Raw genomic sequence first — 225,306 nt, forward strand, 5'->3', positions numbered from 1 at the left:
AAAACAAGATTAGCATTAAAAAAGCATAAAAATACCTTCTCCAACTTTAAGTAATATAATTTACATAATGGTTATTCACCATGCAACCCAACAGCCTAAAATATAACATCATATATCACCTTTATAAAACCCTTATAAAAATGGTACATTTAAAAAGTTCCACATTTTTGTCTCTACCTACTTCTCACCTAGGTATTCTTGGCCCGTACAAGAATCACCAAAAGGGAAAAAAAACCCTACAGCTTACTGAAAAAAAGTGTTTGAGTCTCAACTTGAATCCCATCCTATAAATTGATTTATTTCTTATTTTCATATGTTAACATGAAGGAAAATTAACAAGGATCGAGAGGACTAGTGTGGTTTGAATTATAAAACAACATATTTTTCTTATGAAATCTTTATGGCATGTGTGATTAGATGTGTGCCGGGGTCGTGATTAGGAGTGTGGTAGGGGCAAGGCTTAAAGTGTACCTGAGATAAAGAATAAAGAAAAAATTATACATGCCTGGCGCTTCCTCCAACCCCCTTCAGACTAATCAGTCCCTCGCTGCCTGGATCTTCTGCTACGGGTCCCGGTAAATTGGGCAGTTGGGGCTAGTTGGCGCAAGCGCAGTCCAGCTGTGCATGCTGCCCCGTCGCGCTCCCGGCGACTGGGACGAAATGGGGTCCCTACTGCCTGAAGTACCGGGACCCATAGCAAAAAATTCAGGTGGCGGAGGAGGATGGAGAGGTACTAATTAGCCTGAAGGGTGCTGGAGGAAGCCCCAGGTATGTATATTTTTTCTTTATCAATTATCTCAGGCACACTTTTAAGTGTCCCTCTTTCTTATCTAAAAATTGTGAGGTATGTAGAGATGGCCCGAACGGTTCGCATGCAAACTTATTCGCGCGAACATCGAACGCGAACTTTATGCGAGTTCGACCCGCCCCCTATACTACATCATTGGGCAAAACTTTGACCCTCTACATCACAGTCAGCAGACACATGGTAGCCAATCAGGCTGCACTCCATCCTGGAGCCATCCCCCCCCCCCCATATAAGGCAGCAGCGTCGGCCATGTACTCACTCTGTGTGCTGCAGAATTAGTGAGAGAAGGGAGAGAGGTTGCTGCAGAGATTAGGGAAAGCTTAGTTAGGCTCTTGTTAGGCTTGTTAGCTTGCTCCTTGCTGATACTTATTGCTAAAAAGCACCCCAAAACAGCTCTTTTGAGAGCTAATGTTCTTGTGATCTTTTTTTTTTTGTGTGTGGCCCACTGACAATTGCATATACAGCCCTGTCTGTCGCAGCTGGCCCTTGCTAATTGTTATACTGTGCCAGGCCCAGCACATTCAGTGCCTACCTGTTCAATGCACCTGAGCTGTGTGACTGCCTGCACATTTGTAATACCAGTCTGTGCATACCTGTTCACTGCACCTGCATGACAGCATGCGGTTTTATATACCAGTCACTGCATACCTGTTCACGGTACCTGTGTGTGTGACAGCTGCACATTTGTAATACCAGTCTGTGCCTACCTGTTCACTGCACCTGACCTGTGTGACTGCTGCACATTTGTAATACCAGTCTGCGCATACCTGTTCACTGCACCTATGTGACATCACACAATTTTATATAGTATGATGTAAAGAGAGGGAAACCGAGAGCCCGATATGGTGTAGTATGTTAATGTAATGGTATCTGGTGATAAAGAAGGTGATTATACTCACAAAGGTAGGTCGCCACCAAGGCAACCACTGGGCGAGCAGGCGGGGAGAATTATAACTTGACCCCGCTCAGGTCTAAGAAGTCACTCTCTGTAGATAGGAAAAAGTGGGTATACACCCTTTCACCAAGGGTGGATTAAATTATTTTGTAGCAGGATAACAGAGACGCCCCCCCCCCCCCCCATATAAGGCAGCAGCGTCGGCCATGTACTCACTCTGTGTGCTGCAGAATTAGTGAGAGAAGGGAGAGAGGTTGCTGCAGAGATTAGGGAAAGCTTAGTTAGGCTCTTGTTAGGCTTGTTAGCTTGCTCCTTGCTGATACTTATTGCTAAAAAGCACCCCAAAACAGCTCTTTTGAGAGCTAATGTTCTTGTGATCTTTTTTTTTTGTGTGTGGCCCACTGGCAATTGCATATACAGCCCTGTCTGTCGCAGCTGGCCCTTGCTAATTGTTATACTGTGCCAGGCCCAGCACATTCAGTGCCTACCTGTTCAATGCACCTGAGCTGTGTGACTGCCTGCACATTTGTAATACCAGTCTGTGCATACCTGTTCACTGCACCTGCATGACAGCATGCGGTTTTATATACCAGTCACTGCATACCTGTTCACGGTACCTGTGTGTGTGACAGCTGCACATTTGTAATACCAGTCTGTGCCTACCTGTTCACTGCACCTGACCTGTGTGACTGCTGCACATTTGTAATACCAGTCTGCGCATACCTGTTCACTGCACCTATGTGACATCACACAATTTTATATAGTATGATGTAAAGAGAGGGAAACTGAGAGCCCGATATGGTGTAGTATGTTAATGTAATGGTATCTGGTGATAAAGAAGGTGATTATACTCACAAAGGTAGGTCGCCACCAAGGCAACCACTGGGCGAGCAGGCGGGGAGAATTATAACTTGACCCCGCTCAGGTCTAAGAAGTCACTCTCTGTAGATAGGAAAAAGTGGGGATACACCCTTTCACCAAGGGTGGATTAAATTATTTTGTAGCAGGATAACAGAGACGCCAGGTAGAGTAAAATTACGGTAATTAGATTTAGAGCTGGGTATAGCGCCTCTGTAGGAGGCTATACCCAGCTCTTGACCAGGCAGTGTACCCTCCAAAAATCATTTGCCTGAAGAAGCGGGACTGTTACCTGTGAAACGTGTTGCACTTTTGGAGTTATTATTAAATGTTACTTTAAACTGCAAGTAACTTGCCCGTTGTCCGGCCGTTTCTTCCAGAAGGGAGGTGAGTCCACCCACTTCGCCCTTTTTAACGATTTTAATTAATTTTACTCTACCTGGCGCCTCTGTTATCCTGCTACAAAAAAAGTTTGATATAGTAGTCACTGCATACCTGTTCACGGTACCTGTGTGTGTGACAGCTGCACATTTGTAATACCAGTCCGTGCCTACCTGTTCACTGCACCTGACCTGTGTGACTGCTGCATATTGTATTGATACCAGCAATGCATACCTGTTCACTGCACCTGCATGACAGCGCGCAATTTTATATACCAGTCACTGCATACCTGTTCACGGTACCTGTGTGTGTGACAGCTGCACATTTGTAATACCAGTCCGTGCCTACCTGTTCACTGCATCTGACCTGTGTGACTGCTGCACATTTGTAATACCAGTAAGTGCATACCTGTTCACTGCACGGTACCTGTGTGTGTGACAGCTACACATTTGTAATACCAGTCCGTGCCTACCTGTTCACTGCATCTGACCTGTGTTACTGCTGCACATTTGTAATACCAGTACGTGCATACCTGTTCACTGCACCTGTGTTAAAGCACACAATTTTATATACCAGTCACTGCATACCTGTTCATGGTACCTGTGTGTGTAACAGCTGCACATTTGTAATACCAGTCTGTGCATACCTTTTCACTGCACCTGTGTGACTGCACATTGTATTAGTCAAGTCAGTGCATACCTTTCACATCTTCCCCCCCAAATATGGACAAAACAACAGGCAGATGTCACAACACAAAATGGGCAAGCACCAGTACCAAATAGGTCAATTAGCTCATAAAGTCATACAAATAAATAAATATGTGTGTGCAGAAAAGGCTCCAAAACAACAAGATTACATCCAAAAAAGCAAGATCCCCATATGGTACGCATCACACAAGGTATTTGTAATAATAATGAGCTTTGTTGTAGTATTAAATAACACAAGAATGGATAAAAACAATTACAACCAAGATGTCCAGGTATCACACATAAAATACATGAATCAAGAAATACATATCATATTGGTAAAGCCCAACCCTTCCTCTACTCAAAATAATGCATACAAAAATGTATGAGGCGAGTTAAAGTGACCTGTGCTAGCAGCGAGAGAATGATAAAGTGCATAGGTATCAAAAGTGCATGGAAACAAGTGAGGTAGTATGAGAGAAAAAACGTGCTAAAGTACATAGATAAAAGGAGACAACCCCCAAGAAAAGAAGGTCGGCGTGAGTACAGAGGTCCAGTGCTGGACCAAAGAGTGAGAAAACACTAGCAAGAGGAAGGGAAGGGAAGAACTCACCAGATGCAGCAGGAGGATGGGAAAGGACATGTGTCCTGGACACTACCAACGTAGTAGTGTCCAGGACACATGACCTTTCCTATCCTCCTGCTATATCTATATGCTTTTTTGGAGTTGTAATCCCTTCTATCCGTTTCCAATTTTTTCTTTTTGTTAGTCAGTACTTGCGCTTCCACATCATCAGCTATATCCTTTTTCAGTTTAGTCATAAAGGGCTCCACCCATTTCTTGCTGCTCAGTCTTTTTATCACTTATTAACCACTCATCTCAGATGCAAAAATAGGTGTGTGTGCGTGTATACTCGCCCACACCCCCCTCCCCCTTTCACTTTTTTATATTTTTGCACTTTCATCTAGAGGTATTCCAACATTTGCATTTTTGCATTTTTGCATTTTTCTTTTTCATCACTGTTTGATTTTTCTTGTATTTTTTCACTCCCCCGCAATCAATTTTTGGAGTGGTAGACAGTTTCAAGGTGAACACCAGCAAACAAGGACTGTTTTCTTTGGACAGAAGCAGAAATGAACCGCAGGCGCAGAAGTTTTTAGGCCTTAGATATGAAATAAATTGTGCTTATTGTAGTAAATTATATCTTTGTAGCTTATTTAAAGAAGGTAGTTACATGTTCTCGACAGCAGATGTCAGTAATGAATCAGAAAATATTTGCTTAGTATTGTACAAGGTTGAAAAGCAATAGAGTGTTGTACAAGCTTGAGAAAAAAGCCACATCTCACTAATGATTTCATTGATGATTTGGTCCAGCATGAGGTCCGTGCATGCACAGAAGACCCAGACTGGACCCGGCTGAGCCAGTTACCGGGGCTGATCGCGGCTGAACGGCAGACCGCAGGAGGACGGCGAGGGACTCACACGTGCTTATGGGGCTGGAGAAAGCCCTGGTAAGTACTCGGGGCTTCCTCCAGCCGCTTGCAGCCGACATGTCCCTCGCAGCATCATTGATCACAGCCGCCGGCCCAGGGTCCCTGCCGGTGCAGAGGCCGACCTCTAGTGCGCCTGCACGGGCGCTGCTGTCAATCAAGTCCACATTGCCTGCAGTGTATGCGCAGTATCAATAAAGTAAACAGAGCTAAATAACTATAAGGCTTTAACGTTAACTAGCGTTAGCAACAAACAGATTAACGGGAACACCGTGCGCCATTTTTCACAGGTGCCATTTTCAGATGGACCCGGCGAAAAATTTTAAATTTTAAATATGTGCAAACATAAACAAATAAGAAGTACGTTTTTTCCAGAGTAAAATGAGCCATAAATGACTTTTCTCCTATGTTGCTGTCACTTACAGTAGGTAGTAGAAATCTGACAGAAGACTTCATTCTCTGGGATTTATTTATTTTCAAAAGCACTTAGTGAATGGCAGTTGCTCTGTCCAACTGCCAAAAAAACTGTGCAGCGAGCAGGGAAGCTGGCCAGCATCATTGTAGAAGCAGCTGATCATTGCGGGGGCTTGGATCAACGAACGGGAACGGTTTTTCCCGTTCATTGATCTCCGGGCGAGCGGGCGGCGACGTGGACGAGCACGGGGGTGCGCCGGACGAGCGAGCGGGAGCATGGACAGCGGCGGAAGCGGCGTCAGGTGCGGATTTCTCCGTCCCTTGGTGTTAACAGGGTGGAAAAAGGGACGGAGAAATCCGCACCGCTGGGGGTAAAGTGGTTAAATGTTATAATTTTTGCGATAGTGGTCCTTTAATGCATACTTTTTCAGAGCTCTGCATACACATTTGATACATAACAGAATCTCCCCTGTAGTTACGCCCCTGGCATAGAGCCAATTTTAGTGGCAAGTCAACTAACGTGTATGTTTTTGGAATATGGGAGGGAACTGAAGTGCACTGGTGGAAACCCAGGCAGACACAGGGAGAAACTCCTTGCAGATAGTGACCTGGCTGGGATTCGAACCAGGGACTCAGCGCAAGGCAAGAGTTCTATCCTATGGGAGAAAAGCGCTTTACAAATGTTATTGTATTATTGTATTGTATCCACTACGCCAGGCACCCGTGAAGGCTGGTATAGCCAGAATGCAGAGCATGGACTGCGTGGGGCTCTACAGCCTGAGCTATACCAGACTATGCATGGTCCGTGGTATGAGGGGGCTATAGGATTGTCAGCACACTTCCATGACATTATGGCAGGGTGCTGTGAATACTCTAGGTGTCTGTGGTGGGTGCGATACGTGTGGGCGAGGAGGATAGTGAGAGCTGGGGGGACTGGGGCTTGCTATACAAAGCATAGCAAAGCCTCGAAGCATCTTTAAAAGTCCCTCCAGGGCTCCCCTATTGGTACCTTAACAGACCAATGGGAATCTTGAGGATTCTAGACAGCCGCAGCCATTTTTTCGAAGTCTTCCCGAAGCCACATCCATCCCCACCTGCATTGCTGCAGGCTGCTCCCAGCTATGAAGCCACCAATTAGGATGTAGCTGCCAAGCTGGGAGCTGTCTGTGGCAGCACAGGGGGGGGGGGGGGTGGACAGAGCTGCGGCAGACTATCTGCTTGTAGTTTGTTTGTTCTACCTGCATAACAAGTGTTGTCCTTGCTGTTCCATCCTGATGAAGAGTTGCACATGGAGCCTTTTTACTTTATAATTCGCTTCAGTGCTCTCAGCATAAGTAAACCGCCGCGACCCCGCCGCTACACGAGGGCTGCAGAGCCCCCAAATCCCCGGGGGGCAATCTGGCCGGCATTTCCGCAAAGAGGCAGAGCTTTCAGCTTCAGCTCTGCCTCTTCTGATGTCAATCGCGGTGCATCGCCGCCTCTCCCCGCCCCTCTCACTCTTCCTTCACAGAGAGGGGTGGGGAGAGGTGGAGATCTGCGAGGCGATTGACGTCAGGAGAGGTAGAGCTACAGCAGATAGCTCTGCCTCTCAGCGCAGCAAAATCCACGACCAAGTTGGTCGTGGATGTTTGCACAGGGACTTGGGGCCTCTGCAGCCCTCGTTTAGCGGCGGGGGCGTGGCTGTTTACTTGTACTGAGAGCACTGAAGCGAATTATAAGGTAAAAAGGGCAAAATTCATTCGCTTCAGTGTCTCTTCAAAGAATGGAGAGAGTTGCCTATGTGTACCTTCTATGTCTTCTCTCCCTCTTCAGATTTGTGCCTAACTCATCTGTGTATGCTCCCCCTTTGCCCTCTCGCTTCTATACAACACTGCCAGCTGGGGGGGGGGGGGGAGCGGACACGCGTGTCCCCCCACAGTCGTTCGTCGCAAGGAAACAAGCAGGCTTCCCTGCCGCGACGAACGACTCTGGGGGGACACGCATGTCCCCGCAGGCTGGCAGCATTGTATACAAGCGAGAGGGCAAAGGGGGAGAAGAAGAACAACAGACGAAGGCGGCGGCTTCATGTGTTACATTGCCGCCGCCTTCATTTTAATTCCGGCCACTTCAAATACAATGTATATTCGTTGCCATTAACACACTGTATCGTTACGTTGCGTATCAACATTCACACAGTACTACGTTCAGTAACTATGAATGGAATTAGATACAACAGCGCATCGAAATTCGCTACAACAGCGCCACCTGCCGGATGCGCCCGGCTAACGGATAAGTACCGAAATCAGTAATTTGCTCGTTTCCAATCAAATTCCACATCAGGTGACACTGCTGTCCAATTGGACTGCAGGCTGTCACCTGGGGTATGCTTTAGGGCTGGTTCAGACGGGCGTTTTTGTGGAGTTTAACGCGGCGTTTCAGACGCAGCGTTTTTTGGGATCTACTGCCATCCCATGCAAGTGAATGGGAGCGTTTAGAGCTGGCTTTTGCAGGCTTTCATGAAAGCCTGGCAGTAGATCCCGGCGTTGCGTGTAGTCTCGAAAGCAACATGCTGCTTTCAGAGGCTGTAAACGACAGGAAACAATAGCAGAGACCAGAACTTCTAGCCTTGAACGCTTCCCAAAAGCCTTCAAAAGCTAGCTTTTAAACGCTGGCATTTAAACGCTGGCGTTTGAACGCAATGCCAAGCAAAATCTCAGCAGATGCCCGTGTGAACCAGCCCTTACTGTCTGGCCCGCAAAGACTTCTACATCATTTTATTTATACTCCGGCTCCCCAGCAGTCTGAAGTATGTTGACCCGGCCCTCGACCCAAAATGTTTGGGGACCCCTGCTCTATAGAGTTCCTGGTCCTCGCGTTCCTCCACAGGCTCCATTAGCAGTTTCAGACTGATTGGTCAGAGACTGCTCTCTTCCGTTTCTGGGGTGCCTCAGGAGTCTTCGGAAGCACTCGAGTTTGCGAAGATTGGCTGCTCCGTACTGCAAACGCAAGCGCCCTCTCTTAAACACGTGCGCAGTACAGAGCTGCTAGTCTACGGAGCCCGAGTACTTCCGAAAACTTCCAAAGCCTCCCGGGGTGGGATATTCAAACGGAGGAGCCTGTGGGGGAATGAGGACAGTGAGGAAAACAGGAAGGCTCTATAGGACCCATAGACTTCACTTCCCTCTCTTTATGTAAACCTCGGTTTTTTTTTTTAATTATTATTATTTATTTTTTTCAGACTCACTTTAAAGTCTAAAAAGGCTTTGTCACGTTGTACAACAGCTGAAAATAAACAGGATTGTCAGGGTGGGAACATAGGGGCCAAGCAGGCAGCCACGTGATTTATTCTAACACACTTCCTGCATGAGAAATGAAAGTGAAAGCCAGGGACAGACAATCCCGAGACGACAGCTGCCTGTAAAAGAGGTGAGAGAACTTGGCTAATTTGTTTCCAAATTATAACTCTGCAGACGGAATATGAACACAGAATGTTAATATATGTTATAATTACCTATTATCCATTTATCTGTCGCTAGCAGCTGAGCTGACACTAGTGGGGGCTTTTATTCAGAATATAGTTCTGTACAGCCGAGGCAGTGTAGGAATGAGGAAACAGCCTTGCGTCTGGGAGTTCCCTTATCTGAACTAGTTTCAGCAAATTTCATGTCTTTTTGCTGACTATAATCATAGTTTGCCTGAAATATGATTTAATCATCCTCATTTTCCTCTCTATTAGCAAAGGTAATGCGTTAAAGAGACACTGTAACATCAAAAAGTTCCCCTGGGGGGTACTAACCTCGGGAGGGGGAAGCCATAGGGTCCCAATGAGGCTTCCCACGCCGTCCTCTGTCCCACGGGGGTCTCGCTGCAGCCCTCTGTACAGCTGCCCGACAAATCTGTCAGCTTGTTCAATATTTACCTTTGCTGGCTCCAGCGGGGGCGCTGTTGCGGCTTCCGGCTCCAAAGTAGATGGAAATACCCGATCTCAGTCGGGTCCGCTCTACTGCGCAGGCGCCGGAGACTTGCACCTGCGCAGTAGAGCAGACCTGACGGCGATCGGGTATTTCCGCCTATTTCGGAGCCGAGAGCCGCCACAGCGCCTGCACAGGAGCCGGCAAGGTAAATATTTACATTGCCGCTGTTCGGAGGGCTGCAGCGAGACCCCTGAGGGACGGAGGACGGCGTGGGAAGCCTCATTAGGATCCGGAGGCTTCCCCCTCCCGAGGTGAGTACCCCCCAGGGGAACTTTTTGAAGTATGAAAAAAAAAAAGTTTCACTTACATTGGGCTTCTGCCAGCCCCCTGCAGCCGCCCTGTGCCCACACTGTTACCATACGATCCTCTGGTCCCCCTCCGCGGATCACTTTCACATCCTGCAGTTGCCGACTCGCCGTCCACTGCGCCTGTGCAGCCTTGGCCGCGCGTGTCCGTACTCTCGCTCTCATAGAGATTTTCTCGTACTGGATGCTCCCGGGAGCTAGGATGCACATGGCCAGGGCAACGCAGATGCAGTGGTCGTAGACTTGTAAGTTGGCGGTAAAGAAATGGTGCCGCGGCAGGGGACTGGAGGATCCTTTACTAACGTCGCAGGCACAGGATGGCTGCAGGGAGCTGGCAGAAGCCCCAGGTAAGTGAAACTTTTTTTTCAGCCTTCAGGTCCGCTTTAAGCAAGCCACACACATATAGTTTTCTTTCTGATGAAATCGATTCAGAGAGGAATCGGTTTCTACCATACACCTCGGAACGGTTTTTGACAGATTCCAGCAGGGAATCTATGGAAAAAAATCAATCAAACTGCAGCGTTGCACAGTTTAATGCAGTGCAATGGTATAAGCTGCGGATCATGCGTACATGGCGTTTCGCTGCCTGGTTACTTTTTGCGAATGACGGCTCATTCTGCTGCTGCTAAAATTCCGGGCAGCGTCAATTTCTGTTCTCCCTCTAAGTTGTAGCAACTCGGACGGAGAAGTAATTCGGGGTCCAGCTATCGCCGGCACCCGAATTACACTGATGTTGTATTATGTCTATGGCGGCGCCCAGGTCAGGCACAGCACGGAAAAGAACATGCGCCAAAATTATCTGCCTTGACTGTTCCTGCCCCACCACTGATCAACAGATTTTCTGTCTGGTCAGATCAATAAATAGGATTGATTTTTGCATGATACTGATCTAAATTATGATCGATCTGACATGCTGGGGGTACAGATTTAAAGGGTACTCAGCGGATTGTTCATAAACAGCCTTATCAGTCTGCCGACAGCGCGTACACATGTGCTACTGTCGGCTGAACGCCCGCCCGGCGGGAGGGTCTGACAGACCCATCGTTTGCGGCGGTATGGCGTGTGTACGCGACTTAAGGCAGATTCGATCACAGTAATCGAATTTGCTGGGAACCGACAGGGAAAGTCTGTAAGGGTATGTTTCCACTTGTGCGTTGCGTTTTTGACACAAAAATCGCGGCAACGAATCTGCATGCGGTTTTGTTAGCGTTAGCATGCAGATTTTCATGCGGAATCGCTCGCGGTATGCGCTATGCGGTTTTAAATATGTCAATGCCGGCAAGCATTGACATGGGTTTTTCAGCGAAAATGCACGTGGAACCGCCGGGAAGACCGCAAGACTAATACGCTTGCGGTTTTCCTATTTAGTTACATTACCGACTATTCGCGTGCGCCGTGCAAATTCTGATGGTTCGGCCGTACAGATTTTTCCTGTACGACAAACCGCACAGAATCCCGCACAAGTGGAAACAGTCCCATTATTTTTAATGGGTTATGCGAATCTGCATGCAGAAAACGCATGCAGATTCGCTGTAGTGGAAATGGACCCTAAGTGTATAAGTTCTTATAGCTGTTTTTAAAGTTGTTAAGGTGGCCACACACTCAATAATTTCTCACAATGGTATCCGGGAAGTCAATGTGATTGACAAAATATGGTCGGCTGGGGCTAAAATCGATCAAATTGATTGATCTGGCCAGACGGAAGATCTAGGTTGAACAGTGGCGGATCGAAAGCGGCAAAAGATTGACTGTCTATATCGTTGCATTGGATCAAACAGTGCAACGCCGCGCTTCGATAGATTTTTAATAGATTTCCTTCTGAAATCTTTTGAATATCTGTTCCTAGTGTGTGGCCCTCATCAGATTTGAATCTGGTGTCTATACATGTATGGCCACTTTTAAACACTTAACACCACGTAAAACAGGTGCCTGAAAACATTTTATACAAAGGGCCAGTTCACTGTTCCTGTGACTGTTGGGAGGCTGGCTGAGTAAAATTAAAGTGCACCAGAGGGATATGGAGGCTGCCATGTTTATTTTCTTTTAAGAAATACTAGCTGTCCTGCTTATCCTCGGCCTCTAATACTTTAAGCCACAGACCCTGAACAAGCGTGCAGCAGGTCAGCGGTTTCTGATATTATTGTCAGATCTGAAGAGATTAGCTGCATGCCAGGTTCTGGTGTTATTCAGACACTACTGCAGCCAAATAGATCAGCGGGGCGGCCAGGCAACTGGTATTGCTTAAAAGGAAATAAATAGGGCAGCCTCCATATACCTCTCACTACCAGTTGCCTGGCATCCTGCTGATCTTTCGTGCATCAGTAGTGTCTGAATCTCCCACCTGTAACAAGCATGCGGCAAATCCAGTCAAATTTCCATCAAACATCTGATTTTATATTTAAGGCAAATAAATTAGACCCTTGTTCTACTTAAAACCTGCATAGACTCAGACTGACATGGAGATCATGCTCACTGTACGCTGACAGTTAACTATATGTTTCTGAGTAGGGGGGCACTTAGGGGGGAGGGGCCAGTTCCCCCGGTGTAGCCCCCCCCCTCCCCCATGGCCACAGCAACGTACAGGGCTGTGGAGTCGGTACAAAAATCATCCGACTCCGACTCCAACTCCAACTTCGGGTGCCCAAAATTGCCTCGACTCCGACTCCACAGCCCTGGCAACGTATACAGGAATGTGAAAGTAAATACATAAGACATGCTACAAAATAATGATACTCTTCCTTAAACATTATATTAAGTACATAAATACTGCAATAATTATTTGAGTAATGTATTTCTTTAATTTACAGATTACAAAATAGCAAGATGTCTGACATGGTAAGCTATCCAAATCTGTAAACACATTTGTGTTAAATTCAGAATTGTTAGTATTACATTTTTTTCAGAACACATTTTATAGCTTGCGTACCACATTAAAACTATTGGAGAACCATGTGTTGTGTAACAACTTCTAAATTGCAGTACTCTATATGGTTTTCTGTTTTAAAGGGAACCTGAAGTGTACCTGAGATGAGAATAAAGCAAGATTTAATGCTTACCCTGGGCTTCCTCCAGCCCCAAAAGCACCGCTGAGTTGCTCGCCGGACTCCCGAGTGCCTCCGTTCTCTGGCTATTGGTCCTGGTAATCTGGCTCCGCACATGCGCAGAAGAGCTGACTGGCACGGCTGAGCCAGTTACCAGGACCGATAGCCAGAGAACGGAGGCACCCGGGAGGACGGCGAGGGATGCAGCGGTGCTTATGGGGCTGGAAGAAGGCCCAGGTAAGTATCGAGTCTTTCTTTATTCTCATCTCAGGTACACTTTAAAGAGACCCAGGGACAAAGTACCCTCATGTATTTTACCATATATATCAGTGGGAACATGACAGCAAACACCTACTCTGCTCTTTGTTTTATTCTTCTCTGCTAAATCTGCCTGTTATCAGCCCTGATAAGAATCCCCGACTGAGCATTCAGTCTGGCTTTGCTCAGGAATCATTGAAGCTGAGTCTGTCTTCTGTAATGTATTTTCAAGCCCAAGCCTGCCCCCTTCTGGCTCTGCTATAATGACTCAGCAATAATGATTCCTGAGCAAAGCTAGACTGAATGCTCAGTTGGGGATTGTTATCAGAGCTGATAGGCAGATTTAGCAGAGAAGAATGAAACAAAGAGCAGAGTAGGTGTTTACTGTCATGTTCCCATTGATATATATGGTAAAATACATGAGGGTGCTTCGTCTCTAGTTCGTACTGCCTGGCTGTCCTGCTGATCCCCTGCCTCACCTGACGATGTATCGAGGAACCACACAGCAATGCCTCCCAAGAAACTAGGTTCCTCGCTCCATTTTCCTACCTGTTAGGAAGATGCAACATCACGTGACGGTATACCACGGGCATCAACGGGAGGTCAAACGATCGCAGTACTTTGCACGGGAGTCATGGGGGATCTTAACCTTTCTTAGCAGTAATCTGGGGTCTGGGTCGGGATGGAAATCTGCAGCTCAGAGCAGTAATCCCGTGCCTGAGTGAGTTATATGCAGGAGCTACTGCAGATCTCTCTGTGGTATGTTTTTTTTTTTTCTTGTTTTTAAAGAGGAGCTGTTAGGTATAGGGTCTCAGAGAAAATAAACACATATATCAGTAGCTAAAGATTGGCTGTACTTACATTACATATGCATTTCACTGTCCACGTTTGGATTTCACAGAATTTGTATATAGTATATGCAGAGAATGATGCTCCTGACAGCTCATGGCAGGTTCCATGTTTGTGAAGCCAAATGTGTCGTCATGTCCTGCCTGCTTCTGATCACAGAACAGCTCATTCTGAATAACACTAGTTTGCAGTGAATATTAATGAGCCATGTGGCTAGGAACAATAGCTGACTCCTGCAGTGTACTCTGCCCAGGAGATTTATCTGTGCTGTGGCTGGACTGAGTTTTAGAAGCTGCTGAAACTTGATCCCGTCTTCTCCTTAGCAGCCGAGGGGAGGGCCCCAGAATGCTTTGCAGTATGTTATGCGGCTTGCGGCTTGCTTAGGTCTAAGCATTGCTGATAAGCATACATCAAAGGTAAGATAGATCTTTATCTTCAGTAATGTCTTTTTGGCTTCCTTCTAAACTGTTTAACACAGGAGACTAGAGGTTTAAATTAGCTTCTGCAGCCTGACAGTTACTCTTTAAGGTCTAAAAGCTTATGGAAAAATTGCATGGCTTTTAGACCCTAAATCTGGAATGATCATAACGACAGGGAGGTTAAAGATCCAATCTGTCGTGACGGTCATTCTTGTAATCGCACGCCTGTACCCACATTGCAAGATCGCAGAAACAATCACTCAAAAAAACACCGGTCGTCAGAAAAATTGCTGTAAAGATCGTATAGTGTGTATGGGCCTTACCGTAATACTTTTAGCCACAGTCCCTGAACGTGCATGCAGATCAGGTGTTTCTGACAAATCTGACAAGTTTAGCTGAATGCTTGTTTCAGGTGTGTGATCCAGATGCAGGCAGAGACCAGCAGGACAGCCAGGTAACTGGAAATAAATAGGAAAAGAACAGAATAGATTTTTTTTCCATTTGTATCCAAATACACTCTGTTATATTTATTTTATAGTTCTGAAGGATGAAAAAAACCTGATATATGTATATAACCTGTTTCCCCGAAATCAAGACATCCCCTTAGGGCCTGTTTCCACTACACGCAGATTGGATGCAGAGTGGATTCAGAAAAACTGACTCCAATGAATGCCTATTGGCCTGTTTCCACTAACCGCAATTTTTCTAAAGCAGATTTTCCCATAGGCATTCATTGGAGTCAGCTTTTCTGCATCCATTCTGCTTCTATTCTACATCCAATCTGCGTGTAGTGGAATCGGGCCCATAGACATTCATTGGAGTCAGTTTTTCTGCATCCATTCTGCATCCAATCTGCGTGTAGTGGAAACGGGCCCTAAATGCGATTTTTTTTTTTAATGCAGATTTTCCCATAGGCATTCATTGGAGTCAGTTTTTCTGCATCCAATCTGCGTGTAGTGGAAACAGGCCCTAACAGGAATTTCAAGCATGCTCGAAATACAGTATAAGGCCTACCCTGAAAGTAAGCCCTAGCGGCAGTAAGGGGAAAAAGTATGGCAACCTGTGTTATTCAAAGGTCTGGAGAAGATTGAGGCAGGCACTCAGGGTTTTGACTCGGAGATGAAGTACAGCAAATATTTGCAAGTAGAACGTATGCCCCCAGCAGAAGCTACGTGCTCAAGACTGTGAATGAGTAGTATCATGGAACATCGGCAAGGAGAGAAGGTAGTCTGGCACTGTAGCTTTTAATGTTCATCAGCAAACATTCATAGGTGAAGACAATGATGTGGCATCAAATAACAAATTTGTACACTGTGTCACAAATACTCATCGTGCTGCTGCTGCTGAGGTGAGGGAGGGACGTCCGTGGGCGCCAGTGGGTGCACGGCCTTACGCCGTTTCGCTATGGAATAAGCCTTGCTTCTACCGAGGCCTGTGTGCACACAGGCCTCGGTAGAAGCAAGGCTTATTCCATAGCGAAACGGCGTAAGGCCGTGCACCCACTGGCGCCCACGGACGTCCCTCCCTCACCTCAGCAGCAGCAGCACGATGAGTATTTGTGACACAGTGTACAAATTTGTTATTTGATGCCACATCATTGTCTTCACCTATGAATGTTTGCTGATGAACATTAAAAGCTACAGTGCCAGACTACCTTCTCTCCTTGCCGATGCAACCTGTGTTATTACTGGAGCTGATGGTCTCACGAGTGGGGCCATGGCTCTGTCATTGGGGCAATCACTGCATTCACTGCTAATCAGCGAGTGCAGTGATTGGCCCAATTGGAGTGCAGTGATAAAGCCTGATGGTCTCTTTCCTGCTAGCCCATCAGCTCCGGTAGAAACACAAGTTCCCATACTTCTTCCCCATAGGCTGAAGCTCAGGGACACAGCAGCATAGAGCTGGGGGTGAGAGGAGAATGCAGGGGGATATCGGAGGACACAGGGCACACCGGGAGAACTCTAAAAGAACAAGGGGGACACAGGGGCACACAAGAGGTGGATCTAGCAGGGGAAGAGATGGCACAGTGATGAAGGCAGGAGGACACATACCACAGGTATATAAGACATCCGCTAAAAATAAGCCCTAGCACATCTTTAGGAGCAAAAATTAATATGAGACACAGTCTTATTTTTGGGGGAAACACGAACAGCACCAATTGGCTGCATCTACAGAAAAGGAAGCTTTAGCAAATTATACATTTCCAAATAAAAGCTTTGTGCACCATCATTCAATGATTGCAGCTATTTGTAGTTGGAGGCAGAGACCTGTAGAGGGATGCAGGTATGACACATGCTATGGTATGGAAGAACAAGGGGACACTGCTCAGTATCCTCCCTGGTGTTCTCTACATAGATTCTGTCTCTCTCCCCCCATTGCATCAGCCCTGCTTCTGGGCATCACTTCTTGTATGATGGAGCTGCATGGCGCACGCCCAATAGCTCATTCTTCTCTTCAATTTGTTTTTTTATAGACCAATCTCTTCATGTCTGTGACAGGTCTGTCATAGAGGTGCCATTACTGGGGGTGCTGTTTGTCACCTGGGCCTGTCAGGGGCGGGGTTGCAGACTCTAACTAGGGGTCTGTTTTAGGGGCAGTCTGTTATTGGAGGCTTGTGATAAGTGGTCTGTCATGGGGGGCTATAAATGAAGGGGGAAGGCAGTGGCCATCAGTCAGCAAGGTCTGTCATAATATGTTACTAGAATACAGCATGGAATTTGTCATGTGGTAAAAAAAAATTATGTTACTAACTCTGTTATTTTGCTCCCTGTTGCATTTTTTTTTTTGGGGGGGGGGGGAATTAGACCATCTGCCTAATTGTTATTTGGGGGATACATTGACCTATTGCCATTCTTAATTCTTACAGGCCATGACTCCCTTCAATTTGAAACTATACCTTAGCATTATTGGATGGTGTGACCTCACCCCCTTTCCTGGGGTGCAATTTCAATGATAGTCATAGGCACGGTTTTCCCTAGATATGCCTTCCTCCACCAGAGGTTTGGAGGTAATGTGCCTTGTCTTTTTTTTTTTTTTCCCTAGATTGTATTACTAATTTGTCATTACAATCTGCTGATCTCTTGTAGTGCAGTCCACAGCTTAACCGCTGTTTCTGTAACAAATCCTTTCCTGTTAGGCCTCTTACACAGTAAGACGTTGCGTTTGATGCAACGTTAAGGTCGCATAACGTGCCCCTAACGCAACGCATTGAAAGACTATAACTTGGACATTATTTAGCCCTGCGTTTGGTGTGCCGTTTTCGTCGCACAGTGGTAAAACATTACTGAGCATGTGCAAACAGTCTAACGCAGCTAAAAACGTGTATAACACATAGCATGCAACACTTTCATTTAGCGTGCAGCGTTAGACACCAACGCAACGTTTGCACTGTGCACAGCCCATTGATTTTTCATTGCTGTAAGTTATTGTGCGTTACATGTTGTTGTAACGTGCAACTTTAACGTCACACTGAAAGAGCCCTTACAGTAGAATTTAATTTCCTCTGCATACAGTTTATGTCCCACCATCGTATTTACTGCATATTATATATTAACATACTGTATTTTTTGGACTATAAGACTCACTTTTCCTCCTCCAAAAGTGGGGGGAAAAGTCACTGCGTCTTATAGTCCAAATGCAGGGAGTTCCTGACTTGTGAACACCTGCCAATACGAACCTCCAACCCACTGCAATGTCAGGGACTCCTTGTACTGTGCCCATGCAGAGGAGGACATAGGGGGACACAAAGGGCATAGAGGATGACACAAGGGGGACACAAAGGGGCATAGAGGAGGACACAAAGAGGACAGAGGCAGATACATGGGGGCACAGGAAGATACAGGGGAGATACAGGAGGACATAAGGGGGACAGAGGATGACACAGGGAGACGCAAAAGGTACAAGGTGGCATGAGGTACAAAGGGGGCATAATCCACAAGATGCCCCTTCACAAATATATGCACCAGGTTTAGTATATATATTTTCCCCTGGCTTTTGTCTTCTAAACCTAGGTGTGCCTTATGGTCAGGAGCGTCTTATAGTCCAAAAAATACGGTATATGGTTAAATCACCTCTAATCATGACGATCTCCTGTTTGTTTTTCAAAGCTGTTTTTCTACTTTGATACTGAAAGTTTGATCACCCATCCTTGTAATTGTTTTGTCCGCCTACGTCTAAACTCTCCCCATGTCTGCTATGTCTTACTATGTATACTATGGTGTCCAAAACTATATTCCATACTCCAGATATAGTCCAAAAATGATTTATAATGCAGCAATATCATATTTGTATTCAGACAGGAGTATGCTTAACAACTCACAATTATGAGAGTGCCTTTTATTTCAGTGCTGCTTCAGCTTCTAACTTGAGTGTTACTTTTCAAGTGTAGTTTAAAGTGAACCAGAACTGAAGCACCCTCATGTATTTTACCATATATATCAGTGGGAACATTATAGAAAACACCTACCTTGCTCTCTGCTTCATCCTTCACTGCTCAGCCTGCTTGTTAACAGCCCTGATAAATTCCCCGACTGAGCATTCAGTCTGGCTTTGCTCAGGAATCATTATAGCCGAGTCTGTCTTCTCTGATGTCTTTTCAAGCCCAAGCTCCCCCCCCTTCTGGATCTGCTATACTGATTCCTGAGCAAAGCCAGACTGCATGCTCAGTCTTGGATTTTATATAACAAGCAGGCTGAGCAGTGAAGGATAAAGCAGAGAGCAGGGTGGGTGTTTTCTCTAATGTTCCCACTGATATATGGTAAAATACATGAGGGTGCTTTGTCTCTGGTTCACTTTAACTCTTTAACAGGTAGTTAGTATAAATATTTTAGTAAGTAATTTAAAGGATCACTATTGCGAAAATCGTAAAATTTTAAATATGTTTACACATACAAATAAGAAGTAAGTTTCTTCCAGAGTAAAATGAGCCATAAATTACTTTTCTCCTATGTTGCTGTCACTTACAGTAGGTATGAGAAATCTGACAGGACCGACAGGTTTTGGACTAGTCCATCTCGTGTGACACGTATACAGCACTTGACTCTGAAGTGTCAGAGGCTTCCACAGGGGCAAGCAATGGAGTACTGGTCCTGTCCTCCCCCACCCTGTGCTGTTCTCCCTCCCCCCCCCCCCCCCCAAGCACAGCACAGAATGGGATCAGGGAAGTACGCAAGATGTGGAGAGCACAAGATGAGAGCACCAGAGGACGGGGGGAGCACACAGGAAGGGTTGGTTCCCCCAACCACCCCTTCGTGTGTGTTCCCCCTGTCCTCTGGGGCAGGGTTGGTGACAGTGGGCCTTGGGCGGTAAAATGTATAAATCCGGCCCTGACCCTGATGGATCCTCTTATTTTTCACAAAGATAGGGACACCAAGAGCCCAATATAATGTAGGATGAATATGTAAAGGTAAGTAAGTAGATATACTCACAAACAAGGGTTACCGTCCAGGTAACCACTAAATCAGCAGGTCGGGAGATTAGACCTGTCCCCACTCAGGATTAAGAAGTCTATCTGTAGATATCTCTTCACAGAGGTGCTGAGCATTGCACCAGACCTGTATGGGTACATGCTCCGTTTTTTATTGCCTGATGAAGCAGATGATGCCTGTGAAACGCGTTGCACTTGCACCTTCTGGAGTTTACAAATAAACCTTTGTTGTTTTGAATATAAACAACAGTCTTTTGTGTTTGCTTGGAGGAGGAAAGTCCACCTCTGCCTCCATCTCATTTTAAAATTTTTAGAAAAATGTAATTCCTTTGGCACCTCTGTCCACATATATACCATATATTCCAGTGTATAAGACGACCCCCCCAACTTTTCCAGTTAAAACATAGAGTTTGGGATATCCTCGCAGTAGAAATGCTGGAAATACATGGTTCGTTTTTAAGCTGATAAGATGGTTCGATAGATCATTTGACATGTCCGATCTCACTTTCAATCCTTTGGTCGCTCGTTTTCTGATAGAAGTGAATGGATAAAAAATAAGAAAAGCGGAAGATAAGAGAATCGAGAGCTGAATCGAGCGGCAAAAACGCTTGAGAACAGAAACGCACGGCAGAAACTAACCGTGTATTCCCAGCATTAGACTACCCCTCTTCCAAAGCTCACCAAATGAAAATTTTAAAAAATCATATACTGGTGCTATGTATGAACAGATACTGGTGCTGTACTGTATGTGGTACCCAGTATATAACAGTATATAGGCGATTGACTGCTTGGATTGGTCAGCTCTCCTTGTCTTCCTGTTTATCAGAGCGGTATGGAAGAATAGATCACACTGTGCCCATAAAACACGCCTCTTTCACCCTTCTGGCCCACCCTTGTATCCTAGTTACCTTCCTCTCTGCTTCTCAGATCTCACACATGTGCGCCTACGCCGCTTCACTACAGTCCTCAGCAGCGAGATCTGAGAGGCAGTAACAGGATAGGGCGTATTACCCGGCATCAATGACACCTGGCGTATTAGACCCCTGACTTTTCTGAAGATTTTCAAGGGTTAAAAAGTAGTCTTGTACGCCAGAATATACAGTATCTCTTATTTTTCATGGCTTTGCACGCCTCTGTGCACGAGCGCAGCCACACAGCACAGGTGCCAGTAATGTTTGCGCCTGTGCATTAGCACGGAGCCACTTGTACATGGAGGGATAAGCAGTGCGCAGGCAGCTCCATGTTACTGCGCAGGCACGGCAGTACTGTGCACCTGCGCCCATACATGGAGGGGGAGCGCACCCACAAGCAATATTTTACTTTTATCTAGTATGTGTACAAGGCTAAAGCCTTAGCAACAATTGTAATGGCTACCTGCCATGAGCGATAATGCACTGTACAATTATTCCGCTGCTATAGCAATATTCCGATCCATATGAGAAGGTAAAAGACAGAGATTACAGAATGTATAATTAATGAGTAAAGCTCATAAGTAATACATGAATGACATATTGTTTTGCGAAGGAAGGTCTAAAAGAGAATGATTATGGTAAAGTTTATATATTGCATTCTATATTTATATTTTTTTTAATATTATGTTTCACATCTGCAGTTAGGAGGTGGTGACTTTGAATGGTGATCTCAGCTTTTTCAAACATCTGCTGGTGCCCATTCATTACTTGATTTTCCTGCTCAATCGGCCATTCCATTCAATAATTTTATCATTTAGGGAGAATTGATTGTTACGTTTTGCTGGATCAATGGAAAATATCGGTCCAAAGTACAGGAATTGGCTACTGGTCACATGATTTTGATTGGCACAGAATCGTTTCGTTTGGTTTCAGAGCATGGAGATACAACCTCATTTAGTTTGATCAGTGAAGGAGAGTCGCAGAGGATCTCGCTTGCAGTGTGTGAAAACAGTGTGCACAACAAAGTAAACACTCAGCCCAGCCTGATTCACTCCAGGAAAGGCCTTTAGGCTGGTTTCAGAGTGGGACGTTAAAGTCCCACGTTACAGCAGCCAGTAATGCAGCCTAACTCACAGCTCTCTTAAGTCAATGTGCTTGTTCACAGTGCACACGTTGCGTTATAGTAATGCAGCACGTTTAAACAAAGTGCTGCATGCTGTACGTTATACTGGGCTAAGCCACGTTAGACTGTTTGCACATGCTCAGTAATGTTGGAGGAGGAGGTCTCCCCTCCTCCTCTGGTGGCCAGCCACATGGCTAATTAATATTCACTGCACTGTGGAGACTCCTGGTGGGAGTGTAGTGTTGTCCGGATCATGAACGAATCGTTTGTTTGATCCGGATCTTTTTTGTGAGTGGAATCATCCGGATTATCACAATGAAAGATTCGGTTCACAGTGGATGTCTGTCTGGAAGAAACAGGAACATACAGAATGTACAGTGCAGGGAAAGTCCTGTCCTGCTAGTCATTTCACCCAGTCTGCTTCCCTAGTAAAATGATTCAAAGATCCGGATCTTTTCAATGATCTGATTCAAATGATCCGAACTTCCTATCACTAACCTGGAGCGGCTGCTTTGAGAGCTGCATAACGCAGCTCAATCTGACGTCCAACTTCAACACCACCATGCTTTGCGTTAGGGGCACGTTATGCGACCATAACGTCCCCTAAAACGCAACGTCTTGGTGGGACATTTCCTTGCTACAGCTGATACAAATCCTGCAATAAATCTGCGCGGTTTCTACTTCCTGATTCATGGAAGCAGACATATTATTAACAGCCTGTGCTTTCAAATAAGCTTATCTGCCATCTCTGCCATGGCAATCATGTGACACAGGGGGGAGATCAAATTACAACTTGTGATTAGACACAAATGAGGGGAAATTAAACGGGCTAAACTCTAAATACATACAGGGTGCATGTCTCCGTGTTTTCCTTCTTTTCCTTCTGTCCTGTGCAAGAGTTCAGGTCCACTTTAGTAATCAGGGCTTTGTGCCTACTGTATATAGGCTACACAGTGATATAGTGCTGATAGTAACCCCATTGTTGCACCTTTTATGTTTTCAGTTTAGGCATTGATGTGTGCAATGTATCCCCATTCACCTCTGAATACTCCTGTAGGATAGTTTTTTTTTACTTTATCTATACAGTAGACTATTATGCCCCTTTCACACTTGCATTGTAAACCTGCATCGAGTTACCCTGTTTTACCGCAGGGGTAATGCAACAACAATGCAAGGCAATGGGGCTTACCGCACTTACCATATTGCATTGTGCTAGAAGTGCCCGAACTGCTGCAAAGTCAACAGCGGGGTTACCAGCCAACTACTACTGAGACGCAGCAGCGGCGGCAGTAATGGCAATGGTTGGCGCATAGATTTTAAAAATGTTGGCGGTGGGCATGCTCGAAATGATGGAAATACGATGGGGAATCCCAGTGACTTACTTCCTGTCCAGCAGGAAGTGCATCACTGGGCAAGGGGCTACGCATACGACCCTGTTGGTTCACTCTGCCGCAGGGTCGTATGTCAGGCAGGGAACACACTTGACTGTTTTCGTGCGCGTTTTCTGCACAGAAAAACTGAGAACTCATGTTAATCAATGTGCTAATTCACACTTACTGTGTTGTTCGCGCGCAGAAAAAAAACTGACATTCTGCATCCTGATTCTGCACATTTTGGCAGTTCTCTGTATCAATTACATCAGCTGCTGTGAAAAAACGCGCGCGTTTTCCTGCATGGAAACACACTTAGTGTGCAGAAAAAGTATGCAGAAAAACGCACGCGGAAAACTGAAAGTCAAGTGTGTTCCCTGCCTTAGTCATTTTGTGCATTGCAGTGCACTGTGGTAGTGGCGAACAATGCAAATTGCTTGGCTGTCCTGCTGATCCTCTGCCTCTAATGTTTTCAGTCACAGACCCCGAACAAGCATGCGGATCAGTTGTTTCTGACCAAAGTCTAACTGGATTACCCACATGCTTGTTTCAGGTATGTGATTCAGACACTACTGCAGCCAAATAGATGAGCAGGATTGCCAGGCAACTGGTATTGTTTAATAGGAAATAAATATGGCAGTCTCCATGTGTCCATGAAAAAGAGGCTCCGGTAAACTTGGGTGCCCAATTTGGACAAGTAGAATATTGGTAAATGTACCAATATTCTGCATAGTTAAAATTGGCAATTAGGATACTAAATTATCGGTAAATAACAGATATTTTACTACAATAAAACCTACCGGTAATCCTATTCTCACACTGAACCCTTCCTTTACTGATGCCTAACATTAATCCCCTATGCACAGCCTTAAAACCTCCACATGTCTAACCTCAAAACCCTCCCCTCAGGCAGGGCCGGTTCTAGACTTTTTGCCGCCTGAGGAAAACTTGTGAGGATACCGCCCTACCCCCCCCCACACACACACAGGTGGTATAATTGCCCCCAGTATAGGTAGCCTGTAGGGGTAGCAGCCAGGAAGGGGGGCAGTGGGCACAGCGTTGGGGAGGGGGGTCGGACCCCTCACCCTCATCTGGGTCCCCCCGGCCTGCCCCTCCAGCTATTAGCGCAGCGTACAAGTATCAGGCAGCGGGCGGGGAAGCGATGACTTGAGAGGTGGGATAGTATTTAACGCCACCAGGTACTTTTATGGCAACAGTTAGAGCCGTCATTCAGCTTTCCCGGCACCCAACTCACCGGCGACGCCACGACACGTACGCCTTCAAGCACCCAAACTTCAAATTTTTACCAATATTATCTTCTGCTACTGATGGGTGCCCAAATTTCCTGCTTCGGCCTCTATATCCCTCTCAGTTTAGGTGCAGGGATGGGCTTCGGAGTAGCTATGAGGTCGTAACTACACAGATTCAAAATTGTAATAAAGTTTGATTACTATACTTGTGACTGAGTGATACGGGGGGTGGGGGGGTTAACTTACCCAGAAGTCTGTGGATTCTATGCGTATCATTGCTCTCATAAGCGACCAATGGAACGCATTTCACCTCTCACTACTGCACTTCCTCCTTCCAGCTGCTGTGGTAGTGAGTGGTGGAACGTGTCCCATAGGCCGTGTATGATGCGATGGACCGCACAGGACACCGTGGATGTCTGGGTAAGTTAACCTCCCGTTTCTCGTGGTCACACCAGGGGTAATTAACACATTTGGCTTGAATCACAAAGCGGTGCAACTGTTAGCACGCCTGTGAAAACCCCCTTAGCACGTCTAAACAAGATTTTCGCGCATAAAACTTTACGCGTGCAAAACTTTATGCGCGTAAAACTTTACGCGCGTACTGCACAGAGCGCAGGGCGCTCTGCGCGAAGTGCCCATCAAAGCCTATGGGACTTAGCGCGCGTAAAACTTTGCGCGCGCAAAGTTAGCGCGCGATCTGATTGAGAAATCCGGTGCTAATCTACTTAGCACCCTGGTTAGCGCGTCTAAAGACTTTAGACGTGCTAAGTAGGTTAGCACCGCTTTGTGAATCAAGGTCATTGAATCCAAGTAGTTACGAACTAGTAACTAATCGGAGCCCAGGTGTCCTTTAAAGGGATTCTGTGGAGGGATTGAAAAAAACAAAAACTGATACCTACCTGGGGCTTCTATCGGCCCCCTGCAGCTGTCATGTCCCGTGCCGTCCTCCGACGTTCCTCCCTAACTAGACGAATAATGCTTGCTCCAGCTCCTGTCTCTGGGAGCTTACTGCGCAGGCGCAGTACGAGGCTTTCTGCGGCTACGAATAAATAGACTGGGACCTGGTGGGGACCGCGTGATCCTAGGAGCACTGCGCGAGACATGACAGTTGCATCGAAGCCCCAGGTAAGTGTCAGTTTTTTGTTTTTTTTTTCAAACCCTCCACAGAACCCCTTTAAGAGGGCAGAGCAGTTTGGTAGAGAGTAGGCTGAAGATCCAACACAGACACAGTGTTTTACTTGTGCTTATTTTTCAGACCATGGTTTATCAGTTTCCTACGGGCAGGGTGAAGATTGCATTGGTGAACAGTTGCATGTACCAGTACAGAAAACCCTATTAAACATTATCGTGGGTTGCTTCGTTGACTAAACGCATGTTATTTGTTAGATGACTACAGATGAAGCAGCCTCAGTGAAACTGAAGATAACACTTCGCTCTCAAATTCCTGCTACTGCCCAGTCGCAGGTATTGTGTGTCCATTTGTAAGCTTAGGGATGCCCAACATTTTACCCTCCTCTGTGCAGCATGGAGTAAATAAGCTGCTTGTAATGCCTTTGCTTGTAAATGAAACTAACCTTGTGCACTAACATCATTGGAGACTGAAGTAAGTATTACTAGATATTTTAAAATACTACCAGTTACTGTTTGAATCTTTTAAAGGGGACCTGAACTCGGAACGTCCTCTTTACGCTAAAAGATAAGGAACTGCATAATATTTAAAGAAAAACATTTTTGTTACAGCTGATACAAAGCTTGCAATAAATCTGCTGTATGTTTACTTCCTGGTTTCATGGAAGCAGACAAAGGGTTAACATCCTGTGTTTACATATTCGCTTTGTCAACTGAGACTGATGAATTTCTGTGCTGATACCGCTGAGAGCTCAAATTACGCTTGTGATTACTTAAAGATAAGGGGGTATTAGACAGACTCTTCTCTCTAAAAACACACAGGCCACATTTCTCTCTGTTTATATTGTGTCCTGTGCAAGAGTTCAAGTCCATTTTAAAGGAAGCATGAAGTGAAAGGTATGTGGTTTCCTTTTAAACAATACCAAATGCTTGGTAGTCTTGCACATCTATTTGGCTGCAGTAGCATCTGAATCACACAGCTGAAACAAGCTTGCAGGTAATTCAGTCAGACTTCAGTAAGACATCTGATCTGCCTGCTTGTCCAGGGTCTATGGCTAAAGGTACGTACACACATCCAACTTTTTCGACCAACTTGTCGTCCGACTTGCCATTTGAACGAAAAGTTGGACGTGTGTACGCACTCTTGAGCGACTGATAACAGCCAGTTTGCTCTATCCACCCAGCGAATCCATAGGACAAACTGTCGTTCAAACGACTGTTAGGTCTGTACATGTATACAAACGATTGTTAGGTCTGTACATGTATACAAACGACTGTTAGGTCTGTACATGTATACAAACGACTTCTAGTAGGTTGTCCAACTAATGGACGTTCAAACAAAAAGTTGTTTGATCAGTTGTTTAATCTAGTCCATTCTTCTATCGAGTCCATTGTCCATTATCAAGTTGGTTAAATGACATGTAAATTAGGTAAATTAGCATATCAGCCGCTTTGTTGGTCAGTGTGTACATGACGTCTGAACGACCAGTTTAAATGACAATTAAGCGTAAAGTTGAGTGTGTGTACGCACCTTAAAAGCTATAGAGGCAGATGATCAGCAGGACAGCCAGGCAACTGGTATTGTTTAAAATAAAAAAATAAATATGTCAGCCTCCATATCACTCTCACTTCAGGTGTGCTTTAAAGTTGTCCAATAAATTATATCATACTGCTACATCAAATCAACACACTCTGTGCATGAATTAATAGTGAAACGCCATTACCTTTAGTTTAGCCCAACTTCAGGTACAAATACTTTCCTAGATCTGTACTTATCACATTTGCTAGCAGAGCTTGTTACAGTACTATAACCTGTGCATAAGCGCTTTGCTTAGTTGTTGTCCAGTCAGTTAGTTTTACAGGTTGTAATGGACAGGCCTCATACAGTCATCAGCTATCATTCTGAGGCCTGTTTGAGTTGGGAGGCTGAACTATGCTCCTGTCCAGTTGTCCAGCCACCCCACAAGCACCATTTGGGTGCAATTAAAGTGCAGCTGAATGGCAGCATGTGTAACTGCAAGCTTGTCAGTGCTTGACACCTGATGGTGTTACTACGCAACAGAGATCCGCAACCTGTCCCATCTGAGCAAGGCTGATATATGACTCTGTGGGAGGGCCGCCTGTCCAGCGCCGGTAACGAGCGCTAATAAGCACCCGGCGGGTGCACAAGAGAAGCTGACAGGTCTTTAATTCACCGCCTTCAGCTGCTCATGTGAAAGAGGTCTAAGGCCCTGTTCACATCACAAACGCGGATGGCCACGCAATGCGGAACGCAACGCATGTGAATGCACGCCATCCGCGTTTGTGTGCGTTGCGTGGCTGATCCCATCACTGAAAAGTGAATGGGACAGCCACGCGTTTTTACAAAAAATGCGTGCAGCATGCGTTCCCGGACCACACAGGTCCGGAACGCATGCAGTGTGAACATCAGACATTGCACTCTATGCAATGTCTGATGTCGTGCGTGTCGGCCACCTGCACGCGTTTCCAAAACGCGGCTGGAAACGCGTGCAGTGTGAACGGGGCCTAACACTTGTTTCAGTTTAAGCAAACCTGTACTCCCCCCCCTCTGCGTCTTATATGCTAAATACAGGGAGTCCCTAACTTAGAGCCGAGACTAGGGGAGCTGTGAGGAAGAGGAGAGGCCTGTGATCGTCAATGGAGTTGTGGATTAGGTGAGCCGCGCTGCTGCTTCTGATAGTTATACACAGGGCAGAGGAGGAAACTTGGGGGGGGGGGGGCAGTGAATAAATGGGGGGCAGAGGAGGGCATACAGGGAGAGCGGATGACAAGCCAGGGGCAGAGAAAACACGGGAACACAGGAGTACACAATAATTGGGGGAGAACATGTCTCCTGGACCATGGACGCACCAGGTTTAGAATATATTTTTTTGCCCTCTAAACCAGTATACGTCTCGTAGTCTAGGGCGTCTCATAGTCTGAAAAAATACGGTAGATAATACGGTAGGCTTCCCATCTCGTCCTCGTCCCCAGTGTTGCTCCGCATGGACCTTCTGAACATATCTGACAAGAGCTTGTCAGGTATACTGGTATATTCTTGTGGCTGTGCTCCCCTTCGTGTACAAGTGTGAATAGCTTTGCGCAGCCGCAAAGAAGTGATAAATGGCAGTACCACTATCTACAAAACATGCATGCGGCTGGTCTTTAGGGAACACAGTTGGGTTGGCCAATGTTCTACTGCATACTTTTGTGACTCACAATCTATGTAAGGCCTCGTTCACTTTGTCAAGCGCAGATGGCAGGGTTATCAAAATGCAAGGTGCGATCACACGGCATCTGCACCGCTGTGCAGATTTGCTGATCACATTGGGTTAGCACTGCTTTTTGTCGAAAAATGCATGCGGCAGTGCGATAGCGCATCGCTCTACTGCACAGCGCATGCGGTCTGAAAACCAGACAGTGCAGTTTATGCACTTCTGGTGTTTGTTCTGAACGCACCTGAAACGCGTTGCTGAAATTTTCATAGCAAAGCATAAAGTGTGATCGAGGTCTAATGCCTGATACACTCAATGCAATCAGATTGTCAGTCGAGTCGATTATATCCGACAGGTCCGATCTAGTTTCCACTCGTTTTTCTGATCACTTCTATACAAAATCAATCAGAAAAATGATCCTATCGGAAATAAACAGAAAATTGCATTGTGTGTACCAGGCACAAGCTCTTTCTGACATTATCAGTATCCATTAAACTGCAATTTAATTTTAGTATTCCGTGCCAGCCTCCATTCTCTTCTCCTGTCCTTGTTTACATGCTGTGTGTGTAATCGTCAAGGCTAGAGGCACAAGATTACAGCTGCTTTTATGAAGGCGCTACAGAGAGTGATTGGTGTTTTTCTTTTTCTTGTTTGGTTTTCCATTTACAATGAGGATTTAGCTGTTTGTTTACTGGGCTTTCATGGATTATCTTAGTAATGGAGTAGCACTTGAATAATTTACTGTAAGTCTCTGCATACAAGACTGCCTTGCATAGACATAATCAGTAAACTGGAGGACACACCTGGTGTGGAAGAGAAATCTGGCCTTGCAGCTGCTCTCTTTCTGCTAAATAGAAGCAATGACATCACTGCACAGGAATCGGCACACCTTTCCTATGACACATACTAGCTAGTGTTAGGTGTGTTCAAGTAAGATAGGGCAGACAGAAACTGTAATGTGCAAAGAACAAAAACACTTCTGTATTTACCAAACAAACATACAAAGCCAGTGCCAATTGTATTTACACTGAGTCAAGCATTGGATTGAATCCTTCCTTGCTCCAAGTCAACAAGATTAATCATTAATGTTGAATAGATATTGGAGACAACATTGATTGGGACCACAGCTGGGGTGGTGTAAAGTTGCCCTTACATCTAGCGGTAGGGGCGTTGCTAGCCCCAAGGATCAGGGGCATGTGCCCCGGATCTATTCTGGGGTGCCCCAGATGTCCCCCGGGCAGAGTCAGCTCGGTACCTCAATGGCGGGCATGCTGGGAGCTGTGGTGCATCAATCAGTTATGCTGGGTGCTGTGATGCCTCTATGTGGGCATATTGTGAGCTGTGCTGCCATGCCGGGTGCTGTGATGCCTCTGTGTGGGCATACTGTGTGCTGTGCTGCCATGCCGGGTGCTGTGATGCCTCTGTGTGGGCATACTATGTGCTGTGATGCCATGCGGGCGCTGTGATGCCTCTATGTGGGCATACTGTGTGCTGTGGTGCCATGCGGGCGCTGTGATGCCTTTATGGGGGCATGCAGAGAGCTGCTTGGCAGGCCTACTTAGACTGATGTTAAGTTCATGTAAATGTGGCTCCACCCATGACCACATCCACATTCTGGTGCAGAGCTGGGACACACGCAACCTTTGGTGGACTTTACTACGCAGCTGATGGAAGCTGCGGGACTCGCGGGAGAATGCATGGCTGGCTTGTAAGCTTTATATGATATGCGATGTGGACAAGTATATATCTTGTACGTAGCTTTGTAGCAGGGTGTATGACCTTTTAATAAATTGTTTTACACTATGGGAAGCATTTGTATGATCGTAGGTTTTTGCTTGGAGGCAATGGCTGCCTATGAATGCATTTGAACAAGCATCCTGCAGGTAAGCGGGCAATGAGAGGGGTGATTGGCTCTCATCTTACTACTCAGATGGTGACACCTAATCCTTGAAGTGTGTGAACACTAAGGGTGAACGTTGTGCAGGCGATACTCCCTATGTTTTTGCATTTTGTTTATGCTTCCCTTACATATGCTTCACTGGATGCTAATGAGAAGCGAAATCAAGATCCCTTTCTACATGTGATTGCATTGAAACGGAGCAGGATATATTTGAACGCAATTATCACCTTTGACAAGAGGACACTGCTTACAGCTACTAAGGACTTAATATTGTGTGCAGCTATATTAAGCCTCATCTACACGGTACAATTTTCCATCAGATAGACAGATCTATTACATAGATCTAATAAGAAATTGCATCGTGTGTAGATGTCCAAATTGTTTCAGATCAATTTTGTGATAGATTTTGCTTTGGCACGTACCCAAAATCTATTGCAAAATCAAATGCAATCCGATTGGACCAGTTGGAAATTATCTAATAGATCCGTCTAACAGATCTGATCTGAAGAAAAATTGTACCGTGTAGATGAGGCTTAAGAGAGATAATAATGTCAGAAACACGTGATCTGCGCATGCTTGTTCAGGGTCTATGGTGAATAGAACAATGCCTAATGATGGGAATACACGGCTCGATTCTGAGCCATTTAGATGGCTCGATAGATAATTTCCGACATGTCCGATCTCCTGTCAGATCGTTTCCCCGCTCGATTCCGCATTGAACACAATGGAAAAAGATAAGAAAAACTAGCGGAAAATAAGAGAATCGCCTGTGAAATTGAGCGGGGAATCGATCGAGCGGGAGAATCGAGCTGCAAAATTAAGCCGTGTATGCCCGGCATAATTGCTAGCGGGGGGACGAGCGGGAATCGATCTGGGCGGCCGCGGGGCGCGGCGGGAGTCGATCCAGCGGCTAATCGAGTCGCCGGATCTACCCGTGTATGCCCAGAATAACAGAAAATTGTATGGTGTGTACCTAGCATTAGAGGCAAAGGATCAGCAGGGCTGCCAGGCAACTGGATAATGCTTAAAAGGAAATAAACATGGCAGCCTCCATATACCTCCCTCTTCAGTTGTCCTTTAAAACAGATCAAGGAAAAATGTAAAAATCAAAAAGAAAGAAAAACAATATAATTAAAGAGAAGAGAAAAGGAAAAAAAAAGGATACAAAAAAAGAAAAGATAATGGTTGTCAACCTGTCTCAGCAAGTCCAATTTTGCAACAGACAAAAAAAAGGGGAGGGGCATAACATTTATGCTGAATACACACGGTGCATTCGCGCACTCGATTTCCCGCTCGATTCCCGTCGATTTGTTTATTTCCAACATGTCCGATTTGGATTTCAATGGATCGTTAGGTCGATTCGCATGCAAAGTATGTCAAATCGACCTAATGATCCATCGAAATCCAAATCGGACATGTTGGAAATAAACGAATCGACGGGAATCGAGCGGGAAATAGAGTGCGCGAACGCACCGTGTGTATCCAGCATTAGAGAGATTTTGTTAATATAAACAAAAGAAAGGTACTCACAAGGAAGGGTTACTACTAAGGTAATTACTGTATCTGCAGGTGGAGAGATTAAGCCCGACCCCACTCTGGTTAAAAGGCGCTCTCTGTAGACAGGAAGGAAGGGTGCTACCCTATCCCTCCACCAAAGGTGGACTCAGTTAACCAAAAGCAATATTAGAACAAAGGCACCAATATAGGATGAAATAATTTAAAAACTGTTTAAAAAGGAAGATAGTGGTGGACTTACCTCCCCAGAACACTACACAGTTAAATATATTTTGAAAAAAATCACCTTATTGGTGGCTCCAAGTGTTGCAAGTGTTTCGTGGGTCGCAGCCCGCCTCCTCAGGCTATAACAGGAGCACTGTTTGGTAACCTTAGTGTGTATAAGCGCTTCCGTGTAGCAAATTTAGAGGCAGAATTTCTGATTTGCATGTTTATTCTGAGTTAGTGATTCCAGACAATATATACTCTGTAAAATGCTGCACAAATTGTCCTAATTATAATGGTATTAGAAGGAGAGGAACAGCATAAAAGCAGAACAGTGCTAGCATAATTTTCTTAAAGGACATCCAAGGTGACCTGTGAAATGATGAGATAGACGTGTATGTAAAAATGCCAAGCACACAAATAACTTTGCTGGATACCTTTTTTTCCTTTTTCTGCCTGAATTAGTTAAACATCAGGTATGCAAGTGACAGTTTCTGCCCCGGATTGTACTATAGCGTAACCATAAAGCACTTTTCTGACAGTAACTAGCTTCCCGAGAGCAGGAAAGATAAAAAGGGTCAATGGTTCATTTTTAGCTCTGGCATCAGATTTTGAGCTCTGGCATATTACAATGAAGGCAGGGGCGGACATACGGCCGTGCAGGCCGTGCCGCCGCACGAGGGCCCCTGAAGTTCCGTTTTCTTCAGGGGCCCATGGCATTAAGTACTTTTTTTTTTTTTTTAATATTTTTTTTTTTTATTATTATTTTATTCCCGGGGGCCCCCCGACTCCTATCCTCCCTCCCTCCCTCACCTCGGGGGCCCCCTCCCGATATGCGCGGCGGGAGAGCGAGCGAGCGGCAAATGCAGGAAGGGCTCTCCAGGCATCCGCTAGAGGCCCAGCCGCTTGGTCTCCAATATGTCTCCAGTTGGAGACATATTGGAGACTCAGCGGCTGGGCCTCTAGCGGATGCCTGGAGAGCCCTGAAGACTTCCTGCATTTGCCGCTCACTCTCCCGCCGCGCATATCGGGAGGGGGCCCCCCAAGGTGAGGAAGGAAGGGAGGGAGGGAGGATAGGAGTCGGGCCCCCCACCCGGATAGCTACCCACCCGGCTACCTACCCACCCGGCTACCTACCTACCCACCCGACTACCTAACCACCCACCCGGCTACCTACCCACCCACCAGGCTTCCTACCTAACCACCCACCCAACTACCTAACCACCCACCCGGCTACCTACCCACCCACCAGGCTTCCTACCTAACCACCCACTCAACTACCTAACCACCCACCCGGCTACCTACCCACCCGACTACCTACCTACCTACCCGGCTACCTACCTAACCACCCACCCGGCTACCTACCTAACCACCCACCCGGCTACCTACCGGGCTAGTTACCAACCCACCCACCAGGCTACCTACCCACCCACCCGGCTACCCGGCTACCTACCTAACCACCCACCCGGCTACCTACCTAACCACCCACCTGGCTACCTACCTAACCACCCACCCGGCTACCTACCGGGCTAGTTACCAACCCACCCACCAGGTTACCTACCCACCCACCAGGCTACCTACCTACCCACCCACCAGGCTACCTACCCACCCACCAGGCTTCCTACCTACCCACCCGGCTACCTACCTACCCACCAGGCTACCTACCCACCCACCAGGCTACCTACCTACCCACCCACCAGGCTACCTACCCACCCACCAGGCTTCCTACCTACCCACCCGGCTACCTACCTACCCACCCGGCTACCTACCCACCCACCAGGCTTCCTACCTACCCACCCGGCTACCTACCTAACCACCCACCCGGCTACCTACCTACCCACCCACCCGGCTACCCACCCACCAGGCTTCCTACCTAACCACCCACCCGGCTACCTACCTAACCACCCACCCGGCTACCTACCGGGCTAGTTACCAGCCCACCCACCAGGCTACCTACCCACCCACCCGGCTACCCACGCACCCACCAGGCTACCTACCTACCCACCCACCGGGCTACCTACCTACCTACCGGGCTAGTTACCCACCCACCCACCAGGCTACCTACCCACCCGGCTACCTACCCACCCACCCACCAGGCTACCTACCCACCCACCCACCAGGCTACCAACCCACCCACCCACTCACCCACCCACTAGGCTACCTATCCACCCAACCACCCATGGGAGCTGCGCGCCGGATGGAGGCTGGGACAGGAGGTCTGCTGCTGCAGGTGAGTAAATGTTTTTGTTTTATTTATATTAGCAGGTGTATGTTCTGGGCAGGTCTGCCACATGATTGCATGTATTTTCTTCGCAAATCTGCCGACATGATTGCATGTATTTTCTGGGCATATCTGCCGACATGATTGCACGTATTTTCTGGGCATATCTGCCGACTTGTTTGCACGTATTTTCTGGGCATATCTGCCGACTTGATTGCATGTATTTTCTGGGCATATCTGCCGACTTGTTTGCACGTATTTTCTGGGCATATCTGCCGACTTGTTTGCACGTATTTTCTGGGCATATCTGCCGACTTGATTGCACGTATTTTCTGGGCATATCTGCCGACTTGATTGCACGTATTTTCTGGGCATATCTGCCGACTTGATTGCACATATTTTCTGGGCATATCTGCCGACATGATTGCACGTATTTTCTGGGCATATCTGCCGACATGATTGCACGTATTTTCTGGGCATATATGTGTATTTTCTTGAGAAAACCTGCACAATTATGTGAATTTTCTGGGGAAAGGGTCACCAAAACTTGGGCCCACTGTCTTTGCGTTGCACTTTTCAAGGGAACCTGAGGTGAGAATAATATTGAGGCTGCCATATTTCTCTCCTTTTAAGCAATACCAGTTGCCTGGCTGCCGTGCTGGTCCTCTGCCTCTTATTCTTTCAACCATAGACCCTGAACAAGCATGCAGCAGGTCAGGGGTTTCTGACAATATTGTCAGAACTGAGAAGATTAGCTGCATGCTTGTTGCTGGTGTAATTCAGTTTATTACTGCAGCCAAATAGATCAGCAGGGCCGCCAGGCAACTAGTATTGTTTAAAAGGAAATAAACCCTCACCCCGGGTTCGCTTTAAGTTACAGTTAGCTCCGCCCTCATCCGGTCATTGCCACGCCCATTTTTTTGCCGCAGGTTCTGTCCACTACAGGTTGTAGCCACGCCCATATTTTGCCGCAGGGCGCGCTACGCGCGCCGCAGGTCATAGGGGGCCCACAATTACAATTTTGCACAGGGGCCCACTGCTGGCTGTGTCCGCCACTGAATGAAGGTGTCATTGAGCAGAGACAATGAAACAGCAAAAACTTAAAAACTATATTAAAATATAAAATAAAAGTGGGAGCTATCTAAAATATCTAAGTCATTTTTTTTTTTAGGAGAAAGAGGATAGTTACATAGTTACATAGTTATTTTGGTTGAAAAAAGACATACGTCCATCGAGTTCAACCAGTACAAATCTATACAATTGTTTATCTCATCAGTTATTTTTACCTCGGATGGTACCATTATACTTGTTCGTTTCTGGTCAGGTTACATCTAAGGACAAACCTACATAGATTAAGCAGAATGTGGAGCCCTTTCCAGGCAAATCATGTTGGAGGCATCCTGGGATCCTTCATAAAGCACTGGAATGTGTACAGGACAAGGGGCCTGAGGCATGAAAAGCTGGTAAATATGGAGTGCCCCGGCAGCACACAGCAAATTTACTGGTACTAACAGCAGGGGAGCAGCACATGTATGGGCTGTTTCACACAGGGGGGTGAATGCCAAATCTCAACGTGATCCCTCCTGGAATGCTGCATACACCGCTTTGCTATCACAATACTGCAGTGTGGAGCTCCCATGTGGAGACACTTCACTAGCGTTTTGCCAAACTGCAGTGCAATCGCCATGGGATTGGCTGCGGTGTGAAACAGCCCTCACACTATTAGGCCACATATGTTACTAAAAGTGTAACAGGTGCTGCTCCCCTTTTATAAGTAACAGTAAATGTTAACGTGTGCCACCAGTTTGTCCAGGAAAAACATGTAAAAAGCGGTAATGACGAGCTGACCTCGTCCATGCCGCCAGGGAGGTTTCCTGTTTCTCTGCACTTTTTACTGATCAGAGGGATTCCCCTGGATGGCTGGATGCCTGTCTGTACGCTGTGGGTAGCAATCTGTGCTATCCCTAGCGTGCAGAACAAGCATCCAGCCACCTTGGGGAATCCCTGTGCAGCCAGGGGGCAGAGAATGTGCCGGCTGCGTGCGGGATTCCCCTTTCTGTGTGGGCAGGTGGTTGGGTGTCCCGTGTGTGTGTGTGTGGGGGGGGGGGGTGTCCCCCTTCTGTTCAGGCTGGCCGGAACTCCTGTGTGTGTAGGGGGGAGATTCCACTTCTATGCGGGCTGGTGGTGGCCTGCGGGGATCCTCCATCTGTGCGGGGATCCTCCTTCTGTGTGTTGGGTGTCCCCTTCTATGGAGGTGAGTAGACCAGGGCTTCTGACTGGGGGGGGGGAATCGGGGGGAGCATGGGGGATCGGGAGTGATGGGGAAGAGGAGGGAGAGGCCACCCACAGCCCCCATAGAAGGGGGAGTCCCCGACCAGCCATGACCAGCCCCCATAGAAGGGGACACCCACCCAACTCCCCCGCACAGAAGGAGGATCCCCGCAGGCCACGACCAGCCTCCATAGAAGGGGACACTCAACACACAGGAGGATCCCCGCAGGTCACCACCAGCCCGCATAGAAGGGAATCTCCCCCCTACACACACAGGAGTCCCCGACCAGCCTGAACAGAAGGGGGACATCTCCACCCGCCCCCCACAGAAGAGACACCTGGCCACAGTTGGGGAGTATGGGGATCGGGGGCAATGGGGGGGGGGGCAGAGGCACCCACAAACCTGGCTCCCTATACATCTGACTCTCTAGACCTGGCTGCACATCTGGCTCACTATATACCTGGCAAAACATCTGGCTCACTATATACCTGGCAAAACATCTGGCTACCTATTCCTGGCTAATACATCTGGCTACCTATTCCTGGCTAATACATCTGGCTAATACATCTGGCTACCTATTTCTGGCTAATGCTGGGGATACACGGTACGTTTCTGTAACGTGTATTGACCAGCTGATCCGGCCAGCTGATAATAATCAGCTGGCCCGATCAAGCCACTCGACTCCCGCCCGCTCGATCCCCGCCGGCGGACAATGGCAGGGAATGGCGCAGCTGATTAGGAAGCGCCGGCGGGGACGAGCGGCAATCGAACCGCGCGGACGAGCGGGGACGCGGCTGGGGTCGATCCGGCAGGCTAATTGGCCCCCGGATCGACCCGTGTATTCCCGGCATAATACATCTGGCTATACATCTGTGTCTTATACTAACCATTGGCGTGCTGATCCCTCGTCTCGTACCTCTGATAGCTTCCCCAGTGCCTTCTTCCATGTCCCTTGGCGGATTTTGCTTCTCCCTCTGCGATCACGTCTCCCGTCAATCGGCGTTGATGGCACCAGGGTCACACAGCATCATTAACTTCTCGCAGCAAACACATTTTTTATTTATTTTTTATTGAATTCAATACAATAACCTGAATTTAATTAAATATATAAAAAAAAAATTTGATTGCAAAAAAAAAAAAATTGGTTGAAAATTATTGGAAATTAATTGAACCACTTTTTGCACGGAAATCCTGGGGAAATAGAACGCCAGGGTGGCTACGGGTAGAGATGGGCGAACAGTTTGGCTGTGTTAGCCGAACTGTTCGGGCTGCCCAATCTGTCATTTATCTATGCCTCTTACTACTTCCGGGTCGCAATGACCCGGAGTAGTACGTCTGCGCTGCCCGGCGGAGCGCGTCCTAGCGACGCGCTCCCGTTGCCGGGCACTTTCTGCGCATATGCGTGACGTCATGAGTGACGTCACGCACATGCGCAGAAAGTGCCCGGCAACGGGAGCGCGTCGCTAGGACGCGCTCCGCCGGGCAGCGCAGACGTACTACTCCGGGTCATTGCGACCCGGAAGTAGTAAGAGGCATAGATAAATGACAGATTGGGCAGCCCGAACAGTTCGGCTAACACAGCCAAACTGTTCGCCCACCTCTAGCTACGGGACAACTATGGCCAAAATTGCACAATTTAAAATACAAATAAAATGTAGATTTCCCCAGAGTAGACGACACTATAAATACATGTTTTCTGATGTTGCTGTGACTTACGGTCCAGAAGTAATGAAAATCAACAGATCTGACAGGTTGTGGACTTGTTTATCTCCTCATGGGGGATTCTGAGGTATTTGTTATATTTCTATATTTACAAAAGCACTTACTGAACGGCAGTTGCTCAATCCTGAGTAGGGAGGCCACCATCTTTGTGTGTATGTATGTATGTGTATATATATATATATATATATATATATATATATATATATATATATATATATATATATATATATATATATATATATATATATATATATATATATATATATATATATGTATATGTGTGCTTTTGTAAAAAATACAGATAATACTGTGAATCTCCCAGGAGGAGATGGACTAATCCAAAATCTGTCACATCTGTTAGTTTTTTACTACCTACTGTAAGTGTCAGCAACCTATGAGAAAGGTAATTATAGAGCATTTTACTCAGAGAAAAGCACTTTATATGCATGTATTTTAAATTTTACAGTTTTTTTTTTTTATATTAGTGTAACTACTTTAAAGTGTAACTGTCGGACATAAAATCAAAATCAATTATTTATTTTTTATCTGGTAAACCAGTAATAAGGATACTAACCAGGCAATCCAAAAGTTCAAATCTCTGTTACTTGCAGGGCATGCTGGGTCTTTTGCTTCTCCACTTCCCCTCAGACTTAACTAATGCAGCCTGATTGGCTGAAGCCTCTTTCCCTCCTGTTTTCCCCTCCCACACCTCTGTTCTATTCTGATTGACCAATAATTTTCATGCTGAGACAATGCACTTTCTATATTGGAGAGCGGGCAATGCATACACAATCAGACAGAGGAGAGTAAGGGAGGAAATGACATCAGGATTGGCTTCTAAATAGCCACAGTTAAAATGGGAAATGCTAAAGCTACGTACACACATACGACAGCGATCGTTCGTTGTGAACGACGAACGAACTTTTAATTGACGAAAGAACGACCTAAGTAAAGTTAGTTTTTAAAAGTGTGTAACGATCTGATTGTTAGAACGAACGTTACATCAAGTAAAGCAACTATTGCGCTTGCACATAAAAATAAAAAGTTCTATGGCGAAATAGCGAAATGCGCATGTCAAGCCTAGCACGAACGACCGTTTTCCAACGATGTACTACTTTTGCAAACGATCGTCGTTGGAAAAAATCCGCCAAGCTAGATCGTTCGTTCGTTTTTAATGCTCTAGCTTGTCCGTCGTTAGACTTAATGGTCGTTGGCTGCTTTTTTTTAAACGATCGTCGTTTGAAATGATCAGGGAATGATCGTTTCAAACTACTATAGTCGCATGTGTGTACGCACCTTAAAGAGACTCTGTAACATCAGAAACATCCCCTGGTTGGTACTCACCTCGGGTGGGGGAAGCCTCCGGATCCTAATGAGGCTTCCCACGCCGTCCTCTGTCCCACGGGGGTCTCGCTGCAGCCCTCCGAACAGCCGGTGACAGACCTGACTGTCAAATCAATATTTACCTTTGCAGGCTCCAGCGGGGGCGCTGTGGCTGCTTTCGGCTTGGAAATAGCCGGAAATACCCGATCTCCGTCGGGTCCGCTCTACTGCGCAGGCGCCGGAGACTTGCGCCTGCGCAGTAGAGCAGACCCGACGGCGATTGGGTATTTCCGCCTACTTCGGAGCCGGCAGCCACCAGAGCGCCTGCGCAGGAGCCGGGAAGGTAAATATTTACGTCGCCGCTGTACGGAGGGCTGCAGCGAGACCCCCGAGGGACGGAGGACGGCGTGGGAAGCCTCATCAGGATCCTGAGACTTCCCCCACCCGAGGTGAGTACCCCCCAGGGGACGTTTTGACGTTACAGCTCCTCTTTAAGAAGGATTTTCTCTTTTCTTTTTTTTTTACTGAAGAAAAATCACTGAAATCAAAATGTGGACAGTGCAATACATATGTTATGTAAGTAGAGCAAGTATTTATCTACTTGTATATATGTAGGGTTTTTCCTGAGATAGTATGACTGACAACTCCTCTTTAATTTTATTTATGCTGTGGACCCATTTAGCTATCATAAAACCTCAGGGGATGTACCGTATTTTGAAGACTGAAGACTGCATTGACATTCTGTAACAACGTAGCAAAATTTCTTTGATTTGTATTTAGAAATTTGTATACACAAATTTAAGGGTACTGCTGGTTTTTGTAACTACATAACTAAAAGAAAAAACTACATTTTGAGATATTAATTCTTTCCATTCGACTTTTCCAGCCTGATGAAATTTTTTCATAAATTTCCATAGATTGCGTAGTCCCCAGGTTAGGAACCCCTGGTATAGAAGAACATAATGCCTAATACACACGGTACGATTTACGATTTTCCGTGCGATAGATGCATCCGATTAATAAAATCTTTTCGATATTGCTTCCGATCGTTTCCGCGCTCGATTTCTCATAGAAGTGAATGGAAAAAGATAAGAAAAACGAATGAAGATCAGAGAGTCGAGTGCAGATTCGTGCAGAAAAAACGATCGGGTCAGAAAATTGCACACAAAATCATACTGTGTGTACCCAGCATTAGACATGTGGAAGCTGTGATTAGAGATTGATGACATAACACAATATCCATGATGATGTCGTACCTACATTGAGGAATAGTGAACAGAAGGATTTTTTAGCGGAGACTACAACTTATGTCTACCACCTTTCTCTAGGAATTTGAATTGACAGGAGAAGAGGAAATGGGAAATCCACAAAAGCTAGAAGCTGAAATCCAGAAATATAAGGTATGGTAAAAAAAAGTCATTATGCTTACTTTGGTTACTGCATTGTTTGTTTAAGTTGAAGTCTAGGCAAAAATACTGTTTTAACCTTCAAATGTGTCCATCGCCTAGACTCTGAAGCCTCCCTAAATCACTGTTTTACTTCACATCCCTGTTAAGCATTATTGCCCCCTCTGAAACGCCACATCCCACTGCTGAAATATCCATTAATCCCCCCAAAACCACAGGGAAGGCAGAGCTTTTGGGCTGTTGCTCTGCATCCAGTCCAATCAATCTGCGATGATCGCCACCTCTACCTGCCCCTCTCAGTGAAAGAAGACTGAGAGGGACAGGAGGAGGCGGAGATCCGCGCAGATTGATGGAGTAGAGGCAGAGCTACTGCTCAAAGCTCTGCCTCTACAGGAAGCGATCCCCTAATCTTGGCCAGGGGATTACGGTGGATTAATTGAGACTGCAGCCGCGGGGATGCGGCGTTTCAGGTAGGGCAATCATGCCTAACAGTATTGTGAAATAAAAACAGTGATTTAGGGACGCTTCAGACGCTCTTTAAAAGGACCACTATCGAATCGGAAGAAAATCGGTGCCGCCAGTGCATGCCCGACTGACAATGCAACCAATTTTAGGCCAACATTAATCACATTAGTCGATCACACATGCGGCAAGATGTAGGGCCGACTTGCTTGATCGGGTGCGCAGCAGTAACGGTGAACGATATCGGGACAAGCAACAAACCCCCGGCACTGCCCCCCTGATGTGTAATGTGTCCCCCCGGTGCCCAGTGCTAGCTATACATTACCTGTCTGTGGCTGCCACTTGTTCTCCGCTGGCTCCAGACTTCTTCCATTCTCCATACACGCGTGCCCCACGCGGTGGCCTAGTAAGGGCGCGCGTGTCACATCAGACGTCACACACGTGCCCACGTTACTATGCAAATACATTGGGTGCGCGTGTATGGAGAACGGAGAGGCCGGAGCCAGGAGAGGACAAGTGGCGGCCACGGACAGGTAATGAATGTATAGCTTGCACTGGGCCCCGGAGGGGACACTACACATTAGGGGGATAGCGGCGGATGCGACATCACAAGGCCGATTCCTAATCAATTTCAGCACTTTATAGCGCACTTTGCGTTACACACATAACACGTGTTGCTTGTTTAACGCACATTAATCTTTTTATGTCAGTTCAAGCATTACATTGTACTTAACTAGAAAGTTGTGTTGCTCTGCACAGCCCGTTTTAAGACTCGAGCTTCATATGTTTAAATCGGTATTGTCAGCCACAAAATCAAATTCTGTTTACCCACTGCTCCGTATTTATTATACTACATACAAATCAGTAGGGGTTAATTCACTAAGCTACACTGCTCAAGCAACCTAGCTTAGTGTGGCAGCGCAAATAACATTTTCCAAGTAGGCACACTACTGCTGTAGCATGCACTGTTAACTTACTCGTGCTACCCCAAAACAAACAGCTGATCCAATTGTTCCACTCTGGACCCTATCGGGTCCAGTGACTTTGTAGGATGAGATCCCACACTTTGATTGGCCCAATAGGGCCACATGACAGGCAGCCTATTGGGCCAAAGTGCAGGGATCTCACCCTACAAAGTGAATCAACCCCTAAGTCAGCTAGCTAATTGTACACTAGTAGGTATTTCTCCTGTCTGGCTCTCAGGAAAATTGCTGATGTTGAGAAGCTGTAGACGTGTCAGACGTGCTGCGCATGCGCATAGTCCCAGTATGAAACATATTGTATGGCTCTCACAGAATTACATTTTAAAATCTGTGGCGTTTATGGCTCTCTCAGCCAAAAAAGTTCCTGACCACTGAGCTATGCTGTGCTCACATGTGTTCACAAAGCAAGCTAAATAAGACAGTGCAGTTTCTAGGAGAAAAAAAAAAAAGAGTAAGACCTCGTTCACATCATGACTTGCTTCTGTGCGCATTTGGAAGCGTGTATGATGTGCGACATGCAAGAACGGCAGGTGGGCATAGACAGCCCTTTTGACGTTCACATCATAGGCACAGCGCTGCAGTGCGATGCGATATGATGCACTTGCGTACCGCTGTATGCCTTCTGTCCGCATGTACTGCTGCATGAGTTCTGTAATGGGTTTAACAGTGCATAAGCGGCGTAGATGGCGTGCGATCGTACGGCCATCTGCGTGTCATGATGTGAAGGAGGCCTAACGGAGGAAATGACATCAAGATTGGCTTCAGTTGGTCGAAGTAAAAATGGAAAATGCCAGGAACAGTTTTCACTTTATTTGCTATATAATATTCAATGAAATCAACATGTGGACAGTACAATACATGATATGTAAGTAGGACAAGTATTTATCTACTTATATGTGTTTTTTTCCCTGGGATAGTATGGCTGACTCTGCTGCTCCAACAATCAATTTAGTAGCAAATAGGGTATAGCATGCACATGTGCTCCAGGATTTTTTGAAGTGATCTATTATTATTATTGATTTATATAGCGCCAGCATACCAGTATTCCGTGGTCTATGGTGGTCATTGAAGGATGCACTGTGTTGGAAAAGTTTGAGAATCACTGCTGTGATGTGTATAGATAATCTATATACACTCACCTAAAGGATTATTAGGAACACCTGTTCAGTTTGGCCCGGTTCACATTTGCGTTATTTTGCGGACTGCAGCCGGACCGCAAAGTCCGCAAATGGAACGGACGATTAAGGGTCCATTGTTAATCAATGGGCCTGTGCGCACTCGTCCGTTCCTCCGGATCCGGCCTGCGGTCTGGAATTTTCCAACCTGCTCCAATTTTCCGGACCGGTCCTCCGTCCACCGCGGCCGGACCGGATCCGGACAAGAAATCCAGCACAACAGGAACTGATGGGAAACGGAAGTGCACAACACACTTCCGGATGTAAGCCGGACGTCCTACCCCACTTCCTGTGGGGTTCTCTATGGTGCAGGCGGCCATGTGGATGTACCCAGCGCCGGACAGCCCCCACCCTCTCCACAGCCACCCCAGAACACAGTCCAGGACGGAAGGACCTGACCATCCAGACGCAGGGCCCTGCGGGACGAGGAGGAAGATGTCCGCACAGCAGGCTCTCCCCAAGAAGGACTCCAGCGCTTTTCCAGACCTTCCAGGCCCCTCTTTGAAAACGGAAACGGATTCAGGACGCATGAAGAACGGAAGGAGATCCGGATGAAAACTGAACGTGATCTGACCGGATCCTGATGGCGAACGGATGTTTTCAGAACGGATGTTCTCAGAATGGACCGGAACGGACCCGTGCCACCGGTAAGTATTTCATCAAACTGCAAGAATGAACCGTGCCTTTCTCATTAATGCAATTATCTAATCAACCATTGCTTCAATGCATTTAGGGGTGTGGTCCTGGTCAAGACAATCTCCTGAACTCCAAACTGAATGTCAGAATAGGAAAGAAAGGTGATTTAAGCAGTTTTGAGCTGGCATGGTTGTTGGTGCCAGACAGGCCGGCCTGAGTATTTCAAAATCTACTAAGTTACTGAGATTTTCACGCACAACCATTTCTAGGGTTTACAAAGAATGGTGTGAAAATGGAAAAACATCCAGTATGCGGCCGTCCTGTGGGCGAAAATGCCTTGTTGATGCTAGAGGTCAGAGGAGAATGGGTTGACTGATTCAAGCTTGTAGAAGAGCAACTTTGACTGAAATAATAGTTACAACCGAGTTATGCAGCAAAGTATTTGTGAAGCCACAACATGCACAACCTTGAGGTGGATGGGCTACAACAGCAGAAGACCCCACCGGGTACCACTCATCTCCACTACAAATAGGAAAAAGTGGCTACAATTTGCACGAGCTCACCAAAATTGGACAGTTGAAGACTGGAAAAATGTTGCCTAGTCTGATGAGTCTCGATAGTCAGAATTTGGTGTAAACAGAATGGATCCATCATGCCTAGTTACCACTGTGCAGGCTGGTGGTAATGGTGTGGGGGCTGTTTTCTTGGCACACTTTAGGCCCCTTAGTGCCAATTGGGCAAAATTTAAATGCCACAGGCTACCTGAGCATTGTTTTTGACAATGTCCAACCCTTCATGACCACCATGTACCCATCCTCTGATGGCTACTTCCAGCAGGTTAATGCACCATGTCACAAGGCTTGAATCATTTCAAATTGGTTTCTTGAACATGACAATGAGTTCACTGTACTAAAATGGCCCCCACAGTCACTAGATCTCATCCCAATAGAGCATCTTTGGGATGTGATGGAACGGGAGCTTCTTGCTGGCCAAATAGTAAAACTACATCTACATACATTTTTCATGCCAATTTATACATATTATAACATAAAAAATTAACTGTTTATTTCCCAACACCAAAAAATGACCCAAATAAATTTTAATGAAAAAAAAAATTACAATTAAAAAAAAAAAAACAAATACCGTATTTGTCGCCAAAAATGGGGAGAAAAAGTCCCTGCGTCTTATACGGCAAATGCAGGGAATGCCAGACTTACTAACGTCCGCCGATACGAACCGCCACGTCGGGGATTCCCTGACTTTCTGTGCCTGCCTTCCTCCCGCCTGAGTCTCCTGGCCCCCCCATGGAGTGTCAATAGCGGCGGCAACTTACCTTTGGCAGGCTCCCGCGCTGATCCTAGATCATTGCGCTGCCCTACCCGGGGAGGCAGATAAGACAAGACAAATAACATTTATATTGCGCTTTTCTCCTGGCGGACTCAAAGCTCCAGAGCAGCAGCCACTAGGGCACGCTCTATAGGCAGTAGCAGTGTTAGGGAGACTTGCCAAAGGTCTCCTACTGAATAAGTGCTGGCTTACTGAACAGGCAGAGCTGAGATTCGAACCCTGGTCTCCTGTGTCAGAGGCAGAGCCCTTAACCATTACACCATCCAGCCACCAGATAAGCAGGGGGGAGGCAAGAAGAGGCTAGCGGGGGGCAGCGCAATGATCTAGGATAAGCGCGGGAGCCTGCCAAAGGTAAGTTGCCGCTGCTATTGACACTCCATGGGGGGCCAGGAGACTCAGGAAGGCAGGAGGGAGGAAGGCAGGGGGGCAAATGAGGACACATGGGGGGCACAGAAAGACACATGGGGGCACATGAGCACACCCAGGACACATGGGGGGGGGGGGGCACAGGAGGACACATGGGGGTCAAAGAAGGACACATGGGGGGCACATGAGGACACACAGGAGAACACAGAGGACACATGAGGACACATAGGGGGCACAGAAGGACACATGGGGGGCACATGAGGACACACAGAAGGACACATGGGAGGCACAGAAGGACACATGGGGGCACATGCGGACACATGGGGATATGGGGGGGCACAGGAGCACACGAGGACACACAGAAGGACATGTACAAGACGCTCCTGGAATATGGACGCACCAGGTTTAGTATTTTTTTTAAATTATAAGCTTGTAAATAGTGATGGACGCAAAACTGAAAAAAATGCACCTTTATTTCCAAATAAAATATTGGCACCATACATTGTGATAGGGACAACATTTAAATGGTGTAATAACCGAGAAAATGGGCAAATAAAATACATAGGTTTTAATTATGGTAGCATGTATTATTTTAAAGCTATAATGGCTGAAAACAGACATTTTTTCCATTTTTCTTAATATTCCTGTTAAAATGCATTTATAAAAAAAAATAATTCTTAGCAAAATGTACCACCCAAAGAAAGCCTGATTAGTGGCGGAAAAAACAAGATATAGAGTAATAAATTGTGATAAGTAGTAATAAAGTTATTAGCGAATGAATGGGAGGTGAAAATTGCTCTGATGCACAAGATGAAAAATCCATGCGGGCCGAAATGGTTAAAGAAAATCTGTAACGAAAAAACCTCCCCTGGGGGTACTCATCTCGGGTGGGGGAAGCCTCCGGATTCTATTGAGGCTTCCCCCGTCCTCCTCAATCCCACGGTGGCAGCAAAAATCCTCCCGGAGCGGCGGCGATGTAAATATTTACCTCCGTGGCTCCAGCACAGTATCCGCTCTCTGCACGGAGATAGGCGAAAATAGCTGATCTCCGTCAGGCCGCTCTACTGTGCAGGCGCAAGTCTCCTGCGCAGTAGAGCGGACCCGGCGGAGACTGGCTATTTTCGTCTATCTCCGTGGGAAGAGCCGCAACAGCGCCCCCGCTGGAGCCAGAAAAGGTAAATATTGCACAGCGCGACAATTGTCGCCTGTGCGTTCCGGCGGCTGCAGCGAGACTGCCGTGGGACACAGGAGGATGGGGGAAGCCTCGATAGGGTCCAGAGGCTTCCCCCTACTGAGGTGAGTACCCCCCAGGGGAATTTTTTTAGTACAGGTTTTCTTTAATGCCAGACACAGGCATGGTATATCTCCACATCTGATTATCCTCTGATGTCTGGAGTGCTGTAGAACAATTGCTGATATTTAGACTGTAAACACCATTGAATTCCTGGAAAGGTGCTGCCCTTTCAGAGGGAACCCTGCAGTGTGGCATTCAGAGAGAACACTTGTTATACAATAGCCTTTCACAGCAGTTACACTACTAAGGTGGGACATTGCTGGCATTCCTTTCTCCAGGGCAGAGCTAACCAGAATTCACCATATAAATAGAAAATAGCACTTTGGGTTGCATTACATTAACTGACCATTTGGTTAGTCTTCAACAGTTTTGGTCAAACTTTAATCTCACTGTAAACAATATAGAACGTTCATGAAAGCATATAAGGGCAGGTGTAACTATTGTGTCAGTGCCTTTTTTATGTATGTATCTTAGTAGGTTACGATTTAAGCAGTAAAGCCTAGGAGGCCAATGCTAAAAAAAAATAAAAAGACATCCAGCAAAACAAAATAAACCATTTGCACAACCAGGGCTGTGGAGTCGGAGTCGGGCAATTTTGGGTGCCTGGAGTCGGAGTCGGGAAAAAATGCACCGACTGTGACTCCGAATGAATTTGTAACTGTAATTAAAATAGAAAATATGATAAAATGGTCTATTTCTCGGATAATGGTCATCAAAATAATGTATATATACAGTAATAGCTGTGCTTAGTCCACAAAAATGAAATAAACCAATCAAAATTAGTTACTTGTGCTGCTTCAATAAAGCAGTCCCCGTATTTTTAAGGTCAGATATACATATCTGATTGTGACTGTATACATGATGTGTACACAGGAATCTCTTATATATGTTACGGCCAGAACCCGAAGTCTGGCCACTTCGGGTTCTGGCCGGTCAAAACGAGAAGTGGCCGGCTCATGCGGCCAATGTGCAAAATGTACCCTTATTTCGGACTTTGGCCGGCCAGAACTCGTTGTGGCTGTATGTGGCCGGCCAAGTCCCGAAGTCCTGCTCCCTCGGTTCTCCCCCTCCCCCCCCCCCCCCGCTGCCTGCACTAATCAAACCTCAGATCAGGGCGACCGGACCGGAGAGGCGGAGAGAGGCAAAGCGCACAAGTCACCCGCAGGACGTGAACACTTCAGTGCGGAAGCGCCTGTCATTTGGCACTTCCGCATGTGAAGTGTACAGGTCCGGGCGGGTAGCGTGCGCGCTGCTCTGCCTCTCTCCGCTTCTCCCCGCCTCTTCGGTCGCCCTGATCTGAGGTCTGTGAGTAGTGCAGGCAACTCTCCCGGCCATGCAAAGCACACACTAAAGGCGCCCCCCCCAGCCAATCAAAGCACACAAAAAGCGCCCCCCCCCCCAGCCATGCAAAGCACCTCCCAGCAATGCAAGTGCCCAGTGAAGCCCCCCCCAGCGATGCAAAGTGCGCAGCCCTCCCCCCCCCCCCCCCCAGCGATGCAAAGTTCCCAGTGAAGCCCCCCAGCCATGAAAATCACCTAGTGAAGCACCCCAGCCATGCAAAGTGCGCAGCCCCCCCCCCCCCCCAGCCATGCAAAGCACCCAGCGAAGCCACCCCCCCAGCCATGCAAAGCACCTAGTGAAGCACCCCAGTCATGCAAAGTGCGCAGCCCTCCCCCCCCCCCCCCCCCAGCCATGCAAGCGCCCCCAGCAATGCAAAGTGCCCAGTGAAGCCCCCCCAGCCATGCAAAGTGCGCAGCCCCCCTACTTTCCCCCCCACGCTGCAAAGCGCCCAGCGAGCCCCCCCTCAGCCATGCAAAGCACCCCCAGCCATGCAAAGCACCCAGAAAAGCCCCCAGCCATGCAAAGCACCTAGTGAAGCACCCCAGCCATGCAAAGTGCGCAGCCCCCCTACTTCCCCCCCCCCCCACGCTGCAAAGCGCCCAGCGAGCCCCCCCCCAGCCATGCAAAGCACCCAGAAAAGCCCCCAGCCATGCAAAGCGCCAGAGAAGCGCACCCAGCCATGACTAATCACCACTGTAATTTGATCTCTCCCCTGTGTTACTCGACTGCCACGGCAGAGCAGCTAATTTTAAAGCGCAGAATGATAAATTTGTCTGCTTCCGTTTTTTTTTCCTGTGAAGGTTATTATGCTGTTGTGCATCTTTCAGAGCAGAGAGGAAGTTCCGAGTGCCATTCATGGTGACCGGACCCCCGCGATGTTCTGGGATTTGTGCGTTTTGGACTTTGGCCGACTGACTTTGGCCGTTTCTAGAACTGGCCGGCCAATGTCAGAAATTCCCAGCATTTTGGACTTTGGCCGACGTCAAATCGGCCAGTTCTAGAAACGGCCGGCCAATTCTAGAATTGGCCGATTTCTGGTTTTGGCCGTAACATATATACTAAATAACATCTATGCTGTAAGAATAAAGCCTGATGTGTAGCTGTGTCACTAATAGAGATGGTCAACGAGATGGAAATAATTCTGCATTGATGCTGATTTATGCAAATGTATGCACTCCCTTTGCTGATGAAATCAAATAATGTGATATGTTATTAAAATTTGGTTTGGTGACTACAAATTAAAGGGTAACTGAGACGGATGAAAAGTAAAGTTTTATACATACCTGGGGCTTCCTCCAGCCCCCTTCAGGCTAATCAGTCCCTCGTTGTCCTCCACCACCCGGATCTTCTGCTATGAGTCCTGGTAATTCAGCCAGTCAGCGCTGTCCGGCCGCATGCCGCTCCCACAGCCAGGAACATTCTGCACCTGCGCAATAGTGCTGCACAGGTGTAGTATGCTCCTGGCGGCGGAGTGTGTGCATGCGCACTACGCCTGACTGGCTCAAGTACCTGGACTCATAGCAGAAGATCCAGGTGGTGGAGGACAATGAGGGACTGATTATCCTGAAGGCGGCTGGAGGAAGCCCCAGGTATGTATAAAACTTGAATTTCATCTGTCTCAGGTTTACTTTGTTACACAGTAGTACTATACTCTACATATGCACTCCCAACAGAGCTGCAGGGAATCCACTGAGAATGCTGTGCACATTGAACACAGAGGTGTTGTCTGTTTACAATCTCCTCATTCCCCTGCAGAGTACCTGCACATCATTCTTACATGTACCCACACTTACATTGCCTAGGGCCTGATAGATGTTCTTTGTTCCGGTTTGTACCTTTTACAAGTACTCTTACCAAGGACTAGTTTTAGTCTAAAGAGAATAAATATAGTAGTCTACATATCCTTCTCACTTCAGTTGTCTTGTAAAATTCCTAAGCGTTGGCAGTTAAGAGACGAATTTCATGTTACATACTTTTAATCAACAAAATTGTAATATGCAAATTAGAGGAGTCGGAGTCGTGGAGTCGGAGTCGGTGTAATCCTAAACTGAGGAGTCGGAGGATTTTTGGACTGACTCCACAGCCCTGTGCACAACACTATACTGCACCCGCACATATCCAAGTTGATCCAGAGGAATGGGAAAAACCTTTAAGCCCCATCTACACCATACAATATTTATTTATATTTATTCGATTTGATTCGATTCATTGATTCGATTCAATCCAACATGTCCGATCGGGATTCGATTCAATTTGCCATGGCAAATTGAATCGAATCCCGTTCGGATATGTCTGATTGAATCGAATCAGACAAAAAATTGTATGGTGTAGATGGGGCTTTAGATGGCTTGGGCCAATTAGCCTTAAAGGGAACCTAAACTGAGAAGCATATGGATTTTTCTTTTTAAAATAATACCAGTTCCCTGACTCTCCTGCTGATCCTGTGTCTCTAATACTTTAAAGGGGCCCATACACCTAACGATTTTCCCGCCGATATACAGCAAATTCAATCACTGTGATCAAATCTGCTGTAAAATTGTTGCGCAAACGCTGACAGAACAATCGATTTCCGTCCGAAATCAATCGTTCCTGTCGATCCGCCCGGAAGATTTTGCTCGATCGCCGGCGGGTTGGGAGTGCGTCGATAACAGCGTTCGAATGCCCGACGACCGACGCTAACTGCAATACATTACCTGTTCCACCAGCGCGTGCCCCCGCTCTCTCCGCTGTCTTCTTCTCCTCGCTGGGCTCAGAGTCCGGCTGGCTTCACTGAACTTCCTGTCCCGGCAGGAAGTTACATAGTTATTTTGGTTGAAAAAAGAGATACGTCCATCGAGTTCAACCAGAGAACAAAGTACACCACCAGCCTGCTCCCTGAAATATCCCTGTTGATCCAGAGGAAGGCGAAAAAACCCTTACAAGGCATGGTCCAATTAGCCCCAAAAGGGAAATAAAAATCCTTCCCGACTCCAGATGGCAAAGTTTAAGCAGTAGAGCGCCCTCTACTGTTCCCCGGAGATGATCTGCGCATGGAGGAAAAACGTTTTAGCCATTTATTTAGGAAAGGGTTCTTTACAGTAAGAGTGATTAAGATGTGTAATGCATTGCCACAGGAAGTAGTTATGGCAAACTCTATACCTGCATTTAAAGGGGGCTTAGATGCTTTCCTTGCGTTGAAAGACATCCATAGCTACAATTACTAGGTAATGCCCAAAGATGTTGATCCAGGGATTTTATCTGATTGCCATCTGGAGTCGGGAAGGAATTATTTTCCCTTTTGGGGCTAATTGGACCATGCCTTGTAAGGGTTTTTCGCCTTCCTCTGGATCAACAGGGATATGTGAGGGAGCAGGCTGGTGTTATACTTTGTTCTCTGGTTGAACTTGATGGGCGTATGTCTTTTTTCAACCCAAATAACTATGTAACTATATGAAGTTAAGTGAAGCCAGCCGGACTCTGAGCCCAGCGTGGAGAAGAAGACATCGGAGACCGAGGGGCTCGCGCCGGCATAGTACGTAATGTATAGCTGGCGGGCAGGGGGGCGGCAGCTTCACAGATGGTGAATCGATTTCATGCTGAAATCGATTCACAATCCGTTTGCAGTAAAGGCAGCCATACGATCAGAGAGGGATCTATCTGTTGGTCGATCTGATAGCAAATCGACCAGTGTATGGCTACCTTTAGCCACAGCCCCTGAACAAGCATGCAGATCAGGTGCTGTGACTGAATGTCAGACTGGATTAGCTGCATGCTTGTTTCAGGTGTGTGATTCAGCCACTACTGCAGCTAAAGAGAACATCAGGACTGCCAGGCAACTGGTATTGTTTAACAGGAAACATCCATATCCCTCTGTTAAGGTTCCCTTAAAAGCGAACCTGAGGCGGCCAATATTCATAAAACAAAAAAAACACCCTACCTGATCCTGCAGTGCCACTCTTTCCATAAAAAAAAAAAAAAAAAAAAATGGGCGTGACCCCAGGGTTACTACTCTTCAGGGTTACTGGCTCTGTGTGTCATTACAGAGCGCATGGGGTGGGGAGAGGCAGAGATGGGCTGTAGAAGGGGCGTTCGTATCACCAGAGGGGGCTTTTTGCAGGCGTGCCTTTCTACAATCTGCTTGTCAGTAGATTCGGGGGGAGGGGCACAGCACGGCACAGAGGGGGGACACAGAGGCATGTCATAGAGCAGGGAACATGGCTCTGTGTCCCATCTGGCCTCCTCCCCCCCCCCCCCCCCCCCATACTGTCTCGGGTACACTTTTAACACCACATTCACCACCACCGCTGTTGAGTGTGTGTGTTTGGGGCTTTAGGGTGTTTTTAATAGCTATCCCGAGCATAGCTACTGCTCCCAGCATCTAATTTGTACCCCGAGTGGGGTTACCGCCAGGGAGGTTAAGGCTGTGTTCCCGCTTTAGCTGAAAATGTACATCACAAAACTGACAGTTAACGGCTCCTGTGTAGTCTGCAATGATCCCGGGCAGGCCGATGCATTCCTCCATATAGCCTATGGGGGTAATGCATTGGTCCTAGGCTTCAGCTGGACCATCAGAGGGTACACTATACTGTCTGCCCCTGCTGGCCACGTGACCCAGCTACAGATGGGAACTGAGCCTTACTGTTAATATAGGAGTTTAGTGGTGCAGTGCGCTACGATGCAGCAATGCTTCCACTGCACTTTGACCGTCGCATAGGTGGTGCATTGCCATGCGGTAAACCGCGTTACAAAGCAGCTGTTACACTGCACCACTGTGAAAGTGGCCTAAAAGGGCAAAATACCTTCCTGAATCCAGACGGCAGTCAGATGATAAAATCAATGAATCAACATTGCCAGGAATTACCTAGCAATTATAGCTGTGGATGTCCTTCAATGCACATATGAAAGCCCCCTTTAAATGCAGATATATAATTTGTCATAACTACTTCTTGTGGTAGGAAAATCAAGATTTTAAACACTATCAGCTGATTGTCAGCAGGATAGCTAGGGAACTTGTATTGCTTAAAAGGAAATAAATATGGCAGCATCCAAATCCCTCTCACTTCAGTTGTCCTTTAACCTGCTGAGCGGTTTGGACGAGCTCAGCTCGTCCAACACCGCCAGAGGCTGCCGCTCAGGCCCTGCTGGGACGATTTTAACCAAATAAAAAGCAGCACACGCAGCCGGCACTTTGCCAGCCGCGTGTGCTGCCTGATCGCCGCTGCAGCGCGGCGATCCGCCGCGTGCAGCGGCGAAAGAGGGTCCCCCCAGCCGCCCGAGCCCAGCGTAGCCGGAACAAACAGTTCCGGCCAGCGCTAAGGGCTGGATCGGAGGTCGGCTGACGTCTATGACGTCACTCCGCTCGTCGCCATGGCGACGAGGGAAGCGAAACACGGAGGGCCGCTCATTGCGGCCTTCCGTGTTATCTCTTGCCGCCGGACGATCGGAAGATCGCCTCCGGAGCGCCCTCTAGTGGGCTTTCATGCAGCCAACTTTCAGTTGGCTGCATGAAATAGTTTTTTTTTTATTTAAAAAAAACCCTCCCGCAGCCACCCTGGCGATTTAATCAGAACGCCAGGGTGGTTAACATCCTGTGCTTTCAAATTAGCTTATCTTCCATGGCAGTCAGCTGACAGGGGAGATATCAAGTTGTAAGATATCAAATTACAACTTCTGTATAGTCACAGATGAGAGGGAATTAGGGATAAACTCTCTACATACATTCAGGATGCATTTCTAGATGTTTTCTTCTGTCCTGTGCAATAATTCAGGTCTACTTTAAGTGCAGAGTCTACACAAGATCTGTAACACAGTAGTGATAGCCAAGGCCTATTTGACATTCACGACTAATCATATAATATGTAGCATATTGGACATTGTTGTTTAGTGCACTGTGGTCATTCGGTTCTTTACTTGTTTGGCTACACCAATCCACACAGTGTATATAATGCTGCACTAGGAATGAAATTATAGGATGCGTACTGATGCAGCGTTCTACATTTACTGTATTTAGGAGGATGGGGATTGTTTCCATTGGTGTTTGTCCACTGCCATTTACAGGGATGATATCTTGAGAAGTAGTTTCAGGGTAATAATTATCTGGCAATTTAAAGGGATTCTGTGGAGGTTTTTAAAAAAACAAAGATGGACCTACCAGCCCCCTGAAGTTGTCCTGTCCCGCGCCTTCCTCTACGATCCTCCGTTCCCCACTGCCAGTTGCTGTCCAATTATTCGTCTAACTAGACAAATGCAACTGCGTTAAATACTCAGGTATGTAACTGACATTTTTTCTCCAGTCAGGCCTAGTTCAACTATAAAGTATGGCTACACACCAGACTAGAATACACTTGGCTGATAAAATCAACCTCAGGCAATAATCTAGTGTGCCTATGGGAGGCCCCCCAAGATTCCCCCCCCCCCCCCCGCCAAAGATCTGTCATGCTCGATCTTCAGCTACATCTGAGCAACCCTCAAGAGCATTTTCCTCCATTGACTTGCACGCATTTGGTCGTCACAGAAATCTGACTGTAAGGCTCTTGTTGACTTTGAGACTGGTTGGCAGCAGATCGGAAGCTTCAAAGGTAACCCAGTTAATGTATTAGGCCACATACACTTTCTTTGCTGTTGTATTACCCTGCGTGCAGAAAGAGTAACGCAACACAAAAAAAAAAGTGTAAATGAGGCCTCAAACTTTATGTCCATTTTCAAGATCCATACCTTTTGCATAAAAATTGCCCAATCCTGCACATCAACTTTTTTTTTTTTGCATCTCCTGACCATCCCCATCAGATGTATTTATAAAACAATGACCCCTCCCTTCAAGAGAAATGTATTGTGATATCTGGTGCTTCCCACCTGATGGTAAGGTTTTCAGCTGAGACTCTAAACATATATGTACAGCATAATAAAAGAAAATTGTTCGTTCTGTCAGTAACTCCTGTAAAACTTTATTTAAACAAATCAAGAATTCACATACTGCAGTCACTCATGATCACGTGATACAGGCCGATGCAGTCTAGCAATTCTAGGGTCCCAGCGTTCGCATGCACAGTGTGTGCTATGGGACTGCGGAATATTGTCTACAGCGGCACTTTTCAACTGAGAGCAGTCGCAGATACATTCAACTTCTGCTGTGGATATCTAAAGTTTTATAAAAAAAAAACTTACCATGACAATGTCCAGTCACCACAAAGATAATGCATAAGCACCGGTAAATACAATTAGATTGCTTTACTAAGGCTGGAGAACGGTGTAGAACTTATAGGACTCATTTGGTCAGGTGGCAGATGAAGACACACATCCACCAGCCAGTGTTTCCACAGATGCCAGCATTGCAGAGAGGGCTGCTGTGGGGCTCAGACCACCAACCATCTGCATCAGTGTGGAAAGAGTTAGGGCCCTTTTCCACAGGCAGCTGCACTGTGCACTCAGTGAGCAGTTGTGAAAGTTTGACAGTCTTTTTCACTGTCTATCAACTGCTTGTGGAAAACTGCCCTAAAATGGCTCAGCTCCCTTTGGCAGAGTTGGGGGGAGACCAAAAAGCAGCAGCCAGCAGTTTTTTTCAATGCGTCCTCAATCCCACAAACTGGCTGGAATAAAAAAAAAAAAAAAGTATGGACTGTGTCCGAACACGACTAATGGTGCCCAATACACAATACAATAAAAACGTTTGATTTTCCCGTTTATTCGATTTAAATGATCGAATGAAAGTTGAAAATATTTTTTTTTCGAGCAAGAAATTCAAACGATTATCCCGTTTTTTCTAGAAAAAGCTGATCGGCCATGCTGGAAAAATCTTTATATTTGATCTAACGGAATAATCAAACTAAATTATTGAAACGAAAAAAATTGTACCATGTTGAGGCCTTTTTTCCACGGACTGTTGAGCTGTGTTCTCAGCAAGCAGTTGCAAGAGTTTGAGAGGCATTTCACTGCCTATCAACAGTCCGTGGAAGGGCCAGTGCACACTAAAAACCTCTAGCAGATCTGCAAAACGCTAGAGGTTTTTACAATAACATTTCTATAGCGCTTTTCTCCCATAGGACTCAAAGCGCTTTCGAAGCAGATTTTCAGAGAGATTCTAGGCATGTTTAGAGAAATTTTCTAAACATGCCTAGCGTTTTTTGGTACGTTTGTGTAGCAGACTTCATATATTGTAATAGTAAAGCTGTTACTAAACAGCTTCTGTAACAAAAACGCCTGGAAAACCGCTCTGATCTGGCGTTTTTCAGAGCAGTTTTCCACTTTCCTATACTTTAACATTGAGGCAGAAACACCTCAGAAATCTAAAAAAATGCTGCAGCCCCCGAGTTTGCATTTGTGGAAAAAAACAAACCGCTCTGGTGTGCACCAGCCTATTGAAATACATTACCCAAGCGGTTTTCAAACCGCTAGCGTTTTTAAAAACGCTCACGAACAGCTCCTGTGTGCACCAGCTTCAAAAAGAGGCCTTAAGGCAGTGAAATGCCGCTCAAACTCACAACTGTTTGCTGCTGCCTGGTAACGGTTTGCTGAGCACACAGTTCAAAAGAGGCTTAAAGAGAGTCTGAAGCGAGAATAAATCTCGCTTCAGACCTCATAGATAGCAGGGGCATGTGTGCCCCTGCTAAAACGCCGCTATCCCGCGGCTTAACGGGGGTCCCTTCACCCCCAAATCCCCTCCATGCAGCCGGGGAGCGCTTCCGCATTGGGGCAGGGCTAACCGCCGCAGCCCTGCCTCATGCGCGTCTATCAGACGCGTACCTCCGCCTCTCCCCCGCCCCTCTCAGTCTTCCTTTACTGAGAGGGGCGGGAGAGAGGCAGCGATGCGCGCCTGATAGACGCGCTGTGAGGCAGGGCTGCCCTACCTTCAGGAAGAAGGAAATCTACAACCAAGTTTTGCGGGGGTGGGTTTGGGGGTGAAGGGAACCCAGTTTAGCCGCGGGATAGCGGCGTTTTAGCAGGGCTAACTATGAGCTCTGAAGCGAGATTTATTCTCGCTTCAGAGTCTCTTTAAAGAGGAACTCCAGTTAAAATAAATAAAAGTGCATTTTTACAATAATTATGAATAAATTATTTAGTTGGTGTTTGCCCATTGTAAAAGCTTTCCTCTCCCTGATTTACATTCTGACATTTACCACATGGTGACATTTTTACTGTTGGCAGGCGATTTAGCTGCTGCATGCTTTTTTGGCAGTTGTAAACAGCTGTAAACAGCTATTTCCCACAATGCAACAAGGTTCACAGACAGGAAACTGCCAGGAGTACCATGGTCCTCAGTTTCTTGTGGGAGAGGTTTCACCACAATGTCATACAGGGTCCCCTGATGGTCTGTTTGTGAAAAGGAATGATTTCTCATGTAAAGGGGGTATCAGCTACTGATTGGGATACAGTTCAATTCTTGGTCGGAGTTTCTCTTTAAGTAAGCAGTTGTACAACTGCAGTCATGTGCATAGACCTGCATTAAGCTTTTTTTCTTTTGTAAAAAAATCCAAGCTGCCTTAAAGAGAACCTGTAAAAGGAGCCCATACACAACGATTTTCCTGCCGATATACAGCACCTTCGGTCACTGATTGAATCTGCTGTGAAATCGTTGCGCAAACACTGACAGAACGATCAATTTCCGTCCAAAATCAATTGTTCCCGTCGATCTGTCCGTGCGGAAGATTTCACTCGATCGCCGGCGGGTCGGGAGTGAATCGATAGCGGCATTCGAATGCCCGACGCTAGCAGCAATACATTATCTGTTCCGGCGGGCACGTGTCCCCTGGTCTCCACTGTCACTTTTCCGTGCTCGGCTCCTCCGGCTTCACTGAACTTCCTCTAGAGCGCCCTCTACTGTTTAAACTTCCCCAGCAGGAAGTTCAGTGAAGGTGGAGGAGCCGAGCACGGAGAAGTAACAGTGGAGACTAGGGGACATGCGCCGGCCTGAGCTGGTAATGTATGGGGGGGGGAGGGGGGGTTTGCAGCGGCAGCACCACCACCACAGATTGTGATCGGTTTCAAGCTGAAATCGATTCACAATCTGTTTGCAGTAAGGGCAGCTATACGATCCCTCTCTGATCAGATTCGATCAGAGAGGGATCTATCTGTTGGTCGGATCTGGTGGCAAATCGACCCGTGTATGGCTACCTTAAGTGTAAAAATAAATAAATTACCCACATAGAGGGAAGCCTCTCTTTCTGAACCCCACAGCTGCTGGACGGGGCCCTCTTATTTTTTTGTGGCTGCTTTCCCCAAATGCAGTTGTACTACGCATGCACAAGCAGTTTTGGCTTACTGTCTCAGGCTCTAAAGGTGGCCACACACTATACAATAAAAGATACAATTTTATGACAATTCGATAACAGATTGGTTGTCACGAAAAGTCAAACTTTAATTAGTTTGAGAAATCTGATCGAATTTCCTGTTTTTCTTTGATAAAAGATCGGGAGTGTAGGATTTTTCTGATCAATTTATATAAAAATTGAATGGTGTACGGTAGATTGTCAATTACGTTATATATACAGACCCAAGCAATTTCTTCTGAGTTTTCAATCTTTTTTCATAATTGGGTAAAAATTTAGCATGTGTGGTACATTGGTCAGAATTTTGAAATGTAACGATCAGAAAAATTGATTGCAATTCTTGAATTGAAAAGAGATTTTTAAAAAATTGTACGGTGTGTGGGCACCTTAAAGGAAACCTGTAATATGGCAAAAAAAAAAAAAAAAGTTTGTTACCTGGGGCTTCTGCCAGCCTCCCTGTGCCATTTCAGAATGATCCTCCAGGCTCAGTTTCGTCACTGCAAGTCACCACCCACTGTGGCTGCGCAGCCCTGGCCACGCACGTCCTAGTTTCCCTTTCTGAGAGCGTGCTTTGGAGGCGCACGACAAGGTTTTCAACTTGTAAAACAGCGGTAACGAAACTGCGCCACAGCAGGGGACCGAAGTATCATTTAGTGATGGTGTGGGCACAGGCCGGCTGCAGGGGGCTGGCAGAAGCCCCAAGTAAGTGAAACACTTATTTACCACATTACCAGTGAATGCACTGCGTTAGCGCATCAGTTCCCGGCGATGCAAACTAATGGCAATGCATATATTGCAGTGCACAATGCACTGCTGAATGCATGCACAGCATGCAGCAGACCCATTGCCATTACGTTGAGAAACGCACACAAACTGACCCGAAACTGATCCACTGCAGTCACCATAAACCAGCCCTGATACCAACTAGTGAGCAGACAAGGAATTAAGGTTACACCAGACACTGCACTCAGTTTGTCAACAAAAATCTAAATTTTATTCTGAAAATGCAAATTGAAAATAAACACAAAGTATGGTACAGTTAGGTTTTTAAAGTTTTATGAAAAAGTTAAGTTAAAAAAAAAATACAAAGCACTCAAGTTATAATAAAACACATTTTGCAATTTAAATTGAAATAAAATACAAAAACTGAACGCTACATTCAGTGTGGCGTTAAAGTTAAATTCCAGGCAAGATGCGTTCAAACTTAGGCAAGCGGCTGATAGAAACCAGCACTGGGTGACCAGGTGCTGAGGCACTACAAATCCCACCATGCCCCTCCTACTCTAGTTCTAGGAAGCCTACAAGACCACACCCTTCCAAATCCCAACATAGCTGCACTCAAACTGTGAAAAAAAAAAATTGGGTATGAAAGACCAAGTGACCAAATCAACACCGCAAACCGCAACAAAGGGTGGGCTCTACAGTTAGCATTCACCATCACCTTAGTCAGTGTACCCGAGGCGGTATAAAAGAAAAAAAAATGAGATTGCGTAAGAAGAGAGAAGTCTCTGAATCCTGCAGAAGCTTTCCAAGTCTTCCTGGCCCCCACCGTTGCTTGGCGCGAACCCCTGGACATACCCAACAAGAGGTTGTCAGGTTCACGTAGCAGCGCTCCCCGCCATCTACGGGCGTGATCATACGGTTCCTGTGCTTAAAGCAGAAGCCTCAGCTTAGTGCGCAGGCATGGCTGTACTATGTGTAGGCACAGTATGGTCAGGCTTGTACATGAGCAGGTGTGTGAAGCTGAGGGTCCCGGGCAGCGGTGGTGGTCCTGAGGAGGACGCAGGAAGCCTCTGCAGGATCCAGAGGCTTTCTTAATCTTAAGTATATATATTTTTTTATGCCGCCTCAGGTTCTCTTTAAAGGAATATGTAAACCACAACACCCAAGTAAAGGGAAGACTGTAAAATGCTGATGTAATGTGTGTTTAGTAAGAGTTGGTTTTTGACAGAAAGAAAAAAAAAATACAAAAACCCTCCACTGAATATACGCCATCCGAGCCATTCATGTAAGGCCCCTTTTACACTTACACTACAAGTGTGCATTGCGTTAACCTGTTTTACCACAACGCAGAGGAAGTGCAAATCAGTGGGGTCCAGCACACTTCTGCGTCGAAAATTCAAAAATTTCCAAATAAGTCAACAGTGCGTTACTGTTGGACTTCTGCACCTGCTAAAGTAATGTAAGTCAGGTGGGCGACAGATAACTTTTAAAAAAGGTTGACAGCAGCATTGCGGTGCACATGCAGAACGACTGGGGGTCCCTGGGAATCCCAGTGAGGTACTTCCTGGAGTACGTCACTGTGTGTGTGTGTGGGGGGGGGGGGGGCTTTGCTAGGCATATGACCCTGTCGGCGTACTCCGCCGCAGGGCCATACGTTTGTGGTTTTGTGCGATGTGTTGCGGGCTGGCACATCTCAAGTGTGCAACCGGCCTAAAGAAGGGTTAGGTGATTTTAGCATGACCTCCTATACACGACAGCATCCTTTAGTAGCAGATTTCCTCCATCCTCTCTGCATGTGTGCACACAGACACACACAGGCTGTTTGGCAGAAGCTTCTGCAAGCAAGTGCCTTTTCCTGACTTCAAGGTGAAGCACTATTCCTAGGCAACGGAAGCACTTAGCGTTATTAAGATTAATGATATTGTGCAAGAATCTGTATGTTTCTAGAAGACCGATAACGGCAGTCTGCAGATCACTAAATCTGTAAAAGTGGCAATCAGCTGGAAAAAAAATGCATCTTCACAGCGTGACTGCCGCTTAAATAAAATTATCCTAATGTCCTGTTATTTCTTGCAATCTTTATAAAGTGGTCATCCCCATAGAAAATAAGAACACAGTAGTGGTTCAAACACTTATTTTGCTGATAACAGTATGTGGAAGACCTACTAGTCCATGGGTAATAAAAGTAAATGTGCGTACACACATGCAAGTATTGTAGGCACAGGTATAGGGACTTAATTCCTTGGGTGACAGTTCAGGGATGAGCACTGTAAAGGCCTAGACGCCAGAAACATGTACTGTTTCTATGGAACAGGGAGGCGGGGCAATGCATGGCACATGATGGGGAAGAAGAGAAATGCCCTTGACCCAGATTTGGCATGCCTGATTTCTATGCAAAGTATCGGAGGGGTGGGGGTCACCACACACAAGATTCTTGGCAGACGCAGCCCCCCATTGGCCGAGAACTATGTAACAAGTTCTTCATCTTCTGATGGAAGTGAATAAGGCCTTTTAACTATGGTCATTTCTGTTCTCTTTTAAAAAGCTGGTCACCAGGAAACAGGTCCTGGGGCCCACTAGCAGTGCTTTTGTAAGCACTTGCAATATTTTTTCAAGCTCTTGCTAATATAATGCTATGCGCATGATTTAAAAAAGAAAAAAAAACAAAAACAACATCCCTCAAGTGGGATCCGACCCATAGCATTACATTAGCGAGAGCTTTTCAAATCACAGGCGCTCAGAAATGCGCTGTAAGGCTGGATCCACACTATAAGCGCTTTTGTGAGCGCTTAGCGCTTGCTGAGCGCTTTTTAAAAGTCACTCTGCCATTGCTGACCTCCTACTGAAAAATGCCATTTACTTGGCTGCTATTTACTCTTGCTATAATACACTCACCTTAAAAAAAATAAATATTTTTTTTACATAGATGGTGCTCTGCAGGGACAGTTAATGAGATGCAAACTAAGCTGCAAATTCTGTATGCACATTTATGCAAATCTGAAATGGACCAATCTAATACCACAAAGCTGCATACAAAATTAGCATCAACTCATCAATTTGCATTTCATAGACTATGTCTAAGTCCGCATTGATAACTCCCCATTCTAATCTCATATGATATAAAAAAGGAAGGAAATGCCTTAATCCAGTCAGAGAATATTGTATCAGGGTGGAGCAATACATTCACAACCCAAGCCAGTTTTACAGATCCATGTGACATCACTCCCACACCTCGCATAACAGAGCATGTCACTAGCCCGGTGATCTGCCAACTTGGCTCTCCAGCTGTTAACCACCCTGGCGTTCTATTAAGATCGCCAGGGCGGCTGCGGGAGGGTTTTTTTTAAATAAAAAAAAAAAACTATTTCATGCAGCCAACTGAAAGTTGGCTGCATGAAAGCCCACTAGAGGGTGCTCCGGAGGCGTTCTTCTGATCGCCTCCGGCGGCCAAAAGTAACACGGAAGGCCGCAATGAGCGGCCTTCCGTGTTTTGCTTACTTCGTCGCCATGAGCGGAGTGACGTCATGGACGTCAGCCGACGTCCTGACGTCAGCCGCCTCCGATCCAGCCCTTAGCGCTGGCCGGAACTATTTGTTCCGGCTGCGCAGGGCTTAGGCGGCTAGGGGGACCCTCTTTCGCCGCTGCTCGCGGCGGAGATCAGGCAGCACACGCGGCTGGCAAAGTGCCGGCTGCGTGTGCTGCACTTTATTTGATCCAAATCGGCCCAGCAGGGCCTGAGCGGCACCCTCTGGCGGTAATGGACGAGCTGAGCTCGTCCATACCGCTAAGGTGGTTAAGGAACTAAAAGTCCTACAATGCATTTTGGGAGTCTGACAGCCACAGTCATGATTCATAAAGGCAAATGCATTGTGGGAATTGTAGTTCCTTAACAGCAGCCGGAGAGCCAAGTTTGCATATCACTGCACTAGCCTGTACACCTCTGCCCTGAAATGTCACCCAATGCTCATATGGCAACATACATACGAGGCTTCAGGCACCAGACATACTTTAAGGTGCATTAGCTACCTGGCTTCATTCTGCAACTACAACCTATGCTCTTCCTTATAAATAGCCCGTTGTACCATCCATGCCACAAAACACCACTTCTATTTCTCCCATGTAACAGACACTAATAAAAATGTGCAGCCAGATCACAGGAACACAGCAGTCTTCCTGGCCATGCTGTCACAGTATAGGGTCTTTGCATACAGCAATGTTACCTGTAATAGTTAATTACAATGCATAGGTCAGGTGTTTGGCTTTGCTGAAAGATTTGAGCTAGTTTAAAAACTCCTCGGATTTAAAGAAAGCCCGAGACGACAAAATGAAAAGGCTTGATACTTATCCGGGGCTTCCTCCAGCCCCATAAGCACCTCTGAGTCCCTCCCCGTCCTACCAAGTGCCTCCATTCTCCGGCCATCGGTCCCTGTAATCTGGCTCTGCACATGCGCAGAAGAGCCCGACTGAGCAATATTACCGAGACTGATAGCTGGAGAACTGAGGCACTCGGAAGGATGGCGAGGGACGCATCGGTGCTCATGGGGCTGGAGGAAGCCTCGGGTAAGTATAAAATCTTTTCTATTTGTTGTCTCAGGGCCGCTAAGCTAATCTAAAACTTTTTATAGAGTTAAACACACTTTCCTTAAAGCAAAAAAAAAAAAAAAGTTACAGACCAAGGTTTCCTTGAGTAAGGAGTACATGTCAAAATCAGTTCTGTAAATATAGGAAAATGAATAAAGGATGGGTCACACTGGGTCGCTTCTCAGCGCTGTGCTGATCGCCGGCAATCAGCAAAGCGCCGTTACTAATGTATCATTTTAACTGCAGCGCTTGCAATCTGCATAAATTGCTAACGTGCTGCATGCAGCGCTTTGGGGGCAATTGTGATGTGAATTATTTTATTGAACGGGAATCACAAAAAAAAGCAGGAATTTCGTAATGTAAAATCGTAATCACGATTTGCGTTCCAACAATGAATTAGCCCCTTTTTTTTTTTAAATAATTAGATATTAGACACTATATAAACATCAAAGCTAATGAAAATCTATTGAGAACAGAGCTTGAAGCTGCAGTAGTGAAGTTGATATGATAAAAAGGGGAAAACAGGTAAACAACTGACTCATGGAAGATAATGATCGTTTACCTGATCTACCACAAATCTATGTGTATGACCACTTTAAGTATCTAAGTTTCAATAACCTGACCCCCTCTTTCCACCACCAAAGCCTTCCGACTGGTCCTTTAAAGCCCATCTACAGCCAAATACAAAAGGCTGACAGCAGCCCTAGTGCTGTGAGTACAGCACTGCCTTTTGTATGTCTCGTCTCTAATAACATCCATATCAGTTATGCAGTGGATGTGCAGCCTGCTTCCCTTTCTGTCACCTGGAGCAGGTTTCACTGGAAAATTAAGGCAATTGGAGGTAGGGCAGTGCTGTACTCAGCACTAGTGCTGCTAACCTTCAATAGTCATGCGTGAGTACCACACCCCCGACTGCTACTCCGCGAGCGATTTGTCCCGGCAAATTAACTCGGCCGAGCAATGGCCAACACAGTTGTGCAAGCCGCTCCCCCGCACAGCAACAGAACGTGTAGTCAGCTACACAACTGACACACGTCTGTACAGGCCTGCCTAGCTATCAGATCCAATACCCTGATGGGCAACATGAGTCAAAGGTGTGCAAGCACCATTACTTCAGGGTTCCATTTAAACAACATTATTACATTTCAGAATACCTGACTACTAGATTTGACCAATGAGATGCTATTAATTTGGAGTTAACGCAAATTTATGCAGCTGGGAGCGTTTTAGTGATTCAATTTCAACAGCACAAATTAACACTCAAATTCAATTCTGCATTAATTCTAAATTAGCATCTCAACGACCGTCCCAACAAACTGCAAGATTCACTGAGAAATCTGATCAGCCAACTACACAATCAGGCAAACATGTCAGTCAAATCTTCCATTATTCCTATACTGTAGACATTCCACTAAAAAAACAATTACATTTTGTAAACATTGATTTGTATTGCCTACTGTTCCCACAGGACAATAGCCACCATCTAAACATTTTCCACAAGGATGATAGATATATGAAGAACCTTTAAAAAAAACTAGGCTATATCCCATCAGATGGGTCAAATTGATAATTTATGACAGGACCGATCTGATTTCCGATCACTTCTGTACAAAATGAATCATAAAAACATTCGGACCTGTCGGAAATGATCAATTCCACCCAGACAGGAAATTGCATGGTGTGTACCAGGAATAAGAGATTAAACATCATCTACAAGGTTAAATATACCACAGTCCTGTTGCACAACAGCATACTGTCAGAAAAGGTGGCGTAATTATGCATTAATATGTATAGATTCAATAGGTGTATTCTGTCAACACCCAAGCCAAAGATTACAAAAAAAACAAAACAAAATAAATATTCATGTGAACAGACAGGCATAATGCTGAATTTGCCAAGAAAAAGATGGCCGCTACGGCTGTGGTAACAGACAAATTATAATGACCTACTTTTTCTTTAAATACTGATAGAGGGGAACTTAAAGGGAGTCTGAAGCGAAAAAATATAACAGACACATAAGGAGAGGGAAGGCTCTGGGTCCTATAGCGGCTTCCCGTTCTCCTCACAGTCCCCGCATTCCACCGCTGGATTTCCCATTAGCGGTCTCAGACTGATCGAAGACTGCTCAAATCTTCAGTAGACTGAGTGCTCCCGAAGAGGAGCTGCTCTGTACTGTGCATGGGCGAGCACGCAGTTTTGCACAATCGCAGTCGGGGGGCTGCCTTTTCGGGAGCACTTGGGTTCCTGAAGCGTCCTGCGGCAGGAGATATGAACCGGGGATCCAGCGCTGCAACGCGGGGACTGTGAGAACAGGAAAGCTTTATAGGACCCAGAGCCTTCCCACTCCTTAGGCGAGTATCTGGTTTTTGTTTATTTTCACTTCAGATTTACTTTAGGAACCTATAGCAAGTCTTAATTAGCATCAAGGTCCCCAATGGAGAGATTCCTCACTTCCTGCCACTATAAATAATTCCAAAGTTCATGCAGGATTATGTAAATTATCGATGTAAATACATGCAGCTTGAAAATTGACCAATCCATTTAAACCGAGGTGGGACTTTGTTCCATTTTCACGCTGCATAAAATTGCATACCTAATTTACTTACAGAGAACCCGAGGTGGGTTTGAAGAATATTATCTGCATACAGAGGCTGGATCTGCCTATACAGCCCAACCTCTGTTGCTATCCCAAACCCCCCTAAGGTCCCCCTGCACTCTGCAATTCCTCATAAATCACAGCCACGCTGCTGACAAACAGCTTGTCAGAGCTGGCTGTGTTTATCTCTGTAGTGTCAGTCTGCTGCTCTCCCCGCCTCCTGCAGAACTCCAGTCCACGCCTGCATCCCTTCCCTCCCTGCTGATTGGAGGGAAGGGGCGGGGCAGGGACCGGAGCTATGCAGGAGGCGGGGGAGCAGCTGAGACTAACGCTACAGATGTAAACACAGCCTCACAGCATGGCTGTGATTTATGAGGGATTGCAGAGTGCAGGGGGACCTTAGTGGGGTTTGGGATAGCAACAGAGGCTGGGCTGTATAGGCAGATCCAGCCTCTGTATGCAGATAACATTCTTTAAACACCTCGGGTTCTCTTTAATTCTGCAGGAACTCAGAATTATTTGCATCTCACTAAATTATTCAAGAAATTGGAAACTACAATATTAAAGGGAGTGGAAATTTTTAAGCAAAGCAAGAATCCGCTTTTAGGTATATCCTCATTTAGCTCCTGCTGTGGTGACAAGTTGTAATTTCCCTTCAAGATAAAACTTCACCGGAACAGAAGAAGTGAAGGAAAATCTCTCCAACTGGAACTAAGCCCACAATGAAAAACTGACAGATACCCCCAATTGTACCCCATTCCATTTTACACATAAAAAAATATTGTGGCAGTTACACCCTATAATAGAAAAAACAAAAGCACTAATGCCCCATCTACACCATACAATTTTTGTCCGATTCAATCCGACATGTCCGATCAGGATTCTATTCGCCATTGCAAAACAATGGTAAATTGAATTGAATCCTGATCGGACATGTCGGGTTGAATCAAATCAATGAATCGGACAAAAAAAAATACAAATTGTATGGTGTAGATGGAGCTAAAGGCCAAATGTAACCTATAAAATCCCATTGCCATATCCAAGTTATATCACCTACTCTTCCAAGCCTACAAGATCATCTCTGTAAGATTTAGGTTTGTGCTGCAGCACACAGCTATATATTGCTAGCGATAAGAAGTGTTTTTTATTTTGGGGTCAAATACAGAGTTGCATAAATTTGCTTGTCCAGCTACATAAGTAATATAATGCATGCTGTTAAAAGGGAAACAAGTGTTATGCAATCCAACATGGAAAATGAGGAATACATGGAATACTCCTACAATATATCCCCCCCACCTGAGCCCCCCCCCCCCTTAAAGCTAAATACACAGATCTCAAGCGCCCTGATCTGTCTAGCAATATAGATTATATATGTTAGGAACATGGAGAGGAGGGAAACATACGTAACATGACAGCATTTTGGATTACGCCAAGACTGGCAGAGGAATCAGTGTTAAGATATATATGAATGCGGTACAGAGCAATAAATCTTAAAAAACAAACCCCCTCATCACAAGTCTAATGCAGCAAATGTTAACTTTACCCCATTGCTTATTGCACCTAATATAGTAAAACCGTTGTCCTGTTTCATTTACAGTACTGGGAATCTGTCAATAAGTTTCTTACTAGTCTGATGGAGGCCGACAGGACTTCAAACTGCATGCTTGTTCCAAGTCACATCACGGAGAGGCCAAACCATGCAGGTTGTGCGCAGGGATGATCAATGAGATGCAAATTCTTCTGAGTTGATGCAAATGTATGCGGTTTGAAAATTGTCCAATCAATTTAAACCCAGGTTTAAATTGATTGGTCCATTTTCAAGTTGCAGTAATTTGTGTCAACTCAGAAGAATTTGCATATCTGTGATCCTCCCTAGTTGTGATTAGGGATGATATGCAAATACTTCCAAGTTGATGCAAACGCATATAAAGGTTTACGTAAATATATGCAGCTTGAAATTGAACCAATCAATTTAATCCTGTGTGGGTCGTGATTGGTCCAATTAAGCAACATAGCTGCATAAAAATTACATAAATTTATCAACTTGGAAGTAGTTGCATATCATTGATCATCCCTAGTTGTGAGTGAACGGCAGTCTGGCTAATAAACTGACAGATTCCCCCTTAAAGGACAAATGCACAAAATCAATCCTGAAAGCCCCCTAGTATATTACAGTGAGAATGTGTTACTGGTTGTGCCCTCCTGAGAACATTAGAAAACCCCCTTTGAGGCCTATTTACCTGCAGGCTATACATATACGCTGAACTCTGCTGTGGTGCTACCTGATAGCTTGAGCTTGTCCATGTCTTGTGCTCCATGCTGGTACACACAGCAGAGGCAGGTTTGGAGTAACCACAAAAAGACATGGAGAAGCTGGCAGGCCAGAAGGCTGGATCACAGCAGTGCCCGTTGTAGATAGACTACTAGGAAACAATCTGAGGTTGGTTTCACACATCTAAAGTTTTAAGTACACATCCTCCAAGTAAACATTGTGCACAATAAGTTTCAAATACTCTCCATGGCTTTAAATTCACTAAGTGCCTGCACAGGGTTCACATGTTTCTTCTGGGATGCCCGCTTGATTTTAGTTTGTGCCCCATCTTGCTTTTCTCTTTTGACAAGTGGCTTTTTCTCTGGGGCTCTCATTTTCCAGGAAACAGCAGGCAGATTCAATGAGGCCATTCCCTGCGACTTCTGATATTTGGTAGAAGCCACATAGGAAGCTTTGACAGTGTGCACAACAGCGTTCATCAAGTTCTTTGCGGCAAGTATGAGGGACATGGCGCTGTCGGCTCCAGAGACCACCAGCTCTCCTCCGAGGTTCTGAACCTCTGCTTTCACTTTGCTGCAGATATTCAACTGGTGGCAGTATAAAGAAATGTGCCCCAAATATGCCAAAAGGTCCTGTTTGCAGGCAGAGTCCGGGCAGTGGTCAGCAATAGTGCGCCCCAGTTTGTCCATTCTTGATCCAGCCTCTGCGATTTTCTTTGCAGCAGCAATGACATCAGAAGCATTTTTAAGAGGCCCTTTTCCTCTGGTGAAATCAGTCATCTCCATCATGATCATACACATCTGCTTAGCCAGGACAATGATGTCATTGCCACTGTCATCCCATTTGGATACTTCAGCATCCAGCTTACACTTTTCTTCTTGGAAGCTCGCCACCTGCTCTGCAATTCGTGCCCTTTCGTCTTGTGGAAGTTGTGCCATGAGTGCTCTAGCAGTTTTCCCAGCAATGAGTTGATCATCTTCGGTCTGAACGCTGGTGCGGCTTCCCTTATCAAAGTCCTCTGTCTCAAAATCGGAGTCATCCAGCTCCTCGGGAGTTCTGATCATTAGAACCGCTTTTCTGATGTCACGAATGCCATCATACACAAGTCTAGAAGCATCAATAAATTCATTCCCATCAAGAGGTTGACTAGAGTCTCCCATCAGCGCATTTGCTGCCGCTTCAACTTGCTCTGCAAAGCGTGGCATGACTGTGTCTGACAACAGCTTAGTGGCTTCCAATACCTTCTCTGTGTATATACCGCCTTCATAGTTTTCCATTTCAGACGTGACAACGTGTATGACTCTAGCTGCACGACCACGTATGGCCCCAGCGGTGCGATCCAGGCCATCAACATCTCTTTCCTGCAAAGCTATAACACATTTATTGACATCTTCTAAAATGTGATTTTCTGAGATACACAAAAAGTCATCAATGGAAGTAATGTCATCCACTGCATCGGTCAGGATACAAACTTGCTTCTCCCACTGTTCTTTGAAAACATCCATATTGTCCAACGCCACTTTACTGTTAGGTTTGGCTGCCAAGGCCAAAGCCGCATTAATCACCTGAGGACAAAGTGCTTCAAGCTGGTTTGCAGACATGCGCACAACTTTAACCCCATCCTCGTTGCTGGAGATGGAGCATGCCAGGTTGGCCACCTCAATCAATTTTGTTGCATGTTCACGGAAAACTTGGGCATACTCTTTGACTTCCTTTTCGTTACCATTCTTGGCAGCCTCAATCAGGACTAAGAGTGGCACATTAGTCTCTAGGAAAGAGTCGGAAACATGGTCCATAACAGCTTTACGCAACTGTCTGCGCAAGTCCCTGGTCTTTTTTGTCATTTTGTCAATGGCAGCATTGAGGGCATCGCTCCTTTCTTTACGCCCAGCGTTGCCCATGTACTCTGAGAGGAGATCCTGCAAGGCCTGTCTCACCGAATTACATTCGGCCACTATCCGCTCTCTGCGTTCATCTCGGGTGCAGGTGGAATCTGCCATCAAAGCTGCCCCGCTGATGATACTCTCTAACCTTTCTTCCAGAGATGGCCTAAATCTTTCTTCTGTGAAGCCAAGTGGATCTACAATGATCTGCGTATCAAAGTTATTTAGAGCAACAGCCAGCTCACCTCCCTGCTGTGTTTGGGCTTCCTCAGATGGGGTGGCTTGTGCTGCGTTGGAGATGCCAGTGACTGCCTGTTGGAGCTGTTTGTAGATCAGGTCCCGGTTGGCTCTGTAGGCAGCCACATCAGGATGCTGCAGGCACGCTTGGGATGCTGTGAAGAGGATGGGGATGTTCTTCAGCAGGATACCCCGGGCTGCTGCCATCTGGTCTCGGTGCCCCACATCCTTGAGCTCCTGCTGTCGCTTGGCACTCATGGCGTGTAACTTTTCCACCTCGGCTTTGAGCGCCTTGTACTGGATGCCCAGCTCCTGCTCTGTGCCGGCGTTCCTCAGCTTCAGGATGCCCTCCTCCACCACCTTCAGCTGCACTAGCAGCTTGTACACATCGGCCATGTCGGCCAGGATCAGCAGCCTGGTGACGGCGGACAGCAGGGTGCGGGCGGCCCGGACCACGTTCCCCCGCTTGACCGACGAGCAGGGGTCGTCAGCGAAGTCCCCGGAAGCCGATCTCATTTGCTCCCCCTGCGTGCGGACATCTTCCACAGCCGCGACCAGCTCGTCCCGCAGGAACTGGCTCTCCTTGGCGATCTTGTCGCCCTTCTCCAGGAAGTTGTGCGTGGCTTGCTCCACCGAGGCAGCCAGCACCCGCGCCTTCTTGGAGCGGCCCTTCTTCTTGCCGGAGGGGCCCTTGCTGCTGGTGTTCACCAGCGTGGTGACCTGAGTGACCAGCGGCTCCAGCAGCCGCTCCACCGCCAGCGTGCGGATCTCCAGGCTCTTCGGGTCCCATTTGAAGTTGATGTTGGCCGTGTTGAGGCTCATGGCTGCGCCCGGGTGATGAGGCTACACTAGTGAGAATAGCGCTGCTGCCTCCTGCCTGCTCGCTCTCTTATTGTTCCCAGTCCTGAGAGTGAGAGCTGCCGACTTCCGGCTCACCTAGTTTCTGTCTCCTCCCTCCCCCTCTGCGGCCTGTTAGGACAGCGCACACATTCCTGGCCGGGGCGGCGCCAGCCCGGGACTGGCGAGGGGTGGGGGAGAGAGAGGGAAGCAGCAGCTGACTGGGGGGACTACAGCGACAAGCGTGCTTACTGGCATTAGTGCTGTTGTAGTAGCTGGCTGTAGCTTGTATTTGTATTATTCAGTCTCTGAAAGCCACAGAAGTACACAAACAACTTTATTTTGTATACTTTTTTTTTTAACTTAAAGGAGAATTGAAATATTTTTTTTAAAAAAGAGTTTCTCTTACATGGGGCTTCTGCTAGCCCCCTTCAGCCACCCTGTGCACACGGCGTCTATGAACAATCCTCCGTTCCCCCACTAACTTTAAATTTCGCCGACTTTCAAGTCGCCGGCCACTGGTCCTCATTCGCGCTCTCATCGCCTGGAGCGTTCTGTGCAGACGCAGTACGAGAAAACTTTGTACTGCGCCTGCGCACGATGCTAACAGCGCGGGGGCACGCGAACAGGGACATGCGCAGGAGCAGTGGCCATCGACTTGCGATATCGAAAGTGAGCTGCGATGGGGGACCGGAGGATCGTTTAGAGATGCCGCAGGCACGGAAGCTGCAGGGGGCTGACAGAAGCCCTAGGTAAGTTAAACTTTTTGTTCTTAACATATTTCAGTTCCGCTTTAAGCTGGACATACACTTACAGATTTGCACCCAAAGTTTCAAAATGATAATTTCCTTTCAGAAACTCTGTACTGGTGCCCATGCATCTAGCAATAATGGGTAGATTCGACGTAGAGACAAATCGTTCTCTTAATAAAATCTGATTAGAGAGAGATCTGCCGACTGCCCATACACCGCAGGCCGATTCCAGATCAATTTCAGCATGAAATCTCAGGAATTGTCCGAGCTCGCTGCGTCCGCCGCTCTGTGTGTGTGTGTGTGTATGTATGTAATGTACTGTATATGAGCTGGAATGTGCATTTATACATTACCTGCCCTGTGTCACGGTGTCCGTCTGTCTTTCGCCTCACTTCTATTAGCCGCATACACGCTGGCGGTGTGGGGGCATGTGTGACGTCATGCGCTGGCGTGCTATGCGCTGGTAGTGTGTATGCGGCTAATAGAAGAGAAGTGGAAGACAGACAGACACCAGGACACAGGACAGGTAATGTATAAATGCACATTACAGCACATATACGTTACACACACACACATTGCGGGAACAGCGCCGGGGGTTTTCGTCGCTCATCCCAAAATCGCTCGCCGTTACTGCTGCACACCTGATTGAGCAAGTTGGCCCGATATCTTGCAGCATGTCCGACCGATTAAAGCAACTAATTTTGGTCCGAAATTGGTTGCATCGTTCATCGGGCATACACTTAGCGGCACCGTTTTTTTTTTTTCAATTACAATAATGAAATTGGATGCTCAATCGGCCGCCAAGTCGCCTGATGTATGGCCACCTTACCTGACCCAATCTGACTTCCAATCATTTTAATGATCAATTTACCAATCGCCTCTATACAAAATCGATCAGAAAAATGATCAGATCTGTCGGAAATCAATTCGACTCGTCTATCTGACAGGAAATTGCATAGTGTGTACCTGGCATTAGTCAGCTGGATAGCATACTGGTAAGGCTGTTGCCCTTGATCAGGGTTTGAATCCCAGCTCAAGTCAATACGTAAAACAGTCTTTGGGCAAGGCTCCCCAATCATCCTGGTTGCCCGTGGAGCATGCCCCTAGTGGCTGCAGCCCTGAAGTGCTTTGGGTCCGCCAGGAGAAAAGAGCAATATAAATGTTCTGTGTCTTGTCATTATCAAGACTGGCTTATATGCAATCAACTTTTCTCCTGAGTTTTCTCGCAGGAGATTTTTCATATATTATTAATAAAATACCTTTTAAAGTGGATCCGAGATGAACTTTTACTCATTGCATAATTGTGTTCCTTTCATTTTGTTTATAGGGCATTCCTCAAGCCAAATACTTTTTTTGTTTTGTTTTAATACTCTAATTCCCTATAAACTAAACAAGCCTCGCCCACAGCTCCTTTTGTGCCTTGGCACTGCAGCAAGGGCTTATGGGAGCTCAGTCTGGGCAGGAGGAGGATGTTACTAGCCATTGATTTCAGAGGCAGAAGGGAGGAGGAGAGACGACTGAATTTACAGACATTAAAGCTGATAGCATCTCCAGCCCTCAGCCTGTGACAATGTGACAAACAGAACATGGCTGCTGTCATTGTATCACAGGAAGAAATAATCATATTCTATTAAAGCTGTTTGCAGCTAGATTTGCTGTGTAAACTATCTAAACTTTAGATAAGATATATTGACAAGTTACTTGTTATAGTTCATTTTTCAACTTGGATCTGCTTTAAGTCCCCAGCAAGAAAGATGAACTCAAAATACATTTTATATTTTTTTATATGCACGACAGCATAATAATTTTAAACAAAAAAAAACTTCCTTGTTACAGCTGACACAAATCCTAAAATAAATCTGCACTGTTTCTACTCCCTGATTAATGGAAGCAGACATATTGTTAAAGGGAACCCGAGGTGAGAGGGGTATAGAGGCTGCCATATTTATTTCCTTGTACACAATGCCAGTTGCCTGGCAGTCCTGCTGGTCTTCTGGCATAAGTAGTGTTTGAGTCAAAACCCTGGAACAAGCATATGGCTAATCCAGTAAAACCTTAATCAGAGTACCTGATTTGCATATGCTTGTTCAGGGTCTATGGCTAAAAGTATTAGACACCAGGCCAGGAGGACAGCCAGGCAACTGGTATTGCTTATAAGGAAATATATATGGCAGCCTCCATATCCCTCTCATCTCGGGTTCCCTTTAATATCCTGTGCTTTCAAATGAACTTTTCTGCCATCTCTGCCATGGCAGTCGGGACTCAGGGGAGAGATCAAATTGCAACTTGTGATTAGGCACAGATGAGGGGGAATAAGAGAGGCTAAACCCTATAAATACATATAGGGCTTGATTCACAAAGCGGTGCTAACCTACTTAGCACGTCTAAAGTCTTTAGACGTGCTAACCAGGGTGGTAAGTAGGTTAGCACTGGATTTCTCAATCAGTTTGCGCAAAGTACCGCGCGCAAAGTTTTACGTGCGCAAAGTCCTATGCGCGCGCTAAGTCCCATAGGCTTTAATGGGCACTTCGTGCGGAGCGCTCTGTGCAGTGCGCACGTAAAGTTTTACGCGCGTAGTTTTGCGGCCGAAAAGCTCGTTTAGACGTGCTAAGGGGGTTTTCACAGGCGTGCTAACAGTTAGCACCGCTTTGTGAATCAAGCCCATAGGGTGCATTTCTCTGTTTTCTTTCTGTCCCGTGCAAGAGTTCAGGTCCACTTTAAAGCTGACAGTCTGCAATTAAAGCACATTGGCTATCATTCATGAACAGGCTGTCGGTAAAGAGAATCAGTGCGGGAAAACACCGCTGGCAGATTTTTAGACTTCTGGGTGGGCATTCATAAAAAAGTATCCATGTGTGGAAGCAGTGCGGAGATTCCCCGAACTAGGCTGGCGGTAGGCAGGCGGTAGGCTTGCGGAGACACGGAAGCTGCCGAGTTGATACATTTCTCTGTGTTCCGCTCTGCTGCAGCTGCCTGGGAGGTCTGTGTGTCTCCATTAACTTACATTGGTATCGCCACATCAGAGGGACCGGTACTTCCCGACCTCACACCACTTGCGGTGATCTTTATGAATGAACATTTTGCTACATTTGTTCCGATAATCACCGCACAAGGCGGTGATTTATCACTCTGCTCGGTAGTGTAATTTTTCCATGCGGAAAGAGGCTTTATGAATTCTGACTTTGCTAAGTGGTCTGTAAAGTCAGCTGCTTTAAGCATTTCCGCATGCGGAAATGCTTTATGAATGATAGCCATTGTGTTCGTTTCATTTCAAATCCATTGTGGTTGTGTACAGAGCCAAAAATGTTAGAATTGTGTCGATGTCCTAATATTTATGGACCTGACTGTATTTCTCCTTATAATTGAGGTGAAAAATAAGTAAGGTGAAATATTTCATGAGATACAGTAAAGGTGGCCATACTTCAGGCGACTTGGCAGCCGATTGACCATCCAATTCGATTATTATAATCGAATTGGATGAAAATTGGTGCCGCCAAGTGCATGCGCAACCAACAATGCGACCAATTTCGGGACGAAAATTGGTCGCATTCTCGATCACACATGCTGCAAGATGTTGCTCGATCGGGTGTGCGGGGGTAACGGCGTGCAATTTCCCGACGATCAATTAAACCCCCCGATGCTGCCCCCCCTAAAGTCAATGCCCCCCCCAGTGCCCCGTGTAAAGTAAACATTACCTGTCCGTGGCCTGCGCTTGTCCCTCCGCTGCTCTGGGCGCATTGCCCTCTCCATACACGCCGGCCCCACGTGGTTTCCTAGTAAGGTCGCGTGTGTGACATCACCCACACGCGCCCTTAATAGGAAACCAAGTGGGGAGCGCGTGTATGCAGTGGAGGAATCCTGGAAGCCAGCGGGGGACAAGCGGAGGCTGCGGATAGGTAATGTATACACTTTGCTCGGGGGGACATTTACATTAGGGAGCACAGTGGCGTGGCGGACATATGAGGCACTCTAGGCCAATACCTGAGAGATTTCGGGCTCGATTCACAAAGCGGTGCTAACCCAGTTAGAGACTTTAGGCGTGATAACCATTGCACCACGCTGGTGAAAAGCCAGTTTAGGCGTGATAAGTTTAGGCGTGATAAGTTTAGGCGTGATAAGTTTAGGCATGATAAGTTTAGATAAGTTTAGATCGCACGCAAAGTCCCGCACGCAAAGCAGCGCCATTAAACTCTATGCGAAGTGCACCAGACTTTGCTAGCGCAAAACTTTTGATCAGCTGTGCACTGCGGTGCTTACCTAATTGGTGGTTAAACTTATCACGCCTAAACTTATCACACCTAAACTTATCATGCCTAAACTTATCACACCTAAACTTATCATGCCTAAACTTATCACACCTAAACTTATCACACCTAAACTTATCATGCCTAAACTGAGTTTAGGAGTGATAAAGGGCTTTTCACCAGCGTGCTCACTGTTAGCAACGCTTTGTGAATCAGGCCCTTCATGTTGAAATTTATCGGGAATCGGCCTGTGGTGTATGGGCAGCTGACAGATCTCAATCTTATCAGATTCGATAAGAGAGAGATTTCTCTCTTGGTCAAATCTGCCCGTACATCGCTAGATGTATGACTACCTTTAGTTTTGTGAATCAGTATCTTTACCATTTGACTTTTGAAAAAACATTTTATGTATTGGTTCCCTTTTCTCTTCCCTCAGGACCAATATTCATCTATAATGGTGAACTTAGACAACCTGGAAGAGGACAAAAAGAAAACAGAGGATTTGGTTAGAAAATTCCAAGAAAGAGTTGATAAAACAAAAGCAAAAATCACTGAAAATGAAGAAATCGAGCTAAAGAATGAGCAGTCACACAAGGTTGGTTAATGCAAAGGCATTATTCTTGTGATATGTATGTGGGGTCAAGTATATCTACATTTATGTGAACGCAAATGTAATATGGGAGCACATTGCATCCTTACATCATTTATGGTCATCCAGGAGCAGTGGAATAAAACAGGCTGCATTTGGAAAACCACAGTGCAGTGCAAATGTAGGTCAATCACAGCTGAATCATCTGTATACAGAAGACATAAAGTGTATCTGTTGCAAAAAAGTGCCCCTAAGGGGTACTTTCCTTGGGAGGGGAAGCCTCTGGATCCCATTCCTAAAGAGGCTTCACTTGTCCTCAGGAAAATGTCAGTTACATGAACGAGAGATCTGTACACAAAGTATAGCTTCTTCTGCTGTACAGAGCCAACACTTGACCCTGCCCATCTATTCCCATTCCTCTCTCCTGGGGAACACAGGGATCTGTGCACAAAGTATAGAGTGTCCTCTGCTGCACAGAGCCAACACCTGACCTCGCCCATCTACTCCCATTCCTCCATCCTGAGGGACACGGATCTGTGCACAAAGTAAAGAGTGGCCTCTGCTGCACAGAGCCAACACCTGACCTCGCCCATCTACTCCCATTCCTCCATCCTGGGGGACACAGGGATCTGTGAACAAAGTATAGAGATTCTTCTGCAGCTCAGAGCCAACACCTAGCCCTGTCCATCTACTTCCATTCCTCCATCCTGGAGAACGCAGCGATCTGTGCACAAAGAGCTTCTTCTGCTGCACAGAGCCAACACCTGACCCAGCCCACCTACTCCATCTCCTCCCTCCTGTAGAACACAGAGATCTGAGCACAAAAGTATCAGCTTCTTCTTCTGCACAGAGCCAACACCTGACCCAGCCCACCTACTCCATCTCCTCCCTCCTGGGGAACACAGAGATCTGTACACAAAGTATCAGCTTCTTCTGCTGCACAGAGCCAATACCTGACCCCGCCCATATACTCCCATTCCTCCCTCCTGGGGAACACAGAGATCTATGCACAAAGTATCAGCTTCTTCTTCTGCACAGAGCCAACACCTGACCCAACCCACGTACTCCATCTCCTCCCTCCTGCGCGCAAAGTATAGAGCTACTAAATGAGTGGGAGTTTCTACCTCTGCACATATCCATCACTTGACCCTGCCCACCTACTCCCTCTACTGTCTCTTGTGGAACAAAGGATGGAGGTGGGCAGAGTCATGTCTGTGTTCACAGAAAAAGACTGTCTGGTGCCCTCTCTCAGCTCCTTCCTAACTACTGACCACCTCCTGTGGGTGATGATAGGCTTGGGGAAGGAGTTGCAGTATCATCATCATCATTATCCTCCACAGCTTCGCTTGTATCAGACACCTCCAAAACTGCACCAACAACAGGTACTTCATCATCCTCACACCTTAGGTCCATACTGGCGCCTAACTCAGACATATGAGGTGGTGGTGTAACATGCTTAGCGTCGTCATCTTGCAACAAGAATGGCTGTGAATCAGTTAATTCCCCACCAAATAACTCCTGCGGAGTGTGGAATGGGGCGGATGTGGTGCTAGTAGTAGCAGTGGTGGCTGCGGAGAAAGATATGTCACGGTTCTGTGCAGAAGCTGAGGAAGATGAGGTGTTCTGTGCTAAATAGTCAACTACGTCCTGGCAATCTTGGGAGTTAATGGCACGTGCCTTCTGAACACTGTACTTTGGTCCAGGGCCGCACGAAATCACGCCACCTCGACCTCGAACAGACCTGCCGGGTGGCCTGCCTCTGGCTCTGCCTCTGCCTGTTGTTTTGTCCATATTGGGGGGGATGAAGTGAAAGGTATGCACTGACTTGACTAATACAATGTGCGGTTACACAGGGGCATTGAAAAGGTGACTGCTGGTACAACAATGTGCGGCTACACAGGTGCAGTGAAAAGGTGACTGCTGGTACAACAATGTGCAGTTACACAGGTGCAGTGAAAAGGTTGCAGTGACTGCTGGTACAACAATGTGTGGTTACACAGGTGCAATGAACAGGTATGCAGTGACTAGTATATAAAACTGCGTGCTGTTACACAGGTGTAGTGAAAGGTATGCACGGACTGGTATTACAAATGTGCAGCTGTCACACACAGGTACAGTTAACAGGTATGCAGTGACTGGTATATAAAGATATGTGCTGTTACACAGGTGCAGTGAAAGGTATGCACGAACTGGTATTACAAATGTGCAGCTGTCACACACAGGTACAGTGAACAGGTATGCAGTGACTGGTATATAACACTGCGTGCTGTCACGCAGGTGCAGTGAACAGGTATGCAGTGACTGGTAACAATACAATGTGCAGCTGTCACACACACAGGTGCAGTGAACAGTTATGCAGTGACTGGTATATAACACTGCGTGCTGTCACGCAGGTGCAGTGAACTTGAACCGGTATGCACGGTCGGACTGGTATTACAAATGCGCAGCTGTCACACACAGGTGCAGTGAAAAGTTAGGCACTGAATGTGCTGGGCCTTGCACAGTATAGCAGTTAGCAAGGGCCAGCTGCTACACACAGGGCTGTATAATGCAGTGTCAGTGGCATACAAAAAAAAGACTTCACAAGAACATTAGCTCTGAAAAGAGCTCTTTTTGTGGTGCTTTTCAACAACAAATATCAGCTAGGAGCAAGCTACAAGAGCCTAACTAAGCTTACCCTATCTCTGCAGCAGGTTTCTCTCCCTTATCTCACTACTGCAGCAACACAGAGTGAGATAATGGCCGACGCAGCTGCCTTATATAAGGGGGGGTGGAGTCTCTAGGTGGGAGTGCAGCCTGATTGGCTGTCATGTGTCTGCTGACTGTGATGTAGAGGGTCAAAGTTTAGCCCAATGATGTAGTGTAGGGGCGGGGCGGACTCGCCATAAAGTTCGTGTTTTCGACGCAAACGCGAACCACCAATGTTTGCGCAAATAAGTTTGCATCCGAACTGTTCGGGACAACTCTACTCCCATTCAGTCGCGTTACTTTTTGCAGTTGATGGGCACTTGACCCTAACAATCGGCTGCTACACGCACCGTTTATTTCATTTATTACCTTTCATTGTGAATGGCCTGAGAGTGGGGATGTTGATTTGTATAGGCACTGATTTGTATATTCTCTTTTATACTGCCGTGCCATTGCTTCAATTGGCAGCCTGTACATCCATTTATGAACTGACTAGTGATTAAAGTGGTAGTTATGAGCAGAAAAAAATCTTTCTACTATGCTAACCAGCCACATTGAGGAGACAGAAGTTGGCATTAGCAAATCAAATCTTCTGGCAGTTGATCCATTTAACCTCTTGACGACCAGCTAACGCCGATTGGCGTAAACTGGTCGTCTGCGGGTCACCAGGCCTTTCCATGTCAGTTCACGGAGGGTGTCTCCGTGAACAGCCAGAGAGCCGCCGATTGCGGCTCGCCGGCAAAATGTAAACAGGCGGGGAAGAAATCCCCGATGTTTTACATCATACGGCGCTGCTGCGCAGCAGCGCCGTTAGGCAGATCGGCGATCCCCGGCCTCTGCTTGGCCAGGGATCGCCGGCACATGATAGGCTGAAGCCTATCCTTCAATGCGCAGGACGGAAATCCGTCCTGCGCAGCTCACAGGGGGAGGGAGAGGGAGGGAGCGGCGAGACGGCGGAGAACGCTGCGGAGGGGGGCTTTGAAGAGCCCCCCCCCGCTAAGCAAATGCAGCCGGCGGCGATCAGACCCCCCCAGCAGGACATCGCCCTAGTGGAGAAAAAAGGGGGGTAGTCTGATCGCCCTGCTGCACTCCTGATCGGTGCTGCGGGCTGCAGAGCCCACGCAGCACCGATCTTTGAAAAATCCCCTGGTCGGCAAGTGGTTAATTAGAAATTATGTTAATTATTCTATGGTTTGCTAACCCGATTTTCCACCTCATGGGTGAGGTTGTGTTTCCACTAGAGCAGAGAACGGACATTTTTGTCTATTCACCGCTCATTGCTAAACGGCAGTGAACAGGTCCTATTTTATAGTAAATAGGAGCTGTTCACACTTGTCACTCTGCAACGTATCCGCGGGATCCTTTGCAGTAAGAGGTCGCATTTCTGTGCAGGCTGCAATAATCCTGGGCATGCGGATGCGTCTGTATCTGCCCCGAGCTACGCCAGTCAGTGCCGCTTGCTGCCTGTACACAGGGAAATAGCATGGGGATCCCCATTGGGCTGCAAAAGACCAATGGGAATCCTCAGCAATAGGGAGAATTCTCATTGGTTCATGGTAGACCAATGAAAATTCTCTCTGTTGCTAGGAAGAATTGGATGAATGCAGCCTATGGAGAGCCCCATTCTCCTGCCATCCTACGGGCTGAATATAGACAGATCGAGCAGCGATGGGACAGGTGAGCGGCAATTGCAACGGACGGACAAACGAGAAGCAGATAGTGAAAAGCAGATGCAAAATGTACGGAGCGCTTACCGTGTCCATTCTGCATTCGCTCTAGTGGGAACACAGCCTGAATCAAATTATCTTGTTAGGAGAATATTTTACTTATCACTAGTAATCATTAGTCATTCATGACACCTCAACAACACAGGCCCTTCTACAGCTCACAAATTGTCTAACAAAATTCCAGCAGCATATGATGAGCTCTTTATATAAATGCACCATTGTCTTTTCAGGGAGAGGAGAACTTCCTTAACATTGCTAATGTTTACTTTTTACAGGCAAACCTTGAGAGCATAAAGGAGGATAACATACGCCTGGAGCAAAAGATAAAGGAGATAAGGAAAATAATTGATTCTTTCGATGAAGAAACAGAACGCATGAAAGAGGTGAGACATTCAATAAAAGATTATGTATTTACCAATTTGATGTTTTATACAGTTAATGCAAATCTGAAGCAAAAATAAACATACGAAATAATGAATTGTATGTGTAGTACAGGAACATTGGCCAAAAAAGCACTTAAGTTGTTCTCTGGTGTTATCTTGAGTTGTTATCTATGCAAAAGAGCTTCTCTGAGCTATTGGACCAACTTGGTGTAAAGGTGGCCATACATCTATCAACTTGGTGGCTGATTGACCATCTGAGTTGATAATTATTATCGAATCGTATGAAAACCGTACCACCAAGAACCTGCCCGATCGACAATGCAACCAATTTTGGGCTGAAATTGGTTGCATGTATCGATCAGACATGCTGCAGGATGTTGGGCCGTTGTGGTCGATCGGGGCGCGGCGGTAATGGGGTGCGATATCAGGACAAGTGATTTTTGAGATTGAGATTTTTGTCCCTAGGCCTTCTCAAAGGACTAGAGGACATGATCTGCGCATGGAGGAAAAACGTTTTAGCCATTTATTTAGGAAAGGGTTCATTACAGTAAGAGTGATTAAGATGTGGAATGCATTGCCACAGGAAGTAGTTATGGCAAATTCTATACCGGCATTTAAAGGGGGCTTAGATGCTTTCCTTGCGTTGAAAGACATCCATGGCTACAAATACTAGGTAATGCCCAGTGATGTTGATCCAGGGATTTTATCTGATTGCCATCTGGAGTCGGGAAGGATTTCTTCCCTTTTGGGGCTAATTGGACCATGCCCTGTAAGGGTTTTTAGCCTTCCTCTGGATCAACAGGGATATGTGAGGGAGCAGGTTGGTGTTGTACTTTGTTCTCTGGTTGAACTTGATGGACGTATGTTTTTTTTCAACCCAAATAACTACTGTATATACTATATATATATATATATATATATATATATATATATATATATATATATATATATACAGGTCATTTTCAAAAAATTAGCATATTGTGAAAAAGTTCATTATTTTCTGTAATGTACTCATAAACATTAGACTTTCATATATTTTAGATTCATTACACACAACTGAAGTAGTTGAAAGCCTTTTATTGTTTTAATATTGATGATTTTGGCATACAGCTCATGAAAACCCGAAATTCCTATCTCAAAAAATTAGCATATCATGAAAAGGTTCTCTAAACGAGCTATTAACCTAATCATCTGAATCAACTAATTAACTCTAAACACCTGCAAAAGATTCCTGAGGCTTTTAAAAAACCCCAGCCTGGTTCATTACTCAAAACCGCAATTATGGATAAGACTGCCGACCTGAAGGCCATCATTGGCACCCTCAAGCAAGAGGGCAAGACACAGAAAGAAATTTCTGAACGAATAGGGTGTTCCCAGAGTGCTGTATCAAGGCACCTCAGTGGGAAATCTGTGGGAAGGAAAAAGTGTGGCAGAAAACGCTGCACAACGAGAAGAGGTGACCGGACCCTGAGGAAGATTGTAGAGAAGGACCGATTCCAGACCTTGGGGGACCTGTGGAAGCAGTGGACTGAGTCTGGAGTAGAAACATCCAGAGCCACCGTGTACAGGCATGTGCAGGAAATGGGCTACAGGTGCAGAAACAGCAGCAGAAGCGCCTGACCTGGGCAACAGAGAAGCCGCACTGGACTGATGCTCAGTGGTCCAAAGTACTTTTTTCGGATGAAAGCAACTTTTGCATGTCATTCGGAAATCAAGGTGCCAGAGTTTGGAGGAAGACTGGGGAGAGGGAAATGCCAAAATGCCTGAAGTCCAGTGTCAAGTACCCGCAGTCAGTGATGGTCTGGGGTGCCATGTCAGCTGCTGGTGTTGGTTCACTGTGTTTTATCAAGGGCAGGGTCAATACAGCTAGCTATCAGGAGATTTTGGAGCACTTCATGCTTCCATCTGCTGAAAAGCTTTATGGAGATGAAGATTTCATTTTTCAGCCCGACCTGGCACCTGCTCACAGTGGCAAAACCACTGGTAAATGGTTTACTGACCATGGTATTACTGTGGTCAATTGGCCTGCCAACTTTCCTGACCTGAACCCCATAGAGAATCTGTGGGATATTGCGAAGAGAAAGTTGAGAGACGCAAGACCCAACACTCTGGATGAGTTTAAGGCCGCTATCGAAGCATCCTGGGCCTCCATAACCCCTGAGCAGTGCCACAGGCTGATTGCCTCCATGCCACGCCGCATTGAAGCAGTCATTTCTGCAAAAGGATTCCCGACCAAGTACTGAGTGCATAACTGAGCATAATTATTTGAAGGTTGGCTTTTTTTGTTTTAAAAACACTTTTCTTTTATTGGTCGGATGAAATATGCTAATTTTTTGAGATAGGAATTTTGGGTTTTCATGAGCTGTATGACAAAATCATCAATATTAAAACAATAAAAGGCTTTCAACCACTTCAGTTGTGTGTAATGAATCTAAAATATATGAAAGTCTAATGTTTGAGTGAACTTTATCACAATATGCTAATTTTTTGAAAATGATATATATATATATATATATATATATATATATATATACAGTATGTGTGTGTATATATATTGATTTTTTTCGGAATATAAGATGCACTTTTTATTCCACAATACTGAGGAGACAAAGTGGGTTAAAATGTTGTGCAGAGTGCGCAGGGAAGATGTTACCTGATCCTCCTCTCTGCCTTGCCTTGGTTCTGCTCATAGAAACTCTTCTCCTGCAGCTCTGACAAGGCTGTACACTGCAGTTGCCTGCCACTATTCAGCTCTGGGTCCTCCACTCTGCCCGGCCTCAGTACTTCTGTATTGGTTCTGTTACTGTAACACCTGCAGTGCACGTGCTTCATGGTCACGCATGATGTGCGAGCATGACCCCAGCGCACACGTGTTTCTGATGTTAGAGAACCAATAGAGAAGTACAGAGGGTACAAGTGGAGTGGAGGACCTAGAGCTGTATAGCGGCATGCGGCCACAGTGTACAGCCATGTCAGAACTGCAGGAGGAGAAGAGGAGGTCGTCTATCAGCAGGACCAGAGCGAGGGGTAAAGGAGCGCGGCGCCAATATCGGATGAGATCAGAGTGTACTGTAGTGTAGCTTAGTTAGTGGGGCAGCAGGGGTTAGTGTAGTGTAGTATTGTTGTGTACCTGGGGTTAGTGTAGTGTTGCTGGTCAGTGTAGATAGAGTAGCTTAGAGACAGTTTTGGGGAAAATGTCCATAAGACGCCCTTGATCCATAGCTACACCAGTATTAGTGTTATTTTTTTCCCTGATTTTGGCCTCTAAACCTAGGTGCATATTATAGTCAGTAAGTGATTTATTAATTTTTTATATGTGAAACTGCCTTATCTGGTTGACCTTATTTTTGTGCAGGTTTCCTCCTCTGGAATGCAGAGGCCCATGGTCTTCAAGAGGACTGTAAGCAACAACACTGGGGGTTTGGTAGTCAAGCACAATATAAAATATCCTATTGATGGAGGATCTGCCCTCATCACCTTCCAAGAGCCATCTGGTAAGTTTAGTCAGACGATTCCTCTATCTCTCTTCTCTCGCCCAGACGATTCCTCTTTCTCTATACCTCTGCGCAGTAGTGCCTAACTCTGGCGACCCAGAAGAGGCTGCTGCAGGGGCATTTACATAGATAGCAGGGGCAGAAGGGACAACAGGGGGAGCTGTAGGCATGAGGTCAGGTTTATTTATTTTTATTTACTTTTTTTGGGGGTGGGGGGTTAAAAATGTTTATGCTTCAAATTTAACTCTTGCCATTCTCTCTATTTTATTCACTACTGTTGTATGCAGAAATCAATTTAAGGCTCTTTTGCACTAAATGCGATTCGGAATTTGATGCAATTTTACATGCGATTACTGTTTTTGAGGTGATTAAAAAAAGTCCTGCATGCTGCATTTTTTTCTGTGTTTTTCTTTTTGTGTTGCTAGCGTCCAGTGAAAATCACAAATCGGAATTGCAAATCGCAATTGCGATTTGCAGTTTACAAGGCTTTGCTTTTTACTTAGCTTTTCTTAACTTTTCTTTACCACTTCACCTCCAAGGGTTTTTCCCCTTAAAAATCCAGATCAATTTTTACCTTTCAGCGCTCCTTCCATTTATTCGCCTATAACTTTATTACTACTTATCACAACGAAACAATCTATAGCTTGTTTTTCTGCCACAAACTATGCATTCTTTCGGGGGGTACTTATTGCTAAGAATTACTTTATTCTAAATGTGTTTTAACAGGAAAAATAAATCATTATTTATCAGTTTTTGGCCATTATAGTTTTAAAATAATACATGCTACCGTAATTAAAACCCACACATTTTAGTTGCCCATGTGTCCTGGTTATTGAAACGTTTAAATTTTTTCCCTAGTACAATGTATGGTGCCTATATTTTATTTGGAAATAAAGGTGCATTTTTTCAGTTTTGTGTCCATCCCTAATTACAAGCCTATAATTTATAAAGTAACAGTAATATACCCTCTTGACATACATATTAAAAAAAAGTTCAGTCCCTAAGGTAACTATTTATGTTCTTTTTTTTTTAAATTGGATGTGTAAGCATCGTTTTTGTGAATGGCGCCACCATTTCATATACGGCTGCAGTCATTCACATGGGGACTTAGATCAATGAATGGGAACAAAGTCATCTCCCGGCTAACAATTAGCAGTGGTAACAATTGCTGGAGCAAGCATGGGGGGGGGGGGGGGGGGGGGAGGGGTATTGGGGCGAGCGAGAAGGGTCATTGTAGCTACGTCCCTGCACAGAGATATGGCATTTTGCAGGGACGTAGTTACTCGCCCCGAGGGACGGGAAGTGGTTACACTCCCTCACTGACACATTTACAGTATTTCATTAAAACAAACATATCTATTTTTTTTTATTTTTTTTTAGTTGCTGCTGAAATAATCTCAAAGAAGGATCACACTATAAGCATTGATGACTGTCGCATAAATGTGAGAGCTCAACCTGTTGAAGTTTCTGTGTTGGATTCTCTCTTTGTAAGTAAAATAAATCCTGCCTTACCTGGCTAGGGTACTGACACTCTCCCTGCATGTTATACTGTTTGTATCATTTAACTGGAATAAGTAGAATGGTCAAGAATGGTCTAACTGAACTGGGCATAAACTGTACAATCTTGACTGCACAATCTTACCACTTTCATGTAGCATGAGTGCTTACCTAAACAGTCTGTTAAAAGTATTCTCAATCTCTTGGCTCTTACACTAAAGAAATTTGGTAAGATTGCACAGTTAAGATTGCATGATGTATGGCCACCCTTGAGATTCTTACCAATGTACAAAGACTTTTTGAGACTCGATCTCTTGAGTAACAGTTCTAGGCTAAGTACTGTATGGAGGCGTCGCTAGTTCTGTTGTTATGGGGCGGGGGGGAACTTATGGGGCAATGCATGACAAATTGTCACAGTGTGAAGACAATCTATCAGGCTGATTATCAATATTCAAATACCTGTGCGCTCCTCACTGCTTAACCCTTATTAGCACCTGGAGGTTTCAAAAATGCCTATGAATAAAATTATTCTCAAATCTGGGTCGCTATCTGCATAAAAAGTGTGTGTTACACCTCAAAGATATCACAAAATGTAGAAAAGACAGAGCGCTCAACAGATATTTCTTATACATGCATTGCTAATGACTAACACTTTAAATAAACGTCCGCCTTTTGAGCATAAAATAATGTCCGTAATAACAAATACAGTTGGTTTCTCCAGTATAACCCCACTTGTATGCGTAATGTCCACAGCCTTGCATCAATCGACAAAGTGGTAACACTATACGCTCACCAGAAAATAAGCCAATCCTCTCAGATCAGCAGAAAGCGCTTTTGGCCTTGCCAGCAAACTTTTCTTCCTCCACTCTTCAAAGTGTGTCAGGGTTCCACCATAAATAAAAGATATAAAACACAGCGACAATAGTGTAATATCATCTGGTCAGTATTCCACCCAGTGCAACATTACGCCAATAGTGTCACCCAGCGTGCCTCCACCATACAGACACACCAAGCGCTCACCAGATGCACGGGCCGACCCGCAACAGACCAGCAATGCAGCGTGTGATAACAGCTCAAATCCAATTTCCTGGCAGGTATATCTCCTAGGACTCAAACACAGTCGACCATAGCGTAATTCCGTTTTATTGTTTGCTTCATAAAAAGTAGTGCACTTACATTTAAGTAGATAAAATGCGCATATAAAATCAGTATCATAAAATCCTCCAGCGTCTCAACAGCTCCTTCGGCCACGCCCTACTAGTTTCGTCCAATCGACTCATCAGGGGCTTGGCCTATCAGAGCTGGGAGACGCTATAAGTATCCTCCCCGTCTGTCACATGTTCAGTTTACCATTAACTCACATGATCGGCTGTTTAAGCTGTATTCATTCGCCGCTGCCGCTGCCACTCATCCAGGCAGCTAATCTAAATAGTCATTCCCCTTTCGAATAATCTGTTCCTATTGGGACCCCAGCGCCAGCCTATACATAGCCTAAACGCCCATTTTGTAGGGACTACATTACCCAAATGCCTCAGGAGTGTGGCGCGGCCATCTTAATATGTGAAAAACGGACTACAGGGACAAGAATGTCCCAATTTGCCATATGTGCCCATACAGTTGGAAAAAATCAGTATAAACTATTCATGGCTCCGGGTCTGAATAAAACTGCCTATTACGAATTTTAAACATGAATAATAATAAAAAATAAAAATATTAAATTAAAATTAAATTAGATTAATACCTATCTCAACTTTCTGCCCACCCAGCGGTGGGGATCCTATCACTACAGGTAATGCATACGTCACAATATATATAAAGAGTGCCAACCTGGGATCCACTATGCCCCAAGGTGACACAGGGACAAAGAAGGGGGAAAAAAAATGTGTAGAAAAGAACCACCTACAAAAATGGAAATTCTGTTCCAATACAGATATATATAGCAGCTCATGAAGTCAGCCACCACAGTTAACACTTTCATAATATTTGTATAACATTGAGCATCTAAGTTCCCACCCAAAATAACCATAACACCAACACATAAATGCCCAATGGCACTTTTCATAACATCAATTTCTTAAAAATATATATATAAATGACACCCTACTTATGGTCTCCAAACTATGTGGTCAGACACAGCTTAGAGGCCTTACCTATGGTCTCCAAGCTATGTGGTCAGACATCACACACTCCCCATAACACTAACATTACACCAAGATTTACTAATACACCATGTTTCTACTACCCCCATCCCTAGTGATGTTTTCAGTCATCTGATATGAAACAATTTATGTCAAGTTCCACGTTCAAACCGCCAGGTGTTAGGGTTTTTAAATCATAAATCCATCTGGTTTCAAATTTTGAGATCTCTCTAATTTTATGGCAGCCCCTCCACTTGGTAGTGAGTTTTTGTACTCCACAGAATTTTAGAAGGCCCGGATCCCTATTATGTTTTTCCAAGAAATGTTTAGAGACACTATGCCCCCCAAATCCCCTAGCTATATTATTAATATGCTCCCCCACTCTCTTCTTTAATGTCCTTTTAGTGCGGCCCACATATTGTAGGCCGCACGGACACCACAATAAATAAACTACATGAGTGCTGCTACAGTGGATGAATTCTCTAATTTTATAGCTCCTACCTGTTTGTGAGGAAACTACCTCCTTCATTCTTATACCCTGTGCCCTTTCACAGGTTACACATTGATGGCATGGATAGAAACCCATATTCCCCCATGCATCAGTTTTGTTCTTAATTGATGGGCCATCAATATATGTTTTGACCAACTTTTGTTGTAAATTTTTTGCCCGTCTGTACACAAATTTCGGTCTTTCCGGTATTGTTCTTCCCAAAATAGGGTCATTTCTTAAAAGACACCAATGTTTTCTGTAGATCCTCTCAACCTGTTTATACTGTGAGTTATAATCCATCATGACCGCATAATCAAAGGCACTGGACCTGCCATTAAAGTCCCCCTTATTCTGTAAAAATCGATCTCTCTGTGTGTTCAAAACTCCAGCCGATATCTGTTCTAGATACTCTCTATTGTATCCCTTCTCCACAAAACGCTCTATGAGCATTTCTGCTTGTATGATATAGTCTGTCTCAGTGCTACAATTTCTCCGAATTCTACTTAGTTGACCTTTAGGGATGTTTTGCATCCAGTGTGGATGATGGCAGCTTCGTGTGGGGATGTATGAATTCCTGTCAGTTTTTTTAAAGAATGTTTTTGTCCCCAATATACCACTCCTTTTCATCACCACCACATCCAAAAATTCAATTTCATCTGGACTACATTTCATTGTCAATTCAATCCCCAAATCATTATCATTGATCCATTGTATATACTGCCCCAACTGTTCTCTATTCCCACTCCAAATCCAAAACAGGTCGTCTATAAAACGTCTCCAGTTGGAAACCCTGCTGCTTTCCTGCATTCTTAAGATCTTTCTTTCCCATTGGTCCATAAAGATATTGGCCACACTTGGGGCAAATTTTGCCCCCATAGCACATCCGACAGCCTGCACATAATATGTACCATTGTACCAAAAATAATTATGTGTCAAACAAAATTTCAACAGTTGCAAAATAAACCCAATCTGATCATCCCCTATTTGGCCATATTCAGTCAAGGCCTCTCTGACAGCCTCCAGTGCCTTTCCATGCGGAATAATGGTATACAGCGCCGTTACATCCGCCGTCACAAGAATATCTCCATCATCAATTTTTAAACCATTAATCACCTGTAAAAAGTTTTTGGTGTCCCTTAACAAATACGGTAAAGATCCAACCACTGGCTGCAAAAAAGTATCCACATACTCACCTATTCTTTGACTCAGTGACCCTATACCACTAACTATAGGGCGTCCGGGTGGGCTTGTCTGACTCTTGTGAATTTTTGGATTAATATATATAACTGGAATCCGTGGGGCATCCACCATTAAATATCGGAACTCAGCATCATTCAGGATTTCCTTCTCCAACCCCCCTCTTAATAGCTTCCTCAATTCCTCCATATACTCCCTGGTGGGGTCTCCCCTTAATTTTCTGTAAGTGACTTGGTCATCAAGAATGTTGTCCATTTCCTGCGTATACTGGTCACGGTGCATAATAACCACCCCTCCCCCTTTATCAGCTGGCCTTATCAGGATTTCCTTTTTTTCACTCAGTTCTCTTATGAGGTGATTTTCAGCCTTATAATTGTTTGTATGTAATTCTTCAATATCCCTAAGTACCATATTCTTAAAACTCACTACCGTGCTGTTCTTAGACATATCAGGTGGATTGAACGTGGACCGATTTTTTAACGTGGTGTGTACATATTGTGAGCCAATCCCTCCCCTATTGCTCCTGCTGGTGGGTCCCTCTTTCGCCAGGAAGTACTTTTTAATGTTCATCTTCCGCACAAACTTATGAGTATCAATATAAACACCAAACTTGTTGACACCCTGTTGTGGTGCATATTTTAAACCTTTATCAAGAATTTTCATTTCTCCTCTGGTTAGCGGTATTCCACTGATGTTAAAAATGCCTTTCCCATTTATCTCCTTCTTTTCAGATCTCCCCCCTCTTCTTCCTCGTCTGCATCTCTTTTTCGTGTATTCCTCATTAAATAATCTGTTTCCTCCCATCTTCCCTCTTCCCCCCTTCTGTTCCCTAAAAAATGGTGGTGGGTTACTTCATCGACTTCTCGTTCCAGGGGTTCATATCTGTTATATGTGAGCAATCCTTCTCTTTTCTCCCTTTCCTCCCTGCTGCCCTTGGCCGGTGGTTTCCTATATGGGCTGTGGGGTCTTGTACGTGGTAAATTGCTAAAGGATTCCCCACTATATCCCCCTTGGGGTCCCCTGCCTCCTCTAAACCCTCTGCCTCTGTTGTATCGGGGAATTTCCCACTTATCATCTCTATTTGATCTGAACTCTCTTCTATTAGGTGAGTCATACATACCTCTCCCTTGATAGGGTCCTCTAGCAGGTCTCCTGGGTATTGCACCTCTCTCCCACTGAGCATCAGGCATTACATGCGCCCCCTCTCCTTCATACATGGGGTCTTGAACTACACTCCTATGATCACTTCCATGGTCTTCTAATTGATTTTCACTTGACCTTTGAGTCTCCTCCTCTTTCCTTTTCCTTTTATTCTGTTCTACTTGCCATTTGTAAGCAGTTTTCTTTTTATATTCCTGCCAGTCATTCTGGAATCGATTAGTTCTAATCTCACACACCTCTTTTTCACATTTCTGCACAACCTTACTTAATAATGCTGCACAGCTCTTAATATCCTCATCTTCCTTAAAAGGTTCCAATTTGGTTTTGATGGCCTCAATTTCCCTCCCCAGCCTATCAAGCCGGTTTTGCTTTCTCTTAGCTAATATTTTTAGGAGATTGATCCCGCAATTATTCAGGAACTCACCCAGCTCTCTATCATTATCATCATTTTCCTCACCATCATTAGGTAGGATATCCCACCTAAATCTCCTGGGGATTATACCTTCAGTAGCCTGCTTTTTTAAGCTAGCCAGATCCCACCAGGCATTAGTCTCCTTAATCATCAGATGTTGTAATGTCCTAAACAGACCATCCGTGCTTTGCTGGTTGGGATCTGGCTCTTTAACAAAAACCTTATCCAGATCTATAATTCCTCTATTTCTGAGTTCAAATACTTCCATCATGAGTTTGCCGCACTGGTTTATAACACACTCTAGTTAATATCAATATTCAAATACCTGTGCGCTCCTCACTGCTTAACCCTTATTAGCACCTGGAGGTTTCAAAAATGCCTATGAATAAAATTATTCTCAAATCTGGGTCGCTATCTGCATAAAAAGTGTGTGTTACACCTCAAAGATATCACAAAATGTAGAAAAGACAGAGCGCTCAACAGATATTTCTTATACATGCATTGCTAATGACTAACACTTTAAATAAACGTCCGCCTTTTGAGCATAAAATAATGTCCGTAATAACAAATACAGTTGGTTTCTCCAGTATAACCCCACTTGTATGCGTAATGTCCACAGCCTTGCATCAATCGACAAAGTGGTAACACTATACGCTCACCAGAAAATAAGCCAATCCTCTCAGATCAGCAGAAAGCGCTTTTGGCCTTGCCAGCAAACTTTTCTTCCTCCAGGTGAGGGGGCGCATGTAATGCCTGATGCTCAGTGGGAGAGAGGTGCAATACCCAGGAGACCTGCTAGAGGACCCTATCAAGGGAGAGGTATGTATGACTCACCTAATAGAAGAGAGTTCAGATCAAATAGAGATGATAAGTGGGAAATTCCCCGATACAACAGAGGCAGAGGGTTTAGAGGAGGCAGGGGACCCCAAGGGGGATATAGTGGGGAATCCTTTAGCAATTTACCACGTACAAGACCCCACAGCCCATATAGGAAACCACCGGCCAAGGGCAGCTGGGAGGAAAGGGAGAAAAGAGAAGGATTGCTCACATATAACAGATATGAACCCCTGGAACGAGAAGTCGATGAAGTAACCCACCACCATTTTTTAGGGAACAGAAGGGGGGAAGAGGGAAGATGGGAGGAAACAGATTATTTAATGAGGAATACACGAAAAAGAGATGCAGACGAGGAAGAAGAGGGGGGAGATCTGAAAAGAAGGAGATAAATGGGAAAGGCATTTTTAACATCAGTGGAATACCGCTAACCAGAGGAGAAATGAAAATTCTTGATAAAGGTTTAAAATATGCACCACAACAGGGTGTCAACAAGTTTGGTGTTTATATTGATACTCATAAGTTTGTGCGGAAGATGAACATTAAAAAGTACTTCCTGGCGAAAGAGGGACCCACCAGCAGGAGCAATAGGGGAGGGATTGGCTCACAATATGTACACACCACGTTAAAAAATCGGTCCACGTTCAATCCACCTGATATGTCTAAGAACAGCACGGTAGTGAGTTTTAAGAATATGGTACTTAGGGATATTGAAGAATTACATACAAACAATTATAAGGCTGAAAATCACCTCATAAGAGAACTGAGTGAAAAAAAGGAAATCCTGATAAGGCCAGCTGATAAAGGGGGAGGGGTGGTTATTATGCACCGTGACCAGTATACGCAGGAAATGGACAACATTCTTGATGACCAAGTCACTTACAGAAAATTAAGGGGAGACCCCACCAGGGAGTATATGGAGGAATTGAGGAAGCTATTAAGAGGGGGGTTGGAGAAGGAAATCCTGAATGATGCTGAGTTCCGATATTTAATGGTGGATGCCCCACGGATTCCAGTTATATATATTAATCCAAAAATTCACAAGAGTCAGACAAGCCCACCCGGACGCCCTATAGTTAGTGGTATAGGGTCACTGAGTCAAAGAATAGGTGAGTATGTGGATACTTTTTTGCAGCCAGTGGTTGGATCTTTACCGTATTTGTTAAGGGACACCAAAAACTTTTTACAGGTGATTAATGGTTTAAAAATTGATGATGGAGATATTCTTGTGACGGCGGATGTAACGGCGCTGTATACCATTATTCCGCATGGAAAGGCACTGGAGGCTGTCAGAGAGGCCTTGACTGAATATGGCCAAATAGGGGATGATCAGATTGGGTTTATTTTGCAACTGTTGAAATTTTGTTTGACACATAATTATTTTTGGTACAATGGTACATATTATGTGCAGGCTGTCGGATGTGCTATGGGGGCAAAATTTGCCCCAAGTGTGGCCAATATCTTTATGGACCAATGGGAAAGAAAGATCTTAAGAATGCAGGAGAGCAGCAGGGTTTCCAACTGGAGACGTTTTATAGACGACCTGTTTTGGATTTGGAGTGGGAATAGAGAACAGTTGGGGCAGTATATACAATGGATCAATGATAATGATTTGGGGATTGAATTGACAATGAAATGTAGTCCAGATGAAATTGAATTTTTGGATGTGGTGGTGATGAAAAGGAGTGGTATATTGGGGACAAAAACATTCTTTAAAAAAACTGACAGGAATTCATACATCCCCACACGAAGCTGCCATCATCCACACTGGATGCAAAACATCCCTAAAGGTCAACTAAGTAGAATTCGGAGAAATTGTAGCACTGAGACAGACTATATCATACAAGCAGAAATGCTCATAGAGCGTTTTGTGGAGAAGGGATACAATAGAGAGTATCTAGAACAGATATCGGCTGGAGTTTTGAACACACAGAGAGATAGATTTTTACAGAATAAGGGGGACTTTAATGGCAGGTCCAGTGCCTTTGATTATGCGGTCATGATGGATTATAACTCACAGTATAAACAGGTTGAGAGGATCTACAGAAAACATTGGTGTCTTTTAAGAAATGACCCTATTTTGGGAAGAACAATACCGGAAAGACCGAAATTTGTGTACAGACGGGCAAAAAATTTACAACAAAAGTTGGTCAAAACATATATTGATGGCCCATCAATTAAGAACAAAACTGATGCATGGGGGAATATGGGTTTCTATCCATGCCATCAATGTGTAACCTGTGAAAGGGCACAGGGTATAAGAATGAAGGAGGTAGTTTCCTCACAAACAGGTAGGAGCTATAAAATTAGAGAATTCATCCACTGTAGCAGCACTCATGTAGTTTATTTATTGTGGTGTCCGTGCGGCCTACAATATGTGGGCCGCACTAAAAGGACATTAAAGAAGAGAGTGGGGGAGCATATTAATAATATAGCTAGGGGATTTGGGGGGCATAGTTACATAGTTACATAGTTACTTTGGTTGAAAAAAGACATACGTCCATCGAGTTCAACCAGTACAAAGTACAACTCCAGCCTGCTCCCTCACATATCCCTGTTGATCCAGAGGAAGGCGAAAAAACCCTTACAAGGTAAAAATTCCTTCCCGACTCCAGATGGCAATCAGATAAAATCCCTGGATCAACATCATTGGCATTACCTAGTAATTGTAGCCATGGATGTCATTCAACGCAAGGAAAGCATCTAAGCCCCCTTTAAATGCAGGTATAGAGTTTGCCATAACGACTTCCTGTGGCAATGCATTCCACATCTTAATCACTCTTACTGTAAAGAACCCTTTCCTAAATAAATGGCTAAAACGTTTTTCCTCCATGCGCAGATCATGTCCTCTAGTCCTTTGAGAAGGCCTAGGGACAAAAAGCTCATCCGCTAAGCTATTATATTGCCCTCTGATGTATTTATGCATGTTAATTAGATCTCCTCTAAGGCGTCTTTTCTCTAGACTAAATAAACCCAGTTTATCTAACCTTTCTTGGTAAGTGAGACCTTCCATCCCACGTATCAATTTTGTTGCTCGTCTCTGCACCTGCTCTAAAACTGCAATATCTTTTTTGTAATGTGGTGCCCAGAACTGAATTCCATATTCCAGATGTGGCCTTACTAGAGAGTTAAACAGGGGCAATATTATGCTAGCATCTCGAGTTTTTATTTCCCTTTTAATGCATCCCAAAATTTTGTTAGCTTTAGCTGCAGCGGCTTGGCATTGAGTACGATTATTTAACTTGTTGTCGATGAGTACTCCTAAGTCCTTCTCCAAGTTTGATGTTCCCAACTGTATCCCATTTATTTTGTATGGTGTTAGACCATTGGTACGACCAAAATGCATGACTTTACATTTGTCAACATTGAATTTCATCTGCCATGTATGTGCCCATATAGCCATCCTATCCAGATCCTGTTGCAATATAACACTATCTTCCTTAGAGTTGATGATTCTGCACAATTTTGTATCATCTGCAAAAATAGCAACATTGCTCACTACTGTATCCACTAGGTCATTAATAAATAAATTGAAGAGCACTGGACCCAGTATAGACCCCTGTGGGACCCCACTGCTAACAGTCTCCCATTTTGAGTATGATCCATTGACCACAACTCTTTGTTTTCTGTCCATTAGCCAGTTCCCTATCCATGAACACAGACTCTTCCCCAGTCCTTGCATCCTCATCTTTTGCACCAGACTTTTGTGGGGAACAGTGTCGAAGGCCTTAGCAAAGTCTAAGTATATCACATCTACAGCATTCCCAATATCCATATTAGCATTCACTACCTCATAAAAGCTGAGCATGTTAGTCAAACAGGACCTGTCTTTAGTAAACCCATGTTGATGCTAAGAAATAAGATTATTTTCTACTATGAAGTCATGTATAGTATCTCTTAGTAACCCCTCAAATAGTTTGCATACAACTGATGTTAAGCTTACAGGTCTATAATTTCCTGGATCTGATTTTTTGCCCTTCTTAAATAATGGGAAAACGTGGGCTGTACGCCAATCCACTGGGACTCTGCCAGTTGCAAGAGAGTCACAAAAGATAAGATAAAGGGGTTTATCTATAACTGAACTTAATTCCCTTAGGACCCGAGGATGCATGCCATCCGGGCCAGGTGCCTTGTCTATTTTTAATTTATTTAGTCTTGCCTTTACTTCTTCCTGCGTTAAGTATTTAATATTACAGTTAGAAGATTGAGACTCTTCCGCCTCTGTAATTTGCAACAGTGCTGTTTCCTTTGTAAAGACAGAAGCAAAGAAAGCATTTAATAACTCTGCCTTACCTTGGTCATCCACCATTGAGTTTCCACCTTCATCCTTTAGGAGTCCTATACAGTCAACCTTTCTTTTTTTAGAGTTGATGTACTTGTAAAACTTTTTTGGGTTAGATTTGATATCCCTAGCGATTTGATTTTCAGCTTCGATCTTTGCCAGCCTAATTTCTTTTTTACAATTTTTATTGCACTCCTTGTAATTGCTGAGTGCAGCCTCGGACCCCTCCTGTTTTAGGACCTTATAGGCATTCTTTTTCCTCTTCATTTTATCTCTAACCTTTCTATTCATCCATAGAGGCCTTTTTTTATTCCTAGACATTTTGTTTCCATATGGGATATACATACTACAATATTGATTGAGAATACGTTTAAAAGCTTGCCATTTCCCTTCAGTGTCGTCCCCTTGTAGTACATTATCCCAGTTCACCAAACTTAGTGCCTGCCTAATTTGATTGAACTTTGCTTTTCTAAAATTCATAGTTTTAGTGGTCCCGCTGCCCCGTGGCCTATCAGTCACCAGATCAAACGTTATCATGTTGTGATCACTATTTCCCAAATGTTCTTGAACCTGCACATTTGTTACATTATCTGGTCTATTCGAAATGATCAGATCCAGTAACGCATTCCCCCTTGTTGGTTCCGTTACCATTTGAGTCAAGTAATTGTCCTGTAGTGCTGCCAGAAATAGTGTCTCTAAACATTTCTTGGAAAAACATAATAGGGATCCGGGCCTTCTAAAATTCTGTGGAGTACAAAAACTCACTACCAAGTGGAGGGGCTGCCATAAAATTAGAGAGATCTCAAAATTTGAAACCAGATGGATTTATGATTTAAAAACCCTAACACCTGGCGGTTTGAACGTGGAACTTGACATAAATTGTTTCATATCAGATGACTGAAAACATCACTAGGGATGGGGGTAGTAGAAACATGGTGTATTAGTAAATCTTGGTGTAATGTTAGTGTTATGGGGAGTGTGTGATGTCTGACCACATAGCTTGGAGACCATAGGTAAGGCCTCTAAGCTGTGTCTGACCACATAGTTTGGAGACCATAAGTAGGGTGTCATTTATATATATATTTTTAAGAAATTGATGTTATGAAAAGTGCCATTGGGCATTTATGTGTTGGTGTTATGGTTATTTTGGGTGGGAACTTAGATGCTCAATGTTATACAAATATTATGAAAGTGTTAACTGTGGTGGCTGACTTCATGAGCTGCTATATATATCTGTATTGGAACAGAATTTCCATTTTTGTAGGTGGTTCTTTTCTACACATTTTTTTTTCCCCCTTCTTTGTCCCTGTGTCACCTTGGGGCATAGTGGATCCCAGGTTGGCACTCTTTATATATATTGTGACGTATGCATTACCTGTAGTGATAGGATCCCCACCGCTGGGTGGGCAGAAAGTTGAGATAGGTATTAATCTAATTTAATTTTAATTTAATATTTTTATTTTTTATTATTATTCATGTTTAAAATTCGTAATAGGCAGTTTTATTCAGACCCGGAGCCATGAATAGTTTATACTGATTTTTTCCAACTGTATGGGCACATATGGTAAATTGGGACATTCTTGTCCCTGTAGTCCGTTTTTCACATATTAAGATGGCCGCGCCACACTCCTGAGGCATTTGGGTAATGTAGTCCCTACAAAATGGGCGTTTAGGCTATGTATAGGCTGGCGCTGGGGTCCCAATAGGAACAGATTATTCGAAAGGGGAATGACTATTTAGATTAGCTGCCTGGATGAGTGGCAGCGGCAGCGGCGAATGAATACAGCTTAAACAGCCGATCATGTGAGTTAATGGTAAACTGAACATGTGACAGACGGGGAGGATACTTATAGCGTCTCCCAGCTCTGATAGGCCAAGCCCCTGATGAGTCGATTGGACGAAACTAGTAGGGCGTGGCCGAAGGAGCTGTTGAGACGCTGGAGGATTTTATGATACTGATTTTATATGCGCATTTTATCTACTTAAATGTAAGTGCACTACTTTTTATGAAGCAAACAATAAAACGGAATTACGCTATGGTCGACTGTGTTTGAGTCCTAGGAGATATACCTGCCAGGAAATTGGATTTGAGCTGTTATCACACGCTGCATTGCTGGTCTGTTGCGGGTCGGCCCGTGCATCTGGTGAGCGCTTGGTGTGTCTGTATGGTGGAGGCACGCTGGGTGACACTATTGGCGTAATGTTGCACTGGGTGGAATACTGACCAGATGATATTACACTATTGTCGCTGTGTTTTATATCTTTTATTTATGGTGGAACCCTGACACACTTTGAAGAGTGGAGGAAGAAAAGTTTGCTGGCAAGGCCAAAAGCGCTTTCTGCTGATCTGAGAGGATTGGCTTATTTTCTGGTGAGCGTATAGTGTTACCACTTTGTCGATTGATGCAAGGCTGTGGACATTACGCATACAAGTGGGGTTATACTGGAGAAACCAACTGTATTTGTTATTACGGACATTATTTTATGCTCAAAAGGCGGACGTTTATTTAAAGTGTTAGTCATTAGCAATGCATGTATAAGAAATATCTGTTGAGCGCTCTATCAGGCTGATTGCTCACCAATACATCGAGGACTGCTGTAAAAACAATAGACTCTCAGCAGTGGTGGCCGGCAAAAACCATCTCTACAAGGTTTCAGGTTATGCTCACACTGTATAGTGCAGTTGGCCACATGCCATGTGCATTTGGCCATAACACACAACACCAGCCTGCTCCCTCATACTGTAGCTTAAAGTTTTTAAACTCTTCCTCCTTTTATTAACAAATTAGTGAGGTATACATTACTTTTGCATGCGACACGTTTTGGGACAACTTACCCTTCCTCTGGTTCCTAACCCTTATCAATCTTTTTTTAATTATTATTTGAAGCCTGCTTTGAAGCACATCCAAGGTGAAAAAAAAATGATGAAATAAACAACTCTATCTATCCTCCTTCTCCTAAAAATTATTATTTTTTAAGCAATCCCACAGTTTTATTTTATATTTAAATCTAATTTTTAAGTTTTTACTGTTTCATGGCCTCATCTCAATGACACATTCATTCAAGTATGGCAGAGGCGTACAAGAGGAATCGGCGCCTGTATGGCTTATCCTGCTCCTGCACAAATTCTCATCGATATTATATACTATTCCCCCTCCAGGCCGCCATGGATGGTGGGGAATGAAATAATTCGGCTTCCAGCTATTGCTGGAGGCCGAATTATAGTGTTTTATAAGTAACTTTAGCTCCGTCTTCTGACGGCGCCGACGTTACTCACTGCTGCGCCCAAGTCTCCTGCGCTGGAATGAAAGTGTTCGTGCCAGAGCTAATATCTCTAAACTATTGTCCCTTTTTATCTCTTTTCTGTTCTCAAAAGCGATTTGCTACCAGGAAAGTGTTTTATGGCTGTAATTACTTATCAGAGAGGGTTATGCTAATCCAACCCAGTCCCAACCTGGACAGAAACTGTCACTTGCATACCTGTTTTTTAACTCTTTCAACCCTAGTTATTTGTGTGCTAGGCACTGTACATACACATGTCTATCTCATTATGTCACATCGAGTATCCTTTAAGTAATTTAAAAATAAAGTATAAAAGAATGAACTTACATTTAATAAAGCCAGTTGATTTTCTGTCATCTACAGATGAGAATGAGTATAAGTCCTACAAAGATCCTAGTCTATAATCTTCCTGCTAACCTGTCACAAGAAGTCATTTTGGACAAACTGGAACTGTTTTTTGGGAAATCTAGGAATAGTGGAGGAGAGGTGGAGAAAAGAGAGTTCCTAGAAGACTGCAGAAGCGCTATACTTACTTTTGTTAATACTGAAGGTATGATGTCCTTCATTAACTCATGGATGTTTTATGAGTGGGTGCTGGTGGGCTGGTTCACCTCCTAAAGCGGACCTGAACTCAGAACTTCCTTTCTGCTGTAAAAGATACACAACAGCATAATAACTTTCAAACAAAAAACATTTTTGTTACAGCTGATATAAATCCTGCAATAAATCTGCAGTGTGTCTACTTCTTACTTTTATGTAAGCAGACATATTGTTAACATCCTGTACTTTCAAATGAGCTTTTCTGCCGTGGTAGTCAGGTAACACGGGAGAGATCAAATTACAGTGTGTGTGATTAGACACAGATGAGGGGACCAGATGAAAGTGGACCTAAACTAAAAATACAAGATTTCAGAAATAAAATCTATTTTCTAAATTATAATGATAAATTGCAGCCTTTTTTCAGCTGCATGATGACAAATATAAAATATTTAAAATTTATTGGAGGAACCCCTCCCTTCCCTTCATATTGCTGGGATTTTTCCGGCAAACTGGTGGAGAAGATCAAAAACAAAACACAGGCTGCTACTGATGATGTCACAGGGGAGGTGATCTCAGCTTGTGTGAGATTTCACATAGACGATGCCCCTGTGAGGGAGGGTAGCAGATGACAAACACACCCATGATCTAAAACCTCCTACTAAGCTCAGAAGTAATGGCTGCCACCTGTATAACCCTATTTATGAAAAGAGAAGGGTGAAAAGCATGCACTGAAATGCTCATAGGTTTAAAGGAGTGTTTATTTATCTTTGTATGTGTCCGAGTGGTGCAACTAAATATTTTGAATTAAAAAAATGTTTGGTTTGGGTCCGCTTTAAACTCTCTAAATACATACAGGGTGCATTTCTCTCTTTTTTCCTCTGTCCTGTGCTTTAGGTCCACTTTAATTGCATCATATGGAAGTAATTTCTTTATTTTTTTCTGTATTGCCAAGTACTTACCATGAGCACTGTTTTATATGCTTATTAAGGCACACCGGCAGATACATATCTCTTATATCACTTTGTTGCAACATTGCAGTTGCTCCACGTCTAGTGGCAAGAAAAACCTTCCATGTGCCTTTTGGGGAAACTTCTCACCAAGTGTCTGTAGTACCTTCCTTAGAAGGCCACCTCCAAGACTACAAGGTAAGATGATGAATAATAAACCCTCTGTCTGCCTCATCAGGCTCACTACAGGGAACATGACTGTTGGAAGCTCAGTTTCAAAACGGTCAATATTTATTTTTCAAACAGAGTGGGAATTAATTAAAACTTCTTTGCAAGCAAAGGCAGGGACACCGAGAGCCCAATCTAGTGCAGTACAGAGGTGCTTGGTGTTACCTAGACCTGCTACTGTTATATGCTCCTTCCTTATTGCCTGATGAAGCATGGTCATGCCTGTGACTGTGTCTTTTTAGGCTGCTTTCACAGTGGGACGGGACACGTTACAGCAGCCTGTAACGCAGCCCAACTCACAGTAATGAAAAATTAATGTGCTGTTTACAGTGCCTTTTACAGTGCCCACGTTGCATTACATTGTAACGCTACACTTTGAATGAAAGTGCAGCATGCTGTGCGTTATACTGGGCTTTAGCTGAGTTAGACTGCTTGCACATGCTCAGTGACTAGCCACATGGATAATTAATATTCACTGCACTGTGGTGAGGTAACCTGGACTCGTAGTCTTGTCCGGATCATGAATGAATCGTTCATTTGATCCGGATGGTTTTTGTGAGTCAAATCATCCGGATCATCACAATGAACGATTCGGTTCACAGTGGATGTCTGTCTGGAAGAAACAAGAACATACAGAATGTACAGTGCAGGGAAAGTCCTGTCCTGCTAGTCATTTCACCCCAGTCTGCTTCCCTAGTAAAATGATTCAAATGATTTGGATCTTTTCAATGATCCGATTCGAATCATCCGAATCCTTGAAAAGACTTCCCATCACTATCCTGGAGCGGCTGTTCTATCAGTATAGATAGAACGAAAACAGCGCACCAAGAGCTGCATAATGCGGCTCAATCTGACGTCCAACTTCAACACCACCATGCGTTGCGTTAGGGGTACGGTAATGCGACCTTAACGTCCCCTAAAACGCAACGTCCAAGTGTGAAAGAGGCCTTAGAGTATGTAAATAACATTTCTGTGATTTTCTAAATCAACAGTACTTGTGTCTGCTTAGAGGAGGTACGTTCACCTCTGCCTCCTCTGTGTTTTTAACTGTTTTAGCTATTTTTACTCTTCAGGCTCCTCTGTTTGCTTTAAACATAATTAAAACTTCTGTTTGGTTTTTTTTGTATTGCTGTTTGTTGTCCTGTTGGGACACCTTCCTGTCACCAGTAACAATAAATGAGGAAATCTATTCTGTGTGGACACAGCATTAAAACCCTGACAGATTATTACCTTTACTACTTCTAAATAAATTGTACTTTTGTTGTTTGTGTTACTGCTGGAAGTATTTATTTGCTATCACCAGGAACATTTACTTGCATTGAGGCCAGTTCTCTACAAAAGGGCCACAGAGCCATGCAGTGAGCCCTCACTTACCACTCCCTGTTTGCATCCTGAGTTCCTCCGTTCTAGATGGGCGTGTCTAGTGATGACGTAGCCGCAAGCACAGGGGGAGAAGGAAGGAAATGCATGGCGCAGTATTTCCATAGTGAATGCTGGGGTCGGGAGCCGCTAACGGCGTTTAGAATGGGGGAACTGAGGCAAACAGGTTGCAAACAAGGGAACGGTAAGTGAGGGCTCACACCCTCTTGACAGCGTACTATGTCTTTTTTATATTGTGGCTTGGGCTCTGGTATCCTTTAAAGGCACCCTGAGCAGTAAAGATAAACAAAATCGGTACTTACCTGGGGCTTCCTCCAGCCCACCATAAGTCGGGAGGTCCCCGAGCGTCCTCCTGGCTCCTCTCCCGGGCCGGCGACACCCGGCCCAAATGTCGGGCTGACACTTCCTTAACTGTGACACTACACATCATCACGCCGGCTGCTGCACATCATCACGGCGGCCGGCGTGACAGTACTGCATTTAGAGTTAGAACACCGCGCATGCGCAGTACTGTCACGCCCGCTGCCATGATGATGCGTAGCGGCCGGCGTGATGATGCGTAGCGTCACCGTTAAGGAAGTGTCAGCCCCACACTTGGCCCGGGTGTCGACGGTCATCAATTCTGCTGGTGGGCTGGATGAAGCTCCTGGTAACTCCCGATTTTGTTTATTTTTACTGCTCATGGTCCCTTTACCCTTTAAAGGTGTTTTCCATCTCCTGGAGATACTTTTGGTCAAGAGAACTTGACAAGGATCTGGGAGATGAGCACTACTGTACACAACACTGGTTGGAACAAATGTGTTGGGGTGAGCTAGGAACAGTGTGCTCCACTGGTAATAAACTTACATAGATAGGCCCTAGAGGCACTATAAGATTTTCTGGCAGACTTACTGTCAGATAGATTATTTCCAATATGTCCGATTGATTGCCTATCATTTTCCTATCAACTTCTGACTGTTTTCCGTTCACTTCGGAAATCGATCGGAAATCAGATCGGACATGTCGGAAATAACCTATCTGACAGTAAATCTGCAAGAAAATCTCATAGTGTGTACCTAGCATTAGGAGAAGTTGAAGCGTAGCATATATTTGTTGTGTTTTTGAAATTGCAAATTATGTCTCTGCTGCATTTTTTTTTAACTTGTGTGGAACTGAAGAAAAAAACCCCACTGTACATTCCCTTTAAAGCAAATCTGAAGTGACTGTGAAAAAAGTTATATACAGTACTCACCTATGTAGAGGGAAGGCTCTGAATCCCATAGAGCCCTCCCAATCCTCTGTCCGTGCTCTCGGTCCACCGCTGTCCCGCATTGAAATTTTGCACCTTGGGACTCCTTGGAAAGCTTGGCAAGCAGTCACATCTTCAAGTACTTCTGAAGACAGTTGCATCTGTACTGCTTACATGCAAGCCCGGACGTGTGCTGTATGGACCTGCTTGTGTTCTGAAGCACTCATGTTTCCAAGGACAGGAGTCCCACATCCTCATGAAGACTCCCTAAGGCATATACGACCAGTTGGTCGAATAACTTAAACCAGGGAATCAGCAGTGGAACGAGGGCACAGAGAGAGGACTAGGAAGGCTCTGTAGGATCTAGAGCCTTTGCTTTACATGGGTGTATCTAACTTTTTTTACAGTCATTTTAGTATTACTTTAAAGGGAACCGGCTAAGTTTTGGCTTCCCCCAACTGACCAGTCGATGGCCACTGCGCCTGCGTGGCTGCACAAGTCCTTGTTCGCACTCCCGTCACCAGGAACATCCTGGCACAGTGACCATGGACTGGCTAGTCGGGGGAAATTGCAACTTAGCCACGGTGGAAGAACAGAGGATCGTGAGTTCCGGCGCTGGCACAAGGCGACTGCAGGGGCCGGTAGAAGCTCCAGGTAAGTAAAACTGCCTTTGCTTTTTTTTTACTAGACTTAGTTCCCCTTAAAAGACCACTATCGCGAAAAAAGTAGGCAGTTACAATCTGACTGAACGACTGGTTTTGGGCCAGTCCATCTCTTCATGGGGGATCCTCAGGATTTTCTTTGTATACAACAGCATTTCCTGAACAGTAGTTGCAAAGTCTAACTGACAAAATAGTGTGCAAGTGAGTAGAGAGGCTGGCTGGTATCTTACTATTTTGGCAGTTAACCTCCTGAGCGTTACGCCACTCAGGAGGTTTTGCATTATCCGTGCCCCCTGTGCTAATTTATTAGTTTAAATGTGTCCTTTAGATACTAGCTAGCACTAGGCTAGCTAGTATTGTCTGCTGGCACCCCTGGAACTGACCCCCCCGATCGCCCGCTGGATACATTACCACGCTGGGATCCAGCGATCGAGCAGCCTCCCGCTCAGCTCCAGTCGTCACTAGGGTGAGGATCGTACATGACGTCAGTGACGTCACTGACATCATGCGCAGTCCTGATCCTTCCCATAGTAAGTTGTCCCGGCGTGGTAATGTATCCAGCAGGCAATCGGGGGGGGGGGGGGGGGGATTGAGGGCAATCAGGGGGTGCCAGCAGACAATACTAGCTAGCGTAGTGCTAGCTAGTATCTAAAGGACACATTTTAACTAATAGATGAATTCTGGGGGGGTCCCGATCGGCAGCAAAACCTCTGAATCATCGTGCCCGACACGGTGTCAGGCATACCACTAAGGAGGTTAAACTGCTGTTCAGAAGATGGTGTTGAAAACCCTGAGAATCCCACATGAAGAGATGGACTGGCCCAAAACCTGTCGGTTTTGTCAGGTTTTAACTGCCTTATTTTTTCGCGCTAGTGGTCCTTTACACATAAGAAACTGAGAGCTTCTTTTTAAAGGCATTATGTTAGTAAAACTATAATTGATCATATTGTGTCTTTTCATTGCAGATGACTATGCTTAAATGTAACCGTACGGTCCTAATCACAGGGATCCCAGATATCACAGACAGAGATAACATGCGAGATCTTCTGGAGATCCACTTCCAGAAAGCCAGCAACAATGGTGGAGAGGTCCAGGAGCTGCTGTATTGTCCTGAGCAGCAGAACACTACGGCTTTCTTTAGAGATGATGAGGAGGATGCAGAAGAATTCTAAGAAGAAGCACAAAAATAACCTATGTTTATGGTATATAAGACTTTCCTGTAATTTAGTGCTTTCTGATTGCCCTCATCTCAATAAAACTCTACTGTAAACCATGGATAAAAGTCACCACTGATTGTATTGTCCTCTAGGGTCAGTGCAAAGTTTCGGAAAATGTACTGGCCGGGTATAATAAATTCACTGCTAACGTCAGAGTTTCCATTTCTGTAATTCTAAGAGAAATATGGATTTAGTTTCAGCTTTAAAAAAAATTACTTACCCGAGAAGTGGGACGCTTTTAGGTCCTGATGCCGGCTCCGGTAATCCGGTGACTTTCGGCACATGTGCAGGACGCTTACGGCGACCGGCGTGATGATTTCAGCCGAAGTCGCTGGATTACCAAAGCCGCCAGCCGGACCACGGAAGGGACAAAGAGGATTCCGGGGACCTCATGGCTACAGGGAGCTGAAGGAAGCCACAGGTAAGTCCAGATTTCCTCTTTTTGCACTGCTCTGGGTCCCTTTAAATTTTCACTGGGTCTATGCGCGTCCTCGCTCCTGTCTTCGGGGGCTTACTGCGCAGACGCAGTATGAGAAAACTTGGTACTGCGCCTGCCAGTAAGTTCCCGGAGATGCGACCGGGAGCAAAGACCTGCAGTGACATTCGCCTAGTTAGACGAATAATTGGAAGGCGACCCGCTGCAGGGGGCGGTGGATTCTTGAGTGACGGCGCAGGACAGGATATCTGCAGGGCTGTTAGAAGCCCCAGGTAAGTGACACTTTTTTGTTTTGTTATACCACCACAGAACTCCTTTAGTGCTATGTACAGGTACCATTCAACTAATCAGAATGAGTCTTCCTGTTCACTAGTTTGTGCCTGAGACTTCGTTTATTGAAGATAACTGAAATTTGTGACGTGCATCAAACCCATATGCATGGGGCATGTTGCCATACAGAGCCATGGGCAATACCAGTGGATTTAATGGTACATGGTGAATGTTGCGGAGTTTGTTTAAAAACATTTTCAATCCTGCAGGAAGTTAGCAGCACATTTAACTAGTAGTTTCTGGATATTTTCTACTATGTGTGAACTATGTTTTGCTTGTGTTCATTCCTTTTATAACTCATGTTTCACTCAGGTTTTCTGTCTTGTGTATTTTTGTCACCTCCTTGAAGTTGCCCATTTTTGGTACCGTAGTGTGCCTTTCTGAATGCAGATGATTCTTGGATGGTTATAGGTTGTAGTAAGTCTTGCATAGAAATGATGTTTTGCCTTTTTGTATGTATTTCTCACTGGCTGGCTGGATGGCGATAGTGTGGTTCTTATGTAGATTCTACCAATGCAACCAGTGCAAGGGTAAATGCTACAAAACTGTGCAATCTTGGTATCCAATTATTATGTGACATACATTTACAGAGCCATGCTGCTGCTCATGTAAGAAGGTAGTTTATCACAGGCTTATTCAGTTAGGAAAAGAGCAGTGCATTCATTAGCAACCAGCAAGTACCCAGTTACCATTGATCAGACTGAAATCAAGAAGTTTAGAACCAGGATGATACCATTTATTGCAGGGCTGTGGAGTGGGTCCAAAATTCCACCGACTCCGACTCCTCAGTTTAGGATTCCACCGACTCAGACTCCTCGACTCCGACTCCTCTAATTTGCATATTACAATTTTGTTGATTAAAAGTATGTAACATGAAATTCGTCTCTTAACTGCCAACGCTTAGGAATTTTACAAGACAACTGAAGTGAGAAGGATATGTAGACTACTATATTTATTCCCTTTAGACTAAAACTAGTCCTTGGTAAGAGTACTTGTAAAAGGTACAAACCGGAACAAAGAACATCTATCAGGCCCTAGGCAATGTAAGTGTGGGTACATGTAAGAGTGATGTGCAGGTACTCTGCAGGGGAATGAGGAGATTGTAAACAGACAACACCTCTGTGTTCAATGTGCACAGCATTCTCAGTGGATTCCCTGCAGCTCTGTGGGGAGTGCATATGTAGAGTATAGTACTACTGTGTAACAAAGTAAACCTGAGACAGATGAAATTAAAGTTTTATACATACCTGGGGCTTCCTCCAGCCGCCTTCAGGATAATCAGTCCCTCGCTGTCCTCCTCCACCACCTGGATCTTCTGCTATGAGTCCAGGTACTTGAGCCAGTCGGGCGTAGTGCGCATGCACACACTCCGCCGCCAGCAGCATACTACACCTGTGCAGCACTATTGCGCAGGTGCAGAATGTTCCTGGCTGTGGGAGCGGCATGCGGACAGCGCTGACTGGCTGAATTACCAGGACTCATAGCAGAAGATCCGGGTGGTGGAGGACAGCGAGGGACTGATTAGCCTGAAGGGGGCTGGAAGAAGCCCCAGGTATGTATAAAACTTTACTTTTCATTCGTCTCAGTTACCCTTTAATTTGTAGTCACCAAACCAAATTTTAACAACATATCAAATTATTTGATTTCATCAGCAAAGGGAGTGCATACATTTGCATAAATCAGCATCAATGCAGAATTATTTCCATCTCGTTGACCATCTCTATTAGTGACACAGCTACACATCAGGCTTTATTCTTACAGCATAGATGTTATTTAGTATATATATAAGAGATTCCTGTGTACACATCATATATACAGTCACAATCAGATATGTATATCTGACCTTAAAAATACGGGGACTGCTTTATTGAAGCAGCACAAGTAACTAATTTTGATTGGTTTATTTCATTTTTGTGGACTAAGCACAGCTATTACTGTATATATACTGTATATACACATATACTGTATATGTATATATACATTATTTTTAATGACTATTATCTGAGAAATAGAACATTTTATCATATTTTCTATTTTAATTACAGTTACAAATTCATTAGGAGTCGGTGCATTTTTCCCGACTCCGACTCCAGGCACCCAAAATTGCACGACTCCGACTCCACAGCCCTGATTTATTGGCTAGAAAGTGAGCTTTCGGCTAATAACCCTTCATCGGACTTGGTTCCTGCATATACTGACAAGATGTAAAAAACACATCTTATATACACTGGACATTCAGTGGAGGAACATTAATTTGAAAACAAATAAATGTCATTAGATGCCTTAATTGCCACTTCAGGAGGGTCTCACAGGGATGCTAGCTAATTTATGACAAATAGATAAGACCATTTGTATGCTAAAACATCACATACCACAGCCTCCGGGTGATGAGGAGACATCGTAAATCCCGAGTTTAGACGTAACTGGGCTGACTACATGCACCATTAGTTCTAAGCTAAAGAGAATTGTGGCATTTAAAGCCATCTTCCCAGCACATGAAATAAATGAATAGTGGCATTAAATACCATCTTACCAGCATGTGAAACAAAAAATGAAAAAATAAAAAGAATTGTAGCCCATCCAAACATTGTGGCATTTAAATCCCATCATACCAACACAACCTCCTCAAGTGGCAATTAAGGCATCTAATGACATTTATTTATGTTTGTAAAATAAAGTTCCTCCTCTGTATGTCCAGTGTATATGAGCTGTGTATATTTTACACCTTGTCAGTATACGCAGGAAACAAGTCCGATGAAGGCTTATTAGCGTAGCAGAAAACTCACTTTATATTTACCTCTAAGTAAGCCAATAAATGGTATCATCCTGATTCAAAACCTCTTGCTTTTACTGATGGCTAATATGGTACAACACTCTACTGCTTCTACTCAATGTGAGGTTGTTGTGGGTTACAGCACTCACTGTACACATCGTTATTACTCTTTGCATGCTTTATTAAAGTGTAGTGAGAAGGATATGGAGTCTGCCCTATGGCCTGGCTTTCCTGCTGATCCCATGCCTCTGATACATTAAAAAGACTCTGAAGTCTCTTTTTACCTGATTTTCCTATTTAGTCATGTTCAGCATTAAATTCTAAGTGGATTTGCCACATTCCTGTGGCAGAACGAGTGTTTTTATACCAGAGAAATAGGCCAGCAAAGTTCCTGGGCTCGCAGATCCTCCTTCTGGGTAGAGGCAGAGCTGTACGCAGTAGCTCTGCCTCCTCTCTAGTCAACCTCGGGCGTTCTCCACCTCTCCCCGCCCCTCTCAGTGTTCTTTCACTGAGAGGGGCGGGGAGAGGCGGATATTGACTGGATAGGAGGCAGAGCTACAGGGCAAAGCTCTGCCTCCCCAGGGCAGCAGAAGTAGAACTTTGCAGGTCTATTTCTCTGCTATAAATCACTCGTTCTGCTGCAGGAATGTGGCGAATCCACTTACAATTTAATGCTGAACAGGATTAAATAAGAGAATCAGGTAAAAAAATAGACTTCAGAGTCTCTTTAAGCCACAGAGCCAGAAAGTGAATGCAGATCAGGTGCTCTGACTATAAGCCAGACCATGCTGGCTGCATGCTCATTCCATGGAGTGTGACACAGACACTACTAAAGACAGAAAAACCAGCAGGACTGCCAGGCAAGGAAATAAAGATGGCAGCCTCAATACCTCTCACTACAGACTGTAGTGTATATGTCTTTCTTTCAAACAACAAAATGGGCTTGAGCATGTACTGTATGTACTTTTTATATAATTTCCTTTTTATCTTCTGTTAAATACAAATTTCTACATTAAATTTACAACACGATGTTAAACATCCATGATCGTCCATATATGGGAACGTCTGCCTCTTTATTATTGTATTTCCAATTGGTTTTGATTATGAAGACATCTTGAAGAAACAATGCATTCAATGCATTCTTTTTTCCTGTGATTGATACTGACATTTATATTAACTGTAAGTAGGAACAGAGGCGCCAGTACACGTATAAAATGTATTAAAGTGGACCTGAACAAATAAATGTTTTTTTGTTTAAAGTTTATTATGCTGTTATGTATCTTTAAGAGCAGAGAGGAGTTCTGAGTTCAGGTCCACTTTAAAAACTGTTTAACCTCCTTAGCGGTATGCCCGACACTGTGTCGGGCATACCGCTCTCTGTCTCCAGGAGTCCCCCATAATGAAATAATTGTCTCAAATGACTGTAAACCCTTTAGCTAGCACTAGGCTAGCTAGTAAAGGTGTCGGGCACCCCCTCTGTTTATACATTGCCCCCCCCCCCCCCCCTGGATCCAGCAATCGCGCAGCCTCCATGCACAGCTCCGGTCTCTCTATGGGGAGGATCAGGTTTGCGCATGATGTCGGCGACGTCATGCTGTCTTGTGCGACCCTCCCTATAGTGAAGACCGGAGCTGTCCGGGGAGGCTGCACTGATCGCTGGATCCAGGCTGGGTAACGTATAAACGGGGGAGCGGCGGGGATCAGTGGGTGCCGGACACCTTTACTAGCTAGCCTAGTGCTAGCTAAAGGGTTTACAGTTATTTGAGACAATTATTTTATTATCCGGGCATAAAGTAACAAAACCTCCTGAACAGCATAACGCTCAGGAGGTTAAGAGAAGAGGTAGTGGTGGACTTGCCTCCCCAAAGTAGACACAGTTAGGTATATAATGGGTGTTATTTACAATGACTGTAGTAAGTAGCCTGACACTGGGGCTCCCTCTGGTGGTGGTAGGCAGTATATATTTTTCACCAGTTGTAGTCCTCCATCAGGTCCACTCCTTTTTTGGTTAAAGAGTAGCTGTCGGGCATAAAATGAAAAAAAAATCAATTATTTATTTGTATCTGGTAAACAAGTAATAAGGATGCTAACCAGGCAATTCAAAAGTTAAAATCAATATTACTTTTCTTGTTGATAAATGATCATTCCCCAGTTTACCTGACTCTTATTTGGTACACACAATTTGGTACACAAAAGGGAAGTTGCAGGGCATGCTGGGTTGTCCTTTTTTGCTTCTGTACTTCCCCTCAGACTAATGCAGCCTGATTGGCTGAATCCTCTTTCCCTCCTGTTTTCCCCTACCACACCTCTGTTCCTTTCTGATTGGCCAATTTCTCATGCTGAGACAATGCACTTTTCATAATCAAGGGCAGGCAAATCAGGCAGAGGAGACTAAGGGAGGAAATTACATCAGAATTGGCTTCAAAATAGCCACACTTAACCCTCTGAGCGATACAATTACATCGCCCAGGAGGGGGCGCAGCACTTTTTTTAAAAAATTTTTTAAATCATGTAGCTAGCCTAGCGCCAGCTACATGATAGCCGCTGCATACCTCCCAACTTTTTGAGATGAGAAAAAGGGACACTTAGGCCACGCCCCTGCCACACTCCTGGCCACACCCTCACCACGCCTCCAGTCACTCATACCATAAAGATTCCATAAGAAAAATATGTTGTTTTATAATTCAAACCACACTGGTTCTTTCTATCCTGGGTCATTTTCCTTCATATTAACATTTTACAATTAGTAATATATCAATTTAAAGGTTGGGAATAAAGTTTAGAGTCAATCAAACACATTTTTAGTAGAGAAATATGTATATTTACATAGAAAGAGGGACAAAGTCCTGAAAGAGGAACAAATAAGGAGGAAAGAGGGACAGAGGGACAGGGCTCCCAAAGAGGGACTGTCCCTCCGAAAAAGGGACAGTTGGGAGCTATGCCGCTGTGCAGCGGCATCCACCCACCCCCTCCGATTGCCTCCGGCAATCAGCGCAAGCAGGAGATTCCGTTCAGAACGGGATCTCCTGCTTGGTTTCCCCCTGTCGCCATGGCGACTCTCACGATGACGTCATCGACATCGTGACGTCAGAGGGAATCCTGATCCACCCCTCAGCGCTGCCTGGCACTGATTGGCCAGGCTGCGCAAGGGGTCTGGGGGGGGGCTGCGCGGCACGGCGGGTAGCTGCGGAACGGCAGCGAGCGGCGGCGATCGGAAGTTACACGCAGCTAGCAAAGTGCTAGCTGCGTGTAACAAAACAAAAATTATGCAAATCGGCCCACCAGGGCCAGAGAAATCCTCTTGCGCGACATACCCCGAGCTCAGCTCGGGATTATCACCCAGGAGGTTAAAATGGGAAATGCTAAGAAGGATTTTCTCTTTTTTACTGTAGAAAAATCACTAAAATCAACGTTGAAAGTGCAATACATTCAGTATGTTATGTAAGTAGAGCAAGTATTTATCTACTTATGTACGTGGGTTTTTTCCTGAGATAGTATGGCTGAAGGAGTTGGGCTGTTACTATGTTTGTGCCTTGACGTCTTCCTGAGGAAGAACTTGTCAGTTTGAAATGCTATGCGTCGCTGTCATGGAGACCCGCACTTTACGTTGTGATGTTTTATTCCTTATTTTACTGAAGATGCAATAGAATATCAGGGGGGAAGCCTCATTAGGAACCAGAGGCTTCCCCTCCCGAGGTAAGTATCAGATTTTTTGATAAAATTAAGTTAAAGATCCATGTCTGTAGGCTAAACTGACGATTAAATTACATTTTTGATAAACTTTAATATTGTGGAAGCCGGAATCATTTAGGCGACCTCGCCTTTCGCAGTGGTGCTATTTCAGGGAAAATTATTTTTGTATGTAGGGTACTTTGCATGTCAAGGGCTCCACGGCTTAAAATGTAACTGTTGGGCATAAAATCAAAAATCAATTTTTTTTAACTGGTAAACAAGTAATAAGGATGCTAACCAGGCAATCCAAAAGTTAAAATCTCTCTTACTTTTCTTCTCCATAAAACATCATTCCCCAGTTTCCCTTGCTCTTATTTGGTACATCTGCCACACGAAGGAAGTTGCAGGGCATGCTGGGTTTTCTTTTTTTTTTCCTTAATTTCCTCCCCTTTTCCCCTCAGACATTCAGTAACTAATGCAGCCTGATTGGCTGAAGATATTTCTCATGCTGAAAAGCTGAGAAAATCACTCAGAGATGGGTGGGAGTGTCTGAAATCTGGGAGGAGGGTGGCAATGCATACACAATCATTCAGGGGAGAGTAATGGAGGAAATGACAACAGGATTGGAAAAATCACTAAAATCAAAATGTGGACAGTGCAATATATATGTTATGTAAGTAGAGCAAGTATTTATCTACTTATATACTGTATTTGGGTTTGTTTTTCTTAGATAGTATGGCTGACAGCTCCTCTTTAAGGTTCAGGGTCAATGGGATGCTGCAAACCAAGTTTACAATGTAGTGTTGCTCAATTTTATTGGAATTCCACGTTAAAAACCAATACAAAGTGGTGTACACATGAGAAGTGGAATGAAAACCATACATGATTCCAAACAAAGTTGGTCTGAGTTGCCCATAGACATTGCCTGATGAGTGCTAATGAATAAAGAGTGCACCTGCGTGTAATCTAATGCCAGTACAAATACAGCTGCTCTGTGATGGCCTCAGAGGTTGTCTAAGAGAATATTGGGAGCAACAACACCATGAAGTCCAAAGAACACACCAGACAGGTCAGGGATAAAGTTATTGATGAATTTAAAGCAGGCTTAGGCTACAAAAAGATTTCTAAAGCCTTGAAAATCCCACGGAGCACTGTTCAAGCAATCATTCAGAAATGGAAGGAGTATGGCACAACTGTAAACCTACCAAGACAAGGCCGTCCACCTAAACTCACAGGCCGATAAAGGAGAACGCTGATCAGAAATGCAGTCAAGAGGCCCATGGTGACTCTGGACGAGCTGCAAAGATCTACAGCTTAGGTGGGAGACTCTGTCCATAGGACAACTATTAGTCATGCACTGCACAAAGTTGGTCTTTATGGAAGAGTGGCAAGAAGAAAGCCATTGTTAACAAAAAAACATAAGAAGTCCAGTTTGCAGTTTGCTACAAGCCATGTGGGGGAAACAGCAAACATGTGGAAGAAGGTGCTCTAGTCAGATGAGACCAAAATGGAACTTTTTGGCCAAAATGCAAAACGCTGTGTGGCTGAAAACTAACACTGCACATTACTCTGAACACGCCATCCCCACTGTCAAATATGGTGGTGGCAGCATCATGCTCTGGGGGTGCTTCTCTTCAGCAGGGAGGGACAGGGAAGCTGGTCAGAGTTGATGGGAAGATGGATGGAACTTTTTGCAGGGCAACAATGGAATACTTTAACAAAACATATCCATGTGTTTTGCCTAGTATACACCATATAATTTTCTGTAAGATTTTTCTGTTAGATTTTCTGTAAGATTTTCTATAATTAGATTATTTTCTGTAAAGTACTAGAATAGACTGGTCATTATCTCTGGTGCATTGTCTTCTGGTTATCTCCTGCTGAATATAACAATGCTTAATTGCTAGGCAGATAACTGGTTAGATAGATAATTTCCAACATGTTGGAAATTATCTATCTGGCAAGTAAGGGCTCGTTTCCACTATTGCGGTGCAGAATCGCCTGGATTCCACCGCTGATGAAATCGCATGCGGATGCGATTTCCCATGCGTTTTTGCCGCAAATTTGCATGCGAATTCGCATAGGTGAGGGTATATGCGATATTTACCATGTCACTGTCTGTGTGAATTTACATTCGTACCTATGCGAATTCGCAGCAAAAAACGCATGACAAAGCCGCATGCGATTTCCCTATTAAATACATTGCATGCGATTCGCATGCATTCCACTCGCAGGCGAATTCTGCGGCTCTTTTGTGCGTTTTTTCACCGCTGAAAAAAACGCACCTCAACAACGCTACAGTGGAAACAGGCCCATCCACTTGCATTATGTGTGCGAATCCGCATGCGTTGGACGCATGCGGATTCGCGATAGTGGAAACGAGCCCTTAATCTTACAGAAAATTGTATGGTGCGTACTAGGCATTAGAATGGCCCAGTAAAAGTCCAGATCTAAATCCAATCGAGAATCTGTGGCAAGATATGAAAACTGCTGTTCACAAATGCTGTCCATCTAATCTGACTGAGCTGGAGCTGTTTTGCAAAGAACAATGGGCAAGGATTTCAGTCTCTAGGTGTGCAAAGCTGGTAGAGATATACCCTAAAACAGTGTTTCCCAACCCTGTCCTCAAGGCCCACCAACAGTGCATGTTTTGTAGAAAACCACAGAGGTAGTTAATCAGCTCTGCTGAGATACTAATTACCCCACTTGTGAATATTTGTGGTTTTTTGCAAAACATGTACTTTTGGTGGGCCTTGAGGACAGGGTTGGGGAACTCTGCAAAAGATTGGCAGCTGTAATTGCAGCAAAAGGTGGTTCTACAAAGTATTGACTGAATAATTATGCACACCCCACTTTGCAGTTTTTTTTTTTAAATGTTTGGAATCATGTATGATTTTTGTTCCACTTCTCACATGTACACCACTTTGTATTGGTCTTTCACGTGGAATTCCAATAAAATTGATTCATGTTTGTGGCAGTAATATGACAAAATGTGGAAAACTTCAAGGGGGCCGAATACTTTTGCAAACCACTGAAAACCCATGCAGCACTCATGAAAGCTCAAATAATAATCATGCCTCTCTTTGTATGACTGGCCAGTAAAAATCTATCAATGTACCTATAGAGAGTCAGATACCTTTAAAGTATCCCTCAGAGACATCTTTATAGTCCTTCCTAAACAATTGCTGGTAACACTATAATGCAGGTTCTTAAAGTGATCCCGAGGTAAAAATAAATTGGCGAGATATACAATTGGATCTGTCCTTCTACTCCTAGAAATGACTTTTTTTTTAGACATCTCATTACAACAAGAAAAACATTTACAAAGTAGATTCACATTGAGACGTTATGGTCGCGCGTTATAAAGTCTTATTACGCAGCTTACCGCACTGCAATGCTAATCCTATCTGCCGTTCACAGTGCGATGTTAAAGTCGCATTAAAAAAAATGTTGTGTTGTGGTAACTCACTGCTTGCAGTGCATTACCTCTCAACTCAGACACCTTGCGACTTTAACGTCGCATTAAACCGCAAGGTCCTACTCTGAATGCGACCTTAATGTATTTTGTGTCTCTGCTCAATTGCATTGTCTCAAGCATCCCAGAGCAAAAACATTGGACTATTGACCTTTTTATATATCTCTTGCAGTCAGGAGCCCAGTTATCTGTTTAGGACAGTGTTTTTGTAGCAGTGATGAGCGAAAATGCCAATATTCTTTTTGCATTCATTTTCAAAAATAAGTTTTAGTATTTTTAGCTTTTTTCACCTTTATTGCGAATTTTCACAGTAAAATTGTGTTATCAGTGAGAGGCGCTATATCCCAACTGGAGAAAAGCTGTCAGATGTATAGCTGGATATGAACTCTTTCAGGCAGGGAAAAGAAAAAAAGGAGCACTGTTCTTGCCACTGTATATACTGTACATGTCTATCTCAACACTTCATCTCAGGTACACGTTAAATACTTTGGTGCTATCCAAATCAATGCACATTCCCAGCACCACAAAACATGGAAAGTGGCTTACCAGAGTCTTGGAAACCCAAGTTATAAGGTCAAAACCACTGTTGCAGCTGCTGTGAGTGCCCAGGCGCGTGTGTGGCAACTCAAAACCTATTATCTTAAATCAAAGGTGGAAACAAGAGATGCTTGACAAAATTAACTCTTCTTATCACATGTTAAAGAGGGCCCCCAGATTCCACCATGAAACCCTCCAGGGCTCCCACCTCCTCCTGGAGGTCTGGGATCCAAATTTTGGCTATACCACCAGCCTGCATGGGTGATAATGGATTAAAGTGAGTCTGAAGTTAAATTGAAAATCCCCCCCAAAAAAAACAGATACTCACCTAAGCAGAGGGAAGGCTCTGAGTCCTATAGAGCCTTCCCATTCCATTCACGGTCCAGCACTGGCTCCCGTGTTCAAATCCCCCACTTTGGGAGGCTTCAGGAGCTCAAGTGCTCACACGTGCGCTGTATGGAGCGGCCCATCTTTGGGAGCACTCAGACTCCCAAAGACTTCTGAAGCCTCCTGCAGGGGCACAGAGTGGTCTCTGACCTATCGATCGGAGAATAGAGAAAGGCTACGTTCCCACTAGTGAAATGCGATTCCATTGCGGAAAACGCATAAACTAATTTGCATGTGGATGCAAATTTGTACGCGTTTGTATGCAAATTTGAATGCATACAAACATTTTCAGTGCCTGTGTGTTTTTACATTAATTTTACGCAAAAAAGTAAGCGAATTTATATGGAAAATTTGCATGCCGAAAACGCATGCGATTTTCCTATTAAGTACAATAAATTGGAAACGCACACTATGCTTGCAGTGTGCGAATTCTGATGGCTCTGCTGTGCAGATTGTTTCTGCACAGCCCAGGGCGCAGATTTTTTTGCTAGCGGAAATAGGCCCATTGACTTGTATTGGTTATGCGGATCTGCATGCAGAAAATGCATGCGAATTTGCGCTAGGGGAAATGGGCCCGAAGGGTTCAGTGTGAGAATAGGGTTATGTTTAGTTATTATTGCCAAAACAACTTGTCCCAGAGGACTTTCCGGGGCAAATTGACGAAGATCCAGACGGCACAGGAGGATAGCAAGGAAACGATCAGCCAGGAAGTGGCTGGAGGAAGCCCCAGGTATGTATATATTTTTTCTCTTCTGCCCATCTCAGGTTCCCTTTAACAAGACACATCATTTGTCTGGGCAGTATCATTGATTAGAGTATGAACAGGTAATTGAGGCCTGGTGTACGGAAGGCCAGTAAATCTACCATGCGCAGAAAGGACACAGCAATTTCACTGGTAGTAATGGCAGGGGAGCAGCAACTGTGTACCGGCACTTCATGGATAAGACCCAATACTGGACAATGAATTGCAGATAAACAACAAATTGTTTTGTCTTTTCATATTACACAATATACATTTCCAAAGTCTAAACATCAAATACTTATGGAAGAATGAACATAAACAATCACACACAGACTACTCTTAGCAACTCTGTTCAAAGGGATGAATAATATTTACACTTACAAACTGTTAAATGATTTCAGTATAATACACCTTTGTATGACCACTAATAATGTCTTTTGAACTGTTATGCTGGCCATACATGGCTAGATAGTGTGCGGATCGATTCCCGCTTGTCCCTGCAGGCACTTTCTAATCAGTGCTAATCATCGCTTTGTTTTTTCTATTGTTCTGCCGGCCGGTATTGAGCGCAGAATTGATCCGGCAGGCAATCGGACCTGTCGGAAATTATCAATCGAGCCATCAGCGGCTCGATTAATAAAAAGAAACGAGCCGTGTATGCTCAGCATTACAGTCGGATAGATTACATGGCTTTAATCCATCTGTGGGGTAGATGGTGACATAGACCGCTGCTTGTTCAGAGTCTATGGCTGTTAGATCTGGGGCACTTCCTGGAATCTTATTCTGGGGCACCAGATGATGATGTTCACACACCTCAGGACTGGGACAGTCAGCACTCCGTCACCACCAGATCAGCCACAGCCAGCAGCACTGTCAGCTTAGCATTCCTGCCAGCACAGCATCACCACCAGGCCAGCATTTCCGCCAAGCCAGGCCAGCATCACAGTCTGCAGAGCATAATCACCAGGCCAGCATCACTGCCAGCCCAGCAGTGCATCACAACCAACCTAAGCATCACCACCAACCTAAGCATAACCACCAGGCCAGAAGAGCATTAACGCCATGCCAGGCCAGCATCCCAGCCAGGCCAGCATCATTCTGCTCCTGATGAGTCATTATCGACGAAACTAGTAGGGCGGGGACACCGATGAGAAAGTGAACTGGCGTGGTGGAAGAGTGGCGAGGGGGATGAGTCGTTTGGAGGTCCGGTTCCATTCCTAGCCCTGCCTGGCGGCCACCATATGGGGGAAAGCCCATTTACAAAACTCTATGCGCAATTTTATCTTATGGACGTGTGAGTGTGCATTTTTAACATTTTATTAAACAGTTGAACGGTTTTACGCTATGAGAGGCCTTGTGCTTTTATTTTGAGGTGCTTTGTGAAGAAATTGCATACCCTTCAAGTTTTGGATCGTAAAGGCTGGGGATCGCCTAAAAGTATCCCAAGGCGTAATAGACCCATCTGGCAGAGGGTCTGTGGATAAGGGTGAGTGCCCAGTCTTAAGGGTGTGGTGGAGGTGTAATGCGCACAGAAGCCTAAGTAGTATTGAACGCCCAGTGTCTAACTTGAAGAAATATATTGGGCTTGCTGGATAGGTCTCATGGACAATTGATTCATATATATGGTAGCAAGGACTCACTTAAAGCAGTAGCGCAATCTTTTTTTTATAATTGTGTAGGCCAGCATCATTGTCAGGCCAGCAGAGCATCAACCCCAGCCCAGCATCACTGCCAGGCCAGCAGAGCATCACCACCAGGTCAGCAGAGCATCACTTCCAGGCCAGCAGAGCATCACCTCCAGGTCAGCAGAACGTCACCGCCAGCAGAACATCATCTCCAGGTCAGCAGAACATCACCTTAAGGCCAGGTAAGCATCACGACAAGCCCAGCATCCCAGCCAGGCCAGGCCAACAGAGCATCACCGTTCACAATACGATCAAGTTCACTTTGGAATTTCACGCTAGTAATTTGCATTTTCTTGATGTTGATGTGCACTTTGATGGAACTGTTTTTCATACCGATTTATACAGGAAAAAAACGGATAGAAATAATGCTCTGTTAGCAAGCAGTTGTCATCCCCCTTCCTTGGTGAGAGGCCTACCAAAAAGCCAATTCATACGGGCCAGACGTATTACGTTAAGTGATGAGGCCTATTCCAGGCAAGCGGATAGACTGATGGACAATTTTATAAAAAGAGGTTATAAAAAGGAAGAGGTAGAAAACACAGCACACTCAGTGGCTCTATTGGATAGAGAAGAACTGAGACAAAGGAAATGTAGAGACCAGAAAAACAGGGGAGTCCAGTTTATCTCTACGTTTGATAATCATGCAAGATTAGTCAGAAAAAGTATTCTTGATAATTGGACCCTTATAGAGGCGGACCCTTTATTATCGAAAGTGTTCCCTATTCCTCCATCTTTTGTATACAGAAAAGGAAAGAGTATAAGTATAAGCATATGCTGGTTAAAGCTGACGTAAAGAAGAAAAATTCAGGTCAGAGAGACACTTTTTTACCTAAAAAATTGGGAACATTTCCGTGTCTCAGCTGTCAGAACTATTCCAGCATTATAAAAGGTGACCACATCAGACATCCGATGAAAGGCACTAAAATTAAAGTGAACGGGAACTTTTCATGTGTGACGCCTAATGTCATTTATTTATTAAAATGTCCATGTGGCATGGGTTACGTAGGACAGACCACGAGACCTGTACGTGTTAGAATTAACCCCCTTGGCGGTATGAAAAATACCGCCAGGGGGCAGCGCAGCAGTTTTTTTTTAATTATTTTTTTTTTAAATCATGTAGCGAGCCGAGGGCTCGCTACATGATAGCCGCTGCTCAGCGGCATCCCCCCAGCCCCGCCGATCGCCTCCGGCGATAGGCGATCAGGAAATCCCGTTCAAAGAACGGGATTTCCTGGAGGGCTTCCCCCGTCGCCATGGCGACGGGGCGGAATGACGTCACCGACGTCAGCGACGTCGGGACGTCATTGGGAGACCCGATCCACCCCTCGGCGCTGCCTGGCACTGATTGGCCAGGCAGCGCTCGGGGTCTGGGGGGGGGGGCCGCGCGCCGCACCGGATAGCGGCGATCGGGCGCGCGGCGGCGGCGATCGGGGTGCTGGCGCAGCTAACAAAGTGCTAGCTGCGTCCAGCAAAAAAAAAATTAAGTAAATCGGCCCAGCAGGGCCTGAGCGGCACCCTCCGGCGGCTTACCCCGTGTCACACACGGGGTTACCGCTAAGGAGGTTAATGAGCATCGCAGTGACATTAGGCTGTATGGAAAATATCATAACGATCCTAATAACAAAATTGATTCCCCTGTAGGTAAGCACTTCTTTGAGTGCAGCCACAGAGTGAGTGACTTATGATGGTGTGTATTGGAGAAAGTGTTGACCAATACAGGTGTGGACCAACAAACAGCTCTATTGAGACGCGAGAGCAGATGGATCGATAAGCTAAGTACACTAACTCTGAATGGACTTAATGAGGACTTTAATTTAAGATGTTTTTTGTAGTAACTGTATTTGCAGTATTGAATGGACTGTCTCTTTAAATTGGCCGCTCTCTCGTAACTCCTTTGCATTAAGCTTGTGCCCGCCCTATTTTGGGGCGTGTTTTTTATTATGTGAGTCTTATATATGTGAGCACTGAATGTATTTGGTAACACTTGATAAAGGCCTCCGGCCGAAACGTTTTGTTTCTAGCTGCTATTTTACAATAAATATTTTGCTATAATTGCACAAATCCAGGTAGAGACCCGGTCTCCTTTTCAATCAACAGAGCATCACCGCCAGGCCAGCAGAGCATCACCACCAGGACAGCATCACTTCCAGGCCAGCAGAGCATCACCTCCAGGTCAGCAGAACATCACCGCCAGCAGAACATCACCTCCGGTCAGCAGAACATCACGTTTAGGCCATGCCAGCATCACGACTAGCCCAGCATCCCGGCCAGGCCAGGCCAACAGAGCATCACCGCCAGGCCAGCAGAGCCTCACCGCCAGGCCAGTAGAGAATCACCATCAGGCTAGCAGTTCAACACCACCAACCTAGCATCACCGCTAGGCCAGAAGAGCATTAATGCCAGGCCAGCCCAGCCCAGCAGCATTACTGCCAGTGCCAGCTCAGCAGAGCATCACCACTAGGCTAGCCTACCATCCACGCCAGCCCAGCATTGTGTATTAGTCTACTCCTCAATCTCTTTCTCCTCTCCTGTGTTCTGTTTGTCCACTGACCAATGGAATTCTCCGTCCTCCATTTTTAAAATGGCCATTACCCCAAAACAGCTTCCTGGTCAGCACACTGTTAAGCTGTACCGTAATATCACCCACATGAGCCATAGGGAAACATGGTCATTACCTTGTCTTACTCATCCTTGTCTTTTCAGTTATAACTGACAGCAACTGATATATTTCAGTTCTTACAAAATCTTGTCAGAACTGGAAGGTATTGTTGTAAGAAGAAAATGGTGAGCTTCTCTGAGGAACTGACAGGTTCCCTTTAGTCCACCATTTGAAAGAGCATTAACCAGTTCAGCCTTCAGTCGTTTTCACTTTATGCATCCGAGCAATGTTCACCTCCCATTCATTAGCCTATAACTTTATCACTACTTATCACAATGAATTGATTTATAGCTTGTTTTTTTCCGCCACCAATTAGGCTTTCTTTGGGTGGTACATTTTGCTAAGAGCCACTTTACTGTAAATGCATTTTAACAGGAAGAATAAGAAAAAAAAGGGAAAAAATCATTATTTCTCAGTTTTCAGCCATTATAGTTTTAAAATAATACATGCCTTCATAATTAAAACTCACGTATTGTATTTGCCCATCTGTCCCAGTTATTACACCATTTAAATAATGTCCCTATCACAATGAATGGCGACAATATTTTATTTGGAAATAAAGGTGCATTTTTTCCGTTTTGCATCCATCACTATTTACAAGTTTAAAAGTTAAAAAAAATAGAACTATTTCATCTTTACATTGATATTTAAAAAGTTTAGACCTTTAGGTAAATATTTAATTCTTTTTTTAATTGTAATTTTTTTTTTATATATTAAACATTTTATTTGGGTATTTTTGGGAGGGTGGGATGTAAATAGTATTTGTTTGGGGTAAATAAATGTGCATTTTTTTTTTTTACATTTAGTTGTAGTTTTACTTTTTGGCCACAAGATGGCAGCCATGAGTTTGTTTACATGACGTCACTCTAAGCGTAACATACGCTTAAAGGGACGCATGAAGCCAGAAAAAGCAAAGCTTCCGAGAGAAGCTGTCGCTTTTTCTGCGGGGGAGAGGAATCAGTGATCGGGCACCATAGCCCGATTTACTGATTGCCTGGCTAAAGAACCGCGGGCCGGGAGCACGCGCGCGATCGGCCGCGGGAGCGCGCGGACGCGCACGTGGCCTCCTGGACGTAGGTACTATGTCCTGGAGGCATAAATGCTTAAACACGGTATTAGCCACATTTCAGCGAGACCTAAGAGTTTGAAGATGTTTGAAATGAACATGCTTGCGTGTCATCCGGCAGGGCTGGCCTTAGGTTTCTCAGCGCCCTGAGCGAAACCTGATTTTTGTGCCCTCCCCCCCTTTAATCCTTCACTCACGTGCGCACACACACAGGCCCATATGCAATTCAGCTTTTCTCCTGAGTTACCTCCCAGGACAGTGGTTCCCAACCTTTTTGACGTTGTGACACATCACGCCAAATGCTCAGATCTCTGTGACACGTCACATATGTATAATAGAAAAAATGTTATTAATAACAACGAATGGATGGAAAGAGTGCATTATCCCGAATATACTTAAAAATGAAGGCTAGAACCTTTCAGGAATATTAATAAAAACAATCAGTGGGACAGTTAGCCGCCCCCCCCTTCCCATTTAGAATGATAGCACAGCACCGACAATTTGCACCACGCGTTATAGCCGCAGTGTGCCCCCCAAAAAATGCCCTCAGACTCAGTATAGGTAGGTAGCCAGGTATAGGTGCCCCCAGTATAAGATCTCATGTGTAGGTGCCCTCAATATAGGTTGCCAAGCATAGGTGCCCCCAGTAGAGGAAGTCAGTTGAAGGTCTCTATCCCCCCCATAGGTGTAGGTGCCTCCAGTATAGGTAGCCAGGTGTTGGTGCCCTCAGTAAAGGTAGCCAGCTATAGGTGCCCCCAGTATAGGAAATCGGGTGTAGGTGCCCTCAGTATAGGCAACCAGCTATAGGCGCCCACTTGGAAGCCTACGCCCTGAGCGACCGCTCAAAGGCCGGCTATGTCGTCCGGTATTAGTCATGGAGAGAAGCCGAAGACATAACAACAAAAGTTTATTCCAGTGATACCTTTAATGATGACTCTACAAAAATTCTTTGCAAGCTTTCGAAACTTTCTTAGTCAGGCATGTTTTATCCGGTTCTGAAACATGCCTGAAGAAGAAACTTAAAGGAAACCTGTAACATCTCCCCCCAAAAGTTTCACAAAACTGGTCTGTCAGCCCCCCTGTGCCCGCGCCATCTCTGAACGATTCTCCAGTCCCCTGCCATGGCTCAGTTTAGGTACCGCAAGTTGCCGGCCTCTGCGTCTGCACGGCCCTGGCCACGCGGACCCTTGTTCCTCTCACTGGGAGTGTCCTGCGCAGGCACAGTTCGAGGTTTCCTCATACTGCGCAGAACGCTCCCAGGGAGGGAAGCGCGAATGAGGACGCACGTGGTAGCGAAACTGAGCCACGGCAGGGGACTGGAGGATCATTCAGAGGGGCTGCAGGGGGCTGACGGAAGCCCCAGGCAAGCAAAACTTTTTTTTTTTTTTAACCTTTTCAGTTTTCCTTTAAGTCCACCACATGAAAGACCAGGAGACACAGTATTAGCCACATGTCAGTGAGCCCTAGAAATATGAAGATGTTGGAAACGAACATATGATGGACGTGGGCTGGTTTATTGTATATTATGGTTAAATACAAACGCTGCATTAGATTTCAAAAACAAATGTTAAAATATACATGTTAAAAAATGCAAATCGTGTGAAAGAACAAATGGGAACAGGGATTTCTTCCCACAGCAGGGATGGTTAGTAACCAGTCATTCAATCAGAGATGAACCTTTACTTCCTGCACCAACTTGTTTACGTGTAACGGATATACATTGAGTGCGCATTCCTTGTGCTATAGCCCCACCTAGAGGTGAACTTCGTGTATTACAGCCAAAGAGTCTTTCACTTTCATTTCTGGTGAAAGTTGTTCTTCCTTGTTACGCGACTGCTGTGAGACGAGGGGGCTCATTATCAGCCTCAGAAGTTGTGATGCATGACGTACTATAGTACCGAGGTAAGCAGATGCAGCAGTTGTTTTAGTAGCCCGGGTGCGCCAATGAAATAACCTACCCATCGAATACCGGCTGGCTGGTACGTAATTGCCACGTTAATCCTTCCTGTAAAGACTTTGCAGATGACTTGCCTACCGGTGCCTAAAAAGAGAGTGGTGACGTAGGTCCTCATATGTTGTATCTTATTGTGTAGCATCTTCTGGGAACTCTCCAAGATTCGGTACGTTTCAGTTTGCCACTTGCAGGTCGGTACCAGTGTATGCTGGCAGTATGTGCAGAGGCAGTACAATGCCCATGGCTACCCCCAGCCATAGATTACTTCCTGGTTACTATATCATAAATGATTTCCCTGTTACAGACATATTGAATGTTTCCATAGTAATTTGCCATGTTGTGAGTTAAATGGGCACTTGAACTCTTAGGGAACCGCTGTAAAAAACAAAAGTCAGATACTTACCTATGGAGAGGGAAGGCTCTGGGTCCTAATGTGCGCAGTATGGAGCTGCCTGTCTTTGGGAGGACTCGGCTCCCGAAGTCCCCCGTGGCGGGGGATTTGAACGGAGAATCCTGAGCTGCACTGAGGGCACCGGGAGAGGAGAGGGAAGGCTCATTAGGACTCAGAGCCTTCCCTCTCCTTAGGTAAGTATCTGACTTTTGTTTTGTTTACAGCGATTTCCAATGACTTTAAGCCAGGAATAAAAAAATCAGTTTTACTTTCCTGGGGCTTCTACCAGCCCCCTGCAGTCACTCACGGAGCCTCCGGTCCCCTGCCGCCAGCTAGTTTTGTTTTCAGTTAAAAGGCTCGATGGCCCGGCCATGCGTATTTTTCTTCACAGGACGGGAACATAAAGAAGGTTACGCGTGGCCAGCGCAGAAAGCCGACTCCTTGTCTGGGCCTGTCAGCGAAACCGAAACTAGCAGGCTGCGGGGAATAGGAGGATCTGTGAGTGACTGCGAGGGCACGGGATGACTGCAGGGGGCTAGTAGAAGCCCCAGGCAAGTCAATTTTTTTTATTCCTGGATTAAGTGTCCCTTTAAGATCTGGTGTTCCATAAAACTGGTTGGAATCTAGTGGGGCTCCTTCTCCCTTGCAGCGTTTTTTCCAGGGCTGTGGAGATGGTACAAAAAAATCATCCAACTCCTCAGTTTAGGAAACCGCTAACCACGGGCATCTGTACGTCGGGCAAATTGGGGCGGCCGAATCCCCCCCCCCGCCCCATGTCATTGGGCACACGACATGCCTTTGGGTACTATTAGAATTATCATAGGATGGCCACACACCATACTATTTTTTTAAATATCTGTTAAATTCAAGAATAGCAATACATTTTTCTGACTGATGGTAATAATTCAAAAATCTGACCAATGTACCACACACCTATGTGGAATTTTCCCCAATCATGAATAAAATTATTGAAAGCTCAGAAAAAAATTGATTGGAACTGTACATCAAGTAATTTACATTCCATTACACACCATACAATTCATGAGAAAGTTGGTCTGAAATTTCCAACGTGTCCAATTTCGAAAAATCGAAAAAAAATACGGGAAACTCGATCGGATTTATTAACCTATTTTGGTTCCTGGACGTAGAAACTACGCGCACTCCCGGCCGCGGATTCGGTAGTCACGGAATCAATGTATCGGGCTATGGTGCCCGATCACTGATTCCTCTCCCCCGCTGAAAAAGCGACAGCTTCTCTCGGAAGCTGTGCTTTTTCTGGCCGTTGCCTTCCCCCTGCGTCACTCTAAGCGTGTGTTACGCTTAGAGTGACGTCATGTAAACAAACTCATGGCCGCCATCTTGTGGCCAAAAAGTAAAACTACACTAAAAGTAAAAAAAAATAAAAACAACACACCATTACATTATAAAACTATAGTTTACATCCCACTCTCCCAAAAATACCCAAATAAAATGTTTAATATTAAAATAGTTTAATAGTTAAATATAAAAAAAAAAAAATCATTACAATAAAAAAAAACATGTAAATATTTACCTAAGGGTCTAAACTTTTTAAATATCAATGTAAAGATGAAATATTTCTATATTTTTTTTTATTTTAAACTTGTAAATAATGATAGATGCAAAACGGAAAAAATGCACCTTTATTTCCAAATAAAATATTGTCGCCATACATTGTGATAGGGACATAATTTTAACGGTGTAATAACCGGGACATATGGGCAAATACAATACGTGAGTTTTAATTATGGAGGCATGTATTATTTTAAAACTATATAATGGCTGAAAACTGAGAAATAATGATTTTTTCCGTTTTTTTCTTATTGTTCCTGTTAAAATGCATTTACAGTAAAGTGGCTCTTAGCAAAATGTACCCCCCAAAGAAAGCCTAATTGGTGTCGGAAAAAACAAGATATAGATCAGTTCATTGTGATAAGTAGTGATAAAGTTATAGGCTAATGAATGGGAGGTGAACATTTCTCAAGTGAAAACGACGGAACGCGAATGGGTTAATCAAAACAAAGAAAAGCTCTTGATTTTTCATGACAACCGATCGAAATTATCGAATTGGTGAAAAATTGGATCTTTTAATTGTATGGTGTGTGGCCACCTTTACTGTATTTTAAAATGTAATACAGATTCATGGTATGCCTATAGATTGGGGTATGGTACTGTATTAGCTAGGCCTATGGAGTTTCAAGCAACCAGAAAGCGCACTGATTGACACTGACTTATACAGCATCAGCCAATCCCTTGGTGCTGGATAACTGATACATTGATTGGTACCAATTGATTGGAACAAGCTGTACACTGACTACTTTAAATTGTATCAGTGTCATATTCTCAGTGTTGTCCCATTAAAAATTTGATACAATATTTACAAAGATTTAAGAAGTGTCCTCCCTACGTATTTTACACAATTCAATATTTTGTTTATATATGTGTACCAGCTGATGGCCGTGTTGCCCGGGTATTTATTTGGTTGGTGTTGGCTCCGCCCACTTTTTCTAACCGTAACACAGTTACTCATTGACCAAGTTTGTGAGCTTTGCGGTCTTTGGCATCAATATTTTGCATTGAAATGAAACAAATCTGATTGGCTATTTGTGGCTCCACCCCCTTTTCTGAATTTGAACCCCAGTCACCCAATGACCAACTGTACCAGGTTTGAGGCTTGTGTCAATTACAGTGCAAGAATGGCAGGAATTAAATATTCCCCTTGAAAATCAATAGTTGAATGTAGATTGGCTTTTGTGGGCTCCACCCACTTTCCTCAATACTGCAGAGTTTGAGAACCCTGCCATTAACAGTGTAAGAATGGCTGCAGTTTACATTTTCCCAGTGAAATTTGTATTTGTCTCTGCCCACTTTTTAGTTATGGTGATAAAAAGTATCCTATATGTTATTCCGGGTAATGTACCATGTGTGTGCCAAATTTCATTCAAATCCGTTCAGCCATTGTTGCGTGATTGAGTAACAAACATCCTAACATCCAAACTTTCCCATTTATAATATTAGTGAGATATACAGTGGCTTGCAAAAGTATTCGGCCCCCTTGAAGTTTTCCACATTTTGTCACATTACTGCCACAAACATGAATCAATTTTATTGGAATTCTACGTGAAAGACCAATACAAAGTGGTGTACACGTGAGAAGTGGAACAACAATCATACATTATTCCAAACATTTTTTACAAATCAATAACTGCAAAGTGGGGTTTGCGTAATTATTCAGCCCCTTGAGTCAATACTTTGTAGAACCACCTTTTGCTGCAATTACAGCTGCCAGTCTTTTAGGGTATGTCTCTACCAGCATTGCACATCTAGAGACTGAAATCCTTGTCTATTCTTTGCAAAACAGCTCCAGCTCAGTCAGATTAGATGGACAGCGTTTGTGAACAGCGGTTTTCAGATCTTCTCACAGATTCTCGATTGGATTTAGATCTGGACTTTGGGCCATTCTAACATATGGATATGTTTTGTTTTAAACCATTTCATTGTTGCCCTGGTTTTATGTTTAGGGTTGTTGTCCTGCTGGAAGGTGAACCCCCGCCCCAGTCTCAAGTCTTTTGCAGACTCCAAGAGGTTTTCTTCCAAGATTGCCCTGTATTTGGCTCCAGGGGCGTAGGGTCTGTGGTCGCAACGGTCGCCGCGGCGACCGGGCCCGGCTCCTGAAGAGGCGGGGGAGGGGCCCGGGGGGGCCCATGTCTTTTTGTAGTGCGGCCCGTGCGCGGCTGCGCACTATTAGGATGGGGGAGCCGCAGCCACGGGGAGGGCAGCCCGACCTCTCCCTTCCTCTCCCCGGGCCCCCCCCCCCCCCCTTCAGATGCAGAGTGCGCGGCGCACGGAAGCGCTGTAAGCAGAACTCACTTCCGCCCCTGCGTTCCAAGCGCCGCTGATCTCCTCCCGCTGTATAGATTTTGTTACACACTGCTTCCTGTTTAGCCGGAAGCAGTGTGTAACAGCATCTATGCAGAGCGGGAGGAGATCAGCGGCGCTTGGAACGCAGGGATGGAGGTGAGTTCTGCTTACAGCGCTTCCGTGCGCCGCGCACTCTGCATCTGAAGGGGGGGCCCCGGGGAGAGGAAGGGAGGGAGAGGTCGGGCTGCCCTCCCCGCGGCTGCGGCTCCCCCCTTCATTATGGGGGGGGGGCACCTACCTACCTACCTAACCTATCCTGGGGGGCAGCTACCTACCTAACCTATCCTGGGGGGGGCAGCTACCTAATCTAACCTATCCTGGGGGGGCAGCTACCTAATCTATCCTGGGGGGGGGGCAGCTACCTACCTAACCTATCCTGGGGGGGGGGGGGGCAGCTACCTACCTAACCTATCCTGGGGGGGGCAGATTCTGCATCGGGGCCCAGAGGTTTGTAGCTACGCCACTGTTTGGCTCCATCCATCTTCCCATCAACTCTGACCAGCTTCCCTCTCCCTGCTGAAGAGAAGCACCCTCAGAGCATGATGCTGCCACCACCATATTTGACAGTGGGGATGGTGTGTTCAGAGTGATGTGCAGTGTTAGTTTTCCGCCACACATAGCGTTTTGCATTTTGGCCAAAAAGTTCCATTTTTGGTCTCATCTGACCAGAGCACCTTCTTCCACATGTTTGCTGTGTTCCGCACATGGCTTGTGGCAAACTGCAAATGGGACTTCTTATGTTTTTCTGTTAACAATGGCTTTCTTCTTGCAACTCTTCCATAAAGGCCAACTTTGTCCAGTGCATGACTAATAGTTGTCCTACGGACAGATTCCCCCACCTGAGCTGTAGATCTCTGCAGCTTGTCCAGAGTCACCATGGGCCTCTTGACTGCATTTCTGATCAGCGCTCTCCATGTTAGGGCTGTGAGTTTAGGTGGACGGCCTTGTCTTGGTAGGTTTACAGTTGTGCCATACTCCTTCGATTTCTGAATGATCGCTTGAGCAGTGCTCCATGGGATGTTCAAGGCTTTGGAAATCTTTTTGTAGCCTAAGCCTGCTTTAAATTTCTCAATAACTTTATCCCTGACCTGTCTGGTGTGTTCTTTGGACTTCATGGTGTTGTTGCTCCCAATAATCTGTTAGACAACCTCTGAGGCCGCCACAGAGCAGCTGTATTTGTACTGACATTAGATTACACACAGGTGCACTCATCAGGCAATACCTATGGGCAACTGACTGCACTCAGACCAAAGGGGGCTAAATAATTACGCACACCCCACTTTGCAGTTCTTTATATGTAAAAAATGTTTGGAATCATGTATGATTTTCGTTCCACTTCTCACGTGTACACCACTTTGTATTGGTCTTTCACGTCGAATTCCAATTAAATTGATTCATGTTTGTGGAAGTAATTTGACAAAATGTGGAAAACTTCAAGGGGGCCGAATACTTTTGCAAGCCGCTGTATTTTTGTTTATATTTTGGCTATGTTTTTTTGTACCACTAGATGTCATCATTAGCTTGCTTTATTGCATGTGCATTTCCACACATTTCTATGAGTTTCTGTTGAGTTGCCTATGGGAGTGTTGGATTTTTCTGATCAATTTACCGGTATATGAAAATTGTCAATTTCTTGATGTACAAACCCCAAGCAATTTTTTTTTTTAGAATTTTTAATCATTTTTATCATAATTGGCGTAAAATTGAACATATGTGTGTCATATTGGTCAGGTTTTTGAGATGTTACAATCAGTAAGAAAAATTTATTAAAATTTTTGAATTGAAAAGATATTTCAAAAATTGTATGTTGTGTGGCCACCTTAAAGGTAATATCCGAGCTGTGAATAAAATATGACACCTACTTACCCAGGGCTTCCTCCAGCCCCTGGCAGTTACCCGGGGCTTCCTCCAGCCCCTGGCTGTTACATGGGGCTTCCTCCTGCCCCTGGCTGTTACATGGGGCTTCCTCCTGCCCCTGGCTGTTACATGGGGCTTCCTCCAGCCCCTGGCAGTTACCCGGGGCTTCCTCCAGCCCCTGGCAGTTACCCGGGGCTTCCTCCAGCCCCTGGCAGTTACCCGGGGCTTCCTCCAGCCCCTGGCAGTTACCCGGGACTTCCTCCAGCCTCTGGCAGTTACCCGGCGCTTCCTCCAGCCCCTGGCTGTTACATGGGGCTTCCTCCAGCTTCTGGCTGTTACATGGGGCTTCCTCCTGCCCCTGGCAGTTACCCGGGGCTTCCTCCTGCCCCTGGCAGTTACCCGGGGTTTCCTTCTGCCCCTGGCAGTTACCCGGGGCTTCCTCTTGCCCCTGGCAGTTACCCGGGGCTTCCTCCTGCCCCTGGCTGTTACCCGGGGCTTCCTCTAGCCCCTGGCAGTTACCCGGGGCTTCCTCCTGCCCCTGGCAGTTACCCGGGGCTTCCTCCAGCCCCTGGCATTACATGGGGCTTCCTCCTGCCCCTGGCAGTTACCCTGGGTTTCCTCCTGCCCCTGGCAGTTACCCGGGGCTTCCTCCAGCCCCTAGCAGTTACCCAGGGCTTCCTCAAGCCCCTAGCAGCCACTATGTCCCTCGCCACAGCTCTGCTCTCAGCCGCTGGCTCCCGGTCCCCAGCGGTCGTCCTCTACTGCACCTGCGTGAGCACCGCTGTCAATCACTCGCAGGTGGTGTGGAATGTACTGCGCAGGATGGATGAGGGGATGCAAATTTTAGGCTAATTTTATGCAAATTGATGCTGCTTGGAAATTAGCTGATTAATTTTAAGGCCGAGTGCACACATTACAGAGCGTGAAAGGTCACGTTTTCTGTCATGTGCAGGTTTTTTTGTGTGCGTTTTTAGTGCGTTTGCATTTTTTTATACTACATATGAGTTTTTCTAGCGTTTCTAGCGCCGGGAGGGAAAAAATCCCTCACAGAAGCACAAAACGTGGCCGTCTGCGATTTCTATTTTAGATGTGAACAAAACCTAAAAGTTTTATACATGCCTGTGGCTTCCTTCAGCCTCCTCTATGCCAATCGCTCCCTCTCCGCCATCCTCCACCTCCTGGACTGTCTGGTAGAAGCCCCATCAGCTTCACCAGTTGGGGCGTACCACACTTGTGCGGTCTGGCCTGGTCATCCCCCACCTTTATCCTGTCCCCAGGAGCGCTCTGCGCAGGCGCAGAATACTCCTAGCCGAGGGAGCACACTTGCGCAGACTGCGCCTGCACCAACTGGCTCCACCTGTCAGAGCTAACAGGAGCAATCGGCATGGGGGGGCTGGAGGAAGCCCCAGGCATGTAAAAAAAACTTTTATACCCTTTCATTTCAGGTGCACTTTAAAGGACAACTGAAGTGAAAGGGATATGGAGGCTGCCATATTTATTTCCTTATAAGTATTACCAATTGCCTGACTGTCCTGCTAACTCTCTGCCTCTAAGGCCTGTTCACATCTGAAAAGAGCAAAACGCAAGCGCTAGTGATTTTACCACAATTTGCATGGTAAAATCATTGGACACTTCCGCGATTCAGAGCGATCGTGATCACTCCAAAATCGCGGCAAAAATGCTGCATGTAACGCGCTTTGCGATTGGCGCTAATCGCATAGCACGACAGTGAGGTCACTGCCATAGGGTAAAATAGCACTAGCGCTTTAAAAAGCGCTAGCACTTTAGCAATTAGTGGGAATCACCCGAGAATTGCTCAGATGTGAACAGGGAACAATACTTTTAGACACAGACCCTGAACAAGCATGCAGCAGATCAGGTGTTTCTGACATTGTCAGATCTGACTGGATTAGTTGCAAGCTTGTTTCAGACTATTGCAGCCAAGTAGATCAGCAGGGCTGCCAGGCAATTGGTATTGTTTAAAAGGAAATAAATATGGCAGCCTCCATATACCTCTCACTACAGTTGTCCTTAACCACTTAAGGACCGGGGCTGGTTTCTGTGATCTGTGCTGCGTGGGCTCTCCAGCCCACAGCACAGATCAGCTTTGAGGCAGGGCGATCAGACTTCTCCCCTTTTTTCCCCACTAGGGGGATGTCCTGCTGGGGGGATCTGATCGCCGCCGCTCTGTGTGGCCGAGCAGGGGGAGGGGGGGATGCTCCTCAAAGCCCCCCTCCGCAGCGATCTACCGCCTCGCTCCCTTTCCCTCCTTCCCCTCTTTCCCCTGGGCGGCACAAGACGGCGATGCGTCCTGCGCCGCCTCTGATAGGCTTCAGCCTATCAGAAGCCGGCGATCCACGGCCAATCAGCAGCGCCGTATGGATGTAAACACAGGGGATTTCTTCCCTGCGTGTTTACATTTAGCCTGCAAACCGCGATCGGAGGCTCGCAGGCTGTTCACGGAGACACACTCCGTGAACTGACATGGAACCATGGAAACCCACAAACGATCAGCCGCCGCCTATCGGTGTTAGCTGATCGTTATGTGGTTAAAGTCAAACACTAACTTTCTCTGACCCTAACCTTGCTTACCTCATTACGCCACTGATATTATTACGCCCCAAGCTGGTATGCGTAGTATATTAGTATATAGTAGTAGTGAGTAATTTCACTTATCGCTTTGAAATGTTGGCTCCCTTGTCATGTAGCTCATGTGAAATGCCTCCTAAGTACTCCACACCCAGTGTATGATTTGCTTGAATTATCACGTACTACACCCAGTTCACCACGCCAAAAACAATCATGATCCAGTTATGTAATGGCTCATGTGCCACTTTCTATCACACGCTGCTGGGTAGACATTGTGACACACAAGTCCTAGTGTGACTTGCTGAGAATGTGCTTCAGATTTCCGCATATTTGAACAAAATGACTTTTAGTAAACCCCAGCCTGATCTTGTTATGAAAATGGGAAGTGTGCACCGAAATAGAAACCGCTGTCAGAGCTTTGTGTACCAGGATGCTTGAATGCATATTTTGTAGCTGTTGTGTGCACTTAGCTTGTAAAGTATGTTAACATATGATCAGGACACTACATTAACCCTTTCCATACCAGCAGTCTCTGGCTTAAGGACCAGAGACTGCTGGTACCACAAAACGGGGCTTACCGAAGAATCGCCGCACAGAACCGGCTGGTCATGCCACTCTCCCATCGCCGCAGGCCCATCTCTCTCTGCCGTCGCTATGACGACAGAACTCTGTGTGCCGGTCAAGAGCCGATATCATTGGCTTCTGACTCTCATCAGTGTAAGACAATGGGATTGGCTCACAGTGATCACGTGGTCAGGAGCCAATGAAATCGGCTCCTGACTGGCTCACAGAGCTCTGCTGTCAACTGACGGATGGAAAAGTGGGCTGTGGTGGGGGCAGAGCAGCGGGACCGCGTGGCAGCGAAGTTGAAATTTACATCCTGTTAGAAATAAGCGGCCACAAACAGGACATAGATTTCAACAACCACGGTCCTTAAATGATTAAAACATTTAATTTCTGATTATTTTTTTTCCCCTCTATATTTCTAGACATAAACATGAATAGAAATTAGACGGATATCACCCTAAAAGTGCCCATTAACTGTACTTTTCCTTCAATTTTTCCTTCAGATTCGATCTTTAGACACGATTTGAACGATCGAAACGGAAGGCAATTATCGATTGTTTCCATTTATGGAACAATTAAAGAAGGTTTTACATTCCGATTTAATCATAAAATTCAACTTTCGGATCAATCTTTTTTTCCTTTTCCAATCGACCAACAAATCGTTTCTCATTGATTTGGTTGACACAGCACAGTTTTCTATACAATTTGATCATAAAAATTGCGTCGAAAGATCTAATCTGAAGGAAAAATTGTACCGTTAATGGGCACCTTAAGGGAAAATTTGGGGTCATTTATCAAGGAGTGCGGCCATTCGCTGCTAGCAGAGGTTTATTTTTTTACTCTTACCTTTTTGACAGCAATGGCAAAGGGCATTTCCCATTAGCTCCAATAATACTGGGTTTCCTCCAACAATAAGACACTGTCCTATATTAATTTTTCTTTCAAAAGATGTGCTAGGGCTTATTTTCAGGGAGGTCTTATATTTTGTGGTGGTAGCGAGCTCCCCCTTGTGTGTAGCCAGATCCCCTCATTTATGGCAAGATCCCCCAATGTATAGCCAGATCCTGCCTTTGTGCATATCCAGATCCACCTAATGTATAAGCAGATCCCCCTTGTGCATAGCCAGTCCACTTCCCCCGCCGCCGATTTGCCTGCTGCCAGCCCCCTCCTCCAGAAAGTTGAATCCCTATGCTCCGCTGCCTGGAGGCATAATTCAAACCACAGATCAGAGATGTCACTTCCTGTATATGGAGACGCTGTTACAGTGAAAGTCTAGCTGCCTTCAGCTGATCTGCGTTTTGAATTATGCCACCGGGCAGTGGAGCATGGGGATCAGACTTTCTGGAGGAGGGTGCCAGCAGGAGGTAAAGCAGCGGGGAGGGGAGGGAGGTGAGACTTCCACTGCAACTAGGGCTTAATTTAGGGGGAGGGCTTATATTTTGAGCATGCTCGAAATACAGTATATGTTAGAGCTTACTTTAAGGGGAAGTCCTACTTTCAGGGAAAATCGGTAGCTAATGACTTAGGACACCTGAACGGAGAGGAACTGGAGGCTTATTTATTTAACTTTAAACAATCCACATTGGCTGTTCTGCTGATCCTCTGCCTCTAATCCTTTCAAGCCATAGACCCTGAACAAGCATGCAGATCAGGTGCTCTGACTGAAGTCTGACTGGCTTTGTCACATGCTTGTTTCAGGTGTGTGATTCATATACTACTGCAGCTAAAGAGATCAGCAGGACTGCCAAGCAACTAGTTTTGTTTAAAAGGAAATAAATGTGGCAGCCTCCATATCCTTCTCAGTTCAGGTGTCCGGATTATCTGTTGCATAGCCAATATTTTAACAGGCACCCGGGCTCAACTATTATGTAGCCAAGTCCGTGATATCGGTTGTACAGATATTCCACCATGGCACCAGATAGCAGAATTACAGGCCAGTGAGGTTAGAGGTTAGGAGTAGCTTTAGAAAGGTTTGAATTTTAGGGTAGGGAAGGGGGGAGGTTACAGATAATAGTCAGGGTGCAGAGATTAGGGTCAGGAGTTTAGGAAGCGCTTTGTGTTGGGAGGGTTTAGGAATTAGACATTGGTGGAAACAATTCACCAATGGAAAGGTTTACAATGGGGTGAGGTTAGGGCTACAAAAAAAAACACATATCCAGGCACATCGCCTCTAGTTAGGACATTAAATAAGTTATTAAGGAAAGGGAGGTGCTGAAGAGGGTTTGGCCAGAAAACAGCAAAAATCTATTAACCCTTCGAACTCTCGCATGCAAATGTTCAAACAAATGCATTCACAGATTCACTCATCCAGGCACCACTGTTATCCTGGATGAGTGAATCTGTGAATGCATTTGTTTGAACATTTGCATGCGAGAGTGCGAAGGGTTAATGGATTTTTGCTGTTTTCTGGCCACACCCCCTTCTGCACCTCCCTTTCCTTAATAACTTATTTAATGTCCTAACTAGAGGCGATGTGCCTGGATATATGTGTTTTTTTCTTGTTACTGACCCCTGTGGCTAGGGTTTTAATTCAGTGCACTCCCTCCTTCCCCTGTATGTGTTTGTCAGCATGCACACAGCTTATGCTGGTGTATGTGCATGGTGCGCATGGATACATTACGTTAGCTCCCTTGTGCGATTGGTAAGATGCGCTATCTGTCCCAGGAGAGGACGTCAGGATGTGTGCTCCTAATCCCTAGATAAGTTTGATGCAATGAATGTTTGCATGTTTGCACTATGCATGTTACAGGGCCAGAGTTAGGACACCTATGTTTACCTGGGTACTTCTGCGCAGTATAGGTGACTAAGCATAAGAATGCATTCTTCTGTGAACTAAGACCCTGGCTTTTAACTTGGCTGTAGGGATAACAGTAGCGCCTGGATGAGTGAATCTGTGAATGCATTTGTTTGAACATTTGCATGCGAGAGTGCGAAGGGTTAATAGATTTTTGAGGTTAGGGCTAGGCATTGGGTGACAGGAAGAAATTCACATTAGTAATCCTAACATTTGTATAGCGCTTTTCTCCTGTCGGACTCAAAGTGCTTGAAAACTGCAGCCACAAGGGCGCTCTCACTAGGCCTCCCTGCAGTGTTGAGGAGTCTTGCCCAAGGTCTCCTCATTGAATAGGTGCTGGCTTACTGAACAGGAAGAGCCAAGATTCAAACCCTCATCTCTAGTGTAAGAGATGGATCCTTAACCAGTACAGTATTCAGGAAGGATTTAGAGTAAGGGGTTACAGTGGGGGGTTAGGCATTAGGAAGTGAAAGGGCTTCATCAATGGCAAACAAGGCTGAAAAAGACAGATGAAGCTATTATAGCAAAACCAAGTGCTGAATACTGGGGAGAGAACATTACCGATATTCTAACTTATCAGCATGACCTGGCGCCCAAATGAAGGAGTGGCCTCAGCACACCTGTGTGTTTCTGAGCTGATTTCAACACATCAGCATATCATACTGGTACACAATTCTGAAATCGGCACAGAAACGCGCAGGTGTTCAGGCCCTGAAATGCCAGGAGTACAGTGTGAGTTCATTACTATGATTTTCATACTATTTTATTGTACCAGGTGGATCCACGTACAGGCTGTCTGTTGTGTAACTTGCACTGTGACCAGTGTCTGGGCTTCTGTCCAGGCATTTTCAGAGTGATTTTGTTTGACATAAACTAATCAAGGAATTTCTCCACAGAGAAAAACAAGCTCAGTGGCTCATTGCCTACACAAACCTAGGAGAGCATCTGTAGTTGGGGCGGGGCTTTCATTTTAGACAAAAACAGTGGTTCCGTTTTACACATCATAACGGGACCAGACGTGGTAACCAAGTAAAGATATCTAGCGATAATGGGCAGATACAACCAAGAGACAAATCTTTCTCTAATCGAATCTGATTGGAGAGGGATCTGTCGGCTGCCCATACACCGTAGGCTGAATCCTGATCAATTTTATGCTAAATTCGATCCGGCATCGGCCCTGTGTGCTGCCTCGCTGTCCCCCCATAATGTGTGTGTTCCTTTCCACCTCCCGTGCCCCATGCTACATACATTACCTGTCCTCCGCGCTCTCTGGGCTCCCTGCCCGTCCAAACGTGGCCCACATGGTTGCCTAGTAACGCGGGTGTGTGTGTGACCGCACAAGCGCCCTGTCACTCCGGCAACCAGGTAGGGCACATGTATGGAGCGAGGTATGTCTCCGGAGCAAGCGGAGGACAAGTGGCGGCCACGGACAGGTAACCGGGGGGGTGTCACATTAGGGGGGACAGCGCTGCGGGTCTCATCACGTTTGCACCCTGTCCTGGTAACACGATCAAGCAAGTCGGCCCTCGGTATTGATCACATTGTTTATCGGGCATGCACTTGACGGCACTGGTTTTCATCCGATTATAATAATCGAATTGGATGGTCGATGGGCCGCCAAGTCACCTGATGTATGGCTACCTATGCTGGATGTATGTAGCTCCGGCATCTTCCGTGCCATTGTGCAGCAGAGTGTATACAGTAGCATAAACAATGATGGGGCACTATAATGGGATAATACACAATTCAGATGCTCAGTGAAAGCCAATAATGAATCCTCATCTGCCCACCAGTTCTGGGTTTCACAGCAATGAGCTGCGGTGTTTTGTGTGAAATGACTTGTAAAGTGTTTTATAATTGGGCCTCCTAGTTGCTGTTACAGGTAAATTGAAATGATGCGGAACAATTGAAGTGATAAAAAATATAACAAATCGCAAGTCCATTTGTGACCACCAGGTGGCAGCTTAGAGAATAGTAATTTAGGCTGTAAATACAATTATTGCACATCTATTGCTATGAAGCATTTGCCCTCCTTAAAGGGACACTTAAGTCAGGAATAAAAAAATCAGTTTTACCTGCCTGGGGCTTCTACCAGCCCCCTGCAGCCATCACGTGCCCTTGCAGTCACTCACTGAGCCTCCGGTCCCCCGCCGCCAGCTAGTTTTGTTTTTGCTGACATGCCCTGACAGGGAGTCGGTGGCAGGAATGGGAGCAAATTCGACTTCGGGCGAGTCCGGATAGTTCTATCTGGATCTCACCCAGTAATTCTGTGTGGTGTGGGGGTCAAGTTTACCTGTCTGACGTCTTCTTCGCTCGTCCCTCGGCGCCTCCCACAATGTGCTCCAAGCGGCGGTCCCGTGAGTACAAACACTTGCTCCTTCCGGGTTGAAGGAGGAAGTGTTTAAAATCACGTGATGCGCGTGGACCGCATTGTGGGAGGCGCCGAGGGACGACCGAAGAAGACGTCAGACAGGTAAGCCCCCCCCCCGCCCACACCGCACAGCATTACTGGGTGAGATCCGTATAGAACTATCCGGACTCACCCGAAGCCGAATTTGCGCCCATGCCTGGTCAGTGGGCTGCTTGTGCAGGCCAGGCCACGCATATCCTTCTTCATGTTTCTGTCCTCAATAGCGCCCTGCACAGGTGCAGGATGCTATTGCAGATGGGAATGCGAAGAAAAATACACATGGCTAGGCCTGTTGGCCCTGTCAGCGAAATCGAAACTAGCTGGCGGCGGGGGACCGGAGGGTCCATGAGTGACTGTAAGGGCACCGGACGGCTGAAGGGGGCTGATAGAAGCCCCGGGTGAGTAAAACTGTTTTTTTTATTCCTGGCTTAAGTGCCCCTTTAAGGTGTCCATACATCTGTCGCCTTGGCGGCTGATCGACCATCGGATTCGATAATCATTATCGATTCGGATGAAAATCGGTGCTGCCAAGAAACATGCCTGATCAATGATGTGACCAATGTGGCCTGAAAATGGTTGCATGTATAAATCGGACATGCTGCAAGATATCAGGCTGTTGTGGCCGATCAGGTGCATGAGGGTAACGGCAAGTGATATCGAGATGAATGTACATGTGGGCTCGTGTGTGACATCACACACACGCCGCAATCTGTCAAGTTTTCCTAGATGCTACATGCAGCTTCTGGGGTCTGCTGTATTTGCAGTTTCATTGTACTCCCCTAGGACTCTTATCACAGCATGAGGACTATCTATATCAAGCACTGTTCTGGGCAGCAGCACAACGAAAAAAGCTGCCAAAAGCTGTCCATCTGAACCGGCCCTTAAAGGGACCCTAAACTGAGAAGGATATGGATTTTTCCTTTTAAAATAATACCAGTTGCCTGACTCTCCTGCGGATCCTGTCTCTAATGTTCTCAGCCACAGCCCCTGAACAAACATGCAGATCAGGTGCTCTGACTGAAGTCAGACTGGATTAGCTGCATGCTTGTTTCAGGTGTGTGATTCAGCCACTACTTCAGTAAAAGAGATCAGCAGGGCTGCCAGGCAACTGTTATTGTTTAAAAGGAAACATCCATATCCCTCTCAGTTTAGGTTCCCTTTAAAGTAAACCTGAGGCGTCAGTAAAGAAAGATTTGGTACTTACCAGGGGCTTCCTCCAGCCCCATAAGCACCGCTGAGTCCCTTGCCGTCCTCCCGAGTTTCTTTGTTCTTCGGCTATCTGTCCAGGGAACTGGCTCAGCCCCGCCAGTTGGGCTCTTCTACGCATGTGCAGGAGCAGAAGACCACTACTGATGTGACTGAGCAAGATTACCGGGACCAACAGCCAGAGAACGGAGGCACTCGGGAGGACGGTGAGGGACTCAGTAGTGCTTATGGGGCTGGAGGAAGCCCCTGGTAAGTACCAAATCTTTCTTTACTGACGTCTCTGGTACACTTTAAGGTACACATACACGAATAGATAGTTTTCAAAAATTTGACGGATTTAATAATGATATTGAATCAGATGAAAATCTATTAAAAGCCTTGACATATCTGATTGTATTTCTGATCGGAGTCAGGAGTGGTACATGATTGACACTTGCATAGCTTTATATAAAGATGACTGGCTGCATAGGTGTGACCGATAGTGGACAACACATGTACTGAGATCCATACTGGTGCAAGGAGATAGACCAGGTACACAAACAAATTCAGGAAGATATCAATCGTTTTCCTGATGCACCACAGATTGTAGAGTGTGTTCCTAGCTTTAATGAACAGCAGAGTCACCAATGACCCTGTGAAACTCAATTTGCTGATTGGGAGAGTTAAAGGGATACTGTAGGGGGGTCAGGAGAAAATAAGTTGAACTTACCCGGGGCTTCTAACGGTCCTCCGCAGACATCCTGTGTTGGCGCAGCCACTCACCGATGCTCCGGCCCCGCCTCCGGTTCACTTCTGGAATTTCAGACTTTAAAGTTTAATCGTTCAGAAACACCCTTATCAGTCTGCCAACAGCACATACACACGTGCTACTGTTGGCAGAACGTCCACCCAGTGGGAGGGTCCGGCGGACCTGTCGTTGCCGGCGGTAGTGCGTATGTACGCACCTTTACGCTGGTGCCAATCCTTTTTGCAAGTACACTACTCCTGCTAATGCACAATGTGCCCAATCCAATTCACTTTGGCCCATATGCATTTAACTTTTTCTCCTAAAGGTGGCCATACTGTACATCAGGTGACTTGGCGGCCGACCAACCATCCGATTCAATTATTATAATCTAATTAGATGAAAATCGGTGCCGCCAAGTGCATGCCCGATCGACCATGTGACCAATTTCAGGCCAAAATTGGTTGCATTAATTGTCACGATCGGTCAGGTGCACAGCAGTAACGGGCGAGCGATATTGGGCCGAGCGACAAACGTGATGAAACCCCCAACTCTGTCCCCCCCATGGTCAGTATGCTCCCCCTGGTGCCCAGTACAGTATACATTACCTGTCCGCGGCTGCCACTGGCTCTGGGCGCTGTCCTGCGTCCATAACACACCCCACATGGTTGCCGGCATACATGTGGGCGCATGTGTGGCATCAAACACACGTCCAGGTTACTCCAGCAGCCACGTGGGGCGTGTGTATGAACGAAGGAACCCAGAACTAGCGGCGGACGTGGACAGGTAATGTATAGTAAATGACTTTTAAGCCACTAGCAAGCAAAAAAAGACTTTAATAATTTTGAAAGAACTTTTTAGGTTTCAAATTGTTTTTTTTTTCATTGCAGAAAAATGATAGCACAACAATGAGACAGCAAATTAAATCCCAGTTACACCTACAGCACCTGACAGGATTCGAAGTACAATGATAAATAGTCATATGACAACGTGGGAGGAGCAGATGAATACAATCATAACAATCAAATGCCAAGTATGAAGCAGTTCAAAGATCGTATAAATGGGCGATAAGCTCTTAACTACTGGCAAAAGAAACATACTATGATTAAACTTGAAAGTACTTTTAGGCTACTTACACACCAGGACGTTGCGTTTAGGGGACGTTATAGGGCACATAACGTGCCCCTAACGCAATGCCTGGTGGTGTTGGAGCAGGACGCTACCAAGAGCCGCGTTACAAGCAGCTCTTGGTGCGCCTGCTCTGTCGGAGGCACTGCGGAGACCACGTTAGCAGAGCTCTCCGCATCACATGGTCCCGCCAGCCAATCCGCGGCCGCTCCAGGATGTAAACACTGCAAGTGCAGTGAATAATAAGTAGCCATGTGCCTGGCTACGTAGCGGCCTCTCCCCGCCTCCTCTCCGCCCATAAAATGAAAAAAAAAAACCCTACTGAGCATGTGCAAACAGTCTAACGCATGCAGTAAAGTACTGCATGCAGTACGTTATGTAGACGTGCTGCGTTACAATGTAACGCAACATGGGCACTGTGAACAGCCCATTGATTTTTCATTGCTGTGCGTTGGGGTGCGTTACAGGCGGCTCTAACGTGCGCCTGTAACGTCCCACTGTGAAAGCAGTCTTAACCTACTTTTTGATACTTTTTCAATTGCAGAGTGCAAAAGTTATTTTAAACAGAAGATGAAAAATTATCACCTAGGAGAAAACTTAAAGGCAACCTGAGACGAAAGAAGTCACAGGATCCATACTCGCCTAGGGCTTCCTCCAGCCCGCTTGAGGCCATTCGGTCCCTCGCCATCTCCCCAGGTCATAACTTTATCACTACTTATCACAACGAAATGATCTATATCCTATTTTTTTTTCGACCCAATTAGGCTTTCTTTGGGTGGTACATTATGCTAAGAATTATTTTATTCAAAAAGCATTTTAATGAGAGTAATAAGAAAAAAAAAGAAAAAAAATGTTTTCTCAGTTTTCAACCATTATAGTTTTAAAATAATACATGCTACTGTAATTAAAATCCACACATTTTATTTGCCCAATTGTCCCGGTTATTGCAACATTAAAATATATCCCCAGTACAATGTATGGTGACAATATTTTATTTGGAAATAATGGTGCCTTTTTTCAGTATTACATCCATCACAAATTTCTAGCCCATAATTTAATAATCATATACCCTGTAATTTTACTAGCTCTTGTCTCAGCGGTAGTAATGGTTAAGAGAAAAACTGAATTGGAATGGGCCCAATATGTTACTACTCAACAAAAGGAGGCACAACACTGGCCTGAATTTGCGCCCAGTTTATTTGCAATGTCTGCACACTACATGTTTTGGGAGGAGCCCTTCATCAGGTGTGTCTCTCCATCTCCCATCACCAACATATTCCCATACTGAGTCCATACTAGTCCACCATGTGACTAGGGCGGAGTTACAGGTTAACCCTTCACATGCACCATATTGTACTATACAAACAACTAAATACAGTTATAACACAGGGCAGTATGTTCTGTCTACTCTGCGATGCTCTTTGCTGTCCATTCATATTCATTCCTCGGAAGCCTGAGTCATTCCTTCCTGTAAAGGAAGCATATTACAAAAAGCACTTCTGGTTAATTTGCTCATTTAAAGAGGAACTGTAGTGAAAATAGCATAATTCATAAAATTGCTTATATTTTACAATATTTTCATAGATTATTTAGTCAGTGTTTGACCATTGTAAAATCTTTCCTCTCCCTGATTTGCATTCGGAAAGTTATCGCTGGTGGTGACATCTTTAGTTCTGCCAGGTGATCTGTTCAGAATTTTCATTACTGAGAGTTCTATGCACAGAGGGAGATATTGCTTGCTTGGCAGTTGGTAAAAAGGCGTTATTTCCCACAATGCAACAAGTTTCATAGGTAGCAATCTGTCAGGATTAGAGTCATGACATCACACTGTGGGAGGGGTTTTACCACAATATCAGCCATACAGACCCCCCCCCCCCCAATGATCTATTAGAGAAAAAGTAAAGATTTCTTGTGGGAAAGGGGGTGTCGACTACTGATTGGGAAGAAGTTCAATCCTTGGTTACAGTTCCTTTTTAACCACTTTACCCCCGCCCGTACAAATTTCTCAGTCCCTTTTTCCATCCTTTAACCCCCAGGGACGGAGAAATCTGTACTTTCCGCACTCCCGCCGCTGCCGGCGCTCCCGCTCTAGCGCGCACTCCCGCGGGTAAACACGCCGCTCGCCCGGAGATCAATGAACGGGAAAATCCATTCCCGTTCGTTGATCTAAGCCCCGCAATGATCCGCTGCTTCTCCACTAAGCAGCGCGATCATTGTGAAAATTGCTGTGGTGGTCAAGGGGTAAAACCCCTCAGTGGTGAAGTGGTTAAACCCAATGAGATCAACTATCCAGTCTTCTGATCCATCTAGTTTCTTTCTGTAATAACAGCCTGTTCCTGCCCCTCCTCTGTTTAACGCCCCCACCTGGTCTAAAGCCATCCAACACACCTGTGCTGCAGAATGGCTGCTCTTATAAAATGTATTGTTACTGGGGGTGTCTCGAGATGGGGGTGTCTCGAGATTCCATGCCCATTTGTAAGTTCCTTTTTGTGCTTCTGAATGCACGTGTTTATGCTTCTTCTAGTTTTCCCTATTTATACTTGCCCACATGGGCATTTTAAAGCATAGATAACATAGGAACTACCACATGTGTAATGTCCCCTATTCTGACCACTATGGGGATGTAAGAAAACGTCATGTTAAGCGAGGCTAAGGATGGCGTCAAGAATGGAGTAACGTGTTCAGATTGATAGAAAGCAGAAATATGGCTTCAAATAGGTGTGTAAATAGGCAATTCAAACAGTCGGAGGCGCCCTTTAGTTTTACAATATTATCATAAAAGTATTCGGGTTCACGATGGTAAGAGTTTAAGTCTTACCTGTGATGAAGATTCGTAAACAGATATCTAGATTAAATAATTTATTAAGCACTTTGCCAACGCGTTTCGCGACCGCACAGTCGCTTCTTCAGGTCAAGTTATTGTGCAATAAAGTAAAGAGGAAAATCCTGGGTGCCATGTGTGTAAATAACTCATCAGCTGCAGCTTTGTGTGCCTGATCCTTTGTCTCTCTCTGCCTCACAGTGTTAAATAAACAGTTTACAGACAGGAAGAGCTCATTCTGAATGGGAGGGGGGGAGCATACAAGAACAGGAATAAAGTACAGGTCCTTCTCTACAGACCTTTTCTCTGTAGCTAAGAAATCCCTCAGCTGTTCTCATATGATCTGTGAGAAAGCAGTGTGTGTGTGTGTGTGTGTGTGTGTGTGTGTGTGTGTGTGTGTGTGTGTGTGTGTGTGTGGGCAGGGCAACAAGAAACAAACAGTAAGGATTTTGACACATCTAAAATCGAAATCGCTGATGCCAGCGTTTTCGTTTTTTTTGCGTAATTGTTTTTAGCGCCTCCCAGCTATTCTTGAGCGCTGCACTTTTTCTTTTAAAAAAAAAAGGGCTTCTCTAAGCGCTTTTGCAGAGCGATTCTGTTTTTTCACCTTCTGACGTCAGTCAGGAAGTGAACTTTTTCACCCGGAGATTAATAAATACAATGTATTTATTAATGAAAGCGCTGGGGAAATCGCTATACAAAGCATTTTTTCAAGCGCTTTGCGATTTCCCTATACCTTCCATTGAGGCAAATCACCCTAAAAAATGGTACAGGCAGCGCTTTGGTGAGCGGATCAGAATCGAACCACTCACATGTGAACACTCTCATTGGGAATCATTGCACAAGCGCTTTTAGGGCGATTTTGAACATCGCTGGCACTTAAAAAAAGGCGAAAATGCCCTAGGTGTGAACAAGCCCTAAATCCTCTGCTAATAGTGACAGAGAAGTGGAACCTATCTACATGGTATAGCTCTAGCCTCTGACGCTGACACAATCTGTTACAAACAGCTGATAAATGAGGCATTTTTTTCCTCATAGGCTGTGGTGAGAGACTTCTGAAAAGCTTTCTATTGCTGCTGGCTAAAAGCTCTATAGGTATGTGTGGTTTACAGAAGGACAATTTCTTTAATAGTTGTTCTTTAAGGTAGCCATACACTGGTCGATAGCCACCAGATCGACCAACAGATATATCCCTCTCTGATCACATGAGCATCATCACCATGAAATTGATTCAAAACCTGTGGAGCTGCCGCCTACCTCAACGCCCCCAGACCTCCACCGATTTGGGCTGACCCGGCCAGCAGCAATAATCTCACCTGTCCATCGGCATGAGTCCACGTGGTCCATTCTGTCACTTCTTTCGGCGTCCTCTTCCGTGTCCTCTTCACTTCCTGTCCTGTCTTGTGGCAAGCCAAAGTTCAAACAGTAGATTGCGCTCTACTCTTTGAACTCTTGCTTGTCACAGGATGGGACAGGAAGTGAAAAGGATATGGAGAAGAAGGCCAGCTGGAAGAAGTGACAGCACGGACCCCGGGGACCCGAACCAGCTGGACAGTTGAAATTATTGCTGCCACTATGCTGCGTAGTCATCGTCGAATCAAACCAACCGCTGTTGATCCAGTGAAATTTTCCCTCTGGACCAATCGACAGAATCAACCAATGTCAGATGGAAATCGGTCGATTGGTCAATATTTGCGTTAACGATTTCACAGCAGATTTGATCACAGTGATAGAATCTGCTGTATATCTATGGGAAGTCAAGCTAGTGTGTGGGTACCTTTAGACAGTCCCCAAGCTCAGGTCTTTCTTCCCTATGCTCATGTAGTTGATTCGGTCTGTGGGCTTGCTGAACACTTTAGTGATAAAGTTGCCTCCCTCTTTTCTGCTCACTAAATCTAAATTAATTAATTAAATAGTTAATTGCTTTACCAGAAACTTCAGAACATTTGATTGTGGGATGTAAACAATTAGCTTCCTCTACCATGGACTCAAACACCTCACTGGAACCCTTCCAGAAAATCAGGATAACATCCACAAACCTGAAATAACACATCATACAGTCTGCATATGTTTTGCTATCAATAAACATTTTCTTCTCTAAATTATATATAAAGCGGTTTGCAAAAGAGCCTACTGGTGTGCCCATGCAGGTTCCTTACATCTGCACATAAGACTCTTATGTGCAGATGTAAAACTTAAAATAATTACACCTGCACGCTAAGTATTAGGTAAACATTCTTGTTAAGTTATTCAATATTGCATTATCATTTTCTTATTATTGCGTATCATTTTATACCAAGGAAGTACCATGCTTTTTTTAGCCGCAATTAAAAGAACCACTGCCGTGAAAATCTTAACATTTAAAATACATGTAAACACATACATAAGATGCATGTTTTTTGTAGAGTAAAATGAGCCATAAATTACTTTTCTCCTATGTTCCTGTCACTTACAGTAGGTAGCAGAAATCTAATCCAGGTTTTGGGCTAGTCCATCTCTCCATAGGGGATTCTCAGCATGACCTTTATGCTTTATATGCTGGATACACACGGTGCGTTCGCGCACTCGATTTTCCCGTCGATTCCCGTCGATTCATTTATTTCCAACATGTCCGATTTGGATTTCGATGGATCGTTAGGTCGATTTGCATGCAAAGTATGCCGAATCGAACTAACGATCCATCGAAATCCAAATCGGACATGTTGGAAATAGACGAATCGACGGAAAATCGAGTGCGCGAACGCACCGTGTGTATCCAGCAATAAAGATACTCCTTGAAAAAGATTAGATGCTGGCCAGCCTCCGTGCTCACTGCACACTTTTTTGGCAGTTGGGCAGAGCAACTGCCATTCACCAAGTGCTTTTGAAAATAAAAACCTTGCGGTTCTGTCAGATTTCTATTACTTACTGTAAGTGACAGCAACATAGGAGAAAATAATTTATGACTCATTTTACTCTGGACGAAACATACCTCTTATCTGTATATGTTTACATATATTTTAACCATTTCAGCCCGCAGGGATTTTTCACCTTCTGCATCAGAGCAATTTTCACCTCCCATTCATTCGCTAATAACTTTATCACTACTTAACACAATTTATTGATCTATGTCTTGTTTTTTCCGCCACTAATTAGGCTTTCTTTGGGTGGTACATTTTGTTAAGAATTATTTTTTTATAAATGCATTTTAACAGGATTAACCTATTTTAGTTCCTGGACGTAGAAACTACGTCCAGGAACCATGCATGCTCCCGTGCACTCCCGCGGCCGATCGTGCGCGTGCACGCGCGCTCCCGGCCCACAGTTCGTTACCCAGGCAATCAGTGAATCGGCCCGCTGAAAAAGCGACAGCTTCTCTCGGAAGCTTAGCTTTTTATGGCTGTTGCCTCCCCCATGCGTCTCTCTAAGCGTATGTTACGCTTAGAGTGACGTCATGTAAACAAACTCATGGCCGCCATCTTGTGGCCAAAAAGTAAAACTACAACTAAAAGTAAAAAAAATAAAGCTCAAGACACATTTACATTATAAAACTATTGTTTACATCCCATCCTCCCAAAAATACCCAAATAAAATGTTTAATATAAAAAAAAAAAAAGATTACAATTAAAAAAAAATGTAAATATTTACCTAAGGGTCTAAACTTTTTAAATATCAATGTAAAGGTGAAATATTTCTATATTTTTTTTAACTTTAAACTTGTACATAGTGATAGATGCAAAACGGAAAAAATGCACCTTTATTGCCAAATAAAATATTGTCGCCATACATTGTGATAGGGACATAATTTTAACGGTGTAATAACCGTGACATATGGGCAAATACAATACGTGAGTTTTAATTATGGAGGCATGTATTATTTTAAAACTATAATGGCTGAAAACTGAGAAATAATGAATATTTTCCGTTTTTTTCTTATTCTTCCTGTTAAAATGCATTTACAGTAAAGTGGCTCTTAGCAAAATGTACCCCCCAAAGAAAGCCTAATTGGTGGTGGAAAAAACAAGATATACATCAGTTCATTGTGATAAGTAGTGATAAAGTTATAGGCTAATCAATGGGAGGTGAACATTGCTCAAGTGAAAACGACGGAACGCAAATGGGTTAATAAGAAAAAAATGGAAAAAAATCATTATTTCTCAGTTTTATTTGCCCGTTTGTCTCAGTTATGACACCATTTAAATTTTGTCCCTATCACAATGTATGGCGCCAATATTTTATTTGGAAATAAAGGTGCATTTTTTTCCGTTTTGCGTCCATCACTATTTACAAGCTTATAATTTAAAAAATGTTCGTAGTATACCCCATTCAAATGCATATTTAAAAAGTTCAGACCCGTAGGTAACTATTTATGTTTTTTTTTTTTTTTTTTTTTTAATTGTAATTTTTTTTTCTATTAAAATTTTTATTTGGGTAATATTTTGGTGTGGGAAATAAACAGTTAATTTTTAATGTTATACGTGTAAATTGTAATGTAAAAAATATGTAGATGTGGTTACTATTTGGCCGAAAGATGTCCACCTTGAGTTTTTTTTTCTCCTTGTGCTTCTCGCTAAGCGGAAGCACAAGGGGGACACTGAAAATTTTACGTGCAGAAAGACTGAAGCCTCTTGTAAGAGCGGTTCGGTTTTTCTGCTGGGGACACGGATCGGTGATCGGGAACCACGTTCCCGTTCACTGATCCCAGGGCTACCAGGGGACAGCACGGGGGCGTGCTCACGATTGCGCGTGGAAGCGTGCCGAAACGCAGCAGAGCAGCCGCCCAGACGTGAGCATCACGTCCGGGCGGCAGAAATGGTTAAATTTTAGGATTTTTTTAGGATTACCGAGACAAACTGGCAAATGAAATACATAGGTTTTAATTATGGTAGCGTGGATTATTTTAAAGCTATAATGGACGAAAACTGAGAAATAATGATTTTTTTTCTTATTAATCCTGTTAAAATGCATTTATAAAAAAATAATTCTTAGCAAAATGTACCACCCAAAGAAAGCCTAATTAGTGGCGTAAAAAACAAGATATAGATCAATAAATTGTGTTAAGTAGTGATGAAAACAATCTATAGCTTGGGTTTTTTTTCGCCACCAATTAGGCTTTCTTTGGTTTGTACTTTTTGCTAAGAATTATTTTATTCTAATTGCGTTTTAATGGGGGAATTTAAGAAAACAATGGAAAAAATCCATTATTTCTCAGTTTTTGGCCATTATAATTTTAAAATAATACATGCTACCATCATTAAACCCACACATTTTATTTGCCCATTTGTCCCGGTTATTGCAATGTTTAAAATATAAGCCTAGTACAAGGTATGGCACCAATATTTTATTTGGAAATAAAAGGTGCATTTTTTTCAATTTTGCGTCCATCAACGTTTACAAGCCCATGATTTAAAAACACAGCAGTAATATACCCTCTTGACATACATATTAAAAAAGGACAGCCTCTAAGGTAACTTTTTTTTTTATGTTCATTTTTTTTAAACTAGGTACTATGGGAGAGTGTGGGAGGGAAAGATTTATTTTTAAATGTAAATGTGGGACTTTTTATTAAGAAAAAGTTGTATGTAGGTGTCATTTTACGATTTGGCCGCTATTAGTACGCTTTCTGTTTTTGTGAATGACGCAGCATCTCATTGATCGCCGGTGCTCATTCACATGGGGACTTAGATTAATGGATGGGAACTGCGTTTGCGTTCATTCATCCCCACGCTACCAAGGGAGGGAGCGAGCGGGAGTGCACGGCGTCAAGGAAGGAGTATCTACGTCCCTGCAAGGTAAAGCAGGGACATAGATACTCATGCCGGGGGAGGGGAAGTGGTTAAAGGACCTCTGTCGTGAAAATCCTAAAATGTATCAGGTCCTGCCAATAAAGCTTTTTTGAATTTGGGCGGAGGCAATAAAGTTGAGTTCTTTCAATCCTTTATTGTGTCATAGGCCAGATATCCATCTGATCACCTGGTGAATATCTGGTGTATGGCACAATAAAGGATGTTTACTTTACACTCAGTGTGCAAACCCTCTGGACTTGTTCTTTTGGCGATTACTGGTCCAGCACCTGGGAATCCTGTATTTTGTACGACCTCACTACTGCATTCTACACTATCAGATGGTGTCTGTAAAGTCTATGTGGCCAATTGGCTACACAGATAAGGATTGTTTCCTAATAGCTTGAAAACATCATCCACCCAAATCAGTCCTTTTCAGTTTGACTTCCATGGTGATGCTTGTATTAAAACCAGTCAAGTGATTATCTAGCACAACATAAAGGAACTTGATATATTTGTGCAGTTTCTGTTTCAATTCCCCCTCCCCCCCAGACTGCCTGGTTATGATGCAGTACGGCCTCCAATAAACTACATTGCAACAGAGTCACAGTTTAATAGCATCACATTCACAATAACAGCACTTGCTTGTTTGGTTGTAGATGGTATGAAGTGAATTAACATGTGACTGAAAAATGATATTATAATTATACTGTATCTTTTTTTCCTCCATTTCAGACTCTGAAAACAGATAACTGTGAAGATAAAGTCATTTTCATGCTAAAATAAAGTGAGCACAGTTGTTTCTGGCAAGTAAATATTATTTAAAGTGAACCCGAGGTGAAAATAAACCGATAAGATAAACAATTGTATTTATTCTCCTACTCCTAAAAATGACTTTTTTTTTTTTTTTTTTTTAGATATCCCCATGTTTTTATTTTATATTTAAACATTTACAAAGTAGATTGAATGTTTTGCTGCCTCTAAGTGCCAGCCTAATAAGTGTCCCAAAAAGTCAATAGTTAATGTACAATGGGATGCGAAAGTTTGGGCAACCTTGTTAATCGCCATGATTTTCCTGTATAAATTGTTTGTTGTTTTGATAAAAAATGTCCGTTAAATATATCATACTGTATAGGAGACACACACAGTGATATTTAAGAAGTGAAATGAAGTTTACTGTATTTACAGAAAGTGCACAATAATTGTTTAAATAAAATTAGGCGTGTGCATAATTTTGGGCACTGTTGTCATTTCATTGATTCCAAAACCTTTAGAACTAATTATTGGAATTTAAATTGGCTTGGTAAGCTCAGTGGCCCCTGACCTACATACACAGGTGAATCCAATTATGAGAAAGAGTATAAATAAATAAATACATTTAATGGGATCAATTGTAAATTTCTCTCCTCTTTTAATTTTCTCCGAGGAGCAGCAACATGGGGTCTCAAAACAACTCTTTAAATGACCTGAAGACAAAGATTGTTCACCATCAGGATTTAGGGGAAGGATACAGAAAGCTGTCTCAGAGATTTCAGCTGTCTGTTTCCACAGATAGGAACATATTGAGGAAATGGGAAAGCACAGGCCAAGTTCGGCTCGAAGTCGCAGACCAAGAAAAATCTCGGATAGACAGAAACAACGAATGGTGAGAACAGTTAGAGTCAGAGTCAACCCACAGACCACCACCACCACCGTCTTTACCTACAACATCATCTTGCTGCAGATGGATTCATTGTGCATCATTTGACCATTCGGCACACTTTACACAAGGAGATGCTGTATGCGAGAGGAAGCCTTTTCTCCACCCACAGCACAAACAGAGCTGCTTGAGGTATGCTAAAGCACATTTGGACAAGCCAGCTTCATTTTGGAATAAGGTGCTGTGGACTGATGAAACTAAATTTTAGTTATTTGGGCATAGCAAGGGGCATTATATGTAAATCAATCGGAGGTCTAATGCAGAAGGTAGATTAAGTAGACATGGATGTGGGGCCTCAAACAAAGACCTCCTGTTCCAATGTAACAAATACAGTCCTATCAATCTGCCTATAACACAACCAGTTAGTGATAACTTAATCAAAGACAATGGAGTTTGGTCTCAAGTGTAATAAAAATACATATACTTTAATTTATCAAAAAGGGAAGATATAAAACAAAGATTAAAAATTAAGGAAGGAATGTTGCGGAGTCATAAACAGCATTATTCATGGCCGGCCATACAATCAGAACAAACCACTCGCACCAATCATACCAAAACCCCTCTATCTAGCCTATTAGGTCTCAGCGCTGAGATAATTGGAAAAAATGACATAGCATAATGCAAGTCCATTGATCCTCAGAGGTGGTTAGCTACTGTCCATGCACATAGTTATGGAGCAAGGTCACAAAATAATAGTAGAATTCATCATCAGAGAACATGCAAAGCACGTATCATTGTAATTGATTCAGCAAGCTTTCATGTCAGCGCGAAGCCATGCACATAGAGATAAGGACTCAGCAGGTCTCACCAGTCCAGTTTCAGCAAATATCGGCAAGCAGCGTGTAAACATGCAGGTCATAGCATAATAGGATAGATCTCACCAGACTTGATTCAGACTTTCATAGCGCTGTTCGGATATTCATAGGCCGAGTGGGTATGTAGAGTGTTGTCGTTGGGGGCCCCCCTAGTTAGGTCGCCATATGTTGCAAGCTGACAGCAGGCATACCGTGGGATTACGGCTGGCTGGCGTCCCAGCTCAGCTGCAGTGACGATCTCCACGCTTTTCCGGATAGGAAGCTCGCTCAGCTGTCGGCAAGGCTCCTGGGTAGGGTAGTACCCTGTGGGGAGTAGTTAGGACGGCCAGACGTGGCTTTGACTCCGCCCACCGACGCGTTTCACGCCGTGGGCGTTTCTTCAGGGTGTGATTCCCTCCCTCCTGTGCAGTCACTTATAATACACCAGGATCTCCTCCTCTTTCAAGTCCATTCCTCCGCTATTGGTCAATCTTCGCTACACCAATAGTAGCTGTCAGCAAAACAGCGGGGACAGGTGTAACTTGTGCAGAAAAAGGGGGGCTTCTGATGTGGATTATACAATCAAATGGATCAATAGAATATTCGTCAGGCAACTTGGGTATGAGTTCCGCATGAGCCAAACATGATTTTTATCTCAGTGGGTAATTTATAATAGCCAGAGAGCTATCATCATAGCGAGAGCGCTACCACATAGGAATTTAGGAGCCACTTTGGCTGCATATTTCTCGCATATCGCACATTTAAAGGAGACCTCACCTATAAAGGTCTAATATCAATTCTAAGGCCAGGAAGGGGAAACATACTCTAGCTAACACAGGGAACCCCGCATAGTGCATTCTCGTCACATATAAACTAACATCCATATGCATTCATACGCAGAAATGCCCTCAAGTCCAATTCCCTGTTGAGGCCATGCGGATACAGGGTATTCAACCTATGTATCCACATGGCCTCCTTACAGTAAAGGACATCATCATAATCTCCCCTCCTGCCTGAAATGTTCAATTTGTAAATGCCTTTCACTTTGGTCCCAGCAAGGGGCATTATGCATGGAGGAAAATAACACTGCATTCCAAGAAAAACACCTGCTACCTACAGTAAAATATGGTGGTGATTCCATCATGCTGTGGGGCTGTTTGGCCAGTGCAGGGACTGAGAATCATGTCAAAGTTGAGGAATGCATGGATTCCACTCAGTATCTGCAGATTCCGGAGACCAATGTCCAGAAATCAGTGACAAAGCTGAAGCTGCGCCAGGACTGGATCTTTCAACAAGACAACACTAAACACTGCTCAAAATCCACTAAGGCATTTATGCAGAGGAACAAGTACAACTTTGGAATGGCCATCTCAGTCCCCAGACCTGAATATAATTGAAAATCTGTGGTGTGAGTTAAAGAGTCCATGCCCGGAAGCCATCAAACCTGAATGAACAAGAGATGTTTTGTAAAGAGGAATGGTCCAAAATACCTTCAACCAGAATCCAGACCCTCATTGGAACCTACAGGAAGTGTTTGGAGGCTGTAAATTATGCAAAAGGAGGATCTACTAAATATTGTTTTCATTTCTTTTGTGTGGTGCCACAATGTATGCACCTGCCTACTTTTGTTTAAACAATTATTGCACACTTTCTGTAAATCCAATAAACTTCATTTCACTTCTTAAATATCACTGTGTGTGTCTCCTATATGATATATTGAACTGACATTTTGCATCGTAACAACCATCGATTTATACAGGAACATTTTGACAATTAACAAGGTTTCCCAAACTTTCGCATCCCACTGTATTTTATCTCCTTTTGCTCTCAGAAGTTGTATTCTGCCAGGAAAACTTTTATGGCTATAATTAGCTTATCAGTGGTGTTTACTATATTCCGGACAAGGTACCGACAAGACAGAAGCTGCCACTTCCATGCCTAGAAATGAACTCTTTCAGGCTGCAAAATAAAACAATTAAAACAGCCTGGTAATGTTTTGCACTGTACATACACATGTTTAGCTCATCATGTCACATATCACCTTGGGTACACTTTAAGTACAATTGTATTTATTATTACAAAGTGTATAATCATGTCACTAGCTGTCCCTCAGAGAAGATCACAATCCCTTCCGTAATCACAAGCTAATGTCTCTACTTGAATCTGAGCATGGTTTTGATTTGTTCTGTGAGGTGCCAAGGTGGATTTGATTTGGTTCATTTCAAGCTGTATATATTTGCATCTCAGTGACCACCTGTAGTCATCAGACCAGGAGTGTCAGATGACCATCTGTGGTCATCAGACCAGGAGTGTCAGATGACTTGATTACTGTCATTCCTGTGGCATGAAAAGCAATAAAGCAGTGCTCACATATAATTTAAGTAGCCTAATTTACTTACAAACCACTAACACCAGAAAATCAGCACTTCATTAGCTGTAGTAATTTGTGAGTCATGCGTATGGGACAAATATGTAGCCAGGGGCTGAGTGGAGGCAAAACCTCTGAACTATGTGTGTTTTCTGAATTTATAACTCTGGAATTATTGAAGAGTACCTAAGGTAAAATGACAGGGCCTGTCCTTACAGGTTCTGTCTTAATAATGGAGGATTGTGGGGGTGTTGAGGTTGAATACTTACCTGTTCTGGCATCATGCCTCCAGGCAGGTGAATTCTCCAGCCTCCTCAGAGATTGAGGCCACGCTGTTTTTTTTTTTAAATGGCTGCCGAGGCTCTGCCCACCCCCATCTGCATTGTCATGGCTGGCCCCCAGCTTGGCAACTGCTGCCTAATTGGTAGCTGCCAAGCTAGGGGCGGACCACGCGGCCAGAAATATGGCCGCAACTGCGTTCCAGCGGAGGGGGACAGAGCGTCACCTGTGACTCGATGATGTCAGATCAGGTAAGTATTTAAGCATGCGCCCCCTGCTGACAGGGTAATATGCAAAGCTCTGTCCCCCTTATTCCTGAACATTACAAGCTCAGAAGTGTCGGCAAATCACTTTGTCATTATCCAAAAAATAAGGAAAGTAATAGAAATGATACATATTAGATATAGTTAAAGGACAACCGAGGTGACATGTGACATGATGAGATAGACATGTGTATGTACAGTGCCTAGCACACAAATAACTATGCTGTGTTCCTTTTTTCTTTCTCTGCCTGAAAGAGTTAAATATCAGTTATGTAAGTGGCTGACTCAGTCCTGACTCAGACAGGAAGTGACTACAGTGTGACCCTCACTGATAAGAAATTCCAACTATTAAACACTTTCCAAGCAGAAAATGGTACATTCTCAGACCCATCACTGTAACCTTTCACACAGTGCCTCCTGTAGGGTGTAGTGGAAAAATATACTGCCACCCATTTAAAGCATACCTTAGCCCTTTTAAAAATTAAAAAATGGAGGGAGCAGGCATGTGTAGGAAGCTTTCCTCATCCTTATGTCAGTTTTCGGCCATTATAGTTTTAAAATAAAATGTAAAACTCTGGATAAAAACCACACATTTTATTTGCCCATTTGTCCTGATTATTGCAACATTTAAATTATGTCCCTAGTACAATGTATGGTGACAATATTTTATTTGGAAATAAAGGTGCATTTTTTCAGTATGACATCCATCACTGATTTCAAGCACATAATTGAATAATAATATATCCTCTTGACATAAATATATATATAAAAAAAAATAGTCCCTAATGTCTGTAGGTGTAATTTTACTATTTGGCCACAAGATGTCCTTGTGTATTATTTTCTATTTTGTTTCATAAGTACGCAAATAGGAAGTAATGCGTGGCTGTGTTACTTCGCAAGTGACGCAGGCATCTTATTGATGCTGGCAATCACTGAGACCTAGAGGGGAGATGAATGTATGTGAACAAAGTTCCCATTCATTAATCTAACGATCAGCGGCGGGAATGGCGGGAATGCGCAAGGGGGTGGGAGTGCGGTGGCACAATTGCTACTAAATCTGAGAATGATTACTGTTTTTGAAGAAAAACAGTGATCATTCTCGCTGCACAAGTACAGATTGGCTCAGGGGACTTTGGTCCCCTGCCACCAATCCCAACCATCGCAGGCTTCCGCCTGCACGATCATATGCGCAGTCCCAAAAACTGCATGGACATGAGTCTCACGTCCCTGTGGCTGTAGCAGCAGCCGCGGACATAAGACTCATGTCTGTGCGGCTGAAAAGGTTAAGGATGCACGTCGCTGGGAAGTGCCTGCACAATAGCGACCATCTCTCCCAATCCGGAAATTGCCTCGGGGGGGCATTAGGCCTTAACAGTGGGGGAAGGAGGAGAATTGGAGGAGCGGTGGGCATGAGGAGAGCCTCTTACACATGCCTGCTCCCCCCCGTTTTCTGAATTCTAAAAAGGGCTAAGGTATCCTTTAACCATTTGCTGTATTTATACACATAGCAAATGCATACTGTAAGTAATGTACATAACGTATAAATACTTTGAGCTTACAGTATGCATATTCTCTTGTCATATTGTCCTTTGAAGTGAACCTGTCTAGTCATAAAAAATGCCCAAACTAGACTATGAATACTGCCAAATGCTGACAGCTTGTCATGTGTCTGCACATATGTGTTCTTATCCTTAGAACTGGTTTCTGTACATCTGTGCACCAGACTGTCTACTTCCCTTTCCCCTATTCAGCAGTCCAGTACTACATGCTCTGGAATACAGATCACATGTTCTGAGTTTCTTGACCTGTGCACATGTTTTGGGTCAGTGACTCAAGAAAATACTGAAAACAAAGCATTTGATGACAGCCAGCTAGCCACCATTCTATTTCCTGTATTTATATAGCTAAGCTCCTCATTGACATACTGCACAGTGCTTTACCAAGCACTTGGAACAATTCATATCACTCACTGGGCAGATTTTCCAAACCAACTCAAGGAAAATTGCCAGTGGGAATCCTTCCATGCATCAAATAGGAACGCAAGGAAAAATGGGTGGCGGGTGAACTTTATATAAGTCTAAACAATAAATACAATTGTGAATTGGGCACCAAATGAAAAAAAAAATTAGTGGTAATTACTATAGCAAATTTTACTTCTACTAAACCTATCCCTACTCTCACACCTAACTCTTTCCCCTCCGACACCTAATATTCAACTTCACCTTCCTGACACCTAAGCCCAATGCCTAACCCTAACCCCCCCCCCTTCCGGACGCTTCAGGTTTTGTGCATCTCATAAGCTGTAAACCATAATCATCAAAATTATAAGAAATAGATGCTTGCAATATCTCGCTTTGCATGTAATGAGTCTATGTCATATATTAGTTTCACGTTTTAAGTTGAATTACTGTAATAAATGGACTTTTGCACGAGTTTCACCTGTATGTGTATAATAACAACAAAGGCCTCCTAAGATTGATTTATTTGTTGAATGTCCAGGAAGACTGAATCATGAAAATCCAGGGGTACTTATCAAATCAAAGCATCCATTCAGCACAATCCAAGCTGCTACAAGTAGAGACATAAATGGACGGTGGCCTCCTGGTCCCTGTACTCTCCCACATAATGATGCAGTGGATATTAGAGTAAACCTGAGACGGGCTATTTAAAAGGTTTTATACTTTTATACTTACCCGGGACTTCCTCCAGCCACATGAGCACCGATGCGTCCCTCACCATCCTCCCAAGTGCCTCCGTTTACCTGGGAGGGGCCACACATACGCAGAAGAGACAACTGGCGCAACTGAGCCAGATTACCGGGACTGATACCAGGCAAACTGAGGCAACTGTAGGAGGATGGCGAAGGATGCATCAGTGCTCATGGGGCTGGAGGAAGCCCTGGGTAAGTATAAAATCTTTTGAATAACCCATCTCAGATACAACTTTAACCGTTTCATTGTGTCTTTACTATGCAGCAGGAACCAGCAAGAGACCAAATGCACAGATCCTAAGAGCACTTCAAACACATTCAAATGTTATTATGCTCACGGAGTAAGTAATATTGTATTTTATAATCCCATCTCCGTGTGAGCATAATAACGTGTTTAATGCATTTGAAGGACTCTTGAGGTCTGTGCAGTTGGTCACCTGTTGGTCCCCCACATAGTGACAAGGGTTGAGAAGACATTTGGTGAGACTATTCTGTTCATACTTGCTGCACATGTTGGAATGTCTGCATATTACCCATATAAAAGGCTATTGTTAATATTATTTACTTTGTGTTTACCTTATGCCTCTGGATGGAAGAGGGACTGATTCTGAGCACACACATTAAAATAGCAATTGTTTGATGTGATTTTCAGTGCAATAAAATTATCACATATATGCAAAATAACCGATAATTTGAACATTTAAAGTGTACCAGAAACGTAATAAAAAAATGTTTAATACATACCTGGGGCTTCCTCCAGCCCCATGCCTGCGGATCTCTCCCACGCCGCCGCCAGTCATGGTCAGTCTGCGCAAGAGAAGTGTGCTCTCTATGTATCTCTCTGGCAGCCACCGGAGAGATAAGTAGAGAACGCACTTCTCTTGCGCAGACAGGCCGCGACTGGCTGGCCAAACAGGAAATCAATTTTTTACTTGCCTGGGGCTTCCTTCAGCCCTTCGCAGCCGTCTCAGTCCCTCGCCGCAGCCCCAGTCCTGCTCTGTGTCCCCACTGGCCACCCACAATGATGGTGGCTGGCTGGCGGGGTTGGCTCTCCTGCGCCTGCCCACACATCCATGTCATCTAGTGCATACAGCGCCTGCGTTCATCTACTGTGCAGGCGCAGTACGCGCCAGAAGATGTGCCAGCGCAGGTGCAGAAGAGCCGACCCGTCGGCAGGTCACCATCATTGCGGGCGGCCAGTGGGGACATGGAGGAGGGCTGCGGCGAGGGGCTGAGACGGCTTGTGAAGGGCTGGAGGAAGCACCAGTTGAGTAAAAATTAGATTTCCTTTTTAAATAATTAAAGACCGTTGCACGCCAATTGGCATGGACACGGCGGCAGTCCCAGGGCCGCCTAAATTCCTGGGGGCGTGTTTTGCAGGAGATCGCACGCACATCTCCGCTTTAATGACGGAGCTCTGCTTCATCATCAGTCTCCCAGCGGCCGCTAAGAGACTGTTAGACAGTGAAACCGCTGTCTATTTACATCGTAAAGCGCTGCAATCTACGGCAACGCCGACTGGGGACAGCCGTGTGACACGGCTGTCCCCCTGGGAGGCTCAGAAGCTGTAATTGGCTGGCGGGGGCAGGGAGGGATATTAAAATAATTAAAAAAATAGTAAAATCTATTTGAAAAAAATAAATATATAAATAAACAAACAACACAGCAGTGATCAGAGCCCACCACTAGAGTTGTACAGACATGCAGCGAATTCTTAAAGCTGCAGTGGCCTAAATTGTAAAAATAGCCTGGTCACTAGGAGGGTGTAAGCCTACGGTCCTCAAGTGGTTAAGTATTCCAGAGTTTTATTTTATATTTCAACATTTACAATGTAGGTTGAATGTTTTACGGTCTTCTATCAGTGGCAGCCTACTAAGTGTCCCAGAATTAGAAAAAGGTCAATAGTTCATGTATTTTATCCCTCCCCTGCCCTCAGAAGTTGTATTCTGCTAAGAAAACTTCTATGGTTGTAATTTGCTAATCAGAGATGTTTATTATATTCCCGTATATTCCTGACAAGGTCCCGACAAGACAGAAGCTGTCACTTCCATGCCTAGAAATTAACTCTTTCAGGCAGCAAAATAAAATAAGTTAAACAGCCTTGTTTTAATGTTTTGTACAGTACATACACATGTTTATCTCACCATATCACGTTACCTTGGGTACACTTGTTCCTTGCCAGAGGTCTGAAGTTGTTTTGCTCCGTTTGTGTAAATTATGAGCAGAAATGATAACGATGTTCCAGTATCTCCCTTTACGATGGTATTCTATGTTGTTGTTAGCAGCTTCCTGAAGGATCTGGGAATTATGGAGAGGAAAAGGCTGAGGGTCGATGGAATTCCTACCGACATTCCAGCGGAGCGTGCAAAGGATAAACTCACTATACACTTCCAGATGACTCGGAATGGGGGAGGGGATGTGGAAGAGATTAAGATCATCCCTGGACCTCCTCCACATGCAATTATCCTATTTGAAGAAGATAATGGTAATGCTGACTTCCGCACATTGCAACAGCTTTATGTATAAAGTCAAACAGGTTCTCAGAAGGTGTTTAAAATTACAAAGATAATGGGCCATATGCAATTCACTTTTTCACCTGTTTTCTCCTACAAGAAAAAATTTCATCTGCTATTTAAAATAACATTTTAGAACTTTACAATGGAAAAACTTTCAAAAAGTATGTAAAAAGTACTGTCAAAATTATTTTGAGCATTTTTTTGCTTGGTGATGGTTTAAAAGTCATTTTATTGACTTATAACCTAGGAGAAAACTCAGGTGAAAAATGGAATTGCATATGGGCCAATGACCCACTAATTTAGGCTGAACAATACAATGTAATGTATAGGCAAAACAGAGGTGCCAAAAGGATAAAAATCTCTAAAAAGTTTAAAATAAGAGGCAGTCAAGGTGGACTTAGCTCCTCCAAGCAGACACAAGATACTGTTGATATTATTCTACAAAAATATTTATTTACATAATCCAGAAAGTGCAATGTGTTTCGCAGGCATATCCCGCTTCCTCAGGCTATGAATGGCTCGTATAACTCATGCAAGTCAGGTATCAAGCTTAGCGCCCCGGTGTTCATAGCCTGAATATGTAACAGAAGTAGTATTATATTCGGGTTTACTATACCAGGGGTTGCTCCCATAGACTTATGGAGATGGGCAAGGGCCTGGAGAGGTAGTTTACTATAGCCAAATGTTTAGAACAACTAGAAAAGAAGACCCATGCATCAGCGCCACTCCAGACAGTAATTTCAAGAATATACAATCAAATTTATTACAAAAAATAGTACATATATATGGCACCTTGTCGGGCGTTTTGTCAATGTTTGTATAACTTGTTTAAAAATAAATATAAAATCAAAAATGTAAATGTAATGCTCCTGGGAAAATAGGAGGAGCTAAAATACAAACATACGCCTAACTGTGTGAGCTTGTTTTCCGAGGTTTTACAGTACTGGTTTAAACATGCAAATAAATGTGGACCAATTTATAAAAATATCAATTTAATATCGAATAAATATTACAATATCAAAACAATATAATATTGCACTTTTGATATAAAAACAAAACTCATAAGGTCATTCTTATAATAAGCAATGAGCTGGATAATAATTTCAGTAAAACATCAAAATGTTATTATACTTATTCACCAATACAAAAGGCTTAAACCAATTAGCAGTCAACTCAAATACAGTGCAGAGTTATGACTCATCAAATATGGCCGTCGGCCCTGTTACTCAATTTACCACAGGGTCTCTGGAGACAAAATGGATGAATTGAACGACAACAAAATGGCTGTTATCAAAATCAAAATGGCTGCTATCAAAAACAAAATGGTGGCTATCAAAAACAAAATGGTGGCTATCAAAAATCAAAATTGCGCAGTCCAAAATCAAAAATGCGCTATCCAAAATAAACTGGCTGATGTCAGCTATACCATTCAATATAACAAATTTAGGATGACTCAGTGGATCTGATGACTGGGCGTTGCCCCACAATCGCTATGCAATCAACTATAAATGACAGGAATTTTCCCACTGTCTATACTTTAACCTCCGCTGGCCTGTGATACTACACAGAGCAAGCGGGTAAAATACATATAATTTTGGAATAAGATATCTATTGAGTCGTCCTAAATTTGGCTAGGTGTGGCTTGCACATGCTGCGGCAAAGTATCAAAATATCTAGAGGAGGTAGCTTGAAAGGTCTAGTTTTTTATCCAAGACTGAGTTAAACAGCCAGTTATCAATGAACATATGGTAGAACTTAGGTGAGTTGTTTCCAACTTGCAACTTTGGAAAAGCTCACCCCTTTTTAAAATATCAACCAATGAAATTCAATCAATACATCATATGTTCAGATATTCTGCGCTGTAATAAGCCGTCTAACTAACAAGAAAATCAGAACTGGGTTCAAGTATAGTCACCAAGATGGCCTCTGGGCGTGTTCCTCTTAGGCGTGGCTGTGTTCAGATGGCATGAATCCTCTATGTCCTGGTCTGCTCAGATCTCCTGATGGTCTGATCCTTCTCTCATTGAATGACCCCTCTCATCTTATTCCCCTCACTACCTATGGTCCTGCCCAGGAGATTAAATCTTCTAGCCTATCACTGGGCAGTGGGAGTGACCAATGGGAGCTTTCTGTGACTAATCTTTAACCCAAGTGTAATACTGGCTTTCACCCTTTGTAGGTGCTGTTGGCTAACTAATCACAGACTTACTGGGATATTTGGCAAACTAAAAACAAAAATCATGTTTTATTATAACCCAACAGTGAATAAATCAATGTTATAATTCCTCTATGGATAGCTGACTTTGCTGGAATCACTGGTTATTATTTATTATACAGTGACCTTTTCTACCATATTTAAGATAGATTGGATTTGATCCAAAAATCATTGGCATGCTTAAAACCACCATGGATCTCTCATTATAACACATTGTGCTTGTTAGCAGGGTTTTATATCTCTAACATTATTGTTTAACATACAACACTGGTAAACATATAGCATCTCTATATCATCCTGGATATATTCATTCAAATAATCTTTATATTAATACATATACAATGCCATAACCTTTTTTTTATTCATTCTTAATTGTTATGCAATAATGCATACATGCGCTGTCTGTTTTCTTAACCTAGATGGGGAATTGTAATATAACTTTATGCTTTTTAATATGAACTATTGCTGACAGCACAGTCAATATATTTCCCCAGCTTTGTTTTTGTGTCTGAACCTTGGAAACACATACATTGTGCAAGGAAAACAACCCCCATCCAAGGCTTCTATGCATTAAATACAGCCAGGTCTGAGCCATTGTTTACAAAAACTGGTTCATTTACCAACAAAAGCTAGTTAAGGCCTGGTCTGTCTCTTTCATTGTTTTAAGACTCTTCTTGTTGGGCAATTGTTTGGTCAAACAAGGTACTTGTCTGCTTCCATTGTTCAAGTAAGGTGAATGGGATTACCCATTGCAAATAGTACCTCAGCTGACTGCCTGTTGTTCAACATCTGACCTTCCTTTAGAGACACATACAAGTCAGCTTTGTAGGACAATATTACATCGCCATATTAAAATAATCTATACATTTCTAAATAATCAATGCACCTATATTAATCTATAATAACCCTGATCATCAGAAAGTCTTTGTCTCCTATAACCTAAGGGAAGGAAATTATTAGGTTTTATTCCTATTTGATCATACACAATTCAGTTTATCGGGGAAAACAATGTTCCGCCATATGGAAATCTCGACACATCCCCCTTTTTTCCATAATGTTTCACAAAGTGTGAACTTTCTGGAAAGAACAACAAGGATTATTAAACGTTTTTCGTTGCTTCATTCCTGTGGGAACGCGTTGTGAATAACCTTTGTTTTGTACTGGTAATCCAAGTATGAAAGGGAAAAATGGACTTTAAAACATCGTCTTCATCACATTGAAGTTCATGTTTCACGCTTCAAGAAAAATAAACTTGGCAAATGATACTCCGGACGTAAACAAACAGGTTTCCTCTTGCTGCAAAGGTATCAAACAGCGACTGTAACATCGATAAACTGCTTTGGCCTTTGGCTCAAACAAAAGGACTTTCCGGATTTGCTTCAAGATTTGAATAACTCACTCCTGTGAGTATCTGGTGTGGAACAGATATCCAACTTGCATCTCCATCAAATGGACCTCGGATACATCAGCTCGTCATTCAACGACACATCGCGGGTTTAGGCTCATCTGGACCCTCTAGGATAGGAACATCTATCTGGTCATGATGAACTCCGCGGTATCCGGTAACCTCAGGGATGCTAGACCTGGCACCACACTTGGCTCGGCACTTTCCCCCCAAGATTAGGACTGCGTAAAGGATGGTAATCATCAGGTGGGGCATCTTTGCGCCGGATTGGAATCTTTGTGTCCATATGGATTCTAGTAGAGATTAACACATCATTAGGTATACCTGTCAGGAGAAAAATAATTTGTTAGCACACATTTCCAGACTGCTCAATTCTCCGAAGCTGTGAACTAGGGTGACCTATACGTAACTGATTAATATGCACCCATTTTTCCACAAAATCATCCCCCTTAGGGATCTTAACCTTATACACCACAGGAGACAACTTATCAGTGATTGGATATGGGCCCTTCCATGAAGGGAGGAACTTCCTTTCCTTTACCTGGTCTCTAGCAAAATTATACAGATACACTCTATCGTCAATCTGATACTCCTTTTGCGTAGTTTTGAGGTCATAGTACGTTTTCGTACTGACTGCGGCTTTTTCGATGTTTCTTTGAGCAAATGCGAAGGCATGCTGGAGGTGCTTTCGTAAGTTCTCCACGTATTGATGTGCAGTAGTTGCATTCATCAAGTTGTGATCTGTGGTTTTGTAAAGCAAATGTTGGGGTAGCACCATCTTTCTACCTGTGAGCATCTCAAATGGAGAAAGTTTGGTCGCTGCGCTTGGAGTAGCTCTAATAGCCATAAGAACTAGTGGCAGCTTGACGTCCCAGTCTTTACCTGATTCGCTAACAAATTTTTTCAGGATATTTACAATAGATTGATTGTAACGCTCCACTCCACCACTAGAGGCTGGTCGGTAAGCTATGTGGAGCTTCCGTTTTACCCCTAGGATTTCCCACATCTTGGTCATTACTTCACTGGTGAAGTGACTTCCGCGATCGGATTCGATACGCTGGGGAAGACCAAATCGGGAGAAAATGTGGTTAATGAGCAGTGATGCGCACACACTGGAACTGCATGTTTTACTTGGTAGACATTCTACCCATTTAGTGAACAGGCATGTTACGGTTAACATATACCGGTTTCCTTTTGAGGACGTTGTTACTGGACCAATAAAATCGATCTGGATGTCTGACCATGGCATAGCTATGCCTCTTTTCATCAGCGGTGCCCTGTGAGTGGGACCTTGTGGCTGGAATTGAGGGCATACCAAGCACCCTTGACAATATGTCCTGACATCCTGTAACATGTGTGGCCAGTAAGCGTAGTCTCTTAATAACTCATACGTTATTTTCTCTCCTCGATGACCAGCTGTCGGGGCATCATGAGCATGTTGCAACATCAAACCCCGATATGCTGCGGGTACTACCCACTGCGTAATACCATTTTTCGAGGTTCGTATCAGCAATCCATCCTGTAATGAAAATTGTGACACACCTTTCATCAGAATACGTAATTCTTCGTTGTCACTGCAGTCTTCCACGGTGATGGGATAATCATGTGGACTTCCAATGTGTTTATAAAACAAACCAATAATGGGATCCCCCTTTTGGCTTGCAATGAGATCCTCATTAGGAGAATCTTGACACCACATTGCCACACTGGGTTGAGACTCCTTTTGGGCCTGCCCCCTAGTGGTGACATTTACTTCGATAGTTCCCATGAGGTCATTGATATCGAAGATTTCACCATCAATGGCTGCTTTCTTAGCGAGGGAATCTGCTAAATCGTTCCCATCTTTATCAGCGCCAGGGTGTTTCGAATGACCCCTTACCTTTTTCCAATAAATGGTAAGACCGTGGGTATTAACCAGTTCATCAATTTTACAAAACAATTTACCATGTTTGACTGGCTTTTTATTACTCCTTGTCATGCTAGTTCTTTTCCAACTGGGAAAATATTCCACAAAACTGTTCCGAACATACTCAGAATCTGTTATCAAAACAAACTCCTTAAGGTCATGTTCGATAGCCATTTGTATAGCTTTATACACGGCAGCAAGTTCTGCGACCTGGCTACTTTTGGGACCAATTTTGTATCCCGCAGATATCTCTGGAAATATGTTATTCCATACGATGCCGATACCTGCAACCAGCATCTTTTCATCTCCTTCTGTGTGAAAAGAACAGCCATCAACATATGCACATGGTAGTGATTTGCAGTACTCCTCTTCATAGGATTTATATGGAGATAGAGATTGCTCTTCCAGAAAATCGTTTTCTGGTGGCTCATCTTTATGTTCCACATGAGAGCAATCATGGAGTTCAGCTAATCCTTGAGCAACTGGATTTTTAGTATCCTGTTTATATTTGATTTCCAGTGGCCATCCCATTAGGGACATTGTCCATACCGTTATCCTACTGTTTGACAGGTTACCTTCTTTTATTTGGTTACTTTGCAAATATTGTAGTGATTGGTGTGCAGTTTCTACAATGATCTTTTCCCCTTGAATAAAACTTCTGAAATATTGCAAAGCCCACACAGTTGCTAATAATGCCTTCTCACAATTATTAAATTTGATTTCAACTGGTGATAGTGATTTACTGGCATAAGCAATTATTTTATTCAGTCTTTCTTGCTTTTGGAAAAGAACTGCACTTACACTCTTGTCGGTAAAACCTGTTTCAACATAGAAGGGTTTACCACCTTCTGGATAAGCAAGGCATGGGGCCTGTATGAGTTTTGTTTTAAGCTCAGATACAGCTTGTTCATGGCACTCATTCCATTCCCATTGTACTCCTTTCTTTAGCAGCTGCAATAGCGGCTTTGTAATCTCAGCATAGTTATCTATGAACTTGCGAGAATAATTCATCATCCCCAGGAATGATCTCAGTTCCTTGAGATTTGTGGGGGACTTCGTATTTTTGATTGCTTCCACTTTCTTTTTCTGTGGATTAATTCCTTCTGCAGTAATTTCATGTCCCAGGAAATTTACCTTGGATCGGCACCATTGAGCTTTCTGTAGGGAAAGTTTAACACCTGCTTCTCTTAGTTGATTTAATACATATCTCAACTCTGAAATATGTTCCTCAAAGACTGTACTTTTGATAAGGATATCATCGACATAAGTTAGTGTACCTCGTTCAGCTGCATCAGGCATTGCTTTGTGCATGAACACAGCAAATTCGTGGCCTGCGTTGATGTATCCGAAAGGCGTACGGGTCCACGCAAATTGTCTGTTACCGAATGTGAAGGCTAGTTTGTATTGATCCCTTTCATCCACTTTAATTGTCCAATATCCTTGTGCGCAGTCAAGGGCTGTGAATATTTTAGACCCTTGGATTTGCGCCAAGCATTGGTCAATGTATGGTACGGGCCAACCAGACATGTAGACACGTTTGTTTAGTTGTCTCAAGTCTGAGCATAGACGGAACTGACCATTCGGTTTAAGAACTCCGAGTACTGGATGATTGAAGGAACTGTGTACTGGGCGGATAATACCTTTCTTTTCCAGGTTCTTAACGATTTCCGATAGTGACTCGTAGGCTGCTAATGGAAGTCGATATTGTTTGATAAACACAGGGGGTGCATCTGGATCAGTCAGGATTCTCGTAACATGCAGGTCAGTTTCGCCGCAGTCATAAGAGTCCTTAGCAAACATGTCCTGGAAATCCCAGAATAGTTGCCTTAGCTGCTGTCGTTCTGATTCATTAGAACATCCATCAGCTATAGAGAGCTGTTCTTCCACCCGTTCCTGAAATTCTGGGAAAATCTCAGGTTGACCTACCTCATAAGCTTCTTCAAGCCTATTAGTTAAGTCATTTGGGGTGTAACATGCTTGATCCTTACCCTGCTGGAGTGTTTGATACTCACTTTCATTGATCTCATGGTTAAAAATCAATGATGTTCCCTCGACATGACATGTACCTTCCTCAGGACTGAAAGGATAAACAGAGTGTATGCTGAACAATCCTTCAGGTGTTGAGAAATATTGTTGGTCCACTATTTGTTCTTCTGTCAAATATTCATCAGGTATTAATCCAATGACTTCATTTTGGAATCCAAAAGTGTAATATTCGGAGTCAATGGCTAAGCCAATCATTGTATCCTCCTGTAACGTGATACTATGAGGGCTCATGTTTTGCATGACCATGTATAATGGTTCCTGATGAATATTTATTAGGGGAATTGGTTTTACCTTCAACCCCAATTGTTGCATCCGATTGGATAAACAAATCAATGCATCTGCATTTCTCATCTTTTGCCCCTTCTTTACTTGAATGGGTAAAAGAAATGATTTGCAACCTTCAGGGACTTTTACTTTTTCAGCGACAGTGATATCCACTGCATATGGTATTCGCTGTCCCCATCTCAGGGCTTGTTCTCTATCCTGGAATTCCTCTGGGTTTCCGGATAATTTGGACCACAGAACATTATTGACCAGATCAACCTGTATGGCAAATCGGTGAATAATGTCGTTTCCTAAGTACATTTGGTACTGTGGTTCCTTTAACACACTGAAGACATGTTTTGCAGATTTGTTTCCTAGAGACACAGATAAGATGCATTTTGCAATCACATTATGACTCTGGTTATCGTTATCCAGATCGTGGATCCATTCCTGTGTAGAGATAAATTTGATTACCTGAGGGTCGGTAACCTGCTTCAGCAGTCCTAGGCTTATGTAGCTGGCCTCAGATTTGAGATCCAACTTGGCATATTTTACCCGAGCAATATTATTTACCTGCACGGGAACCAGCACATTATCATTGATTTTCTCGATTTCAACCAATGCCTGTGTATGCTTGGTTATGCCTGCCACTTCCTGGTTTCCCCCTTTAAAGGAAATAGTTAACACATCCTCTTCAAGGACTATCTTTTCAATCTTATCCTTTCGGATATTTATGATGTGAAAAGCAGTGTTAGCATTTTCCTCGGGTTTACCGTTTTTCAGGATCGTGACTTCTGGTATCTGACTGTTCCGGAAATGGATTTCAACAGAGTTAGGCCTTTCCTCAATCATATGGCAGCTACGTTGCGACTGTGCATTGCTGGAGCGCTCAAAATCAATTGGAGTATTGACTTGAGCCCATATTGCTTCATTAATGAAGTCAATTATGGAATTTAGTCGTTTGAGCAAATCGATTCCAATGATCAATCTATCATATGGAAGATCAACAATCAAAGTTGGATGTTTAATGATCTTTTTACCGATCTTATATGTCAGCCAGGATGTGCCTTTTACTTGTAAACTATTACCACCAACGCTTATCAGCGCACCGTCAAAGGCTTTTAATCTTGGCTTCCTTTGTGATGAATCCAAGATCTGCTGGTAATAGTTAAAAGACAGAATAGTAACCTGGGAACCGGTATCCAGTAAACCTGGGATCGGTCCGATACATCCATCTTGTAGATGGGTATCGATAAAATACCGGCCATCTACCTGTTCAAGATTGCAAAGAAAATTGGAATGTTTTTCCATTTGTTGCTTCAGAGAATGATCTCTCTGCAGCGTCAGGGTATTAGGAACTTGTTCCTCCTGATTCCGCCTGCAAGGCATTTGGGTTCCCATGGATTCTACCACTGGGACAATCTGAACAGAGGGTACTTCACGCTCTGGCTCACATGACACAGTATCACACATTTGTGGTGAAATATCAAGCACATTAGACTTCCCTTCCTCGACCTGGGGTAGGTCGGTACATTGCACATCATTTTCATTAACCGTATTGAGTACTGCCATATCCATCTCCGTGCAGTGATTTATCTCAGTTTCCTTTAGTTGGCAGAGCTGGGCCCTGCCTTCCCAGCTAAAAAATCCTCATGCTGTCTTCCTGCAGATCCCTGAGCCAACTTACCCATCATGTCACTGAGTTTGTTCACTTGATCAACAAGCTGATCAAACCTATTAGGTCGGCGAGGGTTCTGGTTCCGGGGATCATTTCTGTTCCCTGCGGGTGATCCACTCCTAGGTGAGTTAGGGGATGATCTACCCCTAGGTGAATTAGGTGGGCCCTGTCTCCTTTCCCACTGCTGCCTGGGTCGGTTATCCCACCGTCTATATCCTTGGGGACGCCTGTACCCCTGGGGTTCTCTATATCCCTGGTAACCTCTGTACCCCTGGCTACCCTGGTTTCCTTGGTAACCCTGGTATCCTTGATACCTGCGATTAAACCGAGGACGGTAGACCTGGTTCTCAGAACCTGAGCTATCCCTATCTGACCCTTTAGGATTTTGTGGTCTGTTTTGATTAGGGTTTTGTTGCTGTCTTTGGCCCTGCTGGATAGGTACTTTTGCAGGAGGTATTTTCTTCTGCTGGGATTCAAGGTTTAGGTCCGCTTTCACTTTGGTTTCTTCTACTCTGCGCTCTGGGTACTTTTTGTTGTTTCTCCCACTTACATTGGAACTCCCACTGATGTTGAACAGCAGTGTCGCTGAGGTAACCATTTTCTCTAGGGAGTTTCCGAAGTCTAACTCATTGGCCATGCTTAACTTTATTTGGGTAGGCAATGCATCGTAATATGCCTGTTTAAAATCAAGAGACTCCCAGTTAGGATTCCGATATGCTAAACTGTAAGAATTTTTTAGCACGGAAAGGAATTCTCGGGGGCTCTGATCGGGTCGACAAGTAAGTCGATACACATCTCGTTTTGCTTCTGAGTTAGTGCGATACGGCCCAAACTCAAGCTTCACTTCGTGTGAAACTGCTTGCCATCTAATGATACCCCGCTCTTTAAATGAGGTGAAATAGTGGCGGTATCTGTCATCAAAAACCCATGGGAGAAATCTGATCCTGTCTGCTTCAGACAGATTTAAAGAATCTATAGTGGATTCATATAACTCCAAGTGGGATGCGATTTGTGCTGAACCCTTTTTAGTGAATTTTGGCACAGCGGTGTTTAAGAATTTTATGATGCTGGCCGAGCTCTGCTTTTCCTGGGAGTACTGATTATTTCCCCTGCTTGAAACCCCTTTATACGTACCTTTCCCCCTTCTTGGGATAGGGCTGGATTTCCGCTTTCTTTCATCAGCCTCAAATTCATCTGAATCGATATCAGCAAGGGAGTCGTGACCTTTATGGGAATCATCATACCTAGGGGCCCTCATTTGCATATCTCTCTCTGGAGAGGAATCCAAATGTTGATCTTTAGGGACCCTTGTACTGTCATCGATTATGGTATTCATAGTCTTACATACCGTCTCCATACGATCCAACATGCCTTGCCATTTTAGGTCATATGGAGTGAGTACTGGCGGGCAAGGGCTGGATGATCTATCGAGTCTACCTGCCTGTTGGATTTTGAAGTACTGCTGTTGTAGTTCTTCAAAATCCTGTTTAAGTCTGCGATGCGCTTCACGATTCCGTTCGGCGTCTCTTTCCAGACTTTTGATCGCTACCTCCCTGTCTGAAATATCAATCATTAATTGGTCTCTATCAGCCCTTATAATTTGAAGATCTGATTCCACATCCCGTAACTGGGAGTTCAATGATTGGACGTTTCCCTCTGTTCCTTGCAATTGGGATCTCAACTGTACAATCTCTTTTTTCCTAGATTGTGCAAGAATATCTACCTCTAATAACCCATATAACACAGAGGGTAGGGCGCCTAACAACCTCTTCTTCAGTTCGGAATCCGAGGTTATTGTGATCATACATGAAAGATAGTGATCCACCATACCTTTAGATTGAAATATACAATCAGCTTCCTGTTTTACACTTTTCCTCATTCTGCCTATCCATTCATCTACTTCCTCATTATATTTTAGTTGTATAAATATAAATTCCACAATTTTTCGGAACGTCTGTTCCAAATGCAGTTCTGAATCACTACCTGTAGCACTCATGATTCAATAGCCAATGCAATAAAACCAGCTCAATAAAACGTTTTTACACTGTTTAAACCAGTAATGGAAAGTAAACGGATCTCGCTGGGGCCTCCAATTTTATGTCGGGCGTTTTGTCAATGTTTGTATAACTTGTTTAAAAATAAATATAAAATCAAAAATGTAAATGTAATGCTCCTGGGAAAATAGGAGGAGCTAAAATACAAACATACGCCTAACTGTGTGAGCTTGTTTTCCGAGGTTTTACAGTACTGGTTTAAACATGCAAATAAATGTGGACCAATTTATAAAAATATCAATTTAATATCGAATAAATATTACAATATCAAAACAATATAATATTGCACTTTTGATATAAAAACAAAACTCATAAGGTCATTCTTATAATAAGCAATGAGCTGGATAATAATTTCAGTAAAACATCAAAATGTTATTATACTTATTCACCAATACAAAAGGCTTAAACCAATTAGCAGTCAACTCAAATACAGTGCAGAGTTATGACTCATCAAATATGGCCGTCGGCCCTGTTACTCAATTTACCACAGGGTCTCTGGAGACAAAATGGATGAATTGAACGACAACAAAATGGCTGTTATCAAAATCAAAATGGCTGCTATCAAAAACAAAATGGTGGCTATCAAAAACAAAATGGTGGCTATCAAAAATCAAAATTGCGCAGTCCAAAATCAAAAATGCGCTATCCAAAATAAACTGGCTGATGTCAGCTATACCATTCAATATAACAAATTTAGGATGACTCAGTGGATCTGACGACTGGGCGTTGCCCCACAATCGCTATGCAATCAACTATAAATGACAGGAATTTTCCCACTGTCTATACTTTAACCTCCGCTGGCCTGTGATACTACACAGAGCAAGCGGGTAAAATACATATAATTTTGGAATAAGATATCTATTGAGTCGTCCTAAATTTGGCTAGGTGTGGCTTGCACATGCTGCGGCAAAGTATCAAAATATCTAGAGGAGGTAGCTTGAAAGGTCTAGTTTTTTATCCAAGACTGAGTTAAACAGCCAGTTATCAATGAACATATGGTAGAACTTAGGTGAGTTGTTTCCAACTTGCAACTTTGGAAAAGCTCACCCCTTTTTAAAATATCAACCAATGAAATTCAATCAATACATCATATGTTCAGATATTCTGCGCTGTAATAAGCCGTCTAACTAACAAGAAAATCAGAACTGGGTTCAAGTATAGTCACCAAGATGGCCTCTGGGCGTGTTCCTCTTAGGCGTGGCTGTGTTCAGATGGCATGAATCCTCTATGTCCTGGTCTGCTCAGATCTCCTGATGGTCTGATCCTTCTCTCATTGAATGACCCCTCTCATCTTATTCCCCTCACTACCTATGGTCCTGCCCAGGAGATTAAATCTTCTAGCCTATCACTGGGCAGTGGGAGTGACCAATGGGAGCTTTCTGTGACTAATCTTTAACCCAAGTGTAATACTGGCTTTCACCCTTTGTAGGTGCTGTTGGCTAACTAATCACAGACTTACTGGGATATTTGGCAAACTAAAAACAAAAATCATGTTTTATTATAACCCAACAGTGAATAAATCAATGTTATAATTCCTCTATGGATAGCTGACTTTGCTGGAATCACTGGTTATTATTTATTATACAGTGACCTTTTCTACCATATTTAAGATAGATTGGATTTGATCCAAAAATCATTGGCATGCTTAAAACCACCATGGATCTCTCATTATAACACATTGTGCTTGTTAGCAGGGTTTTATATCTCTAACATTATTGTTTAACATACAACACTGGTAAACATATAGCATCTCTATATCATCCTGGATATATTCATTCAAATAATCTTTATATTAATACATATACAATGCCATAACCTTTTTTTTATTCATTCTTAATTGTTATGCAATAATGCATACATGTGCTGTCTGTTTTCTTAACCTAGATGGGGAATTGTAATATAACTTTATGCTTTTTAATATGAACTATTGCTGACAGCACAGTCAATATATTTCCCCAGCTTTGTTTTTGTGTCTGAACCTTGGAAACACATACATTGTGCAAGGAAAACAACCCCCATCCAAGGCTTCTATGCATTAAATACAGCCAGGTCTGAGCCATTGTTTACAAAAACTGGTTCATTTACCAACAAAAGCTAGTTAAGGCCTGGTCTGTCTCTTTCATTGTTTTAAGACTCTTCTTGTTGGGCAATTGTTTGGTCAAACAAGGTACTTGTCTGCTTCCATTGTTCAAGTAAGGTGAATGGGATTACCCATTGCAAATAGTACCTCAGCTGACTGCCTGTTGTTCAACATCTGACCTTCCTTTAGAGACACATACAAGTCAGCTTTGTAGGGCAATATTACATCGCCATATTAAAATAATCTATACATTTCTAAATAATCAATGCACCTATATTAATCTATAATAACCCTGATCATCAGAAAGTCTTTGTCTCCTATAACCTAAGGGAAGGAAATTATTAGGTTTTATTCCTATTTGATCATACACAATTCAGTTTATCGGGGAAAACAATGTTCCGCCATATGGAAATCTCGACAACCTTTGGTGGCACAAAACATTAAAACCAATTAAAACAAACCAATCGTCCTAAATCACTTTGCTGCTAGTAATCATGCCCATGTATATGAAATTAGTATATAGTATTCAATGCATCGTATTTGCACCCAAATAAAGATATAACACATAAAAATCAATCATAGATAAACCATCCTGATGGGTTCTAATAGGAACCCACCGGTGGATGAACCCGGTTTCAGTAAATGTGCTCTAGTAAGTGTTCAACATATACCCCTCTAGAATGCATGTAATAAAGACATATTACCCATATACTGTATATACTGTATGCTGGAAATAAAGTGCTATAGTGCCAAACAATGACAACTCTGTGAAAAAAATATGATTGTGTCAAACTGCAATTGTAAAAACCAATACAATCTAGGAAGAGCCCATAGAGATAAAGTGCACAGAGGATGGTTAGCTTGAAAAGGTGGTGTCCTCTCTCCTTTGAAAAGCGGGGTGACGCCCGCGGAACTAGTGGGACTGTCTTGAGAGGATCCCAGTCACTCCTTTGCTGCGCTGCCCTGACTGGTCACCTATCCTGGGCTAAGCATCTCCTTTTCAAGCTAACCATCCTCTGTGCACTTTATCTTTATGGGCTCTTCCTAGATTGTATTGGTTTTTACAATTGCAGTTTGACACAATCCTATTTTTTTCACAGAGTTGTCATTATTTGGCACTATAGCACTTTATTTCCAGCATACAGTATATGCAGTATATGGATAATATGTCTTTATTACATGCATTCTAGAGGGGTATATGTTGAACACTTACTAGAGCACATTTACTGAAACCGGGTTCATCCACCGGTGGGTTCCTATTAGAACCCATCAGGCTGGTTTATCTAGGATTGATTTTTATGTGTTATATCTTTATTTGGGTGCAGATATGATGCATTGAATACTATGTACTAATTTCATATACATGGGTATGATTACTAGCAGCAAAGTGATTTAGGACGATTGGTCTGTTTTAATTGGTTTTAATGTTTTGTGCCACCAAAGGTGTCATATTTATGTATTATTTTTTGTAATAAATTTGATTGTTTGTTTTTGAAATTAAAGTCTGGAGTGGCGCTGATGTATGGGTCTTTTTTTCTAGTTGTTCTGATTCATGGTTTGGGCCTTAGCACACCTAGTGCTGCGGACATTTTTTGGTATAGCCAAATGTTTACTGTACACGAGTTTATTATAACAAGATTACACTGTATCTGTGAAGTGTTTTATTGAACATTACACTTGTTGCATTGGATGGAAAGGACCACATTAGTAGATGAAGACCAAGATCCTGTTATAATAAATCAAACCTTTCAAAGCAGAATGTTGAAAAAGCCAAAACATTGCATATAATAAAACTCATCTGAAATTCTTTATTTCTCCAGCGTAGTGAACTCCAGAATGATAGTTTTATGCTGTGGTCCTGTCCATTGAGTGACGCTCTGCCTTGGCAGCATGTCATACCCTAAAGTGCTCACTAAACTGTAGGAAACTGATTTGTAACTGATGTGGACAGGGATTCCCAAATCTCACAACCACACTGAGCCATGGCAGTAGTTAACCCCTGTATGTCATTTTGTCAAATGTAGTCCAATGCTGTATGCTTCCACCTACTACCTCTACATGCATGTTAAAGAATTGGTGGGAAAGTGAAAAAGGGACAGGATGATTGGATAGGAACCCTGATGAAGCATCCAATAGCAATGTGAAATGCGTATGTGGGCGTAGCTGATGTGGCTATGCTGCCTGGCTCACACCTACACCACATGCCACTTGTATTGGCATTCCTTGCTGCATTGGAAAGACTTGACAGGTTTTAGATTAGACCATCTCCTCATGGAGGATTCTCAGTGTTTTCTTTATTTTCAAAAGCACTCACTGAAAGGCAGTTGCTCACTCCAACTACCTTTCACTAAGTGCTTTTGAATGTAAACAAAACCTTGAGATTCCCCTCCTTGAGGAGATGGGCTGGTCCAAAACCTGTCAGATCTGCTACCTGCTGTAAGTGACAGCAACAGGAGAAAATAATTTATAGAAATTTTTACTCTGGGAGAAATGTATTTGTGTTTTCTAGTATTTTAAATTCTACAATTTTTCACGATAGTGGCACTTTAAATCCCCTGTAAGTGCCTAAAACAAACCTAACCAACCTGGCATCCAAATAACCAATAATTGTAGAGGATCTTCTACGATCCACTACAACCATGAAATACTATGTAGTAGCCAATCAGCTATTAGCTCCATTGGGCACCCAAATGACCACATGGGTGCCTGATTACTGAAAACGAACGCAGGTGTCTATTAGAAGCCTGCTGATTGTGGCGTCTGATTGACCTGATCCATAAACTCTCTGCTCAGCATCTTATAACAGACCATATGTATCATTAGGATTTACATGGAATATATTATTATTATTGATTTATAAAGCGCCAACAAGTCTTATGTCCATGGACTTTTGCTGTTCACACTCATTGTAATGTGTGCGTTATGCAACTAAGCACTGTTAAGCTATTCTTAGAATGTCCCTGCATATACTTGCAGAATATTATAATTTACTATTTATATAGTGCCAACATCTTCCGCAGCGCTGTGCAGAGTATATTGTCTTGTCACCTAACTGTCCCTCGGAGGAGTTCACAATCGAATCCCTACCATAGTCCTATGTCTATGTAGGTATCATGTAGTGTATGTATTGTAGTCTAGGGCCAATTTAGGGGGAAGCCAATTAACTTACAGTATCTGTATGTTTTTGGGATGTGGGAGAAAACAAGATTGCCCGGAGGAAACCCACACAGACATGGAGAGAACATACAATCTCCTTTCAGATAGTGCCCTGGCTGGTATTTAAACTTGGGACCCAGCGCTGCAAGGCAAGAGAGCTAACCACTAAGCCACGGTGCTGCCCAAAATATGCATATAAAGGATAGGAGCTGGGTCATAGAGGGACAAATTATAAATAAGCTAGGAAAAGACCAACCTGTAGAATGACCCCTATGTGAATTAAAAAAAAAAGGTCTACTGCCACCTCTATAGAGTATAATTCATTCTACTATGGACATATCCATGAACATATAAAGTAAAAAATAATTAAAACTCAAGTGGGTGGGTGCCATCAAAAATGCTAATAATTAACAACAATATCTACAGTCCACCAATACAGGATTGTGTTCATCACCAGTTGATAATTCAATTCAGTAAGAAAATTCCAACAATACAGTCAATAGATCTGAAAATTTAGTACAAATGCAGATGACCTCAAAGAGGAATACAGAACCTGATGAGTAATAGTGAGTAAAAAGTGCAATGTGCAAAGATTGCAGGTACAGGCGTACTGACTAGTTATAGAATTTACTTTTCTTAACCCTTTCTGGCCCGACTGCCTAACCCACCTGAAGGACCAGGTGATTTTGCTTTTGGGGGGCGCATTGGGGGGGGGGGAGACAGGCAGCCAGATCCCTGGTAGGGATAGCTGGGCATGGTGTCCCTCTTTTAGCCAGGTGTCCCCCCTGTACCCAGCAGCCTTTACTCACCTGCAGCGATGAGCAGGTGTGGACCCCTCAGCTCTGGCCAGCATCCCCGCTCGTACTGCTGCTAAGTTCTGGGTCGCAGCTTGATGACCAGGCTTGGGAGAAAAAGACATGGGCACCAGGGCGCTTCAGCCAGCATTTATTGCACATTTATGTGTAAAAAACAACGTAGCAGCATACACAGTGGTAACACCATCAATTACTTCACCCATCCAGATGACACCTGACACACAGAGCCCGTCCTCCCGACAATTGTTTCGCACCTGCCGGTGCTTGTTCACAGGATTTTAGCTCTGCTGCGTTATATTCCAACAACGCCACGGAGGAATGGGCGTGATCAAATAGCTAATACAGCACACGCCCATCAGCCTGTCTGTCCAATCAACCGCCAACTTCCGAAGCCGACGAAGGAGTGCGCGTCATATCCGCACACTTCCGCCCTCAGCGATACACATCCGCCAATCCCGGCTGCATTTGACGTCCATGTCACGTGGGCGTCCGCATTACCATGGAAACGGGTAAACATACCCGAAGACCAAACGAAGCCACTCCCTCCAGACAATCCGGGAGGGATAGTGGCGTTTCATTGGCCCTGGCAGATTTGTTTTGGGGCTGCGGAAGAACGGACAGGCAGGCAGGCGCTGATGAACACATACATTGTCATTGCCTCACGAAATAGTAGAGTATAATTCACATTACAGATAAACATTACAGATAAACATTGAGACCTTGAAATTACAACCAGACATGACTCCCATCCCACGAAAGTGTAAACAGCGATTAATGTTTAAGGCCAGAACCCACCCTATTATCCCACAAACTTATACTGCGAAGGGTTGTGCCAGCAATCACATAAGAAAGGTAATTAAAGTAGCATCTAGGAACAAATATATACAATCACGTTTATCTCTCCAGAAAGACGCCCAATTCGTTTTTGTCATTAAAGCCATGGGGCCCCATAGCATTTGTTTTGGAGATCCAAAAGGACTCCCTCTGTGATAGAAGTTTCTCCCGGTCTCCCCTTCTTCTTGGAGTCACGACAGCAATCAGACCCACCATTTTGAGGAGGGAGGGATCGCTGCCGTGCATCTCCTCAAAGTGCCTCACAAGTCTGGGTACGCCCCCTTCAGCCTTCCGAACGAAACGTATATGTTCAACCAATCTTTCTCGCATTGGGCGAGTCGTTTTCCCTATGTAAAAGAAGGAACAGGGACACAGGAGGGCATACACCACAAACTCGGTTCTGCAAGTGATAAAATCTTTTATCTGAAAATAAACCTTGGCTTTAATGACAAAAACGAATTGGGCGTCTTTCTGGAGAGATAAACGTGATTGTATATATTTGTTCCTAGATGCTACTTTAATTACCTTTCTTATGTGATTGCTGGCACAACCCTTCGCAGTATAAGTTTGTGGGATAATAGGGTGGGTTCTGGCCTTAAACATTAATCGCTGTTTACACTTTCGTGGGATGGGAGTCATGTCTGGTTGTAATTTCAAGGTCTCAATGTTTATCTGTAATGTTTATCTGTAATGTGAATTATACTCTACTAGTTCGTGAGGCAATGACAATGTATGTGTTCATCAGCGCCTGCCTGCCTGTCCGTTCTTCCGCAGCCCCAAAACAAATCTGCCAGGGCCAATGAAACGCCACTATCCCTCCCGGATTGTCTGGAGGGAGTGGCTTCGTTTGGTCTTCGGGTATGTTTACCCGTTTCCATGGTAATGCGGACGCCCACGTGACATGGACGTCAAATGCAGCCGGGATTGGCGGATGTGTATCGCTGAGGGCGGAAGTGTGCGGATATGACGCGCACTCCTTCGTCGGCTTCGGAAGTTGGCGGTTGATTGGACAGACAGGCTGATGGGCGTGTGCTGTATTAGCTATTTGATCACGCCCATTCCTCCGTGGCGTTGTTGGAATATAACGCCGCAGAGCTAAAATCCTGTGAACAAGCACCGGCAGGTGCGAAACAATTGTCGGGAGGACGGGCTCTGTGTCAGGTGTCATCTGGACGGGTGAAGTAATTGATGGTGTTACCACTGTGTATGCTGCTACGTTGTTTTTTACACATAAATGTGCAATAAATGCTGGCTGAAGCGCCCTGGTGCCCACGTCTTTTTCTCCCAAGCCTGATCAAGTGTGTGTTTGCTTTGTGGAGGCACAGTGAGATAGCAGCTTGCACAATATGTGTACCTCCCAGTGATTGTTGGAGTGCGGGGATTCTCTTCCTTTTTTCTTTCTGATTGGAATCAGCAGCTTGATGACGTCACCAAGCCGGGACCCGACACTTAATGGAGAGCGAGTTGAGATGCCAGCCAGAACGGAGGGGAGCGCAGATCGCCGGGGGAACTTCAGGAAGGTGAGTGGATCCTCTTTTTCCCCTCAGACCGCCCCAGCTCTAACAGTGATCACTATGATTCGCCGGCGATCGTAGTGATCAGGAGCCAATCGTGATGGCTTCTGATCACTGAGGGGAGATGTCAGCAATCATATAACAGCTTAATCTCCCCTCCCAGGTGCGCACATTCGCGTCGGGAGCGGAAACGGCAGGCGGCTTAAATCCTATGCCGCATCAGGTTTAGACAGCCACAAATGTGGCGTAGGATTTACATTACGCGGTCTGGAAAAGGTTAAAGTGGGTTGCTTTTTGAACCATGTTCAAAAAAAGGGTTAGGTTGAGAGAATTGGGTGTTTTGTCCTGTGCTGTCCCATAAAGAAATCCTCTTAGCCCTAAGGCAGTGGCTCTCACTGATCCAGCTCTGCATGCTGTTTTGTGCATGCAAGATTCTTTGTTTATCAATTTGGGGGGGGGGGGGGGGGGGGTGTTTTCCTTTGTTTTTTTCCCTCTGTGGTTTTGCAATTTTCTTGCACATTTGTATACAAATTTTCTAAACTGCGATTTTCTGTGCATAACCATACAGTTTAAAGGACAAACGATGTTAAAATAAACTGATGAGAAAAACAATTGTATCTATCCTCAGTCTCCTAAAAATGACTTGTTTTTTTAGATACCCCACAGTTTTATTTTATATTTAAATCTAGTTTTTAGTTTCATTGTCTCTGCTCAATGACACCTTCATTGAAGTATGCCAGAGCGCAAATCTATGAATTATTGACCCTTTTTATCTCTTTCCTGCTCTCAGAAGCCATTTACTGACAGGAAAGTGTTTTATGACTGTAATTGCTTATCAGTAAGGGTTATCTATAGTCTGACCCAGTTCGACCCGGACAAAAACTGTCACTTGCATACCGATGTTTATCTTTTTCATGTAGAGAAAGACAAAAGGGAACACAGCCTAGTTATTTATGTGTCTATCTCATCATGGCCCAGGTCACCTCGGTTGTCCTTTAAAGAGAGTCTGAAGCGAGAATAAAACTCGCTTCAACTCTTATATTCAGCAGGGGCATGTGTGCCCCTGCTAAAACGCCGCTATCCCGCGGCTGAACGGGGGTCCCTTACCTCCCAAATCCCCTCCGTGGTGCCCGGGGATCTCTTCCTGGTGAGGCAGGGCTAATGGCCGCAGCCCTGCCCTCACACGCGTCTGTCAGCGCGTATCTCCGCCTCTCCCCCGCCCCTCTCAGTCTTCCTTCACTGAGAGGGGCGGGGGAGAGGCGGCGATGCGCCGCTGATAGATGCGCTGTGAGGCAGGGCTGCAGCCGTTAGCCCTGCCTCCATCAGCAGCAAAATCTACGACCAAGTTGGTTGTAGATTTTGCAAGGGGGGATTTAGGGGGTAAGGGACCCCCGTTTAGCCACGGGATAGTGGCGTTTTAGCAGGGACACACATGCCCCTGCTGAATATAAGCACTGAAGCGAGATTTATTCTCGCTTCAGAGTCTCTTTAAATAAACAAAAACAAAAAACAGTTTGTTTGGGGGGCTTCTGAAGCCAATCCCACACTGCCACAAGTAACAGTATCGATATCACTCTGTATTCTTGTTTCTTCTTTTCTTTCAACACAGAATATGGATTCAAGATCAGGTGCACAAAACAAATTTCAAATTCACAACAACGCAGCCTGACACGTTTTTCACGACTAAAAGCCGCTTCCTCAGAGGAACACGATATACATAAGGTCTGATGCACACCAGAAGTGTACCAGTCTGTGATACCGACCGATAAAATAATCCTCGTGGATACATGCAAAGATGTGTCAGGCTGTGTTGTTGTGAATTGTGCATCTGCTCTGTGCACCTGATTTTGTTGGGCCACCATTTTAAAACACCCCATTGTTTGGCTTGTACCGGTTAAAACGATACGATACATGCCATATTTCATCACTAGTTGGACATGTAGCGTACCATTATCACCAGCCTGTGCGCCTGTAGCGATTGTTTGCGATCCCTAGGGCGCACAGTTTGGAGACCCCAGTGTGGAGACGAGCGTGTACATGCACGCGGACAATTGCAGCAGCATTTTTTAGTGCTAGACGTAACTCTCACGTCCAGGAACCTGTAGTGTAGCTGATTTGGTGGTGAGACGTCCAAAAACAATTAGTGGTTTAAACAACATTCCCATGCTGAACATATTTAAACTGTCTGAATATTCTTTCTCAACAGTGATCGAGAGTGTTCTGAAGATTAAACCCCACATTTTAAGATTCAGTGACAAGAAATACCACCTTGACGTCAGTAATATTACTGACAAGCTGGAACTTGATGAGGTACTGTACCGATTGCATGCTATTTATTCGCCATCCTATTAAAATGAATTTAATGTGTGAGATGTTTTATTTATTGTATTTCTAAAGAGCCAACGTATTACGCAGCACTGGATGATAAATAGGGACACATACAATGTAAACAAGGGGTGACAGACAGAGAGGTAGCACATGGTTATACATGCAAACAGGGTATGAGATGATCATGCAATTTTATACACACCCAGCAATTCTAGTCAGTCCGTGGGAGGGTGTCATTGGTGGGGTTTCAAGATCAAGAAAGACACACTGGTGGCGGGGTGGGAATGGTGGGGGAGACCCTGCCGAACGAAGCAGGTTGTCACGGCGCTCAGTGCCTGGCGCCGAAACTAGGCACCACTATAGCAGCAATGCTATAGTGCGCTGTGTGCTTAAGGGTAGCCAGACCCCCAGTTGCGTCTCCCTCTGAGTTGAAATGACTGGGGAGGGGTGTAGTATTTAACGCTGCTGGAGATTTGACCAGTAGCTTACCGGCGGTGTAATAATACGTAGGCATGCCAAAGGATTAGAGTCCAAGGGGGAGGGACACTCTAGGTAGGGCTGTGGAATAGGAATTCATTTTTAAATCACATTTTTTTTTTGTTTTTTTATTTGTTGTGCTGTGACATATGTCACAGCACCATCCTCACCCTTTAGCGCCCACCTGTGTCCCCCGCCCTGCTAATCCAAAATGCAGAGCTTGATTATGGGCGGGGAGGAATTGTCAGATCTTTTGCCTCTCTGCCCAGCCTAAGTTCCTCCCCCTCCACTCACCGCTTATAGTTCCATATAACGGTTACAGCACACAGCGTGCAGGGAGCTTCACTGTGTGCGGGCTTGTGGTAATTGAGGTCAGAAGAATAATACAGCTATAAGTACACTATCGTTCCGAGCTCAATTGCTACAAGCCCGCACGCAGCGCAGCTCCCTAGTGTGCTGTAACTGTATATAGGAACCATTAGTGGTGAGTGGAGGGGGCGTTCCTGAGGACGGGTAGAGAGGAGGAAGTAATGACACTTCCTCCCCACCCCTCATCGACATTCTGCTCAAGTTGAATATTTTGGCTGAGAAGAATGGGTGACACGGGGCGCTGGAGGCAGAGGAAGGTGTTGTGATATAAGTCACAGCACCAGAAGTAAAGCAGCATTAAATGTATGTGAATTATAAATTAGTTCAGGGGTACTTTAAGGTGCATGAGCCCAGCATCATGATGACAGTGTAACTAAGCACTCCCTCCTTCCTGGCACACACAAAACCTAACTCTCACCGGTAGCAGCAACAGAGGGCACACCCTCAACTAGGCCTTTGTTCCACTGTGGCGTGAAGCTCCACCTGTCACTTATAATCACTTTCTTCAGGAACCCTGGACAGTGCAAAGTGCTGGCACTCTGGTATGTTGGCAGCATATGGGAAGGTTGCACAATGTTATTATTAAACCCTGGGTGATCAACACATAATATAAATAAGCAGCTTATAAAGATGGTTGTCAATTTTTCTTGTGTTCAAACCCAGAATTGGGGGAAGGGGAATGTGGGAGAGAACCAATATAGTATGGTAAGTTTGTGACACAGAGATTAAGACAAATAATTATACTCACATTTGTGTGGCACAACATTAGGCAGGGGAGGAGAACAAACCTGAACCCCACTCAAGTTAAAAAGTCACTCTCTGCAATTATAGACAAAACAATAAAGGAATATACCTTCCAGACAAGGTGGTAGGATTATGTACGTGGATTAGGAGGTACCAAAGTGAAATAAAATTATTAAAAACATTAAGTAAACGTACCTCTTCTTGGGAGCAAAAAAACCTCAATGGTGAGGTAAAGAACTGCAATTTTATTGATCCAATAGGGGACGCAGGAAGACAAAAGATGGTCACAAGGTGGCTCAAGATGGTCACAGGAGGACAAAGAGGTTTAGAGGACAAACCTGGTGCGTCCATGGTGTGGATCTTCTCCCCACAATTATATCAATCTTATAGCTTGTGTCCCCCTTGTGCCTTCCTAATACCTCGTGCCTCCCCCCCCCCCCCCCCCCCTCCGTATCCTCCTGTGTTGCTTTGTGTCCTCCTGTGACCCTTGTGTCCATTTGTGTTTTCCTCTGTCCTCTGTGTCGTTGTTTTACAGTACAGCTTTACTTGTGTATTAAGTTCAGTCCCGGGACCATAATTATTTGGAGGTTATGGTCATGCGGGTGGGACCAAAGCTCCATCATTGGGGCCAGTCTTTGCATTTCATGAGTAACAGTGACCTATGAGATCGGTGGGCGTCCTTCCTTATACAACAAAGGAAGGCCTCCCACTGTCATCTGATAGGTTACTGCTACTCAGCGAGTGCAGTGATTGACCCCAATGACGGAGCCTTGGTACCACCCATGAGATCTTCAGCTCCAATGAACAAAGGTGGGCAATCATCTACTCTCCTCGGTGGCATGGTCCCGGGGCTGAATTGCAAATTAATACTCAAGTAAAGCTGTACTGTAAAAGGATGAAACGGGGGACAGAGGCTGACTCAGGGCAAAGGGCTGCTATAATTAGGAAGTCCAGTGACAGCAGTACAGCAGGCACCCGTACGAATATTTATTATTTGGACCATAAGATGCACTTACTTTTTTCCCTCCATTTTTGGGGAAGAACGAGTGCATCTTATGGTTCAAAAAATATGATAATCAAAACTCATATTGCAGCACTTTTTTCATAACCAGGATCCTGCTTTTTCAGGCATTTTCTACATTGTGTGCACAACAAAAATGAGATGAGAGCGGGGTGGGTGGCTAGGGATGAACGGAGCAGCTAACCGCTGTTTTGCATCAGCGGGATGCTTGTTCACAGCCGCTCCAAAGGTTGCTGGAATAAAGCTTCTGCAAAACTTTTGGAGCTATGCAGTTCCGCCTTTGTTTCTTTTGTTTGGATTTCCACTTCCGGTCACATTGTGACTGAGCACGGCTGATAGAAAATTTGCCCATCATCATTAAGGAGTGTTGATTAACAGGTCAAACTCTGTCGGGCACCCAGATAGTGTAACTGTTTGGACTTTCATTCCGTCATTCCATTGTATATAATGTGGAATGTAGGGCAGCACGCTTTTATTATGTCCTAGTGCCTATTGTTATTTTTTGTTATGATATTGTTATTTCTCTGTGTGGCGCCAATATTTTAATTGGAAATAAAGGAGCATTTTTTCAGTTTTGCGCCCATCACTAATTACAAGCTCAAAAAAAATTAACAGTAATATACCCTCTTGATGTACATATTAAAAAAGTTTAGTCCCTATAACTATATATATATATATATATATATATATATATATATATATATATATATATATTATTTTTTTTTTTTTTAATTGTCTTTTATGCAAACTTTTTTTTGGGTACTATGGGAGGGAAGGAGTTATTTTTAAATGTAAGTGTGGGTATTTTTATTAAAATAAATGTATTTAGGTGCAATTTTACTATTTGGCCACAAGATGTCCTCGCGCATTAATTCCTATCTGCGTACTGTAAGTACGCTAAACAGAAAGTTATGCGTGGACATGATACTTCGTTCTGTTACAATGACCACGGAATCTCATTGATGCCAGCGATCATTGACACGGGGACTTAGATTAATGAATGGGAACTGTGTTCCCATTCATTCATCTTCCCACTATCAGGCGGCGCGGAGTACCCACGTGGGAGCGAGCGACTGCCATCTGCAGCTGAAGACGACTATTTACAACCCTGGGACTTCAAGTGAAGTTTCCCAGGGCGTAATTATACTGCACCTGGTGCAGTAAGTAGTTAATCTGTAAGTACCAACATTTTATATTTATTTCAACAGCTGAAATGCAGTTCATAACAAGTCTCCAATATTTGAAATCTATCAAAGTCTTGATTAATGTGGTCCCCAAATGAACCATCCACTGCATCCCTCAGCTAGTAGAACACAGGTGCCAACTTAGCAGCTGTGATATAGCAATTTAAAATTTGTTACTTGGAATCCCATGATTCAGGAGTAGATGGGGAGCAAGAGTGTAAGTGTGGATCTCTCTACATTACTGATATGACAAAGCTGCTGTGACCATAAGAGGATAGGACTACTAGTGTCCTCACAGGTAGATTGACCCAGTAGATGTGACCTCACAATCCTTCACCCTCAAACCCAACCCATTCATGATTGTGTCTAAATCCATGGATTCTGCTTGTGTACTGAAGAAAGTCTCAGTCATGAAATTAAAAATATAGCACGATTTAAAAAAAATAAGTCAATTGTCCACTCAGAGTTTAAGCTGACACACCGTTGCATTCCAGCTGTTCTGGGGGTGTGGCTATCTTACAGGGACAACAAAGGATGATTTGCATATTCAGCAGTGATGCATCGTGGGAGACACCATATGCTCACTCCAACCTGAATTATTGCACATACCTTTTGTTTTTAAGAAGGCAAACTTTTGTTATAATTAACTTTATTGACACGTCTTCTACATTTATAAATAAACACTCGTACATGAGTTATGACTTACTGTAGATAATCAGTTGACAAGAAGGTCTGGCATTTCTCTTACTGAATGGATTATGTATAATCTTCTAAATACACAGGATTTGTAAGAGAGATAGCTGCAGCTATGTATGCTTTATGATATGGATGGAGTGCAGATCCAGGAAACAGGATGGCCTCATTCACAGCTTTGGAGCATCTTCAGTTATCAGGTTTATACAGCTGAGCTGTCACTTCAGGAGCAATGATAGTGGAGGGTAAATGAAAGCTAAAAACATGAACGTGTTTGATAATGCCTAGCCTGACAGTTCCTAGAGATCATTTATAGATTTATATATAAGCTCACAGCTTGGTATAACATACAACCGCTGACACTATTAAACCGACGCCCACACTTTTGAAGAGATAAGTGCATTCACAATTATTTTGTTAGTCTGCCCTGAAAGCTTTTCTACATGGCCTATGTGTCTTGTGGCTCGCAGATGATTTATCTTACAGCAATCAAACTGAAAACGTGATTAAACTATATACATGAAGAATAATAATAATAAGAACATTATTTGGCACCCTCATAATAAATGCTCTGTACCTGTACCACCCTTTCCGGTGTCTGAAGCCTGGCACCATGGCAAATACTTTTCTTTTTAGTCATCCTGGGTGTGGATACATCTGCGTGAAAACCGTAAACGCTCCAAAATCGCAATTACTTAAAAAAATCGCGATTGCTCTCAAAATCGTTGAAAAACCTACTTCCTCTTTTTCGGCTTTGGAAATAAATGACTGCAGGTTCAAACAGGGACACTCTCCTGACCATGTAATATTTATTGGGGGAGAGGCAATTCTTCAGAATTTATTTTTTTATTTGAAAAATAGAGATTAGTCCTGCTTTTAAAGTGGTCTGAAACTCTGACATAACATTCAATAAAAATGTGTTTTCCTACTTTTTATTACTCATACAGTTATCATATTTGCTTTTGTGCACACGTAAAATTGTCTGTTTACAAATTACAAGTTTCCAAAGTGTAGTTTTTCTTACCCTGAAAGCTGGCATGGCATTTTATTTATTTTATTATACTTGCTTTTTATTATATATGAAAATCGTCTAATGAGCAGACAGTTTCTCAGAGAGTGTTTGTTTACATTCCAGTGTTGATACATTTGTATTTAACCACTTCGGGACCGGCCGCCTAACCCCCCTTAAGGACCAGGGCAATTTGCATGGAGGGCCGCGTTTGGGGGGGAGGGGGTCGGGCAGCCAGATCCCGCTTGTGGCTGGCTCGGCATGGTGTCCCCCATGAAGGCAGGTGTCCCCCCTGTAGCTGGCAGATTTCACTCACCTTCCAGTCTCCAGCGATGAGCCGCAGTAGCCACCTCTTCTCCAGCCGGCAGAGATGCCGGCCAGAGCAGAGGGGGGCTCCGATCGTCGCTGGAACGGCACGGAGATGAGTGGATCCTCTTCTTTCCCCCTGCCGCCGCTGTCAAAGTGATCACTACAATCTGCCGGCGATCATAGTGATCACGTGATCAGCAGCTATACGTGATGACTGCTGATCACTCGGGGAGATGCCAGCTGTTATATAAGAGCTTAATCTCCCCCTCCGGTTGCGCATGACTGCGTCGGGACGGTTTGTTAGCGCGGACGTTGAATCAACGTCCGGTCAGAACGGTAGCACCACCTGCTGGACGTTGATTCAACGTACCTGGTCCGCAAGTGGTTAACAAGTAAAAAAAGATACTGTTATCTCCAGTCTGGATGTGGAATTGAAGCTGAATAGCAGAAGACAGTGCTTTGTTTAACCATTTCAGTGATGTTCTGCTAGAATTTTTTACTTGGATAGTAGCTTTCAAGCTGTGAGGAATCTTTTAGAGCAAAGTAGAAATACTGACTTTCAGACCACTTTAACAGGTTGCTTGATAGTACTAACTATCCATGCAACACATTATTTCTTATATAGAAAATGGATTATCACTTTGGATTTTGTAGGTTTGCATGAAGGTGGCCACACACGATACAATAAAAGGATCCGATTTTACGGCAATTCGATAAAAACGATCAGATTTTCTGAAAATCGAAAGATTTTTTTTTTCATTCAAGCAAGAAATCTGATCGGATTTCCCATTTTTATTCGGTAACAGTCTATCGGGAGTGCTGGATTTTTCTGATCAATTTTTTATGAAAATTGATTGGTGTAGGGTAGATTGTCAGTTTTCTTATATATACTTCCTTGCAATTTTGTCAGAGTTTTCAATCATTTTTTTCATAATTGGGTAAAAATTTAACACAGGTGTGTGTGGTACATTGGTCAGATTTTTAAAATGTTACAATCAGTCAGAAAAATGTATTGCAATTCTTGATTTAAAAAGATATTTTTAAAATTGTATGGTGTGTGGCCACCTTTAGATTTGTATTTATATTATTAGTATTAGTATTGTGTTTGCATAGGTTTATTTTGGGCACTCTGATTTCTTCCCACATCTCAAAAAATGCTGGTTTGGCGAACTGGTTTCCCCCAAACTGTCCCCAGATCATTAGATTGTTAGCTCCACTATGGGATGCTTTTGTTACACGAATTGTTATACTGTATTTTCTTTGCACAGTAGAACATTTTCAGTACTCTATCAATCTATAATAATAATAGTTCAATTCATGAAGATGATGGAAAGATTGTCCACACTGCATGTTGTTGGGTAAGAAATCTAGTGGGGACAAAGACAGCCATACAATCACGGGTTCTAAACCTTTTCTATGCTAGTGAATCCTAAGATCATATGTCTTGGCTGGAGTTTTTTTGTGATATCTGTTCTCAACCATTTTAAGATAAGACACTAATGAGTTGTAGTTATAAATGCGTTGTTAGCTGTTTTGGGATAGTGTGTTTCTCTCCTCCTGAATTATGTTTCTATGAATATTTAGGTCAAGGTTGTAATTTTGGCCAGAACTTACCATTATCATCCTTAACAATTTATAACGGTCACACTTTACATTAATTAGTAGGGCACAATCAGCAGACAACTATGCTGGTAAATTAAATGAAAGTAGTTTGTGTCATGGTTGATTTTGTCACTGCTGAGTTTCACTTTAGAATTCAGTAAAAGGTATTAAAGGTATTAGAAGGTATTAAAGGTATTATTTCTTACAAAACGTTGTTTTTTTTCTACCTATATACTTTAGAATTCACAAACACAAATGCAGTGTGGAGAATCTTCCCTTAGATCTAGGAAAGAAAAGGAAACTTGCTTTAACAGCTTAGCGGTATGGACGAGCTCAGCTCCTCCATGACCACCGCGCACTGCATTGCTCTGGCGGGACGACTTTCAATTTTTTTTTTTAAACACGTAGCTAGCTCTTTGCGCAGCGCTAAGGGGTGGATCGGGACTCCCTCCAACGCGATGACGTCATCCCGATCGTTGCCATGGCGACGGGGGAAGCCAAACAGGAAATCCCGTTCTGAACGGGATTTCCCATTTGCTCTGATCGCTGGAGGCGATCGGAAGGGGTGGGGGGATGCCAGCGTGGTTAAGCTCAAAACCAGGTCTCTCTGCACACACACACAAGATTTGTACACACATATACGCACACACACACAAGATTTGTACACACATATACACACACACACACACACACACACACACACACACACACACACACACACACACACACAGTACAGGTTACCATATTTTTCAGACTATGAGACGCACCTAGGTTTAGAAGACCAGTGGAAAACAATATACTAAACCTGGTGCAGGGGCGTCTTGTAGACCTCTCCCCAATTATTGTCCTCCTTGTACCTCTTGTGTCCTCCTCTGTCCCCCTGTGTTGTCATCTGATGTCCTTTAGCCCTGGGTACCACTGATCAACAGGAAGTAGCCACATAGCTTTGGGAAGCTATGTCCCTGAGCCGCCAATCACATCATCCCACTCTTTCCTTTCTTGATTGAAGCCAATGGCCTCGTGGGTGGGACCACAGCTCCATCATTGGGGCCAATCACTGCACTCCCTCAGTAGCAGTGACCTATCAGTGACCTACTGTCACTGCTACTGAGGGACTGCAGTGATTGGCCCCAATAACGGAGCCCTGGTCCTGCCCACAAGTCCATTGGCTCCAATCAAGCAAGGGAGCAGTGGGTGGCTGTGATTGGTGGGTCTTTTTTCAATAGCAGAGTGCTGAAAAGTTATTTTAAACTGAAGGTTAAAAATTATCTCCTTGGAGGAAATTTAGGAGAAAATGTGAATTGAATGAGGCCCATTGTGTTTTGCATAGAGAGAAGGGTTAAACAGAAGTTGTTTTGCATTTTTCTTTAGGTCGTGCCCCTGTATAGACACGTGGTGGCAAGTGATTTTATTGTATGTGTGTACCATGGTTTTCTATTAGCCTGCTCTTAGCCGATACATAGATTGTGGTCAAGAACATTAGAAAATCTATGTGCAGGGTGACGCTGTGAAAGGTGTGACAGGAAATTAGGGTTTATGAACGTTTGTGCTATCCTTATACCTTTGTTCATATCTCACCATACTTACACTATTTTGTTACCCACCCAGAGTTTATCCAGTTGAAGAGAATGTTTGCTTGAAAAATCCAGATACTTACCTATACAGGGAAGACACTGGATCCTATAGTGCCTTTCCTGTCCTCTCTGTGGAATCATTCCATCGCTGTCGCCCATTCAAATTAGCCGCCTCCAGGAGCCCTTGGAAGCACTTGTACATGTTTGTGCGTATTCAGTACTGATCCAACCGTCTTTGGAAGCGCACAAGTCACAAGTGCTTCCAAGGGTTCCTGAAAGTGTATTCACCAACTTGGTTGAATACCTGGAATGGGGGAGAACGTGCTGGAATGAGTGGATCGATAGAGAAGGAAGGCTCTATAGGACAAGCCTATGAATCGGCCACTGGGAGATTTGGGCGCAGGGCAACGCTGATAAACGGCTTACCTTGCTCCTGCACAAGTCCTGGCAATGTTAATTACTATTTCCTCACCAGGCCACCATCGGTAGTGGCCTGGAGTGCTGGCGGCCAAATTACACTGTTTTTGTAGTAATTTGTGCTCCGTCTTTTGACAGTGCCCAAATCACTCACTGAGCGCTGCTATAGCCGTAATTTCTATTACGGCCTATGGTGGCGCCAGCTGTGCCCAAATCTCCTGCGCTGTTTTCACAGAATTGTCTATACTAGGATCCAGAGCCTTCCCTCTCCATAGGTAAGTATCTGTTTTTTACTTATTTGTTAATGTTTTCGTTTCAGTGTTACTTTGTGTCTAAAAATAGAAAATTCTATTTTCCATGATAAGGAAAATCCATAGGAAGAAGAAACTAAAGCCATGTCTTCAAATTACTTTATCAAAATATCAGTTTGCAATCCAGCCATGTTCCTTATTGATTTATGAAAAGTATGACTGTGGTAGGTCCACTTATAAAGCAAAAAAAACAAACAAAACCGTTATCAAGAATGATCTCCTCGTGGTCTATATTCACAGACAGCATGCGTCTGGTACCCAAACAGCAGAAGTGCTTTTTGTGTATAAAGCGAGTTATGTGCAATTGGCGATATCCTACGTAAACTGCGTTAATCCAGGTAAACATTATGTGTACTGTCTCCACACACAACCTTTACAATTTTTTGTGAATATAGGCCCTTGTGAGGCATTGTGAAGAAGTAGATCTCTACCTTGAATAGATCTGACTTGATAAATTCCTTACTCTTTCTTCTACCATAGTGTGCAATTCCTAAACCCACGTATCACATTTATTATTTATTCTTTTTACTGTATATATGTTTTGAAAGTCATTCCCTTTTTTCATTATTTCTGTAGGTATTCCAGAAGAGTTCCTTGACTGTGAACTATAAAACATTTCCTGAAAAAATCATTACTGTTCTGAAGAATTTGAAAAAGATCAACAAACAAGTGAAGTTTGATTTTTTTGAAAAGTCAACAACATGTGAGATAAGTGGACCATTCACAGAAATTCAGGCACTGAGCCAAGAGATTATAAGAAAGCTAGAACTTGGTCACCCAAAGTTAAAGGAAGCCCCATCATATTCCCAGAGAACTGCTAAAACTGACAAGTCTACACCCAAAATACATTCAGCTGTTGAAGGAATCTCACAAGCAGAAGATCACCAATCTTTGCCACATTTCACAAGTACTGACGCAGTAAGATCTTTTCCAAGCAATGAACCAGATGAGCAACTACTAGAGCCTTTTGTCTGGGACTCTGATGTCTTCAGGTACATAAAACAGTTGCAATGTGCAAAGTATTGGGAGATCTTAGATAAGTACCATGTTCAAGCAGTGGATGAGAGTTGTGATGGAATCACCACAATTTTGCTGCAGACAAAAGGAGAAGGCTACAGTCATATTGACGATCTGAGAAATGCACGTATCAGTCTCCTGGGATTGTACCAGGATTTGGAACCAAAATTGCGCAAAGAGCAAATAGACAAGAGAAACCTGACTGGAGATAAAAACATGTTTGCAGACCTCAAAAAGCTGTGTCCTTCTCTTCTTTGTCACGAAGATGAACAATATATAGTCCTTGTTGGAAATAGTGTTGATGTGGCTGCAGGCAAACAATATATCATGGACGTGCAGTCTGTGCTTAAAAGGCCAACTAGTTTTACAGAACCCTATAATTTCCAGTCTACGGGGAGGCAGTGGAGCGAAAGAGGACAGAGACAACCCATATCCTCTTTATACAACCCTGGCAGCTATGACAGTATAGGAGCAGGTGGATTTTCCCCCATAAATAACTCAGCCACAGACAGTAGTTCATATTCAAGGACCCAGCTTGATGAGAAATACCTTACATCCAGTAACAACAGCAAACTGCTCACTGAGAGGCTTCTAGATAGTGACAGGGCTTGTGGGACAATTGATAATACAACTTCAGCATACCCGAGCAAGGCAGAAACCTTTGGCCTTTCCCACCCGAATGAGACATCTGCAAGCAAAAATTTAGCACCAGTTAAAAGACTGGATGTTATTCCAGCATTAAGAACCGGCAGAGATGAAATAAGGCAGAGCAAAACCACTTCTAAAGCTGTTGGGCCGCTTAAACCTGTCCGAATTGCAAATGCATCCAGTGATTTGGCCTATTCCAGCTTGGTAGATATTGCCCCCACCTTCTTACTTCCTGAAGGAAAACTGAGAAGATCAAATAGCTTGTCTCGTGTTAATACTAAAGAGAGCACCTCAGTGGACCAACAAGATGAAACCTTTCAGTTAAAAGATGAAATAGATATTGCCCCCTCCTTCTTAGACTATAAAATACCTGAAGGAAAACTGAGAAGATCCAATAGCTTGTCTCGTGTTTATACTAAAGAGAGCACCTCAGTGGATCAACAAGATAAAACCTTTCAATTAAAAGATGAAATTGAGATGGAGAATTGGTTGTGGCATTATGTAAAAAAATTCCATAAAGCAGAGCTGGACACTTGGTGCAATGAAGTTACACTGACAGAGGAGACGAACAAAGAGAAAACTGTTGTAAAATTAAAAGCAGTCAGCAGAAATAAGTTGGGAGACACAAAGCATCGTATTTTGCTACTCTACTGGGAAAAAGGTGCAAAACTTACTAAATCTCTCCTTCACTACTCAGATCTTGGACTTACAGGTCCAGATGACCAAACAGTAGAGATGCGGCTTAGTGTATTTTACAACTGCTCCGACAAGTTGTGCACCAAGCTGGAAAAAGATGCAGTGCTTCTTATATATCCTAAGGAGGTAAAGGAAAAAGTTGAGAACATTTTAGAAAGATTAAACAAACTTACTGAACATTTATCACTGACAAATGCTAATTCGGCAGTCTTTAGCCATACAAAGGAAAAGGAGACCCACACAAAGGAACTAAGGAATGAATCAGATTACCCTGGTGAGAATGTGGCTGAAACGTACCTAGAGGCATTGGGGAAACATCAACCAAAAACTGAAAACATCTCTTCATCAGAGCCTAATGATGAAAGAAATGTTATCAGAAGCCTAGATGCTCCAAAATCACTTCTAGTCTGTAACTTAGATGAATGTACTGATGAAAAGAAAGCCTTCTTTAGCAGCTTAGTGCCATCATTTCAAGGTGAAGATAAACAAAGAAGTCCTCAGCTACAGGAGTGTCCAGCTTACTATGAGGAATATAGGTTTTTTGAAAATCCAGATGGCATACAGTCCAAGAGTTCTCTACATATTAATGCTGAAACAACCTCCTATGATTCCACTCTTGGCAGTGCCAATTTCCGTTTGGAACAAAAAGTAAGCAGCTCTTCTAATGGTGTTACAAATGGTGCTTACAGCAGAAATGAAGGTGAAGAAAGCAACTTATCAGACTTTGGAAAGTTAAACTTTTCTGAGATGAGGATTCCAGCTGCTGGGCAAGAGTCTGAGAAGTCTGACAGAGTTTGTGACCACTGCAAAAACCCTCGCAATGCAAAACCATTATCTTGTGGTCATTATATGTGTGACAATTGTCAGACGGCATCCTTGGAAGAATGCTGCCTATGTCGTGACTTTGGCAATAAAAATACATTAAAAGCAACCATGACCTGTAAAGACATGACTGTATCTATACCAGGATACCAGCGAGACACTTCTTTCAAGATAGAGTATAAAGTGCCTGATGGAATGCAGGGGGTAAGTCATGGAAACTTTTTAAATACAGAGAACGATGTTCATGTATACGATTGTTTGTAGTGTACCAACCGGAGGGGTGAGACAAGAGTTTGGAAGGCAGTTCTCCCTGCTGCCTGCATAGAAAGAAGTTTAGAAGGAGAGTTACATCTAGAATCTGTGATTTCCCTGCCATGCCTGAACTGAAGTGTGGGCCCATCCAAGCATCCTTAAAGGAGTTATCAGGGTAAATTAACCAAAATAAGTGCTACTTACCCGGGGCTTCCTCCATCCCCAAGCTCCCAGCATGTTCCACACCGCAGCCGTTCACCGGAGCTCCCTCCCGGTCCCCGGCAATGACGTCAAGCCGACCTCCAGGTCGGCCTGTACTGCGCCTGCGCGAGCAGCACTGTCAATCACCGCCACGTAGACCGGAGCGGACTGGGCAAGAGCAGAACTACTGATTGACAGCGCCACTCGACCTGGAGGTCAGCCTGACGTCATCGCCAGGGACCAGGAGGGAGCTGCGGCGAATGGCTGACTGCAAAGCTGCGGCGAGGGACATGCTAGGAGCTTGGGGCTGGTGGAAGCCCCAAGTAAGTAGCACTTATTTTGGTTAATTTACCCTGGTAACTCCTTTAAGCAGCCTTAAAGACTACATGAGCCAAGGCTCTGGTACAAAATTAGATATTTACCTAAAGAGAGGGAAGCCTCAGGATTATATTGAGGCTTCCTTCTGTATTCAGATGTCCTCCGTCGCTGAACGCGGCCCACCAGTGGCGTATCTAGGTAAAATTGCGCCTATGGCAAACACTGAAATTTGCGCCCCTCCCCAAGACATTAGACTATGGTACGGATTAGATTGTGAGCTACTCTGAAGACAGCCAGTGATATGACTGTTCTCTGTGAAGTGCTGCAGCACGTCAGTGCTTTTATAAATACATAGTAATAATATGGTAGGACATTGGACTATAACTACAGTAGTATTCGATTGTCAGCTCCTCTGAGGACAGTCAATGACATGACTACGTACTAAAGTGCTGCAGAAGATGTCCAGGGGGGTGGGCAGAGGGAGCGATGGAACTAAAGACGGCTACTAATGGTCCGATTTCCTGAATGAATGGCTGAAAATTGGCTGGGAACACCAATGGTAAATTAAAATATGCTAGATCCAATCCGATCATGGAAATCGATTCCAGTTTCCCTGATCAATCGCTTGTGGGCGATTTTCAGACATTTAATTGTCGAGGAAATTGAACCATTAGTAATTTAGTGGCCACCTTAAAGAAAAATGTTAAGAGAATGTAATATTGTCAGTTACTTTCCTGGGGCCTTTTCTGGCCTCCTGAAGTCCTTCTGGTCCCTTGTCTCATTCCGTGCTACTCCATTCAGCCACTCTGCCCCTCTGAAAGCTGTATGTGCGACCCTGTGCCACGTGCCTCGTCCATCGCACTCCCATTGCAGGGAGCATTAATTGCTTGCGCAGTAAGTAAAAATTGCTACTGTGCATGCATAGAACACTCCCAGCTATGGGAGCGTGATCGAAGAGGTGGGGACAGGGCATGTGTCCTGGCCCGCAAGTGGTGGGCTTAGCCAGCTTTTGGAGGGGGACAGTGGCTGAACGGTGGCAGTGCGGAATGACACTGAGTGCACATGATTCCAAGGGGCTGGAAGAAGCCCCAGGTAAGATAAACTAGCCAGATATACATCACTTAAAAGTCCTTTTTAAGGGGGAAACAATAGAGTAAGAGAGAAACAGAGAGAGGGGGGAGTGGGATGGGGAAATGGAGAGTGAGACATGTGGGACAGGCAGAGGGGTAGACACAAAAGAGAGGGGAAAAAGGGAGGAAAAAACACAGGAGAAGAAGGGTGGGAGATAAAGTAGTAGAGAAACAGGAGGGACAGACTGGAAGTTTAGTCTTCTCTAGTCCCGTTTAGCAGGGACATGTATAACACACCACCAACATGCTTCAATGAGCAGGGCAGAGACAGGAGAGCACATGGTGTTAGAGAGGGAGAGAGAACTGAACATGAAAGGAAAGTAAACTTCTTATCTAAATTGTCGGGAACTTCACATACTTGGGCTAACAGCACTGTCAGCTCATCACAGCTTTGCTCGCAGTAGGGAGACACCGATCGTCTCATTCAGCCCAGTGCTGCAGGTTTTCCCTCTGAATGTGGGAATAAAGCAGTGACCAGCATCTTTCAGATGTAATCACTCTCTGTCTCTGCCAGCGCGTCACTCCAGCCGCTGCAGCTACACAGACTCTTGTTCTCCTCTTCTCTCCAGCCCCCATCAGCCCCAGCGGCAGCAGCAGGGCTCCATGCATCCAATCAGAAGAGGGATGCGAGCGGAGCCGAAGTTTAGCAGGGCTATAACTAAGCAGCAGGTCAGTGAATGGGACACAGCACAGCACTGTAAAAGGGTCTCCTACTACTGTACTGTGCTCGCTGTCATGCGAAGGAGCCAGGAAGTGCTTGGATCTGGCTGGGAGGGAGGGTTTGATGTGCTCACTTCATGCGCCCCCCTGGGAGGTGAGTGACAAGGGGCGCCTATAGCAGGAGCCCCATGTGCACGCCTCCAGATCCGCCTCTGCGGCCCACCGGAAGATCAGCGACAAGGAATTGTCGCTAATCATATTGGGACCATGCAGCGCCTCTTCTTGCAGCGTGGTGGTGCGAGCCCAGTAAGCCAGAGCCGCGGGCTCCGCGATACTGCGCATGCGTGGCCATGCTGCGCTCAGCAACGGGGGACATAATGCCAGTTGCTGGGCTGGCATGTTCAATGAGTCAAACACCTGCAACAAGTATGCAGCCAGTGGAGTCTTACCAGAGTAAGAGAGTCTGATCTGCATACTCATTTGGGGATAGTGACTTCAATTATTAGAGGCAGACAACTGCCATTGCTTATTAGAGAATGAAGATGACAGCCTCCATATTCCTTTTACTTCAGGTTCCTTTTATAGTCAACTTCCAGGAAAACATGAATTTAGGATAATTTGACAAGGGACAAGAACGTGGTTTACTTTTTCCATCTAGAGTAGTTTTCTTAAAGGGAACCTGAATTGAGAGTTATATGGAGGCTGCCATATTTATTTCCTTTTCAACAATACCAATTGCCTGACTGTCCTGCTAACCCTCTGCCTCTAATACATTTAGCCATAGACCCTGAATGAAGCATGCAGATTCGATGTTCCTGATAAAAATCTGGCAAAATTGACTGCATGCTTGTTTCCGGTGTGTGAGTTAGACACTACTGCAGCCAAAGAGATCAGCAGGGCTTCCAGGCAGGCATCCTGTACTGTTTAAAAGGTAACAATTATGGAAGACTTCATATATCTCTTACTTCAGGTTCCTTTTAACTTTTGCTGTGAAAGGAAGTAGGCAAATCTCTAACAGGAACTGAGACAGCATCTATTAAAGTGGACCTGAACAAACATTTCTTTGTTACCACTGATACAAATCCTGCAATAAATCTGCACTGCTTCTACTTCCTGTTTTCATGGAAGCAGACATATTGTTAACATCCTGTGTTTTCAATTGAGCTCCTCTGCCATGGCAGTCAGGTGGCACAACTTGTTATTAGACAGGTTAAACTCTCTAAATACACACGTGGTTCTGTTCTGTGCAAGAGTTCAGGTCCACTTTAAAGGTAGTCTGAAGCAAAAAAAAACAAAAAAAAAATATGCTTACCTAAGCAGAGGGAAGGCTCTGAGTCCTATAGAGCCTTCTTGCTCCTCTCCTCGTCCCGTTGTTCCTGTGCTGGCTCCCCCATTCGCAGTGGTCGGAGACTGCTTGCTTCTGCTGTGGGTCGGAAGTCTCAGGGAGCACTTGGGCTCCCAAAGATGAGTTGCTCCATACCGCACACGTGCAGGCGCAGTTCAGAGCTGCCCACCTTTGGGCGGGAGATTTAAATGGAGGAGCCTTCAGGGGAAGGAGAGGATGAGGAGAGGAGCTGTCAGCCTGTATAGGACCCAGAGCCTTCCCTCTCCTTAGGTAAGTATCTTTATTTTTCGTTTTATATTTGCTTCAGGTTCACTTTAAAACCATTTTGAACAGTAGGAGAATATAATAATGCCATCATGTTTTATTGCTGGTATTTATTTTCTGTAAAGACTTACAGTAAACCTGAGATCCTACAAACACAAGCATTTATACTTACCTGGGGATTCCTCCAGCCCCCTGTAGTCTGCAGCCTCCCTCTGTGGGAGAACAAATGGGAGAAGATGCACACAGTCAGACCCGGTAGTCGGGGACTACCAAGGCTGTGCAGTTGGGAGTCAGATTTGTAAAGTCAGAGCAATTTTGAGTACCTAGAGTCCGTTGTAAAAAAAAATGTACCGAATTCAACTCCGACACCTAAGAATTTTAAACAGTAATTAAAATAAAAAATATGAAAGTTCTATTTCTCACTGAAAGAATACATGCATTGCATGGCAGACTAAAGCAAACGGCTGTTACTTCCTGGATGAAATATTATTACATGGGCAGCACGGTGGTGTAGTGGATAGCACTCTCGCCTTGCAGCTGGGTCCCGGGTTCATATCTGGGCTAGAGTGCTATCTGCACTTGTAAAAGCACTGTGGAAGATATTGGTGCTTTATAAATACGTAGTAGTAGTAGTAGTAGTAGTAGTAGTAGTAATAATAATAATAGCAAGCCAGAATACATTTCCAGAACTTGGTAGTTTTTAGTTCGCACAGAGAAACCCTGTAGAGTCGCATTACTATGTTAACCTCTCATGATCCTTTTACTGTGGTGTTGAACTCTACAGTGCCTATTGATTTACATATTTTATATTCAGCCAGCATCTGCTGGCATAATGACTTGCTGTAAGGTCCACACCCAGCTCCTAGGCTGCCCAATCCTCCCACCCATCCCCCCATTTTATGTCCTTATTTTACTGGTGCCCACCTTGCATCAGGAACTTGCTCAGATGGGACAGTAATAGAGTAACCAGATTTTTCTGGGTTCAACCTGGGACGGAGGGGTGCCAAAATGGGTGTGGTCATGACATTGTATGGGCGGAGCTAACGAAATGATGTAACAGCGAGGCACAAGAAAGCAGTGTTAACACCATGATGTGGTGAAACGAGGATTCGCATCATGGGTGTGCAGAAACTGTGTGATGCTATTTATTAGTATATCGTAACCCCAAAGCAGCAAATATAGCCAACTATGACCATTAAATAATAAATGCAGCAACAGTTACACCAGACACCAGAAAATAAACACAATGTGGGCAGCATTTCAGCAGAAAATAAACGCAATGTGGCCAGCATTTCAGCAGAAAATAAATGCAGTGGGCCACATTTCAGCAGGAAATAAACGCAATGTGGGTTACATTTCAGCAGGAAATAATAGTACAGTGGGCACTGAGCAGCATTTCACCTGCAAAAAAAAAAAAAAGAATTTACTCACCTGACAGAAGTCCTGTCACAGGCCGGCCTCTGGAGATCGTCGGGGGAGCTGCTCCCCCGACGATCTTGCTCCTGCATATCCCTCGCCGAATGGAAAAGCAGGGCTACGGGAAGATGGTGCCCGAAGCCCTGTACTGGAGACACAAATAGTCTCCAGGACAGGGCTTCAGACGCCATCTTCCCGTAGCCCTGCTCTGCCTGCCGGAAGACTATGCAGGCTGGAGCGGGGCTGCGGGCTATGAACTGGCACGCGTCTATTAGATCGTCGGGGGAGCAGCTCCGTGGCCAGTTAAATGCAATTAGACGGTGGCCAAAGTCCCGAGGCCGGAATGTCCCGCGGCTAATAGCGGGATGTTTCCCGGGACATAGCGCAGCCTGGGACAGGGAACCCCGAATCCGGGACGTCTGGTCACTGTAGACAGTAAGCACCCAATACTTGGTATCTTCCATGAGAAAAATGAAGTGGGGTGCAGACAGGTTTGAAGCTAGTTTTTATTGCAGCTACGCCTTTTTGTAGAAAGTCTGAACTTCCTGTGATGTCACCAGTCATAGATTAGGAGAAATTCACCTTCCGTGCACAATAATCCCAGTCGTCGCTAATTACCATGTCCATTATTTCACAGGAAGGAGACCCTCACCCAGGAAGACCATACAAAGGAGGCACATTTACTGCCTACTTGCCCAATAGCAGGGAAGGAAGGAAGCTGCTTCTTCTGTTTGAGAAAGCTTTGAAGCAAGGCTTAACATTCCAAATCAAGCCAGCAGAGAAAGAGGATGTTGTGAGATGGTACAAAATTCCTCACAAGACTTCTTTAGAAGGAGGGATACCAAAGTAAGTACTGCTGACATTTGTGTAGCTCCATTCATGCAATAATTCAAGTCAGAGCTGTTAAAGTGAACCCGAGGTGAGAGTTATATGAAGGCTGACATATTTATTTCCTTTTCAGCAATACCAGTTGCCTGGCTGTCTTGCTTATCCTCTGCCTCTGCTACTTTCAACCATATACCCTGAACAAGCATGCAGCAGATCAGGCGTTTCTGACAATATTGCCAGAACTGACAAGATTAGCTGCTGCATGCTTGTTTCTGATGTACTTCAGACACTACTGCAGCCACATAGATCAGCAGGGCTGCCAGACAACTGGTATTGTTTAAAGTGGACCTGAACTCTTACACAGGACAGAAGGAAAACAGAGAAATGCACCCTGTATGTATTTAGAGAGTTCAGCTTGGCGAATTTCCCCCATTTGTGTCTAATCAAAAGTTGTAATTTGATCTCTCCCCATGTCACCTGACTGCCATGCCCTCATTTGCCTCCGTTTGCCCCTCCTCTGTGTCTCTGTTTGCCCCCATGTGCCTCTGTCCCTCATGTGCCTCTGTTTGTCTCCTCCCCCCCCCCCCCCTAGTGCCTGTTTGCCCCCACGTGCCTCTGCCCCCCCTCCCCTCCGGCCAAGTGTCTTCTTCTTCCGCATTCACCGTCGTAAAGAGCCGTAAAGAGCCAAAAAGCGCGTCTGCAAGACGCGTCATGTGGACGCGCCTTACGGCTCTTTACGACGGGGAATGCGGAAGAATAGGACGCTTGGCCGGAGGACGACTGGCAGTCGGCCGAAAACGAAACTTAGCCGCGGAGGGAGACTGGAGGGCACCGAAGGACCGGCGCGGGCACAGGACGGCTGCAGGAGGCTTGGGAAAGCCTCAGGTAAGTGAATTTTTTTTCGCCCCCAGTTAAGGTTCCCTTTAAAGGCGTTGCGAGGTGAAATCAGGGTTGCCACCTCATCCCTTTAAATACTGACCCATCTAAGTTCTATAATCAGTGCCTAAACTGCATCTAACTAGCCACAATGCATGTATAATTCATATGTGCTGGTATTTAAAGGGGTGAGGTGGCAAACTCTGGGTGAAATTAGCATATTCTTTTTACTTACCTGGGGCTTCTTTTAGCCCTTAGAAGTGTCTGTGTCCCTCGCTGCAGCTGCGGTCTTCTCCAGGTCAGCCTATAGATTGCAGAGCCATTGGGGTCGGAGGCTTCTGCACATGCGCAAGGGGGCGTGTGCCCCGCCTGCGTTCACATCGTTCGTGCGCAACAAGCACAACAAGACTTAGTCACGTGAGTGCAATCACTGGTAGTGCAGGCTTGCGCAGAAGCCGACGACCACCACTCCCCCCCCCTCCCCCCCCAAAGCTGCAGCAACTCGGAGGGAGATGTAATTCAGGGTCTGGTTATTTCCAGATCCCTGCATTACTCTTGCACAGGGTGCACATCATAGCATTGCTGCTATAACCGCTCCTAGCTTCAGCGCTCGGCACTGAGCGACGTCGTTATCTTCTTTGGCCCTAGCAGTGACCATTATGCACCTTGTTGGGTTATGTCCAACATTAAAAGCTGGGGAAATAATCCACTGTTGGACCAAGTCTGACAGTGGATTGGAAGGGTTAAAAATAATTTGTGATAACAAGCTTCTTGCTAAACATTAGGGATGATCTCAGATATACAAATTATTCAGAGCTGATGCAAATTTATGCAAATGTATGCAGTTTGAAAATGGACGAATCGGTTTAAACCCAGGTTTAATTTGACTGGTCCTTTTTCAAACTGCATATATTTGCATACAAATTTGCATAATTTCAGAAGTACTTGCATCTCATTGATCGACCCTACTAAACATTTTACTGCTGCTGACTCACTTTCCCTGTTCTGCACTGTTCTAGTATTAGACTGCCCATACAGGCTTAGTCGAATGCTGTTGGTCAGAAGAGCTTGTGGCATGAATGCACAGATACTGGGCATGTGTGCATTCTAAACCGCATGCCCAGCTCATGTGCAATGGAAAAACAGTGCCATAGAGCATGCACGGATCCCAACTGTACTGTGATTGCCATTAAATCCTATCAACACCAAGCTTTTTTTTGTGTGTTTTGGCGCAGTTTTTGGTGAACTCTTCTGCAGTGCGATTGAGGAAAAATGCAGTGTCCACTGAAATCAAATTGCATCAGTGGAAAGAGGGCAATCCAAAGCTAATCATTAGAATAGAGTACCTGTAGTGAAAAAAAGTGCCCCTAGGGCAGTGATGGCTAACCTTGGCACTCCAGCTGTGGAGGAACTACAAGTCCCATGAGGCATTGCAATACTCTGACAGCTCTAAGCATAACTTGGGGAGAACGCTAGTGCGCCTGCTCGCAGCAGCGGCTGGGACGGTTTTTGTTTGCCTGAGTCTGGGGGTCCCAGCAGTGGAAGAAGTCTACGAGGAATGACCAGGGAAGCCTCTTTAGGATCCAGAGGCTCCCCACTCCGCAGGTGAGTACAGGTCTGGGCAGAGGTGAGAGGCTCCAGCCTCGGGGCGCAGTGTAGGAGGGGAACACAACTCACTCAGCTATCATTCCCTTATTGTGTTTGAAGCAGAGAGAAATAAGAAAAGGTGATACATGGCAGTGACGGCAAGCCAGATAACTATAGATTAAGGTGTTGGGGGCCCTGGGGTGCCTCTTAGTCTAATAGCAATCAGTGTGTGACGGCTGGGGTGGGAGGGGCGCAGTTTGGTGTCTCAGCCTTGGGTGCTGGAGGACCTTGTCCCAGACCTGGGCGAGTACCCCTGTGGGAGGTTTTTCTCATCACAGGTTTACTTTAGTGCAAATGGGCTACATACTGTATTTGGTTCTTTGTAAAGACTGAGGGGAAAAATCAGTATGTTATTAGTTTCAATATGGAAATCCTAAAATTAAGGTTTTAAATTCAGACTTACGGTAAATGCAGAAATCTTTCTAACAAATAAGTCATATCAAACATCCAAAAATGCCATTTTAACTTAAATTATGCATTTTACCAAAGTTTTTTTTTTTTTTGTTTTCCAGGAATGGATTCCCAGATTCAGCATACATGAAGAACACAGTCGCTTTGCTGAAGGACTTGGGAATCGAATGAAAGGACATTGCGTGACAAAAACAACCAGTTATTCTTTTACTTTTTTTTTTATACTGGGGATCAAAACATATTCTTCATGAATCTGGGCATTGTACCTATTGTAGAATCGCTTGTTAAAATCTAGAAAACATGTACGGTAGATAAAAATGTTAAAGGAACATTAATAAGAATTAGCTAGAGGCTTACATCTTTATTCCCTTTTAAATAAATTACAATTCCCTGGCTGTTATGCTGACAGTTAACTTCATGTGTTTCAAGTAAACCAGAGGTGAAATAAAAGTATTAATTTGTACTTAAAGGATAACTGAAGTGAGAGCGATATGGAGGCTGCCATATTTATTTCCTTTTAAGCAATACTAGTTGCCTGGCTGTCCTGCTGATCCTCTGCCTCTAATACTTTAAGCCATAGACCCTGAACATGCATGCAGCAGATCAGATGTTTCTGACAAATATGTGACAAGATTAGCCATATGCTTGTTTCTGGTGTGATTCAGACACTACTGCAGCCAAATAGATCAGCATGGCTGCCAGGCAACTGGTATTGTTAAAAGGAAATCAGTATGGCAGCCTCCATATGCCTCTCACTACAGTTGTCCTTTAACTGTTTTATAGACTTCAGAAGTCTTCCAGGCTTCTTCTTGCCTCTTAAGCTAATAGCAATCAGTGTGTGACTGCTGGGTGCGAGGGATGGAGGGGCGCACTTTAGTCACTCAGCCTTGGGTGCTGGAGGACCTTGTCCCAGCTCTGTGTACAGCCATCTCTGGAAATAATTGCCCATGCGCAGGATTCTCCCAAACCTTGCATGCCTAGGGTGCTCTTGATCACTGGGGAGTGTACTGCGCATGCGCTGAGTTCCGACTGGCCCAAGTTATGGCCAGAAACAGGGTATACAGAGGCAAGACAAGCGGAAGGCTGGACAGAAGATCTATCCTGGAGGGGTCTGAAGTCTCTAGAATATTGAGGCAAGTCTGTGACAGACATGCAGCAAGTGGAGTGAGAACTCTTAATCTGCATATTCCTTCTGGAACAGTGATTCAAATTATTAGAGGGAAGGATCATCAGAACCAGGCATGGGCTGAAATTCGGCTTCGGGTGATCCGGATAGTTACTATCCGGATTTCAACCAGTAATGCTGTGCGGGGGGGGGTCAAGCTTACCTGTCTGACGTCTTCTTCGCTCGTCCCTCGGCGCCTCCCACGATACGTTCCAATCCGCCGTCACGTGATTACAAACACTTCCTCCTTCCGGGTTAAAGGAGGAAGTGTTTGTAGTCACATGACGTCGCGTAGAACGCATCGTGGGAGGCGCCGAGCGAAGACGTCAGACAGGTAACTGACCAATTCACATTTCATCTGTGACAAATGTGGCAAGAAATGCCTTGCTGCTATCGGTTTATTTAGCCACACGGAAAGATATGGCAATTCTGAGAGCTAGTTCACACTTGTGCTAGTCTTGCGCTTGCCCACAATCCGGTCTGCAATCACGATTCGGCTGGCAAAATCGCATGATTCCCGTTCAATAGGAGAATCAGTACAATCGACTCCAATGCTGCATAAAGCGTGTTTGCGGTTGATCACAATCACTGCAGTGTGAATGTATCCATAGGGATACATTGGCAGCAGCTCTTTGTTGGTTGCTGGCGAACAGCAAAGCACTGAAAAAGCACTAAGTGTGAACCAGCCCTAAGGCTCCCTGCACACCATGCGATTCCGCTTTTTACATCAGATTCCAATTTTTAAGCTTTACTGCATGCTGCATTTTTTGATCCGTTTTTCTGTTGAATGTATTCAGGGAAAATTGGAATCACAAAACGGATTTGCAGTGTGCAGGGAGCCTAATAGATGATACCCACAGACTTAGCAACAATCATCTGAAAAAGATGTGGTGGCCAATGATAACACTATTCCTCAAACAGGCTGCTAGTTCCTGAGATGACATAGCAGATGTTCCTATAGCTGGGGCTTGTTCACACCTAGGGCGCTTTCAGTTTTTTTTTAAGCTTTTCAAAATCGCCCTTAGGGCCCTTTTCCACCAGCGCTGGCTGAATCGGAAAGACGCAAACCGCTAGCGATTTTACAATCACTACGGTTTGCTTTTTAACATAGGAATCGCGGTAGGTCATTTCCACTACCGCGATTCGTTTGACGGGAACGCGAACGCGCGGCGGAGCGATATTTGCTATGCAGTGCATAGCATAGCAAAATCGCGGCCGCAAACGTCGGGGAATCGCTGTTAATTGCGATTCAGCAATCGCTAGCGTTCAGCGTGAACGCTAGCGACTGCTAGTGGAAAAGGGCCCTAAAAGCGCTTGTGCAATGATTCCCTATTTCGATCCGCTCACCAAAGCGCTGCCTCTACCATTATCGGGTCAATTTGCCTCAATGAAAGGTATAGGGAGATTGCAAAGCGCTTGAAAAAACGCTTAGTATAGCGATTTCCCCAGCACTTTCATGAATAAATACTGTATTAATTCATTTCCGGGTGACTGACGTCAGGAAGTGAAAAAACGAATTGCTTTGCAAAAGCACTTTGCAAACAATCCCTAACGCACAGGTAAGCGCCAGTGGGCACTAAAAAAAAAAAAACAATTGCTCACAAAATCGCTAAACGCTGGCGTCAGCGATTGTGATTTATGATGTGAACAAGACCTTAGGGTAAAATTTTAGGAGATGGCAGAATGATAAAGTGTCCTTAAAGCAAACCTGATGCAAAACAAACAACATGTGTAGTACGGATAATAAATAAAAAAAATAGACTTTTCTTTGCTACTAATGTTCTATTTTCAGTTATATACCTTATTTTTATAATATTGCATCATTCTGTCATATTAAGCTATAAAACACTGGTTTCTAAACTGAACACAAAACAGAAATAATGATCCTTTGAACTTGCCTGCAGTAAAACCTTATCACGAGCTGTCTCTTACGGTTTAGCTGTTTAAGTGCTTCAGAAAACAGGACAGTATTTGACCAGGTGGGTCGAAGAGCTCAGAGAAGCTCTTCTGCACAGATAACAACTGAAGTTTATTTAAGCATACCTATGAAACTTTCATCACTATTCCCCTTCCATACCGCCATGGATAATGAGTGTAAGACATAATTCCGCTTCCAGCTATTGCTGGCGGACCAATTAAAGCGTTTTTAGGCCTAGAACCCACTGAAATCCGCAACCGCAAAACGCAACCGCTAGCGTTTTGCCTGAGCGGTTTGCAAGCGGATTCATGCGAGTTTTCGGTCGCGTTTTGCAACAGTGTATTTTTTTCCTCAGCGGTTGTGTAGCGTTTTGCGTTTTTATCCTGATTGGTCCTGTGAATTATTTTTCATTTTGTTACAGTGTGCTGAACCGCAAAACGCTAGCAAAACCGCTCAGTTTAGGTTTTGCTGAGCGTTTCAATACTTTACATTGAAGCGCTAACGCTCCCAAAATGCTGCAGGTCCTGCGTTTGCGTTTCTGGGAAACGCAAACGCTCCTGTGGAAGTTGCCCCATCCATTAACATCAGCTGAGCGTTTTGGCAAAACGCTAGCGTATCGCAGCGCTGCCAAAATGCTCAAAAAACGCTCTTGTGGGTTCCAGCCCTTAGTGAGTGATTTGGTAGTCAAAAGACTAAGCGCAAATTACTCTAAGCGCTGCTACAGCCGTAATTCCTATTGCGGCCTATGGTGGCGTCTGCTGCGCCTAAATTTCCTGCGCTGTTTTTACAGTGCTCATTTTGTAACTCTTTGTACTGGAAAACATGACTTTTTCTTTGCTACTAATGTTCTATTTCTCAGCTGTGCTATACATATAATTCATTATCTCATAAGTTTATTTTTGCGTCAGGTTTGCTTCAAAACAGGATGACAGCGTGTAGTCAGCATTTTATCTTTTTGAAGCATAGCCATTTTCCTGATAGAATAAGGAGTCTTAAAGACACTGGAGCGAAAATAACATAATAAATTGGTTTTGTAGTATGGATAATTACTAGAACATTAGTAGCAAAGAAAATATTCTCATTTTTATGTTCAGTTAGTGTTTTTTATACCATTGCATTATTCTCTAATATTTGCAGTTTACACACTACTCAGCATTCTAAATGATTTTTACAGACCAGGCCAGTGAACTATTGACCTATCCTCTGGAGGGGAAAAGAAAATAGGATGACTGACAGTTGAGATAAGCTTCAGAAGGCAGAGCTCTCTGACTGCAAAAGAGCCATTGAGCTCTACGACTTTCATAGATAACTGGAGTTCATCTAAGGTTTTCAGTACAGGAAGAGTTAAACTCTTCCTGTACTGAAAACATTAGACTTATGTCTCTGCTCATAATGTTTTATTTCTTAGCTGTACTACACATACAAATCATAATTTTTTTTCGCTTCAGTGTCTAGAAAACAGAAGACTTCATTACTATTTAAACAAGCATACATTTCAAGGGAAAGCATTTCGAACAATTGCCAAAACTCTAAACCAGGCTACTGGAGCCAAAAGATTATTTTAAATGAAAACGCCTACATGGCCAACTTTCACAGACAGAAGAATTCATTGGTTTAAAGACTGTCGTAAAAATCGTAAAATTTAAAATATATTTATACATATACAGATTAGTATGTTTCCACCAGAGTAAAATGATCCATAAATTACTTTTTCCTTTGTTGCTGTCGCTTACAGTAAGTTAGTAGAAATCTGACAGAACTGACAGGTTTTGGACTAGCCCACCTCTTCATGGGGGTTTTCAGGGTTTTCTTAATTTTCAAAAGCATTACGTGAACGGCAGTTGCTCCATCCAACTGCCAAAAAAGTGTACACTGGCTAGCATCTTTATAAAAACGTTCCCTGAAAAATATTTAGATAGAGGATTTTCAGCATGGCCTTTATTCTTTATGGAGAGATGGACTAGCCCAAAACCGGTCGGTAATGGCAGATTTACACTACTTACTGTAAGTGACAGAAACCAATAAGAAAACGTTTGAGTAAAATGAGCCATAAATTACTTTTAAAAATATGTGAACAAATATAGGAGAAAATATTAAGATTTTTGCAACAGTGGTCCTTTAAAGAGAACTAAAGAGGAAGCACCCTCATGTATTTTACCATATATATCAGTGGGAACATTAGAGAAAACACCTACCCTGCTTTCTGTTTCATTCTGCACTGCACAGCTTGCTTCTTATCAGCCCTGATAAAATCCCTCACTGAGCATTCAGTCTGGCTGTGCTATAATCAGGGTTGATAAGAAGCAAGCTGTGCAGTGCAGAATGAAACAGAAAGCAGGGTAGGTGTTTTCTCTAATGTTCCCATTGATATATATGGTAAAATACATGAGGGTGCTTTAGCTCAAGCCAGCATTCACAATCCTAGTGCTTAAAGTGAACCAGAGACTTATCAACCCTGATAAAATCCCTCACTGAGCATTCAGTCTGGCTGTGCTATAATGACTCGGCTATAATGATTCCTGAGCAGAGCCAGCAGGGGGCAGGCTTGGGCTTGAAGACACCAGAGAACAGACTGAGCATTCAGTCTGAGCTATAAATATTACTGAGCAAAGCCAGTCTGTTCTCTGGTGTCTTCAAGCCCAAGCCTGCCCCCTGCTGGCTCTGCTCAGGAATCATTATAGCCGAGTCATTATAGCACAGCCAGACTGAATGCTCAGTGAGGGATTTTATCAGGGTTGATAAGAAGCAAGCTGTGCAGTGCAGAATGAAACAGAAAGCAGGGTAGGTGTTTTCTCTAATGTTCCCACTGATGTATATGGTAAAATACATGAGGGTGCTTAGTCTCTGGTTCACTTTAAGCACTAGGATTTTGAATGCTGGCTTGAGCTAAAGGAAGTAAGAGAAATTTAGCTTAAATTTTCCGGCCGTCATGCCAATTGATAGCTTTGACACATGGGGTTTCAAGGTATCAGGCAAATAAAAAAAGTTTCACTTACCTGGTGCTTCTACCAGCCTCATGCAGCCATCCTGTGCCCTTGTAGTCACTCACTGCTGCTCCAGTCCCCCGCCTCCAACTAGTTTTGTTTTTGCAGACATCGGGGGTCGGCGGGCCGCATTGCGTACATTTTTATGCATTCCCGCTGATGTAGGAACAAACATACATTTGCACGCGTTGGTGGTTCAATGCGTTAAAATGTATGCGTTCCTGCACCAGCGGGAATGCATAAAAATTTACGCAGTGCGGCCCGCCGACCCAGAGGTTGGCAAAAACAAAACTAGCTGGCGGGGGACTGGAGCAGCAGTGAATGACTACGAGGGCACAGGATGGCTGCATGGGACTGGTAGAAGCACCAGGTAAGTGAAACTGCTTTTGTTTGCCTGATAATACCTTTAAACGAGAACCCAAGATGAATAAAAAAAAATAATACATACCTGGGGCTTCCTCCAGTCCCCTTTAGCCTGATCCCCTCCCTGCTATCTTCCGCCTCCTGCAACAGCAAGCAATTGTGCGAGTTTGGCAGTCTTCACTGCCTATCAACTGCTTGTGTGAAAGGACTTATGAATATAATGGAACTTTGGCACTCTCCATAATTCAGTAACAATTGTCATTCATTCCTTTTAAAATGATTTGCCCTTCAATATATACCATTTGCATGTTTTACTATTTTTGATTCGGCTACAAAAGTCAACTGCAGAGTCTGAAAGATAACAAATATACTGTATTACTTCAGCTACAAAGATTAGATTTACTTTTGGAAAAAACGGCTGTGCAATTCTTGGGAGAAAATGGTCTTAAAGGTAAATTTGGTTGCAACAGAATATTCAGGTTAATATTTACAATTGTATGTGTACTGTATATACGAGTACAAGACTTGTTTTTGGGCCCCAAAAAAGTGAGGGTCCCAGCTTATATTAGAGTCACTAGCTGTGTCACCCCAGCCCCCCACTAGAGCAGTGCAGTGACATTTGGGCTTATTCCGGCATACAATGACATCTGGGTTCCCGGAACCTCACTCTCCTCCCTCCCCCCAGTGTCCCCTGGAGAGATAAGTAAATGTTTGAGGGGGAGAGGTCAGCCTATACTAGGGTCTGCTTATACTCAAGTATCTATGGAATATATTGTTTTCACACATTCATTCCTATCCTGACTTAAGTAACTATTTGTGTCTATACTCTTATGCACTGCACATACTGTGGCAAATGTAAAAACAATGCATAGTGTCATTATCGTGAGCATGTACAATCATGCTAGATCAGAAGTTACTGTTACTGTCTAGATTAGAAAACTACAATCTGTCATTGGCGGCAGATCTGGTGTAAAGTATTCTGTCCAATAAAAGCTTTTCAAAATTTCTTGCAGGCTTCAGATCTACCGGTAATAATGCAGAGAGATACGCTAGTGATAAGAATACAGGTTGGAGAATGAGAAGTTGCTTAGTGTATGGCATGGGCAAGCCTAAGCCTTATATTATGTAACATTAGTCTCCTACTTTAGGCTGGGTTTTAACATGTATATTACATTTTATGCTTTAAATATACCTGCAAAGTTGTACACATTACTTTATGCAAATGTATACATTTCTAGCATAATGACAAATCATTACTTGGGAAAATGCATGCTGCTTTTTTCCCCGACACTGCATCAGTCAGTTTTTATTGCCATGAACAGAAATGTGTAAAATTGCATATGTAAATAAGTCCATACACTTTAATAACTGCATTTTTCCCAGTGCAGAACACCACACTGAAAACACTGACGTCAAAAAATAAATAAAAAAAAAAACACAAAAGCTCTTAGAAAAGCGCTTTTCTAAAAGAAAAATCGCCCTGAAAGCGCCTAGAAAAAAAAAATCGCTTTCAAAATCGCTCAGCGCTTGTGATTTATAATTTGAACAAGGCCTAAATACTTGCAGTAAGATAGCTGCTTGCTTTAAGTGATGGTCAAGTAGATGCAAATAACTTCGAGTTGATGCAAATTTATATGCACATTTATGCTGCTTAAAAATGAACCAAATCCTGCTGAGGTAAAATTTAATTGGTTCATTTTCAAGCTGCCTACATTTGCATATAAATTTGCATCAACTCAAAGTTATTTGCATTTACTTGACCATCACTACTTGCTTTCTCTCCTATAATGTATGAATACTACTCACATGTGTTGCCCCAGCCCTGCTGTCGTGCTGGGGGCGGACCGAGGCAACACAGGTGGAAGTAACCACAGTACTTTGCCATGGCTAGTTTTGCCTAAGGTATTTCCAGCTTTAACGATTTGAAGGGGGCTGAGTTTAACAATACCCATTTACCGGCAAGCGGATGAGTTAAGCCTCGTACACATCCAATTTGGACTGGCCAAACACCTCCATGTAGTATGAGAGTTCACCTACACAGTCTGTTCATAGTATTCAAAATCTGTAGATCCTCATACTACATGGAGGTGGTCAAATTGGCCTATTAAAACTGAAGGTGTATATCAGGCTTTACTTACCTTAATCACCAATTCTAGGTTAAAGGGAGCCTGAGAGGTACATGGAGGCTGCCATATTTAAACAATACCAGCTGCCTGCCAGTCCTGCTGATCCTCTGCCTCTTAGACCTTGAACAAGCATTCAGATCAAATGTTTCTATGACTAAAACTGTCAACCTGACAAGATTAGCTGCATGCTTGTATTAGGTGTGCAATTCAGACATTGATGCCAGAATGATCAGTAGGATGGCCAGGCAAATGGTGTTTACCTACCTGACAACCGCTCCACGCCGAGGGGCGTGGCCACGGCGGCAGCCCCAGGACCGCCTAACGCCAATTGGAGTCAGGTCCTGGAGCTGGCTACTGAAGATCGCACGCAGTACGGTCTGAGCATGCCCAGTAGCACAAAGCTGCTCATGCACGGAGGAAAAAGCTGTGCACCATTATACAACTGTTCAATGTTCAGCATATTTAACCAGCGGTCTGGACGAGCTCAGCTCGTCCAACACCGCCGGAGGCTGCCGCTCAGGCCCTGCTGGGCCGATTTTAATGAAATAAAGAGCAGCACACGCAGCCGGCACTTTGCAAGCCGCGTGTGCTACCTGATCGCCGCCGCAGCGATCCGCCGCGTGCAGCGGCGAAAGAGTCCCCCCAGCCGCCCGAGCCCAGCGTAGCCGGAACAAACAGTTCCAGCCAGCGCTAAGGGCTGGATCGGAGGCGGCTGACGTCCATGACGTCACTCCGCTTGTCGCCATGGCGACGAGGTAAGCGAAACACGGAAGGCCGCTCATTGCGGCCTTCTGTGTTACTTCTGGCTGCCGGAGGCGATCAGAACGCATCCGGAGCGCCCTCTAGTGGGCTTTCATGCAGCCAACTTTCAGTTGGCTGCATGGAATAGTTTTTTTTTTATTTAAAAAAACCCTCCCGCAGCCGCCCTGGCGATCTTATCAGAACGCCAAGGTGGTTAATAAGCCTTTGTCCGATCTGCTTAGAGCAGGGATGTTGAACTCCAGTCCTCAAGGGCTGAGGTCCACACAGATTTTTGACCAGCTCAAATTGATTGAACTGAATCAGGAATTGTGTGGTTCATTAAGTAGAACACATTTCTCTGCCCATCCTAAATAGTGACTTGGATATTGCCCTCAAGAACTGGAGTTCCAGCACAAGTTCCCTCTAAGCCACAAGTGTGAACAGTGGGCCACAGGACAATTGGGGGAAGACTTTGGACTATACAGAGGCTTCCTTCTGATGTATTCATCTTTATAGCCCCACCCCCATTTCAGGTTCACTTTTATTCATCTTGACAATGGATCAATTTGCTTAGGGCTCTTTCACATTAGGGCAGATTTTGTGCGTTAACGCAAACGGCTAACGTTTGCGTTAACCAAGGTAAGATGAAAGTCCATAGACTTTCATTTTACCTTTCACACCCGACGCGGCGTTTCGATGCGTTGCGGGTCCGACGCACCCAGGCGCAGTTTTTCGTCCAACGCACCCGCGAGCCGGCGTTTTCCGTCGGGTTTAATTACCAGCTACCGCCGCTGATTGCGTCTCACCGCAGATACCCGACGACACGCCGCCGGCAGACAACGCGTGCAGGAGAAAGGCTCCTGCGCACGTTGTCTAATGTGAAGGAGCCCTTAACTTTGATGCCCGCAGTTAAAAGGAAACCCAAGGGGGAGGGCCGTATGGAGGCTGACATGTTTCTTTTTTTTTTAAATACACATTGCCTGGCTAATACTGTGACCTGTCTACATGCTTGTTTCAGAGGCACAATATAAAAGGCTATGGCTAAGAAGGTCTCTGACCAAAACCAGACAAGCTTGGCTGCGTTAAGCTGACTAACAATTATAAGAGTTGTATACTCTTTTGTAGCCTGGTGAAGTGGGATATGCCCGCGAAACACATTGCACCTATCTGGAGTATGTAAATAAGTTTGTTGAAAACAGTGTATTGTGTCTACTTCAGGGAGGCAAGTCCACCACTGCCCCCTTTAATTTTTAGCCTTTTTACACTACTGGCAGTGGCACCTATGTACAACTGTAAAGTTGGCTGCATGCTTATTTCAGATGTGATTCAGACTGATCAGATCTTTGTTTAATATGAAGTATAGCAGCTTCCAAATATATTACCTCAGGTTTCTTTTACAGAACCCCGTCTTATACACTTTATAGGAAATGTGAATGCTGTATACTCCGGTAGGTTCTAGAAATAACCAGAAAAGACTTTAGGTTTTTGTTATGCTTTTATTTGACATTTGAAACATGTAAGGCATACGGCAAAATTAGGCAGAAAAGCATTACACTTCAGGTAAACGGCATTGGCACAAAACATTTGTTCAACTGTTACACTTACAAAAGCAGGATTTTTTTATATATATTTTGTTTTAGGAGACACCAGAAAAGTGACAACTGGTCAAGAGGAGCAAGACAAAAGATTTAATATAATTTGTCCAGTAAAGTAAAGTATGTTGAAAATGGTGAGTTTACTCAAGGGCCAAGGCTTGCTTGGTAAGAGAAATGCAATGTACAGGAAAAGTGACAGCTCTGACATCACTTCCTGGTTGTGAAGGATGTGCATAAAGCTACCTTAGCCACACCTTAATGACTGATTAATCGGGAGTCAGACCCAGGCCCTGCATGGCACAGCTTTTTACTTCATATAGTATCTATCATGCAAGCTGAAAGGGCAGTGTGATCATTCCAGCGCACAGTTATGTTTTGTGAGCCAATGGTTACAAATACATCGACCTCAGTTTACAATAGTAATGTTCCTTTTAAATTTGCCAAATCTACAGTAAAAATGGTGACCAGAGCTAGTCTAACTGCATTTCAAAGTTTGCCATATTTATGGTGAAGATGCAGATAAGCCACTGAAATGCTGGCCTGTTTTCATTCACATTTGCATCAAACCGTGCTGTTAAAGATGTAGTCTGAGGCCTAATCTAAATCTATATTCTACTTGTCCCTTTCTTGATTCTAATTGGCCTGAAGACATACCTGGTTAGATACATCACTGTAGGTGACCCACCTTACTCTTACGATTCGAGATGGACAATGAGATGCATGTACATTTAAGGCATATAAGAAAAGTAGACCGCTGCACCCTAGCCTCCGCCGGTGTGGATGGTTAATCCTTGATAATGCACTAACACTATAGTGGAACTGGGCTAAACAAAAAGCAGGTAGTGCCAAGCTGCACATAATTGACATGCAAGTTGGATTAGTTTTCATCTTATTGACCAGCTCTAGTTCTAAGTTCCATGAATAAAACCATCAAAAAAAAAAAAAGTTTGAAAGACCATTTAACTTGGACTGTAGCAAAATACACCATTAATTTCGACACTTCATATAATTTAAGACTGTCCCTACATAGTGTAATAACTTTGTAAATTGCCCTTTTAACACAACAGTGCTACTCTTCATATATTTCCGATGCCAAACACCTCACCCCTGCCCAAATAAACCACTTCCGAAACACAACCTAAACCATTCTAAACCACTGCCAATACTCGACCTAAACCATTCTAATCTCAAGTAGTAAAACTAGCCACCCAAACCTTCCCCATTTTATGCTTAATCAACGCTATCACATCGTCCATCTTCAGCACCTAAAGTTTTGGCTACGAGATTACATCAGTAGGATACTTTGCCAAATACCAGCAAGAAAGTAATGTCCTGGCATTGCATCACAGCTTGGCAAGCGCCAAAAATTATCAGATTGAACTGATACGCAGTGTGGCCTGTATAAAACGTGCAGCAGGTCTGCCTTGTGCCAAATTTAGTGTCTGCTGGCAAAATCCAGTTAGAATTGAAATGAAACTGGTTGCTGTTGCCAAAAACCTTGGTAAACAAGGCTCAGGTCCTATTGTGCTAGAACTACAGGGCACTCAGAAGGGGGGGGGGGGGGGGGTGTCAGGTAAAACTGAGGGGGGGACCAGGCAAGACCGGGGGGGGGGCGAGTACTTCATCTCCACATCAATAGCCAGACAGTATTATGATAGGTTAACCCAAGCCTACAGGTAACTAAAGGTGATTGTACAGGTTTGTTACCTACCTTTCTGATCATCTTCACTGCAAGGCACATGGCATTCAAATCTGTTCAAAGGCTCCCCATGGCCCCATTCCAATTGGAGCTCAGCTTACCACACTGCAATACCTATGCAACATTTACAGTGCAGTGTGTGCATTGCAGAAGCATGCAGTGTGTTACTGGTTAAAACACCTTAACAGTAGCTGTAAAGCATACTTTCCATTAACAGGAATGCAACACAACATCCCATGTGAATGTGGCCTATAGAATAGCTAGTTAACACAGTCCAGACTGCAACATAAAAAGTTTAGTTGCACAGAATTGGATTTGGACAAGGCCGGATTCTAGGTTGCATTGCCTGTGGCTGGACATGAAGACCACTCAACCCATCATGCGTCTGAACTAGAGTGCATTCCAGTACTTATTACTCAGGTACCCATATTAAGTGCCAATAGCAGCAATTCTGATCACAGATACAGTGTATAGACCCCTATGTGCTGGCTGTACTACACAACTAGCAAAGCACTAAATTCTCAGAATGCAAGCTATTTTGATGAACAAGATTTGATTGAATGTGAGATAGCTGGTTAAAATGTTTATTGGGTTACAAAATCAGTACAGCTCAAGCATTTGAGACAGTTGATTACTTCAGACTATACTTCGTTTTGTTTCATAGCATTCTGAGCCATAGTAAGCAGGTCTGCAACCTTTTTATAAACAGTCATGTGGAAAGGGAAGGCCTATACAAACACTGTAGTAAAAAGGTGTAATTATGCAATGCAGCCTCACCTCGTATGAAGCAATAGGCCTAACTCGACAAGTGTTTACCATTCATGCAAGACCTGTCTGGACTAGTAGTCCAGTAAAAACCACGTTTTCACCACAAGCATGAACTTCGATATTGTGAAGTTGCATCACTATGCAAGGTGGATTTCCAATTTTAAAATGGGCAGCCGCTTTTCCTTTGCAGGGAAATTGCCTGCATGCATGTAGGGCTTCTGGCCAGCGTATAAACTCACTGCTGGCAAGTACAAGCATATTTTGCTGACGTAAATTCTTTCCTCAAGTGTGGCTGCTTACAGGTTACATACCTTTGATTGAGGTCGCCCATTCGGGGATCAGGACCTGACCCCCCCCCCCCCTTGGGCAACATGCCGGGCTGCACATGTGCATCAGCTGGCGATAGAGGGATGCCGAGCGGCACGTACATGGTGGTGTATACATGTGATTTGTTCCGAGAGTGGTGGCTTACTCTAGTGAGGATACCAGTTTCAAAATAGGTCAATACTTTCTCCCAACTACTACAAACATGTTTGCTGTCACATGGCAGAGTCCAAAAGCAAACCAGATCTATTTGAACCTGAATAGCATCCAGTGGCATTTTTATAAGCTCTGGCATTCTACAGCGCCACAAGCTGGCATCTACAACATACTGCAAAGTATTATGGGAGAGTTTAGTGGTGGAAATATTATGCAGGTTACGCAGCACTGTACAGAGTATATAGTCACTGTCCCTCAGATTGCTTCAATTTAAAGCAAGTATACGAGGTCTGTACATGAAGGCACCACGCTCCAACTACAAGAGTTACACATTCAAATTAAGGTCTACAGTTCACTCGTAGTAAAAATAAGCTTTTACGAAAAAATACAAAATCAAATCTAGCCAGTGTGCATGAGACTTGTTCTCTAGTCTCAATACATCAGCATTGATCACTGCATGCTACAACCCTGTATAAGCAAGTAACTGCCCCATGTCACAAGTTCCTACATTGAAAGACTCACAAATGCCCAGCTTACAGAATTTCCTAAATAAATTTAGATCTTTTCTGGACAAACCTATCTCCTGTAGCTTTCCTTATTGGGAGACTAGCACAGCTCAGCAGAATGCGCTACTGTCCCAGTTTGGGAAAGCAGACTCTTCCTCACAGAAGGGATATGAAATAAACGTCTACAGTTTTTTTTTTTAGATGCGGCTTACTGAGGGTTGTGTTCAGGCTATGAGTGCTGCATGTGACCGCACTGTCCATACAATTGTATGGGTATATCTACATCTACTGTGCATTTCTGGATAGCTCTTTCCACTTCAATGTAAACATGGTGTTTGAACAACATGCTATAATGTGCATGCTACATGGAGTAAGATGCAAGCAAGGACTGACCAACATCTGCCTGTAAACTCACTTGTGGAAGGCAGCCAAGCCTCTTTCGTGAGTCACTCTGTAGTTCAGGGTGTTGCATCATGCTAGTGTTTTGGTGTGGGCACAGCGCTGCCTTATACTTAACCCTATGCAAGCTTAACTCTGCATAAGCAATTACATGTTAAGAGCAGAAATCCTCATTAAGATGCCACTAATGCAGGCGTATAGGCTAGTTTAATACAAATTATATACAGTTTGGAATTGGCCATTTTAGGTTAAACCAATGCAAAGCTGCATATATTTGCATGAAGCTGGCATGGAAACCAGAACTAACATCTCACTAGTCAGATTTCTATTAGAAGCAGATTTTTACAGCATCTTCTCTGGCTTGTCCTTATATACGCTTTTCATTAAAATTCCAAATGCTGCCTCAGCAATTCCTGAATATAATACAGATATGATGGCAGCAAGCAGTTATGTCATACAACGCCAGCAACCAAAAGTCTACTGTTTCAATTAAAGGACCACTATCTTGAAAATCGTATTTAAAATAGTTAAACATAGGAGAAGTGTAATTTAAAGCTCATTTCCTCTTAAACGTACTTATTTGTATGTGTTTGTCAGATTTCTACTACCTACTGTAAGTGACAGAAGACAGGTTTTGGACTAGCCCATCTCATGGGGGCTCAGGGTTTTCTTCATTTTCAGAAGAACTTCATGAACGGCAGTTGCTCCAAAAAGTGCGCAGCGAGTAGGGAGGCTTGACAGCATCTTTGTATAAAGCCTTTTCAGGGAGTGTCCTTATAAAAAGGTCATGCTGAGCATCCCCCATGGAGATGGACTAGCCCAAAACCTGTCAGTTCTGCCTGAGTTCAACTACTGTAAGTGACAGCAACATAGGAGAAAAGTAATTTTGCTCCATCGTGCTCCGGAAGAACCAAAGTTTGTATGCGTTTACATTTTAAATTACAATTTTCCACGATAGTGGTTCTTTAAACTATGTTCCTAGTCTACGACTAGGTACACGATTATCAGCAAGCATTGAGAGCTTGTTACTTATGCTGTCAAACTTAATCCTGCAGTAATATGAAGCCTGTCTCCTTTATACCTGGACATTACTATTCTTTTGGCATTACCCAAGTGGTAAACCTATCCATTCACAATCCATGCAATTTTGTTTTGTTGTAGTTGGCATTTTGATGAACTGTAGCCTAGCCTTGCCGCATAGAAGGCGCATTCTGATTTGTATTCAGATTTCTTCTGAAATCTGATGGCTAGCCCTAGTTTGTAAAATATCCGCTATTTATGATCAATATAAACTCCTATCATGGTGAACCAAAACTTAGGAGGGTGAAAAATGCCTAAAAAAGGACCAACAAGCTATCTTACTAAAAAAAAGCTATGCAAAATAGAAATTTGCCTTCTCAACAGGTTAAGAAAGCAATTTTTTGTAAACATTTATGGGAGACCTACATCTCATAGGTCACCTGAACATCTTCCTTCTGGGCCTGTGACTCAATACAGAAGGTTGACAGTAGCCAGGCTATCATTTGTTTAAAAAAAAAAAAAAAAAAAAAAAAAAAAAAGAAAGTGTGTAGCCATCTCACCACAGGTTTACTTTAGAAAAAAAAACAAAAACTTAAAAACCTGTGCTTGGAGCCAGAACACCCTTCCCCTTCAAAGCCAATCACCAGCTACTCAAATTATTCTTGGACTTAAAGCAGAACCCCAGCCAAACATTTTACTTGTGGCCTGCAACACACTTCACATCAAGACACAGGCACTTGTTCCACACATTCAAAGAGAACATGTAAGTGTGTACATATGGTGC

The 225,306-nt window shown here is 44.3% G+C and overlaps 2 protein-coding genes, 2 long non-coding RNA genes and 1 pseudogene across 19 annotated transcripts; 2 read left to right on the top strand and 3 right to left on the bottom strand.

The window, feature by feature from the left end:
* Positions 1–8,867: 8,867 nt before the first annotated feature.
* Positions 8,868–107,842, top strand: IFI35 (interferon induced protein 35). 5 transcript variants are annotated; one of them, XM_068262041.1, is made up of 11 exons: positions 8,884–8,938; positions 12,599–12,626; positions 25,824–25,901; positions 41,266–41,337; positions 77,750–77,908; positions 82,593–82,700; positions 86,056–86,194; positions 87,575–87,681; positions 101,851–102,037; positions 103,066–103,172; positions 107,438–107,842. In XM_068262041.1, the coding sequence occupies exons 2-11, from the start codon at positions 12,615–12,617 to the stop codon at positions 107,642–107,644; spliced, it is 1,176 nt and encodes a 391-aa protein (XP_068118142.1). In that variant the 5' UTR covers positions 8,884–8,938; positions 12,599–12,614; the 3' UTR covers positions 107,645–107,842. The 5 variants fall into 5 exon arrangements, with proteins under 5 accessions (XP_068118144.1, XP_068118142.1, XP_068118143.1 ...); XM_068262043.1 differs by lacking the exon at positions 25,824–25,901 and having other exon boundaries at positions 8,868–8,938; XM_068262042.1 differs by lacking the exons at positions 8,884–8,938; positions 12,599–12,626; positions 25,824–25,901 and adding an exon at positions 14,287–14,355.
* LOC137540859 (catenin alpha-1 pseudogene) lies at positions 68,400–72,429 on the bottom strand (annotated as a pseudogene).
* Positions 107,395–127,567, bottom strand: LOC137540862 (uncharacterized). Of its 2 annotated transcripts, none has more exons than XR_011025062.1 (3): positions 127,410–127,567; positions 113,132–113,247; positions 107,395–107,640 (listed from the first exon to the last, which is right to left on the bottom strand). It is a non-coding gene; the product is annotated as an uncharacterized lncRNA (long non-coding RNA). The 2 variants fall into 2 exon arrangements; XR_011025063.1 differs by lacking the exon at positions 127,410–127,567 and adding an exon at positions 127,204–127,382.
* LOC137540857 (uncharacterized) lies at positions 127,185–210,172 on the top strand. Of its 11 annotated transcripts, none has more exons than XM_068262037.1 (7): positions 127,186–127,353; positions 154,329–154,399; positions 163,992–164,191; positions 186,396–186,499; positions 196,804–199,614; positions 205,634–205,842; positions 208,860–210,172. In XM_068262037.1, the coding sequence occupies exons 3-7, from the start codon at positions 164,014–164,016 to the stop codon at positions 208,927–208,929; spliced, it is 3,372 nt and encodes a 1,123-aa protein (XP_068118138.1). In that variant the 5' UTR covers positions 127,186–127,353; positions 154,329–154,399; positions 163,992–164,013; the 3' UTR covers positions 208,930–210,172. The 11 variants fall into 11 exon arrangements, with proteins under 11 accessions (XP_068118141.1, XP_068118138.1, XP_068118131.1 ...); XM_068262030.1 differs by having other exon boundaries at positions 154,329–154,380; positions 163,989–164,191; XM_068262031.1 differs by having other exon boundaries at positions 154,329–154,380.
* LOC137540861 (uncharacterized) lies at positions 145,928–150,421 on the bottom strand. The gene is made up of 3 exons (XR_011025061.1): positions 150,285–150,421; positions 149,761–149,870; positions 145,928–146,478 (listed from the first exon to the last, which is right to left on the bottom strand). It is a non-coding gene; the product is annotated as an uncharacterized lncRNA (long non-coding RNA).
* Positions 210,173–225,306: the final 15,134 nt, after the last annotated feature.

The sequence above is a fragment of the Hyperolius riggenbachi genome, chromosome 12 (genome assembly GCF_040937935.1).
Source record: "Hyperolius riggenbachi isolate aHypRig1 chromosome 12, aHypRig1.pri, whole genome shotgun sequence".
NCBI classification, from domain to species: Eukaryota; Metazoa; Chordata; class Amphibia; order Anura; family Hyperoliidae; genus Hyperolius; species Hyperolius riggenbachi.

Coding starts and splice junctions, on each gene's coding strand:
- LOC137540857 (XM_068262037.1), top strand. CDS start 164,014: ATGGAGAGGAAAAGGCTGAGGGTCGATGGAATTCCTACCGACATTCCA. Junction 186,500..196,803: donor ACAAGCTGGAACTTGATGAG/GTACTGTACCGA, acceptor TTATTTCTGTAG/GTATTCCAGAAGAGTTCCTT. Junction 199,615..205,633: donor TGCCTGATGGAATGCAGGGG/GTAAGTCATGGA, acceptor ATTATTTCACAG/GAAGGAGACCCTCACCCAGG.
- IFI35 (XM_068262041.1), top strand. Junction 77,909..82,592: donor AGAATGAGCAGTCACACAAG/GTTGGTTAATGC, acceptor TACTTTTTACAG/GCAAACCTTGAGAGCATAAA. Junction 82,701..86,055: donor AAACAGAACGCATGAAAGAG/GTGAGACATTCA, acceptor ATTTTTGTGCAG/GTTTCCTCCTCTGGAATGCA.